Source organism: Malaclemys terrapin, chromosome 6, assembly GCF_027887155.1.
Source record: "Malaclemys terrapin pileata isolate rMalTer1 chromosome 6, rMalTer1.hap1, whole genome shotgun sequence".
Classification (NCBI taxonomy): domain Eukaryota; kingdom Metazoa; phylum Chordata; order Testudines; family Emydidae; genus Malaclemys; species Malaclemys terrapin.
In genome coordinates, this window is record NC_071510.1 from 90,716,009 (window position 1) to 90,966,858 (window position 250,850).

The 250,850-nt window shown below is 43.9% G+C and overlaps 4 protein-coding genes across 5 annotated transcripts in view; 1 reads left to right on the forward strand and 3 right to left on the reverse strand.

The window, feature by feature from the left end:
• MTX3 (metaxin 3) overlaps nucleotides 1-7,518 on the reverse strand; it is an 18,814-nt gene extending 11,296 nt beyond the window's left edge. Inside the window, exons 1-4 of one of the 2 annotated variants that reach the window (XM_054032836.1) lie at nucleotides 7,476-7,518; nucleotides 6,017-6,081; nucleotides 5,136-5,205; nucleotides 370-446 (exon numbers count right to left, since the gene is read on the reverse strand). In XM_054032836.1, the coding sequence (XP_053888811.1) occupies nucleotides 370-446; nucleotides 5,136-5,205; nucleotides 6,017-6,081; nucleotides 7,476-7,503 (240 nt within the window). In that variant the 5' untranslated portion in view covers nucleotides 7,504-7,518. Of the gene's footprint in view, nucleotides 1-369; nucleotides 447-5,135; nucleotides 5,206-6,016; nucleotides 6,082-6,508; nucleotides 6,595-7,475 lie in introns of those variants that run through there. The other variant, XM_054032837.1, reaches the window with a different exon arrangement.
• A 16,781-nt stretch (nucleotides 7,519-24,299) lies between these two features.
• On the forward strand, nucleotides 24,300-84,340 carry THBS4 (thrombospondin 4). The gene is made up of 22 exons (XM_054033067.1): nucleotides 24,300-24,709; nucleotides 36,335-36,535; nucleotides 41,918-42,165; nucleotides 43,306-43,411; nucleotides 46,947-47,029; nucleotides 47,896-47,947; nucleotides 49,792-49,964; nucleotides 55,580-55,717; nucleotides 57,419-57,499; nucleotides 58,507-58,659; nucleotides 60,402-60,506; nucleotides 60,750-60,857; nucleotides 67,324-67,483; nucleotides 69,376-69,494; nucleotides 70,280-70,332; nucleotides 73,050-73,243; nucleotides 74,625-74,803; nucleotides 75,180-75,228; nucleotides 75,339-75,535; nucleotides 76,274-76,446; nucleotides 79,582-79,721; nucleotides 84,121-84,340. Exons 1-22 carry the CDS (start codon nucleotides 24,622-24,624, stop codon nucleotides 84,180-84,182), a joined length of 2,862 nt encoding a protein of 953 aa, XP_053889042.1. The 5' UTR covers nucleotides 24,300-24,621; the 3' UTR covers nucleotides 84,183-84,340.
• A 9,009-nt stretch (nucleotides 84,341-93,349) lies between these two features.
• SERINC5 (serine incorporator 5) lies at nucleotides 93,350-172,352 on the reverse strand. Its single transcript, XM_054031623.1, has 12 exons — nucleotides 172,100-172,352; nucleotides 137,972-138,139; nucleotides 123,545-123,723; nucleotides 123,136-123,218; nucleotides 119,845-119,938; nucleotides 118,002-118,213; nucleotides 113,508-113,603; nucleotides 111,009-111,135; nucleotides 106,378-106,444; nucleotides 102,699-102,738; nucleotides 101,736-101,883; nucleotides 93,350-101,400 (listed from the first exon to the last, which is right to left on the reverse strand). The coding sequence occupies exons 1-12, from the start codon at nucleotides 172,124-172,126 to the stop codon at nucleotides 101,253-101,255; spliced, it is 1,389 nt and encodes a 462-aa protein (XP_053887598.1). The 5' UTR covers nucleotides 172,127-172,352; the 3' UTR covers nucleotides 93,350-101,252.
• A 33,162-nt stretch (nucleotides 172,353-205,514) lies between these two features.
• CDK7 (cyclin dependent kinase 7) lies at nucleotides 205,515-247,839 on the reverse strand. Its single transcript, XM_054032347.1, has 12 exons — nucleotides 247,714-247,839; nucleotides 241,740-241,799; nucleotides 240,421-240,454; nucleotides 233,810-233,877; nucleotides 231,056-231,124; nucleotides 228,868-228,978; nucleotides 228,096-228,214; nucleotides 221,686-221,785; nucleotides 219,841-219,927; nucleotides 218,303-218,452; nucleotides 210,459-210,606; nucleotides 205,515-205,742 (listed from the first exon to the last, which is right to left on the reverse strand). The coding sequence occupies exons 1-12, from the start codon at nucleotides 247,771-247,773 to the stop codon at nucleotides 205,717-205,719; spliced, it is 1,032 nt and encodes a 343-aa protein (XP_053888322.1). The 5' UTR covers nucleotides 247,774-247,839; the 3' UTR covers nucleotides 205,515-205,716.
• Between the last annotated feature and the right edge of the window lie 3,011 nt (nucleotides 247,840-250,850).

Sequence of the window (250,850 nt, forward strand, 5' to 3'; positions counted from 1 at the left end):
CTTAATACACAACTCAGGATGGGTCAGCCTGCTCAATGAAGCTTTTGTTGTTTGTTTTATATTTAAACCTTAGAAGGGTTAAGGTTAATCCTACTTAAACAGCTAACCATGGTCCACACTTTGCCACCCTTACTTATGCTTGAGAGGCAATTACTTATGAGTAGTCAAAATGAAGTGATCTGGTGCTACTCTACGCAAGCAAGAGTTGCAGAATCGGCTTCATGTTATTAGAAACCATCTAAATATGGATATTTATAGATAAATATTGGGACACAGGTAGAAACGTTACATGATAGAGAAAAAAACAAGTTGCAAATTAAATTAACTGAACTAAACCCAACACTTCTCTTTAGCAAGTTAGAGACTCACCTGTTTTCTTAAGAAGTTTAGTATTTTTGCTGGCTGAGCAATAACTGAGTCTTCTGATATCAACACTGGCACATCTCCTAAGAAGTGAGAATTATACTGTCAACAGAATTTACACCGGACACTTTCAGTTTAATTTGAAATGGGCCCTAATCCAGCAAACACTGATGCAAGTGTTTAGCTTTACACAACAAAGAACTTCATTAAGGTTGTGTGTGTGTTTGCAGAATCAGGGCCATAGTTAGCACAAAAAAGAATCCAAACAAAAATAGGACCACATCACAGTCAGACTGAAGTCAATGGGATATGGTGGGTGCTTGGCAGGCTACTTCTTTAGGTACCTAACTGTAGATTCCTATTTGAAAATTTCAGCCTGTAAACCTACAACTTGTACACATAACTAGTCTGTTAGCCCATTCTCCCATCTTTCTCCCCCATTTGTTTTAACCCCCAGTTATGCCTTGCCTTAAACTAGGGCCACAAGCTGATCTGAGCAGGCAGTTCCCTGCACCCTTATGGAACCTCACTGACTTCAATGGGACTCCTCACAATGGCGTGAGGGTCCACCTGAACACACCAGATTGCAGGATTGGGGTTTAAGATTGTAAACCAGGGATAGGCAACCTATGGCATGCGTGCCAAAGGCGGCACGCGAGCTGATTTTCAGTGGCACTCACACTGCCCGGGTCCTGGCCACTGGTGCGGGGGGCTCTGCATTTTAATTTAATTTTAAATGAAGCTTCTTAAATATTTTAAAACCCTTATTTACTTTACATACAACAGTAGTTTAAAGAAGAACAGGAGTACTTGTGGCACCTTAGAGACTAACAAATTTATTAGAGCATAAGCTTTCGTGGACTACAGCCCACTTCTTCGGATGCATATAGAATGGAACATATATTGAGGAGATATATATACACACATACAGAGAGCATAAACTGTGTATATATATCTCCTCAATATATGTTCCATTCTATATGCATCCGAAGAAGTGGGCTATAGTCCACGAAAGCTTATGCTCTAATAAATTTGTTAGTCTCTAAGGTGCCACAAGTACTCCTGTTCTTCTTTTTGCGGATACAGACTAACACGGCTGCTACTCTGAAACAGTAGTTTAGTTATACATTATAGACTTACAGAAAGAGACCTTCTAAAAACGTTAAAATGTATTACTGGCAAGCAAAACCTTAAATTAGAGTGAATAAATGAAGACTCGGCACACCACTTCTGAAAGGTTGCTGACCCCTGTTGTAAACTCTCTGGGACAGCCAACAGCAGTGGTTCCCAAACTGTGGGGTGTGTCCCCCTCTGGGGGCGTGGAGAAACATTCCAGGGAGCATGGTGAGGCCCAGGCCAGCCCCCTTGGAAGCAGGGCCAGCTCTGGCTTTCTGGCTGCCCCAAGCAAAAAAAAAAAAAAAACGCGGCGGCCAGAACAGCAAAGCAAAAAAAAAAACCTGCGGCGCGGCCGGAGCCAGGGTGCAGGGGGACTCCCGGCCCTACAGATGTGCCCAGGCTAGCGGAGGGAGGGGAAGGGAGCAGGGGGAGAGAGAAAAGGGGGGCGGCCAGGGCTTCAGCGGGGCACTGCCACACGGCCCCTCCCACCGTGCCCCATGCCAGGAGGGCTCCGCACCACTCCGGTAGGCTGGGAGGGAAGGACGCGGGCTGCCCTGCTGGGCTTGCTGCAGGGCGCTCCCGTCCTCCATGCCACTGCCCCCTACAGGGCAGCCGGAGCGGAACAATAACAACAAGCGGCCGTGCCGCCCTAGGATTGGGCGGAATACCGCCTCCGACAAGCTGCCGCCCCAAGCACCAGCTTGCTTGGCTGGTACCTGGAGCCGGCCCTGCTTGGGAGGACGGGGAGGGAAAGCCACCCAGCCCTGTTCTGCCTCCAGCTCTGCAGGACCCAGACCTGCCCCCAGCAAAGGCCCCGTCTCCCAGCCGTTGCTCTGCTCTCAGCCCTGGACACAGCCGGGCCAGCCCCCACGGGGGGCGGGGAGGGAGTGCCACCCAGTTCCACTCCAGTTCTGCCCCAGCCCTGCCCCCAGCTGAGGCCCCCGGGGCCTGAGGCTCCCACCTGCAGCTCTGCTGCCAGCCCCAGTTCTGCTCCCAGCCACGGCTCCAGCTGCAGCTCCAGCCACGGCTCCCAGGGGGGCGCATACAGATTATATTTATAGGAAGCAGGGGCATGACCTTAAAATGTTTGGGGACCGCTGGCCCACAGAGTCTATCTTATAGGGAAAGGTGTCCAGGAGAGCTGGCTGTATTTTAAAGAATCCTTATTGAGGTTGCAGGAACAAACCATCCTGATGTGTAGAAAGAAAAGTAAATATGGCAGGCGACCAGCTTGGTTTAACAGTGAAATCCCTGCTGATCTTAAACACAAAAAAGAAGCTTACAAGAAGTGGAAGATTGGACAAATGACCAGGGAGGAGTATAAAAATATTGCTCAGGCATTGTACACACAACTCATCTGTTAGCCCAGGAGTGAAATCAAGAAGGTCAAATCACACTTGGAGTTGCAGCTAGCAAGAGATGTTAAGAGTAACAAGAAGGGTTTCTTCAGGTATGTTAGCAACAAGAAGAAAGTCAAGGAAAGTGTGGGTCCCTTACTGAATGAGGGAGGCAACCTAGTGACAGAGGATGTGGAAAAAGCTAATGTACTCAATGCTTTTTTTGCCTCTGTCTTCACGAACAAGTTCAGCTCCCAGTCTACTGCACTGGGCAGCACAGCATGGGGAGGAAGTGACCAGCCCTCTGTGGAGAAAGAAGTGGTTCGGGACGACTTAGAAAAGCTGGATGAGCACAAGTCCATGGGGCTGGAAGCACTGCATCCAAGGGTGCTAAAGGAGTTGGCGGTTGTGATTGCAGAGCCTTTGGCCATTATCTTTGAAAACTCATGGTGATCGGGGGAGGTCCCGGATGACTGGAAAAAAGGCTAATGTAGTGCCCATCTTTAAAAAAGGGAAGGAGGAGGATCCGGGGAAATACAGGCCAGTCAGCCTCACCTCAGTCCCTGGAAAAATCATGGAGCAGGTCCTCAAGGAATCAATTCTGAAGCACTTAGAGGAGAGGAAAGTGATCAGGAACAGTCAGCATGGATTCACCAAGGGGAAGTCGTGCCTGACTAACCTAATTGCCTTCTATGACAAGATAACTGGCTCTGTGGATGAGGGAAAAGCAGTGGACGTGTTATTCCTTGACTTTAGCAAAGCTTTTGATACGGTCTCCCACAGTATTCTTGCCAGCAAGTTAAAGAAGTATGGGCTGGATGAATGGACTATAAGGTGGATAGAAAGCTGGCTAGATCGTTGGGTTCTACAGGTAGTGATCAATGGCACCATGTCTAGTTGGCAGCTGGTATCAAGCGGAGTGCCCCAAAGGTCGGTCCTGGGGCCAGTTTTGTTCAAAATCTTCATTAATGATCTGGAGGATGGCATGGACTGCACCCTGAGCAAGTTTGCAGATTACACTAAACTGGGAGGAGTGGTAGATATGCTGGAGGGTAGGGATAGGATACAGAGGGACCTAGACAAATTAGAGGATTGGGCCAAAAGAAATCTGATGAGGTTCAACAAGGACAAGTGCAGAGTCCTGCACCTAGGACAGAAGAATCCCATGCTCTGCTACAGACTAGGGACCAAATGGCTAGGCAGCAGTTCTGCAGAAAAGGACCAAGGGGTTACAGTGGACGAGAAGCTGGATATGAATCAACAGAGTGCCCTTGTGGCCAAGAAGGCTAATGGCATTTTGGGCTGTATAAGTAGGGGCATTGCCAGCAGATCGAGGGATGTGATCATTCTCCTCTATTCGACATTGAACCAGAGTTTTGGAGAATTAGATGAATTTAAAATGTTCTTTCCTTATAGTTACTTGTTAAAAAATACAGACTTTATGAGCAAATATGTTAAATTAGTTCCTGATGTAATTCACTAAAGTCAAAGAGATATACCAGGGATGAATTTGGCCCTACAAGTCATAAGGGGCCAACTTCTGTGTGGATATAAGTGATATACAACCTAATCCTGTGACAGGTAGAAGTGGCAAATTAGTTTAACTTGCACTGATTTGGTTTCCAGAGGTTGTGCAAAAGGAATGCAATTTACATGCCAATGGCGAAGGAAATAAACTGGTCCAAAATAAAGGCTTCCCTAGCATCTTAAACCCACCTCTTATTTGTATTTCCCATACACCCTCTTTTTAATCCACCTTTGTGCAAATAAATTCAGCATGGTTTTGCACATTCGGATTGGTGCAAATTATACTTCTTGACGCTTACACTCATCTTCCAACCAAATTACACCTAATTTAAAGGAACACTGGTAACTTGATAATCTAATTTCCATTTGAAAGTTCTGTGGCTACTATTTTGAATAGTAACAAATAACCTCTAGCTATACTGTGCTGAAAGATTAGAAAAATTTTATTTTTTTCTGGTTCAATTTGTTTACTTTGTGTGTTTGACAAAACTATAGGTATAGTCAGTTTCAGTGTTTTGTTGATTGTGAGTTGTATCAAATTTACATAGTGATGCAGGACATACTATTTATACCCTCCGGATAGCACTTTATTGTCATACAATTTCCAGGCTTGATGTTGTAAACATATTTACATGCATGCTTAACTTCATTAATGTGAGTAGACCCACTGAAGTCAAATAGATTACTCGCATGTGTAAAAGTTTGGCATGTACATACAAGTATTTGCAAACTCAGTCCTTCATTTGTAAAATGGCTAGTGTGCACAGGAAAAAAAATTACAAAAGGAAGTACCTTTTGGAGCTCTCCATGAGTTATCAATAGCATTCACTTTCACTGGCGCACCAGAAAATCTGGCATAAGCCTGCAATAAAAATTGCATTAAAAATTCTAGTCAGCATTTCCAAAAAAATTTGATCTCTTTAAGAATTGATATCACTAAGCTAGAGCACTTCTGGGTAGCCATGTTGTTCATAGTACATGATCTCAACTTCATTATGCACAGTGTATTTTTTAACAGACAGATGACTAACATTAATCTTTCTGTGCTAAGAGTTAAAATTTCTTGCTGTAACTTGTATTTATATTAATTGCTAAAGGGTTGGTTTAGGCAGTTTCAGGCAGTGGTGGTTAGCTAGAATAATTTTTAAATGTCCCAATTTTTCTAGGAAACTATGAGTTAAGAATATCCTCCCCCTCCCCCCCAGAGCCTCCTGCACACTGCAAAACAGCTGATCAGAGGTGTGGGGAGGTGCTGATCCACCAGGCTGCTAGACAGGAGACGCTGGGGGGGGGGGAGAGGGGGAACACTGATGGGGGACTGGTGACATATTACTGTGGCTCTTTGACAATGTACATTGATAAATTCTGGCTCCTTCTCAGACTCAGGCTGGCCACCCCTGCTCTAGAGACTACATGGAAAAAGACATGGCAGCAATTCCCTACCTCCTGACCATGCAATCTCACCTGTGCAGACTCAATGACTTCAGGGCAGCTCTGCAATGGTGTAAAAGTCCACCAAAGCAGATCGGATATCAGGATTAGTATTTTAGGTTGTAAACTCCTCAAACTGTCATATAGTTTTAAATAAATAATTTTCCGTACTGAACAATCACCAAAGACACAGAAGTGAACAATAATGTTGCTACACTTCAATTAATGGGCTTTCTGCTCACCTCTGACACTAGCACCTGCCAGGGAAGGTAGCATCGCTTTCCTGTAGCCAACACAGAGTCTCGTGCTAGGTATAAATAACACGCCATTCGGTATCAGGGAACCGGCAGGCGGCATGAACCGTAACCAACGTCAGACAGAGGCCAGTGATGGAAGGGAACCGCTTCCCGGAGTTATTTCAACGGCCACAGCGCGGGGCAGGATTTCCCGCAGCCGGGCAGGGCACGGGCAGGGCTCTAGCCGGGGGCCGCGCTGCAACGGGAGCTGAGGCCGTTTGCGATCGCCGAAGGCAGAGACCTGAGACGGGAACTAGGACCCCGCGCCCGGCAGTAGCTCACGGGCATCTGCAGCGGCGGCGCCGCCCCGCAGAGCCTCCCCGACCGCCCCCAGCGCGGTGCCAGCTGGGGCCATCCAGGTCCGCCAGCCGATCGGGCGCGAGCTACTTCCCCTCCCCACCTCCCGCGAGCTGATTGGGTCGACCCCCCGGCCGTTACCATGACAATCAAGGACTCCGTGTGCACGGACGGCAGCCCCCAGTCTCCTCCCCAGCAACTCAGCTCCATGGGTGACGCCATCTTGCCGCGGCCCCTTTGCCCCCGGAAGCGCTCGCTTCCGCCTCCGGCCTTCCGGCGGGTGCTGTGCCCCGCGAGACGCGTGTGGCGAGGGCACTGGTGGGCCTCGCGCTGCTGGGGCCCAGTGGAAGGGGTCCAGCGCGCGGGGTGCAGCGCTAGCGCGTGTCGCGGAATTTTGGCCGTCGGAGCCCGACCACAGCGGCCCTGCCCCCACCTTGCACTCCCCCAATACAGCCTACGTCCAGCCGCCCGCCCCGGAGCTGCGGCGCCCCCACCACGGGGTGGGAACACGGAGAGACCCACTGCACGGCATAGACCTGGCCGCTGGTGCGGCCGGATGCATGAGCCCGCAGCTCCACAGGCAGGGGTGATGCAGTAGGCTCCAGGGTGGTGGTACAAACTGGGGTGGGGCCTCGAATGTCCCCTTCTACCCGAGTGTAGGGAGACCAGATGTCCCGCTTTTATACGGACAGTCCCGATTTTGGGGTCTTTTTCATATATAGCTGCCTATTACTGCCCACTCCCTGTCCCGATTTTTCACCCTTGGTGAGTGGTCACCCTAGTTGAGTGTACAGGGCCCCTGAGCCTCGCTGTCAGCCCTCAGCAGCTAACATAGGGTATGTCTGCAGAGCCAGAGGTTAGGGGAACTGGAGTCAGTTGGGTGGCCTGTGTTTAGCTAGGCCTAAGCACCTGCTTTGCATTTTAACCCAACAGAAGGCTTCCTGGTTGTAAAGAGGAACAGGAATACAGTGGCTTGGGTGATTGCCTTGAACACGGGTGGATAGAGCTTTTCCATCCTGCTGCAGATGGAGCTAACACATCTTAATGAAGGCAAGCACGCATAAGTGGTGATCCGTTACAAGTGAAAAGCACATCAGGATGCACTTACAGTCTTTAAAGTCTGAAGGGACCCTCATGGATTATCCGTCTGACCTCCTGCATGCTCCCACTCCAGAAATAGCCCCCTAACCTGTGGCTGAGTTACAGAAATCCTCAAATCGTGGTTTAAAGACTTTAAGTTATAGAGAATTTACCATTTACACTAGTTTAAACCTGCAAGTGATCCATGGCCTGTGCTGCAGAGAAAGGTGAAACCCCCCCAGGTCTCTGCCCTTCTGACCCAGGGGAAAATTCCTTCCTGACCCCAAATATGGCAATCAGTGAGACCCTGACCCTGTGGGTCACTGCAGTCACCTCCAGCGGCACACTATACAGCTTCTCTGTTACACTGGCTGTACATAAAACTTTTTATCATCTTTTCTTATACCTGTGTAGGATCCTACCAAATTCACGGTCATGAAAAACACATTACGGGCTGTGAAATCTGGTCTTTTGTGTGCATTTACCTTATACTATACAGATTTCACAGGGGAGACCAGTGTTTCTCAAACTAGCAGTTCTGACCCAAAAGGGAGTTGCAGGGGGGTTGCAATGTTTTTTTTAGGGGAGATGTGGAATGGCCACTCATACTTCTGCGCTGCCTTCAGAGGTCGGTGGCCAGACAGTGGTGTCTGCTGACTAAGGGCCCAGCTCTGCAGGCAGCAGTGCTGAAGTAAGGGTGGCAATACCATACCATGCCATCCTTATTTCTGTGCTGCTGATGGCAGCGGCTCTGCCGTTAGAGCTGGGTTCCCAGCTAGCAGCTGCCGCTTTCCAGCTGCCCAGCTCTGAAGGCAGCGCCGCCACCAGAAGCAGTGCAGAAGTAAGGGTAGCAATACCACAAACCCTCCCCCACACAATAATCTTTGTGATCCCCCACAACTCTTTTTTGGGTCAGGACCCCTACAATTAAAACACAGTGACATTTCAGATTTAAATAGCTGAAATCATTAAATTTACAATTTTTAAAATTCCGTGACCATGAAATTGACCAAAATGGATGTGAATTTGGTAGGGTCCTACGTATTAGTCTCTCATTTCAGTGTTAGCTCAAAACCTCTTCTGAGAGAGAAGAGTTAACTCAGGGTCTGTCTACACAACAAAGAAAAACCTGCGACTCGGACTTGCGGGGCTTGGGCTGTGGGGCTGTTTCATTGCTGTGTAGACTTCCCAGCTTGGGCTGGAGCCAGAGCTCTAGGGCCTTCCTACCCCACAGAGTCCTGAGCCTGGGCACCAGCCTGAGCCCAGAAGCCTACACAGCAATGGAGCAGCACGAGCCCAAGTCGGCTGACGGGGGGCCAGCTGCACATGTCTAGTTGCTGTTGTAGACATACCCTCAAACCAGTTTCTTATGGCTGTGTAGTTACTTTATCTTCTATTTTCCCCACAAACTGGATTACTTTACAATTTCTTACATAAACACAACACTAAACATTACTCTGTTAAAATGTTAAATCACAGTTGGCTTCTGTCAAATCTGTGTTTGCTCCCAACAAACACTAACCACAAGAAAAAGTGCCCTGTATATTTATATAAGCAGAAGTAATGTAGATTAAAACAAAATGTCGGCGAGCAGTAATGTAGTAATTATGTCTATTCACAGAGAAGGAAAAACATGGCTTGCTATTTTTAAAAAAAGTGACTTTGGACAAATAAGTGTTTAATGTATCACGGTAGGAAAAATATGTTAAAAATAATTCCTTGCTGAGATGCACAAATATTTGTTCGCTGTACCTGGTATTCTGTTAAATAATGTTACAAATATGTCTATGTCTCCCAATATGTTGTGCTTTACTATTAATATGAAAGAGGAATTCAAGAGTTAATTCAAGTTATGATAGTAACTGTAAGAAATCCCTGCACATTTTTCTGAGATACTGTAGCACATTAGATATGGGCCTGATTTAAAAACATAATTTAGGACCCTGTCCTTCCATCAGAAACATGGTAGATAGAGTATCTCTCATCTTTCCATGTAAATGAAATGAGAGAATAATCATCTCATTTAAGTTGTTATATACCACATAAATATATGTTTCTGTTTGGACATTAAGACCAAAATTATATATTAACTGGCAAAGTACAGTTGCCATAGCTAGTAATATACAATAAGTATAAAATGATATTCTAGAGGTAAGTACTTGTTTATTTTATTTTAAAAAAATATATGCTGTGCAGCTTTTTGGGAGTAATATTTTGTCAAATTTAAATAACTAGTAGCTGAAAGCCCATCAGAGGGATAATTCACAAACTATTTCCCCTACTGTTACTCACACCTTCTTGTCAACTGTTTGAAATGAGCCATCCTGATTATCACTACAAAAGTTAGAGTTGGTATGGCAACCCCCATTTTTTCATGTTCTACTGTATTTTCCACTCCGTGCATCTGATGAAGTGGGTTTTAGCCCACAAAAGCTTATGCCCAAATAAATACTGTATGTTAGTCTCTAAGGTGCCACAAGTACTCCTCGTTCTTTTTGCTGATACAGACTAACATGGCTACCACTCTGAAACCTGTCATAAAGCTGTGTGTAGGAAAGCCAAAACTGGCTGATAACTTAAAAATTGGATGGTAATAGACCACAAATCTTGGTCACAATTGAACACGATGATAATCTGTGGCTATGGTTTTATGGTAAGTGTGAGAGAGAGTGGGCAAATGTGTGGGTTGTGCTGGGATAGCTGTGTTGATTTGTGTGTGGGTTGTGGTGTGCTGGGAGAATTGTGTGAATTTGTGTGGGTGGCAAATGAGGATGTGTGTTTGGGGTTATTGTGTGCGCTGGTTGTGTTCTTGTGTAGGTGGTTTTGAAGAACTGGCAGTTGAGCCAAGTAAATCCACCATCTGTGCAGTCTCCCAAACACAGTAATGAAATTGTTACATAGACTCAGACTTTAAGGTCAAAAGGGACCATTATGATCATCTGGTCTGACCCCCTGCATGCTGCAGGCCACAAGACCCTTCCCAGGACTCTGCCGTTGAAGTCCCCAATCCTGTGTTTTAGTGACCTCAATCGGCAGAGACCCTCCTGCTAGTGATCCCTGCCCCATGCTGCGGAGGAAGGCGAAAAACCTCCAGAGGCTCAGCCAATCTACCCTGGAGGAAAATTCCTTCCCGACCCCAAATATGGCGATCAGTAATACCCTGAGCATGTAGGCAAGAGTCTCTAGCCTGACCCTTGTTGGCCATTATGCTATTTACGTACCATTGCTTGGTTTTCCTTGGCTACTATGTTTTACCATTAAACCATTCCCTCCATAAACTTATCTAACTTAATCTTAAAACCAGACAGGTCCGTCGCCCCCACCGTTTCCCTTGGAAGGCCGTTCCAATATTTCACCCCTCTGACGGTCAGAAAGCTTCGTTTAATTTCAAGCCTGAACTTCCCCACGGCCAGTTTATATCCATTCGTTCTCGTGTCCACATTAGTACTAAGCTGGAATAATTCCTCTCCCTCCCTTGTATTTATCCCTCTGATATATTTAAAGATAGCAATCATATCCCCCCTCAGCCTTCGCTTTGTCAGACTAAATAACCCAAGCTCCTCTAATCTCTTTTCATACGACAGGTTTTCCATTCCTCTGATCATCCTAGTCGCCCTTCTCTGCACCCGTTCCAGTTTGAGTTCATCTTTTTTAAACATGGGAGACCAGAACTGCACACAGTACTCCAAATGAGGTCTCACCGGCACCTTATACAACGGAAGCAGGACCTCCTTATCCCTACTAGATATACCTCGCCTAATACACCCCAAGACCGCATTGGCTTTTTTCACTGCCACGTCACATTGTCGACTCATAGTCATCCTGCGGTCTACAAGGACCCCTAGGTCCTTCTCCTCTTCCGTTACTTCTAACCAATGCATCCCCATCTTGTAACTAAAATTGTTATTAGTCATCCCCAAGTGCATCACCTTACACTTTTCACTATTAAATTTCATCCTATTTCTGATACTCCAATTCACAAGCTCATTCAAGTCTCCCTGCAGAATATCCCTATCCTCCGAATTTGCAACTCCTCCCACCTTCGTATCATCCGCAAACTTTATCAGCCCACTCTTGCAATCGGTTCCGAGGTCAGTTATAAATAGATTAAATAAAATGGGTCCCAAAACCGAACCTTGAGGCACTCCACTAGTAACCTCCCTCCAACCCGACAGTTCACCCTTTAATACGACCCGCTGCATTCTCCCCATTAACCAATTCCTTATCCACCTCTGGATTTTCATATCGATCCCCATGTTTTCCAGTTTAACCAATAATTCCTCATGGGGTACAGTATCAAACGCTTTACTGAAATCCAGGTATATTAGGTCCACCGCATTTCCCTTATCTAATAAGTCAGTTACTTTCTCAAAGAAGGAGATCAGATTCGTTTGGCACGATCTGCCCTTCGTAAAACCATGTTGTAATTTATCGCAATTGCCATTAACCTCAAGGTCCTCAACTAGTTTCTCTTTCAGAATCTTCTCCAGCACCTTGCACACTACAGATGTTAAACTAACAGGCCTGTAGTTACCCGGATCACTTTTTTTCCCTTTCTTGAAAATAGGAACCACATTGGCTTTTCTCCAGTCTAACGGGACCACCCCCCGAGTTTACAGATTCATTAAATATTATCGCTAATGGGCCTGCTATTTCCCGTGCCAATTCCTTCAATATTCTCAGATGAAGATCGTCCGGTCCTCCCGACTTAGCCCCATTAAGGCGTTCAAGTTTTGTTTCTACCTCGGATGCGGTAATCCCCCATCCTGTATGCCCCTCTGTAATGGTGCTAGTGTCCCTAATACCTTCATTGGCCTCATTAAACACCGATGCAAAATATTCATTGAGATATTGCGCCATGCCTAGATTATCTTTAATCTCCTCTCCGGCTATAGTCTTCAGCGGTCCCACTTCTTCTTTCTTTGCTTTCTTCCTATTTATATGGCTGTAAAACCTTTTACTATTGCTTTTAATTCCCCTCGCTAGGTCCAACTCTACACGGCCTTTGGCCTTTCTCACTCTCTCTCTACATTCTCTGACTTCACTAAGGTAAGTTTCCTTACCGATCCCTCCCCTCTTCCACTCTTTGTACGCTTTCTGTTTTTTCCTAATCGCCCCTTTGAGTCGGTCGCTCATCCAGCTCGGTCTAAATCTCTTGCTTAGTAATCTTTTTCCCTTTTTGGGGATACAGGCCTCTGACAGCTCATGCATCTTTAACTTAAAGTAATCCCAGGCTTCTTCTGCCTTTAGATCCCTTAATACGTTTGCCCAATCCACTTCCCTTACCAGTCCCCTTAATTTGTTAAAATTGGCCTTTTTAAAATTATAAACCCTAGTCTTTGATTTAATTCTGTTACTCCTTCCATTTAGTTTAAACCAAATTAGCTCATGATCACTGGAGCCCAAGTTGTCCCCCACTACCACTTCCTCAACGAGGTCCTCACTACTTACCAGAATCAAATCTAAAATGGCCTCCCCCCTCGTCGGTTCAGCTACCACTTGATGAAGGAATTGATCAGCAAGCACATCTAGGAACATCTGAGCCCTATTATTGCTACTAGCGTTTGTTCCCCAATCTATATCCGGGAAGTTAAAGTCCCCCATAATTACACAGTTTCTATTAGTATTTACTTCCCTTAATACATTAAATAGTTCCTTATCCATATCCTGGGTCGATCCCGGCGGTCTATAGCACACCCCAAGCACTATCCCCAGAGAGGCTCTAGTAGTCCTTTTACCCAGTGTGAGTATCGCCCAGACGGACTCTGTGTTATCTATTCCATCCACTATTATTTCTTTACAGCTTATTTCACTATTGACATACAATGCCACCCCCCCACCTTTACCTTTATCCCGGTCTTTCCTAAACAGCGCATACCCCTCCATACCTGCGTTCCAGTCGTGACTGCCATTCCACCACGTTTCAGTTATTCCTACGATATCCAGTTTCAATTCTCGGACCAAGAGCTCCAATTCCTCCATTTTATTACCTAGGCTTCTCGCATTGGTGTACAAACACCCTAATGTATGTCGTTTAGCCTGTCTCCCATTAGTAGCACTGTATGTTGTGGGCCTCTTTGTGTCCATCCCCCCTGTCCTTCCTATGTCCAATCTCATCTCCCCAGCTATGTCTCCTCTTATTTCACTCTGCTTTTCAATACTGGAATCTGGCGTGGAGATTAACTGTGCATCTCCCAACCTTCTCCCCAAACTTCCTAGTTTAAAGCTCTTTTGATAAGATGAGCCAGCCTCCCTCCCAGAAGTCTATTTCCTTCCCTACTCAGGTGAAGCCCATCCCGCGAGAACAGGTGTCTGTCCCCGAAAGCCTCCCAGTGGCCAGACATCCCAAAGCCCTCCTTATAGCACCACTCCCTTAGCCAACTATTTATTCTCACACTCCTATCAGCCCTTTGCTGCCCTTCCCTCGGAACAGGCAGAATCCCACTAAAGATAATCTGAGCCTCTATCTCCTTGAGAGTCTTCCCCAGCCTGGCATAATCTCCCTTGATTCTCTCTAACGAGAACCTAGCCGTGTCATTCGTTCCTACATGAAGGATTATTAAGGGGTTCTTACCTGCTCCTTTTAGGATCCTTTTCAACTGCAGGTCCACATCGCGTATCTTTGCGCCCGGTAGACAGCACACCCTTCTGTTCTCTGGGTCTGCCCTGGTCACAGGCCTGTCCAATCTCCTCAGTAAAGAGAGTCTCCAATTACATACACCTGCCGTTGCCTGGCAACAGTGCGATCTAGTAATCTAGTCTCTGATCCCTCTAGTCCTGACCTGTGTCTGTTCCTATCTTCCCTTATGCTCCCCCTTATGCCTTCCTGTATCCTCTGGTGGCCCATAATTGGTGCTGTCTCCATCAACTCCTCCCCCCTCTCTCTCGGACTAGCCGCTCTTCTCTTCTTCCTCACCGTCCCACCTTCAGTCACCACCTGCTGCCCCTCTACCTCGTTATCCAAACACTCAAACCTATTCCTGAGTTCTATTCCCCCCTCACTGGCCCTCCTTTTCCTTGGCCTGCTTCTCACAGTCACATGCTTCCACTTACCTTGTTCTCCCCCTTCCATTCCCCTCTCGCTGTCATCTACTACTGCCTCCTTCTGCACCCTAGAGCATTCCCCTTCAGACCCGCCTTGCCTATCCTCCATCAGCTGCTCAAACACCCTGGTGGAGTTTAGACGGGGATCTACCTGCATCTCCAGTCCCTTAATCTTTTCCTCCAGTAACACTATAAGGCGACACTTCATACACACATACCTTTGTTCCAGGTCTCCTGCTAGGACTATATACATACCACAGCTTCCACATGTCGCCATCTGCATTCTGTCTGCTGCTGCTGCTTGGCTCATGGCTGCTGCAGTCTCTGCCCCCAGCACCTGGGGAAACGGAGCACACACCACACCACACCACACCCTCCTGCCTCCCCCTTTACCTCCCCCTGCACACTCCCTCTCAAACTCCCCTGTTAGCCGCCCTGTTTGCTGCCTCCACTGCTCGCAGCTGTGCCGCTGCCTGGCTGGGCGGCCGCTTTTATGGGCCCCCTACTCAGCTAAGCCCCGCCCCCTAATCAGGGCTCGGCGTCCCTCCCAGCACCCTGCCCCTGCAGGCCTCTTCTCCTCCAATGAGAACTCCCTCTCAAACTCCCCTGTTAGCCGCCCTGTTTGCTGCCTCCGGTGCCGCTGCTCGCAGCTAGTTGTAGAGTAAGGGTGGTGATTGGGTGAGTTACCACTAATATCACAATGGTCCAGGACTCTTGGCATGCCTTATTGTAGCTGTACACCACATGGGTGTAATTCATAAAGTCAAAATGTCTGAGAACTTAAAAATTGCATGTAACAGACTGCAAAACCCCATAATGATTAAAACTGATGTTATTCTGAACAAAGGACTCTCAGCCTTGGCTGTAGCTGTTTCCATCAGTTCACACTGACTGTACAGACATTCCAAGCTTCAGAATGATCATTATATAAATATTTATGGCTTGAACATCCATTCATCCACCCAGGCCCGTTGACGGGGAGGGGGGGAAAGGGAGCAATTGCCATGGGGCCACCGCTGCTGCCGCAGTAGCAGCGGCTGGGAGCCCTGGGCCCTTTTAAAATAACCTGGGCAGGCCGCAGGGCTCCTACATACACAAGAATGCTCCGGGCCCCACGCCGGCGTGATTGGCCAGCACTTCCACCCCTGGCCATGGAATTTCTGTTGGAGGGTCTGCATCCACCTTGCCCTTGGTAAATAGGAATCTTTTCCAGATGGATGTCATCAATTTCTGCTAAATGTAAGCTTTTCTTTTCTTTCTTAAATTAAATTTCTAGCCCTTATGATTGCAAAGCTACTCAAAACAAAAGACGTATGTAAACCATTGCAATATAATCTTCCTGAGTCTGTAGCTGGACAGTGCCCATACTGCTGTTCATAGCTCTAACAAACTGCAAACTTTGATAAAATAAGAGATTGATGGGTTCAGTTAAATAAGAGAAGTGTGGTCTTAGAAAGATTTCAGAGAAAGAAAGAAAGAAAGAAAGAAAGACACTGAAGTCAACAGAGAAAAATATATGCTATAATTTATCATAGGAAAGAGAAAAGGAAAAGTGGGCATGGTAACTGAATTCTCCTTTTACCCTAGAAATTATTACTATTGATAACGTGTCTTACAGTAGTGCTGAGGTACCAATCAGAATTGGGCCCCTATTGTGCTAGGTGCTGTACAAATAGATAGTAAGAGATAGGCTCTTCTCTGAAAATCTAATGTAAGAAAACATGCAAAGAAAATGGGTATAACACAGGATAAGGGGAACAGTGACAGGAACATGAGGTCACACAGAGTAGGCAGTAGGGCCGGCTCCAGGCACCAGTTAAAGAAGCAGGTGCTTGGGGAGGCCAATACTAAGGGGTAGCACTTCTGGGTCTTCAGTGGCAATTTGGCGGTGGGTCCCTCAATCCCTCTGGGAGTGAAGGACCCGCCACCAAATTGCCGCCAAAGTGTGGAGCGGTGCGATCGCGCTGCCGCAGCTTTTTTTTTTTTTTTTTTTTTTGCTTATGCTTGGGGTGGCAGAAAACCTGGAGCCAGCCCTGGTAGGCAGGTGATCAGTTCAAATATTGTTAATTTAAATTTAAATATATGTAAATAAGAAATATTAATGATATCAATAATCCCTATGACCCACAGGCCTAGCCCTTATCAGTTGGTGATTTACCATAGTTATTGTGATACAAGTAGGTCTTGAGGGGAGATTTGAAGGAGGACAGGTTAATGGCTGGTTTAGGGATTGCTTTCCATGCAATGAGAAGTAACATGGAAGAAAGTGAAAAGGTACAAGAAGTAGACAAGTGGAAAATCAAGGCTGGCATTATTGGTGGAGCACAGAGGGCAGGTGATGACATAGGATAGAAGTGGGGCTATGTAAAGAGGAGAAGAGTTGTGAAGGCCCTTTGTATTTGATATGGGGGAGATGGGAAGCCAAAGAAGGGGTTCCAATTGGGGTTGATATGGCAGAATGATGACCCAAGGAAGGTAATCTTAAAATCAGTCTTTTGAATTGACCTGTATAGATGGGGAGATGTAGGTGACAGGAAGGCCAGAGAGGAGGAGGTTACAGTAATCAGTATGGCAATTGATAAATTCAAGAGCTGGACAGCCTCTTTTGCTTCATGGAAAAAGAGAAAGCAGGATCTGGGAAATGTTGTGGAGGAATAAGTGGCATGTTTGGTCAGGGCCTGGATGTATGGGGATAGTGAGAATGCAAAAAGACTAAACTCAGGTTCTGGTCCCAAATGACTGAAAAGATAGTAGTGCTGTCACTGGTGACAGGGAAGGGAAGATACAGTTGGATGAATTTAGGAAGGAAGATGAGAACATCGGTTTGGGTCATGTTAAATTTAAGTTGATAAGATATCTGAGATGAGATGTCAGAGAGACAGGACAAGTTGTGGTGTTGGATAGAGTGGAGACAGGAGCTGTAAGTGATCAGGTAAGGATACGAGAGTGGATTAGATCATGTTAGAAAGGTTGTAGAATGAATAGAGATGGGGTCAAATATTGATCTTGGTGGGACCTCCTTCGAACCATGGAGGGAGGAGAGGAGGAAGATCCACTGAACAATACACTGAAGGCTCAATTAGCAAAGTAGGATGTAGACAAAGGGCACATGGAGTTGTGAAAGCCAAGAGAGGACAAAATTTCAAGAAGAAAGGTATCAATGGTGAGGTCATTAGGTACTTTGGTGAGAGAAGTTTCAGTGGAACAGATAAAGCAGAAGCCAAATTGAAAAACTAAAATAGAATTGGAGGAGAGGAACTTAAGTCAGTTGTTGTAGACAGCACCTTTAATGAATTTGGAGGTGAAGAGAGGAAGGAAAATTGGGCAATAGTGGGAGAGGCAGGTGGGGTCCAGGAAGTTTTGACTCGGGGGAAGACCATAGCATGCTTGAGAGGAAGGGACTTAAGGAGAAATGTCAGGGACAGAGGCAAGAGCTGGGGCAAATGTAGGTCAAGAGGCAGGAGGGAATGGAATCATTGGGGCAGGTGGAGAGGTTAGAGTGTAAAGGAGGTTTTTTTTATTTATACCTTGTTTATATCACTTTGCCCCCACATGGCCTTCTTGTTTTTACAATAGTTATCTTCCATTTTGAGCCCCCTTCTTGTCTGAAGGTTTGGCATTCTTTTCTAATAGAGCAGGAAAAGTAAAGTCAGGTGACCACATAATCAGCCCAGATACAGCAGGGTATAAAGGGCTTCCTCACCTGCTGCCCACCCCAGAGGCAGACCTGTACCCATGCTGTTACCACCTGATTCCCTACATAGACTTGTCCGACCACCTCTCCATAGGCAGGTCAGTGCTGCATTGCTCACACTCACTAGTTATTCCACCTAAAGAGTTAACTTAGCGTACGCATTGTTCCACGCACGACAGCAAGTCAAGAACGGAAGAACTGAGGAAAGAAGACCACGGCTTACTTGTGAGAACATCCTTGTGTGTTCCTGCATCCTGTATCCTTCGGCGTCCAGCGTTCCAGTCTGTCGTCTCCATTGGTGACCATGGGTCCTCCCTGCCTACAACATATAGTGATGTGTTAACCCTTATATTATTTCTGTTGTACTCATTGTGTGTAAAGGGTTCTGAGGTTCAGGGCTTTATGCCCGCAGTTGCGTTAACAGCTGAGTTGTTTGTATCTGGTTATTCTTTAGTTGGGGTCCTTGTTTAATAAATTTTGTCTGCTTTGTGCCTAGCCCTACTTGTTACATCTTCTGTCACTAACTAAAATCCCAACGATAGAGGTGGGGGAAAAGGGGTTGTAACTTGAATCTTCTTAATTATTCTAAGGTTAACAAGAGTGGGAGGGATAGCTCAGTGGTTTGCGCATTGGCCTGCTAAACCCAGGGTTGAGAGTTCAATCCTTGAGGGTTCAATCCTTGAGGGGGCCATTTAGGGATCTAGGGCAAAATCAGTACTTGGTCCTGTTAGTGAAGGCAGGGGACTGGACCTGACCCAAGGTCCCTTCCAGTTCTATGGTATAGGTATATCTCCATAAGAGGAGGAGAACAGGTGCGGGGAACCACACTGAGTGAGAGGGAAGAAAAAGGAAAGTGTGATGAGGAGATTGCATTGTATTTGTTTGTGTGGAAAGGGAGAGCTGCCAAAAATGTTAAACTCAGAATGCCTTGAAGAAGTGAAATGTGAATTATCTGGCCACTGTGAGCCTGATCGTAGTCCTAAAACAGGCATAAAAAAAGGCAGCAGCTGGAGGGAATTCATAGCACAGAATGAGAGATATGCGAGTGTGGCATTATAGTTAAAATCAAATACAATGACCTAGCTTTGTGAGGTAACTGTGATGATAGTTGTAAACTGCATGTATCAACAGTCACAAAGAGCTATTTCTCTTAAGGGTTGTTCATTTCTTAGGAGTAGAGGGCATCTTCTAGGTGAAATTACTACTTTAAACAAGGAATATTAAACCTTCTGAAGTGTTTGTAGCCCTTATAAGAAGTTTTAGGACATGACTCAGCAATATGTATGTAAACTCCCCAAAGATTCAGCTTAGTTTGGATGGATGGATAAATAAATAAATTTAAAAAAGGAAAATCTGGTTAAATATTTCCCAATATAATAGTTTTCCCATCTGAAAATGCTGATTCCACAGAATTGAAATGTTCCATGGGAATGTATTGATTTAATCAAAATCTTAAACAAAAAATTATCTAAAAGCTTCATGTCACTCAGGTTGAGGCATTTTATTTTTTATTTTTATTATATAATATGATACAGAATAGTCAAAATGACAAACTCAATATTAAGTGCATTTTGATAAGATTGATTAGATATTTCCAAAACAATTGGGGGTGGGATTTTTATTTCACAGGAAATTTTAACATTTCCTTACAATCTAGGACAAAAAGGAAATTTTGAAATGTTGGACTTTCCCACAGAATAGATATTCCTGTTTATAGAGATTCAAAACTCAGAACTGGTCACCCATTGAAAACATAAGTGTGATCTTATTAAACCAGGATTGGTCAAGTTATAGTGATATTGGTAACCCCTTCGCTATAATGTTTTGTTGTGGACCTATAAAGGCATTGAATGGGCTGGTAGCACACGTCAGCATTCCTGAAGCCATTCCGTGGTATTCTATTATTACAATTGTTATTTTAAGTATGCAAGTAAAATATTCTCATCCTTCAACAAGGAGAGGCAAAATATCACATTATTCTCACACAGGAAGAAAACTCCATTGAAATAACAATCCATTAACATCTCCAGTTCATAAAGAAATATAAAAATAAGGAAATAAGAGCAAAACCCTAATCAGACCTCCACTGCCTCAGGTCTGCAGGACATTAATGGGAGTTCCATAAATGGAGAGAGCGGAATGGCATAGTTGAAATCTCCAATACAGTTCTGAGAGCAGAATTTTTGCCCCGAATTAGCAGGAGTATAGGAAAGTCAAAGGAAATTGTTGTCCCTGTGTGTGTTTCAGAGCACTATATGATCAGCCGCATTAATTCTAAGTAAAATGCACAATTCCACACTAAGGGTCAAATTGTGTTTCTCCTAAACAGATGCACTAGAGGGGGGAAAGGGTTCAAGGAATCTTTCCTTCCTAATCTGCCCATCCAGGGTCTAGCTATAATCTACTTCCTTGTTTGTCTGTGTAGGCACTTATATGGCTCCCATCACCTAGTATCCCTGTGTTGGAGTGTGCAAGGATAGATGGCCGCTGCCTGCAAGTTCAGTGGCCCCAAAGGGGACTGTTTCTATGTGGAGGGAGGGTGAGTCTGTGGCTCTTCTCTGGGTGCAGGCTAAACTGGCTGCATTGGAGGGCTACATCTGTTAAACAGGTGTAGAAGGATCAACCCTTCCTACACTGCCCCAGGGCCAAATTCATCCCTGTGCCACCACAGAGTCCAGTGCAGGGATCAAGAGGAGGCAGCTTGCTCGCTCCCTCCCCAATCCAGGGACTATTTGGGATCTTTTTCCACTAGGATGCTTGCTTGAAACTCCTGTTAGTGTTAATGAAAGCTACGCATGCACATTGGGAAGGATTATATGTCTTTTTTTTTTTTAAAGTTTAGGGCTTGAGTCTGCATTTCTATATGGGCAAAACTCTCTTTGAAGCCCATCTGAATTTCACCTGTGTACAGGTTGAAGGATTAGGGCTGTATTATCAAAATAAAAGTAAAAGGCTGTGATTTAGAGCTGTGTTTCATTCCTGTGTCTTAGTTTTGCAAGCATGCTGAGTTTTTAAAATAGAGACCCAGGCACCCTTTCATGAAAAACAGAGAGTCTTTTGTTGCATATTAAGAACAAATTATGAAAGTTGAATTAATCAATTGGGCCCCCCACTCCCCACCCCCATTACTTGGAATTTGAACAAGACACTGGCTTTTTTTTTTTTGGTTAAAAAAAAAAAAAAAAAAAGGAAAAGCAACAGTGTTGACAATTTCTCTAAATTCTGTATGCTTAGTATTCTGTTGATTTACATAAATTAAGAAAGAAAAATATTTTAACAGTTGAGTTGAGCTTCACTCACAGACCCTATATTAAGGATTACAGTCTCATGTGCCTTTAAGAATTTTCTTTATGAACATGTTAATACATATGTGAATTTTTGATAATGTAGTGCTTAGTAATTTTTCATGATTCCTGTTCAAAATTTTAAGGTCCACTCAGCTAACCTGGAGTTGAAATTTCAGAGAATATACAACAGTAAAAATATAATAGTTAATACAATAGTAGTTTTGTTATCCAAAGAGACAGTTAAAAGGTCAAATACTCACATCCAGACAGCAAATAAACATAGTACTTTGTGAAAATCCTTTTAAAGAAGACTGTGCATAGGTATAAAATCCTGTTCAGTCTGTAATATATTTCAGTAATAAAACTGAACATGGAAATGAAAGCCTGGAAAACTACAAGGACTTTTTATGTGCACTGACTAAGTACATGTAAACATGGATTGACTTCTGTTTTTATAGAAGTTGTGAACTTGCTCTGTTCTCTGACATTTTATTAGGTAGCACAGCCTACTTGTTAGAACCAAATTCTGCTCTCTGATATGCACATGCAACTCCTGGTGCACACATGTGGGAACAGAATTTGGCCCTTAGAAAGCAAATACTGTGAAATTCATGGCACTGGAGCAGAGATATTCCTAGAATTAAATCCACTGCTGTCAGTGCACACCATCAAAAATCACCTCTGTGACTAAATTAGAACTAGAGCTGGTCAGGGGAAAAAAAACAATTTTAAAATGCTGTAGACAAAAAAGGAAAACATTCCCTATATTCTGACAAACTCTAATGAATGCATTGCTTAATGAAGCTAAAACAACTAGTATAGCAAATATTTGAGTTAACTTAGATTAGTGATGGCAAACCTTAACATTGTCCTTTTTTTCTCTGTAGTGTCTACTATAGTTACTGGATGCCTTAATACATAGCTGTCAGATTCCTTGCTTTGGTGGTGTGTTTGCCTAGGCACATAAGTGTATATTTTTAAAGAATGAGGTCTGGGGATGAAAGAATTCTCCTCCCCCGACCCCACTGAGTGTAGAGCAGCAGCAGGACTGTTTGTGTCTCTAATTTTAGCCTCTGCAGCACCTGCACTCCATATGCTCAGCAGTGGGTGCGCCAGTCCTACGATCCCACCCCTGAAGGCTTGCAGTGTTCAGGCACACAGTGGTACCCCTCAGCCCTATAGTTCTAATCCCTGCACTGCCCATTAACTGTGCACTCCATGCATGACTGCCATTGCATACTAGTCAACACCCCTTTGATCACTAATACAAGTCCCTTCCTTCTTGTGCCCTTTGTATGATATAGACCGCTTCAGATAGCTCCTCCTTCCTGCTGATATTCAAACAAACGATCCACATTCTACCTGGGGTAGAGAGTAACATTGACTTGAATCCCCAACGGTGTTGCCTTCTCTGATCCCCAGACTTCTCCCCCCTGCCCCCAACCCAACAGAAGGCAGTGGTGTCTCTCTGGGCTATGTGCTACTGGCAAGGAGCATGAGAGGAGCCAGACAGTTGTTATTCCATGGCATACTCCCTTGGGAATCCCATTTGATTTCGAGCATAAAACTGCCTGAAGATTACTTATGAGACAACCCTACCTGAATGGGAATTCTGCATGGCCATCCTGTGAGAGAGGTTGCAAGAGGAACAGGGTGTTTTTACATTAGAAGTTTATGTCCTGTCCTGGCCTGGCTGGAAGATGCTGTGGTGACTGGAGAATTACTGAAATAGTGACACCACAAGAGCCTAAGAGACTGACAATTAATTGAAAGAGAGGGGTTTTAGTTGGTTTAAAACCCAGGTATTTGTGTTTTCCTTAGCATTTATTCAACTTCTCTGATCTATAACCATATTGAATAAAAGGCAGTCTTTGTGAAAGACCTCACCACCTCAATGTATGTTTTAGAGCTCACATTAAACAAGCTCTGGGCTTTCCCAATGGTCCCTAGTCTCTAAGCAAAGCCATGGAAAACCAGGCTTGACAATTCCTATTTTTTCTTATTAGGACCACTCTAGGAACAAAATTCGCTCCACTTTCTAAACAGAATTAATTAAATCAGTGCAACTCCTTTTTGTGGACACTTTGGAAACAGTTTAAGAGAGGCTAAGCTAAACAGATGCCAGCCACTCAGACATTCTGAAATCAACCTACACAATTTCCATCAGCCATTTCCAATTTAGTTAAATCAGTCCAATTTCTGGGTGTAGACCAGCCTTCAGGTAAAAAATAAGCAGCAAAGAAATCCTTAAAGGGCATGTTTTATGTGCCACAGTTAAGAATCCCAACAGTGCTCTATGCTCAATTAAAAAAAAAAAAAAAAAAAAAATCTTTTGCAGGTCACCTTTAGGGATGTATTTAATTTCTGTTGATTTTCATAATTTATCTAAGGGCCACATTGGTTAATGGTTTCAGTTGGATCTAGGTTTACTGGAACAGATACTAATATAAATGACTAGTAGTTAAATTAATTTTCCATATGAGTCCCACTCTTGATACACGTGTATTTTTGGTGTAAAATGGAGTGAATTCGTTGGAAAACATCCCTGGATGGCCAAGGCAAGCTCCATAACGTTGTGTAATTGTATCAGGTGTGGGTTGCTCGGTTTCAGTCTTTGCTAGTGTACAGATTCTAATTTCTTATTTTAAAATAGAACCACCAAAGCTGTGGCCTCTCTTTTTCGAAATACAAGCGATTAGGGGAAAGTGAACTCCCGCCAAGTCCTTTTCTCCTTTAGGGCTGGGGAGACCCCCCTACTCCCTGAGCCGATCTCTGTGTTTCTCGGGGCAGTTCTTTATGTCAGTCTGTCTCTAACGCTGCTTGTCCCGCACAAGCCACCGGCTTCACCCTCTGCCTCTCGCCCTCCTCCTCCTGCCACTGCCTGTCTAGGGGAAAGGACCCTGCGGCCAATGGACTGCAGCCTCCCGAAGTTCCGCCCTCCTTCCCCGCACAAGGAGCAGGTCCCCGGGTTAAACAGCCCCTGCCTGTGCTGCCGAGCTTGAGTGAGCAGAGCCTCCGAGCAAGAGCCGCCAGCCCCGAGCCGCGCTCCATGCCCCTCGCTGCTTAGGGGCCAGCTCCCGGCATCCTTCTCCTCTTCCCCAGAGGCGCGGCAGGGGTCTGGGCTGCGCTCTCCCACCACTGCACTGAACATGCTGAGCAAGCGCCAAGTCACCGTCCTGCTCCTGCAAGTTCTCCTGCAGTTGTGCCCGGGCTCTGGCGTCCAGTCTGCCCCGCAAGGTAAGGAGCAGCTTCCCTTCTGCAGCCCGACGCGCGGTGATAGGAATAGGTGAGGCGCTTTCCCACCTGACTCGCCTCCGGTCGAGGAGTATTTATTCTGCAGAGGTGCATTGTCAGGCCAGACAGCAGGTGACTTGACTGGAAACATACGGCGGCAGTGATAGAAACCCCAGGATCTCTTCCCTGAGGCAAAGATAGCTACATCGAATGCAAATAAATCTCCTTAAGGTCATTATTTAACCTGTGAAAGGGGCCAAGGTAGCACAGCAGAACAGTGGGAATTAAGCTGGTTAACTGAATAGATAAGCACCAGGGTCTCGAACTTTTAAAGAAACTTTCCTTTTTCTTTAAATGAGCAATGAGTTGTCTACGTCTATGTCAGTATTGGTCTAGGATCATGTTTATCTAGATACCCAGATGTGAGGAAAGCATGTGATTTCACAGGCATCTGTGACATGTCTCACCTCTTAATGACATTCTGTAGGGTTATTCTTTTTATCTCCTATCTTCTAGTCTCCTCTGGTCTTTGTTCTTCTCTCCTCTGTCCCAGTACACCCGAACCTCACGACCTATGTGAGGACAATGTAACTAAGGATTAGGCATAGGCGCAGTTTTCTACTTGTGCTTAGTTTTATGGTGATTTACTCTAAAGTACCCCAACAGGAATGAAGGTGTCAGGCACAAACATCATCTTAATTTATTGAAGGCTCAGTAAAGCACAAGTGCCTTTAATATGTTAAGAGTTGGTGCCAACTTGAGTTGACCACTGGGCGGTGTGGTGGGGAGGGGGAGGCGTAGAAACAAAATCTTAAGTTAGTGAAAGTTAAATTCTTCCTTGGAGGATTTCAGAAAGACTCATTTGACTTGGTATTACTAATAATGTACTGGTAATGTCAGGATGCTGTGTTGTTTAATTTCCCAGTAACCTCTACTTGTATTTATCCACCTGTTTGCACATTTTGATTTGAACACTAACTTTAATAACTGAGAGATGTGAGTGCTTTAGGGGAAATTCTTCCATAAGTCTGGACAGAGGCTGTTTTTAAACGTTGTAAAAGTAGAGTACTCTCTCTGTTTGCTTTTGAGGCAAAAAGATGGCACTATCTGGAAATTATGGTTGAGATTTTCAAAATACAGACACATCTTCCTTTGGACAGCTTTAAAAATCTGAACCTTTAACTTGTATTGACTTATTTCTACTCAGTGTTATTTTATTTTTTTAAATCTGTTTTGTAGACAGAGTATATTTGCCAGATTCCAAAGGCTCAAGTAGCATTTTGTATTAAATAGGCTTTCAATATCCATGTATACATTTAGCATAAGTGTGCATTGCCTCTTCTATGTCCTACAGATTCTCTTCTACAGCTAATATAAGAATCTGGGCAGGGGGTATCTCTCCTCCTTAGACTGCACTATGTGACCGTTTCATGGTGATGATTTCATTTTATATATACGACGTTTCCTTACTGGTCTAGTCTGGTTCAGTTGGTAGAGCTCTTACCTCAGAGCCAGAAGAACAATTATTTCAAGTTCTCCCCCAAGCCCTGTATATAGACCAAATGTTGATATTGTGTGTACCGCACTATGAGAGATGCTGCCTTTGTATATTATAAGATGTTGGCGAGAAGTGGAGTGAGGTTTGGTGACTGCAGCAGGGGACTAGGAGTTAGAACTCCTAGTTGGATTTTGTTCCCAACTCCTTGTGTGAACTTGGGGAAGTCACTTACCTTCTTTGTTTCTTAGGACTGGTCTGCACTATAAAATTAGGTCTATATAAGTCACCTTGTGTCCATCTGTTTGTTCACGTGTCCATGCTTACATGTGTCTCTGGCCAATGTAAGTGCCCTGTTCCAGCAATGCAGTAAACCCACCTCCCTGAACAGTCGCTACTGAGGTTGACACAATGCAAGTGTAAACGTTGGATGGCCTGTGTTGACCCTAACAGTCCTCCAGCAGCTGTCCCACAATTCCCCATTCTCTGCGACAGTGACTACTGGGATCACAATTTTAAAGTCCTCTGCCCCGAGAGATCAGAGACTGGAAGACACCCTCCTTTTTAAAACTCCTCGTGTTTTCCAATTGCCTTTTCCTGATTACTTACCTTGGCAAGCACACCGAGCAGCTCACCCTTGTTGTGTGCAACCACTTAGTTAACTATGCCAGCTCCATGCACTAAACGCACTCCTGCCAGGTATTGGATCTCCTGGGCCTGTGCGAAGAAGAGGCTGTGCAAGCACAGCTATGGACCCGCCCTAGAAACATGGATATCTACAAGCAGATTGCACTAGGGATGCAGGCAAAGGGGTACACAGGGATCAGCAGTAGTGCTGTGTGAAAGTAAAGGAACTTTGCCAGGGATAACACAAGGTCAGGGAAGCCAACAATAGATCTGGTGCTGCTCCAGACATGCCACTTTTACAATGAACAGCATGCCATACTTGGTGGAGACCTCACCAGCACCCTGCCGACCACTGTGAGGAGCACAAGACAGAGGTCCCTGCCGTGAACAGTATAGAGGAAGGGTGTGGGTGGAGACATTGAAGGGGTGTCCAGCCATGCAGCAAGCCAGGACCTGTCTGAGACTCCACCAGAGTCTAGTCAGTTCTGCCAGGCGAGCTGGGTGAGCTTGATGGAGGGGAAGGGAATTTGGGTAAGTGTGTGCGCATGCATTTTTTCCTTATAGAGTTTAAATTTAAAGATGGCACCTGGGACATCCATAAGTTAATAAAAGACAAAGGTATTGATTTTTCATTGTTTTACTTGTGTGAGAAGCAGTAGAGGCACAACAGAGAGAGTTGGCATCTGCCTCATATTCCCATGTAGAGTTAAGCAGGGGCAGCATGTGGAGCAGTTTATGTACGCAGATATGTCCATTTTGTCCTCCTGAGAGACTTTCATGGAGATACTCTCCAATGCTTTCCAGAAGGTGTCTAGGGATGGCTGCCTTATTTTTTACTCTGTAGGAGGACACTTTTCCACCACTCTGCAATGAGTTCATCTGGCATCATCTCAGCAAACAGGGTAACAGCATATAAGCCTGGCCAACTTTGAGACTCCAGTAGCATCTGTGTCCTCTGTGTCCTTGTGATCCTCAGGAATGAGAGATCATCTAAACCCACCACCACTTGTGAAGATTAGGGCTAATATTCAGTATCATTGCCTTATATTGGGTCCATGGAATGGGGACTGAAATTTTATAGCTTCATGCAACAGAACAGCCATGGCTGAGGCTCTCTAAAGCTGAATTGTCAATAATCATTTCTTATTAAAAGTATTTATGGGAATATAGTGCCCCTACACACCTGCAGAACACCTGATCTTGATGAGGAAAAAGAAGAGGACTAGGGAGGATATGTTCAGTGAGATCTGCAAGTCAGTGCTTCATTGGACCATGAACAAAGGGCTTGGAGAGCCAATATGACTGACAGGATGGAGAAGGAAGGAGTACAGAAGAAAGGCGCAGGAATCCCAGCAGGACAAGGAAAGGGAAATGCACGAGAACATAATGGGTGTTCTCAAGCAGCAAATCCAAATGCTGCAGATCCTGGTTGACCTACAGTTCCAGAAATCCCAGACTCTCCACCTTGTGCAGTCTTTGGCGAAATCCATGGTTGCTGCTCCCTACACACCCCAATATGCCACATGGCATCATGGGCTGCATTCTTACCTCTACCCCTCCATGCCACTGGACAGCAAGGAAAACCACCACTTCACATACACAGACCTCTGAGAACAATAGTTGTTGTATGTGAAGCCACAATAGACTACATTTGTGTACGGAAATGGACAGAAAAGTTCACTCCCTTTCCAATTTTAAAGTTCCACTCCATTAATTCATACGAAACATTTGTATTACATTGCCTGTGTTTTTTTGCACTGCTTTTCCTACTCAAAGTTATATTTGTGGAGACCCAAATTATCTTTTTTAGTTCACAACAAATATTGCAGAATGCACACTGGTACTTAAAGCAAACAGTACTAATAAGTGTACAGCCACCACATAATTCATAGATTCAGGAAAAGATTCAGTCTATTTATAAATGTGCAGTGAGCACTACACAATTTTTAGCAGCACCCAAAGCTCCAGGCCCAGAGAACCCTCCAGCAGAGAACACTACTCTGGCTGACCACTAAAGTGCTCTTTCAAAGCCTCCTTCAACCACATAGCTCCATGTTGGGTCTTATAATGGCCCTCGTGTTTGGCTGTTCAAAGTCAGAGCTTGCTCCCCCTTCACCCTGGCAACAGTATTTTTCCCCTTTGCTTCACAGTTATTATGCAGGACACAACGGACAGCTATAACCATTGGGATATTTTTCTTACTGTGATCCAATCTAGCGAGTAAACGCCATCAGCACCCCTTCAGTCTACCAAAAGCACATTCAACTGTTATTCTGCACCTGCCGAGCCCATAGTGGTCTCTTTTCTTGGTGCTGTTAGGGTGGCCAGTGCACAGCATGAGCCAAGGGAGCAAAGGGGGGGCTGGTGCATCCGAAGAAGTGAGGTTTTTACTCACGAAAGCTTATGCCCAAATAAATGTGTTAGTCTTTAAGGTGCCACCAGACTTCTTGTTGTTTTTGTAGATACAGACTAACACGGCTACCCCCTGATACTTAGAATCACTGCTGACATTTCAATATCACCAGTGGTGATTTGCTGGTTGGGAAAGAATGTCCTGTGTTCTTAAAGATGTGAGTGAAATCCGTCACCAGCCCATGCTGATATCAATGAAGTATCCCCAGTGATCCATCAATACTTGCATAACCACAGAAAAGTACTCCTTTCTGTTGATGTACTATGGCAAGGGGGGCTAGTGTCAAAATAGGGATATGCACGTTGTCTGTCACCCTAATGTGCTGCAAATCCATCCACTATGCCCTGCACATTGCTGAGAGTCACTGTCCTCCATAGTTCTCTTTCTGGTGCACCTGCACTGGAGGACTGGGTGAGCTTGGCACACAGATCCAGGAATGTGGACTCTCTCACACCTGGAAGTTCCTTGTTGTTCCTAACTTGCATTATGATGCAATCTCATCAGTAGGTGCTCTTTTCTTGGGCCCAGAAGTGGTGCTTAATCATCTGCAGCTGCTCCGTGAACACCACCGACAGCCTTGAATGGTTTTTCACTATGTTCCTTAGCAAACTATCCTTGAAGAAATCCTCATGTCCCCTGTTGTTGCAGTACTTCCTGCGAGTCTGCAAATATGGGAGAATCATGCATCCTGTATTTGCAGCATTCATGAGAACAGTGCAGAGCTTTGTAGGCTCCATGCTTCTGTCAGAAATGGCAGACACCAAAAATGCCATGTGTGGGAGGGAGAGGGTTTTTTTTTTTTTTTATAAGTCTTGAAAATTCTGTGATATGGAATGGAGAAAGTTGCATGCTGGGAACTTGACCCCTAGCTTCCAGAGATCCCTGGGCAAGCATTTCTATCCCACAACACATTGCAAAAGTTTCCCAAAAGGCATCATGCCAGCACATGGCGCACTGGTATACCTGCACTTCACTTTGCATCAACACAAGCACTCCTGGTGAGTATGTGCAGCAGCAACGCAAGCATGTATGCATATGAGAGAGATACAAATTTCAGCAGCTGTACGCGGATGTAATTTGTGTTGACCAAAGTTTGTAATGTAGGCATGGCCTTAGTTTACCCATCTCTACAATGAGCACAACACTTACCTAACTCAGAAAGGTGCTTTGCAGATTAATTAATGTCTGGAAAGCACTTTGAAATCCTGGTATGAATGTTCCTTTAACAGTGGAGTATAACACACATGTTAATAAATAACTTCTGATGTTATTACTTTCTATCACTGGTACCCTGATGTTTTACTAAAGTGACTGTAGACGAGCAGACTCACCCCTGCAGCGCCTCCTGCTGGTTACTTCCGGAAATTAGCTCATTTCAGGGTTGGAGCACCCGCTGCAGGCCGGTGGTCCGCTTGTCCTCCGGCCCCTGTGTCCCTCCCGGTCCCTGGTGCCCTTTTATCTGGGGTGCTGCCCCCTGACAGTACACCCCTCAGTACTAGGGTCTCCCCTCCCTGGGGAACTCCCACCCACTATCCCTACCTCACCTCAGAATAAGGCCACTGCCAGTCACCAACTAGTCCCCGCTCCCTGGGGCAGACTACAGTATAGGCCACTCATCACAGGCAAGGTTGGGTTTGGACCTGCTGCCTTGGCCACCCTCTGCAACCCCCAGTACCCCTTGGCCTCCTACTAGGCTGCAGCCTAGGGCTTTCCAGGCTGGAGCTCCCCAGCCTGTCCCCAGCCCTGCTCCACTCAGGTACTCTGTCTCTAGCTCACTGCAGCCAGTCCCTTCTCCCTCTGAAGGCAGAGAGAGACTGATTGACCGCTGGCTCACAGCCTTTTTATATAGGGCCAGCTGAGGCCTGATTGGGGTGTGGTCCAGCTGCAGCTGCTTCCCAATCAGCCCATTTTAGCAGCTCCCAGCCACAACCTTCCTCCAGGGCTGTTTTAAGCCCTGCAGGGCAGGAGCGGGGTAACCACCCTGCTACAGTGACCCACCAACTGCCTTTTGTCTTTTCTTGCATACCCAGGATCCAAATTCATGGGTGGAAGAGCCCAAAGTCATAGGCCAGAGTCATTCTCCTCTGCCACCTCCTCCTTTTCACCCTGCTGAGGGGTTGCTCACTACCTGCAGCAGCACCCTTCGCACTGCCACTGCAACCCTAATCCTGGCTTAGGCCTTGGGGTGATGGGATTGGAGAGCTAGCCCACCCTGCACTTACAGCATCTAGCCCACAGCATCTGCTCCTGTTCTACGGAGCTGGACTCAGCTCCTTGCTCTGGGGGTTGCAGCCCAACGAGCCAGGTTGCAACGCTACTCAGGTTTGGCCTGGCCACCCTTTCATCATAGATGGCCTCTTCTTCCCTCCCACAAACCAGGGCCTCCCTTCAAAACTTGGCCCACAACCTATCTAGAATCTTTGCAACCCACCAGTTGGTTGGAACACACCATTTAAGAAACATGGCTTTATATAATAAAAGTATGCTGAACAGGAAGTTAGTGCTCTATTTTATTTCAGTAAATGTTTAGGCTGCAAACATACTACATGTTCAATAACATTAGCATTTTTACTGGATCAAATTTAGCTTGAGTGTGAGCAGTTAAACTCTGGGAATTGCACCAGTTTACATTAAGGAGGCATTTGGTCCGTTGTGCCTTTTCAGCCCTCTCCATCATCTTGATAATATGCTAGACAACATTCAAGGCTGGAGGGCATATCGGGGATTTAAAACATTTTTAGATTTACTTTACAAGAAGATTTTGACTTACAAAAAATATTAGTACGTGTCTTTCCGCTAATGACAATAATAATGAAACTGTACTGTCCTTGACAGTGCTCTCCCAGAAAAACAAGATTATTAAAAACAGAATTAGAAAACATCTGGATAAACAATATGACAGGGACAAACCAACAAGGCTTCTGCAAAAGGAAAATCATACCTCTCAAATCTACTAGACTTCTTTGAGTGCATCTACAAAAGTAAGAGGCAAAATATGGTCATGGTTAGAAGCTGACAATAGAGACAAGCAACAGAGGGTCCTGTGGCACCTTTAAGACTAAAAGAAATATTGGGAGCATAAGCTTTTGTGGGTAAGAACCTCTTGCAAGGTCTTGCATCTGAAGAAGTGAGGGTCTTACCCACGAAAACTTATGCTCCCAATACTTCTGTTAGTCTTAAAGGTGCCACAGGACCCTCTGTTGCTTTTTACAGATTCAGACTAACACAGCTACCCCTCTGATACAATAGAGGCAGAAAACCAGGAGTAGGAATAAATTGTTAACTGTCGACATAGCAAAAAGTTAACAATGGAATGCTCCAAGGTTCCATATTAGGGGTGAAATCTGGCCTCACTGAAGACAGTGGGAGTTTTACCATTGATTTCAATAGGGCTGGAGTTTCATCCTAGGGGCGATGTTGTTTAATATGTTTTCTTAATTATCTGGGAAGGGGGTGAACAGTGATGTAGGAACATTTTCAGCGGACAGAAATTTATTTATTTATTTATTTAGGTTAGTCCTGACTAGAAAAAACAACTTCAAAAAGGCTCTAACAAAGCATGATGGCAGATTAAATCCAGAATTGACATGTGCAGGGTAATGCGTAGTGAAAGAAATAACCTGCACTTCTTGTACACATTGCTAGATTCTAAATTAACTGTAACCACACAGGAAAAAGACCTGAAAGTCACCATAGACAGCCCAATGAAAACTTATTTTCAGTGGGAAATGGTAGTCAAAAATATTAGAATGCATGAAATATGAATTATAAAATAGTACTGAAAATTATAATGCCATTATGTAAAACATTGGTATGCCTTCATCTGGGATAATATGTTTGATTCTGATTACTGCATCTCACAGAAATAGAAGGGGTTTAAAGATGGGTGACAAAAATTATTAGAGGCCTGGAGAGACTTACATATGAAAATGGACAGAAAAGAAATAGGACTGTTTAGTTTAAACAGGGGACAATAAGAGATAAACTTGAGGTGTACACATTTATGGGTTTTATAAAGAGAAAATAGAAATTCCTGATTTACTTTCTCATAATACAAAAACAAGAGCACAATGAAACTGAAAAGTAACACCGATAAAACTGATAAAAGCTTTTCCTTCAAATCATCATGGTGATGCATCTATTGCTTACAAGTCCACATTGTCTGACACACTTTGTTGGTCTACTGCCTTGGACAGGAGCCCTTTTCTGCTGGTCTCCTCCCTGATCCCCTCAATAGCTTCCCTCATTGCCTTCATTCTCCCAAGCTCCTTTCTCCACTAAGAACTTCACATCCTCTCTTTGAGAATTCCCAGATGCACAGTTAGTCTTAACATTTTTACGGAGGCCTCCAAAACAATATTTTGTCATTCTCTTCAAATGTTATTAATCCCCCTCCAACATTATCACACTGCACTATACAGGTCCATCCTAAGGAATTTGGAAAGAGTTAGTAAGATGATTCTTGGGATATGCTGAAAACTTCACTGACTCATTAGAAAAAAGAATGAAAGAACAAAAGAGTATGTGTTTGGGGGCATGTTTGGCTGCATGAATTGAGATCTACTGCTTGTTCCTTTCAGTTCTAGCAATTTGCTTATATAAGTTTGTTTTCAAGTCTGCCGTTCCAAGGAAAGGGGCTAGAAGATTACTTTTCTTTCTAAAATGAAAGTGTGATTCTCTTTTACATTTCTTCTTGTTCCTTCCAAACAGATCATGGGCTTGCTGGGGCCCCAAAGCTGGCACTATCCAGAGAACAAGTGTGTAGACATACCTGTAGGAGGGTAAACACTTGTCCTAGCCAGCAACTGTTGCTAGCAAGTGAGTGCCTCACACCAGGGATGGATTTGACTAATATATGCCCTTTTCAATAACTGTTTTAGCATTTAACAGACCTAGAAGATTTCTATTCTATGCCAATGTTATAACTTAGAAGATTTAGCTGCATATTTTGGGTGGTTATTAACTGCAAGAGTTTGCTGTATGAAGTAGTGAGTTGTCCTTCTGTCTTTGATTGGGGCTATGTGGCTTCTTCCTATGGGCCAAATGTGAAGAGGTGTCAATCCCTCCTTCACCATATCATTGATCTCAGTAGAAATGAGGGCTCAATCCTTTTTGGTTGCCCTGTGTATATCATTTTTGGATATAAATTAATGCTAGCAATGGCATTTGGCTAGGTGGCTCTCAGACATTCATTTCTCTGGTATTCGACAATAAATCTTGGGTACATTTAGAGCCTGGTCCTTCTTTTGTAGTGTACCACAAACACCTAGTAAAGTCAGTGGGAGATTGAGGTGCATAAGAATCAGGCCATTAAATAGTAGAATATTGGTGCAACTTTCAATAGTTTATAAGAAATGAAGGCCGCCTATAAGGGGAGAACCTCCTTCTTTCATCATTCTGTGGGCGAATTCCATTTACATCCAAATGCAATGGGGAGCAATTCTGCACTCTAACCCATCTGGTATCCTGAAACTTGCATAGAACTTGGGAGCACCATGGAATCCCAGTGCCTCCTTACAGCTGAGGTGTTTTCATGTGATCCTGGAGGAAGCTGTGTTCCCATGTAGTCCCTTCTGTTGGCTGCCCTGGAGACAACTGCTGCCCTGGGTGTAGGGAAAGGTGCATTCAGTGGAATGGGTCAAATTCATTATACAGAGTGGTCACTTTGAAAAATAATGCGGACTGAGTCAAAATTGTTGTAGCTGAGGGACAGAGTTATAGGGAATGAGGCCAGGCAGAGCAGGCCTACCTGTCCCTGACCTTTTCAGCCCAAACTTTATATTATAACTTTGGGAAACTGAGGCAGAGCATACCACAGAGCTGCTGTTACCTTTCTTCTGTGTATCCAATCTTCCACCCCCATTGAGTTCCACCAGTTTTTGTCTTGTTAGTGAGGGTGGGGTAATATGGCCCTAACATAATGGAGCTATTAAAAGGGCATACCTTATGTACAGCACTGTGACTAAATAAACAGAACTACCACAAGTCTGCTGAAGTGGTTCCCTTGTAATTAGTTCTTATAGGAAGGAGATAGGAAATATGCAATTTTAATAATATTTGGTTTATATCCGAGATTTGCAAGATTTCTAGTAGCATTGGTGATTTGGTTTGGAGGCATTTAATTAACTTTTACCCTCCCATCTATATTTATTACTCAAAAAGCAGTAATAATTAACAAGCATAGTAAAATAACAATATTTCATCAACAGAAAAGTGTGCCTTCGTTCCAATTCTGTCTTAGAAAAATGTATTCAAAGATTTGGAAATATTGAGAAAAGCGTGATTTGATATAGGTGTTAAAAAAGAAAGTGAGAGATATTCTATGCTTCTAACTATGTGAGACTATCAGAAAAAGGTCTATATGCATTCTTTAAAAGTTAAAAAGAATTCAAGTAGATTTAATTATGTCACTCCTTTCAGTTTCTTAATCTATGCCTTCAGATGTGCCTTGATTTGGTATCAGTACTATGAAGAGAATCTGGGTCTTATTTACATAAAATGTCTTCTTTTAGCCTTCTGGAAAGTCAAAGAAAGTAATCATTTATATCATATTAGATATCTGCCTATATAGACTAGATTAACTGAAACCAAAATATTTGTACAGTACAGTACACTGAAAAATTTTTACATGCAAATTTTGACTTTAGATCTTGGACTTGATTGAAGCATGAATGACAGTGTCTGAATTTATAAAAACAGTAGTGGGTTAAGAGATTTCTGTTAAAAAGATGAATTTTAGAAATCTGCATTAAAAGATTTTAATAATTTGAATTGAAAAATAGAGTAAAGGATGCTAGTATTTGAGCAATAATAGATAATGCTTGCTAACAACTGTTGCTAAAATGAAATAAGTGATAACAAAGGCCGTAAAGAGTCTGATGACATGAGTGAAAAATTGCTTTATATATTCTAGCTGCAGTTCAGAGAGAATTTGGATTAATTGCTCAAATATCCCCATGACAACAAAGAATAGTTTCTATCCCCCAAAGAGAAATCATTGAGGGATATTAGATGAAGTTCTCTTGGGTTATTATTGTACTATGATTTGATATATAGTTTACCTACTAACTTCCCAAATACTTTTATTTTACAGTTTTTGATCTTCTTTCATCTCCCAACCAGAGACTGGTAAACTTTCTACAGCAAGCGCTTGCTGATCCTACATTGAATGAAGTATATGTGCTCTCAACATTCAAATTGCAGACAAAGAGTACAGCCACCATATTTGGCTTATATTCTTCAGATGACAATAGCAAGTATTTTGAATTTACAGTGGTAGGGCGATTGAATAAAGGTAAGTTATTTGACCCCAACTTCCTTATTTTATGGATCTACAATTATTGACATGTCTGCAATAGTCTTTACAAACGTTATTTGCAGCTACTCTTTTGTTGTTTATTTCACTACTCATCACCTGCTCATTCTACTGCTCAGGAAGATATAAGTGTTGGCAACATTCTCGCCTCCCTTTTTATGCTTCCTTGCACAGCACTGATACTACCCTGATGCCTACTAGGAGAAGCATGCTGAGAAAGTCAACTGGGGTCTCTGCAGTCTACTAGCCAGCTTGCTACAAGCAAGCGCTGAATGGCTCCTAAAGAAACATGTAAAGTTGTTTTCCTTCCTTTTTCCCCTTGGGACAATCACTGCTTCTTATTACTTAAGGAATGTGACAGACACACGCACTTGCTGCCTCATGCATATGAAAGAAGGGTACTTGCGCTATGGACCTGAAGTTTAGATTTGACTGTGCAAACCAAATGTTCCTAGCGCTTATAGAATCTTTCAGGTGATGGAGAATGTTTGTTCTCTGTTTATTGGAACCAGTTAATTAAGAGGCACCGTACGGACTTGAGCAAAGTTAGAAATATATTTGTTGAGAAATTTTAAGTTAGATGTAGGAAAATTCTCCCACTCACTTAAAAAAACAACTTTTATTTTTTTAATTAGAAAATACAGAGGCGCATACAGAGAAAACCCTTAAAACCAAAGGTCTTGTCCTATAGCTCCAGGAAACTGCTCCTGAAGTCAATGAGTAAGAACAGGGCCGGTGCAAGGATGTTTCGCGCCCTAGGTGAAACTTCCACCTTGCGCCCTCCCCGAGCCCTGCGGCAGCTTCTGCCCCCCGCCCTGCGGCAGCTCCCCACCCCACCTCACCCCAACCCTCCCCTGCGGCAGCTCCCCACCCCAGCTCACCTCTGCTCTGCCCCCTCCCCGAGCCCTGCGGCAGCTCCCAGCCGCCCTCAGGCACCCCCCCCCTCGTGGCACCTCCCCCCCCTCCACCCTGAGGTGCCCCACCCGGCAAGCTGTGCAGCAACTCCCCACCCCAGCTCACCTCTGCTCCATCTCCTCCCCAAGCATGCCGTCGCTGCTCCACTTCTCCCGCCTCCCAGGCTTGTGGCGCCAATCAGCTGTTTGGTGCCGCAAGCCTGGGAGGGAGAGAAGCAGAGCGGGGCAGCATGCTCAGGGGAGGAGGCGGAGCAGAGGGGAGCTGGGGCGGGGAGTTCCTCTGCCTGCCGCCCCCCCACTTACTTGCTGCAGGCAGCCCTCCCCGCGCTCCCCCTGCCCCAGCTCCCTCCGCCTAAATGACAACGACGACTGGGGTGGCCGAAGATCCGGCCACGGCAGTCGCTGCCAAAGAAAATGCCGCCCCCCAAATGCTAGTGTTCTAGGCGACCGCCGAGGTTGCCTAACAGGTTGCACTGGCCCTCTCTCTCTCTCTCTCACACACACCCACACACACTTTTTGTTGAAAAAAAATAAGTCACGCTTGTGTCTAATTTGCAAGAACTTTTGCATGCCTTCAGATCTTTCTTGGTATGAATTAAGGAACAGACTTTTTGAGCTTTATAGACAATGTTTAAATTGTTCCCTGGCAGTTCTTAATATGTTTCTATTGCACGCAGTGAACACGAAGAGTGAGTTACCTTCTCCTCTTTACAGATGATCCCTCTGTGTCGGGATTGAGGTATATTGATGGGCAGTGTGAAGAAGCTTGCACTGCCACTACTCATTTCCTTTTAGACTCTTGAATATGTAGAGAACTTCAGTCTACAAGGCTCTAGCACCATTATATGATAAATTCAGATTTAAGATTAGTTAAAGAGACAGCACTTCCTCAGTAGAGCTGTCCATTGCGATCTATTCCCCCCTATTATTTTAGTGTGGTTTGCCTAGGACATGCACCTGTATAATTAGTTAACATTTGTTAAGTGCTTTGAAAATATCCAGTGTGCAGTACAATAGCTGTGGGCAGTAGGTTAGAATGCTCATCCGAGTGGGGCTTTTCACTACAGCTCATCTTAGTTAGATGATTACACGGAATCTGGGGATGATTTTGAGGGTAAATATAGTATTATTTCAAGACTTTATTGTTGTGCACATTGTGGGCCCAGATGGCAAATGGACTCCTAAACAAGATGTAAAATCTAAACATTTGTACTTCATAATATAGGGGCATAATATTTCCACTGATGCACTAAGTGTTGATCTAAGCAACCCGAAGCAGAAGTTAGTTATCTGTGACTGTACCATGTTTGAAAACTGGGTCCAGATGTTTTGCACACATTATGGTTTTGTTTTTGTTGATTCTATTGTAAGTACATTAATGTCTGTGTGAGGTTTACAGCAGAATAATTGGACATGGGTTCCCTCCTACCACCGTATTTGCTAAGTCTACTCTAAGATCTTGTCTATACCAGAAAGGTGCACTGGTTTAACTAATTCAATCTAGTTAAACTGCTGTAGACTTCTAATGTCAATGTACAGTAACTGGTTTAAATCTTGCTTATATCAAATTAATGTAATCAGTCTTACTGATGCAAGATAATTTAATAGAAGCAAGAGGTGAACCATTTTAAGTGTATCTAGATTAGGGATTTGCACCTGTTTAAGTAGGTCATTTTTTTAAAAAAATTGATCTAGTTAAACTGGTGCATTTTTCATAGACAAAAAGCTAAAATAGTCCTGCAGACTTCTCATGCTCACTGTCTAATAAGGGCACTTGGAGAAAAACTGTTCTCACATAACAGAATTACCTCTTTTACATCAATGTTTCTTTTAAAATCTAAATAAATACAACTGATATAGTTTAACAGCTCTGTGAGCCACAGTCTATTACTATGCTGCAGCTGTAGTTTCACTGAACATTTTCTAAGCTCAGACCATTGTATTGGCTTTCAGGAGCCAGAATGACAGAGAATGTTTTTTAGACAGTGCAAGTAACTGAACACTTCATTATCTGCAGGTCATCCGTGTCAAGCATTCTGGCGGTGGGAGGGTACTTGCAGGATCACAGGTGATTTGAGTGTAGTCCATCAAAACTTTGCCCTTATCTTCTTCAACAGACTGTTCCAGCCCCCTCAACCGGCCTTTGGCTTTGGCCCAATAATGAGTCCTTGGATCTTCCTCTCAAGCCAGACAGTTCAGCTGTGCTAAAGCTATCCTGGCAGGTGGCCAGCAATCAGTTGTGTGCTCCACCACTGTCCTCTGGTTTCTCTCTGACTGACTCACCGCTGTGTTCAGTCATTCTGACTGCAGGGCCCAGTTCCAAGGATCCTGCTTTAATATATCCCCATGCACGTAGCAGTCACATAAGTAAATGCCTGCAACATAGAGTTGGCAAGTGAAACTCAGCATTTGCCAGCAAGCAGAGTCGCTTTTTGTCAAGTTACTGATGACCCCAAGTGATTCTAAGGAAATCTCATGTCTGGCTGTTTTTGTACATAGAAAATGGTGAAAGTAATTGAGTCATTGACAGCAACTGCTGAGATTTCCAGAAAGGATATATAAACTAAAGATAGAAGAGGCCACACACTGGTATAAATCAGAAGTGACTTCATCAGATTCATTGGAATTACTGTGGATTTATACTGGTAAAACAGAGCAAAAGCTGGTTCTTTATATTTAAGAAATGGAAAGAAATGACCAAAGCAAATGATATCAATGTAGTGTCCAAAGAAAATTCTAAGGAAGTTCAAAACACATAAGAAACACAAAGAGTCATTAATAGTATAAAAAGAATAGTGGAAATCCCAAACCTTAGAATAAATTACAACTAGAGGGGTCATGATAACTGCCTACAAGTATCCAAAGAGACTAAACACCAGTCTCTTGTTTCTTCAATTCTAGAGGGTTGTAATCATAAATATATCATATGTAATATGTGCCAAGTGGCTTTACATTCAGGGAGCATTTTTGTAGTTTCCCCTGCATCCTACCTACAGACCTTCTTCCTCACTCACACAGGCTCATTGGGTAACTTACAGATTTCTCATTCCCAGAGCAGTAAAATGTTGCAAAGTCTGGACACTAGCTAGGAAAGATGTTCCAGCAGCTGTTTTACCCTATTAAAAAGAAGCTGCAATTATTTAAAAAAAAAAAATCTTCCAAACACTTTTATAAGATTCCAAAAGAGGACAGAAGTACATTACTATTGTTTATATATGTAATTAGCCTTGATTTTAAACAAAATTTGGACAGTTACCATCCCCTTGAGACGCCTAGGAGTCTAAGTTTGCAGGTATCTGGATTTCTTAGCCAGAGCGAGTGATATCACAAAAAAGGGCCAGATGCCAATAACGTTACTTAAGCTAAATCAACAGGATCTTGGAAAGTAGCTGTATGCGCCATAGATGTGTTCTCCCTGTTGCTATTATGGAGCTCCACATATGCTCAGCTAGGTTGCCCCCCCCCCCCATAAGAGATTGTGGACAGAGGAAGGTTTAGCAGGTAACCATGGGGCTAAGTGCTGGGAGGCATCGAGGAGGTGTTTCATTCTCGCTTGTAGATTCAGTTTCCTTGGGCATAGTGGGCTGTAGTCCACGAAAGCTTATGCTCTAATAAATTTGTTAGTCTCTAAGGTGCCACAAGTACTCCTGTTCTTCTTTTTGCGGATACAGACTAACACGGCTGTTACTCTGAAACTCATTTTTAAAAGTTTTTTCCAATATAGTAATTTAGTTAATAACAAGAGTGTCTGTGTGTGAAATGCAGTCTGTCCTGGGGGCCAGGCGAGTACATCAGGTAAACCAGATGTTTGACAACTCTTCTTTATCAGGAAGCATTAAAAGAAGAGAGATTTTAGTACGAGGTTTGCGTTCTCTTCTGTGTTACTTTTTGTATTCATTTTCTGTTCATCATGGTGAAAGACAGATAAAGAAATGAAATCAAGTAATAATTAACAGTGTATTTGACTGCACAATTGTTAGCATCCTTTGCAGAGATGTTATACTCATTACTGAAACTTATACTCTAGCTATGCATTTCTGCTGCAGAGTAACTTTTAGGATGTCGAGTATAATTCTGCCATACTATTAATTGCAGATTGCCAATTAAATGCTGTACCACTGTTAATGTGTGTTTTATTACATTATGCCCTCTTATGATGACATCATTTGAGTAATTTAAAATGAGCCTGAACAAAGCACTGGAGAATGATCTGTAGGCAACAATACTGCACCTATGAGTTTTCTTCCATCTGCAATTCTATGTCAAATTTATATTCCCTGCTTATATTTGCATATGGGATACATTTGTCAAAGCAGAAGTGATTAAATAAACCAGAGAGGTGAGAAGTATCCACAGTGATCTTCGAATCACCAGCCACTCAGATTATCAGGACATGCATCACGTTTTGTGTTGCCATCCTATAGTCATGTTGTGTATTTTCTACTAGTCATCCTGCGTTACGTGAAGAATGATGGGAAGTTAAACTCTGTGATGTTCAGCAACACCCAGCTGGCTGATGGGAAGCGTCATGCAGTCCTTTTGAGGTTGAGTGGTCTGCAGCGGGGATCCATCACAGCAGAGTTATATCTGGACTGCATGCAGGTGGATGCCATTCAAGGTCTACCTAAAGCATTTTCAGGTCTATACCACAGCTCAGAATCTGTGGAAATTCGCACCCTACCGAAAAAGGCACAGGTAAGTATGAAAACTTAAGAGCAGGTGGAGCAATTAGAAAGAAGGTGCATTAGCAGTGAGAAGGTCTTACAGTAATCTGTAAAATGAATGGAAAATTGGGTGGCTTCTCTAGATATAGAGTGAAATCCAGGCTGCACTGAAGTCAGTGAAAATTTTGCCATTAATTGCAAAGGGACCGGGATTTCACCCAGTTTACAATCTACCATAACCAAGATGTTTTAGTCTAGGTATTACTTGAAGGTCAGATTATTTGTAAATTGTTACCTATTGCAAAAATGAAAGCTCTAAGTAGGTTCCTACTGAAAATCTGTAGGAACAATACATAGGCTGCATGTATGCTCAATGTGCATGCGTACAAGAAATATGCAGTTTGACTCTTCAGTCTCTGTAATGACTGATTCAGAAATGGAAAGAATAGGAGGAAAACTACACTGGCAATGGTCTGGAGTCAAAATCCCAGCTATGTGATTATAACTTTGCTATCTACCTCTGCCTGGGCTATTCCAAGCAGGGGGGCTGACATTTTTTACTGTGATTTCCACATCAACTGTCCTAAGAAAGCGGTATCTTTCAGGAACACAGCACAAAAACCATCTTCCATCATTGCAACTAGTTGTATGCAAAATATTCATAAAATAGAAAACTAGTCAAAAACAGTGTGTTTTCTCCTCATTTTATTACAGACTTGAAAAGGAGCCCATTTCTATGACACACAAAATAGTAAGATACCCATATTTTTTTGAGTGAACATGATTTTGTTTTCAAGCAAAAAATGCCTTGAAATCACAGGATAATTTTTTGGTATTGTTGTTATAGCAATATCTATTGTTGAAATTTGTTGTGTGAAATCATGTGATTCAAAATAGAAAAAAAAAAAAAAAAAAAAAAAACCTCTGTGAAAATCTGCAAAACCAAAATGTGGGGTTTTGCCCAGCTCATTGCAGTGTCTTCTGTCAAAAGGACTTTATGGAATGGCCAAAGTAGTTAGGAGATACCGTAGCGTGGCTATTAAGCCCTGCCCACCCAACATGGTTTAGAGCTATCCACACATCAGTTGAAATGGGGAAAGCCTCTTAAGATTGTATGCTTGGTTCTTCATTGTGCCGAGATGAATGCTGTGAATTTCTCTGATTGCTCCAGGACACTTTGGATGAGCTGAAGCTGGTAGTGAAAGGGTCACTTTCCCAAGTAGCAAGTCTGCAAGATTGCTTCCTTCAGAAGATTGAGCCTGCTGCTCAGAACACAGGTAAATAAGTTAAAATACCCTGCCTCCATAAGATATCCTGAGGAACTAATTTCAGTGTATTTTATAAACCTGAAGAAACCATTCAAATTAATGAGGGCAACCAGATAGAATCATGGCCATGATGCACATTTTTTTAAAATGTCCCAGGATGGAGAGGAACACAGTCACAGATACATGTAACAAAGCAACATGTCATTGATAAAGTTATGGGAAAGTCAGTGGTGCTGGAAAAGGGCTTTTCTTGTTTGAAGGGGTGCAGGCCAATTCAACTGCTCTTTAGCTTCAGCTCTCACCCAGCTGGTGAGATGGTTATGCTTGAAGCAGAGGATGGTACTGACTGCCAACCACTGCTCCAGCAGCCCTAGGCCTAACCGCTGCTCTGGCCCTGCCACTGCAGAAGTCCTGGAGGTCCCCAAAAGTCATGGAATCCATGACAGAATCGTACCCTTAATAATGATGACTGGATATGCTTTGCATTTAGCTTCAGATGTCCCCTGTTGCAGATTTCCATTTCCATGATACTTTATATTTTTGTTTAGATGTACAAGTCTTGAGGGGTTTAGTTCTAAAGGTTCCTTCTTCTTTCCCGTACATTGGCATGCACTTACAGATACATCAGAAAATTAATTCAGCACTGCCATTTGTAAAGACACAAAACTCAGTGATCAAGATTTCCAGACTGAGACCTTGCATTATTCCCTTTTGGAAATAGCTCTGTAATTTGTGTTCACTAATCAATAACTTATGGGTGAAACACTTTCTTATTTAGTAGTTAGATGTGGCCTTTTATGCGACCTAGCTGAGCTTTTTGTGCTGGCCTCCAATTTCAATCACATACTGACTTTCAAATGAAATTACTATAATATTAAATGCAAAAGAGACTATGTTAATATGTCTTCATAATTAAAATCATGAAAAGAAGAGATGCAAATGTTCCAACAGCAATATTAACTCAGCTGGATTGCACATCCTGTATGTTTCACTATGTATCTTTTACAACAATAATGTATCAAGTGAATGCACTACATTTAGCCAGAATAAACAGGAATGGAAATGCTTAGCCATCCATGGGTAGACTCATTTTAGTTGGCTGTACATGGGAGTGGTGGAGAGTCTGGGAGATAAAGAACTGTCAGTGGTCTTGATAGCCTGCCCTAGGACTCCTTACTCAGACACCAGCTATGGCAGCGCCATCCTTTCGAGGCCCACCTTAGGTGGCTGGGAGACTTGAGCAATGTTGATGGGAGATGGGAATATAGTGATCCTAGATAGGGGCTGGATGTGTAAGTTTTGGGCCCTGTCATTGTGGACAGAAAGACATAAAGCAAAACCTAGATTTTACAGTAGGCAAAACCAGGGTGAGGCATTTAACAACAGCCCGGCTGGTTTAGTTTACTTAAGGGTTGTTGGCTGACACAGAACTGGGCTATTTAGTTTCCATTTAGTTTCATACCTATTGGCCACACCTTTGGCTTGCCCCAACTCCCTCCTAGAACACTACTTGTGCCATGTGGTTGCTAAACAACTGTGTAAACAGCTCTTCTGAAGCCTGGTTTGTAAAGTGGAGCTTTGATAATTCTCCTACATTTAGGACCTACTGCAACTGCAGAGTAGGGGCAGGATTTGGCTTTAAATGTAGAAGAAAAAATGTTATGGGAAGCATTTTTGGTGCATGCAAATTTAGATATCCAGGCATTTCAAAACCATCCTGTATAATTCACAGCACTAAAAGTCATTAGTCCACCTTAAGGTTTAAAAGTCTATAAAAAAAAGTGTTCAAACCTGATCTGTTTTTGATTTAGAGGCTGGCAACAAAGCAACTTCTGAAACCTTAAGAATTTTACATTTTTTGTAGCTCTCCATCAATAATGGCTAAAGCAATTCTTTGTAAAGAAAAAAGTTACTACATCTGGCCTGACAGCTTGCAAGCCAAGTTCCAGACTTAGGTATTTTTGAAATGGCCAAGATATTAAGTCTCCCCAAAAAATAAAAGTTGGGACTGAACAGATGCAGCATTTCCAGGTTACCTCAGCTTCTTTATTATTTTGAGGCGAACAATCTGAAATGAAGAAAAGCCAGTATCTGTCAAATTGGTCGAGTCCCCTGAGCATGCCTGGGATCAGACCAGAAATGCTTTGAAATATAAAACAATTTAGTAAACATTAATAAGACCAATTTCCATATAAGCATCCAATACTACAGCAAATAAAGTAGATGTGAACTCACATATAGCCACTATATATTTAACAGTTTCAAAATACTCTACCTGCTTAGAATGCAAAAATATCAATACATATCTTGTGAATCTGACACAGATATCTAGATTTAAATTAACAAAGGAGTAAATGAATTGGCGCTTGATTGAGTAAACTCGAGTGAGAGTTATATACAGACACACAGCGAGATGGGTCAGAAAGCCCTAATTTGGAGATACTAAGTGTTTCACCTCTCATCAGTTCAAATCCAGGCCAGATGGGTAGTGACTAGGTGTTGATACCATTTGATGGCTTTAGGGTGCCCTGAAATTAAAGTAACCACGTGTCTTGGTTTTGCCACGAGATGCCTGGCTTTTCGTATGGTATCCTGGCGTCCCACAAACTTATTTCAGGACACCTCAAATGTCTTCAATTTTAATTTAGACTATAATATATATACAAGTTTTGATAATAATAACAATATAGCTATTCAATTTGTACTGCTCTGCTGAGCAGAATTTGATCTATGTTTGCCAGGAACAAAAAGTCCCAGGGAACTAGCTTTCAGTGTGATGAACAGTGTTCAGGGTGGAAAGAAAAGTCAAATGAGTGTAGATACTATCACATCTGTTCTTTGACTCTCAGTGAATATTATTGACATGTCCAGTGCATCATGATAAACTGATTCAGAACATTCAGTAAATGGAAAAAGTCCTCCACTCTGAAAAATATGAACGTGTTGCTGCTGAGTCAGAAATGGGCAGTAGTGGCATCAGCACACATTTCTTTTGTATGGCTATTTTGTGACCCTAAAGAACACCACCACAGAAGTGTCTCCTTTTTATTTTGAAAATATGGTCACCTTGCCTGAGATTAATCATCTCAGTCTGGTTCCTAGTGGAGCCAGCAACACAGTTGATTGTAACTGGTGTACTTGTTGATAGTATCAGCAAAGAATCCAGACACTGAATGGGCATGGAGCTAAAACTGTCCTCTAACTCTTAAAGATGGTTCTCGCACTGTGTTGCACCAATGTGGAGAAGTTTGCATTTCCTCTGCCTTTGTTCTTCCTGTTGTGTGGCTAAAAAGGAATTCAATCTTCAGTGCTTTGAATCCAGTATCTTTGAAGAATAGTGAGTTCACACAGATGCTTTCCTAAAAATTAAAGCCATTGTATTTCCCCTTGAATTCCCTCCCTACTGATGCTAAGATATTATGAATTATCTGCTCTAGCTCATCCTTTAAGACAATTTCACTTCAGATTTCAGTGCTGATCTTGGCAAATGAACAAAAAGCTACTAACGTTGTACATGCCTTTTCTCATTTTTGTGTCCCTACAGATGTTTTTAATAGGCAATTCATGGGTCAAATGATGCAAATGAACCAAATACTAGGAGATGTGAAAGACCTTCTCAGGCAGCAGGTACTGTATGAGGCTGTCAGTACGAATCCCTCAGATCCAGATTAGAGCACTGCTTTGTGCAGCATTAGGGCAGATTTTACCTAAGTGTGATGCTCCTGTACTAAGCTTTCTGTCTGCACAGTGGGAGTGAAATGACCTTGTAGGGGACCTACACCTTCAGCATATTGTGGAGGGGCCACTGGAGGTGGGGCAGGAGATGGCTCACTTATATAGATCCAGTCCCCAGAAACCCCTGCATTCAGAGTGGAGAAGAGCTGCAACTACTATTCTAGCCCATTGGCTAGCTAGATAAAGGTAGTCTTGCACATGTAAAGGAAACTAAATTAATTGCACTATTGGCCTCACTGGTGTGAAGTCGCTAGTGTTTTACTGATTTGCTAAACATCCTTTACTAACTATGGACTTATTTCTGCAAACACTTTCTACGGCACTTAGGCCCCAGTTCAGCAAAGCATTTAGGCATATGCTTAAGTAAGCCTCTATTCAGCAAAGTGCTCAAGCACATGCTGAAGTCCCATTTAAGTCAATGGGATCTAAACACATGCCTAAAGTTAAGCTCCTACTAAGTGCTTTGCTGAATAGGGATGGACTGAATCGTGGCCATAAATCTCACCACCATGAGTATCCCTATGGAAGTCAATGTACAATCTATATAGAGTAATTCTCCTTTGAAGATGCTAGGACTACTCATGCTAATAAGCACCATGCTTGGGAGTAAGCATTTGCAAAATCAGACCCTGTCATTGTAAGGCACTTTGTGAATGTTCAATGATTTTATTAACATCTAGACAAGATATAATGGTGCTATGGGCAGCCAGGCACAAATTAGCATCACCCAACTAATACATATTTTCTATACCCTAAAGATCAAGGAAACAACTTTCTTGAGAAATACTATAGCAGAATGCCAGGCATGTGGTAAGTATTCCTGTATTTCCTATAAAATTAAGAGAGGACCACATAAGATTTGCAATTATTTAAAAAACATTCTCACTGGATTGCCACTCTTTGATTTATAGGAAGCATTGAAAAATAAGCCTATTCTTCTGGGCTCTAAGCATCTTTGACTTAAGTTAAAAATAGATTCCTATTGGGGTAAAGCCTTAAGCTTCCGCTCCCCTCCAAACCAGAAAGTAACCAGTCAAAACCAAACAATACTCTACCTCATCCAAAACAAGCAATCCTCATCATGTCCTACCCCAGGAGCTTAGCCTTTTAGCATGCCAGGGAGATAATTGCATTCAGGCTATTTCAGACCAAGAGTCAGTTCAGTTCTAGTGGAGAGCCCATTAAAGAGATTATCCTGATAGCAGTTCCCTCTCTTTTCAAGTGATGGTGCTCCAGCACCTCTGGTGACCACCGTTCTGGCAGTATTTCATGCAGGGAGAGATGGAAAGAATCCCCAGTAGGAAGGTCAAAACCCACTGTGTATGTAGTATTGTTGTAGCCATGTTGGTCCCAGGATATTAGAGAGACAAAGATATTACCTCACCCACCTTATCTTTCTAAAACCTACTACGTGCACCTCAACACCTCAGATTCTACCTGAATGCAGATCGTGGATCACCGGTGCCACATAGTCCGTAGGAGATAACAACATGCATATTAAGCAGTCTAAGAGCCTTAGTAGAACAGATGAACAAGCAAACAGCCACATTCGGCACCAGCTCACATTGCCAGGCTGATTTAGGGAATCTATACGAACCTTGCATTGAAGTAGTCGAATCCTGAGGTGACACAGGCGTAGATACAGTAGCAAGGTCTGCATTCAAAAGAAATGGTCAATCTCCTGGCCAAACAGAGAGGATTATAAAAGCCTTTCTGAAGAATCCTCTAACATAGCTGGGAATCCAACAGATCCCCTAAATGCCAACTCTTTTACCAGCAGAGGACACACCCTTATTCAGAGGAGTAGGCATAATTGTTGCCAGATCTTCCAATAGCTTTTCCCAAATTATCATCCCTCCACTGAATCTCACCTTGATTGAGCTTCAGCTAACTTAGTTTTCACACATGTGAGACAAAGACTAGAGCCACAGGAAGTTTCTTTAAAGCCTGCACTATGTTAATCAGCTGAAGGGATAAATTACATGCATTGGTACCATTTTGGCACCTGTCTTCTTCTCCCAGATTTTTCCTTTCCCCCTCCGGTCAGTCTTTCAGTACATGAAACAATGTTGTGAATACTCTGTCACATATTCAGTATTCTGCCACTTGCTGCCTCCTCCCTCCCCTTTTTTCACTCCTTGTAAATTCTGATCTCTCTGAGGTGAAATAATAGCTCTGTTTTTTACGCTGAGGGCAGCATTGCTGATTTAGCCAGAGTAATGGCTCACCTTGTCTTTCCAATAGTACCATCAACCTATAATCCCTCTGGGACTTGTTCCCCATTTGTCCTTGTTGGGTCACTCTAACCTGCATTTATTGCTTTCCTCTGGCCAGCATCAGAAGTTATACATCTGCTCTGGGACTATCTAAGCAGAAAGACATCCACATCCCTGTGACATATGCAATATAGCCTTAACCTCCACTATTCTGCAGGTTCTTGATCAGTTCCTAAACAAAAAAGTCTCCTCAGTCACAATCCAAGAAGTTGCTACTGTCGCAGCCCCAGCCCAGCCAACATAAAGGATATTTATGATGCAGAAACATAATCCCACTGCTCGGCAGTGGATTAGGTATCTCCTTAGAACTCTTGCCAATGGAAATGCATGATGGATATTTCCTTGATTCACTAAAACTGCTGTTCTTTCTACTCAAAGGTTTGGGAGCTACAAACTTTCCAACTGCGCCCCCAGTGCCTCCTAAACCCAAATGTGAAGCCAACTCCTGTTTCAGGGGTGTCAGGTGCATAGAGACAGCAGATGGATTTCAGTGTGGGCCCTGTCCCGAAGGGTTCACAGGAAATGGAGTTACATGCTCAGATATCGATGAGGTAAAATATTGACTTGTAAAAAGAAAAAATCCCAACTCATTTCTCACATAAATGGGCCCTGACTCTTGCTTTCTGCAGCATTCACTAACTGGCTGCACAGTGAACAGTAATACATCCTGGGCCCAGTTCTCCACTCCATTAGACCAGAGGTATGTTGCCATGACTCCATTGTTGTCAGTGGAGCTACATGGGTGAAAATATGGAGTTATACTGTGGTGAATCAAGACCACTGCATTTATTTTTCAAGTATCTGCAGTACGTATTTTCATTTTACTCCTCTCTGAATGTTACATCGAAAGGGCAGAGCTATTGACATGGTTATTGGGATTCCACAAAAAGATTAAATATCATCAGTTATGGGGCAGAACTGCAGAAGCACTTCCTGTTGATTTGGATTTTATTTCTCTGAATTTCAGTGCTCATAAAAAGTTTAAGTTTAACGGCCTTGGAGACTGAAGTCAGTTTATTCACAAAATTGGCCAGATTTTCAATTCAGCCGCAAAGGTCAATTGCAAAGGAATAAACGTTGGGATAGTGCCCTTTCTCGCTTCTTTATGATGTATAAAGAAAACCTAAAAGGTTTATTTTTAAATTTTTGTGGGAGGGAGAGTGGTTCTACATTAGAAATTCAGGTTTTGTTCACCCTTGGAGACCTGAGAATTAGCAGATTAATGACATCTGAAAAACCAAGGAAATGAAGCCTGATTAATCGAAAGAGGAAATAAGAATTATTCAGAAGTGTTTCAAAAAAAAAAAAAAAACCATCCACCACCCACACTTCCTTGGTCCTGATTTTCCACTGCTTTATACTGATTATTGTGGGGAAAAGCCATGGTGTAATGGAGCAGAGAATCAGGTTTTTTGTATTTTGGTTGGCTGCAGCACTTACTTAACTCAAAACAGTTTGGTGGGAGGGAAGCTTCCTTTGTTAAGGATTCAGCACTCCCACTCCCTTTCAACTGAGGGCTGAAAAAGCTCCCAGCCCACATTTTCAAAAAGCCACTCAATAAAAAAAGCACTCAATATTCCTGGTATTTTGAAGGGGGGGAAATAAAATTTTACACCTTCTTTGTACATCATAAAGCAGCATAAAAAAGGCACAAACATTTAATTTTCAGGCACTATTTAACAGGCTTCTGTTTTTATACCTGCAGATTTATGTCTGCAGTTATTTGCAGACTGTCTAGTCACTTAGAAGGTATTTCTACACTGCATTGTGAACCCTCTGTGGGACCCGGGCTTGTGGACTTGGTGTTTCCAAGACCACACTTGAGCATCCACATTGCATGGTAAACCTGGGCTTACAAATGCTGGCCCTGGGTCTCTCAGCCATTACTAATGCAGCCATACTGCACTACACAGACCTACTGACTCAAATCTGCAGTCTGAGCTGCGTCCACACTGCAAAATGGCAGCGTTTGGACCTGAGTGACAGTGAGACTTGGGCTCCCACCCACCCCACTAGCAGTGTCCGTGGACTTGGGTTCTGAGTATTTGCTGACCAAATCAGACTGGTTTGTGTGCGGACAGAATGGGGCTTGGGCTCAAACTGAGTCAGAGTCTGCAGTGTAGACATATCCTTGGGGAGCTACAACTGTGATTCCCAGCACAGGTGGACAGACTCTGCGAGCTCTGCTTGAACTAGCACGCTAATAATACCAGTGTGGCTGTTGGGGCACTGGTGGTCGCTTGGGCTAGCTGCCTGAGCCCGGACATTGAGTGGGCTTGGACTTGGGAGGCTAGCCTGATCCGCCCCCCATGCAGCAATGCTCATGTTGCTATTTTTCGTGCGAGTCTGTCTGTATACCTGCACTGGGAATCTCCCCTCCCAACTGCAGTGTAGACATAGGCTTAGGTGTTTAATCTACAGATTTACATTGTAGCGTCTAAGCACCTCCCAAGTAATTAAAAATAGAAATAATCTCTCTTTCTTCCTCCCCAGCCAGCAGGAGAAATAGCTTGAGTATTTGATAGTTGTTTTGATTGCTGGTTGATGTTGTGTGTGCAAGTTGGAGAGAGAAGGTGCATGAGTCTATTTGTATCCGTTTATGAAAAAAATCTTAGAGGGAAAACTAAGTTGAAGAAATTGAATGTATGTTGCAGTTACCTTGTTTGTGGGTAGTCAGGTGCCCAAACATCACATGACATGACATGAATTATGCCTACTGTTATGTCGTGCGCAAAAATGGAGGCCTGCGTTTGTAAATCTGGTCCAATAGGCATAGTACAATCAGCTTCCTCACACTACCTTGCTACTCTGACTCAGCCCACACCTGGATGGACCTTGTCCTTACCTATAGTAGGTGTGCAAGGGCACTTCAGTCTCCAGAGCCTTCCCTGCCCTGGTGATTTTAAGCAAAAAAGTTCCTGTTACTACCACTGGAGCAGCTCCACCAATGGTAGAGGTTGTGGGAGGACTAATGCAGACGGGTCACCAGTGTGTTCAACACCGAGTGGTTCAGGCTTTCTTTGATCATGGTCAGATCACAGTGTTAAAAACACAGGCACTAGTGCCCTTACCATGGTGGAGCTGAGTTAGTGTCAGAAACAGTGGTGAAATGTTTGCCAAAAAGATATAGAACAGACACAAGCCATGTCCATTCAGACCTTCGCCTTTATGCTGATAGTGCCAATAAATTGCCAAGCAATGTGGGGCTTTTTCTTTACAAGAGCACGTCTGTTAAAAACTGGAATAATGCCTACAACTCATCTCACATAGGCCATCAAATGATAACTTTCATTGAGCTACATTAGGTTGACCACCTTTTCAAAATGCAAAAATGGGACACATACAGGAGCCCTGCCCCCTGCTCCTCCTCTTCCCCAAGGCCCCGCCCTCTGGTCAGGCCAGAAGCTGGAACTGGGCATTGGTAAGAACCGCCCAGAGAGCCCAGGCTACTGTGGGGAGCCCTGGACCTCTACCTCAGCGGTCCCCAAATTTTTCATGGTTGTGCTCCTCCCATCCCTGTCTGCACCCACCCCGCCGGGGCTGGAAGTGGGGCTACAGCTGAGAGCAGGGCCAGAGCACAGCTAGGGGCCAACCGGGGCTGGGTGGTGATCTCTTCCTGCCCCCCATGGCAGCTGGCCTGGGCCCTGCCATGCCCCCCAAACATTCCTCCACACACCCCACGGTTTGGGGACCTCTGCTCTACCAGCCCTGGGCGGGGGGCTGTGATGCCCAAGAAAAGCCCTCGGCCCATGTCCCTACCCCTTCAGGGTGCTCCACCCTGGGTAGGTGGAGGGTCTGGGACTCTGGGGTTCCCCACAGCAGCCCGGGCTCCCTGGACAGCTCTTACTAATGCCTGGCTCTGGCTTCTGGTCTGACGAGGGGGTGGGGCCTCAGAATAAGAGAAGGAACAGGGGTAGGACAACAGAGGGGGCAGGGAAGAATTTGGCACTGCCCTTGAGGCTTGGGCAGGTGCAGAGCGGTGCTGCAGGGAATCTGGGACAAATGCTGTTCCAGAACCAGGCTGAATGAGTCTGGGACTTGAAATGTACATTATGGGACTGTCCCACCCAGTTAGGGACAGGTTGTCACACTAGGCTAAATGTGGGGTGCATTTGAACCAGTGGAAGGATCTCTGTGGCCTTATCCACCCCCAAACTGTCCAATTGTCCAGGAAGAACACTTTACAGAGGGAGATCCAATATGATGTTAACTGTTTCTGCACGTCATGAAACCAGGGCATTTAAATAGGAGTTTTGTATTCAATAACTGTTAAAAAGGAATCTAGAATTCCAACTAGGAGCCATCCTCATCCCTGTCTGAGCCTTGAGACAGTTAACATCTCTCTAGTAAGGCCTCTTAACACCAACCCAGGAGGAAGCGTTGCTGATTTGTTTGGGGGGGATGTGCCTCACAACCTTAAAACATTATCTTAATATGTATGTTGAACTGCATACGTCTCTTCTGTTAATAATGACATTGTTTGAGCTCCCTCTACTGGCTAAAAAAATAATCTACTTTTTCAACTCAAGAGCTACATTGGGCCTAATGAGCACGATGTCTGTCTAGGGTGACCAGATGTCCCGATTTTATAGGGACGATCCCTATATTCATGGTGTTGTCTTATATAGGCACCTATTACCCCCCACCCCATCCCAATTTTTCACACTTGCTATCTGGTCACCCTATGTCTGTCTTACATTTAAGTTCACATTGTGGATTATGCTTTTATTAAATCTTTTATGCTATTAGGCTCCCAAGCATGATTTCTCCCAATTTTGTGTTTAGTAGTCTGTTACAATGGTATTAAATTTTTTATATGTTTATATGTTGAGGGACATACACTGAACTGTATGTATTTTGTGTATGTTATCCTGGTTTGTTTTGTCATCATTTTATGGGTATTTTTGCTTTATGCCCAAGCTGAGTTAATCATAGAATCGCATAAATGTAGGGTTGGAAGGGACCTTGAGAGCTCATCTAGTACCTTCTGCCATGCTAAGGCAGGACCAAGTAAACGTAGACCATCCCTGACAAGGGTTTGTCCGGCCTGTTCTTTAAAACTTCCTGTAATGGGGATTTCACCACCTCCCTTGGTAACCTATCCCAGTGCTTAACTATCCTTATAGTTATAAAGTTTGTCCTACCATCTAAGATAAATCTCCCTTGCTTCAGATTAAACCCATTACACTTCTTGTCCTACCTTCAGTGGACCTGGAGAACAATTGATCACTGTCCTCGTTATAACAGCTCTTAACATATTTGAAGACTGTCCCTTTGAGTCTTCTTTTTTTAAGGACTAAACATGCCTAGTTTCTTTAACCTTTCCTCATAACTCAGTTTTCTAACCTTTCATTGTTCTCCTCTGGTCTCCCTCCAGTTTGTCCACAACTTTTCTAAAGGTGGTGCCTAGAACTGTAGTGCAGTACTGCAGTGCGGTACTGCAGCTGAGGCCTCACCAGTACCAGGTAGAGCGAAACAATTACCTCCCATTTCTTACAATGTCACTCCATTATCTAAGTCATCAGTGACAATCTTGAATAGTACCAGACCCAGGACAGACCCCTGTGGGACGACACCAGATAATGGTGGAAAGACCAGGCATCTTTAAAAATATTTTATATTTCCTATTACTTGTTTAATCTTCTGTTTGAATCATATCTAGGGAGATGAAAAATGAACATATTCAGGATTTGTCTGCCAATTAACAAATGGTGTTGGTATTTGACAAATACTAGACAGGGGCAGGACTGTAACAGGGCATATGCCATTTTAACTAATTCATTTTCAGGTTACCTTCCCCCCATCCCCCGTATTTTATCAAATACAAACAACAGCAAAATGCTGCTATTTATATGTGCATTGAATACAGGTGGATAGTCATTCCCCAGTGATCTCATGACTGCCGCAATTACAGGGCATTAATTACAATACAGGGTTCTACTTTTTTCAGTCATGTCCATTCAAGTGGTACTTGGTCAGACTTCAGAGGGAGTTGAACCCATAAAACGGAGAGGAGAGTTGAGCTCATGGTTTGAGACTTCTAGGACAACTATACAATTCAATATTATTTAAGTGCTGCTTAAAAAAGGGTACATTTTGGAATCTGAGATCAACAGAATGTTATCGACTCACTGATGCAGGTTCAATGATTCATTTGTCTTTTTAGTGCCGCTATAGCCCATGCTTCCCTGGGGTAGGCTGCGTGAACATTGTTCCAGGCTTCAGATGTGAGGCTTGCCCTCCAGGATACACAGGACAGACAGTTCAGGGGGTAGGGATCAATGCTGCCAAGAACAATAAGCAGGTGAGTGGCAGCCAGACACACCGCCATCTCCGGTGTGCGAGGCTGGTTTGATATCACTTTTGCTTTCCAAATACAGTTTAAAACAAAACTATTAAACATTCTAATTATTTTTCATTCAATAAAATTACAAGTATTTTGGGCAGCTCAGCAGAGTGTAGTGTTATTGAATAGACAGCTACATCATTTTGTCCCTGACTTTAACAGCAACAACAGGTTAATGTGGGGTGGAGGGGAGACAGGAGAAGGCCTTAGCTAATGGGAAATGTCCTGTAGGATTTGATAGAAAATGCCAAACTTCTGTAGATCCATATGATATCTTGTAAAAGAGATTTGTGTTCCTTCTGTAGATTTCTATAGGATGGTTCATAAAACTTACAGTAAAGTTGTCATCTTTCATACAACTCTATAGACCAGATTCTGGGCTGAGTCCTGAGCATCACTATAGTGGCAGCTATACCACAGATGGGATCCCCTAGGTTAGGAGAGACTTCAGCTGGCCAAATCTGCCAGGTTCATGGCTGCTTCGCATTCCTATACGAATATAGCCCTACAGGTTTTAGTGTAATTTCTATAGAACCCTACTGTTTAAGACCCCATTAAATTCTATAGGAGTTTCTCAGAAGGATCACAAACAGACTAAAAAAGCAACAGAGCATATAAGTGAGAAAATTTAGTAATTGGTTCTTTCACACTGTACATAGTAATATGTTTTGTTAACCCACCAATCTATAGAAAGTTATTTAACAGGGCATTAGTTTAGGACAGACTCTATGGCAGGGGTTCTCAAACTTCATTGCACCGCGGCCCCCTTCTGACAACAAAAATTACTACACGACCCCAGGAGGGGGGGGGGACCGGAGCCTGATCCCCCCCTGCCCCCGAGTCCCACTGCCCCAGCCCCAGGCAGGGGGTCTGTAACCTGAGCCCCGCTGACCAGCGCTGAATCCCTCAGCTTCGGATTTGGTCCTGGGCCCCAGCAAGTCTAAGCCAGTCCTGGTGACCCCATTAAAATGGGGTCGTGACCCACTTTGGGGTCCCTCCCTACCCACAGTTTGAGAACCGCTGCTCTATGCTATTATAAATGGCCATTTTGTTTGCAATTGTTAAGAGACAGTCTGCTTTTCCATCACAGATAAAACACAAAATAAGTAATTTTAAAAGAAAAAGTTAATTCCACTCTATTTATAGGGTCAAATTAGATTTCCTCTGAGGCTGAGTTATGCTATAAAAAAAAGGAAGAAATGCACTACTTCAGAAGCAGTGCCAAAAGTCATTATGCAGATACAAGGTCTATTAACAGGGAAGAAGTTCTTTATAATTAAACTGACTCTAAAAATATTGGTTGTATTAAACCAAACAAAAATTGATTTAGCCTCACAACACTCCTGTGTGGTAGGGAAGTACCACTGCCCCCACCTTACAGATGGAACTGTGGCACAGAGAGGCCAAGTCACTTGTCCGCAGTCGCAGAGGAAGTCTGTAGTGGAGCAGGAATGTGAATCCAGGTCTCCTGGGTCACAGGCCAGCATCCTAACCCCTGGACCCTCCTTCCTCCATTTCTGATTTAGATTGAATGCCATATCGAACATGCTTGTTCATGTTTCCAAAGCCTTTGAAGGTGCTCAGTGGGTGATTTCCCTTCACACTTGGATCTAAGGTTCACTAGTTTTTTATTATAGGCTCCTTATTTTGTTGTGTTAGGTCTGCTTGGATATTGATGAATGTAATAATAATGGCCAAAATGGAGGATGTGTTCCAAATTCCCAGTGCATAAACACCATGGTAAGTACCCTTTCGTTTACTGTTTTCAAAACTGATCATTTACATCAGGCTGTGATTTTTATCTGTTCCGCCTTGAGATAACCTCTGTATTATATCTAAACAAAAATAACTAAGCATGGGGAATAGAGAGCTTAAGACCAAATGAAATGCCTGTGTGGGATTATAACCCATTAGTAAACCTGTCCACATCACAATACCCACCATCAGTAGCAAAGGCACTAACTGCAACATCCTTGCTTGGAATCTCTGGGCTTGTTCACGTAAGAAAGTCAAACTGATGTAATTTACAGTGCTATTTTAAGCTGATTTAGTTAAGCCAATACAAAAGGCTGCATGGACACTCTTATGTCAGCTTAAACAAGGCTTATTTTGATCTAATTTATGTCAAATCCTAGGCATTGTCAACAGACAGAAGTTGTACCAGTTTAGCTTAAGTCAGTTTTTAAACTGATTTAAGCAAAACCAGAGCAAACTTTGATGGACACATTTATTTCAGCTTAAGAGCAGTTGGTTTCAGTTTAGCTTAAACTTGTTCCCAATTAAGTGAAGCTAAACCAAAACAGGGCTGATTTATACCAAAATAATTAAAAAAAAAAAAAGTGTCCACACATGCTTTGCACTGGTTAAATTGATTGAGTTCAACTGGTGTAATCTGTGCATAGGCAAGAGCTCAGCAAAGAATGAACAGGCATGGAGATTGTAATATCCTCTCCCACCTTAAAGATGGCTCATCCTGATCAGGTTTTAGGGACATTCGCAGGGCAATGTAGAGAAGTGTGGGCTGCTGCCAGTACTCTACTGGTTCTCTGGATAAATAGGGGACTTTGGTCCCTCCACAACTGTCAGTCTCACATGTTTGACGGCACTTAGTGCTGTCAAACATGTCTGTTCACAAAAGGAGCTACCAAGACGCCACAGTGAACATGAAACTTAGCCTGAACATCATAAGCAAACAGTGTGAGGCAAATCACAGACACACTCATGCGAATGATTGATTGTCTTTACAGGGTTCTTACCGCTGCGGCCCATGCAAACCCGGTTACACTGGAGACCAGGTCAAAGGATGCAAGGCAGAGAAAAGCTGCAGAAATCGAGCCTTGAACCCATGCAGTGTCTATGCACAGTGTATTGAAGAAAGACAAGGAGAGATTTCATGTACTGTAAGTTGATGATAGGATATATTTTAGGCTGCTCCAGAGAAACCAGAAAAAACAGTCCTACTGAGGCAATGAGCAGGATGTTTTAGGGCCTGTGTACACTTTGATCAGTAAAAAGTGTTTGTAACCAGAGTTTGACACACTCATTTGACCCAGTTACAAACAGTCCAGTTGTGTCCAGATAGCAGACTCCTTCCCCCCCTCCCCCCCCGTACATCTAGGTGGTAGCCAAATCTGGGTGGTTACATTTACCATGCTGCCTAGCAGCATTTGTATGATTGCATTCTGGGAAGTCTGCCGCTGCTATCCTGTACGGTCTCAGCAGAAAAGTGTGCCAAATAGCAATGCACACAGAGCAAGCATCAGCATCATGTGGATCTCTGGCCACATTCTGCCGTCCAGTGAGTTGTGAAGAAAGTTTTCTGGTATTTAAGTGTGGTTATAGGCTCCTGTCTACATAATGAGATGATCAAGTATTACTTGTCCAGATTACTTGAAGATTGAACATGTTAGATTAGATCTCGGACAAGGGTGACACATAGCTGGTTGCTGTAGTTATTAGTCATGCAATGTGTGGGCACAAACAGTGCCACTAAAGGGGTACAAACTCAATCCGAAGTTTTAGTGTAGATGGAACCTTAAATACAATGGGCCTAATAGTGTAGCCTTTGTACAGGCAGAATTTCAAGTGCAGTTCATTTATTTTGCCACAAGGAAGACTAAGATCAAGGAATTCATACACCAGGAACAGCAGTTCCCCCACTGTGTCTAAAAGAATGAAAACATCACAACTGATGCCTACTGCATTAAATAAAGATCTATATTGTTCTTCTCTATGGTATATTTAAGGGATTATAAGGGTTTGTTTTTTTTTCTACTGTTGTAATGAAAGGGTTGGACAGATCTATTTACCTAGAAGTATTTCTATTTTCTTCTGGGGTCTGAAGCTAGATCAGACATCTTTCCTGATGTTGATTCTACTGTCCCCTCCCTCTCTGGCTCTCTAGGTGCATCTCAGTTTTAAGTATATTTATTTCAAAGAGATTTCTAGATATTGGTGCTGAGGACAGTCGGGAGAGTCCACATGCAATTTTACCCACACATTTGAGTGTGCAGTTTCAGCAGTTGCATCCACAAATTAGGTATTTTTGAGAACTGATCACAATTTAGATACTTAAGCGTTCATATGCAGAAATGCCCAATTTGCTAGTGCTAATAATTGTGTGTAAAATATTCCAGAGAGATTTCAGATTTCTCTTTCTGAAAGTCTGGCCCTCAGAATGTGTGTTACATATTTTGGCTCTCTTTTTCCAGTGAGTTTGCATTTTATCATCTTTCAGGGAGACTGTTGACCTCTGCTTCACCTCGGATCACTAATGCCTACATTTTCAAAAGCAACCACTAATTTTGGATGGTCACCTTGAGGCATTGAGGATCTGAGCATCCACTGGAGTCATTTGGAGTTGTGGGGTACTCAGCACCTCTGAAAATCAGGCCCTACATGTCTGAAGCTGGCAATCCAAAATTAAAATGTATCTGCTAATTTTGGAGCTAAATCTCGATGCCTACCTTATCAGATAGCAATGTATGGTTGAATATATCATTATAAAGGTTAGTGCTTCCTGCACTGCATATTGATCCATTCTGAAACTGACCTAGGGTCCCATCTTGAGCATTGCTGTACATGTTTGCAAAGAGGAATCTTCAGTCTGTCTGTGGTTCTATAATAGTGTTTTCATTTGCAGTGTGGCATTGGTTGGGCTGGTGATGGTTATATCTGTGGAAAGGACATAGATATTGATGGCTATCCTGATGAAAAACTCCCATGCTCTGCTGATAGCTGCAGAAAGGTAGGAGGCTTTTTCTTTTTAATCACCCAGGGGAGTGATAGTGGGGGGCATGAAGAGGCAGTGGGGGAAACACTATAAAGTGTAAACACTTTTGCAAGTTTTTATGTTTATTTTGTTTAAAATGTATTTCATTAAGAAACTTTTCAAGTTAATAGTAAAGAAAGTCAGTCAGCCCCTAGGAGAGAGATTTCAAGTAATATTGTGGAATGCTGGTCATATTTCTTGGGTTTATTTTTTGCTTAGGACAACTGCAGATTTGTTCCAAACTCAGGACAAGAAGATGCAGATGGTGATGGATTCGGAGATGCCTGTGATGAGGATGCGGATGGAGATGGAATTCCTAATGAAGAGGTACTGTACACAGACATAGAATATGGTTCAGGTTTGGGATCTCGTGCAAATAGGATGGAATGAAGTTGGTGCAAGGTGGGACGTTTCTAAACCTAATACAGTACCATTTTCCGAGGCGTGTCCCACTGCCCTCACTACATTTAGCCAGCTGTACTCACCAGCACCTTCTCTAATGCACTCATTTCCATTTATATGATGCTCACATCAAAGACCTGAAAAATCACACTGTGACAAAAAAACCTTAACTCCAACCTACCAATAAGAACATAAGAATGGCCCTACTGGGTCAGACCAAAGGTCCATCTAGCACAGTATCCTGTCTTCCAACAGTGGCCAATGCCAGGTGACCCAGAGGGAATGAACAGAACAGGTAATCATCAAGTGACCCATCCCCTGTTGCTCATTCCCAGCTTCTGGCAAACAGAGGCTAGGGACACCATTCCTGCCATCCTGGCTAATAGCCATTGATGGACCTATCCTCCATTAATTTATCTAGTTCTTTTTTGAACATTGTTATGGTCTTGGCCTTCACAACAGCTTCTGGCAAGGAGTTCCACAGGTTGACTGTGCATTGTGTGAAGAAATACTTCCTTTTATTTGTTTTAAACCTGCTGCCTATTAATTTCATTTGGTGACCCCTAGTTTTTGTTTTATGAGTAGTAGTAAACACTTCCTTATCTACTTTCTCTAAACCAGTCATGATTTTATAGACCTCAATCATATCTTCCCTTAGCCATCTCTTTTCCAAACTGAAAAGTCCCAGTCTTATTAATCTCTCCTCATCCAGAAGTCATTCCATACCCTTAATCATTTTTGTTGCCCTTTTCTGAACCCTTTCCAATTCCAAGATACCTTTTTTGAGATGCGGCAACCAAATCTGCACTCAATATTCAAGATGTGGATGTACCATGGATTTATATAGAGGCAACATGATAGTTTATGTCCTATTATCTATCCCTTTTTTAATTATTCCCAGCATTCTGTTCACTTTTTTGACTGCCGCTGCACATTGAGTGGATGTTTTCAGAGAACTATCCACAATGACTCCAAGATCTCTTTCTTGATTGGTAACAGCAAATTTAGACCCCATCATTTTATATGTATAGTTGGGATTATGCTTTCTAATGTGCATTACTTTGCATTTATCAACATTACATTTCATCTGTCATTTTGTTGCCCAGTCACCCAGTTTTGAGAGATCCTTTTGTAGCTCTTTGCAATCTGCCTGGGTCTTAACTATTTTTAGTAATTTTATATCATCTGAAAATTTTGCCACCTCACTGTTTACCCCTTTTTCCAGATCATTTATGAATATGTTGAATAGGACTGGTCCCAGAACAGACCCCTGGGGGACCCCCACTATTTACCTCTCTCCATTCTGAAAACTGACCATTTACACCTACCCTTTGTTTCCTATCTTTTAACCAGTTACCAGTCCATGAGAGCACCTTCCCTCTTATCCTGTGGCAACTTACTTTGCATAAGAATCTTTGGTGAGGGACCTTGTCAAAGGCTTTCTGAAAATCTAAGTACACTATATCCACTGGATCTCCTTGTTCCACATGTTTGTTGACCCCCCCCCCCCAAAGAATTCTAGTAGATTGGTGAGGCATGATTTCCCTTTACTAAAACCTTGTTGACTCTTCCTCAACAAATTATGTTCATCTATATGTCTGACAATATTGTTCTTTATTATAGTTTCAACCAATTTGCCTGGTACTGAAGTCAGGCTTACAGGCCTGTAATTGCTGGGATCACCTCTCCCCTAACCCACCCTCCATACAGTTTCCGAAACCCGATGCGGCCCTCAGGCCAAAAAGTTTGCCTGCCGCCGCACTACCCCCACTTTTTGTGCTATGACTATGCCTTAGAATATGTTTTAACTACTTATGCTAAACAATCTGCTCTGTCTTGTTCTTAGCTCTGATACTGAGTATCTTTCCCAGACCTGAAAAAGAGCTCTGTGTAGCTTGACAGCTTGTCTCTCTCACCAACAGAAGTTGGTCCAATAAAAAGATATTACCTCACCCACCTTGTCTCAGCAGTGAAATAGTTAATGTTGACATTGAAATTTTCACCTTTATGTTTCAGACATAAAAGTTCCATTTTCATGAATTGGGCAGGTCTCACCTCCCAGAACTATTGTTACAGGCTGTCCACGTATTGAGAAAGACAACTCTGCATTTATTTACATCTTCATTTTTTCAAGGGTTTCTTGAATAACCATGAGAGCTAGGCACTCTTGTTTTTATTTAAATTAAAACTTAGATTCTGTAGCATCCATCCAATAGCAGTGTCACAGAGTGCACCATTCACTGCTTGTCCGGTGCCTCTTCCTGGCTGCTTTGGGGATTAGCTCACAAGGTCAACACCCCTTGCCATGGTTGTACACTGTCACTCCATCTTTCTATCTGGTCTGCAACCCCTATCTTGCTTCAGGAACCGCAGTATCCTCTTCATGAGTCAGCCCTCTGTCCAGGTCACTCAGCGTTCTCCACTTCAGGGTATAGGCCTTCAAAGTCTCTGTCACTCCCAGTGACCCCGGCACTCTTTCAGTTCGCTGCCCCACCAGTGCCATTTCCCCAGTGGTGGGTAGGGAACCCAGGCTTGCCCTCTATTCCGGGTTCCAATCCAGGAACCCTCTACCCAGCAGTTCTGGGCTTTCCTCTCCCAGTACACACTGCTCCTTCCCTGGACTGCTTCCTACAACTCCTGGTTTCCCTCCTTGCTCTGGGTGTACCAGCCTCAAGCCCTCCTCCCAGGGAGTGACTGCCCTTTGCCAGCTACGGTTGCCAATTTTCTAACCGCACAAAACCAAATACCTTAGCCCCACCCCTGCCCCCAGGCCCCACCCCACCCCTTATGAGGCTCCGCCCCCCCACTCACTACATTCCCCCTCCCTCGGTGACTTGTTCTCTCCCTCTCTCCCTTTCACTAGTCTGGAGTAGGGGGTTGGAGTGCGGGAGAGGGCTCTAACTGGGGGTGCAGGCTCAGGAGTGGGTTCAGGATATGGGAGGGGGCTTCAGGCTGGGTCATGGAGTTGGGGTGCAAGAGGGGGTGAGGGCTGTGGCTGCGGGGCTTGGAGTGCAGGAGGGGGCTCCAGGCTGGGGGGTGAGGCCAAGGAATTCGGAGTGTGGGAGGGGGTTGAGGCAGGGGATTGGGATGCAGGAGGGATTATGGTGTCTGGGCTGGGGGTGCAGACTGAGATGGGGTCAGGGATGAGGGGTTTGGGGCACAGGAGGGGGCTCTGGGTTGGGGGGGCTCAGGGCTGGGGCAGAGGGTTGGGGCCTGGGCTTACTTTGGGCAGCTCCTGGTCAAGGGCACAGCGGGGCTAAGGCAGGCTCCCTGCATGTGCTGGCACTGCACTGTGCCCTGGAAGTGGCCAGCAGGCCTGGCTCCTAGGCGGCGGGGCCAGGAGGCTCGACGCGCTGCTCTCACCCACAAGCACAACCTCCTCAGCCCCCATTGGCTGCGGTTCCCAGACAATGGGAGTGCGGAGCCGGTGCTCAGGGTGGGGGCAGCACGTGGAGTCCCGTGGCCACCCCGCAGAGGAGCCAGACCTGCTGGGCACAGCGTGATGCTAGGATAGGTAGGGACTAGCCTGCCTTAGCCAGGCAGCACCACCAATGGGACTTAACAGCCCCGTCAGCTGCGCTGACCAGAGCCACCAGGTCCCTTTTTGACCAGGCATTCCAGTCAAAAATCAGACACCTGGCAACCCTATTTTACCAGCAGCAGTCCCTGTCCGGTGCCAACTTCCTGGCTTTATAGGCCCTGCCTGTTACTGCACAGCTGAACCTGCTTGCAATCAACTCCCTGCTCCCTGGTTCTTCCTCCAGGTGCAGCCTGTGGAGTTAATAGGCCTACATGGTCACCTTAACCCCTTCCAGTCCTGTGTGGGGTTGACACCCCATCATAGGCAGATATATTAACAGTGTTAATTAAATTAAAAATTAACAATGAAAGTAGCCCATGTCTCAGATTTTGTTACAGCAAAACAATTTTAAAATCTCAAAAACACCCAGGAGCTTATTTGCTAGAGGGAGTGGCAATAAACTTAAACTCATCCCGAGAAAAAGAACTTAGAAGCCCATTTAAAAGTTATTATAACTCAAATAATGAATAGTTCGGTGTGAGAATTCAGTCTGTACTCAGGGCCTGGTCCAAAGCCGACAGCAGTTAACGGGAGCCTTTCCAATGATTTCAAAGTGCTTTGAATCAGGCCAGATTCTCAAAGAGTATGTGTGTCAGTTTGGGACAATTCATTTTGTTATTGGTGCATAACAAATGTGACGGATGGGTCACAGAAACCCCCTTGGAACTGCCACCTGATGTGCTGAGACTACCTCTGAGCCCGTTTTCTCTGGCAGCTTGGGACTTCAGTACCCTGTCTTGTTGAGCCAGACATGCTAGCCTGCTGCAAACACAGACCCAGGTCTGAACCATGTCCCTCACAAGCTGCTGACTTAAGTGAAAACAGCTTAAGATGTGCTCCTGTCTCCAGCACCCAGATACCCAGTTCCCAATGGGGTCCAAACCCCAAATAAATCCATTTTACTCTGTATAAAGCTTATACAGGGTAAACTAAAATTGTTCACCCTCTATAAAACTGAGAGAGATATGCACAGCTGTTTTCTCCCCCAGGTATTAATTACTTGCTCTGGGTTAATTAATAAGTAAAAAGTGATTTTATTAAACATAAAAAGTAGGATTTAAAGTGGTTCCAAGTAATAACAATCAGAAAGTAAATTGCCAAGCAAAATAAGACAAAAACATGCAAGTCTAAGCCTAATACAGTAGGAAACTGATTACAGATGAAACCTCACCCTCAGAGATGTTACAGTAAGCTTCTTTCACAGACTACTATCAGAGGGGTAGCCGTGTTAGTCTGAATCTGTAAAAAGCAACAGAGGGTCCTGTGGCACCTTTGAGACTAACAGAAGTATAGGGAGCATAAGCTTTCATGGGTAAGAACCTCACTTCTTCAGATGCAAGTCAGATGTCTGTTGCTTTTCACAGACTAGACTCCTTTCTAGTCTGGGCCCAATGCTTGTTCCAGCTCAGGTGGTAACTAGGGGATTTCTCATGACTGCAGCCCCCTTTGTTCTGTTCCACCCCCTTATATACCATTTGCACAAGGCAGGAATCTTTTGTCTCTTTGGGTCCCCACCCCTCCTTCTAAATGGAAAAGCACCAGGTTTTAAATGGATTCCAGTACCAGGTGACATGGGCACATATCCTGTGAGACCCCAAGCCTTCATTCTTCCCAACCTGACTCACAGGAAGCCTTGCAAGTAAACAGAGCCATCTACAGTCAATTGTCCTAGTTAATGTGAGCCATCAAGATTCTAAACCACCATTAATGGCCCACACTTTGCATAACTACAATAGGACCTCAGTTATATTTCATATTTCTAGTTTCAGATACAAGAATGACACATTTATACAAATTGGATGACCACACTCAGTAGATTATAAGCTTTGTAATGATACCATACAAGAGACCTTTTGCATGAAGCATATTCCAGTTACATTATATTCACACTCATTTTATGAAAATATGCTAATCATATGGAATGCAACGTCACAACAAAAAATGTAATTCTTGCTTTAAATGAAAATCCTAATGCAGTGCTAACTGTGGAATTGCTTTGGCACCTTCACAGTATTGAACCTGCATTAACAATAATACACAGCTGATACTGTAAATTAATGTAGGGCCCTATTGTCCTGTCCATCTCTGGGTAGAGAAAGGATGAGAACCCAGGTGTTCAGGAGGGATGCATAGAAGAGGAAAGTGCTGCTTCCTTGTTATTGTCCCCCCTTGCGGAATTAATACCAAATTAGAAGACATGTTAAATCTGGAATTCAGGCTTTTCTGGGTGAAAAAGTCAAATTGCCAAGCAGAGTCTTGGTTTGAGGATATACCAGTAGGGGGAGCTGGCTTTTCTCTTAATGCAGTGGTTTTCAACCTTTTATCATTTGTGGACTCCTACAAAATTTCAAATGAAGGTGCGGACTCCTTTGGAAATCTTAGACAATCTGCGGACCCCCACAGGTCCACAGACCACATGTTGAAAGCCACTGTCCTAATGGATTGAAGCAGTGTGCATCCTGAAATGCAGACCCTGAAATAGAACACATTAAATAAGAGAACTGGCATATCAAAGCAGACTGTTTAAATGGACCCATGTGAAATGAGAACCAAAAGTCACTGTTATGAACAAATCCTTATGCACATTGGACAGTAATACCTCTCATCCACACACACTGCATATAAAAACTGGAAGTTGGTATAGGACCAGTGAAATCTGGTCCTGATTTATTGACCACATAGAATGCCAAGCTATTTACAATAATATATTTCCATCTGCAAAAGAGTTTACAGTGTTATAAATGAGAGTTAAATTCTTACTGGAGTCAAATAATCCTAGCAGAAGGGAATTTGTGTTTGTCTCTCTTTTAGGATAACTGTGTATTGGTGCCAAACGTTAACCAGAGGAACAGTGATCAAGATATCTTTGGAGATGCTTGTGACAACTGTCGCACAGTCTTGAATAATGACCAGAGGGACACAGATGAGGACGGGAAAGGAGACGCCTGTGATGATGACATGGATGGAGATGGTTGATAAATCTTCACTTAATTCTTTAAAATCACCCAGCATGTGCTGTGTGTTATGGCACAGCTACACTACTCTCTAATGTAGCCGCTCTAAGCTGACAGACCCTTGGCTTAACTACTCCAACCCCTGCAAGCAGCCCAGTGCTGTCCAGTGCTTATGTTGGTGTAACTTGTCGCTCGATGGGTGGTTTATTCACATCTCTGTGTAGTGTAGACATAGCCTTAGAGAGGACATTTGTCACCAGCTTTTAGGCATCTCTAAGGCTGAATACTTTAGTTCTAGTTTCCAACAGTGATGGGGTAACCCAGAGATACTGTGTAAAACCCAGCAATTTTGACTGTTTCCCTCCTTGCAATGGCATGGCTGCAGTAAAGGACACGAAACGTGTTGCAAGAACAGTTCTAGCTAACTTATAAGACTGCAGAGTGTGAGAACTGTGAATCCCAACAGCAGCAGCAGCAACTCAGGGCATGGCTACACTTGCAGATGTAGAGCGCCAGGAGTTAAACCAGCCCTCGGAGACCGCAGCAGGGAAAGTGCTGCCGTGTGTTCACACTGTACACACTTCAAATGGGGAGGAGGGGGTGGAGTGTGACAGGGAGTGTGTTGTGCGTATGTGGGGGGAAGAGACCATGTGTTTTGGTGGGCAGAGAGTGTGTCAGCATGCTGTCTTGTAAGTTCAGACAGCGGCAGGGGGAAGGGGAAAACCCCAACATCAGTCCCCACCCCTGCCTCTCTCTCTCTCACACACACACACACACACACACACACACACACACACACACACACACACACACACACACACACATGCCTGCCTCTGCAGCAGCAGCATTCCACAGTAATGGTTTGCTTTGTTGGGGAGCAGATAAGCATGCTGGCTGTCAGAAACGGAGCTTTGAAAGGGGATATCCGCATGCCTGCAGCCGAGTTCTAAACAATGACCAGAGTGTCCACATGACTTCAGGGGATTATGGAACATTTCTGAAAGCCAATCACAGCACAGTAATGCAACACGTCATTCACACTGACACCCCGGCGCTCCAGCCAGGGTGCACCAAGATCTATGCTTCTCAGGGAGGAGGATTACCAGGAGCGCTCCAGCTGCAGGGTCCGGGCGCTCTAAGTGCCTTGCCAGTGTGGACACCTCAGCAGTTATGGTGCCCAGGGCTGATTTAATGCACTCTAACTTGCAAGTGTGACCAAGCCTTAGACTAAAATGCAGCAAATCTGGGGACGACATCACTTGGTCAAACATCTTCTCATGTGATATTTTGTCAAAGATCACACATTCCATCTCTGCAAGCAACTCCTAGTTGCAGCCATTTTTATTTATTTTATGTAAATATTGGGGGTTTTTTTGCTTAACCCCAAGCCCCAGGCACTGTGCAACAGTTAAACACCACAATAATTCATACAACAATTAAAAGGCTGTTGAACATTTTAATGGACTATCAATACTAACAGCAAAAAAACCCAAACCTTTTCACAATAATCCACAGGCCCAACCACATCCTAGCACATTTGACTCCTTCCTGCCTGAATGCCCAAGAGATCTCTATTATGCAACATTTTATTCTCATTGCTGTGTGGGGCTTGGAAGAAAATCAAGTCCCCTTAAATATAATAATAGGGATGAAATGTCACGTGATACAAACTATATGGTATGGGGACAGAACGCAGTGAGGTGTGCAGGAAAATGGAATGCAAGGCAATGTCTTTAGTGAGATGCTCCTAACCTTGATTAAATGAGATGTGCACAGAAACAAAACAGATTTGGTGATGGCTGAACGGTAATGCTGTATTCTGTGAAAATACATAAATGGATGCATTTGGAAAATACATACATTTGGAAACTTAGGGAATAATTTTGACTAATATCAATGATTTTTCCAGGTATTAAGAACCTTTTGGACAATTGTCAGAGGGTTCCCAATCGGGACCAAAAGGACGGGGATAACGACGGTGTTGGTGATGCTTGTGACAGCTGCCCCACTATCAGCAACCCCAACCAGGTTAGTGAGGGGAAGAAAAATCTGTAGGATACCACAAGCCTCAGCCCCACCAAATTAGTGAAAAAGTGACTATAAGCACCAAATAACTGTAGTAGGAGACAATTGGAGGTACAAGAGATCAGCTACTCCCATTTTGTTAAAGGATATGTAGAAAAAACTTGTGAAACTTTGAAAGCTTGAGTTTGGAAAATGAGACTGGAAATAGGAACAGATAGGTGCTTTTTCACACTATGCATGTCTCATTGTGCACCTCCTCTGATCAATATGCTGCAATATATCCCATCTGTGGTGGGCCAGACCCCAGTCCTATAAAAGTCAGTGGGAAGACTCCATTGGGAGTACAAATTCATTACATGTATTCTTTCTTTTATTAGGGCCAAATCCTGATTTTTCTTATTCAGACAAAAAACCCCATCACCACAAACTCAGGCATTGAGTAAACAGAATAGACTTGCTACATTTTTTTGTTCAGCTGTGTAAGCTGTGTAGGCTTATTTTTAAGTTACATATGAGGGAAATCTCTTCTGGAAAATGAGGGTTTACTCATTTTCAGTATCTCAGGCAACTTTTTTTTAATTCCTTCAGCTAGAACCCCAGAAGCTAGTACCGCCCAATTTAATACTAGGTTGTTTTTCTGCCCTTGTTAAATAGATTTTCTTTTTTGGATCACCCACATAACCAGAAGATATATTTTATAAAAAGAACTGATCCTGCCAACATAGTACTGTCATTTAAATATTCTCTCAGCAGTTAATACTACAAACTTCTTCTGTTTCTGTTTGCAGTCAGATATTGACAATGACCTGATTGGAGATTCTTGTGACACTAACCAAGACAGGTACAGTACCCCCTATCTAATATCAACAAGAGAACAATACTGGGTTAAATTTAGCCCTGGCTTAAACTAGTCTAATTCCACCCACTTCAGTAGAGTTGCACCCACACTCCCACCAGAGCTTAGTTCAGCCCTAGGTTATTTTCAGTACTTCCTGCCCAGTAAGAACATAATTTTATGTAATGAAAACAAAGTATCTTCTGAAATAACTATCATTCATAGCCATAGCCATCAATTACTGTTGCTATAACATCCCCCTCCCTTCCACTTTCTCCCATGCACATTTCACCAGTTCAGGTCCAAAAAAGGTATAGAAAACAAGAACATGACATGATTCAAAGCTGATTCCATAGAAATAAAACTGGCAAGCTCCACCCAGAGCTTATATTATCAAATTATCACAAATCAAAACCAAAACCACGCAAACAATTTTAGGGTGAGGAGTTTTCCCCACTAAATACACAAGACTTCACTATAACAAAGTGTCATCGTAAAAGGCAAGGACCTACCTGAAAAAATGTCCCATTCACTTTAGCATAGGAATAATGGTAAGGTCTCTCTTCTGAGCAGCGGCAGCTGAGGGTGTGCTGGGGAATCCATGAAATGCCATTTCTTTTCTCCCAAAGGCAGCGACCTAGCCGCATCTACATCAGGGGTTAGATCGCGTTAACTACAGCACCATGGGCAGTCCATGAACCGGCCGATGGGGGAGGCTAGCCCCCGGCCCCTCCCTTCTATCCCCCACCCCTGCAGGAGCCCAGAGAAACCCCCCCAGGGCCACCAGTACCCACCGCCCCAGCTCCAGGCCACCCAATTGCCCCCAGCCATGGAGCACCAGGCTGGCGCATGGCACAGTTCTAGTGCCAAGAGCACCGGGCAGGTGGTACAGTGTGGCCCCAGCGGCAGCCGCCCAGAGTCCCAGAGTCAACCAGCCTGGGCCACAGAAGAGTGGGAACTGCAGGAGGGGGTCTGGGGGCAGAGCATGGGTGGGGCTACGCCAGGCTGTTTGGGGAGGCTCAGCCTCCCCCAGCCTATGATACCCACCGCCCATGTATAGCACTCAGGACATGGAATTTTTCACAGCCCTGGGCAATGTAGCTAAGTCAAGTGTAGACCAAGCCTAAGTGACAGCACTGTATCCCCAACTGGGGTTGACCTCACCTAGTTTACCTTGAGGTAAATCTAAAGTGCCTTATCTCCACTGTGGTTTTACCTCAGGGTACCTCACACACGTTTGTTAGGCAGAGGAAAAAACTCACCTTTTTTAGCAGTGAAGACAAGTCATGACTGTCCATTGACATTGCAGCTACTCCTTACTCTCACTGCACTTCACTGTGGCTCTGTCTACTCTAGGCCAAAAGATATTGAAAAAAAAAAAAAAACATTGCTGGAATGCCTTGAGTTTGCAACACCTCCTACCCCTACACAACAGCAGCCCCAGGTGCTTCACCATCATGGGTTATACAAATTGGTTGCAGCACCTGAGGTAAGGTTTTCAGAAGGAGTCTGACAGAGCCATTGTATCTTATGGTGATTTCACTACACCACAGTCAGGAAGCCACAAGTAGGTTTGGAAGGACTAGATTTTTATTGGTAAAAGTTGGTAAATGTTGATTTCACTGAACACACAATCCCTGAACAAAATATTTCCATCTATAACAATAGCAATTTACAGATATGGAAAGTCAGATAAATGCTGCTTGAGAACTTTAGTAGAGTCCCACTTTCATTTGTATAGCCCATGTTGTAATACGGGCATTAGCTTAGCTGGAGCTGGTGCCATTTAGATATGGCTGGAAGGCAGTTCCTCTGCTTCCCCGCTCCGTCCTTCCCCAACCCCCATGATTTACCATGTGTTAATTTTAAGAAGAGGGAGCCTCCGAGGCAAGGACACTGCCAGGGTCAGGTGTAGGGGGGTCTCCGCTCTGCCTGGAGAATGCAGCCTCCCCTCCATAATTTGGCACAACAGCGAACATTTAAATTGATTAAAAATTAGAAAAGGCTTAAAAATAAACATTGATTTAAAAAAAAAATCAAATCCCGCCAAGCCTAACCACTAGTGATTCAGCTGTATCAGTTTAGCTGGGCCTTAGTGCAGGGCTGCTCCTGTATGGACATTTCCCCAAAAACCTGTCAGTGCTGAGTACCATGGACTAGGTCCATCAGGAACCCCACGGCGCACTGGTACAACATGACTTTTAATTGTGCTATGTTTAGATACCTCAAAATGTTTGTCAAAAAGCAGTGTTGCTAAACCATGGCAAGGAGAAGCCAGGCAGATAACTTCCTGTACTCAGTGTCCTCACATTCAAAAACTGAAGCTTCACTATAACCAGATTAACTATGAGCAAGTTTCACTGTCCCAGATATCCCATTTCATGGTCCTGGCGAGAGTTTTCCTTTCATTACATGTGCTGGCATCAGGATCCATCTGATGGCATCAACTGTACTTCGTATTTCATTAAAAACTACGAGGAGTCCATTTCATCAGATCTAGCCCATGAAAGCTTATGCCCAAATAAATTTGTTAGTCTCTAAGATGCCACAAGGACTCCTTGTTGTTTTTGCTGATTCAGACTAACACGGCTACCACTCTGAAACCTGTCACCATACAAGGCTTTGTATTTCATGATTGCTTAGCTGTTGTGCTCTAGTCTGGGGACAAGAACTGATTCTTTGGGGTTTGTGTGTGTGGTTTGTTGTTTTGTCTGAATTCATAGTGACGGAGATGGACACCAGGACAGCACAGACAACTGTCCCACAGTCATTAACAGCTCCCAGCTGGACACTGATAAGGATGGGCTGGGTGATGAGTGTGATGATGACGATGATAATGATGGGATTCCAGACCTCATGCCTCCTGGCCCTGATAACTGCAGACTGGTTCCCAACCCAGGACAGGAAGATGACAACAGTAAGTCTCTTCTACCCACCTATGCAGTTAGTGAACATGCAGTACACTTACTGTAAGGCAGCATATTCTCACCAAGAGGAACAAAGTTCACATAGGCCCCTGTTGTCCAAAGTCTAAAGGTTGATTTCTCTTTTGTACAGGAGGAAGCCCTGTTACTTACAAGTCAGGACTGATACATATTACGAGGAGCAGCAGCCAATGGCTTTATCCCATACTCTGGGCCATATTCTGTGCTGCATCTCTCAAGGAGGCACAGCTGGGGTGGGGAGAGGCTTTAAGCCATCTTTGGGCCTCCCAGATTGTAGGCTGCTCTGGGGACTGGGCAGCCCAAGGACACACTGACTTACAGAAGCCTTCCTTGGCTGCCTGTGAGCTGCTGCTGTCACACCTTTGACAACCCCCTTCGTGTCCCAGCATGCCCCTTGAGGAATTCCCATCCGGGGCACTCAATGCCCTTCATGCTGCTGGAATGGCATAGAGGTGCTAGCAGAGGCTAGAATTTGGCCCTTGGCTCTCACTTTCATAAACAATGTGAATTCACCAAATTTATTCAGCTGGGAAAGATAGACTTACATTAAGACCCCTGTGACTCAGCACAAAACAGTAAAATCATCTGTCTGTCTCTCTGTTTTTCTTAAAACTAACTAACTTGTAAAATATCCCTGGAAAATTTTTCAGTTTTCACCAGAACAATGATACAAAACAATCTTAAAAACAAGCCAATACTGTAAAATATCTCTACTTCACATTAGTGATTGAGGGTCCCCATTGCACCTTACTGAATCTTGCAAACAAGCAAATGACTAAACGATTTACAAAGCAAGGAGAATGCATCACAGAATATACTTTATTCGTTAATTTGGATATTTGTATTTTTATACTTAACTAGAAAATATTCCTATACAAGAATTTCTAAAAACAATGGTGTCTTGGTCATTTGAGAACTCAGTGTGGAACTCTGCTGTCAAATCTTTGCTTACAAGTGGCAACAGACTGTTATTTTGTGTGTCATTATGTGGTATTCATTTTAGTCCAACAAAAGTGCTATACACTTGTATTCTGAATTTTGCTTGCTCTGTTAGCTAGGTCAGATCAGAGTACAGCTAATGGTGTGTTTGTTAAATCCTAATAAAACACCTGTTGCACCTGTCAAATTTGCTGTAAATTTCAAGCACTTTCTGTAGGTTCCTTTACCACTCTTAGATCAATAACTTGTGTTTGGCTAAAGTATATCTTCCAGAAAGGCAACCAGTCTTGATTTTAAGGCATCAAGAGATAGAGAATCAACCACTTCCTTTGGTAGTTTGTTCCAATGGTTAAGACTAAGGTGACTGTAGCTGCATTGTAAATAAGTCCCCTTTTGTTTAATTGATGCATTCAGGTGATGGAGTTGGTGACATATGTGAATCGGATTTTGACCAGGACACAGTAATTGATCGAATTGATATTTGCCCTGAGAATGCTGAGATTACCCTGACAGATTTCAGGGCTTATCAAACTGTGGTCCTGGATCCCGAAGGTGATGCTCAGATTGATCCTAACTGGGTGGTTCTGAACCAGGTAAACAATGCATTTGACACTGTTTAGCTGCCAGAAACAAATAATTACAAAACAAAATTTAAAAAAACCCAACCTGTGCTGAACTTATCAGGATCTGTAATGCTTTAGCAAAGAAATGCAAATCAACTGATGCTTGCTAAAAGCCAAAAGGAAAGGGTATTTTTGGAAAAGTGTGCAACTAAGTTTGAAGTTACACATACTAACACATGGGCTAAAATAATGACTGGCACAGAAAGCTCATTCTGGGAGAAATTCCCTGCTGCACAGAGGGCCAGCATGAGGCTGATGTACCGCTCTGGGACGCCTCATTATAGTAATTGCAGCATCACCCTATTGTTTATCACACCTCAGTAACATAATTAATTTCCCCTTTCAGGGTATGGAGATTGTACAGACCATGAACAGTGATCCTGGCCTCGCAGTTGGTATGGACACCTTTTTCGTACTCATGTTTTGCAATAGAAAAACTTTTGGCACGTGGTCAAGTTTTCTGCCAACTATTGGTTTTAACATAGTGTATATCCATTGCTCCTAGGTTACACAGCTTTCAATGGGGTTGACTTTGAAGGCACCTTTCATGTGAACACGGTGACAGATGATGACTATGCTGGCTTTATTTTTGGTTACCAAGACAGTTCCAGTTTTTATGTGGTAATGTGGAAGCAGACAGAACAGACTTATTGGCAAGCAACTCCATTCAGAGCTGTTGCAGAGCCTGGCATTCAGCTTAAGGTACTGAGCTAAGTAACATCATCAAATTTGGTGGCTCAGCGTTCTCTGTGTAATGGCTACCCAAGCATACAAAGAGTTGGCCATATAATGCCTATGCTGTTCTCCCACCATTGCTGGGGGACTACCAGCTCTTTCCTAAAGGAAAGGTTAATTTACTGTCAGAGTGGTACCTTACGTATGTGCATCACTCTAATAAGTGCATGGAAATGCAGAGGATAAACTGAATCTACCAAAATTTGCGTGCCAGTCAATACTCATTAAAAATGAATAAGGCAGCTTTCATTGGTTGACCTAGAGTTGAAATGGGCCTTTTTAATTAGAATAAATATATTAAAATCAAACCTGGACACAGTTCTCATTCAATTCACTGGTGATGGCCTAAAGTGACCATTTCAAAGAGGCTGTGTGTTTGTCTAAAGCAGAACTTCCCCAAATGTGGTCCATGGCACACTGAGTAGTAACCCATTGAGACCTTCTGATCACATGCTGCTGGCTTCACCTTGTTCCTAGCTGCTAAATGAAAAGACAGCAAACATTAAGTACTTTTATTTCTCCTTGTAAGCAGTTGCTATAATTGGCACAGGGATGTCATGAGCTCATGCATGGGAGGGGAGGTGTGCACAAGGCAAGCCCTCTAGTAAGGTGTGATCTCATTATGAAAAGAGAGAGCTCCTGGTCTAATGCTTAAAGGGAAAATTCTCTTTGTTCACTTTTCTAAACTATGCCATATTTGTCTAGGCTGTTAAATCTAAGACTGGCCCTGGCGAACACCTCAGGAATTCACTCTGGCATACTGGCGACACCAATGACCAAGTCAGACTGCTATGGAAAGACCCCAGAAATGTAGGTTGGAAAGATAAAGTCTCTTATCGCTGGTTCTTGCAGCACAGACCCCAGGTTGGATACATCAGGTAGGGACTGGCTTGTTTGAACCTTTGTAGAGCTAAACGGCAGTGATTGTTTTTTTTAGATTTGTGAACTTCTATTTAGTGTGGGGTGTTTTTGTTTTTTAGAAAAACCAAACCCCATATACTTACAAATATTGTCAAATGTCTCTGGGCTTTGTAGCTGCTAAAGACAGACACTGCTATTGTGCCTAGTTTTGCTTTAAAAGATTTTGAAAATACCAGTGACATCACTTCTAGAAACACATTCAAATCTTAACATTTCACAGATATTTGACTTTTGTATGAATATTCCTTGATGTTGATCCCTTGGAATATGTAAATATAAACTGTGATAATTTATCCATAACACCATGTGTAACAAGTAACAGAACTTATAAACCAAAGCTGGCCACACAGAAAGTGTAAAGATGGTAAAACAGAAGATTATCAATAATTAGCACAACATGAGATATATATCCAGGATATAAGCAGTGTTGGTCCCAGGATATTAGAGAGACAAGGTGGGTGAGGTAATATCTTTTATTTGACCAACTTCTGCTGGTGAGAGAGACAAGCTTTCGAGCTTACATACAGAGCTCTTCTTCGGGTAACCTTGTATATATGAGATATGACCTCAATATGTTCTCTGAGTGTATGTTAGCATAGAAGTTCTTCTTGTCCCTATGATGTTTACAAATTGCCAGGGGCAAGACAAGTAGTCATGATGGTGGAATTCACACTCTTTGAACAAAGTCCGGAAGTAGTGAGGCCATTACTGCAGTTGTCTATTTAAGTATTAAAAGGCAAACGAGATGTTGATCCAGCTCTAAGACTATGGGATTGGCTACACTTGCGAGTTACAGGGAAATAAAGGAGCCCCGGGTACCCTAGCTCACTCCCGTCCACACTGGCAAGGCACGTAGAGCACTCTGACTCCGCGGCTACAGCGCTGCTGGTACTCCACCTTGGCGAGTGGAATAAGGTTTGCTGCGCCCCCGCAGGAGCGCCACGGCGCCAGTGTGGACGAGGTGTTGCGTTACTGCACTGCGATCAGCCTCCAGAAACGTCCCATAATCCCCTTAAGTCAAGTGGCCACTCTTCTCATTGTTCTGAACTCCTGTAGGAATGCAGAAATGCCCTTTCAAAGCTCCGTTTCGGACAGCCGGCATGCAAGCCTTTACTGTGGAATGCTGTGTGTAAGCAAGAGAAGCAGGGGGGAGGAGGAGGTCTGCTGCTGTCTGAACTTACAAGACAGCATGCTGACATGCTCTCAGCCCCCCACATATACACAATACACTCCCTATCACACTCCACCCCACCCCCTCCATTTTAAAAGCATGTTGCAGTCAGTCATTTGCATGCTGGGATAGCTGCCCATAATGCACCACTCCCATGCCGCTGCAAGTGCTGCAAATGTGGCCACGCCTGTGCGCTTGAAGCTGTCAGTGTGGACAGACTGCAGTGCTTTCCCTACTGCGCTCTACGAAGGCGGGTTTAACTCACAGCGCTCTAAGGGTTTGGCTACACTTGGCTACACTACAGCCGCGGCAGCGCTGTGAAGTGCGAGTGTAGTCGTGCCGCCAGCACTGCGAGAGAGCTCTCACAGCGCTGTATGTACTCCACCTCTCTGAGGGGAATAGCTGCGAGTGAGCGTGCAGCACTGCAGGCACTGATTACACTGGCGCTTTACAGCGCTGTACTCGTTGCGCTCGGGGGAGTGTTTTTTCACACCCCTGAGCGCAGCAAGTTGCAGCGCTGTACAGCGCCCGTGTAGCCAAAGCCTGCATCTGCAAGTGTAGCCATACCCTATGATTCACTCAGTGAGACGCCTTTACAAATTGCTCTTGATTTTTAATTTGTTTTTCAGTAGATCTGGATTTACAGATGTAATTTGAGTGATGTTGGTCTTTGGCTGACATCCATGGAGAGGTGTAGGTCTCCTAAAGAAACAGGGCATTCTATTTTGTTAATATCTAAGAAGGGCAAAGCGACAAAAATGAGAAAGCATTTTAACAAGAAATCATCATTCAGAATCAGGGGTTTGATCTTAGAACATTCAAGTCAATGGGAGTAGGCTCTAAAAGTATCATATGAAAAAAACTCTACGTGCACATGGCACTGCGCCTTGGCCCCATCAGACCAATTGCATATTTACGCTCTTTTTCAAGTAGGCTGAATAGGACAAAGGATTTAATAAACTTCAACATTAATCACAATTTTTGCAGCTCGCTGCCTTTCAGCATGTGCTGAGTATACAGCCACACACTCTCTTTTTAGTAACTCCAGTTAAAAATCCTCAGAAACCAAAGGAGCGGATAAAGTGAGTCTTATTTAATCCTTCGAGAACAAGGGCCTTCAGAACCAAAAGTGAAAGTCTGAGCCAATGCTTGGGCCATAACTCACTACAGTATGTTTTGACTAATATAGCAGCCCTGTGGAATATGTAGCATCACACATTTCTCAGAGACTTCAGCAAGGCCTAGGAATAGGTACAAAAGCCAAAATAGCCCAGGAGAATTAATAGACTAAATTCACCAGCTGTGCTATTTTTGAAACACCCGAATAAACAAAAATCAAGGATGGTAAATGATTTCTTTTTATAATGGTTTTATAACAAGGAAACTCTTGGGGAAGGTGTATGTGTTTGTACAGCCCCTAGCGCCATGGAGCCCTAATCCTGATTGGGTCCCGGTGGCCACCACCATAGTTTAAATAATAAATACTGATATTTACAGGTAAGTACAGAGCTGAATGTTTGGTGTAGCTGGTATGGGGCTACCATAGCCAGCTGACTCCCCCAGTGTGGGGAGCATGCTGGGATGAGAGTGGGTTGCCAACTTTCTAATTGCACAAAACCGAACACACTTGCCTTGCTGTGGTCAGAACGTACTATGCTTTAGTGATCCCCAGCTAGCGTCTGGCCTCCTACTGGGCTGTTAGAAGTTAGCCTAATTTGGAGCAACTCTGCCCCTTCTCTACCCCACTGGCACAGCCCTGTCACAGCTGAGGGTTATAACCCCTGGTTTCTCTTCAAGCTTATAGTGGTATGGTCCGGAGACTAGTCTAATGAGCTTGTCACAAGGCAGAATAAAGATAGATATTAAAAACACTTTTTCAAAGCAACAGTGGCTAACGGGTTGCATTTGTTTTATTCTGAAGGGCAAGATTTTATGAAGGTTCTCAACTGGTGGCAGATTCTGGAGTAACTGTAGACACTACCATGCGTGGAGGAAGACTTGGTGTTTTCTGCTTCTCTCAGGAAAACATTATTTGGTCCAACCTGAAATATCGCTGCAATGGTAACATTTCTCTTAGAGCAACTCAGCTCATGATTATCAAATGACCTACTGTAAGGATAAGTAGTTTGGGCTTTTTTTTTTTTTTTATTAACCACCTTGCAGCCTTCACCAGCAAATGAATCTGTGAACCATTGTGCCTGATGTGGCCTATCTTAGAATGGGTCGCGTCTCACCAGAGGTAGAATGAGCAGCTCAGCTCCTCTGTTGCCCCTGATCTGCAATATCCATGGAATCTGCCAGCACAGTCGTGCCCTTATATGGAGCATGCTAACTACACCAAGTAGGTGCCATTAGAAATATTACTAAAAGACCAAATGGACAACACCTTAAAGCTAACCAAACAGCAAATGAGGCATTGTCCTCAGTAAATTAAATATGATGTCCCACAGCACACATTGCATGCACCAATACATCCACTGTAGGTGATGTTAGCCAACCCACACTCCAGCCAAACTGCTGCTGCTCAAATCAGTTAGTGGAAGGCAGTTTCTTGTACCGGTCTTTACAGTGACAATTGTTGCTATGAGCTTCCTCCCCGTGATGCCTGGCACCACAGCTGAGAAGGCATCCTCATCTGCAGACAGAATTTAGACCTTTCACGCCTCTTCAGTTTTGGCCAGGGCTCCTTCTAGCTGAACTCAGATCTCTAATGTAGTGAGTCAGCATGAAAATCTCTTAATTAATTTTAAAACAATGACACAATACATCATAAAACTTGGGCACACTTTACAAAAAACACAGTCCTGGGCTGTCGCCCCCACCTCACTGCCCTGGTGCTCCCATGTACTTTGTGTACACAGCTGTGCTTCCCCTTTAGATAACGAGTACACTTTTTCCTTATTGCATGAAATTCTTCTGGAGGAATTGTTCACATGAGACTATTTCTGTCACATCAACTCATCAGTCTTATAAAAGTGGAACACAATCACTTCTCTCTTCTCAGAATCTATCTCTGCCTGACTCATAGACTTTAAGGTCAGAAGGGACCATTATGATCATCTGGTCGGACCTCCCGCATGATGCAGGCCACAAAGCCGTCCCCACCCTTTCCCTTAACTCTGCTGTTGAAGTCCCCAAATCCTGTGGTTTAGAGACTTCAATTAGCAGAGAATCCTCCAGCTAGCGATCCCTGCCCCATGCTGACCAAACAGTCCCGTCATTATAGTCCACCCATGTACTGAAGAAAAGCCAGTTAGCCAATATTGCAGTGAGCAAATACTGACTGAGCTAGTAACTTACATTTTGTGGAATTAAACATTTAAATCCAAATCTCCGGCCCAGAACTAGTCCCAAGGTGACATGTTGCATGTTTAATGAGTTGCCAGCTTAGAATGAGTGAAGCAGGCTCTCAGAGCTGCTGGCCTTTGCTGCAACCGCTCTGCCTTTAGTTTCAATGACAAAGCAAATTGCTGTGCTCAGAAATGTTGTGATTCAAGTGAAAGACCCGGGGTGGCAAGTGTAATTGGCACTGTCATGAAGTGAGAAGAGTTCTTAAGATTAGATGTTTGATTTTCCACAAAGCATTACTCCTCCCCCGCTCCTCCCCCCCAGCTTTAGCACTTGTAGAAAAAAGGTTCAAAACTGACAGGCTCTGCTTGGCAACAGCCCTGCTTCCCGAGCTAATCACTGACTCTTCCATAGCAAAAGCACTATTGCCACATATGCAGCAGTACCTTCCCTTATGGAAATAGCAGCGCTGCCAACTCTCACAATATGCATCCGAAGAAGTGGGCAGTAGCTCACGAAAGCTTATGCTCTAATAAATTTGTTAGTCTCTAAGGTGCCACAAGTACTCCTGTTCTTCTCACAATTGTAACACTCTTCTCACAATGTTTTCTTCTCGCCCCACTTGCTGGAGTCAAATGATCTCAGCTTTCATTTAAAAAAAAAGTTTCTATCTAGCCCTCAGCATTTCAGAGAAAAGCTTGAACCCGTGATCCAAGTGAATCCTAAACACTTAAAAAAATACACGTGGCAAATAAAAAGCCCCACCCACCCCCCACCTTTTAATCTCACTGATTCTTGAGCCAAATTTGTGATTGACTCATGATTTTTGAAGGCTTAAGGCTGGCGTTACTGGGTCAGAGTGGAACGTGTGTCTGGCTTAGGTCAGGGCATGGGTCTGAAGCCCCGTACAGCTGAGGGCCTCAGACTGTTCATTCAGCTATGTGCTTTTGTACCAGCTCCCAGTAGCTTCAAGTGAGAAGCCATGGGATTTGGCACAAGGGTTTAAGGGGACACTGTTCACTTGAAACTAGTCAATCTCCAACCAAAGGAACTACAGTCATTTTGGCAACATTGACCTGCCAGTTTTTAAATATTTTATTATTGTTTTAATGTTCCCTTGCCTGCAGCTGTGTGAAAAGCCCACCCCAACAGGGGACACTGGCTGCCTGTAGACAGGAAGCAGTGCAGCTGAACGTGCAAAGTTCTGACAAAGGCACAGAGTAAACAAAACAAATATTTTCCTTCTTGTCTCTTTGTGTTCAGTCCTTCAGGTGCAGTTTGTAATAGGACGTTTTCAGACAAATGTGATTTTGAAGTTGACACAGTCAACTTCAAGGACTTTTAATCCACTCCCTCACGCTCAGTGGCCACAGACTGATAAATTAGGGTTACCATTCGTCCGGATTTACCCGGACATGTCCTCCTTTTTGTGCTAAAAATAGCGTCGGGGGGAATTTGTAAAGCACTCACAATGTCCGGGATTTCCCCCTCCCCCGGCACAGCAGAGCGAGCGGCTGGGAGGGCTGCAGGAAAGTCCCGGGCTGGACTCCGGAGCAGCTGGAGAGGAGCTCCGCCCTGCATTCTGAGCAAGTGTCTCAGCACAAAATGCAGCCCTCCCCTTTTGCAACTGGGAGCGGTTTCTGCCATGCAGGGTAGCAAAACGGGAGCGAGAGCACTTTGTGCTGATACAAGGGCAGCTCTCCCCTGCAACCCGGTCCGGACCAGGGACCGGGTTTTGTTGTGCAGGGCCAGGGACCGGGTTTTGTTGTGCTGGGGAGCTCAGCCACGTGTCCGGCTCGCACAGAGCCCAACACCCTGTTCTGAGCAGCAGGGTAAGGGGGGGCAGGAGAAGGGGCAGGGAGGTTCTGGAGGGGGCAGTCAAGAAACGGGGGGGGGCTTTTTGGGGGGAGTGGAGAAAGTTTTGGGCAGTCAGGGTACAGGTAGGGGGTAGGGTCCTGGTGGGCAGTTGGGGGGGGGGGGTCTTAGGAGGGGGCAGTTAGGGGACAAGGAACAGGGAGTCTTAGGTAGGGGGTGGGGTTCTGGAGGGCAGTTAGGAGCAGGGGTCCCAGGAGGGGGCAGTCGGGGGACAAGGAGCGGGGGGGTAGGGGGCTGGGAGTTCTGGGGGGGAGCTGTCAGGGGGCAGGGGTGGGGAGAGGGATCGGAGCAGTCAGGGGACAGGGAGCAGAGGGGTTTAGATGGGTTGGGAGTTCTGGGGGGGGCTGTCAGGGGGCAGGAGTGCGGAGAGGGATCGGAGCAGTCAGGGGACAGGGAGCAGAGGGGTTTAGATGAGTTGGGAGTTCTGGGGGGGGGCTGTCAGGGGGTGGGGAGTGGTTGGATGGGGCGTGGGAGTCCCAGGGGTCTGTCTGGGGGTGGGGGTGTGGATAAAGGTTGGGGCAGTCAGGGGACAAGAGGCAGGGAGGCTTAGATAGTCCTGGGGGGCAGTTAGGGGCAGGGGTCCCAGGAGGGGGTAGTCAGGGGACAAGGAACGGGGGGAGGGTTGGGAGGTCAGGGGGGGTGGGAAGTGGGAGGGGCAGGGGCGGGGCTAGGGCGGGGCTCCTCCCGTCCTCTTTTTTGCTCGCTGAAATATGGTAACCCTAGATAAATCCTGCATGGTATTTAAAACCAAGAGATAGACATATTCTTCATGACACTCTAAAGACAGCTGGGCAGAGTAGGAAAAATAACTGCTTGTGACTATTCCCTGACTTTGAGAGAGTATTTTAGTTCCACCCCATTCCCACAACCAGCTCTTTCGTGTTCCCTCGCAGCAAGCATTTGACCACTCAGCCTTTATTAGCCCACAAATACCTTCAGCTTGACTCATCACAGACAGCAAATTATGAGGTGCTTGTTCAGTTACAAAATTCACTATTTTCCCTGCTGTGGTTTGTTACACAACCAATCACTCTTATCTATTCCACACAGTGCAAAGAGAAACTATGCCCAATTCTTGAATGATCTGCAACTCAAAAGTTATTCACAGAAATGATTCAGCAAATTAAAAATTCAGCTTGGAACTTCCGCATTCTGCTTAGAGGCAATTCTGATTAGAAAAGAAGGCATCATTTAGCCAATAAGCTATTCATTCCCAATTATCCACAGTGCTCTAGTTCTAAACACTCATCAGCTACATAGGAAGAAGACTAAACTTTGCATATTTTCTTGTTTTCAGACACCCTCCCAGAGGACTTTCAGGAATTTCAAGCTCAGCAGCTTGGAGTTGGAGATATTTAACACAGAAAGCAAACGGACGTTGCTATTTCAAACAGTAAAGCAATACTTTAAATCCTTATATGATTTTTTTTTGTAAGAGTGCACACTGCAGCTCCTTGTGATTGATATAACTGTCAGACTTTTATATGTAAATATGAAAATAAAAAGGAGATAAAATAGTCTGGGGCTTCAGTGTCTTTGGAAATTGCTTGGCATGCTGCCTCATGGAGTTTAATATAAAAGCGCTTGGCTATGAACTGGGAGGCACTACTTTGCACGAGTGCACACATAAAACAAAGGATGTAACCAGCATGAAATGATCAGTGGTTCTCAGAGCTGTAGAAGTCCAAGTTTGAAGCAAACTCTTAGGTTATCTAGTCTATGCTCCCGTCACAGCAGGTTTGTTCTCCATGTAGCTCTTCTCACGCTCTTTTCCAGTCTAGTTTTTAGTGTCTTCAGAGAGAAAGGATCGGGTCCCACCCTTTCCCATGGACTATTCCAGACCACTCCCTAATGGACTACTCTGAGAATTGTTCCTGATTTAGTCTAACTTTTCCTTCTAATGTCATCCATGAAAATCCAGCTGTCTACTCACAGAAATATCTGAAACTAATTCCGCAAACAATGGGGCATGGCCTCAGGCTCTAGCGCTTCAGTTCTCCAAGGTTCCTGGCAAGCAGTGTTAACAACAGACCCTCTCAGTTGTGTGCTCCATGTGTGGAAGTAATTTATGTAGTTAAACATTCACCGATTGTGTGTGTCTGTTCAGAGTACAAATCAGCATGTAGAATGGTCTGTCTTAAAGTTGCTATGCTGGCCTATTTGAGTCACTTTGGAAAAATCTTCAAAACGACAGCATTAAGAGAAATGCCTCATGCAGATAGGAATTTATTTTAACTGCCCACAAGATGGCAGCATTTAATCCATACACGCCAGTGAAATTTCTACAGATACGGAAGATTTCTCCTTTTGGGGGGGGGGGGGGGGGTTAAGTCTAAATCACAAGAGGGCTGAAGGCATGGTCACGGGTTTCTCACTCTTCCTCTGAATGCTATACCAAAAAAAATCCACACACTCCCTACCACCCTTGTAGGAAGAATCCTATTAAAATCTTGGGTCGTTCTCTTGGCTAGGATCCATTCCATTGGAGGGAAAAGAAAACAAGGCGTTCATATTTCTTAGAAAAACTTAACCCTGCGAGCACTAAAGACCAGGATATTCATCCTCTGGGCTCTTTACTGGGGGACAGAAGAGGAATAAAGGTAGTCTCTTTTCCTCTGCTCCCCCCCCCCTCATTCCTTCATCCTCCCAGGATCCCTGCTTCACTCCCTACTGCTACCTATAGTCTCACTCCTACAGTTTCACATGAGACCATCTCCTTTCCCCTCCTTCAATGGGTTCCTAATGAGAGTGATTAAGGCTATTGGGGAGATTAGTCATCTTATGAACAATAGATGGAGGGAGGGGTCAGAGAGTATGGAGTTTTCAGGAGTCCCATCATGTTCCCCAAAGGTTAGAAAATGCCTTCCCTCATCTCCTAGCAGCCTGGCTAAAAACTTTAGGGACCAGCCAGACTCCAAGGTATTACACAAATGAGGACAGGTTGTGCTTAAACATCAGCACAATGTCTCGCTTGCCAGCTGGCAGGCAGGTGGGGTACCACAAGCCATAAAGGATACGAACATCAAAACGTATAAAAACAAAGGAGATTGGAATGATTGGAACAACTGCAGAATAAGTTCTTAGTGCTGCTGGCAAGGTGTTTGCGCAAGGCCTTCTCAAAAGACTGCAAGTTCTTGCTGAACGTGTTTATGCAGAGAATCAGTGCAGCTTCCATGCCAGTAGATCTATTATTGACATGCTCTTTGCGTTGAGGCAACTGCAAGAAAAGTGTCAAGAACAAGGGAAAACCTTTCTATGTGGCCTTCGTAGATCTTACAATGGCTTTTGACCTGGGCAGAAGAAAGGTCTTTTTCAATTGCTAGAGAGAACTGGTTCCCCTACCCCACTCCAATTCTCCTCACTGTGATTCAATCCTTCTATGATGGCATGAAGGCTACTTTCCAGTATGATTGGGATTAGTCTAATCCACAATGGTGTCAAACAGGGATATGTTTTGGCACCAACACTCTTCGGTATTTTCTTCTCTGCCGCTTCGGCATGCTTCTCATCTAGCACCAAGGGCATACATCTCCATCCAAGATCAGATGGAAAACTCTTCAGCATTGCACACTTTAGAGCAAAAAGCAAAGTCAGTCATCTGCTGATAAGAGAACTATTTTATTTTGCCAACACCACAGAGCTCATCACGTACAATGAAGAGGAGCTTCAACAACTTTTCAGTGGTGTTGTGACAACTTGTTATGAATCTGGACTAATAGTCTAAAGAAGACAATGTTTATGGCACAAGACATGTTTGCTGCACCAGAGATGTCAATAGCTAACACCATGCTAGAAATTGTGCACAAAGTTCTGCAATCTAGGATCAACTGTATTTGATAACTTATCTCAAGATTACTAACTTAATTCTCACATCAGAAAAGCAGCTACCACATTCTGTCAACTGACCAAGCACATGTAGAATCACAGGAAACTAACATTGAACATCAGGATACAGATCTACCAGCTATGCCTTTTGAGCATGCTGCTATATGGTGGTGAGACCTAGCCCACTTGCAGCAGGCATGAAGGAAAGCAAAACACCTTCCACTCGTGAAAAAAAGTTTGACACCTCAGAAAGCAAAATTGCCAAGTCTAGTCACTACACACAAACACAGATGTCTCCCTTAGCTTGGTCAGCTGGTCACTGGATAGACTATGGACGCATTCCAAAGGATCTCCTATGTGGAGAACTTGCGATGCCAAAACTACTGGGCCAACCAAAGCTCAGGCTCAAGGACGTTTGCAAGAAGGATTTGAAAACTTTCAACATCAACCCCACAATCTGGGGAGATGCAGCTAGCAACTGGCTATGTTTGAGTCCTGCGCTATGCCAGGGAGTCAGAGACTGAAGAGATGTGACAGAGAGAGAGAGGAAAGTGCAGCTGGCCTCAAGCACTAGTTGTGTGCTAGCTTCATTCTCTGGCGGTGCACTTCATGCCTGCACTATTTGTGGCAAGGACTGCCATTCAAGAACCGGACTGTTTAGCCACTCGTGTTGCTGCCACAGGACACACAGCAACTGAGCTACTTTGGCGCTTATACCATCGTCTTTGGAGATTTGCCACCAGGCCAAATTTATCTGGATTGGTGTCAGAGTTACATCAAGGAAAATTAGTCCCCTAGTAGCCTAAAAGTTAGTCCACCAATAGTATTTTCCTCAGAATGGGGCTAGTCTCCTAGATCCCACGCCCTACAGTACCTAGTGCAGGGCTTTCTACTCTTCAAGTCCGTACAGACGCTCTTCCTTAATCAATTCACAGACCTATGCAGATGGTGACTTTTATTCCCCTTGAGAGAAATCTGAGGATTCAAATCCATGGCCATGTAACTACCCAGACTTGCAAATACACAGCTATGGAAAAGTTGCCGTCAGTGGGGTGGAATGTGGCAGGAAATCTGCATCAGCAACACTGCACAAAAGTTTTCACAGGAGACATGAAGATTAAAGTCTACAGCTGAAGCTACCAGGAGGATGTATTATGGACACAGATTGCTGGGATTTGGTTGCCGATTTGGGCACTAACACACTAACTTAAAAACTTGAATCACCCTGTCTGCATTCTGCCAGCAATACCCAATGCTCATTTGGGGAAGAAAAATGGGAGGGGAACTTTCTGACTGCACCGTTGCAGGCTTGAGAAGTTAAACAGAGCACAGGGATGATATGAAGTTGGGCAAGCGCAGCAGGACAAATGAAGAATTTGCTTTCCTACTTGGGCAGCAGAATTATTTTCCCCACTTTCATTCTTCCAACCTTTGCATCAAAGTGGAAATGCTGAAACCATTCAGTTTTAAAGGATGAAGGATGGTTCTGTGGATAAAACTCAGAATGAGTCAGGAGATCTGAGTTGTATTCCTGTCTTATACCTTTGGCAAGTCAAAATCCAAGTTACAGTTCCACATCTGTAAAATGGGCCTAATCATTTTTCTCACATGGGTGTTGCAAAGGTAAATTCTATTTAAATGAAAGTACCCCCTGGAAAGCACTTCGCGTTCTCAGATGGCCACCATGTGATTACCCCAGGATCAAAGATCTCATGGTCAGTGCCACAAGTTATGTTAACTTTTTCATTAACATGACAAATGGTAAAATACCACTGCAAATAGATGTCAGAAGCTTCAGTTCCCCACAGACCTTCAAGGAAGATTAAGTACAAATCATCAAACCAAAGCAGCCAGGATTTCTCTTTAATAGGAATATGCAGAATTCTGGAAATAGCAGTAGTAAATTCAGAGATAGGGCTGCACTGAGATTTTGCGGTGAAGAATCAGAATCCCCGTTTTACACTTAAAGGACTGAGTTAGTCTCCATATTTGACACAATCTCTCTTCACAAGAGAACTGACATTTGCCTATTTTTAGTATTATATTTACTAACTTTTGCAGAGGAAATAGTACAATACTACTTGTGGAAGTTTGGCCCTTCTTCCCTAACATTTCTGTAAGTTCCTCCAGCTAAGCCACCACAGGCCCACAAACGCCAAACTTTTTCACACATCTCAAACATAGCCGGCTACTTGGTTTTGTATTTAAGTTTAAAGTGTCAAGAGGTAGTCATCATAAGCCTTGAGTTTCAAAGCGCTGTCAACTCATGATTTTATCAAGTCTCATGATAGTTCATGCTTTTCTTGAAGCTCCAGGGGTCAAGAGATTGCATGAGAATCTCAGCTTTCATTTAAAGATGGTAAGTTTCTAGTCCTCATATAATCCTAGAAATGTAGGGCAGGAAGGGACCTTGAGAGGTTATCTAGCAGCCCCCCCAGGCTGAGGCAGGACCAAGTATACCTAGACCATCCCTGACAGGTGTTTAACCTGTTCTAAGAGACTATCAATGACAGGGATTCTACAGCCTCCTTTGGTAACCTACTTCACTGCTTAACTATCCTTATATTAGAAAGTTTCTCCTGATATCTAACCTAAATCTCCCTGGCTTCAGATTAAGCCCACTGTTTCTTGTCCTACCTTCACTGCACATAGAGAACTGATCACCACTCTCTTTACTACAGACCTTAACATATTAGAAAACTGCTATCAGGTCCCTCCTCAGTCTTTACTAAAGACTGAACATGCAGATTTTTTTTTTTAACCTTTCCTCAGACATCAGCTTTCCTAAACCTTTTATCGTTTTTGTTGCTGTCCTATGGACTCCCTCCAATTTGTTCACATCTTTCCTAAAGTGCGGCACCCAGAACTGGACACACCACTCCAGCTGAGGCCTCACCAGTGCCAAGTAAAGCATGACAACTACCTCCTGTGTCTTACCTATGACAACTGCATCACCTTGTTGACTCAAATACAATTTGTGATCCACTATAACCCCTATAAGTGCCATAACTCAGTTGTAGAGAGACGCTTCGAAAATGTGATTGGAGTACACCCTAAAGGCGCAAACAAGGCAAATAAAACCCACAGAATGTATTTTTTTTTTTAAAAAACCCTCATGATTTAAGGCAATCATGATTTTGAGGTCTGACTCAAGGTTTTTGAATACTTGGGGCTGCCATTAGTGCTTTCACCAGCTACTCTGTTAAATCAGCTAGATCTGTTTGCATTAACGTTTTGTCAAAAAGCTTTGGTTAAAAGTTTATTTCTAGCTGTGCTTGACTGGCCCCCCGCTGTTCAGTCATGGTATTAACTATGGTGCAGGCATCTGTCACAAACGTATGACTTTGAAGAAAGTGTTTATTTTTCCAGATTTTCCCCAAGAGGAAAATAGCTGAAAATTAAAGACATTTCTCACAACTGATACCACGTTATTTGGTTTGAAAATGGGAAGTAAGCAAGAACTCTTGGTTTCATGAATTCAGGGGAAATTTGAAATATGCTGCTTAGGGAAATTCCATCCAGCACAGGGTCTTGGCTCTTGCGAAATGGAAAAGAGGGCAGGGAGTGTTTATAGCTGGAAATATGGTCCCAATACTGACCACTAAGGGTACTAATAACCTCTCCACTGTTACAGTTCCATAGTTTCCAGATTATTGCTATGTTTGCACAGACAAGCAAAGCTAAAATTAATATTTTTCTTAATGAATACTTACTAAATTAAAAGCGGCTTCAGAGACTTTGTACTGCAGCTGTTAGTGTAGTACAGCTCAATGGGAATGGGAACACTTAATCAGCATGTTCATACCAAGGGCGAGTGTTATCTTTCCTGGCAATCAGAGGCAAAAAATTCTGCTGATGCAACAGTATAGTCACAAAGGAACGTGTTGCACAGCACCCCAGCACGCAGTGTGGCACTTCTTTCCAAGCTAACCACAGACACCGAGGCCTGATCTACACTACAGGGTTAGGCGGACATAAGCTGCCTTGCATCGACCTAGTTGTGGAAGTGTCTTCACTTAAATTTGGCTCCCGTTGACCTAAGTGCCTCTCCGTGCCGATTTAGTAACAACACCTCCCTGATCAGCAGAGCGTCACGGTCGATGTAATTAGATCGAGACAGGGTCAGTGTAGACACGCGTTGCTTATGTCAACTGTTACTGGCCTCCAGAGCCATCCCACATTGCCCCACAGTGACAATACAATCGACACAAGCGCTCCTGGTGAGAGCGCACACTGCTGACACAAGGAGCCAAGTGTGCACGCACACAAGCAATTTAATAACTGCGGTGGCTGTATGCCAATGTAAGTTAAGTCAACATAATTTTGTAGTGTAGACATAGCAGGGGGCTAGGAAGGGGTTATGTCCCTAATTTAGCCTTCAGGGCTGTTGTCAGTAAAATGAGGGTTAGTATCTTTGTGCTTAGCTTGGGAAAGAAGTTGTGCCGGGCTGCAAGTTGGATTATATGAAATGCAATACATTTCTTGGTGGCTACACAGCTGCAACAGCAAAATTCTGCCTTTGATGGCCTCGAAAAATTACATTCCTCCTTGGTATAAATATTCTAGGGGTTAAACGTTACCATTCCCTTTGATCTACTACAAGAACAGCTTCAGTACAAGAGCCAGCAGCTCGATTTAGTCTCATTGTTGTTGACACAGCAGTAATGACACCTAGTGGGTCCATACAAGTATGTGACAGGCACTAAGGGGCAGTGTGCAGGTAGGACATGCTCAAACAGATGCAAGTGATGATGGGAGCAGAGGTGGAAAGCACTCAGTTGGCTGACACTAAACAGGAGTTAACAGAATTGTATTATTTTCTTCAGCAAGGCTTCACGTTCTTAAGTCAGCAGTTGCTTCCCTCAGCCACCAACTGGAAAAAGTACAGGAGACAAATTAGAAAGGAAGAACAGTTTAGATGGGATGGCTTGGGGAAACAAGACAGCAAAGACCGTCCCAGCACCCCACAAGAAAAGTTGATATACCCCCCATTTTACAGTTAGAAACAAGACCAAGAGATTAAGTGACTTCAACAAGGCCTCAGAAGTAGCATCAGAGTCAGAATGAGAAGATCTGAGAGGGATCTCACAGCAGCCCTGTCACCACCAGAGCAGACGTGGCAAATATTTAGGAGCTCGCCAAAGAATTGAAGGAGCAGAGGCCATCAACTTCATGGGACCAGAAGGGCAACTGTAGGAAAAGCTAGCATGACAAACTGAACATTAGGGATATTTTTAAAGCTCTCATTGCAATGAAGGAGGCTAGAAATGTTCAGTTAGAAAAAGAGTAAGCTGGGCTACATCTGGACATCTACAGGCACCCCACATTCAAGAGAGCTGTGCTGCCACAGCCTTGAGACCCCAGAGACTGATTGTTTATTCTATTCCTATGCTTGAGGCATTCACCCTCTTTGTGCTCACCACACTCTGGAGGCAGGTACACCAGGGCTGGGAAGGGCCTAAGTTAGAGTAGCCTAGTGCTCTGCCTTATTCTCTGCTTCCCATGGATCCCTCTGGTTCCTGGAGAACAGAGAATATCGATAGTGCAGTGCACTCCCAATTCCTGGCATAGAAGGCAGACCAGGGATTGAATTGGAACTGGAGTGGGGCTGGTGTAGCACCTTCACCACAGCTCTCTGCTAGCCAGAAAGGTTCCTCTGCACAGGGGCCCATTTTCAGGGATGATCTACACCAGGGCAGGATCAAGCCCTGGATCTGCAAATCAAAACTCTTCCCTTACTAAAGGTCCTGGTACAGACGTGTTCTTTTCACATTCTCCTTTGGGGAAGCACTCACTTGCTCAGCTTGGCCCACCACGGACGCACAGGATCTATTCAATCATGAAAAATGTTCTGCCAAGTAGCCAGGCAGAGGAGTGGGTGAATAATATTGGCCAGAAAAGGCAATCAGAACACCGCACTACAAAAAAAGAAATCAAAATGCAGGTATCTTAGAATATCGACAGAGTTTGTGTGTGGTTGTAGCTATAGCAGTTTAAAGAAGTGAGTTAAAGAAGCACAACTCTCTCGCACCAACATCCCACTACTGTTTAACTGTTCTATATAGTCAATATAGTTAGTGGTACAAAAACTGTACAGACTAGAAAATGTTACAAACTAGTGAGCAGCATGGTTTCTGTTCAGCTTTAGAGGTAGCCTTTAGACCTAGGAATAGTCTGGATAGAACAGTGAAGTAGAACTCCGTTTTCTACGTTCAGTTTTATGATTGCACAACAAACCAATCTTGGGTTAAGTGAATCACTCTGCTTCGGCCTACCCATCTTTAAAAAGGATTATATCAGCACCTAACTTCGCACACACACATAAGCTAAAAACACTGTTTCAAAAGAAGGGCATTGTAATTGCAATCTCATCGTCATTCATTTGACAATCATTTGACCAGATTCCACTGACAAATCTGTCATGACTATCCGATCATATTCTGGTGGAGCATGAGTGAATGTCACATGTCTAACAGATAAACAGACCAGCCCATATAACTGGCAATAGCTATGAAGGCCATACATTACTGCAGGACAGACTTCAAAATTCCCAAACAAAAAAAATCTTTAATAAAAATGAAAATTTTCCTCAGCCAGTTATGCCCTAAATATGTATCTACTAAAGAACTAAATACAATACAAACTTTTAGAAAACTAACTGCATAATTTAATAAAAAACTTTGTACATGTAAAACAATTCATTGTAATTTCAAACAGGCAGAACTTTATTGGTCTAATAAACATTAAAACCATAACAACTTACACTCAACATATCAAGGAAAGGTTTCTTGAAAAGCCATTAACATGCTTTAAAAAGAAAATTATTTACAGTTGATTTTACAATTAAGAAATTGTTTTTAAATTCTGAAATCATTAACAGCTTACAAACTTCAAAACAGTCTTAAAGTTGCTACAGATCATAACATTCACAAACAGTTAAAAAAGCTTAAACTAGAAAACATCCATGTTATTGGAATACAAACATTCTTTTTTTTTTTTTAAAGTACACCAAGAGATAAAAAAAGCTTATTTGAAATATTAAAAAGAACTTTAAAAAAGACTAAACATTTGAAAATGTTTTTTAAAAAAATGTTTAAAGTTTTGGATATTTTGCATCCCGTTTTTGGAAATGGCATGGAAAATTAAACTTCAATTTGTGGTAAATAAAGCAGTACAATGGACTTATTACGTTTCTTGTAAATATTTTCTGGAGTTTTATATTCTAAATTTTGGTACTAAGCTCAAGCTGAAAGTATCTCTAACAAATTAATTTTCTTCACATCAGGCTCACAACTACTGCCCAATAACATCTAAGCATCTGGATATATTTCATTAGGAGAAAAATAAATTTAAGGTACGAGTAACATTACATGATTTCCTTATAGTTTTCCAAAATTTGTCTAAGCTTCGGATTGAGAATTCTTTGGCGAACATACAACTACAGGACTGCACCCTCCCCCCCGCCCCCATCTTTGACTTATCAGAACTTCTAAAGCCTTGTTAAAATGCTGAAAAGATTTCAAGACTGACAACAGCAGTTGTTAAGAGATTTGTGCAAATGGCTTATGATAACAGTAGTCAGAGCAGGAAAAACAACTTGGGGAAATAAGTCAATATGTTTGAAATAACTTCAAACTGTGTGTTTTGACAGATGTGGAAAAGCTTTAACTCACATTAAAAACCATAACTATTAGTAAGGTTAGTGGGTTTAAGGTCTACTTCCAAGCTAGAAAGCTTCTTCCCATGTTAGAGATTGAATCATCATGACAGTCCTCAGTAATCCAAGCCAAGTGTTCTGTCCCAACGGACATATCTGGGATACATAGATATGCCTCATTTCTGGGCATTTCCATTTCAGATGTGGGAAATACAATAATGTATATTAACAAGGGATTGGACAGTTGGGAGTCAGAAATATAAAAAAAGTCAAGGCCTTTAAAATGTATGGTCCCTGGGAGTCCCTTTTACAGAGGCAAGTGAAGCACCAGTGTAGACAATGTTTACACAATACTTAAAAACCAGAATATTAAGAGAATAAAATTCCACTGCATTCATGATGCATTTTCCTCCTTCAGGAGGTTCCGGAGCACAAGGGCTAGATTCTGCTTTACGGAGATCAGAAAGATAATTTTAGCATAGAGGCAAAAAGTAGGTGGGTCTGCTGTTTTGAATACTAGAACTGATCCCCATTTTGCTTTCAAGTCCCAAAGAGAAGAGATCACCAGGTACAAATTAAGAAACTTTGCTGTTTACTATCACTGAAAATATTTCCCAATTTTAGGAACTAGGAGTAGGAATCTGGCCAGTTTTCAGTTGCTTATATTTTCTTAAGATACCAAGGAGAGAGAAGGCTAACAAAACAAGGACCCACAGACGGAGGAAGAGAGACAAATATTTGTGGAAACCAAAAATTAAGAATAAAGCGAGGACATTGTAAGTACTATCAAGCCTCAGTTGCAGATAATTTTGCTAGTTTACCTTATGAAAGATGCATAAGAAGATTAAAGCTTCCAGTCAGTTTTTGAAACGTGCTGATAGCCCTGGTGTCCTCGACAAGTTACAAGCAGGGTAATTACATTCCGATTGCCTACATTCTCCTGATGCATTGATTGGAAATAAAGTGCTGCCTGAGACTAAACTTTTGCATGATGGTGCTACTGCTTTCCTGATCGGCACGATCTGTCACAGTTTCGAGTTAAATGCTTCTCCCCACCCAGTCTTCCTCAAGGGCACCAGCTTAAAGTTTCAGACTTCCAGCTGTCACCTTCCATGGACAACAGTGTCGCTTTCCATCCAGACAGAGGTTAGGTGTGGAGTTCTTCCCTCTGCACCATGCTGTGATTTCCCCAGCATGTCTGACCAGTTAACCTTCTACAAGGGCTACAACACTGTTACCAACCATCCTTCACAAAAGCAAAGCACATTTATTCTTAGGGTAAAAGCATTAGAGAAAACATACAAAAACATGCTATACACATGCTAAAAACTTTCCAGAGGTCACCAGTAGTCTTATGGGGGTCCTATTAAGCCAAGATTTCTCCAACCTTTCTGCGAGGGTTGGGCCGTCTTTGGATGGAAGGTCCTGTTTTCTGGATTAGAAAGGCCTTGTGTCAATTTAAACTCAGACTTTTTATGCCAAAAGCCCTGTGTCTGTTGGTCTCTGGGAACCCAGTTTGAACCAGTGCATGCAAACATCCCCAGGGGTTGGTACCTCTCCGGAGGTGCTTGCAACCGGAGTGATTCATCTTAATCATTCTCCACTGTTTTAGTTCCTTGATGGGTATACTTGAAAATCCAGACTACCACAGTAAAGCTTTAACAAAATTAAATGTTTAAGTAATTTACTTAGTATTTTTAAAAAGCCAATCCAAATTTCAATTGAAATTATTGAAGTATGAAGTGATTTAAAGAGTTCAAAGCTTAGCATATAAAATGGTGCGGTCCTTTCAAATGTGAGCACAATTTACTTTTACATTTCCCAGCATCCGCCTGCTCATGGAGCCTGACTACTTTGAGGAACTATTACACTGTGGGAAAGTGGAGCACAGACAAGTCCATTTGCCTTTCACTTGGTCCTTATAAGTGTTTTTGCTAATCCAGCTATTTGGGTTTGAAGGCTTGCTCTCTCCAAAGTCATCTTGACTTCTAATTGGAGGGAATTTGGGCTCCCACAATTGCTTTCATGGTCATTACTGACACAAACAAAGGAATGGAAGTTTGCTGCAGGCACAAGCAGAAGTGCAGCAGGAAGGAAGAAAAAATTATTCAGAACCAATGTAGTATTTGAAGTAGATGGAAATCAACAAAAACACAAACTTACTGCAAAGCAAAACCATGTTTCCTCCAATACAAGAGGCCTTCTTGAAATAAGACTTGAGCCAGCCTTTTAATTTAAATACAAATTAAACTGGAATGGACTTCTGGAAGGAGGAACAGAGGAAGAATGGGTTTTGCCCATTAACAGTAATATGCTCCCCATTCTCAGAGGTGGAAAAGCTCTTTGTGAAAGTGGGTAGCTTTCAAGATTCTTGCAAATTTTAAAAGGCAGACTAACAACCCATAAGTTCTACAATAAGTCAGAAGAACAAAGATATATACAAGGCACATGCCAGGACAAAAGAGAGCACTGGGTGTCTACCAGATGTCAAGCAAGATCAAGTGGGTACAGTTAACTAGCTTACACAATAAATGCACAGGGAGATAAAGTTCTGCTTTTATTTAGCTATTGTCCTAATACATGACTCATCACAAGCATTTTATAACATTGAAGCATTAGACACTAGAGACTTCTCATTCCCTCCTTTAAAAAGTCTTTCCAGAACATCTCCTATTCCTGATCACTACAGAGCAGTAGCCTGCATCAGAGTCCTACCACAGAATTTTGTCAAGTATAGCTTAAAAATACCAGGAGTCTTTCATATGCACAGTAAGTATTAGCGCATCTTAAGGTCAGAGGTGACGTAAAGGGCAGCACCATTGAATCATAGGCTCAGTTCAGTTCTTCCAGTTTCAGTCTAACTGAATTATTATTATGGCAGAGGTATGTATAATAGGCACTTTTAAAAATGCATGTTCACCTGAGCAGATAATGATCAATGAACTGGATAGCCTGAATTGTGACAGACCCGGACACGTGACTTTAGGAACCATACAAATAGCTGTCAATAGGAAGTTCACAGTAGAGGTTTTTTTTAAGAAACTACACTAAGGCTCCTAATATTCCCCTGGCCTACAGAGGGAATACATCATTGAGGAAACTCCACGGGCCTACACTAAAGGAGACCCAAGGTGATGTCATCTTCTCCAGCCGGTGGAAACAGGCACAGCTTTCCATCTGCACAGCTGTCCGGTGATCCAAATGGATCTTGGACATCTGTATAAAGAGACAGCCTCTGCAAGTTACTCTCTGGGCCTCCTCCTTCTGGTAGCATGGCTCACACAAGGTTAGTTTGGAGTGGGATAATGCAGTGTAGAGTCATCCTCCACTGCTCCCTCTGCATCCTACCCAAATTCTACAAACCCTATGCACATGTACTTTGTGAGATGGGCCTGTGTGGTGGACTCAGGGAAGCAAGTGCTGGAGGAGGAAGAATGACTGGTGCCTCTTTCCTTATACAGCCATCATTTCCTCCATGCAAAACAGCTATTGCCCTGCATAAACTGAACTACAATGAGCATGCAGTATGTACATAAGGATTTTTTTTTTGTATACAGATTATGCATAGGCAGTGAGTCACTATTAGTGGATGCCTTGGCCAATACACATTTTAAAAGATACCTGAAGGAGTTAAGCCATAATATAGTCACAAAAACATTAGTATTTTAATACACTTGTTTTTCATACCATAGATGTATATGACACCTCAATACTACACTTACAGATATTTGAACATTAGGGAATTTCATTCAGATTTTCTGGATTGTACCTCGATTGTGGTTCAGAGTCCTAAAACCAAATCAAAACAGTTTGAAAAACCTATAATAATTATACAAATCAAACTGAAAATACAAATTTGCTTATCAGCTCTCTTGACTGGCTAAACACTAGCAATAATTTCTTCTCATTTGAAAAAAAATTTTTTTTTTTTTAAAATTACAATGAATCTGAACGTTCTATACAATTTGCCTGATGTTGTAGCTTTTCCTGTTCTTCTCACAGTAAACATTACAATTTGGGCAAGATGACCCCTAGTTATCTCATGGGCCTCTCTCTCCTGCTTTATTTCAGATTTCAAATGGGACTCTAAACAGGTGTGAGGTCTCCGTGCAGGATCAGAGCCTTCATAATAGAAGCATAATCAATCAAAACCCAGAAAACTATTTGTTCACCTTTGTAACGTAACAGCAAAACTTATTTAAGCTGAAGTCGTGTTGAGGTGTGGGTGAGAGACTGGGGAAAGATTCACGGCCATACCAAAGAAACCCACACATCAGTTTTCAACATAGAGGGGATTCTGATGGATACCTAAGCCCCTGGGAACAGTGGGGTTAGTAGCATAAGTTTATAGGATTTTGCAAACTCTGCAGAGTTTGCTTGAGGAAGGAGGATGTGCAGGGTTTGGGAGTAATTCAACCCTTGCAGAGCCATATCAGTTCAACTCAGACCCCAGAATGAGACAGTCACTTCCTGCCCCTCTGACTCCAAGGAGAAAGCCCAGAAACCTTTTACTTGAGAGGTCTTTAGGGGGCTCAGGAGCACCCATTACCTTCCCCCAGTAGCATAGGGGAACGGTTTATTTCTGCTCTTTATTTCAATGATGGTTCCTTAGCATTAAGCAAACTGTTTTACTGAGTTGTTAAAAAGCAATACTGGAAGCTAGCACTGGATGGTACATTTTGTTTTTGTATGGGTTGTTTAGGGAAAGGACCTGGGAGAAAAGAAAAGTCAAACAATAAGCTGACGAAAGAGGGTACCTAACCCTGGGTATAAAAATCTGCATCTACTCCTGCTAAAGCCAGGAACCAGAATTCTCCATCTCACCCCTCAGTGCACAGATGCCAGTAATATGCATGTTAGAAGTACTAAAGATAGCATTAAGAGAACAAATCTATCATAGTAGGTGCCAAGTAATATGGCAGTAATAGAACTACCATAAATTATTGCAATACAGAACAATGAAGGCATGATAATGTGTTAATAGACCATCTATTTGCATCAGGATCGTGTGGGTTTTTTTCTTTTAACACATTATGCTACAAGAATTCAATTCCTAAAGAAAGGGTCCAAGTAAAAGGATGATGAACATAGGAATGCCATACTGGGTTAGACCAAAGATCCATCTAGCCCAGTATTCAGTCTTCCAACAGTGGCCAATACCAGGTGCTTCAGAAGGAATGAACAGAACAGGTAATCAAGTGATCCATCCCCTCTCATCCATTCCCTTTTTCTGGTCAGCAGAGATGTAAAGCTCACTAACTTTTTGTAGTTCGACAGACAGCACAGTCATATCAAAGTGCATAGTTTTCTCTCTGTTTTTTATGTTAATTTGACAAACTGGTATGAATAGGTTAGTGTCAAATCTACTGAAATTCAGAAGGATTCATATTAGTTTTCTTTTTATTTACCTACTGAATAACTGATCTATTTAAAGAGTAGTTCTAACCAGGAAAACTAACTAATAAGGGCAATGAGGGGTTCATGTTTATTGGCTCAGTAATCTCCTGACCATGTTTATTCCATTCATATTAAAAAATTATTTAACTTGCTGGGAAGATTCTCCATATGGAAGTTAACAGGCCAATCTGTTAACGATGTGTCACCAGAACAGAATTTCGCTCATACTCTCATAGCACTGCTGTGCCATTATAGCTAGCTGGAGTAAAGAAGTAGAAAAATATTTTTCCCAAAAAAGTGCACAACTCTAAATACCCAAGAAGCAGACATATTGAATAAGGTGATGCCATTTTACATAGTTCCTTTCCTGGCCATATCCCAACTTTAAAGTATTAGGAAATTAGTAGTGAAAATTTGAGGTTGAAGTCTGAGGGAAACCTCTAAACGTGGGTAAATATGTTGAGGACAAAAATAATGCTCAGCACTCATTTTTAAGGTTAAAGATGTTGAGCAATGTTTCCCTATATTTGCTAAGAATCTCCTTTGTTTGTGTGGAACACGTGATTTTTCTTTAATAAAGAATGTACTATGCATAATATCCCTGTACAGACTGGGCAGTTTGCACTCAGTTACCGCTTGCAAAACAAATCCCTCAGGAGTTTCATTATGATAGTTTAAACGACACATACAGCATTCACATTTTGCTGATAATTGGGTCTGTTTTGAATTACACAACTATTTAGCATCTGTAGAAATTTGAATTAAAAAAGACATTAACAGCATTTCCTTTTACAATATTTAGCATCTCTGAATATTTCAGATATATGTCTCCTAGCGCTTCATATGATCAATTGTACTTAAAAAGGTGCCTTTCAGTTTACATAATAAATATTTCTATTGCCATTGGTATGTTTCTCTATCAGTCCATATTTGTAATAACTTAATATATTGAGTAATTTAATATATTTAGAAACCTTTGAGCAGATACACTGCCCTACTCCACCCCAGTCAAACATTTACTCGTTTTCTACTACTCAAGTAGTACTTCAGGTGCATTTGTGGAGAAAGTTATCTTGAGACAGGTATCAAGACTTGTGTGCAGTATAAAAGGATAGTTTGAATTTGAATCATCATCATCATCATCGAAAAGTATAAAAACGAATACATTTCTTTTTGTTACAAGGTATCTGACATTCCACAGGAGGAAAAGATACACTTTGCACTATGTTTGGTTTTGCTCTTCTTGCCAATAAAGTCAGATTGTCAGTTATTCTACAACTGTTTTATTTATTCCAGTTTATGTAACATTACCCATATTTTCCCCACCCTTCTGCATCAGTGTTGCAACACTGTCTTTGAATAGATTTGTTCCATGGAGCTCCATTTTTGTTCAGACAGTTAAAAAAATGGTTAAAAAAAGAGGAAGTCTTCAGATCTATAGTTTCATCGGACAAGAGGTAACTAATCAGCATGTTAAGACACCTGATGATAGACTTATTTCTCCATCGAAGTGACTGATATATTTGTAACAGAATAGTGCTTGTGAAGTCTCACACTGAGAATTGTCGGGTTGGACAGCAGAGAGGTGCTACAAGAGTCCATAGGTAGAGTAGGACACACACCCAACATGACGCCATCTTAATCCAGAAGATGGACCAGGTTCCACTGAAGAATTTTTCAATCTCAGCACCTTCATAACTGTTAAAGAGACGAAGGGAAAAGATGACAAGAAATCCAGTAAGCTGTTACATCTAAAATAGGAACAATGAGTGTGTTTCCCTCTACTCATTTTGAGACAATTACTGACCTCAAGCAACCTAATTTTGAACCTGGGAACAGGTGAACAGCTCTTTATAGACTGGGAGCCTGTTCTGGTAACAGCCAGGACAGACCTGCATAGTCTCTCCCTCTCTCAACCAGGAGGCAAGATGCAACTGCTCCAGTTTTGGTTATTTCAACCATACTCCCACATTGAGAGCCGTCCGGTAACACTACATGAATGTTAAGATTTTTCCACCTTGAAGTTTACTTACTGGAACCAGTGAGTTACTGTCATCATCACATAGAGAGAAGCCAAGAAGAAAACGAAGTGGAAGTAAGCATAGCTGTATACCGTGCCTCTCTTTTCATCATAAATTACAGTCTGACCGCCCCTTTCTTCAACATGCTCTTCGGTGTCAGCTAGGAACAGGGAACAAGAAGTTGTTTCACACGAGAATAGAAACAGTGGTAGAGTTAACATCCTATAGATCTAATTAAAATGAACAATTTTAGGCCCAATTCAGTTCAATATCCTTATCCAGCAGAAAACTTAAGCATGCTCTTGACTTCAGGCACAACCTTAAGTCGCACTGAAGAGAACAGAATTTAAGCATATGTTTAAGTGCTGTCATGAATTCAGGTGTTCAACTTGATCACAGGATCCTGAGCTTCCTCACTTTATATTGGTCTCAGTCCATGGAGTACTCCCTTGCTGATACCAAAGTGAGAGTCCCAACACCATTAGGTCTTCTGACAGAGGGGGCAACAATTGGTACTCCATTGGTTGTTGCTCCTACCCCCAGGCAGAGAGCAAAGGCACAATACAGGAGAAGAGCACAGAATGCTGAGCACACAAATCTGGCAGTGACAGCAGGACACACCCTTTTGAAAGTATGTTAAGAGCAGCTATTCCCTTTTCACACTTTTATTTCATATAATGCAAAAAGAGATTAACCACACAAGGATGGAATGAGAAAGTATTTAAATATTTTTAAATGACAAAATTGTATAGATTTTAAAATAAAAATATATAAAATTAAGCATTCCAGAGTGGTCTTAGTTTTTGAATATTTTTTCAATGCATTTCATGCTGCTGAAGAAGTTTCAATTTCCACAGAATTTAGGACACATGCACCTCTGTATATACTGGGCCTTGCCTTGGTTATACTCTTGTGGTTTGGGCTAAACAGCACAAGCAATGCTAAGCAAAATATATATAAGGAATGCATAGTTACCATCTCCATCAGGTGCACAGCAAAAGCAGCAACGAGCTACCTACAAGGCAAAGTTAACAAAAAAGAGGTTTCATGCAACAACAGAGAAATAGAACAGCAGATTAAGTCAGCCTATTGTGCCTAAATTACAAATACTAAGTTATAAAAACATTGCTTTGTATATTTGCAACAGACAGACAACACAGCTAAAGCCTCCATCAGAAATAACCAAGCAATTGACAGCAATAGAACTTTTGGAAGTTAGGCACCTACTTTGCAAGTCTTGGTGTCAATTAACCATTTATGGAGAAATATACTGCACATATCCATTTTACATAATCTAAGACCAATATTCCAATTACGAGAGGGTTGTGTAGCTACAGTGGAGTAATGCTGTAAAACAGTTGTGTACCATAGTTCCTTCTTCAGACCTAAATCACAGGTGTTTTTTAAAGTAACATTTCGTTATAGAAATGAGGATGCAAGGAATATTAGAGATTCTGACTACATTCAGCAAGACTGATTATACAAATTTAAGCATCAAACTTAAATGGACATTTGTGAGGTTGGAGTCAGTCAGTAAACTGTTACATAAAATGGTATGAAGATAAGTAAGCAAGTTTTTTTTTTTTTTTTTGTTGGACAAGTCTCATTTCTCAGTCTAGAAGCTAGTTCTTCACTGGTAGCACACTGACACTTCTGAAATGCATTTGGGTACTGCCAGCGTGTTTTCCTATTTCCACTGCCTTCTAATATACAACATTGCACTTTTATTGTGCGTTTTCCCAGTATTTTTCTTCTTCTGTACAATTCCACAGTATACGTATTAACTCTGCATTTTCTATATTACATCTCCAACATCTGTTGTTCTCTAATACGTTTCGGTTTCATTTGGAGGTGGTGGTGTTTGGTTTTGAAGTATACATACCAAGAAATTACGTTGTACTTTAAGATTTGTGATCTTTATACTTCAGTTTAATAGATAAGGATTTTCACACTAGCTTTGTATGATTAAATACTCTCTGGATGCAAAAGATGGCAAAAAAAACCTAGCAAAGTTCCTGCTTAAGAGATTGGCTGACTAAGTTTATTAAACAGGAGAATAAAGGCTCTTCCTATAGTTTGGTTTAACAGGGTTCTTTACTTAAAGTTAAATTTGGACAAGAACTATTGCCTTTCGCTTCCATTATTATTTGGCTACATCAAGATCTTGAAGTTAATGCCAGGTTCCTTTAAAGAAAAAACACTTTCTTTGGATACGCGTGTCAGAAATTCAGGCCTTGCACATTAAGTAATGTAATTAGTACTGTTGGCTTGCATACAAAGCCATCCCGAGGAATTAATTATCTCTAGTTTATACAGAAAAGTCTTTCTGTATAAATAGATGCAGCTGCAGAATTAGGTTTACATTTCTTGTCAAAAGACAAAGGCCCTTTATCACAGTGAAGACAATCAGAATGCAATTAATTGGTCATTGCCCATCATTGCTTTATACTCACATGCAACAGTTCCCATACAACTCTTTAAAACCAAATGATTTACAAATAACTCTACTGTTGAGTGCTCTAGTGAAGCAGTTCAACCTCAGACAAATGGACCAGGGTTACCAGGCTAAGACTGGTGTGCCAGCCAGTGCCTTCTGCTTCCCATTCAGCAATTTGCATTCTAACATACAATAAAGCTTGAACTGCTTCAACTCTCACACTGGCAAGACAAGACTGGGGTCTGAAGCAGCCCAAGCACTATTCTGGATCAAAGTATGCACAACTGATTGGTAAGGAGGCAAAATATGTGCACTGGAATCCAGTACAGAGGGTCATCATTAAGGTTGTGTGCGCATGTGCCTGGAGTACCAGGCACACATGCTTGAAGTATAGTGATTTTGCAAAATGGAGTGCTAATAAGATCCATTAAATATTGAGCCATAAGCAATAGTTACTATTTTTCAAAGATTTATATATGAGTACTACCTGCATGTTTGAGTATATAATAGTTAATTACTGTAGCATTTTTAAATACTTATCTTTGCAAATAAGACAGGCTAGAAACACCACTTTTTAAAGATGACAGTATGAAAACTTAGATTCTGTACCAAGTTTCATGGCACCCAGAGAGAAGCTTTTACAATACATAGGATCAGTTCTAAGTCTCAGAGTCTTGATCTACAAAAAAAAAAAAAGCTAAAATTTGAAGTATTTACCTTGACTCATTTAGATAGCAGAGTGTACAAATTCTAAGTGAACATATTTAAAAAGCCGATTTATTTTTTTTTTTTTTTAATGCTCAGAGTTAAGTAGGTTGAGTTATTTTGCTCAAGTTTTCCCACAGAATTCACCTTTGGGGTAAGACCAAACATGGATATTCTACCTCAGATGGAAGCTACAGCAACTAAAACAAGGGGACTAGAATGGAAGTGGGAATTCAGTCTTCAATACAGGGAGCTGACAACATCTGTTAGACAGTTGTGAAGCTAACAAATACACGTATGCAATAGAATGGCTTACTTTTACTACATATAGCATGACAATTCAGTGGTGGCAGTACATTAATTATCTTTTTCACTGTAAAAATGCCAAGAAGGAAAGCCACAGAAGGAAGGGGGGTGGGGTGGAGGGAGAGGAGAGAAACAAAACAGAGCGTTAGTGGTTTTGGGTGGGAAGAGATTAAGAAACCCCAATATGGAGCACTAATACTTTTGATCATTTTACTACCTTTGAATTTTCTCAACTGCCCTGTTCTGCAATTAAAATATAATGATCTCATCTTTGCCTATATTCCTAATAAATATTGACTTTTCTGCCTCTAACTGAAAGGAAGTGAGCTTCTGGGGAACAGTTGCATCCCAGTTTAATGCAAGCTGTATCATTGTAGGACGTCTGCAGAATGCTAGGGAAAAAAATTGCAAGGACAGCAGCATACCATTTAGGACACATTAGCCAAGTCCTCTGAGGGACCAGCTGGAGCTGCTGAAGAGCCAGCCCAGGCAGTAAAGAATCAGGAAATTCCACCTTTCCTGACAGGAAGAACATGTGGAGTAGGAATAGGCTTTTTACTTAGCTATCTGTAACAGAGTGGCTTGCCCCTGAAGGCCTGGAGCCAGCAAACACTAGTTAATCAGAAGGTGCACCTGAGCAGGGAGCGGGTGATTATCTTATAAAAAGCAGTAGGAAGCTGTAGAAGTGGGGAGTGCTTGGGGAGAAGACACCAGCATGAAGCTGGAGGGAGTGATGTCAGCCAAGGCCTGCCAGGGCAGGGAATGGCGGCTGGGAGTGAGCAGGCTCCAGCAGAGAACCCTAAATTATCAAGGAGGGAGCAGGCTCCAGGCAGGGAAGACCTTGGGAGAACCCCAGCAGGAAGACTGGGAGCATAGACTTGATGGGGATTTGAGAACTTTGTTTTGGGAATGATTGTATTGTTGTAATAAATCCAGCCCCGAAGAAGGGCATTGCTGAACTACAGAAGCGTTGCACGGAGTTCTTCAGGGGTCCTGAAGAGGGAAAATGGAAGCAGAGTCCTGCAGAGCCACTTGTGTCCACAAGGGATTGCTCAAAAAGGCAGCTGACCCTTTTATATCATCCTTCTAAGTTCTAGTTGCAAATTCTATATGAATACATACGATCGGAAGAAAGACAGCTTGAAAATCAGCACCGAGATGGGATGGTGGGAAGAAGCAATCTGTTCAGGGGAATAGTTAACTCACTTCAGTTTCAGGCGTTGCATATATTCCTCTCAGTGCTTCAGAGCTTGAACGAGTTGTTGAGGTCAAACTAGGATCAAAGAGAAGATAGCATCATAACATGCAGTGTAAGTATATGTTTCCTGCAATGCTGAGAAATCTCATGGGGAACATCTACACTGCTAGAAGGGAGTGAGCCTCCCAGCCCAGGTAGTGTGCTAGCAATGGCACTGTGGCTTGAGCTGCAGCTCATGCTCTCAAGACCCTGGGCCTGAGCTTGGGTGACTAGGTCAAATGCCTGCCAGAGCCACAGCCGTGCTGCTGAGTTTAGCGTACTAAGTCAAATGAACCTAGCAGGAGTCTGTGCAACCCAGGCTGGGAGTCTTACTCCCAGCTGCAGTGTAGACATACCCTAAGGGTCCAATCCCGCACCAACTGAAGTAAGTGAGAACACAGGATGTAGGGTCAAGTGCCAAGTCTATGAAAGGTTTATTCTATGCAAGTAGAAACCTACAGGACAGATCACCACCACCAGACCCATTCTGTAATCACGAACTTAAAAATAAAACCAGACAGCTTCTATTAACGTCAATGCCACCAGCCAGCAGTCAACATAAAAGCTAAACACACTGATTTGCATTTCAGAACAGGTTCTCCCTGCTATGCATGACAGCTGTAGACTAGTTTTACAGCAATTGCTTTGACCGATCCTGTAAATAAAGACCACAGTCACAGCCTTGCAAAATGAGACAAACTCATAATTAGCAGACAGAAATAATTAGTATTTATAAGGTATTTGCTAGGAAAGATTATTAATACCATCATTATTCCATTTCCTGTAAAGTCTGTTTGTTGGGGTAATCCTTACCAGTTTCCACCCCATTTCTCTCTGAAACCAGCTCTTATCTTGAAAAAGAGGAAGGATGGCTATGTTACACAAACTCCCCATGACCCACACTGAAACGTTAACACAGATCTCTATCTAGGTACTTATATGGACCCCAGAACTGTAGTAAACCAGCCATTCTGAAACATTTAACAAAAGAACAACATACTCTACCCCTTGTTTCCTTCCCACCATTTAGAGAAGTGTAAATCTCGTACTGAGGAGGAAGCCACAAAGAAATGAGTTTCTCATTTAGTTCTGAACATGGTGGTATTTGTGGTCCTGCTTTTCCTGAGAGAATGCTCCATAGCCTAGTTTCAACTCTTCTAAAAAGTCTGTCTTCCACACTGACAAATCTTTCCCTATTGATTGAAAGATTCATTGTTCCAGTGGAAAGCAGATGTAATAGGAAGTCATTGCAATAATCAAACCTGGATTATCATGAATATATGGATTCGTGGCAAGATCCATGTCTAGGAGTTACCAGGGTAGTGCTGTTTCTCCAGATGGGAGGACTGGTTGCATCACCTCTTCTAATACAGCTATTTTGGGGTGGCATTGGGAGCAAAGGCCAAATTCTTGGAGGATGGAGATTTTGAACAGGACTCTTATTCAGTGCAGAGCCAATGCAAAGATCAGTTACATGGCAACTTGTGTTGCTAAGCAATTGGGAGTTTTTTCCTGGTTCATTCCCAGATAGAAGTTGCAATAATATAACCTAGATACCACAAATGCACAGACTGATGTGCCCAGATTCAGGTCTGATAGGAAATACCAGGGTAGCCTGGTTTCTCCAGATATTAGGACTGGATGCCCCACCTTGTTAAAAGGCGGTCTCAATGCCACCCCCCAAAGAGGTTCTTTTAGAGCATAAGACTAAATTTAGCTAAATTGGAAAAGATGGGGGATCAATATGAAAATTGAAAGGTGGGTAAGGAACTGGTTAAAGGGGAGACTACAACGGGTCATACTGAAAGGTGAACTGTCAGGCTGGAGGGAGGTTACTAGTGGAGTTCCTCGGGGATCAGTTTTGGGACCAATCTTATTTAATCTTTTTATTACTGACCTTGGCACAAAAGGTGGGAATGTGCTAATAAAGTTTGCAGATGACACAAAGCTGGGAGGTAGTGCCAATACAAAGAAGGACCAGGATATCATACACGAAGATCTGGATGATCTTGTAAACTGGAGTAATAGTAATAGGATGGAATTCAATAGTGAAAAGTGCAAGGTCATGCATTTAGGGATTAACAACAAGAATTTTTGTTATAAGCTGGGGACTAATCAGTTGGAAGTAAACAGAGGAGGAGAAGGACCTCGGAGTATTGGTTGATCACAGGATGACTATGAGCCACCAATGTGATATGGCTGTTAAAAAAGCTAATGTGGTCTTGGGATGCATCAGGCGAGGTATTTCCAGTAGAGATACGGAGGTGTTAGTACCGTTATACGAGGCACTGGTGAGACCTCATCTGGAATATTGTGTGCAGTTCTGGTCTCCCATGTTTAAGAAGGATGAATTCAAACTGGAACAGGTACAGAGAAGGGCTATTAGGATGATCTGAGGAATGGAAAACCTGTCTTATGAAAGGAGACTCAAAGAGCTTGACTTGTTTAGCCTAACCAAAAGAAGGCTGAGGGGAGATGATTGCTCTCTATAAATATATCAGAGGAATAAATACCAGGGAAGGAGAGGAATTATTTAAGCTCAGTACCAATGTGGACACAAGAACAAATGGATATAAAACTGGCCATCAGGAAGTTTAGACTTGAAAGTAGAGGAAGGTTTCTAACCATCAGAGGAGTGAAGTTCTGGAACAGCCTTCCAAGGAGAGCAGGAGGGGCAAAATACATATCTGGCTTCAAGACTAAGCTTGATAAGTTTATGGAGGGGATTGTATGATGGGATAGCCTCATTTTGGCAATGAATTGATCTTTGACTATTAGCAGTAAATATACTCAATGGCCTGCGATGGGACACTAGATAGAGTGGGATCCGAGTTACTACAGAAAATTCTTTCTTGGGTGTCTGGCTGGTGAGTCTTGCCTATATGCTCAGGGTTTAGCTGATTGCCATATTTGTGGTCAGGAAGGAATTTTCTTCCAGGGCAGATTGGCAGAGGTCCTGGGGGTTTTTCGCCTTCCTCTGCAGCGAGGGTCACGGGTCACTTGCTGGAGGATTCTCTGCACCTTGAGGTCTTTAAACCACAATATGAAGACTTCAATAGCTCAGACATAGACTTAGGGGTTTGATACAGGAGTGGGTGGATGAGATTCTGTGGCCTGCGTTGTGCAGGGGGTCAGACTAGACTATCATAATGGTCCCTTCTGACCTTAAAAGTCTACATCTAAGACAATCTGTCACACCTCCCTCTACACACAGATTAAAAAGGTTTTGTAAGGGATTTCTGTTTTTTAATTCTACATGTATTTCAAATCATTTTTTTTTAAATGGGCATGTTATTGCTGTACCAGAGCAGCTGTTCACTTGTATTTACTTTCCACATCAACATATTTATTCTTCAGCTGAACTAAATTTTAAGAATAAATCATAAAGCTATTAGAATTTCTTTAAAAAGACTGCTGGTAAAAGTTTTTTCTAAACACAAAGTGTCTTTCACTAGATTACTAACAACACCCTTTCTACTAGTGAACATCAATATTAAAAAAATAAAAATATCTAAGTTACAGTAGAACCTCAGAGTTACGAACTGACCAGTCAACCACACACACACACACACACTCACACTCAACCCCCTCCCCCCCCCCCCCCTTTGGAACCAGAAGTACACAAACTGGCAGCAGCAGAGATTAAAAAAAAAAAAAAAAAACAACCACACAGCACAAATACAGTACAGTACTGTGTTAAATATAAACTACTAAAAAAAGGGAAAGCAGCTTTTTTCTTCTGCAAAGTTTCAAAGCTGTATTAAGTCAATGTTCCGTTGTTCATTTTTGAAAAAAAACAAACAACCATAACATTTTGTTCGGAGTTATGAACAACCTCCATTCCCAAAGTGTTCTTAACTCTACCTTACTTTTCACTGTTTGCTTTTTTTGCATTTCTCTCATGGACAACCAAATAGACTAATCCGTTTCAGGAGGGCTTCTAGTCAAGTTCATATTCAGATTCTCAGACACTAGCAGTGCTTGATCACATAATTCATTATGCACATTGCATTTAGGAAATTTATTAGACTGGGGTCCTTTACATGGGTGGCTACGGATGAAGAGCAACACCACACTACCCCGGCAGTTTGCCACACAGTTAAAAACCACAAACCATGTCCAAATTACTATCAGAGAAGCTACTACTTGGTGGTACTTTCTGTAGAATAAGACTTTGTGGAAAAAGTGATGTTTCTGATCTTGATGATTAAGAAAGTTTTCAAATATGAACAAAGGTAGTGTTGTCTTCCTGCGCATGCAGTCAGATACATTAAACCAGCTATGTCTACAGACTCAGGAAGGGAATGCTTCACTGCTTCATGTTCGGAATTTCTTCCACCAGTAGATGTGGATCCTTTTCATAAAATGCTAAATCATCATTAGGATTCAGAGTTGTCTATTTCATCACTGATCATTTTAGAGAAGAAACATCCAGCCACTCTGGGAAAGTATGATTAATCAGATTAATTTCCATCCTTTCATGTAATTCTACCTCTAGCAATTCCTTTCCATTTGCATTGCAGACATTATAAAATCTTAATCTGTTTAATTTAATTTACAGTAGGGTAACAAAAAAAAACCCCAAAACACAAAGACTTACCAAGAATATAAAATGCAACAAAACAGAAGAGCAGTGCCCAATCCAGTAACCAGGTTCTCATCTCTGTGCAAGCCCTGGCCAAAGTCAGGTACGCAGATTGTAATGTTCTTATGGTTCTCATCCAAGACTTTAAAAAAACCCAAAACAAAAACAATTAATGAGTTCATTTGACTTCAGATTAAAGAAAATTTGTTTCCCGAAACATCAAGAACATTTTGGTTTTTTAGAAAGATTATCTAGGCTGGGAGGCTGAAATTAGACTTGCCAGGTGTGTTGTTTCTTGAAGGGCAGAACTACAATAAACTTCAGCACTTTGCTGGCTCACCAGGACAGAGTGGAGAAATGTCAGGCCCTGGGGTAGTTCTTAAAATCCCAGCTTCTCTGCTGGGCCGGTCACCAACACTTCACCTCCCCCCTATTTTGGAGGGCCAAGTGACATCTGAAGAAATTTAAAATTATACATACATTATAAATGTGTTACTGTTTGTAAAGCTTGGCTCACATTATCCTGTACTATGTCTGTTTAAGACGGGGTGTTTTAAGGGCAGCCCAAGTGCCAAATATAGGCTCGGTGAGGTCTAAAATATGGCCTGTGGCAACTCTACTCCTAAAATGATGCACTGAGGACAAGGAACTACACTGGTTATGGGCATATTTTATTTTAAAATGTATGCACGTTAGCTGCTGCCCTCAGATTCCTGGCAAACTGCCAGCATAGTTCTTGGTGTCCCAGAGTACAGATACTCTTGCTTGATAAATACACCTCTACCCCGATATAACGCTGTCCTCCGGAGCCAAAAAAAACCAATTTACTGCGTTATAGGTGAAACCACGTTATATCGAACTTGTTTTGATCCACCGGAGTATGCAGCCCCACCCCCCCGGAGCGCTTGTGGACCGATTGTGGGCCGCGAGACATTATGCTGACTTTGACTGTCCACAGGCACCGCCCCTACCCCCCGGCAGCTCCCAGTGGTCACTATTTGCTGTTCCTAGCCAATGGGAGCTACAGGAAGCGGCAGGCCACAGGGATGTGCTGGCCGCCACTTCCCGCAGCTCCCATTGGCCGGGAACAGAGAACCGCAGCCACTGGGAGCTGCGGGGAGCAGTGCCTGCGGATGGTCAACATCAGCATAAGGTCTCACAGCCCGCAATCAGATTACCCTGATGGGCACAGGTTGCCCAACACTAGGTTAGAGGAAAGGCATTAGTGCAATTCATCTGAATCACAGAAATCTATTTTGGAGCTTGGAAAATGGCTCGCTGTTCACTAGATCCACCAGTCTGGATGGATTCCAAAAAGGAATTTCTTGAGAGAAAAATGGAGACAAACCAAATTTTTAAAAAGAGCCTAATGTTAGAAAAACTATAGCAAGGTTTTTTGGCATCTGGAGATGCTCTGGAAGTATGAGGCACAATGTGTTCGAATTAGTATGCACGTGAAGAAGTACGAGGACACCCATATCTGGTGAGGATTAATCTTAATTTTTTATTCGCTGAACAGCAATTGTAGTACTACTCAAATGCTCTTGAAACAAAAGATATGAGAGTAATTTTTCCATATGAAAGGGAAAATGGAGGTCAAAAACTAGGTCGTTTGCTTTGTTAATTGGGAGCATGGAACCAATCTAGCACATCAATTATAGGTAGGGCCCTACCAAATTCACGGCCATGAAAAACATGTCATGGACTGTGAAATCTGGTCTCCCACCATGAAATCTGGTCTTGTGTGCTTTTACCCTATACTATACAGATTTCATAGGGGAGACCAGCGTTTCTCAAATTGGGGATCCTGACCCAAAATGGAGTTGCAGGGGGATCGCAAGGTTATTTTAGGAGTTTGCGGTATTGCCACCCTTACTACTGTGATGCCTTCAGAACGACGGCTGGTAACCAGGCGCCCAGCTCTGAAAGCAGCGCCCCGCCAGCTGCAGTGCAGAAGTCAGGGTGGCAATACCACACCATGTCATACTTCCTTCTGCGCTGCTGCTGCTCAGATCTGAAGGAGCCATACCACAACAATAACCTTGCGACCCCTCCTCCCCGCCCACAACTCCTTTTGGGGGCATTACATTACAACACTGAAATTTCAGATTTAAATAGATGAAATCATGTAATTAATTTTTTTTATCCTACGATTGTGAAATTGACCAAAATGGACTGTGAATTTGGTAGGGCCCTAATTATAGGAAGAAAGCAATAGATCTTATTGTAATGGCAGCTAAAATAGCAACGGGGGGAGGAAATCTACTGGATAGAAGCAAAAAAAGGGCAGACAAAAGTGTCCAATCTGAAACTAAAGAAGGATATACATCTTTCTGGTTGGCATTGCATGCATTGGCCTCCATCCTACACTAGTCTCTCCTGTCAAAGCTAGCATCTTGCATTGAACTCATGACCATGCAGGATTTGTTTGGCATGATAATCTAAAGGCCTAATCACATTCACTTTTGAGGAGTGTTATTAAAGTCCTTTAAGGCATGCTGCAAGATAACTTACTAGTTTCTGATGGTTTGCTTGACAGAGATGAGAACGTGAGATACATGACATAGCAGCTGATAACTCCTGACTGCAACAAACTAGAGTGTGGTTGGCCTTTAGAGGAAAAAAAGGTAAGATATTGAAGCATTTTTATGGGCTTTAATAAACTGAAAAACAAACAAATTCAAGTGGTCAAAGTATCTTTCACATGGGAAATATTATTTAATCCTTTCCCCATGCACTTTAGAAAGTTTCCAGACAGATTAGATACGTATTTCCTCTGAAGGACACAAGGAAACATCCCTTTCTCCACTGGCTGCTCCGTGGAGGTTAAGATCCCCAAACCAGTAAGAAATAAATACTGTGCTCTGGCCAACTATACCAAGCTCAAAAACAATATTCACACTTGGAGTAAGTTACTGGCTTACAATAACAATAGCTTTAATATCCTATCATCATTTAACTTTGAAATTACTTGAATCACTGATGTATCTCCAGTCCCAGTGCATGAAAGATGCCACAAAATTTTTGTTGAAACACGAAGTGTGATGTGAAAGAACAAAAATTAGAATGGTTGTGAATTGTTCCAGCCTGTGTCTCAAAAACAGATAGATGGCAACTGTATGATAGTGACAAGTGAGCATGAAATCAGAGCTGAATGGGTTTGAATGCTATTCTCTTAACCATGTTATTACAGCAAAGGTAGCATAAGTGGCTCCACGCCTAGCGATGGCTACGCATGTGAAACCTCTGCTGTGTGTCCACCCTATCAGGGAATTGTATCAAAGATACCGGCATGCTTATCATAGAAAGTCACAGAAATATAGGACTGGAAGGGACCTCGATAGGTCATCTAGCCCAACCCCCATATTGAGGCAGGACTAAATATTATCTAGACCATCCTGACAGGTGTTTGTCAAACCTGCTCTTAAAAATCCCCAATGATGAATATTCCACAACCTCCCTAGGTAATTTGTTTCATTGCTTAACTACCTGACAGTTAGCAAGTTTTTATATAAGAACATAAGAAAGGCTGTACCGGGTCAGACCAAAGGTCCATCTAGCCCAGTATCCTGTCTACCGACAGTGGCCAATGCCAGGTGCCCCAAAGGGAGTGAACCTAACAGGCAATGATCAAGTAATCTCTCTCCTGCCATCCATCTCCACCCTCTGACAGACAGAGGCTAGGGTCACCATTCCTTACCCATCCTGGCTAATAGCCATTAATGGACTTAACCACCATGAATTTATCCAGTTCTCTTTTAAACACTGTTATAGTCCTAGCCTTCACAACCTCCTCAGATAAGGAGTTCCACAAGTTGACTGTGCGCTGTGTGAAGAAGAACTTCCTTCTATTTGTTTTAAACCTGCTGCCTATTAATTTCATTTGATGACCCCTAGTTCTTGTATTATGGGAATAAGTAAATAACTTTTCCTTATCCACTTTCTCTACATCACTCATGATTTTATATACCTCTATCATATCCCCCCTTAGTCTCCTCTTTTCCAAGCCGAAGAGTCCTAGCCTCTTTAATCTCTTCTCATATGGGACCCGTTCCAAACCCTTAATCATTTTAGTTGCCCTTTTCTGAACCTTTTCTACTGCCCGTATATCTTTTTTGAGATGAGGAGACCACATCTGTACGCAGTATTTGAGATGAGGGTGTACCATCGATTTATATAAGGGCAATAATATATTCTCAGTCTTATTCTCTATCCCCTTTTTAATGATTCCTAACATCCTGTTTGCTTTTCCTGTTTGTCCAACCTAAACCATCCTTGCTGCAATTTAAGCCCCTTCTTATCCTATCCTCAGTGGATAAGGACAACAAATTTATAAAAAGGATACTGATAACCTTTTACAACTTGAAGATTTATGCCCCCCTCCCCTGCAGTCTTCTCTTCTCCAGATTAAACAAACCCAATTATTTTTAAACTTCCCTCTTACGTCAGGTTTTCTAGACCTTTAATCATGTTTGTTGCTCTCCTCTGGACGGTCTCCAATTTGTCTACATCTCTTCCAAAGTGTGGTGCCCAGAACAGGGCACAGTACTCCATTTGAGGCCTTATCAGTGCTGAGTAGAATGGAAGCATTACTTCTCGTGTCTTGCTTACAATATTCCTGCTAAATGAATGACACTCATTTTTTTTTACAACACTATTACATTGTTGACTCATATTTAGCTTGTGATCCACTACAACCCCTGATCCTTCTCTGAAGTACTGTTTTCTAGGCAGTCACTTCATGATTATTCCTTCCTAAGTAGAGTACTTTGCATTTGTCCTTACTGAATTTCATCTTATTTATTTCAGACCATTTGTCCAGTTTGTCACGGTCATTTTTTGATTTCTAATCCTATCCTCCAAAGCACTTGCCAACTGTCTCACCTTGGTATCATCTGCAAACCTTTACAAGTGTACTCTCTAGTTCATTATCCAAATCATGTATGAAGATATTGTCTAGAACTGGACCCAGATCCCGGAGGGACCCTACTCGATATGCCCTTCCAGCTTGATTGTGAACCATTGATATCTACTCTGAGTATGCTTTTTCAACAAGTTGCATACCCACCTTATAGTATGTTCATCTAGGCCAGTGGCTCTCAAACTTTTGTACTGGTGACCCCTTTCACATAGTAATCCTCTGCATGTGACCCCCTCTTCTATATTTAAAAGTGTTTGTTTTTAATTTATTTAACACCATTATAAATGCTGGAGGCAAAGCAGGGTTTGGGGTGGAGGCTGACAGCTCATGACCCCCCATGTAATAACCTCGTGATCCCTGAGGGGTCCCAACCCCCGGTTTGAGAACCCCTGATCTAGGCTATATTTCCTTAGTTTGTTTAGGAGGAAATCATGTGAGGCAGTATCAAAAGCCTCTCTAAAGTTGAGATACATCACATCTACTGCTTCCCCTCTATCGACAAGGCTTGTTACTCTGTCAAAGGAGGACACTGGGATGGTTTGACATAATTTGTTCTTGACAAATCCACGTTGACCGTTACTTATTACCTTATCTTGTAGGTGCTTACAACGTGATTGATTATTTGTTCCATTATTTTTCTGACTGGTCTATAATACAGAGGGCTGTCTTTATTCCCCTTTTTATAGATAGGTATTATATTTGCCCTTTTCCTGTCCTCTGGGGTCTCTGACTTCCTTCATGAGTTCTCAAACACAAAATCGCTAATGGCTCAGAGATCTCTTCAGCCAGTTCCTTAAGTATTCAAGGACGTATTCTATCAGGCCCTGCTGACTTGAAGATATTTAACTTGTCTAAGTAATTCTTAACTTGTTCTTTTCCTATTTTAGCCCCAGATCCTACCCCATTTACACTGATGTTCACTATGTTGTCGAACATATATGTTAGTCATTTGATCACTGATAACCATTTTGGTGAAAACTGAAACAAAAAAGGGCATTGTCACTGATGTGTTTTCTGTTATGGTCTTTCCCGTCTCATTGAATAATGGGCCTATCCTGTCTTTGGTCTTCCTCTTGCTTCTCATGTATTTGTAAAACATTTTCTTGTTACCATTTATGTCCCAAGCTAGTTTAATCTTTTTTTTTGGCCTTGGCTTTTATAAGCTCGTGGTGTTGTTTTTTATATTTGTCCTTTGTAATTTGACCTACTTTTTGTATGACTCTTTGATTTTCAGGACATTGAAGATCTCCTGGTTAAGCCAGGGTGGTCTCTTACATCCTTCCTATCTTTCTTATGCGTTGCTCTTGTGCCTTTAATGGCTCTTTAGAAAACCGTCACCTCTCCTGAACCTTTTTCCCCCTTGGACTAGTTTCCCATGGGATCTTACCTACCAATTCTCTGAGTTTGCTACAGTTTGCCTTCTTGAAATCCATTGTCTTTATTCTGCTGTTTTCATTCCTACCATTCCTTTCAATCATGAATTCTATCATTTCATGATCATTTTTACCCAAGCTGCCTTCCACCTTCAAGTTTTCAACTACTTCCTCCCTGTTTGTCAGAATCAAATCTAGAATAGCCTCTCCCCATATCACTTTCTCCACCTTCTCTAAGGAAAAGTGGTCTTCAATGTATTTCAATAATTTGTTGGATAATCTGTGCCCCGTAGTAATATCTTCCCAACAGATGCCAGGGTAGTTGAAATCCTCCATCACCAACAAGTTGTGTGTTTTGAGTGTTTTTGTTAGTTGTTTAAAAAAAAAAAGCCTAGTCCACTTACTCTTCCTGGTTAGGTGGTGATCTGTAATAGACCCTTACCATGACATCACCCTTGTTTTTTACCCTTTTATCCTTACCCTTATGCAGTCTACATGTGATGTTATGCTTAGTGACACGGAGAAGAGAGGGTATGGTATGGATTTTATGGAGACAGAGCGTGTGCAAGAAAGGTATACACACAGAGCGTCAGTACCCCTGATGACATCAGCCTTGCTAAGTCTGATAACCAGCAGTAGCTCCAGAGAAAAAACTCTCAAGGTGTCCCATCTCCAACAAAACAAATAGACAAAAGATGTGATAAGCACACTTACGACTTTGGACACAGGGTGAGATGGCTACCAATGAAATAAGAATGCACAGGCCACCATTTACACCAAGCAGGATCTTGTTGTATGTGCAGCCCTCAGAGCGTGTATAAAAGACAGCCATCAAAATCACGGCTCCCACAGCAACGGAGTACAAGATGAGAGTGCCCAGAGCTAGTAAGCCATACCACAGTTTATTATGTGTTGTGCCCGACGTCCTGTTTGTAAGAAAGAAAATATATTTAGCTATAGAAAAAAATATTCAACACTAGTCTTAACATATACTCCTTATCAAGATAGCTTATATGACCATCAGAGCTGCACAAGTCAGCATGTTGCTTTCTATAGTACTGTACATACATTGTTTCAGCAGTATAGGCCGTGACTCCTGAGTATTTTAAAAATATAGTTGCCTCGCTAGATTCATTTGCTATCACTAGGATCTATAAAACATTCCATAATGCTAGTGTTGATCATATATCAAGACGTTACACTGACGTTTTAATGCCTGGCTATTTCCATAAATAGCGCCTGCAAGATTCTGAAAACTTGGCTCAGTCTATGCTGTTCCATCTGCAAATCTTTGACAGACTGTTGTAATCGTGGTTCCTAGCTAATGTACGGAATTCCTTGGCTGGAGCCAAGGACGAGACCCTTCCAGGTCCCAGCTCATTAGTGAAGTTCTTCCATTACATAAGCCCTGGAAAACCATTGTTAAATACACTGCAGCTATTCTTATCTACCTACCACTATAACGGTTTTGTCCATTCAACCATTCTCCCTTCTTTTGGCTCTCTGTATCCTACAAGTTTTACTAAGTCCTGAATTCCCCATTCCCACCCACACCCCAAGAACTGATCTTGGGGGAACAATGTATCAGATAACCTGATTGTACTGGATGATACTGTCTGTGCTAACAGGGCAGAAATGATTTGCAAAATGGTTTACAAAATCTGTAATGCAGATGGTGCCTTTGAATTAAATGCCACTGCTGGAAGTCTCCTCTCAGTCACACTGACAGCACTGGGGTTTTGCTACAGTTAATTATTGGCAGCAGTGGTTGTGCTGTGACAAGAGAACATATTTATCCTAGCCTGAGGAAAAACAGTTACCGGGGAGAAAAGGGAGAGAGCAGAGGGTTTTAAACCTTTCCTACAAGCTAATGGGATAATTGAAAACAAAAGAACAGAGGAATGGATGGGCAGGGAATAGCTAAAGGGAGGGGATTGTGTGTGTGTGTGTGTGCGCGCGCACACAATTTAAGAGAGTTCTAAAATATTAATGGGGCAGGGAAGGAAGGTGCTACACAAATGGGAAATCAAGCCTATACGAAGAGGCTGGGCAAGGGGATTGATCAAGGAAAGTTGTGGAGTTGGGTGGAAACAAGCGGCACAGCTCTTATTTAAAAACTGCGCTGTGGTGTGTCTATAAACTTGCATGAAAACAAAACAGAATCCACCAGTTTACATCATCGCTCGAGTGCTGTGGCTATGCTGTATGGATCCACTCCATTTTATCGAAAGTGGATTATACTGACACAGAAGTGAAGAGGGTTAAAATGACGGGGTCCTTGCAGCAGCACTATTACTATTTATTGGAAACAGAACTATTTTAGTCAAATACAAAGCAACAAGAGGTCATAAGAGGGAGAGAAATGGCATCCAAAATGGGGAAGGAGAGCGAGTAAAGAGTAGGAAGTATACTTCCTTAAGTATAGTTGCCTGCCATCATAAAATAGTGTCTGTGGTATTTTTAAATACTGTGGTTAAATTTTCTATTAATAAAAACATACATTTAAAGAAGGATTGCACTACAATACATTATACAAATGACTGCTTGCCAGACATACCAGTTTTTATTCCATTTGTGCGCAAACTCCACAAGCAAGATAAGCTGAATGACTATAAAAAGGAATCCTCCTGCTGCACCTACATAGCGCCAGGCTGCGAAGGGGAGGTGGGGGGAAGGGAAGGAGAGGAAAAGATCAATTTCCAATTATGTTGAACTTGAGAGCTTAGATAAAACTGAGCTTTGTGGTATTAGGGCAAAAGTCTACGCAGTGAAACAATTATACAGCTCATCAAGACATCTCAATTAACCTTAACTAGAGACCTTCCTGAAAATGGCAGAGGTCATCTGAAATACCAGTGCAACTTTACATCCATCCCAGCTGACTGATAGATATGATTCAGTTTATGGCACTCCACACCTTCTAGAATATCCACTACAAGTTCATTAACCTGAAGAATTTTTGTGGAGAAGGTTACTGTATATGAAGAGAAGCTACTGAAATCTTGGTATATGGTGCAAAAAAGTCGTGGCATCAGTTTACACATGTCCTAAAACCTAAAATTGTTGAGGAATCTGAGGCTGAAAAATGACTATCACTAGATTCAAAATTTCACAGATTTACCATGTAAAAAAATAAGAGGAAAACGTTCATATTTGTAGGAATAAAAAGTGTTCGAGACAATCCTCTGCATTCACCTATGAAGGGTTTAAATCAAGATTGGATGTGAACACACACGACAAAATAACCTTTGGGTCACCACAAAAGCCACATATGAGTAATTCTTTGTCACTTCCGTTCCAGAGTGGTCAATCTGCATCCTGACCAGACACCTGATTTTTGTGCAAACTAAAGGCTCTAACGCCACGTTTTCAAACTGCAGGTCACTACTGGGTTGCAGAATGGAAGGGACTGGGTCGCGGCAGATCTGGTCAGCACCGCCAACCGGGCCGTTAATAGTCCCATCGGTGGTGCTGCCCAGCTAAGGCAGGCTAGTTCCTACCTGTTTTGACACCGTGCTGTGCCCCAGAAGCAGGTCTGGCTCCTAGACGGGGTGCGTGTGTGCGCGCCGCTGCCAGGCCCTCCCCCCCCCCCAAGCCAGTGGAACCAGCCAATGGGATCTGAGGGGGGGTGGGGGCAGGGGGCTGCCTGCGGGCGAGAGCTGCGTGGAGTCACTTGCGTGCCTCCACCTAGAAGACGGATCTGCTGCTGGCTGCTTCTGGGACACAGTGCGGTCTGCAGTGCCAGGACAGGCAGGAAGCCTGCCTCTGCACCCCTGCTATGCCACTGACCAGGAGCTGCCCGAGGTAAGCCCATGCCCCAACCCCCAGCCCTGAACCCCCCCAAACCCAGAGCCCCCTCCTGCACCCAAAACCCCTCATCCCCAGCCCCACCCCAGAGTCTGACCCCCAGCTCGGAGCTCTGACCCCCTCCCACACCCCCGCCCAAAGTACTCTCACACACCCCAAACCCCTCATCCCCAGCTCTGTTGGATTGTGGACATCAATTTTCTTCAACTGGGTTACCAGGAAAAAAAAAAAAAAAGTTTGAAAACCACTGCTCTAAAGGAAATGTGTGCAGCTATCTAAAGGCTCATTTGGAGTCATTGTATGTCCTATAGCTCGGAAATGCATATAGTAATACAGGTGTGTAAGAGGGGGGAAGGGGTCTTTTCTCACTCAAAATTTGACCCTTAGGCTATAACTATAGACAGACATATCCGCATTAACAATTTATAACTGGGAAACGTGCTAGTAAAATTTAACTGTGATCCGAGTAGTATTTTGCCAGGAAAACTTACCTTGACTTATAAGAGCCAAACAATATTGGTGTTAGTTTACATTACTCTTGGCAGAGTTATATACATTTGTTTTACTGTAGCATTATGGTTTGTTTGTTAGACTGAAAGTACTCAAGTAATATCATTTGTTTGTCAGTTTTGATAAGCTATTGTATTAGTTTAATGAGCATGTCGTTCTTTTGTAAAAATGTCAGCAAAGCGGAGTACAAAACTATAGATGTGGAATGGGCTGTGTGTATGTGAGGGGGAGGAGAGTAGACAGGTAAGCTCCTCACCCCTACTCAGTGACTAGGTACATAGATTTCCAGGTAAGAACCATACCTATTATAGAAGGTTAAATTGCAGGTAGTATATGCGCGCACCACAGAGCTAGTAATGGGGCCATGCAAACCATGCAGTTGCACATGCCTCCCCAGCCAAACTGATGGGGCAGGGAGCAGTGGTAATACATATATCTTTTATTTAAATAGAAAGACAGAGGGGAGAGCTACAGTAACCTTCTGAGAGGTGGAGTGAAAAGCAGATGCCTCCTGTTTGGCAGTTCCTTCAATCCCCTCTCCAAACACCCACCTATTTCGGAGAACAAATCCCACTGAATTTCAGTGGGCCTTTTGCTCCTAACTCCCTAAAGTTTTGTGTTTTTTTTTTTTTTTTTTTTTTAAATCTCCCCCAAAAGCTGACATTTACATAGGATTGAGAAAATATTCTCAAACCACTCTCCCAGAGCTAGTAACAATAACTGCTACCCATTCATATTCCCAATTAACAAAAATGGCTTCAGACACTGCTATAAAAACAGGATCCACAATAAATAATTGGCAATACAACATCTCAGCAAGAAATCTAATTTTATACTACTAGATGTAAACAAGGTGGAAACTAAACAAATTACAAGACCCTGTCTCTCATTACAATCAGTCACTGCTAGTTTTCTAGAGAGAGGATTCCAGTGTGCTTTATGTTTTGTTACACTTGGCTTACTGTACCGCCTTACGAACAGAACAAGCTCTCTCTGTTGCAAGTAATGACTATGACAGAGCTAATTATAAAGACAAGGCGGGTGATGTAATATCTTCTATTGGACCAACTTTTGTTAACAGATAAGTATTACCTCACCCACCTCGCCTCTCTAATATCCTGGGACCAACACAGCTATAACACCACAGCATAAAGCTAATTATGTCAGCCAGAAAAAAAAACCAATTTTTGCCTACCCTTAAGTGTCTAATTTTTTCGGCACTTATTAGGACTATCTGTAAATCCAAAAGCTTGCAAGGCAGCACAAGTTTTTCTGTTCACACACTTGCCCTGCACATGTGTATACAAAATAAAAATATTCTTAACTATATATACACACACAACAAAACTAAGAAAGAAGTGAAAGTAGTCGTAACACAACTAAGCCAACCCCATTCATTCACTCAGCTACTAGCACTATCACTGCTTACTGTAACAAGGAATACAGAAATAACCAATCTGTCTCTACTGTTAAGATTATAGGCACTCATACAAGTGGAATGGAAAGCGTATACACAAAGATAAAATTGTACCATTAAGGAAGGTGTCTTGATCTGGAATGAAGAAAGCGCCTGAGCACATGGCTGCCAAAACTAGAAGCTTAATGAACCAGAACCTGGAAGACAAAACCCAAGTGGAATCATTTATTTATAAAAGAAATTAAAAGTCTTCAACACGAGTGCTGTCTGTTTCATAGGATAGCTGTGCCTTAAGTAGTGGTTACTGCTCTCTGGTACAAAGGAATTACTACCAGTCTGAATACAACTTAGAATTCACTTATATACCTATGTCAAACAAACTATCAAAATTAACTCCATGCTTTTGATAACACTATACATAATCAAAAAGAAATGCAGTATGGAAATCTAGCACTACACAGGGCATGTGATTTATTGCTTGATTTTAGAAGAGGGGAAAGTAAGTGAACAAACTAAAACTTACCCATTGTGAATGTATGCTCGGCAGCTTTTGCTGTTGTTAATTTTGATGGTAAGTAAGAAGAAGATAAAGAAGAAAGATGCCATTCCAAAAGAGACCCTATATACCGCAGAGTATCCCACTAGCTTCTCACACGTTTCACCTGCTTTAATACCTTTGCAGATGTGCTCATAAAAAGGAATCTGAAAAACACACACAATGAGAAACAATTAAACAAAACACAAGATTTACCATAATTAAGCAGATTGCACTTATATAGTTTACATGTATACAGTTGACTTAAAAATAGCTAATTGGATGTATTTCACACTGACAAGTTAAGGTTCAGGGTCACTGAAACATTAGTCTGGACTGAGGGGTAACCTACATACAACAGGTGAAGTGATACATAGATTATAAAGGATTGGAAGTCTGGAGCCACAATTGACAACTCCTGTCAAATGCCTACAATCCCCTTCTCCCCATCACTTTTAAAAGAAGATTGGCACCATAACTCTGCTTTAAAAATAAATTGGCAGAAAGGTAGGAAAATTCCATCCCTTTCCCCACTTGTTAAATATTTGCCTTTGAGGCCTTGCCCTAACTGTGTGTGGTTGGTTGTTTTCTCTCTCTCATTCTGGCCTCAGAGGCTCACCACGCTAACGTGGAACGGAATACTCTGAAAATGTCTCCTGAAAAAACAGGTTTTTGTGACTTATCCATCTATGTGCAGTGTCTCTGTATGCAGACTAGACCTCACCCCACCCCCACCCCACAGCTAGAGCAGACCCCAAAGAGAAGGATTTAATAATCTGCAAAACACCATTAATTTAAAGGAAACTAAAGTCTCTCTCTATCCTCAGTCCCCAACCTGAACCAATGAGACTTATAGAGCAATACACCATCAGATGAGATGGGGATCATTAGTTCACCTTTCTTACATGAACAGAGGCTGACGCACACAGTGTTTTGCTCTGGCAAATGTTCTCTTCAGAGATTTAGAGGAGCAAGATGGAAAAGAAATTCAGCAGCTGCTCAGCCTCAGATGATCTCAAGAAAGAGAAATGAGTCTGGGAAGCATACCAAGGTTGTAGACAATACCCTACATAAAGAAACTGTGCAGCGCCAAGAAAGAAAGAATGCTGGTCTCTGCTTGTCCCAGACGACAACTTGAAAAGCAAAACGGAAAGGGTGAGAGAGCAAATGGATAGAAGACTGGATGATTAGATTCAAGCCAGACTGTAAATCTTGAAAGATTTTCACCTCCAAACACTTTCAGAACATGGCTAGTATGCCATGCAAGACATGATTACTTGAGCAAGCAGAACTTTAGTAAACAAAAATGAATGACAGGAGCGTACAAGTGAGGGGTCGGTAAACTTGCTTTCTTTGGAGAGTCACAGCAGTCAATCCACATGCCAAATCAACTAAATATGTCCAAAGCCTGGATTTTTTTTTTTTTAACTAGTTCTGCAACAGAAAGATAATGTATCATAGGACTATGGCAATGCAGAATTGAGGACAAGGAGTTTTTGAGGTGTATTAGAAACAAAAATAATCTTAATAGTAAACTTTGCAGATGATACAAAACTACTCAAGACAGTAAAGTCCCAGGCAGACTGGGAAAAGCTACAAAAGGATCTCACAAAACTGGGTGACTGGGCAACAAAATGGCAGATGAAATTTACTGTTGATAAATGCAGAGTAATGCACATTGTATAGTTAGGATTATGTTTTCCATATACAATGATGGGGTCTAAATTAGCTGTCACCACTCAAGAAAGATCTTGGAGTCATTGTGGATAGTTCTCTGAAATCATACACCCAATGTGCAGCGGCAGTCAAAAAGCCAAACAGAAATGTTGGGAATCATCAAGAAAGGGATAGATAAGAAGACAGAAAACATCATATTGCCTCTATATAAATCCATGGTACGCCCACACCTTGAATACTGCGTGTAGATGTGGTCGCCCCATCGCAAAAAAGATCTGGTGGAATTGGAATGATTCAGAAAAGGGCAACAAAAATTATTAGGGGTATAGAACGGCTTCTGTATGAGGAGAGATTAATAAGACTGGGACTTTTCAGCTTAGAAAAGAGGCAACTAAGAGGGGATATGATAGAGGTCTATAAAATCATGAGTGGTATAGAGAAAGTAAATAAGGAAGCGTTATTTACTCCTTCTCATAATACAAGAACAAGGGGCCACCAAATTAAATTAATAGGTAGCAGGTTTAAAACAAAGTATTTTTTCACGCAACACACTGTCAACCTCTAGAACTCCTTGCCAGAGGGTGTTGTAAAGGCCAATACTATAAACAGGGTTCAAAAGGGAGCTAGATAAGATTCATGGAAGATATCCATTGATGGACGTATTAGTCAGGGTGGCAGGAATGGGGTCCCTAGCCTCTGTTTGCCAGAAGCTGGGATTGGGGGACAGGGCATGGATCACTTGATGATAACCTGTCTGTTCATTCCCTTTGGGGCACCTGCCATTGGCCACTGTCAGAGGATAGGATACTGGGCTTGATAGACCTTCGTTCTGACCCAGTATGGCCGTTCTTATGGTCCATTACTAGACAGATATGGTAGAATCATCAACAGTAATGCAGAAAAGGCAAAAGTGTTCAATAAATATTTCTGTTCTGTATTTGGGAAAAAGCAGAGTAATATAATCATATCATATGATGAAATACATTCCATTCCAACGCAAGAGGATGTTAAAGAGCAGCTACTAAAATCAGACATTTTAAAAATCAGCAAGTCCAGATAATTTTCCATCTGAGAGTTTTTAAAGAGCTGGCCAAGGAGCTCCATTGAAAATTAATGTTACTTTTCAATAAGTCTTGGAACATTGGGGAAGTTACAGAGGACTGGAAGAAAGCTAAATTTGTGAGAGTATCTCAAAAGGGTAAATGCGATGACCTGGGTAACTACAGGCCAATCAGCTGGACATCAATTTCAGGCATAATGATGCAAAAGCTGATACAGACTCAAAGAATTAAAGGAGAGCAATATGCAGTAACACCTCAGTTAACGTTGTAGTTATGTTCCTGAAAAATATGACTTTAAGCGAAACGATGTTAAGCGAAACCAATTTCCCCATAAGAATTAATGTAAATGAGGGGGTTAGGTTCCAGGGAAATATTTTTCGCCAGACAAAAGACTATTTTTATATATAGACACACACACTATAAGTTTTAAACAAACAATTTAATACTGGTACACAGTGATGATTGTGAAGCTTGGTTGAGGTGGAGGAGTCAGAGGGTGGGATATTTCCCTTACTGCTAAATGATGAACTAGCAATTGGCTCAGCCCTCAAGGGTTAACTCTCTCACTCTGCAAGGCAGCAGGAATGGAGAGAGATATGTACATTTCCCCTTTAAGTACACTGCCTTGTTAATTAGATCAGCTTGCTGAGGCCACAGCTGCTGCAAGCTCCCTCCGTCCTGAGCCCTGGTGTGCCCCCTTGCTCCATGGAAAATGCGGTAAGCAGGGTGCAGGAGCAGGGGGAGGGGGACACCCTGACATTAGCTCCCCTCTTCCTTCCCTCCCCATCCCCCCCACAGCAAGCAGGAGTCTCGGGGAGCAGCTCCAAGGCAGAGGGCAGGAGCAGCAGATGGCATTGGGGGGGGGAGGGGGAGAAGGGACAGCTGCAATTGCTAGCCTGCTGGGTAGCTGCTGCACAGGGAACTTAGGGGAGTGGGGAGCTGATGGGGGGGGGGAGGGGGCTGCCGGTCCACCCTGGTTCCAAGCCCCCACCAGCTAGCTGCAATGGGCTGCTCTTCCTGCAAGCAGTAGACAAAGCAGGCGTCTACCAAATGACATTAGAAGGGAGCATTACACAACTTTAAATGAGCACATTCCCTAATTGATCAGCAACGTAACAAAACAATATTAACCGGGATGACTAAGTGAGGAGTTACTGTAATTAATACTTAACAAGAGTTTATAAAAAGTAGATCTTGTCAAACTACCTTTTTGTTTAAAATTAGATTATAAGGTTTGGTCAATAAAGGTTGTATTGTTGATGTAATAGACTTCTCTGGGGCATTTGACTTGGTACCGTATAACATTTTGATTAAAAAAACAGAATGATACCAAAACCATCAACATAGCACACATTAAATGGATTAAAAACTGGCTAACTGAAAAGTCTCAAAATGCAATTGTAAATGGGGAATCATTACTGAGCAGCTGTGTTTCTAGCGGGGTCCCACAGGTATCAGTTCTTGGCCCTACGCTATTTAACGTTTTTATCAATGTCCTGGAAGAAAACATAAAACCATCACTGACAGTCTGCAATTACACAAAAATTGGGGGAGCAATAAATAACGAAGAGGACAGGCCACTGAAACAGAGCTGATCTGGATTGCTTGGTATGCTGGGCACAAGCAAACAATGTGCTCTTTAATATGGCCAAATGTAAAGTCATACACTCAAGAACCAAGAAAGTAGGCTCCTCTTACAGGATGGAGGACTATCCTGAGAAGTAGTAATTCTGCAAAGGACTTGGGAGTCATGATGACAGAAGCCCCCTTGGGAACTGCCAACTGATGTGCTAAGATTACTTCTGCCCCTGCTTTCCCTGCCAGCTCGGGACTCCAGCAACCTGTCTTGTTGAACCAGACAGGTCAGTCTGCTCCAACACAGACCTAGGGTCTGAACCACATCCCCTAACAGCTGTAGGCTTAAACTGAAAGCAGATTACAGAAGTGTTCCTGTCTTTAACACTCAGATGCCCAACTCCCAGTGGGGGTCCAAACCCCAAATAAATCTGTTTTACCCCATATAACGCTTATACAGGGTAAACTCAAATTGTTCGCCCTCTACAACATTGATAGAGAGGTATGCACAGCTGTTTGCCTCCCCCCGGTATAATACATACTCTGGGTTAATTAATAAGTAAAAAGTGATTTTATTAAATACAGAAAGTAGGATTTAAGTGGATCCAAGTAACAGCAGACAGAAAGTGAATTACCAATAAAATAAAAAACACGCAAATCTAAGCCTAATACAGTAATAAAACTGAATACAGATAAAATCTCACCCTCAGAGATGTTTCAACAAGTTTCTTTCACAGACTGGATGCCTTCCTAGTCTGGGCACAATCCTTTCCCCTGGTACAACCCTTGTTCCAGCTCAGGTGGTAGCTATGGGATTTCTCATGATGGCTCCCCTTTCGTTTTGTTCCACCCACTTATATATCTTTTGCATAAGGCGGGAATCCTTTGTCCCGCTCTGTGTTCCCACTCCTCCTTCTAAATGGAAAAGCACCAAGTTAAAGATGGATTCCAGTTCAGGTGACATGATCACATGTCACTGTAAGACTTCATTACCCACTTGTAAGTCTTCCTGTATGTGTGTGTGCTGACAAGTAAAACACAGCCATCTACAGTCAATTGCCCTGGTTAATGGGAGCCATCAAGATTCCAAGCCACCACTAAATGGCCCACACTTTGCATAATTACAATAGGCCCTCAGAGTTATTTCATATTTCTAGTTTCAGATACAAGAATGATATATTCATACAAACAGGATGAACTATAATCTACATTCAGTAGATTATAAACTTTGTAATGATACCTTACAAGAGAACTTTTGCATGAAGCATATTTTAGTTACATTATATTCACACTAATCAGCATACTTTCATAAAATCATATAGAGTGCAACGTCACAGGAGTCATGGTGGACATCAATTAACATGTACTCCTGTGTGATACTATAGCCAAAAGGGCTAATGGCATCTTTGGATATATAAACAGGGGAATCATGAGTAGGAGTAAAGAGATTATTTTACCACTGTATTTGCGCTGGTGTGACCGCTAGCAGAATACACCTCTACCCCGATATAACACTGTCCTCGGGAGCCAAAAAAAAATCTCTTACCGTGTTATAGGTGAAACCGCATTATATTGAACTTGCTTTGATCCACCGGAGTGTGCAGCCCCACCCCCCTGGAGCGCTGCTTTACCGCGTTATATCTGAATTCGTGTTATATTGGGTCGCATTATATCGGGGTAGAGGTGTACTATGTCCCATTCTAGTGTCTACAACTCAAGAAGGATGTTCAAAGAAAAGCCATGAGAATAATCAAAGAACTGGAAAATAAGCCTTATAGTGATAGACTCAAGGAGCTCAACCTATTTAGCTTAATGAAGAGAAGGTCAAGGGATGACATGATCACTCCATAAGTACCTAAATTTGAAATAGAGAGCTTTTCAACCTAGCAAACAAAGGAATAACAAGAAGATGCAATGGTAGGAAGATGAAGTTACACAAATTCAGATTGTAATTAAGGGGCAAATTTTTAACAGTGAGGTTAATTAGCCACTGGAACAACTTCGTAAGGATTATGGGGAATTTGCTAACATTGGAGATTTTTAAAATCAAGACTGAACTAAGGAATGTCTTCTAGAAAAACATCCAAACAGAATTATTCAGGGAAGAGTCTATGGCCTGTGTTAGACAGGAGATCAGACTACATGATCACAGTTGTCACTTCTGGCTTTATACTCTATGAAAGCCATTCTCATCTGGATGAGTGTGGAACACTTTGTAACATTATTTCAGAGAGGAATAACTCTTAATGTAGTACTTGGAAGTAGCAGAAACTGATTGAAAGGTGTTGAGGGAGATTTCTGGCAGGAGTAGACAAGCAGCAGCAGCAGGCAGGTCTACGGGGGAGGCACTTAGCCCTTACCCTATTGCCAGGTGGGGTGGGGTCTTGGGGGAAGGGGTGGAGTGGGGTAGGGGCGTGGCGGAGCAGGGCAGGCTGGGGATGGGTCACTCGCTGCTGCCAGTGCCAGGCCCCTTCGCTAACCTCCCAGGCCACCCTGGACCCCACATCCCCCTGAAACACAGGGGGCCCCCCAAAGCATGGGGCCCGGGGCAGTTGCCCTGGTCTATCCTATGAACAGGACGGCTCTGAAAATATAAGCCCAAACATTGGTAGAGCCGGACCCACGTTCCTGAATATTGGTAGAGCATGGGCACCACAGGCCCATATAATTTGTTGCCTATGTCTTCAAGTCCTTAAGACTTCTCAGACACGATGCCCACAGAACACTACCAGCTAGACAAGTGATGAACTGAGATATCGCTTTTACTGCCACTATGGTTTTTACTGCGAGCTTGTACAGTGCCCAGAACAATGGAGCCCCGATTGGTGTCTATACATGCTACTGCGATACAAACGCTAATAAAATAGGCAATGCTGAGATTTGTTTCCCTAGACAGAATGCAAAGTAGTGAGAGTTCCCCAGCGTGCATGGGGTAGACAAACATTCTTATTAAAATGAAAGTTTTAAAACTATATTTGAACATTTTTTCCAAAAACATCAGATAATTTAGTTTCTCAAATGTAAGTTTGCACTCTCACTTGTAGCTGTCCCCTCCCAAGATAAGCGTCTTAGATATCATTGAGTTAACAGATAAGCTGCTAAGGCAGATGATATAGAACCGCTTCAGACTTGGCAAATTTACAGCAAATGTAGAAGCTAGGTTGGCACAACATTCAAATGGCATCATCAAATCAGTAAAATTTCAAAGTTGAGTTAGAAAGGGTAATATTCGCTCCACATGAAAGGGGATGTTCACTATATTAACAGGAGTATTTGATCTCTAAATTGATAGAGCAGGCACAAAGATATACAGACCAATAAAATACTGGACTAGGTTTTAAAATTCATAAGCAAAGACTCTCTATTTTTAACACATGGTCAGCCTATACAAATATTGGAGAATTATAGTTTGCTTATGGCCTGGCTTCCAAGGTTGCTGAGTACTCAGAAATCCCATTGAAACCACCTCTAAATATCAGCCCATAATTAATGTCTCAGTTTCTCCAATCTGGATAGAGAATTTGAAGGTGTACCCTGCTGAGGCTGGGCTGAATTAACATCCCAGAACGTGATTACTAAATTAGTGATCAGATAAAGAAAGTCTAGTTTCAGACACTTCATTTTTCATTCAAAGCCATCAAATACTCTTAATTTAAAGAGCAGTTATCTTTCCACTTCACACTAACAACTCTTTGTGCCATTTCTTCCTACTTCTGAGGCTTCAAGGCAAAACAGGCAGAGAAATTGGCATTACTGAAAATCATATTGTTGAGGGCTGCTTAGAGACCCTGAAACAGTTTACTGTTTTGATTAGAATACTTGTTTTGTTGGAAACACAAATTGTATTAAAGCCATACTAATGAAAGAAATGGATTTAATGAATTTTTGGCATAAACATGTAAATTGTCTTCAAAAATTTCAATTTCTTGGATTATATTTAACTTCACTCCATTCAAGCGTCCCACAAATGAACTCTGGCATACTAAAGTGTCTTAAAAAAGCCAGAGGCCAAGGAGGAACAATATGCCTGTATTAGTCAGCCATACAGACTACAGGCAAGCAGAACAGAATCAATCTAGTATTTTAAATAGCTGATTAAACTGGGAAGCAGCTTTAACCATGTGTTCCATGGCACACTTTCTTTGGGAAAAGAGTGCAGTGAAACAGCCAATGCAACACTGGCTGAAGACCCCTTCTGAACTTCTAAGGCCACCTTACTCACAAACAGAGAGGCAGGCTTGATGCTTATTCCCTGAAGAAAGTAATTAGGTTCCAGTCCTATGTTACTAAATTATTGAAAATTCAATCCACTCCCTATTTAAGTAGCAGAATCAGATTTTTGTTCTGTAACAAACAAAGTTTAGCTCTCATGCATTAATATGTTGTGCTGTCAGGAGCTATGGCAATTTGAGGAATCTATGTACAACTTACGAATTCTGGTTGATTTTATGAACTTGCTGCATCACTGAATGCCACAGGCCATGTCTATGCTACAGGAACTATAGCAGCAAAGCTACAGTGCTGTAGCTAAGCCAGCACAACCCACTAGCATAGACACAACCCACAGCGACAGAAAGGTTTTGTCACTGTAGGAACACCACTTCCTTCAGTAACATTAGCTAGGTTGACAGATTTGTCTGTCCTAAGACCTAGCTGTATCTACACTTGGGCTTAGGTCAACATAGCTACATCACTCAGGGTGTGGATATTTCACACTCCTGAGTGACATAGCTATGTTGACATACATTTTACACCAGGTCTCAGCATATGTGGATTTCACCTTGTGCTGTCAGAGCTGATTCAGGTATCTCCCAGCCCATTCAAACTGGAACTCCTTGGGATAACGTGTTGGAGAAAACGGATTCTCCTAGCTTTAGCAAATTTCTCTGCAAGGGGGCAACAATATGTTTATTTTGCATATCACCTTGTTATAGTGATCATTCATTTGAAAAACACTTACTATAATTAGTCATATTACATATACAGAAAACTAAAATAATCAGATTCCAAAATAAATGGAAAATAAAATAACCAAACAATATTTAAAATATTTTAAATAAAGGATTCAATTTAATTACTTTATCTATGGTTTGTTGATTTCAAAATAATTAAGTTCAGATTCCACATTTCTTTTCATAAATAAATGTGAAACTAAATTTAAATATGTGCTTTGTTATATTGCCATGTGGCTCTTTTTGCTGTTTTTATAACTTTTTGATGGCTCAAACTTGAAACATGGCTCAGGATTTACTAGCCCCACTTGGATAAGAGGACAGCGTCCGGTCTAGTCTGAATGTTCAAAAGGATAAGACACCAAAGACACACACTCTTCTCCTGTATTTGAGTGGGGTAAAATTCAGACAAGCCTGGCAACCTTGGTTAATGGGAACTTTAGAAGACCACATTTAAAAAAGAAGTCTTGCCTGTTACCAGGACAATCAAGGGCCATGAATTTGTCCTGTGTGGTTTAAATTTTGAACTGTATTTTGCAGACCCTGCAAACTTTCAATCAAATCCTGCCCTTTAGGCTCAGGGGACTTCCCAGCCCTTCTTGGGCCTGGACAAGGAGGAAGGGAAAATATCCTATCCAGCTTCTCTCTCCTTGGCACAGGAGGTCCACAGCAACTCTTGTTGGTAACTCTGCTTGTTACAACTGGGGTTTCAAACAGGCTCGCCTGCAGCTGGCGCCTTTTCACCTTACTCCCTCTTTTTTCCCTGGACTGGAAGAGCTCAGCTGGCAGCAACCTTCCAACTGCTGGTATCTGGCTCTGTTCTGAGTGAAGAGGCAGTATATGGACAGCCCTCTTCCCAAGAGCTGGTTCTGGTTGGATGGAAGAGGGGGAATCTTGCCCCAACCTCGCTACAAGATTGCAAGTCTTTAGAGGATTGGAAGGAGAGGTTCTCCCAAATGCAGATTATTCCCGGTGACCGCTTCCTTTATCTGCCTTTGTCTACATTGAAACCTCCCAAAAATAGGGTTACCATATTTGAACATTGAAAAAAGAGGACACTCCATGGGGCCCCGGCCCCGCCCCAACTCCGCCCCTTCCCCTCCCCCGGTCCCACCCCTTTCCCCACCCCCGGCCCCGCCCAACTCCGCCCCTTCCCTGTCCCCATTCCAACCCCTTCCCCAAAGTCTCCGCCCCCTCCCCTGAGCACCCCACATTCCCCCTCCTCCCTCCCAGCCACACGAAACAGCTGCACCAATTCTAAAGTCAGGCACTCCACTAGTATAGACTCCCATGACTTTAATGAAGCTGCTCAGTGGAGGATCTGCCCCGGCCCTCAGTTTTTGGGAGCGGTCAGGACACGCAGCTCACACTGTTCTGTTTCCCAGCTCCCCAGATGCCTTGGAGCACCCAGTTCTCCTCCCTGCCCGGTAAAATCCCGGACATTTTGAGCTATTTAATTCTTTAATTCTAAAACGTAATTCTTTATATGTAGTGAACTTTGTATTTTCGTTTTGGCATTGTGTTTGCTCCTAGGATCAGGGGCAGCCAGGGTCTCCACGTGCTTGGCCCGCCACAAGCCAAGCTCAGAGGCTCCCATTGGCTGGGAAAAGCTCCAATGGGAGCTGTCGGAGCCAGCCCCTGCAAGCCCTGCCCCCGCAGCTCTGATTGGGCAGGTATTTCGCAGTGATCCACCACACTGCTGTGTCTCATCACAAATGGGGAGCTGAGTGCCATACAGCACACCCCAGCCCCAGGAGCTCTGATCCACTTGCAGGCAAGGCAGCCCGATGCCCATCGCAGCCAGAGCTCTGATCCCTCTGCACACTCCTGCCTTTCTCACACTGCCCTCCCCTCCTCCCCCACCACAGTCAGTGCTTTTTGGCGACTCCCCGGAGCAGCTCCCCCAGCGCTGCCCCCCACCTGTGCAATCAGCGGCGCATGGTACTCCCAGCTTTGCTGCTCCCTGACTCTTCGGCTCTGTTTAAGAGCCAAGCTGCCCTAGTGCTACCGGCTTCAGGCACTTCTCCTACCTGGGCTCCACCTGAGCTGCTCCTCCCAGCTCAGACTGTAAGAGCCGAGCTGCTGGCTTCTGGCAGCCCTCCCCTACCTCAGGACCCAGAGCTGGCTGGACACGTCCCTTCCCCCGGCTCCAACTGAGCTGCTCGGCTCCGCCCCCTCAGACTTACAGAGCAGAGCTGCAGGAGCCAGCGTTACCGGCTTCAGGCAGCACCCCCCCTGCCTCGGGACCTTGCACCGTGGGAGCAGCTCAGCTGGAGCCGGGTAGGAGAAGTGCCTGGCTGGGGGCTCAGGGTCCGGAGGCGGGGGGGGGGTGCTGCCTGAAGCCAGTAGCGCTTGCTCGGGCAGCTTGGCTCTGTAAATCAGAGAGGAGGAGTGGAGCAGAGCCACAGGGGGAGAGGAAGTGCCGGCCATTTTCCCGGACATGTGTGGCTTTTCAGCAATTCCCCCCGGACGGGGGTTTGATTGCTGAAAAGCCGGACATGTCCGGGAAAATGAGGACGTATGGTAACCCTACCAAAAATCTTAAAAGGCCATGTCACGTGACCAAGGGTGGGCACAACTACCTTACACACAACTACCCTTGAGTGGCCAAACCATACCGCCACAAGAACTTTTGCCAAGTTTATGTGCCTCAGCTATCACGTGTCCCTGAAGTAGTAAACTGCAAACCAGAGTACCCACAAGGCTGTAGCTCTGGAAAAGGGAACCAGCACTTGTTACAGCTAGTTACAGTGCCCAGGCAGATAGACTGTCAGATCTCCGCTCTCAAAGGGGTACTAGACGGAAGAGCTGCACCTCAAGAGTGTGCCCAGAAATACAAAGTCAGAGGCAGTGCTAGGGCTCTGCTCTGACCCAGGAAGCTTAAAAGCACACAGGCCCAGCATATAGGCCCAAAAAGCAGCCTGCAAAGTGTCCAGCAGGGAAGCTTGACCAGGGCTATGACAGAAGCTTGTTGCAGCTTGTGGTAGCTATCCCACTGTGCAACTGGCCGCAGGGTGCTTCAGAAGGGTTTGCAATGCCTCATGGGGCTGGCACAGCATCACATGTTGCATGTTTCCCAATCCCATTGTTCCATGGACATCCTACCACATTGCCAGCTGCTTTTCAACTGAAGTGATTGGAGGGGAGGGGGGGCACTCTGTGCACAGCACTCTCTCTCCCCCACACAGGGCCGGCTCCAGGCACCAGCCTGGCAAGCAGGTGCTTGAGGCGGCCAATGGAGAGGGGCGGCATGTCCGGCTCTTCGGCGGCGAGTCCCTCTCTCCCTCTTGGAGGAAAGGACCTGCCGCTGAATTGCCGCCAAAGACTGAAGCGGCAGCAGTAGAGCAGATCATGATCGCGGCGTTTTTCCCCCTTTTTGCTGCTTGGGGCGGCAAAAACCCTGGAGCCAGCCCTGCTCCCACACACATGCCTCTATGTTCAATAGCACCAGCATTCCACATTAATGGTTTGCTTGCCCAGGAGCAGATCAGCATAACAAACAAGGGCTGTCAGAAATGGTGTTTTGAAAGGAGAGGGGCGCATGTCTCCAGGACAGCAGAGTCCAAAACAATGAGCAGAGTGGTCATTTGAGGCAGTATGGAACACCTTCAGAGGCCAATTACAGTGCAGAAAGCAAAATCAAACGTCTCTACTGGCAAAAGAGCACTGGAGCCTCTGTGCAAATAGCATTACGACTCTTGTCGAGGTTTGTTTTTTTTTGTTTTTGTTTTTTTGCAACTGAGGAGTTTCTGTGCACAAAGTGGCTTGGCAGTATGTATACGTCTGCAGTTTGAGCACAAAAAGCTGCTTTACTGCACAGAAACATGCCAGTGTAAACAAGCCCTAAAACTTCAAGGATTATTCTTCCCTTTTTAATTTTCTCTGCTGCTAAACCCACTACCGCACTTAGATGCAACTTTAAACAGTACCCACAAGAGGCTCATAATAGGAACGTTTAAGGGAATAGAGAGAGCATCTCCTCAAAAATTGGAATCTGTTCTGTTTCCTCTTACAATATTCATTTTCTCAATCTGACAAATAGCAAAGGGCAAAACGTGTGTGAAGACCAGAGTGAGGAACTCATGGTGAGACTCCTCCCACCCTTGAGAAGAGAATGTCCACCAAGTGTTAGCTGACTTTAAGATCGGTCTGCTGTTCTGCCATATCCCACAAGTGATCCAAATGAAGCCACATAACTAAACAAGAAGGCCACTCGTCATTAGATCTTTGCTCCCTTATGAAACCCAACTGGAGGGCAAACAGGCGTTGGCAGAACAGCACATTTTTTAAGGGGGAGGGGAGAGAGATGACTGGAACTGTGCTTCAAGAATGACCCATTGTAAGGATATACCTAGAGAAATATTTGGTATCGGGTATAGAGAGGCAGACTCACCCCTGCGGTGCCTCCTGGGAATTAGCTCTTCCAGCATCCTGGAGCACCTTCTGCAGGCCAGTGGTCCACCTGTCCTCTGGCCCTGTGTCCCTCCCAGACCCCGATGCCCTTTTATCTGGGGTGCTGCCCCCTGGCAGTACACCCTTCAGTACTAGGGTCTCCCCTCCCTGGGGAACCCCTACCCACTATCCCTACCTCGCCTCAGAATAAGGCCACTGCCAGTCACCAACTAGCCCCCGCTGCCTGGGGCAGACTGCAGTATAGGCCACTCCTCATCAGCAAGGCTGGGTTTGGACCTGCTGCCTTGGCCTAGCCCTGGGCTGCCCTCTGCAACCCCCAGAACCCCTTGGCCCAATACTAGGCGGCAGCCTGGGGCTTTCCAGGCTGGAGCTCCCCAGCTCCTCAGCCCTGCTCCACTCAGGTACCCTGTCTCTGCTCCCTGCAGCCAGGCCCTTCTCTCTCTCTGAGTGCAGAGAGAGACTGCTGAGCTCCTGGTTCCCAGCCTTTTTATACAGGCCAGCTGAGGCCTGATTGGGGTGCAGCCCAACTGCGTCTGCTTCCCCAAATCAGCCTTGTAGCTTTTCCTTTGCCTCAGCCCTGCTCCCTGGCTGTTTTAAGCCCTTCAGGGCAGGAGCGGGGGACCACCCCGCTACATGGGGCTATGCCCTTCCAGTTCTGCCATCTATACATGAGGGTGCATTAAAAAATGCCCATCATTCCCTTTAGAAATCATTTACCAAAAAAACCTGTTACTTACGCGCTCTTTCATTTCAGTAGCTACGGTTCTTGACATCATGATACAGCAGATGAGCGTTACCAGTATGAAGTAAAGTGCATACATGAAACGGGTGCTCGTAGACTGCTTTATCTTGGGGCAGCATTTGCAGCACAGGGAGCAAGCAGCAGTACCACAGCAACAGGCCAACTAGAAAGGCAGAAACAGACAATATTATTCATTCCGACAGCATCATCTCATTTTAACTGACTAATTTCGCTGGGGCTGCTGGTAGACTTCCTAAACATTCCAGAAATAGACAGTAATCAGAGGGGGGGGATGTATTATCCTAGGTGCGATGGCCTGCTTCATTGCCAGTGAAGAGTAAAACCAAGACGAGCTCTAATAATTCCACAACTGAGAGTAAGAACAAAATGTACTTCTGCTTTCCTAAAAAGGTTTTCTGCATTCTTAGGCAGCTCCTGGTACCAGCCCCATCCTCCCACTTGATCCAGCAGTACAAATTCACTCCAATGACAATGCCCTACCTCCCAAAACACACATACACTCCCCCCACTGATAGTGGAAATAAGTCAAAGGACCTGCACTAAAAGGGCACCAACTCTATGGCAACTGTAATAAAAACAAAGACAAGATGGCTTAATTTGTGATCTGAACTGAAGATAAATTTTACCTTACAAAGACTGTGTATAACAGTACTGATTGAATGAGAAATTGGAGTCAGTGTTTAAATCCTTTTATCAAAGGCATACTGCACTCTTCATTGACGTTAACTTGTTAAAGGTGCTCTCTCTTTATTCAGATCTGTTATTTGAGTACTTTCCTTTTTGCTATAAAAATATTCTGAATGTTTTATAATGGTATTTGAGTGAATTAGGAAAGTTTTGACCAGCAGGCGATCATTTATTCTCTGTGCTCAAAGCAAAAACTTAATGTTTCATTACAGCTAATGTTAAAAAATTGTATAGTACACAGGTTAAGAAAAGAGCATCTGTACATCTGGGTATAGTGCTTGGAATCTAAGCCTTAGATTATCCACAAAGTTTGTTTTTAAAGTCATAAGATATATACAGTGCATAATCAGCAATAACCCAAATTTAGGTGAAGAACATTATGGCTGCAAAAGGAAGCACTCAAATCAGCAAGTGCCAAAGTTAAAGTTGCTCAGACAGACATGGCCATGCTGCATTGTGTGCGTGCATTTTAACAGTTTAAAGAATCACATACTACCTTTCACCAGGACCATGCCTCATTCAGTGGGAAAGACAGAGTGCCTAGTGAAAGACGTATTAATGAAATATTTCTTTTTATCTTATTATTCGGTTTGTGGCCACATGCCTTATACTATCCCATCCAATCCAACATTTGCACTGAATGATCAAGGACTTCTGCAGACTCCTGCCTCATTCACTATTCACTGTTTAACTTTTTCAATGAAAGAAACAGAGGTACTCAAAACAATTTATTTCACTACACACACTGCTTTGTTCACCATCTGACCCACACAGTGAATGAGGCAGAGGTCTTGTATTGTATATGCACAAGGGGTTCAAATTAAAATTGTGTGGATAGCCCTAACTTTGGCACTTCATGACTTAAATGTGAAGCCATTCTGTTCATTAAAAGTGCCCCATATGTATGTATTTCTGAAGTGGAAGACAAACTACTGCAGTTTTGATTATTTTTAATAGGCTAAGGCCTTGTCTACACTACGAGAGTAGTTCGATTTTACTTGCATCGAATTTTTGGAATCGATATTGCAAAGTCGAACGTGTGTGTCCACACGAAGGACAGTAATTCGACTTTGTGAGTCCACACTAACGGTGAAATCCTCGACATTCAAAGCGGTGCACTGTGGTCAGCTATCCCACAGTTCCCGCAGTCCCCTCTGCCCATTGGAATTCTGGGTGTAGCTGGCAATGCCTTCTGGGTAACAAAATGTGTCGAGGGTGCTTTTGGGTAACTGTCGTCATCCGTCCATCACTCCCGCCCTCCCTCCCTGAAAGCGCCGGCGGGAAATCAGTTCGCGCACTTTTCCAGTCATTGACAGCGCGGACGCCACAGCACTGCAAGCATGGAGCACGCTGCGACCATCGCTGCAGTTGTGGCCGCTCTCAACGCCTCGCAGCTTATCATACAGGTTTCCCTGAGGCAGATGCAGAAAAGTCAGGCGAGGAGGCTACGGCACCGCGGTGATGGCCTGAAGTCTGAGAGTAGCACAGACCTCTCAGAAAGAACGGGACCCAGCGCCGAGGACATCACGGTGGCAATGGGTCATGTTGATGCCGTGGAACGGCGATTCTGGGCACGGGAAACAAGCAGTGAGTGGTGGGACCGCATAGTGCTGCAGGTCTGGGATGAATCCCAGTGGCTGCGAAACTTTCGCATGCGGAAGGGAACTTTCCTGGAACTTTGTGAGTTGCTGTCCCCTGCCCTGAAGCGCAATGACACCCGGATGCGAGCAGCCCTGACTGTCCAGAAGCGAGTGGCCATAGCCCTGTGGAAGCTTGCAACGCCAGACAGCTACCGGTCAGTCGCGAACCAGTTTGGGGTGGGCAAATCTACCGTGGGGGTTGTTGTGATGCAAGTAGCGAAGGCAATCGTTGATGTACTGCTGCCAAAGGTAGTGACCCTGGGAAACGTGGAGGCGATCATAGATGGCTTCGCAGCAATGGGATTCCCAAACTGCGGTGGGGCCACAGATGGAACTCACATCCCTATCCTGGCACCGGACCACCAGGCCAGCCAGTACATTAACCGAAAGGGCTACTTTTCCATGGTGCTGCAAGCACTGGTGGACCACAGGGGACGTTTTACCAACATCTACGTGGGATGGCCGGGCAAGGTTCATGACGCTCGTGTTTTCAGGAACTCTGGTCTGTTTAGACGGCTGCAACAAGGTATTTACTTCCCGGACCACAAAATAACTGTTGGGGATGTGGAGATGCCTATAGTCATCCTCGGGGACCCAGCCTACCCGCTAATGCCCTGGCTCATGAAGCCCTATACTGGCGCCCTGGACACTGAAAAAGAACTCTTCAACTACCGGCTGAGCAAGTGCAGAATGGTGGTGGAGTGTGCTTTTGGCCGTCTCAAGGGGAGATGGAGAAGCTTACTGACTCGCTGTGATCTCAGCGAAACCAATATCCCCATTGTTATATCAGCTTGCTGTGTGCTCCACAATCTCTGTGAGAGCAAGGGGGAGACCTTTATGGCGGGGTGGGAGGTTGAGGAAAATAGCCTGGCTGCTGATTACGCACAGCCAGACAGCCGGGCGATTAGAAGAGAACAGCGGGAAGCGCTGTGCATCCGGGAGGCTTTGAAAGCAAAGTTCCTGAGTGAGCAGGGTAACCTGTGACTTTAAAGTTTGTGTACAGAGAAGCTGAACCTGCCCCCGTTTCTTTACCCAGTTAATGTTGACTATCCTATCCAGTTACATATCCCCTTCACCCCCCTTCCAACACACGTGTCGAAATAAAAATAGTTCTACTTTGTTAATGCACACCGTTTTCTTTACTACTGTTTTCGCGGGAATTTTTTAAAACTGGGACGCAGACTGTGGTTCGGAGCAGGTGTAGTGTAGTGACGCGAATGAAGCTTCTAAACTCAAGGATTGACAGGCTCCGCTGCGGTGGGATGGTTGTTTCAACGGAGCCTGTCACCCCTCCTGATCGGGACTGTGTGTATGGGGGGGCTATGTGACTTTGTGGCAAGGGGAGGATGGTTACAGATCCCCTGCTGTGTGGCTCTGTGATCCTGCATAAGGACCGCCGCTTAAGATCTGTAACTGCCCTCCCCCGCCACAAAGTCACAGAGCAACCCACCCCCCACTACAGAACATGAAAACCACCTCCCAGACTAACCAGGTTAACTAGTCACTGCATCACTGCACTGTCTATGTGCCCTGCTGCTGTGCCTGCCCCCGCCTATGTACCCTGCCAAAGGTGACTGTCCTGTCCAATTACCAACCCCCTTTCCCCTCCTCCTCCAAAAGAACATGATGGAAACAGTAGTTAACAGAAACTTATTTTTTATTATCAACTACACATGGAACTGGGAGGTGAAACGTGGACGGGGGCTTGTGTCAGGCGGGAAGGAAAGAACTTTTCAAATTTTGGGGAATGAGAGCCTTCTGCTACTCGAGCTCTCTGCAGGGGTGGAGTGAGAGTTAGCATGGACTCTGCCGCCTCTCCTTCTTTGCACTTTGGGTGAGGTGGGTATGGGACTTGGTGGCGGGGGAGGGCGGTTAGAGATGGACTGCAGCGGGGCTCTGTCCTCCTGCCTCTGTTCCTGCAGAACATCCACAAGGCGCCGGAGCGTGTCTGTTTGCTCCCTCAGTAGTCCAAGCTGCGTTTGAGTCGCCTGCTGGTCTTCCTGCCGCCACCTCTCCTCCCGATCCATGTTTGCTTGGTGCATTTGGGTCAAGTTCTCCCGCCACTGGGTCTGCTGTGCTGCCTGGGCTTGGGAACAGGCCATAAGCTCAGAGAACATGTCCTCCTGTGTCCTCTTCTTCCTATGCCTAATCCGCGCTAGCCTCTGGGAGTGTGATGCCAGGCTAGGTTGTGAGACAGTTGCAGATGGGGCTGTGGAATTGGGAAAAAGGGAGTGAATTCCTCAGAAAGATAAATGTAGTTGTGAACAAAGAACATAGTCTTTCTCTGTGAACAAGACCATGCACAGCACCTATCACATGCGCACTCAGCACAAGGTCGAATTCTCGGCCTTCGCATTCAGTGCCTGGGGTCTTGCACAGCACATTTGAGAAGCGGGGCAGCACAACGGAATTTCTGTTGCAGGCAGACATGGTAAGCCGTAGACCTGTGGCAGTTTAAAACTTTTATATTACCACTGGCCTCATTTCACATTTAAAGCAATGTCAGTCCCTGCTGCCAGCAATCCGGCAAGCGGGAACTCTGCCCCTGTCCCACCCCCTCGCGGCTGTCCCCGGGAACGATCCCTTTCGGCTGCCCCTCTCCCGCCTCCACCGCGTGGCTGCAAACCAGCGGTTACAGTTCTGTAAAGGAACGGTCAAGCAGTCCCAACACTAACATTCCCCTACCTAATTCAAAGCAGGTCACCATGGGCGACATCACCCTCATGAGGATCTCTGACAGCGAGAGAGAGAGAATGCTCCGGGAAAGCCTCCAAAGACCAGGGCCGTATGCCACCCTGCTGTGCAGAGCAATGATTCCCGAGTACTTGATAGTCTCGTGGCGCGGCAACGTGTCATACTTCGGAGGACCCAATAAGGCCGCTCTCCCCAGGAACCTCGTGCAACGGCTTTCACATTACCTCCAGGAGAGCTTCATCGAGATGTCCCAGGAGGATTACTGCTCTATCCCCGGACATATAGACCGCATTTTACTGTAGCTGCAGTAGCAGGGAATAAACAGTAGAGCGACTTGGGCAGGACAATCACGGAAAACCGGACATTGCTAGATTTTTTTTCAAAACTTGCACTGCCCATGACTGAACCGTTAAGCGCCTAGGGCAAAGTAATCATGAACAACCCATTCTTTTAATTGTTAATATTCCTGTTCTGTTACAAATAAATGTTTAGATGTTTACAACACTTACTGGATGATCCTTCCCCAGATTCTGTGTCCGGGGTAACGGCTGGGGACGCTTGGTAGGGGATCTCTGTAAGGGTGATGAAGAGATCCTGGCTGTCGGGGAAATCAGCGTTGTGAGCGCTGCTGACTGCCTCGCCCTCCTCATCTCCTTCCTCATCTTCCCCGTCCCCTAACATGTCCGAGGAACCGGCCGTGGACACTATCCCATCCTCAGAGTCCACGGTCAGTGGTGGGGTAGTGGTGGTGGCCGCACCGAGGATGGAATGCAGTGCCTCGTAGAAACGGGATGTCTGGGGATGGGATCCGGAGCGTCCGTTTGCCTCTTTGGTCTTCTGGTAGCCTTGTCTCAGCTCCTTGATTTTTCACGCGGCACTGCGTTGCATCCCAGCTGTATCCTCTCTCTGACATGTCTTTAGAGATCTTCTCATAGATCTTTGCATTCCGTCTTTTGGATCACAGCTCGGAAAGCAGACTCATCGCCCCACACAGCGATGAGATCCAAGACTTCCCGATCAGTCCATGCTGGGGCCCTCTTTCTATTCACAGACTGCACGGCCATCACTGCTGGAGAGCTCTGCATCGTTGCCAGTGCTGTTGTGATCGCCACGATGTCCAGACAGGAAAGGAGATTCAAACTGGCCAGACAGGAATTCAAATTCAAATTTTCCCGGGGCTTTTCCTGTGTGGCTGGTCAGAGCATCCGAGCTCGTACTGCTGTCCAGAGCATCAGAGTGGTGCACTGTGGGATAGCTCCCGGAGCTATTAGCGTCGATTTCCATCCACACCTAGCCTAATTCGACATGGCCATGTCGAATTTAGCGCTACTCCCCTCGTCGGGGAGGAGTACAGAAGTCGAATTAAAGAGACCTCTATGTCGAACTAAATAGCATCGCAGTGTGGACGGGTGCAGGGTTAATTCGATGTAACGGCGATAACTTCGACATAAACGCCTAGTGTAGACCAGGCCTTAGTTAACATCAACTATAGGCCAGACAAATAATTCAACCAAGCTGTAGCAAGTTACTCATTCAGCAGACAGAAATCCTGATATGGCTATCCCTCTGATACCTCAGAATTTACCAAAAAAGGGATAAAGTGTTAGTCTGTATCCAAAAAAACAAAAAACAAAAACACCGAGGAGTCCGTTGGCACCTTAAAGACTAAGGGATTTATTTGGACATAAGCTTTCGTGGGTAAAAACCCACTTCATCAGATGCAAGGTGCTATCCACATATACAAGAAATCAGTCCCTGCCCCAGGACAATAAGATGCCGACACCAATATGTTGGCCACAGAAGTTTCGCAAATTTATATCTTGGAAGCCAGATTTCAAGTTCAGCACTAATTTGAACCCCTAACAAAGAATGAAAATTTTAACAAATGATCAATGCAATCTAAACTATGTACTCACTATCATGATACCGAGTATGTTCCATTCACCTCACTTCCTGGTTCTCATTACTATAGGGCAAGGGTTCTCAAACTGTGGGTCGGGACCCTAAAGTGGGTCACTACTCCATTTTAATGGGGTCGCCAGGGCTGGTGTTAGACTTGCTGGGGTCCAGGGCTCCAGCCCTGGGCAGTGGGGCTCAGGTTACTGGCCCTGTGCCTGGGGCTGATGTCCTTGGGCATCGGCCCCCACCCACGCAGGGTGGTGGGGCTTAAGCTTTGTCTGTGTCCCTGCCATGTCTGGGGTGGCCGGGCTTGGGTGGGCTCAGGCTTCAGTCCCCCCATCTGGGGTCATGTAATAATTTTTATCAGAAAGGGGTCACTGTGCAAGGAAGTTTGAGAACTGCAGCTGTAGGGTCAAAATATTCTCCACAGGACCTATTGCCTGCTGCAGGGTAGCAGTGGATTTCATTAACATAGCAAAGTCAAGAGACGAGAAGATGTTGGTGAAATGTTTTGTTTCTCCCTACCTTTTACACTAGTTTGCTTTAATAATAATAAAACAAATCACTGAAGATACGTAGCTACGGTTCAATTTATAAAGCAAGCAGGAATTTTAGTTTACTCTTTATGGATTAATATTTTTCAGCAGAGTTCTAGTTTCCATGAGTTAGTCATTAGGCTAGAGTACATACATACATTCACAATGACACACTCATAAATCTTATGTCTGCACTCTATCTTCGGTTTGGAATACCACAGAAAAGTCTGACAGTGATTACAGGCATAGGGTTACTATATTTGAACATTCCAAAAAAGAGGACTCTCCACAGGGGTGTTGGCCCCACCCACAGTCCACCCCAGGTTCCGCCCCCTCCCCACACGGCCCCGCCACCGCACCCCTCCTCACCACCGGCTTGCTGCATCCCTCCTCAGTCCCCCACCCACTGCTCACCTCCTCCCACGTGCCACTCACCTTCTCACTCCCTTGCCAGAAACCCCCATGCCCGCCCCGAGAACCCCTGCCTGCCGCTGGCTCGCCGCTTCTTGCCTCCTCACCCCTGCCTACTCAACCCCTGCTGCTCACCACTCGTCTCTTCACTCCGCCCCGCTCCCAACTCACCCCTCCTGCCGCAGGACCCTCTTGCTCCTAGAATCGGGGCAGTCGAGGGGTCTCCACATGCTGCGTCCGCCACAAGCTGCCCCCCCCAACCTTAAGAGCCAGAGGGACCTGCCATGGGGCGAGGTGGGGAGTCCTGGTGGTGCTTACCTGGGGCAGCTCCCAGGAAGCAAGCATCCGGCAAGTCCCTCTGGCTCCTAGGGTTGGGTCAGGGGTGGGGGAGGCTCGCTCTTCCCACCCCTGCAGCTGTGACTGGGCAGGAGGGAGCCAGTGCAGCACCCGGAGACCCCCTCCACCTCTGTGCCTAGAGGCTGCCCACACTGCAGGCTCCTGCCGGCAGGCGGGTGCCGGGAGCTCCCCCAGGAAGTGCCGCCAGCCCCGGGACTTCGGACTTAGGGTTACTATACGTCCGTATTTTCCTGAACGTTTTAAGATAAGTATTTAAAAATTCCTCTCAGACAGCGATTTAAGAACTAAAAGGCCAGACATGTCCAGGAAAATACGGACATATGGTAACCCTATACAAGCATTGCATAAAAAACAAGGCCTTGGCTTTCTACAGATATTTATAACCATACCTCCATCTTTCAGACTATTCTACTGAGCAGTCAGGGCTTTAGTTCATACAGATGAAATCTGACAAAACATTAGAAGGAATCAGCACCCATTTTGCTCAGTGTATATTCCAGAGGGCGCAGTTCTCACCAGAGAGGAACTCAAAGTATTTTTGAAAATACAAAGTTCACTAAGATTGGCATTTTAATCTTTCTGCTGATGGCAGTTAGTTTGCTGGAGAGAGACACTTGTGACAGCAATACAGAAACCCTATGTGGGCTTTTCTACACTATGAAAGACAGACAGACAGACGTTAGCCAATTGATTTAAACTACCATTTTTTCCTTGCATGGACACAGTGCAATACTAGTTCCCTCCACTGAGCATGATGGGGCATACCCTAGACCAGGGGTCGGCAACCTTTCAGAAGTGGTGTGCTGAGTCTTCATTTATTCACCCTAATTTAAGGTTTCACGTGCCAGTAATACATTTTAACGTTTTTATAAAGGTCTCTTTCTATAATATAGAACTAAACTATTGTTGTATGTAAAGTAAATAAGGTTTTTAAAATGTTTAAAAAGCTTCATTTAAAAAATTAAATTAAAATGCAGAGCCCCCCCGGACCGGTGGCCAGGACCCAGGCAGTGTGAGTGCCACTGAAAATCAGTTCATGTGCCACCTTTGGCACGCGTGCCATAGGTTGCCTACCCCTGCCCTAGACTCCTAACTCAGTCAAGGTAAATAGCATCACGCTGCAAGTCAATGCTGGTTAGATCAAGGTTCGTTAACACACCCCATCCTAACATTGACCCATTTTTCTAGTATATGCAAACCCTGTATGACTTTGTAAATTCCCACCCTATTTCAACCTCAAAAGAGAGACACACTACTTGATTATTTAAGCAGGTTAACGAAACAGCATGAAAACCAATTTACCATCTTAGGCCCCAAACCGGTAAAGACTGACACACATGCTGAACTTTAGGACAGCGAGTACCCTGATGAAATCAGTGGAACTATTCATGGTAGTAAAAGTTAAGCGTGAGAGAGAGTATTTGCAGGACTGGAGCCGTACAGTGGGCTCCTTCTCCCTGCTGTTTTCACAGGGCATCACAATTTAGCAAGATGTCTTGTGGTGGAGAAAGTTTCAGAAATGCCACCAAATATTCCATTTAACCATTATGAGAAATGCTTCTGAGCAGGTGGTGAGCTTCAAGCTTGCTGTGCAAAATAGCTGGTTTCTTCCTATGGTTTATGTATGAAGCTCAAATCTGGATATCCAAACACACCAAGTCTAGAAAAAGGTCAAACTGACAAAAATAAAAAAAAAAAAAAAAAAAAAGTACCAAAACTTCTAAAAAACGGCCTATTTATGTGGAATGCAGTCTTAAATAGACCTCATTTTCTCCCCTCTAAATTATTGCTTACAATATAAAAGTAAGATTAAACAGGAAGCTTGCAGCTATTCCACAGAGCAAACACACCACTTAATTACTTCATTACTTCAGCATTATCTGGGCGATAAGATTTGAAAAGGATGTGGTCAATGACTTGTGAATACCAAATGTCTACCAAACTTCAGCAACAACGTCCAGCATCAATTGTCCCTAGACAGCTAAGTTAAGAGAGAAAATAGGCCGAACTCTTGTACTTAGTTTGGGGACAACTATCCTCTTGGCCAAAGAACTTCCACTTTACAAATGAGCGTCCAGAGAATGAACAAATGGTGCACCTAATTATTTAAGCACAAGGTGCCACAGTGGCAAGTGCCTGACACATTAGGAGCTAGGTCCTATTTTATTGGTTATTGAAATTCCTGTTCTGTTATCTAGGCTTTGAGGAGTTTCTCTAATGGGTTACATAGATCTTACAATGATTTGTTTTAGTGGAAAATTGTGCACATGAAGTAACTAATTTAATTGAAGGGAATATTTTGTTCATTTCTTTGTCTTAGTCTCAACTGGCTTTTTAACACTTCCCCCCCTTAATATTCATAGCTGACTGTGCCGCTTAAACCAAGATATTTTGTGATGGGTATAAAATTAAGGTGATTTGCAATCTATTTTAATGCATAGTTGTGGATCCAACCCTCCCGCCTCCATGCGTATGAACTGGATGTATTTTTCTGAAGTCAGTTTTAAATGTGCGGCAAGTCACACATACAAACATGGCCTGGGTGTGCCCGTTCACCTACTGCTGTGGCATGCCTGCCAGTAATTTGCATTTTCAAAACCAGCACCAGGCGACTGTCCTGCACAATGTCCTAGGACTGTGCTGCGGCAGAAGATAGCTTTCTCCTTAAGGCAGCATATACAGCTGTAGATAAATCTCTAATAATTTTCATATGACTTTACATTGTGCCTCTTCATATAACCTTGTGGGTCACGTGTGACCTCTGTTTTCATGGGACTTTGTATCAAAGCCTCATTTAGAAACTTTGCATTGCCCTTGGTATAATATTATAGCCCCTAAGGATAGAATAAGATAGAAGGAAAATTTATTTTTGCTAGCAGTAGAACAAGAGCTCCCCCCCCAAAAAACACACTCTTAATCAATTGCCCTGTTGAATGAATGAGGTGTGAATGAGGAAGGCATGGAAGGCAGCACCTCCAGACAGCCTCAACTGTTGGAGAGGGGCTGGGAGCCAGACCCAAGGACAATAAAACGTGTCAAATGGCCTCATTAAAGACAAGCAGACATACCGACGGACGGCCTCGGGGGTTAGAAGCAAGCACCTTCTTTTGGAAACACCCTCTTTGCAGCATTGGGACAACACTCAAAAGAAAGCAGCACAAAGGACCAATGGACACAGACACAGAGTTTGAATCTGGTATAGATTTGCATAAGAGGAAAGCGGCTATAAAAGTGAGGTGTCTTGCAGAGGACCCCGGGTCTCGTCTTGTCAACATGGGAGCATCGGCAGAAGCCCGGCTCCACCCCCTCCCCCATCTAACTCACCTGGCCAGTGAAGTTAAGGGGAGCAACTAATTGGTAACAAGACGGAGTGTGTTTGTGTGTGTGTGTGAGTGTAAGTGTAATATATTATATGCATATGATACAGTGTTAATGAATACATTACTAATAAATGTGGCGTTTTGCCTTATTCCCCCTGAAAAGATCCTGTGCAGTACTCAGCGGGAGGTAGCACCATTTCAGCAATGGTGCTAACTGAAACAGGGCTGAGGATAAACTATGGTTAGACTAAGATTGTCAGTTATTTTTAGTAAAAGTCATGGACAGGTTGCAGGCAATAAACAAAAATTCACAGAAGCCTGTGACCTGTCTGTGACTTTTATCCTTAACTATAGGGTTACCATATCTATTAAATAAAAAAAGACGACCCTCCACAGGCCCTGGCCCCGCCCATTTCCCCACCCCCAGCCCCGCCCCAATTCTGCCCCCTCCTCCCTCCCACTCCCAGCCACGCGAAAAGGGCTGCCCGAGCGCTACCGGCTTCACGGTTTGCCAGGCAGCCCCCAGACCCTGCGCCCCCGGCCAGCGCTTGCGCAGCGCAGCTAGAGCCCAGGAGGGGAAGCGCCCAGCCGGGGGCGCAGGGTCTGGAGGCTGCCCGGCAAACCGTGAAGCCGGTAGAGCTTGGACTTCGGGCAGCCCCCTTGCCTCTGGACCCTGCGCCCCCAGCCGGGCACTTCCCCTCCCGGGCTCCGGCGGCATGGGGGCTGCCCAAAACCCGTAGCGCTTGGCTCTTAAACAGAGCCGAAGAGTCAGGGGAGGAGCAGAGCCGCCATTTTCCCGGACATGTTCGGCTTTTTGGCAATTCCCCCCGGACGGGGGTTTGAGTGCCGAAAAGCCGGACATGTCCGGGAAAAAGAGGACGTATGGTAACCCTACTTAACTATGGTTAAACTCTAGTCACAGCAGAGGTTAGCCACAGAGCTGAACTGCTGCTGAGAATATTTCGGACTTAGTTACCACAACTGTTTAACTGTAAATGTAACTATCTGGCATAGATTCATAGAGTTGAAGGCCAAAAGAGAACCTTAGATCAGCTAGTCTGTCACAGGTCATTAAATTTCACACAGTTACCCCTGTATGGTGCCCAATAACTTGTGTTTAGCTAAAGCACATCTTCCAAAAAGACAACCAGTCTTGATCTGAAAACATCAAGAGAAGGAGAAGCTACCACCACCCTTGGTAGTTTATTCCAGTGGATAATCACCCTCACCATTTAAAAAAAAAATAAATACAATTGTGCCTTATTTCTAATTTGAATTTGTTGGGATTCAGCTTCCAGCCATTGGTTCTTGTTATGCCTTTCTCCGCTAAACTAAAGAGCCCTTTAATACCTTGTATTTTCTCTCCTTGAAGATACTTCTACACTAATCAAGTCACCTCTCAATCTTTTCGATAAGCTAAACAGATTGAGCTCTTTTAAGTCTCCTTGTAAGGCATTTCCTCCAGCCCTCAAATCATCTTTTCTGCACCCTGTCCAGTTTTTCAACAGTCTTTTTAAAATGTTGACACCAGAACTGTACACAATATTCCAGTATCAGTCTCACCAACACTGTTTTCAGATATAAAATTCCTTGTTTACACGTCCAAAGGTCATATCAGCCCTTTTTGCCACTGCATTTCACTGGAAGCTCATGTTGTATTTCTTGTCCACTGTGACACCTAAATCCTTTTCAGAGAGTCACCGAATACTGTCTCTCAGTTTGTATGTATGGCCTGCATTCCTTGATGTCTAACTTAGCATTTGGCTGTATTAAAAACACATTTTGTTGGAATTGGCCGAGCTTACCAAGTGATCCAGATTGCTCTGCATCACTGCCTTGTCCTCAGCATTATTTACAACTCCACCAATCTTTGCGTCATCTGCAAATTTTATCACCAGTGATTTTATATTTACTTTCAGATCAGTGATGAAATGTCAAATAGCACTGGGCCTAATACTGATCCCTTTGGAACCCCACGGGAAACACCCACATTTGATGATGAGCTCAGTGGTCTACTCCCTCACCCTCTCTAGCTGATTATCTCTTAGCAGCAACTGGATCCGAGCAGCTCATCCCCTGCACCTTCCTCTAAACCAGTGTTTTTCAAAGTTTGGGTCGCGGCATAAGGTACTGGGTCGCCTTGCTCAGCACTCAGGGACCTTAGTGGCTCTGGTCAGCACCACCAACTGGGACTTTAAAAGTCCCATCGGTGGTGCTGCCCAGCTAAGGCAGGCTAGTACCTACCTGTTCTGACACCGCACTACGCCCCGGAAGCGGACAGCAGCGGGTCTGGCTTCTAGGCAGGGGGTCCCGCCCTGAGCACCAGCCAATGGGAACTGGGGGGGGGGGGGGTGGTGCCTGCAGGCAAGAGCCGCGCAGAGCCGCTTGCATACTTCCGCCTAGGAGCCAGACCTGCTGCTGACCACTTCTGGGGGGCAGCACGGTCCACGGTGCCAGGACAGGCAGGAAGCCTGCCTCTACACCCCAGCTGCGCCACTGACCAGGAGCTGCCAGAAGTAAGTCTGCACCCCAACCCCGTGCCCCAATGCCCTGCCCCAGCCCAGAGCCCCTCCTGCACCCCAAACCCCTCATCCCCAGCCCAGAGCCTGCATCCCCACCCCAGATCCCTGACCCTCTCCTGCACCCCAACCCCCTTCCCTGAGCCCCTCCCACACCCCTCATCCCCAGCTCCATTGGGTTGCAGGCATCAACAATTTTCTTCAACTGGGTCCCCGGGGGGGGGGGGGGGGGGAGGGAAGTGAAAACCACTGCTCTAAACTGTCCAGATCAAATGGGCTTCTGCTAAGAGAGGCAGCTAACTGGGAGAGGTAAGGGAACCACAGAGTATGTCTACACTGCAGTGTAAGCCCAGGGTTTGAACTCAGGCTAAAGCCTAACCCCCCTTCTAGCTACACAATAATTGCGCTAACCCAGAGCTTGTACCCAGGGTCCCAGGACCCCACAGAATTGGAGGGTCCGAGCCGGAGTCAAGCTGGGATCTATTGCTTTGCAGTGTAGACACTACCCCATTGGACTAGTGCTTTGAGACTCTGTCAAAAGTATCCCACAGGCCAACTTTCTTCGTCCTCTGGACAGTCAAGTTTTCTCACACTCCACCACAAAAAGGTTAGAGCAGCCTCATTTTGGAATGGCATTAGGAAGTCTAGGATATAGGTGATGGGGCTCAAGCCTGCATATTGCATTGTAGACACTGGAGCAGAAAATTGGGACCCATGGTTCAATAATTCCTAACCTAGGATTAGGAATAGGAATAAAGTGTAGATGCTCAAACCCTAGGTTAACAAACTCAGGGTCTGCTAATGCCTATTCTACTAACCCAGAGTTTACGGTGCAGCATAGACATACCCTGAGTTACTGGAAGAAGTCTCTACATAGGACACAGGAGAGGTGAAGTAGTCATGAGGACAAACGGGAAATAAGAGGACCCTGAGGACATATGAGATGACACTTTAGTAAAGGAAGATGTGCATATTGTTCAAGTTTTAGATTATTTCTCTCTGCCTTCTATGCTCACTCTTCTAAGAAAGTATCCAAAAAATTCACCAGAACGTAAGAAAAAACTCTGATGGACCATATACCCAGCCTAAGAAAACTGTCCCTAGCATCCTGCTGCATCCAACTCTGCAGCAGTTCAGATTTAAGCATTTTTAATTCCCCACTCAGAATGTTGTAAGGCAAATTTCTTCACACTTGAGTCTTTAGGGATGTCAAGTCTCACTCAATCTGTAGAGCAGGCCATTTGGGATGATAAAGAACTCTATTTCATTAAGTTGAAAACTTCGGGATCCTTAGGCACTATACAAGATGGTCATTATCTACTTTTGTCTCAAATACAGGAGTGGGGTGAATAACTGCTAGGATATTTGTGAGGAGGAATTATAGTACAAACACTTTTGAAAAAATAACCAAGTGAGGGGAAATAATTTAGTTTTTAGCTTCAAAACCATCACTCCTTTCAGTGAACGTTCTCCAATTTAACCCTAATGTTCAAAATTGGGAAATGTACAAACAGGATAACAGATTACCATGCATTACATATCAGCAGAAATTAGAAAAATCTAAATTATAGATTTTTCTTAAATAATTGCCTGAACAATATATAAAGCACAGGAACAAGAAAACAGTACAAATAAAGTCTACATACTGATTTAATCACAGTTAGCTGGAACAGCTGCTTTAGTTTTGAGTAAATAGACAGTATCCTTCTCCATGAATATGTTTTGTCTTTAAAAGGAATTTTTTGCATTGAGTTCACCAGGCCTTTAAAAAAAAAAAAAATGTTTTTTAAGCTAGTGTTAAAGCTTTCATATAAACTGACAAAAGCCAGGAAACCAGAAATCCAGAGTAAAAGTTAACCCTTTCTCAACTTACAGTGCACTTGAAAATAAATAGTGTAAGTAATAGCCCAAATCAGTGAAAGGCTTCTAATTTAGGTTATTCTCACTATAGCTGGTCAAAAAGCATTTAGCAAAAAAAGCAAAGTTATTTCCATTTTGCAGGACTTAAAATGGACCAGTTTTTAATGTTTTGCTTGTTAAACAAAAAATATGGAGGGGAAAAAACAGTTTTCCTACTGAAATCAGTATTTTCATGAAAAGAAAAAATTCAATAATGATTCTGGAAAAAATTTTTAAAATTTTGATTATAACAGTAAATGTTCTGGAAAATTGTGATATTGTCCATCATTTTCACAAAAAAATTTGGTTTTAGGGAAAAACCATTTGTGTTTAAACAAAAATTTAATGTGAAAAATTTTGACCAACTACTTATCAGCTTTTAGATTTATCTTGCTGCCATTTTCAGCGTGTGGAACACCTCATCACATATTTATAAACATTATTTGTGCAGGTGGGATGTCTAGTTTCTGAAAGCTTCCATATACTGACAACACTGATGTCGTATCATAAAGTTAGTGGTCATACCAGACTATTGGTTCTAGATGGCCCTTCAAAATAATGTACTTAGATCAAGTTTTTCAAAACAAATGGTGCTGTAAGAAATGCAATCCCTAACAATCTCTGATTCTTTTCCAATGCATTCTTACACTTCAGTTTAATAACTACTAGTATTTTACACAGTAAAAAGCTTTAGTTCTGTGGGAACAATAAAATGGCAGTATGCTTGTGATTCAGTAGTTTTATCTTAAACAAAGGCTGCCTAAATGCAACAAAGTGTACAAGTTTCTGCTAAAACCCTTCTATATGCAAGGATTCCTTTTCAAGTAAAAGTTTTAATCTCCGTATCAAAACTGATTTACTGTGTTGCCTTGGGCAAATCATAAAGGTCATTTTCAAAAATGTGCACGAAGTGAGGATTGTAAATGCTATGGCTAATTTAGAAGCATAATTTAAGGACCCCATTTTTGAGAGTCTTTGTCTAAATCCTCATATCTGTTTCCCCATCTATAAAATGAGGACAATATTTATCTCCTGTACCAGGGTGTTGAAAGTAGGAGTTAGCATTTGTACGGTGTTCTGATGGTATTATTACATAAGCAATTATTAGCATGTCAAAATATGTTAAATTCTTGTGGTGTTTGAGCCGAATGAAAATGCCATTAATTCTCCAGATATAAAATTAACATGGAAATAATTTAAGAGTGTGGTGGTCTTCAAATGGTTAATTACCATGTTAACCACCTATTTCAAAGGAGTCCTGAAATTTATAAGAGATTTGCTACCCATATAGTATCTCACCCTGTAAATCATAATACTTTCCCTATGCTAATACATCTTGCAGTAGTGTACCAGCACATCTCCTCCCTCCTGATGGGAGAATCTCTTCATTACTGAGACTCACCTAAGCCAGTACAAGTAAGGTTTGCACCTGCTTCCATTCTCATCATAGGGTTTCCTTGCCTTTTAATTGTACTAGCCCTGTTCTTATGCAATACTTATTCTGAAACTGAGACAGACTGGCTGTTCCAAAATTGGAATGTCACTAAGTAGCCACTTCATAACAGGGTTGGGGAAGAAGTGTAAACAGATTAAACAATAAAGCAGTCTAAACGGCAAGATTAGAGAGCTATAGGAATGAAGAATATCTTCTGACTAGCTACATATTTCTAGAAAAAGGATAATCTTGACATCTTTGTATTAAAGGGAAACCACTAACTTAAAAATATAAACATTGATTTTTTTAACCTATTATTGTTGCAAGTAGCTCCAAAGTCATGATAATTGAAAGAGACAAACTAAAGAAACAGGTTCTCTTTTTCTCTAGTTTATTCTGTGTATTTAACAGCACTATCTACTCCTGTGACAGATATTATAATTAAGGCTGTGATTTAGTCATGGAAGTCATAGAATCTGTGACTTCAGCCAGCGCTGGCTGGGAGCTGCGGGGTATCCCCGGAGCTCCCAGCCGCAGCAAGTAGCAGGGGGGACCCTTGGAGCTCCTAGCCGCCAACGGAGGGGGACCCTTAGAGCTCCAAGCCCCCATTGGTGGTGGGGGCCCCTAGAGCTCCCAGCCTGCCCACAGCTGCCCAGGCTCCCCATTTAGTCATGGATATTTTTAATAAAATTCATGGACAGGTCACGGGCAATAATGAAAAATTAACAGAAGTCCATGACCTGTCCCGGACTTTTATTAAAAATATCCATGACAAAATCTTAGCCTGAATTATAAACCCACACAATATCTTTGGGACCATATTATGTTAAGTTTCTGTAGCACTGTGGGCCAGGGATTGTATGCAATTCCAGATGGCAGGGTTATCACAGCTCCTCCAGAAACCAAAAAACAGTGGGGGTGATAAAGGTGAATAACTTCGATTTAAACACCTCCAGAGAGGTACCACCCCCTGGGGAAGCTTGCCTACATTGGTTCAAACTGGGCTGTCTAGAGACCTAAAGAAAAGACTTTGGGCATAGAAAGTCTGAGTTTAAATTGACACTGGCTTTCTTTCTGATCCAGTAAACAGACAGGACCTTCTGTCCAAGGGGGACCCAACCCTTGGCGGAAGAGTTGGAAAGTCTAGGCCTACTTGGGCCCCATAAGACTGATGGGTGACTCCTGGTAAACTTTTAGCACATGAATAAGAATGTTTATTGTTTTTTATATGTCTTCTCTGTAATGCTTTTATCTTAAGAGTATATGTCGTTGCCCAGAAGGGGCTGTGTGGTACCATGTAACTGCTGGCAATAGGGTCATAGCCCCAAGAGAGAAAGTCAAGTGCAGGTACTGGCCTTCAGGCAGACTGGCTTGCTGGAGATATTGCAGTGTAAGGCAGTGGGATAAAGGTCCCTGCCCACAGATATCTGGAAACCTGACTGGGCAATCCTGGACTAGACTATGAAGGCTGGAGGGGTAGGGGTAGAGATAAAGGTGCAGTTACCCTGAAACTGTGACAACTGGATTTTGCCATTTGCCCTGTATAACTAGCTCAATCTCTTACTAAAGATCGAAACAACAACAAGAGAGGGGGGGAAAAGGACTGGAAAGCCACAAAAATCTGCCAGGTGACGGAGAGGAGGTAAGCAGTGATGGAGGTAAAATTAATTTTCACTCCTTTTTAAACTAACTAGTTCAGGCTGGCAGTGTCTCCAAGTGCAGTACAGCTGTGGAACAAGCATTTCTTATATGGAGACCATCTCCAAAGGACAAGGTCTCTTAAATATTGTGGTAGTAGGGTTGCCAGCTCTGAAATGCAGAGAAACCAGCCACTGACCTGCTCCCCAGGTCCCCACCATCCTGACCCTCCTCATCCCCTCCCATGCAGGCAGTAGTGCAGGTGGGGACTTAGGGGTGGCTCATGGCCTCTTTGCCTGTTACATTCCCATGAGCTTCCACACTCACCCCCCTCCCAGGAGCCCCAGCCCTTGAGTAAGCCCCCATTACCATGCCATCCCAGCAGCCCCTGCCTTCTCCACCCTGGTCTCCACCACCTTCTCTCCCCCCCCGATGGCAAGCCTCAGGTCCGTCACGCACTGTGAGTACCTGCCATGGGTTTGGCAGGTTGAGGGCCTGGCCTACAGAGTGGCACCTGGGTATTGTGCCAACCACGCTCCACTTCAAGCCACGTGACTTGTGTGCACTGGAAGTTATATGCTGGCTGCAGTTTACAGAGGGAACATTAGTGCCATGACAAAAAAATAAAAAAATAAATGGCAAATTGCCACTGGCAATAGGCAAGGCACTACAAAAACCAGCCAGACCAGTTAAAAACTAGTCAGGTAGCAACCCTGTGTAGTAAAAAGAGTTGCCAACATTCAAGGGCAAATTTGGGGACGATCTTGTAAGACAACACAGGCAGTGCAGGAATCCTGCCTAAGCTGCAAGGTTCTCCCCTCCAGCAGCTAGAGGCCACTCTACCACTTATTTAGCAGACAACCATAGCAGCTCTATGCATTATCACAGGGCACCCCAGTGGGCGCCAACAGGTCAGAGTTCTGGAGCAGGCTCAGCATAACCCCTTCCCTGAGGTTGGCTGCAGCAGTCTAATTCCCTCTGCCACCACAGTGCCAAAAGGAGGAGTTAATGGAGAAGGGCCCAGGGGAAACCCCTGCAAGCTAGATACAGAGAGCAAGCTACTGGAGCCTGACAGACAATTGGGGCTGGAGGAAGTGGAGGGCTTGCTGGTGGAGTTAGGAAGGGGACCCAGGGAAGCCAAAAAGCTGTGGGGAGAAGAGGGGAGAGAGTTGGGGCCCAGAAGAGCCAGGGACTGCATTTTTGTGCACACATTTTGTATGTATCCAAGGTTGAAAATTCAACCTTGGACTGTCATCCACACATTGCGGATAGGGAGGGGGAATTGAAGCCAGAAGACAATCCAAAAAGCAAGATATATAGATTTTAAAAAACCAGCACAAAAAATTTGATTTTGAGATCTGATTCATTTTAACTGAGAGTGAAAATGAATCAGAACTGAATATAGTATAAATCTGATATAGTATACCATACTCAGGCAGTACTGGGTATAGTATAAATCTGATATTCCATTAAGGACAGGTCTTATTGCACTTTATCACAAGATATGATTGAGTGGTATGGATTGAGGAAGCAGCTTACATAATTTGACAGCTAGACCTGTAAAGTTGGCTTCACAGGATTTTAAATATCAATAATTACATAGGATCCAAATGGAAATTGACAAGACATTGTATTATATTCTCTCCAATTACCTAATCACTACATAGTATTGTCATCTAAATCATTTCATATTCAATTTGCATTCATTTAACACTGGAAAAAACTATCCATTTTAATCAAGATTTTCCACAATCAGCTGCTTTTCCTCAAACATGAGCTCAACTTTACTCTCATGAGACAAACTACAGAAGAAAAGCCAACTGTAAAATCCTGTTTCCTGTAAATTTAAACAGATGTTTTTATATAATCAAAAGCAACCCTCTATTGTGAAATTCTTGTATAGACTATATCCTCCATTACCTTCCAGGGAGGAGGAAGAGGGAAATCTACTAAAAGGAACTAACAAAATTCTAAAAAACAAAAACGAAACAAAAAACAACAACCACCACCACCACCACACGACTTCATTCCGGTTATAAATGCATTACAAGAATGAGGGTTGTGCTCAATTTAAACAAGTTTGGAAGTTTCCTGGTTTGGATCAGTTGTAGAGATTATATTTTGTAAACTGAAATATTTTCAGTGTGGGATTCCAGTATCCACTTGGCAAGGATACATGTCACGCAGCGCAATTAATACTAGATGTCTTATTGTTATTAATTTTGAGTCAGAGTTAGAAATACTGAAGAATGACTGTTAAAGGTTTGACAGCATGCCATTGTAATAGCTAACAACAGGATTTTTGTTCTGAGAAATCAGAACACAGTTATTTAGATAGGCAACACCAAATGGATGTTTGGCATCCCTTGGTCTTGAAACAAAGTAACATTAATTCATATACTGTCCTAGGAGAATTTGTTCTCCATTCTTAAGGCCAACAAGTTATACAATAAAAACTAACTACTGGTATTTTGAAATTAATACTAGTAATTTTTCCCATGACTAGCACAAAGTCTTTGATATGAACCACAGACATCAGTAAGGAATATGTCTCTAGCTCAAGAGGGTGGGTGTCAGTATTCTAATGGAAATATAGAAAAGCAAACAAAAACCAACAAAACAAGGAGACGTGAGAGGCAAATAGAGAAGTACTGTTAGTATATAGGTTTGTTTGTCAGCTGGAGATAGAATTTTGGGTTTGACTTTTTGATACTCTTATTTTTTAAACTAATGTGTAAATAAAAGACAAAGACACTGTGTGTGTTGCTTCTGCCTGGCCAGATGGATTTGTTAGTATAATGGGAAGAGACAAGGGACAGAACTAAAGTGTTACATGGTATGGTGGGAGTGCAATATATGAGCATGCACTGAAAGGCTACCTGGCTCTTCTAACTGGTTGCTTGACCTTAGCTTAAGAGGAGGGGCAAGGAAGTTCGGGGGCGGGGAAGGCATAAGACACCTAAAAGCTAAAGAAAGGCCTGGCCTTGGTCAGAACACAACCTCACTCCTTACCCCTCCCATGGGATATAAAAGAGATGGAATGAAGATCCCCCTCTCCCCCCCCCCCCCCCCGACTCTTGACCCTCCAAAATGGAACTTGACCATAAGTTGTAAGGGGTATGACTAGGCGCATGCACTGCAGGTATATTTGGGCCTGCTAAGGAGGAGGAGGTGGGAATGGGGAACAGGGACACAGGCAAGGCTCTGTGGCGTCAGAGCTGGGAAGCGGGTCACGGAATAAATGCTCTGCAGCATCAGAGCTGGGAACAGAACACTGGGAAACAGACTCTGCCAGCATGTAGAGCTATGGATATGCTTGCTTTGAACTAACCCCAATAAACATTGCATTGCCTGCACTTTGGACTTCTGGTCTTCTGCTTTCTGTCTGTGACAAGAACCAGGGTGGGGGTGAAGGGAAAGCCCTCTTACAGGTACCATGCTTTCAGCCTGAGTTCTTTATGCAGACATGTTTTCACCATGCTGAAGGCAGAGTTAAGCTTATACTTTTGGGAATAAAAAGGCATATTATTATGGTCAATAATAAAGGATAAAAAAATAGGTAAAATAGTGCCAATAGTGGAAGAGTAGCTGACTGATTAATGTAACTTTATTGCTTTGGCACAAATTGGTGGAAGGAGAGAAGGTCTTGCCTCTCCTTGAGGAGAGATATAGTACATGCAGCAGGCCACGTAGTCATGATCTTGATGGATGTGCCCTTGATTAATGGAAAGAAGTAGATACAGGCTTTCCTGACAAGTCTCAGTTCAAGGAGGTTGATGTGCAGAAGAGAGACTCCTGAAGTGTCCATTTGCCTTGAATGGTGTGTCCCTCTAGGCACACTCCCCCTTCCCAAGAGTGATGTATCCAATGTTATGGTAATAGTAGAAGGAGATTGGGTGAAAGGAACTCCTGTACAGACCTTGAATGGGTCTGTCATAACTATAAAGGGAAGGGTAACAGCTGTCCTGTGTACAGTACTATAAAATCCCTCCTGGCCAAAGACTCCAAAATCCTTTTCCCTGTAAAGGGTTAAGAAGCTCAGGTAACCTGGCTGGCATCTGACCTAAAGGACCAATAAGGGGACAAGATACTTTCAAATCGTGGGGGGGGGGGGGGGGGGGGGCAGGAGGCTTTTGCTTGTGTTCTTTGTTTGGGAGTGTGTTCGCTCTCGGGACTGAGAGGGACCAGACATCAATCCAGGTTCTCCACATCTTTCTAAACAAGTCTCTCCTATTTCACACTTGTAAGTAAATAGCCAGGCAAGGCATGTTAGTTTTCCTTTGTTTTCTCAACTTGTAAATGTACCTTTTACTAGAGTGTTTATCTTTGTTTGCTGTACTTTGAACCTGAGACTAGAGGGGAGTCCTCTGAGCTCTTTAAGTTTGATTACCCTGTAAGGTTAATTTCCATACTGATTTTACAGAGATGATTTTTACCTTTTTCTTTCATTAAAAGCCTTCTTTTTAAGAACCTGATTGATTTTTCCTTGTTTAAGATCCAAGGGGTTTGGATCTGTATTCACCAGGGAATTAGTGAAAGGTTTCTCAAGGCTTTCCAGGGAGGAAATGGTGGCAGCGGGACCAGAGCTAAGCTGGTAGTTAAGCTTAGAAGTTTTCATGCAGGCCCCTACATTTGTACCCTAAAGTTCAAAGTGGGGATACAGCCTTGACAGGGTCCTTTCACCAATTGAGTGAGCTCAATACTTGGCGAGGGTCAGATATTAGCTTGCCTAGGCTGCCCCTTTTTGGAATATAGAATGTTCTGAACCATCCTAAAAAGCAGTGAAGGTGTAACCCGGTGCATTGTGTCACACAGGTACAGTCCGCCATATGACCCAGCAATTGGAAACAATTTTGCCAACATCTGGCGGCTTATCAGTGACTTATTAAAGTCATACGCCTGTCCACAGGAAGGTAAGCTCTGGCTGTTAAGGCATTCAGAGAAGCCCCTTTGAAGTTTATTTGTTCTAGTGAGGTCAAAATTTAATGTGGATAAATGTAAAGTAATGCACATTGGAAAAAAATAACTCCAACTATACATACAATATGATGGGGGCTAATTTAGCTACAACTAATCAGGAAAGAGATCTTGGAGTCATCATGGATAGTTCTCTAAAGACGTCAATGCAGTGTGCAGCAGCAGTCAAAAAAAGCAAACAGGATGTTAGGAATCATTAAAAAAGGGATAGAGAACATCTTATTGCCCTTATATAAATCCATGGCATGCCCACATCTTGAATACTGCGTACAGATGTGGTCACCTCATCTCAAAAAAGATATACTGGCATTAGAAAAAAGTTCAGAGAAGGGCAACTAAAATGATTAGGGGTTTGGAAAAGAGGAGACTAAGGGAGGATATGATAGAGGTATATAAAATCATGAGTGGTGTGGAGAAAGTGAATAAGGAAAGGTTATTTACTTGTTCCCATAATATAAGAACTAGGGGCCACCAAATGAAATGAATGGGCAGCAGGTTTAAAACAAATAAAAGGAAATTCTTCACACAGTGCACAGTCAACCTGTGGGACTCCTTGCCTGAGGAGGTTGTGAAGGCTAGGAATATAACAGGGTTTAAAAGAGAACTAGATAAATTCCTGGAGGTTAAGTCCATTAATGGCGATTAGCCAGGATGGCTAAAGAATGGTGTCCCTAGCCTCTGTCTGTCAGAGGGTGGAGATGGATGGCAGGAGAAAGATCACTTGATCATTACCTGTTAGGTTCACTCCCTCTGGGGCAGCTGGCATTGGCCACTGCCAGTAGACAGGATACTGGGCTAGATGGACCTTTGGTCTGACCCAGAATGGCCGTTCTTATGTTCTAAGTGGACTTTTTGATGTTGAGCTGAAATCCTAGCCTACAAGACAGGGACACTCATCTGTACTGCAGAGAAAATGTTGTTGTACAACCAGCCCTTCCAATTGTCAAGGTTAGGGAAGATGATTATTCCCAATCAACATAGGTGAGTATCTACCACCATCATGACCTTTGAGAATACCCTTGGGGGCAGAGGAAAGGTTGAAGGAAAGCACTCAATATTAGATGTGATTCTGACTGTAAAATGGAGAAATCTCTCGTGAGAGAGGTGAAGAGCAACATGAAAATATACAACCTGAAAGTCAAGGGCCACAAACCAATCCCTGAAATCTAATAATGGAATTATAGATGCGAGAGAGTCACCATCCTGAATTTCTGTGATTTCACAAAGGCATTCAAGAGCCTGCGATCTAATATTGGTCTCCATCCCCTATTCTTTTTTGGAACCAGAAAATAGTTAGAAGAGAAACCCTTCCCCCTGTGCTGGACTGAACTAGTTCTATGGCTCTTACACATAGGACAGAGGTAACTTCCTGTCTCTGTAATGGTTCATGAGATGGGCCCCTGAAAAAGGCCAAGGAGGGGAGTGGAATCAGGAGGAAGGTAAAATGGGTGGAGTAACCTGATGTTATATCTTTGAAACCCCAATTTGTCAGAAGTAATCTGTTCCCAGGCAAGTCAAAAATGTAAAATCTGATTGCCAAAAAGATAGGAGATGGGTAGGGTGGTGCAGCTGCAGATTCTCAAAGTGAGGATGTTCCTGGCCCTTGACCAAACCATCAGAAGTAGCTGAGGATGACAGTTGGGCAATGGTAACGGTTGTGGTAGGGGCATCTCTTCTTCTGATGCCTTGGTCTCTTTCTAGTTGACTCTATGGATCTATGATAGTTAGAAATTGGACACGTTGGGATCTCTGCATGGTTTGAGATCTACTAAAATCTTTTATTTGGAGGTGTGCATATTCTAAGAGATCCGAGTGTGGCCCTTGAGTCTTTTAAGGTATACAGGGATGTCTGAAGACACTGAAAAAAGTTTGAGTCCATCAAAGGGGAGGCCTCCCACAGTATTTTGAGCCTCCCTAGGAAAACCAGACAGCTGCAGCTTAGATGCTTGATGCATGACGACAGCTGTGGAGATGGATCAAGCTGTAGAACTGGCTGCCTCTAGGGAGGCTTGCCATGTTATCCTCACTAAGTGTTGACCTTCACCCATAATGGCTCTGAACGGTTTTCAGTGTTCCTTGGGGAGATACAGCTGTTTAATTTACTGTAATTTTTGTCATTTTGCCATCAGAGCTTGGTAATTTTTTTTTTTTTTTTTTTTACACTTGTGATCCTGAATTACAGGGTTGCTGAAGAGTAGCTCTTGCATCAAAATAGATTAAGTTGTTTGGGGTCTTCATCATAAGGCATAGACTTTGCATGATGCTGTCTGGCATGCTCACTGACTACGTTCACAACTAAAGAATTTGGTGGTGGGTGGGAGAATAAGAACTTAGAATTTGTGTCTGCCAATTTATATCTAGGTGATGCCATGGCAGACCAGTTTAGTTTTAGCAGGTTTCTAAAGAGCCTCACTGACTGGTGATGCAATTCATGCAGAGAATTATATATCTTACATTCGACAAAGTTTATGTTGTGACTCTTGGACCTCTTCTAAAGAAATTTGGAGCAAATCAGCAATGTTTCATCAGCATGTGAAACTGTTTAAAATAGTCAGCTGAAGAAGATGGTAGAGGCATTATCTGGCAATATGTGTAGAGATATTTTGCTCCTCAAAAGTTTCCTCCTGAGGCTAAGGCTGCTGAGGAGGAAGAGAGGGAACAGGAGAATGTCTTTGTCTCTGCTCCCCATGGAAATAGCCAGGAGCTCTTGAGAACTACTGGCAACAAAGAGTCCAGGTTCCAAATATGATGGTAAATATAATACTGATATGGACCATAAGGTAGAGGAGGGAGCATACAGGATTGATCATACCAATGAGGAGGGACCCAAAAGTTCTCTCTCCCAAGCCACTTTCCTCTCAGGGTAGGTGACCAAGGAGATGTCTTCTCCATGATAAGATGGGAGATCCTTGAATAGAGATGTGGGAATCCCCAAAATCATCCTGAACATAGTCCAAGAGCGTGGCAGATAATTAAGGTAAAGTAGTTGTTTACCCTGTGCAGCAGTTAACGGAAAGGTAGAAGGCAACAGGGAAAGAGATGGACTCAGCAATCCAGTAGATCTTGGTATTGACAAGCACTTTGTATCCATTAGCAATGGAAACTCTGCTTCTTCAGAAACAAAAAGATCCCTGGAGTATCTGATTTTTTGTGGTATTGAATGTATCTGAGCCAAGGTCAACTGAGGTTCCATAAGAATCGGGGTCAGTACCATTGTTGATTGTTTCACCGGTATCAGTACTAAGGGCACATATTGGTTCAGAGGCAGGTGTCTAACAGACAAGGTTAGTACCGAAGATGTTGACAACTTCTGGCACACTGATATACCAGACTGGGATACCAGTTTGGATACTGAGGCTGATGTTACTGGCCTCCAAGCGTCAGAATGCTTGGGGTCTGCAGAGGATACCAGCTTCCAAGAAGCAGAGTTCTTGGATCCATCAGTACCAAGAACAGCTTCAGTACTGAAACATACTTGGTACAGTGGCTCTTTGATTTCCTCCAAGTCTTTGACAAGTTCCTGACAGCAGGACCACTTGGAGCTTCAAAGGTACCTATTCTGGGACCGGAGGGCTCCTGGGGTGACCAAGATTTAATTGAAGAAGGCTCTCTGATGGGAGACTCAGAACTTCTCTTTCTTGGAGCCTTGCCAGTACTTTCACCCTTATCTCACAAAGATCTCAGTGACTGGGATACAAAAGTCAACGAGGCATTAAATGCAGCCTATGGCTGATCTTCTGAGCCGGGTCTGAAGCTGATCTCAGGACTTGCTCCATCATGCCAAAATGTAATTTCTCTGTTCTTTCTGGAACTGCTCTTAAAAGAAGTACAGATCTTACCCTTGGATGGTATTTGGATGTTCCCTAAACAACAGAGGGACCAAGAACGATCATGGCTAACCAAGATGGTCTAACAGCAGGAAAGGCAGCGCATGAAGCTTGGGGAACCCTGCATAACAAGCAATGACAACACCAGAAGGCCCCTCAAGAAAAAAGGCAGGGGAAAGGGGTTGGGTTTGATAGTAAAAACCAACCAAGGTAAAAAAGGGGGGCTTATCCAACGATAATGACAGCCAACTAGACAAAAACTACAGTAAAGGCAAGCTTCAGGAAAAACTAGAAGTAGGCATGCTAAAGGCACCATCTCAGGCTGTGTGGTGGTTGAGAAGGACCTGAGGGCAGTTCACTCACACATCTCTACATATCCTCAGTACAGGCAGGACCCTACTACTGAAAATCTCTGATCAAAAGCACATAGCGTACATGCATACCTGAAGTGGAGCACCCATAAGGACACTACTTGAAAAACTGTGTTCCCTAGAAATCAGCCAATACCAACTGGGAGATGACCCCAAAACACTCCAAGCAAACAGTCTCACCTTGTGTTCTTCAGTTGTGGAACACTGTTTTCTACGCTCGAGCCACTCACACATTAATATTGAACACAATCAGTCCCGTAGGATCATCACAGGAACTTTGAAACGGACTCACACACTGTCAGTATGCTGCCTCATGGGGACTGCATTACCATCAGCAAGGCAGGATGCATTCCAAAGAAAAGAGACAAAAACAAATGAATACTCAGACACCCACTGCATGGACACTTCCACCATGTGACAGATGGAATCCAGAAAGAGCTTTGCCTCTGAAAATTCCTTACCCTAAAAATACCATTATGGAAGGCTGCAGAGTAACAAAATGAAAAAAAATGCTGATTCTTGAGAACCTGGTTCCTTCAGAACAACTCCCCTCAGGCACCGACCTTAAACAAAAAGATCGGTGAACTCTAAATCAAGCGAGAGCATAGGGGGCAAAAACCGGTAATAATATGATCAAGTGGAAGTTGAAGAATGTCTAGGCTTTCCACATTCTGGGTCAAACACTGCCTGATTCAGTGCCCTCTGTCAACATCTTACACTTTGAGGAACTATTTGAGATAAGTGATTACACCAGGTCTTGGTTGCAGTTTTGGAGCAATGAGCTGATGCTGGTAGTCAATAAAGAGAGGCTTTTTCTAATCCAAATGTTCAGCTTATTTTACAGACAGTTAAACAGCTTCAGAAAGACAGTAAGGAAGCAGGCTTTTTTAATATATACATGTATATATAGAGAGCCCTACCAAATTCGTGTTCCATTTTGGTCAATTTCAGACATTGGATTTTAAAAATGGTAAATTTCATCTATTTAAGTCTGAAATTTCACAGTGTTGTAATTGTAGAGACCTTGAGTCAAAAGGGAGTGTGTGTGGGGGGGAAAGACGGGAGGGATTTGCAAGGTTATTGTATGGGGGTGGGGGGTGCACGGTACTGTGTCTTCAGAGATGGGCAGCAGCAGTGCAGAAGTAAGGATGGCATGGTATGGTATAGCCACCCTTAATTCTGCGCTGCTGCTGGTGGGGCGCTGCCTACAGAACTGGGTGCCCAGCCACCAGCTGCCGTTCTCCAGCCACCCAGCTCTGAAGGCAGCGCAGAAGTAAGGGTGGCAATACCACAAACCCCTAAAATAACCTTGTGACACTCACACGCCGCAACTCCCTTTTGGGTCAGGGCCCCCAGTTTGAGAAACGCTGGTCTCCCACATGAAATCTGTATAGTGTAAAAGCACACAAAAGACCAGATTTCACAGTGGGAGACCAGTCTAGTAAATCTAACCACATTACCACTAACAGTATCAATAGTGGCTTTAAGAAGACTGACATTTAGTCTTCAGAGCCAGTCAGGCACCACACGTCTTACACTATTGGTTACTCTACCACCATTAGAGCTTCAAGGGTGGACATGCTAGTGCAGACAAGATGCCAGCAGGCACCAGTTTTAGCCACCATATGGTCTAGCCCTACTCTGAGCATGGTGAGCTGACAGCGGATAGAACGCTGTGAGCTGGTCTACTGTGGCACTCCCACCACTACCACTGCTGTAAAGACAGTCCTCCAGGCTCACCAGCATGGTGTACTTAAAATCATTGTTTCAAAGTGTGGAGATAGTTTATGTTCTGTAAACTTTTGTAGTATGAAGACAAGATATGTATTAAAGAGTCAGTGAGAACGGCAGCTTGGGGAAATCCAATTCAGTCACCACCTTTATCCCTCTACACCCCTAAAGGTATTCACAGCAGTTACAATAGTTGCAAACTGGAATCAGCTCACAGTCACTCCACTATTGGATCAGTTTTTGTTTTTAAGACTATGGAGAGCTGACTGGAGTCATACAGGCCAACCTTGTAAGCACCAAAACAGGAGACTTTGCATGCTCTACAAAATGAGAGATGCTACACTGTTTTAAAACCTTGATCCTATTATGGTGCCTCTGGCAATGGGGTGTGGGGAAGAGAGACTCAGTGCAGGTACATAATATACGAGTGCCTTGAGAAGACAGGAACTGTAAGGGAAAGGAGAGAAATACAAGGGACTAAGGAGTTCCTCAATGCAACAACATTCTTGCCAATCAGTATTTAAGGGACATAAACATGGCTGGCCTAAAAAAAATGTCCTACCTTAAATACTGTCCCATAATGAAAGGTTACTTTCAGGATTCTAGGAGTGTATCTGATCCCTTCCCAACAAATCCACTGTGTTCTCATAAGACACACACTTTGCCTGTTGGAGCTTGTGCACATTACAGATTTTTGCACAGGTATAGCTACACTGATACAAAATCCCAGAGTAAATGCACTGAACCAGTGTGGCTTACTTCAGCTTCAAACTCGGTAAAGTCACAACTGGTGCAACCCCAACTTTACACTGGTCAATCCCTAACATAGACAAGCCCTTTGACCCACAACAAACAAAGTGAGGGGGACACACCATTGCATGTCTGTTTATTTTTAGAATGCAGCATAGATTCTAGAGTTTAAAAAGGCCAATTTGCACCATGTTTGCCTATCTCCCTGTCAGAGCAGTATTTGCTATTTTACACTCACTACTCAGTCTACTTTTAAGTGTGCCAAGCGATGCTGCTTCCGCTACTTCTCTTGGGAGATTACTCCACAGGCTATAGCTTTTCCTGATGTTCAGTCCAAGTTTTCCATTTCTGAATTTACATCCCATTACTCCTAGCTACAGCTTCTTGTGTTTAAGTTCTAAGCCATAACATTCCATCAATATAAATGTTGTGCACTCAACAGATAAAGAAGGTGATGCTATTATCTCTGATTGCAATGACTCTAAAAGTTTTAGGAAGGCAGAATGCAATTACATAGCTGACGTTTAGCCAGGGACCCCCGTCATCTGCACCCATGGAAAAAAGGCATATTATTAAAAATCCTGAATATGGGGACAGTTTTACACAGTACTATATAAACAGAGACACCCCTATTAAAACATACATCCATGCACATTTTACAACTATGCTAATAAGGAATTTTAAAACTGAACAAGATAACTTGTCCTATCAGGAGAAATGCATATCGAAGAGCAGAAATTTCAGAGAACAAATGCTGAGAACGTATGTTGATAGCTAACAATTCATAAACGCAAGATTTTCCAACTGCACTAAAAGGAGTGAAGAAATCCAATTTAAAATCATCTTAAGTTAAAAGCAAAAGCCACCACGACGGTACTACGTTTTGTATATTATTTTCTAATAAGGTCAAAGAGGTACTGAAAGTTATTTTAAAAATTGTTTAACACACCAAAAGACATCTCCCTTGAGAATCAGTTTGTCCCTTCATATTTTATAGCAAGTAGAACAGCAGAACAACAGCACTGCTCAGACTGAAAGTGTTGAATGATAGTACATTTTACTTTTCATGGGGATTTCTCTATGTCTCCAGTGTGAAGGAAAATTTTCCACAACTATCTCATTTCATTCTCTGAAAGCAGAACTGACTGAGGAGGGGCAGAGGCCTGGGAGGAAGAGAGTTTCCAAACTCCTCCCCTAATGGCATAAAAGCCACAATAAGAAACTTGAGAGGCTGTCCATTCACATGCACATATTACATACATGTTAGTATTTTGGCTTTTTAACCAATTTTTTAAAATTGGAGTTTCTTAGCAAGCCAGATTAACACCATCAGACAGTGTATTTGTAATTCAAGCATACAGAGTGATCACACAAAGGTGCATTCTACAGTAAATAGGGCAAGACACCAACTGCGCACCCCACGCTGGATCTCTCTCAATTGTTACCTTGCCCTGGGGTGCTGCCGCAAGCTGGCTTCCCCCAAGGCCCCAGGCTTCCCCTGCAGAAAAGCACTGGTCTCAGCACTCAGTCTGGGTTTAGAGAGCAGCAAATGCTTTCCAGTCTGGGTTTCAGAAACAGCTCATTTTATCTCATTCCACTGTCCTGACTGCCCAATACTCAGCAAACAGGTGCAAGTGGCTATTTTATTGCAGATTCCTCCTCTAGGGCCTCTTAAAGGAGAGTCCATGCTCTCCCTACTTGAGCATCTGCTGGTAGGTAGTGTCTTTTATTGGACCAACTTCTGTTGTGATTTGAACAAAGTCACCCCCTTCCACAAACAACTTCACTGACTTATTTATTTCAGTGTCCAGCTAAAACTTCCCTCCTTGTTTTCCAAGCCCACTGTAGATTTGACCGAGGCTTTGTTTTCATGGTTAAAAAAGGTGTGGTTTTACTACTGGTTAGTTAGTGCTCATTTAGTTAGCTATTGTGCTGTAAAATCCTAGAGGAGACAAGGCACCACATGCAGAGCATAGTGCTGACCTTGCAGTAAAATACACAGGTGCCTTTGGGCAGGTCTACACTTAAAAGGTGCAGCTGCCCGCTGTAGCGCTTCACTATGTCCACTACCTATGTCCCCTCGAGTGACCATAGCATGGGGGGAGGGATAGCTCAGTGGTTTGAGTATTGGCCTGCTAAACCCAGGGTTGTGAGTTCAATCCTTGAGGGGGCCACTTAGGGATCTGGGGCAAAATCAGTATTTGGTCCTGCTAGTGAAGGCAGGGGGCTGGACTCAATGACCTTTCAAGGTCCCTTCCAGTTCTAGGAGATGGGATATCTCCATTAATTTAATTTAATTGTCTACTCAGGAGGCTAGGTCAGTATAGCTACATCTCTCAGAGGTGTGGATTTTTCCCATCTTTGGGGCTGTGAAGACATAGCTTAGCTGGTCCACTTCACTTACTTTGGGCTGTATTCTGGTTTCAGTCACTGTGGCATAATTGTAGAACTCCTCCCCCTAAATCTAGGAATTACTCCTGATTTACACCTGTGTAACCGATCAGAATCTGGCCTATGCATACATCTCCCCTCTTGCTTGGTCATTTAGGCACCACTGTGCCGCAGCCTTACTAGAGTTAAGGTGCAAGCGTCACCAGGGTGTGTGCACGCTAGGGAAACTTGAACCAGAGTAACAACATCAACAAGGAACAACACAGTTCCTTCCGTTGAGGCAAAGTACTGAGGCCCCCACAGAGTAGCACCTGTACGCCCCGTTCTGCACCAGCGCTCCCTTGGAGGTTACCCCTGGAGATCTGCACCAACGTAGGTACTCCGGTGCAAGTTTGCCTCCCCCGGCCAGACCCTTAGAGCCCGCCCCGACCCTTAGAGCCCGCCCCAGGCTCCTAGTCGGAGTCTCAGCTGGGCAGAGCCCCCCAGCATTGCCAGGACCCCCTCAGCAACAACCCCCCGCCCAATGCTAGCCTGGAGACCCTAAGAAAGAATATCCCCCACACACACACGGAAACAGGCACTGTCCTATAATAAAAAGCGAATGCCCCCCCCCCCCCCTTGGGCTGCTCAGGGCCTTAAGCAATTGCTTAGTCTGCTTATACCTAGCCCCGGTTCTGCCCACCCTGCAAGCCCAGGTCAGTCCCGCTTCCTTGTGAGTCGCCAGCCGGGCGGGGCCGCCCCTGCTGCCCTAGGAGCTGGGGCGGGGGGGAGAAGAGGTTCTGATTTCGTTTGACGCCAGGCGGAACTCCGGGCTGATTCCCTCCGACCGCGGGGTCACCCGGCCCCGACCCCCCGCACCCGGGAGCGGGGCCGAGAACGAGCGAGCGCTGCCCGCCCGACACAGGCAACCCCAAGGGGGCAGCGACCCCGAGCCACAGCCACGCGGAGCCGCCCCCACAGGACTCCCCTCGCTGCCCGCCCAGACACCCCGGGGAGCGGACTCGCCCCGCCAGCGCTCACCTGGCCCGCGCAGCACGGCGCGGACATCCCCGCTCCAGGCGGCGGGGCTCGGCTCGGCTCAGCTCCCAGCAGCGTCCGCAGCCAGCGAGCAGGGGGCGCCGCCTCACACGGCCCGGGCGAGGCTCAGCGGTAGCCACCCCCTGCGGGAGCGGCCAGCCCAGGAGGTAGCGCTCGGTCTCCCCGTGCCTTAGGTCGGACACAAGCGTCCCCAGCGTCGCTATCGCCCAGCTCGCTCCAGGCAGCCGGGACAGGGCTTTAGCCCGGCCCCTCGGCAGAGCTTCCGCTGTCGTCAGGCGGCTGCGCGGCTCTCATTGGCTTTCCGCCGCAGCGCCTCTCCAGCCCCCCACGCCATTCCCAAGCCGGGCCGGCGCTGCCCCCTCGCCTTTGGGTGCGCTCCGAATCCTTTCCCAGCTCGTGTCAACCCTGCTCCGCAGGCGCTGCCGGCCTGCTGGGGGTGTGGAAGCGCCCAAGTCTCCCTGGGCTGAGCGCCCCACGGGAAGGGCTGATGATGCGCTTGTGCAAAAGCGGGGCTGTCCAGCTCAGCATCGACCCCACAGCCCTGGGAACGGGAGAGGGGCCTCTCATCCCCATTCTGCTGTGGGGGAAACTGAGGAAGAGAAATGCGGTCATGCAGCATCGACCCCAAGAGTCCAGTAGCTCAGAGGAGAATGAGTGAGTGGCTAAAACAAACGATCAGGGTTCAAAATAGCTGATTCTAGTCCCTTGTCTAGGTGGGCTAAAGCGCTGTACCTAAACCGCTATTGTCCCTGTCATGTAGATCTTAGTGCGTCTCTGGGGGCCAAACCAGCAGAACACAGTTCTTCTCACTTTATGAGAATAAAACACAGAGCTGTAACTAGGCATTTTAGCACCTGGGGAGAGCAAGCATCTTTGTGCCCCCTAACATTTTTTTGGGTCATTTTTCCACCCAGAGGTGTCATGTGCCCCCCCCACCAGATTTTTGGTTGCACCCCCACCCAAAACCAGACAGGCTGGGTGGTCTGCTGAGGTGAGTTGGGGTGGAGGTAGTGCTCCCCCTCCCTCCCCAGTCCCACTGCATCAGACTGGCCCTACCAAGCCCCACCATGAAGGTCTTTAGGTATTGCCTCTGTTTCTGGCCCATTTTTCCACCTCTGTGGCATTGTGCCATGGGTTGCTGCCCCGCACAGGTTACAGCCCTGATAAAACAGCTACCTATGTGATGCTAAACACACACACATACTCAGTCATCCCTCACTCCTCCTGCCCCATGAAAGTATATTTATTTCTGGTCATAACATTACAGGCCATTTAAGGGAAAGAATTTGTACAGTATTTTCCTATATTGCGGTGTTTTTAGAGTCAATAATCTTGGGTGTGAGTTTGTAAAACTCCAAATGATGAAACACAGACCTGCAGAACACATGGCCACTGGGAGGGATTTTTCTCCACAACAAATCTTCCCTAAAGTCAACTCAGCTGTTTCATCCCTGCTGCAAATAAAAAAAAAGAAATCCTTATTGCTTTCCATTGCCTTTCAGGATGCTTTATTTCAACATCTTCTACTCCAGAGTGTAAACAGGAGCCTTCGTTATAATGAGCAGATGGCTGATGAGCAATTAAGAATCACCACATTATTGTGTTTTTAAAATTAGCTAGTTAGTTATTTTCTACGGTGCACGTCCCTGTAGGACCTGAGGCTTCACAAACATCAATTTATCCCCACATTTCTTCTGTGAGGCAGAGGAGTATTGTTATCCCTATTTTTCCATATGGGGAAACTGAGGTACAGAAGAGTATGACCCAGCCCCACTCAGGGGCACATGCTGAGTGGACTTCCTAGATTGCTCTTGCTGACTTGGGTGGGTAACCAGCAGCTACATGCCTGATTTTGGCAGATGAGGAAAAAGCAGGATCTTGGCTCTGTCCCCAGTGCCCCAGCCAGCAGCTCCAGAGAAGGATAGAGGGGTGTAAACTGCAACAGGTCAGGAAAGGTGGCAGAGTACTTCAGAGCAAGGAAGGAATTATGTGTCCTAAAACAAACTATTTCTCGCAGTTGCTCCTGGAGCTGCGCATCTACACTCTATCCCTCACACAGGGCTGTGCCTAAATTGATATGTCCAAGATCATACTCAAAATCTGTAGCAGGACTCAGAATAGAATCATATCTTCTGAGTGCCAGTCTAGTGTCTGACCCTTAAAACCATCATTCCTACCAGCTGCTTATGTGTAATGATTATTCTTCAACAAAACCCATAGACTTCAGTGCTCTTGTCTTGCACAGTAAATACAGTAGAGTTACACAGTAGGCCTAGATCTTGATCTCACTTAAACTAGTGCATATAAGGAGTGACTTCATTCAAATCACTGGAATTATAATACTTGGATCAGATTAGAGTGAGCTCAGAACCATGTGACAGAGACTGTAATTGAAGTTAGGCCAATAAAAGATAGTACCTCACCCACCTTGTCTCCGGTTCACTAATAGGCATTTTAAAAAATCCTTATTTTTACTATTTAGACTACAATGGATTCAATGTGAAAAGTTTGTAAACATAATTTTTTAAAAAGGCCACGCATCTATCTGCATGATCTCTTCTTGAAAGTCTGCAAATATAAATTTGCATTGTGATGAACTGACCTCTACTGGACAAAATCTGAACAGCTCAGCTGTGTCCCATAGGTTGTTAAATTGCTCACAGCTAAAGGAAAAGAACCTTTTTAAACTCAGATGATGGAAGTCTTCGGTTCTAGAAGAGCAGGCTCTGAGCTCTAGCCTTATTGTTGCTGTTAATTTTTCATTCGCCAATGTGGGTAGCAAACTGAGATCTGAAGTAGTAGGTAGCAGTCATGGATTTCTCACATTCCCATAAATAAAAGGCATGTGAAGCATTGTTTTTCTTTGCTATTGCAAACAAAGAAGATGAAGCACAAGCTAAATGTAGATGACACTGCAGTAGTATGACAGCTTTTTGAGAAGATGGCTGAATTTAATATGCCATGCACAATACTTTTTATAGACTTCTGTCAGGCCTTTGATTCAGTGCATTGAGCAAATGTGTGGGATCCAATGAGACAACTTGGCATGCCTGGAAAGATACTGTCATTGACAGAAGTCTGTAATGGAACAGTAAGCAGTGTTCCAAGTCAATGGCAGATAAAGCATGGCTTCCTTTTTCCCCAGGAGTCCAGCAAGACTGCGTGTACCCTCAGGGTTATCCGGTTATCTCGTCCAGCGCGTTCTTCGGCCAGACGGTCCTAGATATCCCAAGGCTGGGGCCTCAACCTTTTATTACCCATTCAATCACAACTGCAATCACACTCTATTTCACTTAACATATATTCTATCACCTCTACATTTTATTACCTATTCATTCTTTAACATAACCATTCTAAAATGATTGGGGCATGACAGACTTCAATAGACCTATTCATACCACTTATTACACATGAAAAAGGAAACAAGCAAGATAAAAGTGCAAGAATGTGGGGGCAGGGGTAACAAATCTTGTTCCTGAGTACAGGAAAACAGCTGTAACCTTATCACTTTAGAACAGACTTTTTGTCTCAGGATGTGCTTCTACAATTAACGCAGACCCTGTAAACTGACAGGCATATTTCAATTATAAGAGACTCAGCGTGCTTGAGAGGCATATTTTTTTCTAATGGTCAGGCCAAATCCGGGGTCTGTTCTGAGCCATCCTTTCTTATGTTTTCCCATATCATAAATGTATTAATTATTACTTTAATCCAACAAGTTCAGTAATAGAAATGTTAAATAAGATTGGTCCTAAAACTGATCCCTGAGGAACTCCACTAGTAATTTCCCTTCAGCCTGACAATTCACCTTTCAGTATGACCCATTGTAGTCTCCCCTTTAACCAGTTCCTTATCCACCTTTCAATTCTTATATTAATCCCTATCTTCTCCAATTTAACTAATAATTTCCCATGTGGAACTGTATCAGATGTGTGACGGGTTGGATCACAGAAACCTCCTTGGGAGCTGCCACCCAATGTACCAAGCCTACCCCTGTTCCTGTTTTCCCTGCCAGCTCAGGACTCCAGCACCCTGTCTTGCTGAGCCAGACACTCCCGTCTGGCTCCAACACAGACCCAGGGTCTGAATCACTTGCCCCAAAGCTGCAAGTTTACCTGAAAACAGCTCCCAGAAGTGTGCTTGTCTTTAGCACTCAGATGCCCAACTCCCAATGGGGTCTAAACCCAGATAAATCCGTTTTACCCTGCATAAAGCTTATGCAGAGCAAACTCATAAATTGTTCGCCCTCTATAACACTGATAGAGAGATATGCACAGTTGTTTGCTCCCCCAGGTATTAATACGTACTCTGAGTAAGTTACTAAATAAAAAGTGATTTTATTAAATACAGACAGTAGGATTTAAGTGGTTCCAAGTAGTAACAGACAGAACGAAGTAAGTCACCAAGCAAAATAAAATAAAATGCGCAAATCTATGTCTAATCATACTAAATACAGATAATCTCACCCTCAGAGGTGTTTCAGTAAGTTTTTCTCAGACTGAACACCTTCCAGGCCTGGGCACAATTCTTTCCCCTGGTACAGCTCTTGTTCCAGCTCAGGTGATAGCTAGGGGATTCTTCATGATGGCTCCTCTCCTCTGGCTCCTCTCCCACCCCTTTATATATCTTTTGCATAAGGCGGGAACCCTTTGTCCCTCTGGGTTTCCACCCCCCTCCCCCACTGGAAAAGCACCAGGTTAAAGATGGATTCCAGTTCAGGTGACATGATTACATGTCATTGCAAGACTTCGTTACTCACTTGCCAGCACACACATATACAGGAAGACTCACCGGTAAACACAGCCATCTGCAGACAATGGGAGTCATCAAGATTCCAAACCATCATTAATGGCCCACACTTTACATAATTACAATAGGCCCTCAGAGTTATATTTTATATTTCTAGTTTTAGATACAAGAGTGGTACATTTATACAAATTGGATGATCACACTCAGTAGATTATAAGCTTTGTAATGATACCTTACAAGAGACCTTTTGCATGAAGCATATCCCAGTTACGTTATATTCACTTTTTACCATATTTTTCTAAAACTATCCCAGTTACATTATATTCACTTATTATCATGTTTTTATAAAACCATATAGACTGCACAACGTCATAAGATGCCTTACTGAAATCCAGGTAGATTTGATCTTCTGCATTCTTTTGTCTAAAAAAATCAGTTATCTTCTCAAAGGAGGAGGTCAGGTTGATCTGGCATGATCTGCCTTTTGTAAAATCATGTTGTATTTTATCCCAATTACCATTCACCTCTGTGGCCTTAACTACTTTCTCTTTCAAAATGTGTTCCAAGATCTTGCATATAATTGAGGCCAAACTAACAGGCCTGTAGTTTCCTGAATCACTTTTTTTCCCTTTCTTAAAAATAGGAACTATATTAGCAATTCTCTAGTTACAGGGTACGACCCCTGAGTTTATAAATCCTTGCTATTATGACAAAGGGTATGTCTACACTGCGGGATTAATCCAAATTTATATAATTCGAATTTTGGAAACAGATTGTATAAAGTCGAATGTATGCGGCCACACTAAGCACATTAATTCGGTGGTGTGCGTCCATGTACCGGGGCTAGCGTCGATTTCTGGAGCACTGCACTGTGGGTAGCTATCCCATAGCTATCCCTTAGTTCCCGCAGTCTCCTCCACCCATTGGAATTCTGGGTTGAGATCCCAATGTCTGATGGGGCCAAAAACATTGTCACGGGTGGTTCTGGGTATATCCTCCCCCCTCTCCCGGGAAGCAACGGCAGACAACCGTTTCACACCTTTTTCCTGGGTGAATAGTGCAGACGCCATACTACGGCAAGCATGGAGCCCGCTCAGCTCAAGACAGCAGTCATGAACGTTGTAAACACCTCGCGCGTTATCGTGCAGTTTATGCTGAACCAGAACCTGCAAAACCAGGCGGCGAGGAGTAGGCTACGGCAGCGCGGCGGCGAGAGTGATGAGGATATGGACATGGAATTCTATCAAACCGCGGGACCGGGTGCTTTGGAAATCATGATGTTAATGGGGCAGGTTATAGCCGTTGAACGCCGATTCTGGGCCCGGGAAACAAGCACAGACTGGTGGGACCGCATAGTGTTGCAGGTGTGGGACGATTCCCAGTGACTGCAAAACTTTCGCATGCGTAAGGGCACTTCTTGGAACTTTGTGACTTGCTTTCTCCTGCCCTGAAGTGCCAGAATACCAAGATGAGAGCAGCCCTCACAGTTGAGAAGCGAGTGGTGATAGCCCTGTGGAAGCTTGCAACGCCAGACAGCTACTGGTCAGTCGGGAATCAATTTGGACTGGGCAAATCTACTGTGGGGGCTGCTGTGATGCAAGTAGCCAAAGCAATCACTGAGGTGCTACTACGAAAGGTAGTGACTCTGGGAAATGTGCAGGTCATAGTGGATGGCTTTGCTGCAATGGGATTCCCTAACTGTGGTGGGGCGATAGATGGAACCCATATCCCTATCTTGGCACCGGAGCACCAGGGTACCCAGTACATAAACCGCAAGGGGTACTTTTCAATGGTGCTGCAAGCACTTGTGGATCACAAGGGACGTTTCACCAACATCAACGTGGGCTGGCCGGGAAGGGTTCATGACGCTCGCGTCTTCAGGAACACTAATCTGTTTAAACGGCTGCAGCAAGGGACTTACTTCCCGGACCAGAAAATGACCGTTGGGGATGTTGAAATGCCAATAGTTATTCTTGGGGACCCAGCCTACCCCTTAATGCCATGGCTCATGAAGCCATACACAGGCAGCCTGGACGGAGTCAGGAGCTGTTCAACTACAGGCTGAGCAAGTGCAGAATGGTGGTAGAATGTGCATTTGGCCGTTTAAAAGGTCGCTGGCGATCGTTATTGACTCGCTCAGACCTCAGCCATACCAGTATCCCCATTGTTATTTCTGCTTGCTGTGTGCTCCACAATCTCTGTGAAAGTAAGGGGGAGACCTTTATGGCGGGGTGGGAGGCTGAGGCAAGTCGCCTGGCTGCTGATTACACACAGCCAGACACCAGGACGATTAGAAGAGCACACCAGGAAGCGCGGCGCATCAGAGAAGCTTTGAAAACCAGTTTCATGACTGGCCAGGCTACTGTGTGAAATTTCTGTTTGTTTCTCCTTCATGAAAACCCGCCCCCCTTTATTGACTCATTCTCTGTAAGGAACCCACCCTCCCCCTTCCCCCAGCTTGCTTTCAAAGGAAATAAAGTCACTATCGTTTAAAAATCATGTATTCTTTATTAATTGATTATAAACATAGGGAGAGAACCGACAAGGTAATCTGGGTGAGGTTTGGGAGGAGGATAGGAGGGAAGTAAAAGGCCAGTGAAAAAATTCAATATAATGACAGCCTTTTGGTTGGGCTGTCCACTGGGGTGGAGTGGGAGGGTGCACGGAGCCTCCCCCCCCCCCCGTGTTCTTACACGTCTGGGGAGGAGGATATGGAACATGGTGAGGGGGGAGGGAGGTTATACAGCGGCTGCAGCAGCAGTCTGTTATCCTGCTGCCGTTCCTGAAACTCCACCAGACGCCGGAGCATGTCTGTTTGCTCACGCAGCAGCCCCAGCGTTGCAGCCTGCCACCTCTCATCTTGAGCGTCCCTCATGACCTCACGTTCACTGACATCTTTCCTAAATTTAGATACCATGTCCTTCCACTCATTCAAATGAGCTCTTTCATTTCGGGTGCTTTCCATTATTTCCGTGAACATCTCGTCTCACGTCCTCTTCCTCCACCACCTTATCTGAGATAGCCTTCGGGATGGAGGAGGGAGGCTTGAAAAATTTGCAGCTGCTGGAGGGAGGGTTGAAAAAAAGGAGAGAAGTTTTTTAAATGATACATTTTACAGAACAATGCTTATACTCTTTCATGGTGAACAACACTATTCACATTACATAGCACATGTGATTTCAGTACAAGGTCGCGTTTTCCATCTTAATATTGAGTGCCTGTGGCTTTGGTGTTAGAGATCACAGACGCAGGTCTGGGCAACAGAATTCAGCTTGCATGCGGCCATGATAAGCCATTGTCTTTTGGCTTCTGCGCCCTCCTTTCCCACATACCAAGCAAAGCCCGTTGACTGCTGCGGTTTTCCTGTTAACCTTCAGCAGCAGCAAACAAACTAACCCGCCCCCCCATCCAATTCTCTGGGATGATCGCTTTATCCCTCCCCCCCATCGCGTGGCTGGTATCAGGGAAGATCCCTGCAGAAACCAAACTAACCCCCCCACCCCTCCCTCCCGCCATGAATTATCTGGGATGATCGCTGTACCCCTCCTCCCACCGCGTGGCTGGTAACAGGGAAGATCCCTGCTAGCCAAATGCGAAAAGCTCAGGGCCTATTTCCTCCCCCTCTCCCCCGCGCTTGGCTAACTGCAGGGAAGGATTTCTTTTCAGCCACAGGCAAACAGCCCAGTAGGAACGGCCACCTCTGTCCCCTTAATTAAATTCCCATATTTCAACCAGGTTACCATGAGCGATATCACTCTCCTGAGGATTACACAGCGAGATAAAGAACGGATGTTGCTTGAATGCCAGCAAACACCGGAACCATACGCTGCCAGGCTTTGTAATGCAATGATACCAGATTACTTGCTGCAAGCGTGGCGTGGTCAAGTGTCCTACCATGGAGGACGGAATAAGGCTGCACTGCCCAGAAACCTTGTGGCAAGGCTTTTGGAGTACCTCCAGGAGAGCTTCATGGAGATGTCCCTGGAGGATTTCCGCTCCATCCCCAGACACGTTAACAGACTTTTCCAGTAGCTGTACTGGCCGCGAATGCATCCCAAGTCCTCAGGGCAAAGTAATCATTAAAAAACGCTTGCTTTTAAAACAAGTTTTATATTTAAAAGGTAAACTCACCTGAGGTCCCTTCCATGGGGTCATGGTCTTGGATATTGGCTTGGGAGGGTACTTCAGTCAGGCTGAGAAAAAGATCCTGGCTGTTGGGGAGAACGGAGTGCTGGGTGCTCTCCGAAAAGTCCTCCTCCTCCTCCTCTTCCCCGTCCGCAGAATCCTCAGGTGTAGCTGATGAGATTATCCCCACCTCGGAATCCACGGTCAGAGGTGGGGTAGTGGTGGCGGCCCCCCCTAGAATTGCATGCAGCTCGGCATAGAAGCGGCATGTCCACGGCTCTGACCCGGAGCGACCATTTGCCTCCTTTGTTTTTTGATAGGCTTGTCTGAGCTCCTTGATTTTCACGCGGCACTGATCTAAGTCCCTATTGTGGCCTCTCTCCATCATGCCCTTGGAGATTTTTTCAAAAGTTTTGGCATTTCGTCTTTTCGAACGAAGTTCTGCTAGCACTGAATCCTCTCCCCATATAGTGATCAGATCCAGTACCTCCCATACGGTCCATGCTGGTGCTCTTTTTTGATTATCAGCCTGCATGGTTACCTGTGCTGATGAGCTGAGCTATCGGTGGTCACCTGTGCTCTCCACACTGGGCAAACAGGAAATCAAATTCAAATGTTCACGGGGCTTTTCCTGTCTACCTGGCCAGTGCATCCGAGTTCAGATTGCTGTCCAGAGCGGTCACAATGGTGCACTGTGGGACAGCTCCCGGAGGCCAATATCATCGAATTGCAGCCACACTAACCCTAATTCGAAATGACAAGATCGATTTTGGCGCTACTCCACTCGTCGGGGTGGAGTACAGAAATCGATTTAAAGAGCCCTTTATTTCGAAATAAATGGCTTCGTTGTGTGGACGGGTGCAGGGTTAATTCGATTTAACGCTGCTAAATCCAAATTAAAGTCATAGTGTAGACCAGGCCAAAGGGAGGCCAGGCCAAACCTGAGTGACTGGCACTGTGACCTGGAGCTTGGTCCCTTGACTTCTACATAACCACCAAACCGTCAGAAAGCTCACCACACCCCACCCAGAGAGTCTGATATCTCCTGTCCCCACACTTGAAAACCTCTGTTCTAGGAGGGGGGCAACATACTGAAATTTTGCTGAGAGCAGCAGATTCTCTTGAGTAATTTCATCGTATAGCAGCAGCTGCTGCCATTTTTCAGCCCCTCAGCAGCCTCTGTGAGTCTGTTGTGGCATCAAGCTTGCTACGAAGCAGCGGATCTGTAGAACCAGTTATACTGACTTTATCATATGACAGTGAAACATGGGCACCAAAGAAGACTGGAGAATACCGGATTGAAGTTGTTTGTTCGTCATCTTCTTCAGCTATTACGTATCAAGTGATAGGACAAGACCAGCAATGAAGATATTCAAAACCGAACCCTGCAACCACCTCCACCAGCATTGGTTCAGTTTTGGTGGGTTTCTTGATACGGGACATATTATTAGACTGGAACACCAATTCATTCTAAGCATGTGTAGCAAGGAATGCTGCTATATGGTCGGCGATCACATAGACACCAAAAGTTTTAGTACTGCAATAGCATTGCCAGTGATGGACATAAACTGAATATCCAGGAAGGACCCAGCCAGAGATTAATCCGAGTGAGGTTTAATCTGCAAGGAGGCTCTGTCCCTGTGGGATTTGCCATGATGATGGTGACAGTAGCATGACAAGAAAGGCAAGGAAATTTTAACTTAGCTCCCAAGCTGGTGTAAATTGTCACTGTTCCATTGAAGTCAATGGAGCTGTGACGAATTTGTAGTAGCTGAGGATCTGCCCCCAAATGTCCGCTTCCTTGCTTTTGTAGATTTATGCCAGAATCCTAAATTGAAATTTCTTTGCATTGATATGTGACCAAAAGCTATTACAGCACACAGAGTCATAGGCTCTGTGCAAACACCAATTAATACAAAATAATAATCCCTTGGAAAGCCTGGTGAAGTGGTGTAGATTGTGGGAATATGGCCCGTAGCCTTTACGAAATACTCAGGAAAATGTCGATGAAAGCCTCTAGGAAACCTGCCAAATCCTGCAATCATCCCTACCCTGCCAAGCACACAATATTCTGGAGGGGTTTGAAAACATCTCCTAACTACATCACAGGGATCAGACACAGTATAGTGGAAAGGTGTAATACAAACATTTGCAAAACGACACTTTCCTGAAAGTAAAATATTTATGTCAATGCAGAGATTTCCCTTTGAGGTCTGAAAATGTACATATAAAATACTCTCTTACCAAAAACTTTGCAACTTCTGCTTTTGGAACTGTAGTTTGTGTTTTCCCGTCCATTGTAAAGTAAGGGTCTTTGAATGCACTAGTTGGAATGGAACTCAGAGAGGATAATTGGTTGAGGCACTACTCTGGGTAAAAATCGATCTAGAAGAATTAATAACACTCAATCTTAGCCAAAAGCATTTAGTGCACAAAACTCTTTCCTGTAAGTTGTCTATGCAAACAAAAGTACTAACTTGGCATTGTGCTCACAGAAGATGCGATATGATGTAGCAGCCCTAGGTGCAATACAAGTTGGTAGTCTAATGTCAACTATAAAGTCCAAATGTACCAGAATGGTGAAGTTTTAATAAAAAACATATCCAGACTTGAATTCTATTTTCTATTTAATTCTTAAATAAATTATTTATTTATTTATGGAGGTTTCTAAGACACTGACCATTGGGCCAGATGAGTGATAGTCTCCCAACACTTCTGTCAGACAGATATCGTCATCATCATTTTACCAAAAGAGAAACAAAGCCAATAGTGATTAGTCACCTTGTCCATTGCTGTACAAATAGTCCGGGGCAGAAATGGGAAGCATCTAAGATCTGCTGATTTCCTGTGATGCTTGTGCCTTAGCCACAAGGCCACCCTTCAAAAACCCAATGTGATTTCAAAGTTAAATATTGGCGTGGTGGTTGATCCCCTTGCTGTTGCCCCGGCTGGCTTCCCTCAGGTCATTTCATTCTCCCACTACTCACGCTGTCCTCAGGCAGCTTTCTCACAGCACTTTTCCAGGAGGGTAATTGCAAGCCCTTTATTCAATTGTTACCTCTGCTCCTGATTCACTCAGGGCTTGTCTTCACTACTAAAAATGGCACTTTCTTTTTTAACCTCAGTCTACTAACAGGCATGAGCTATCCCAAGGTCAAAACACACTGAAGACAAAGCACATTAGTTTCGCCATGAGGTAAACTTGCCAAGGTCAGTCTGTGGAGGGGCATGGGGCTGTTTAACTCGGCTTTAGCTCATTTTCTTGCAGATTCATAGATTCTAGGACTGGAAGGGACCTCGAGAAAGGCCCTTGAAAGTGTAAGCAGATTGGTACAGTTGAAAGGCACAAGCAACTGGGCTCCATTTCTGCAGCAGGAGGTGAGGAGTGGGGAAAGAACCTGACAAACTCTCCTCACCCCACTGTCCCCACACAGTGCATTGTATTTCACCAGCATCCAGAGTCCCCAGCTGAGCCAGTGGTGTAGTGATTTAAAAAAGAAGTGAGTAAACTAATAAACTCATATTCCCCTAATTTACCCTGCTGAGCTGCCCCACTGTTCAAACATAGTAAGGGACAGTCCCTCCCCAGAAAGCAACACAGAGAACATCTGGGAGGGAGAGCAGAGGCACAGAGACTTGCCCAGGGTCTCAGTAGATCAGTGGCAGAACCCAAGTCTCTGGAGTCCCAGGCCTACCCAGTGGAGGCTGGAGCACACTACCTCTCACAGAAACTAAGCAGTTTACATTTGGGGTGTAGCCCAAAGAATCAGTTCACTCCCCTCCCCCAGAATCCTCAGACTAGCCCAGTGTGTAGTGATGTGGTGGTAGTGAGCAACCATGAGTTATTTCTGGGGGTGGAACAATAATTGTTTCGTAAGTACATGCAAGCGCCAGCTCTGGAATCAAAAATGTAAATAAATTAGTTTTGTATGTTAGCCCTCCAATCCCTTCCCATAAGCCCCCTGGGCACCCATTCCTGTGCACTGTCTTGCTATCTACCTATGCTCTGACCCTTGACTGGAAGTGGCCTACCTTCATATTCCCTCTGCTCAGTGTCCTCAGGCCCACACTGATTGCCTGCTTGCAAGCAGTTTCACTGATCTCCGGTGTTTGGTACAACAGACCATTGCCCAGTGTAAGCCTGTGTCCCAGCATGGAGCCACCTGGCTGGAGGATCCTTTTTTCCCTCCACAGCATCACTGAAATAACCGGCTTGGGGGAAGGTTCCCGTATAATCTTAGCTGCTGCTTCAGTTGTGGGTGGATGAAGCAACATTATGTTTGTCCTGCCACACCTTCCCCTTATTCCCTCTTCCCGCACTTGCTACCACACTGCTTTTGAGCTAAGGCTGGCAGACAAGGGCAGAACCTCCCCCCTGAAAACTGGCGGCTGACAAGGGTTGAATGCAGTAGCATTTTTTCCAAAAGAAAAACGCTTGCACAAAAGTAAATAGCTTTTTGGCTGTAGCTTGGACAAATGTAACTTACTCACAAACTTTAAGCCCAGAAGGGACCATCACAATCATCTAGTCTGACCTCCCACATATCACAGGTTGTAGAACCTCCTCCACCCACTCCTGTAATAGGCCCATAATCTCTGGATGAGTGAGGCCCTCAAATTTTGATTTAAAGACTTCAGGTTTGTAGCAACTCACAGACCTCCCCATCTAGTGTCCCATAACCAGTTGTTGGAGATATTTGCTAATAGCAGTCGCAGATCGGTTACATGCCCTGTAGGCAACCTCATCCTACCATCCCCTCCATAAATGTATCAGTCTCTCATGGAGGTGGAGTTATTGTGTTGCTGTAGAAGGGCTCTTATATTGGCGGGACGAGGCTGTTCTGTAGACACTGACATAATTAGGTCAACTTAAGCTGCCTTATATCGACCTAACTCTGTAATGTAGACCAGGCCTCTGAGATTCATTAGTAAGGCAAGCCTCCCTCTCCTGCTGCTGTAACTTGCAATCTCTGTTCGGTCACTTACCGGGTCATCCACCAAAAGACATAGAAACATTTCTTTTGTGTAGATGGAGAGCTTTCTCCCTGAGGCCTGGAATAACTGGACCATCTTCCATTATGAAGGAGCATGACATCTTGTAGGGTTGCAGCGGAATGAAAAGGGTTTAATATAATCACTCTTGCGCTATTATGTCTCCCATGACCTGGACCTCCCTCCCCGCCCCCCCCCCCGCCATACCCAGCCCTCCTCCAAAAATAAATTTTGGGGAGAGTTGGAAAGTAAAATTAACTCACCATTTATTTTCTTGGGAAAACTTTTCTAGCAAGCTTCATAACAGACAGATGCTGGCCTAGAGAATCAGGAAGAAAATCTCAAGTTTTATCTCAAAATAATGCTACTTTTTACTGGCACGTGTGTTGTATGAAAGTACAAGGATTCAAGGGCACTTTCAAAGTTCCCCCACCCCTTTCTGTCAGGACCACGTTTGACGGTATCAGACTCATCAAGGGAGGGAAGGGCTCCTAGGAGACCACTGACGGTCAGTGAAAAGTTTCAGATTTTGGGGCCAAGTGATGGATGAGACAGGCTGAGTTGATTGTGGAGGTGTATGAAGAGTGCTACAGGTGATTGGAAAGCATGTGGAGCGGAAGGAGAAACGAAGGAAGGAGGATATAGAACTGGAGGAGAAGCAAGTGTGAGGAGAAGCTGTGAGAAGAGGGAGCAAGACATGGCCTTTCAGAGGGACGTGTCTGAGAGGCTAGTCGGGCTTATGGGCCATGGATATAAATCCACCCACATTCTCGCCTCAACATTATCATGTTCCACAACCTGTGGACAATGGACAACAATGCCTGGGAGAGCCAGTCAGTGAGCCATGGAGCTTCTCACCATTGGCAGTATCTGCTCCAATGCAGGGAAAAAAGAACAGATTCATGTGCAGTGTCCTTATTTGTGACAAAGTTGTATGTGATGTTTGCGCACTTTTGGGTAACATTAGGGCAGCTGGTTGGTCCATATTTTTAGCACCAATCAACTTCAATACAGGTAAAGAGAAAGGAACATTTCTTTCTTTAATGCATGCATAAACGCTACATTTGATTTCAAGACTGTTACCTCTGTTTCCCTAAAAACCAACCCAGGGTCACACTTGTATTAGTTTTATTACGATGCCGCTGAACAGATAGGAAAAAGATGGAGCTTATTCATACACACACACAGTCACTGTATTCATACCCTCATGCACCCGCACACTTACACAGGTGGAGAGTTACCGGAGTCAGCAAGGAGACGGAGAAGCCGAAGCATGGTGTGTCCGCCTGTGGTCACGAATCCAGGCTGCTGAGCAGGTCCCGCACACACCAACCCCAACTTTTGTGGCTGTTTCCTTTTTTATTGGAACTGCGTGGCTCCTGTCACGTACACTGAGTTTCTCTTCTGTGTCCGTCACCGAGAAGCATTCCCAGTCCTTGCTCCTAGCTCCTGCATACCAGGTTCTTCTTTTCTTTTCAGCACTTCCTGACTGCCTTCTCAGGGCAGATTACATCAGACACACCTGGCTCCTGGCTCCTTGCAGTTCCTCTCCACCCAGTCTTACATTCACTCCCTTGTTCACACTTTCTTTGAATATTACAAAGCTTGGAGGGTCATACAAGTGGTAACTTGAGAAGGTTACAGAGATAGTAAGGGTTACAAAACTTAAAAGGCTATGTTAACTACAACTGAAATTACAAAGTTTGCAAAAGGTTTCTGCAAAAAGGTTGCGGAACTTAATGGTACAGGCTATAGATCTTACAATAGCATTTGAGCGGAGGCTTTTCGTAACAAAGGCAACAGCTCCAAATGTGCCGTGCCATGCCATACAACCCCATAAATCAGACCCCGTGTATTCCCCACACGGCTCAAGAATGCAGGCACACAAGGCATCCTTTATCACCTTTGCATAACAGACTAACTGGTGCATTTGGTGGTTGTCTGTAAGCAGAGCCCAAAATATCATTGCTGGCAACCCAATCTACCCCAAAGCATTCCCCTTTATCCTCATATATAATGTGAAGCCCACAACAGGCCCTAATTACCATTATGGAGTTAAAGGTGTTACAGTCCAAAAGAGTCCATAAGCAGCACCATCTTGCCTGTAGTTGGCCAAAGACACATTCCACCACCATCCTACACCTGCCCAGCATATAGTTAAATTGCTTCTTGTCCTTCTGGAGAACACATCAGGATAAGGCTTCATCAGGCAAGGCAGCAGAGGATACACTGAGTTGCCTAAAATCACAGTTTGCATGAACACCCCTGTGATGACTGTGTTGCTTGGAGAGTTGGACAATGTATCCTCTTGCTCACGTTGAAACAGACTAGACCGCTGGAACTCCCTGCCATCGTGCACCCTGACAGTGCATTCAATGTAGGAGTCCATAAGTACGCTCGTGTGACCTGCGGGGGCCTGCATAATGATGATGAGTAATATCCTTTCTTACCATTCTCTTATTTGAAAAGGGTCATGAAATGAGTGATACATGTCCCATCACTTGCACTTGCACAGCTCGGGAAGCCTGAACATTCAAACCTCCATTATTTTAGGGATATTTCCAATTCTGACAATCCCAGAGCACAGCACCATTGATTGCCTTGGCAAACCTCCATGAGCACTGCCCAGTGGTAGATTTCCCAATGCCAAACGGATTGCCAACAGATTTGTAGCAAACTGGGGCTGCCAATTTCCACAGGGCAAATGCAACATGCTTCTTGACCATTGTTTGTTCTTTCATCTGGGGGCTCTGCCACTTGAATGTCAGGGCGAGTTCCTTACACAGCTCCATGAATATGTTTTTCCTCATGCGAAAGTTCTGGGCCCACTGCTACCCTCTGCCCTGCATCAGGGCTTAAGTGCTGGTTGGAGCTCTGCTTCTTTGTATATGCATCTAAACACATTTCATAAATCAAATCAAAATCTGAAGGCTGAGCTAACCCAATGCACAGCCAAGGCGTGATACCTTTGTTCTTTAGTCAATACACACTACACAATGTATTTCTTTCTGTTATCCACCTCACGGAGTAGCAGGCATGCAGCACCTCTGAGGACTAGGTCATACTGCTTCAGATCAGCTTTTAGTTTCTTTCCCTATGTTAATACTTACAAAATACTGATGTGCATTTAGGCTTTCTTTCCCACTTCCATCAACTATATTTAGGCTTGGGAGGATTACATTTTTTATCAGTAAATGTTGGCAAGCATCCATTTCCTCTCCCCCCCAAAAAAACTGATGAAAAAATATTTCCATAAATAATAACAAATGACTATGTGACACCTCCACACACAATTTCCTGCAAAATTTTGAATTCCGGTAGAAATTTCAATTGCTAAAAAAAAAAAAAAAAAAAAGAGAGAGAGAAAATGCTTTAAAATAAATATCAATATTATCTGTCAAAATTACAAAAAGAAATCAAATTCTGCCAAGCCTAACTATATTTCCACAGTGGGTGGCATGTAGGCGATTTGCATAACATCTCATAGTGTTGATTGCTTTTCACACCCTTCTGAAGAAAATATTGTGTGCTTCGTGAAAAGAAAGGCACCCTTTAAACAATCCAAATAAAGAAAATAATAGTTAACACATACATTGAGGTCAAAGAGGGCCAAAGCTCATGCTACTCACATGAGTAACAATCACGTGAGGCTGAAGTCAACTTCTTGTGTGAGAAAGGGTTGATTCTCTGAGCAAGTTTTGCAGTATCAAGCCAGTGTGGGTAATACCTGAGGCAACACGTTAAAGTCCAAAGAGGAAAAGGTACCCAGATGGTCTTGGGGCATAGCCCCAGAGTCACTGAGCAGCAAGCTAAGGGGTAGCTGAAAGCATTTTGAACTCAGGTGAACTTTTCAGAAAGCTTGCCTGATGGCAATGCCTGCCTGGAGCAGGGAAGAGACATCATTGATAGATGCTTTTATTAGTTTATACAGTCTCTAGTGGTGGTTTCTAAGACCTGGTTTCCATAGTTTTTGTACCAATTCATTTTGATTGGGGGTGCACTTATATTAGTCAATTTTTGGGAGCAATCTATACTAATCTGAGGCTTCACACTGTTATAACTGAGTCGGACTAGGGGTTGTACTAATGTAACTATTTCAGGATAAAATTCACACCCGTAACCTAAATAGTTAAATTCATACAAAAGCTGTGCAGAGACCACCCTGAAAGTTACAACGGATTCTCTAATATGCTTACACTGCATGTCAGTCAATCCTTCACAGCTATTATCCTTCATGAGGGGTAAAAATGGAAGGTCACAAGGCTACTTGCTTTTGCATGTTATGCATCATATTAGTTCCTCTTTTAAAAATAAGCTAACTTTTGTTACGTTGGCAAGGGAACAGGGACAAGTCACCGCTGGTGAGTCAAAGCTGTTTCATTCAGCATGAAACTCTCAAAAGTTCTCTCATCCAGGGCTTCTCTTGTTTAAGTTCAGTTTTTTCTCCCCTTTCCCAGTTCAGCTGTGGTTTTCCCTCCCTTGCTGCAGAGATTTCTAGGATCCATGGGCTGGGGAATCCATGGCTCTGTCCCATTCTGCACTCTCCCAGGCCCTTCCCTCATCAGGAGACAATTGTGAGAAAAATCAGTAATGTTGTTTGCCCTGTGCCCACCTTCCATGGGAGAAGAGGATCTAACTTAGCTGATTGTATTTTATGTTCAGCTATGATCATAAGAGATTGACCCTGCCTTACTCACAATTCCTAAACTCCCAGTAGAATCAATTTAGAATCATGTTCTCAATGTTTCATGATATAATGAAGTTTCAATAGGGTGACCAGACGTCCCGATTTTATCGGGACTGTCCCGATATTTCCTTGTTTGTCCCGCGTCCCGACCGATGTGCGGTCGGGACACTGGACAAACAAGGAAATGCTCCAGAGCCCGGAAGTGCTCGCGCCCCCCCCCCCCGCCCCGACTCCACCCCCTCCTCCCCCATTGGCTCCCTCCCCGAATCCCCGCCTCTTCCCCAGGCTCACCATTCCTCCTCCCTCCGCAAGCACTGGAGGGAGGCCCCGGAGACACAGGGGAAGCGTGGGGCCGGGGTGAGTGAGAGTCCGGCCTGGCCCCGAGCAGTCAGGACTCAGTTGGGTGGTAGGGAGAGGAGGGGGGCGGCCCATGGGGCCAGGCAGTGGCTGTTCTCCCCCCCGGGCAGCGGGACTCGCGAGCAGCTGCTGCTGCAGCTCCGACTGCCGCAGGGGGAGAAAGCGGCCGATGGCCAAACTCGGTGGCTGTGGCTCTGGCGCCCGGGCCCGAACCCCCCAAGCCCGGGCCTGCTGCGGGGACCCAGCAGCGCGCACGCTGCGCCCAGCCCCTGGCCAGTCGTGTCTGGGCTGCTGCCCAGCTGGTGCAATCCCGCGGCGGCCCCGGAGTGGGGGCATCGGCAGCCCAGCCCCGTTCGTTCCCCTGCGGGAACCAAGCAGGACGGGGGGCTGGGGCCTGCTGCCCCCACTCCGGGGCCGCCGTGGGATTGCACCAGCTGGGCAGCAGCCCAGACACGACTGGCCAGGGGCTGGGCGCAGCGTGCGCGCTGCTGGGTCCCCGCAACAGGCCCTGGCGCCAGAGCCGCAGCCGCCGCCGCCGAGCTTGGCCATCAGCTGCCTCCCCCCGCGGCAGTGGGAGCTGTAGCAGCGGCTGCTCCTGAGTCCCGCTGCCCAGGGGGGGAGAACAGCCGCTGCCTGGCCCCGCGGGCCGCCCTCCTCCTCTCCCTACCACCCGACTGAGTCCTGCCTGCTCGGGGCCAGGCCGGACTCTCACTCACCCTGGCCCCGCGCTCCCCTGCGTCTCCCGGGCCTCCCTCCAGCGCTTGTGGAGGAAGGGTGTTTTTTGGGTTTTTTTGCCCCGCCCCCCCCCCGCATCACCCTTCCCCCCTCTCCCCGCGTCCCGATATTTGACTTGGGTGATCTGGTCACCCTATGTTTCAATAACCAGGGGAGGGTTTGGACAAACTGACTGTCACGCTATCTAGAGTGGCTCATGAGCGAGAATACCAACCTCAGGTACACCATCAGGGGCTCGTTCACCTGCACATCTACCAATGTGATATATGCCATCATGTGCCAGCAATGCCCCTCTGCCATGTACATTGACCAAACCAGAGAGTCTCTACGCAAAAGAATAAATGGACACAAATCTGACATCAGGAATCATAACATTCAAAAACCAGTAGGAGAACACTTCAATCTCTCTGGTCGCTCAATAACAGACCTAAATGTGGCAATTCTTCAACAAAAAAAAAACTTCAAAACCAGACTCCAATGTGAAACTGCAGAACTGGAATTAATTTGCAAAGTGGACACCATCAGATTAGGCTTGAATAAAGACTGGGAGTGGTTGGGTCATTACAAAACCTAAACCTAATTTCCCCAATACTAATTTCCCCCTACTGTTACTCACACCTTCTTGTCAACTGACACTCTCATTACCACTACAAGTTATTTTTCCTCCCTTGGTATCCTGCCGTTAATTGAATTGTCTCATTAGACTGACCTCACACGCGGTAAGGCAACACTCATCCTTTCATGTATTTATACCTGCTACTGTATTTTCCACTCCATGCATCTGATGAAGTGGGTTCTAGCCCACAAAAGCTTAGGCCCAAACAAATTTGTTAGTCTCTAAGGTGCCACAAGGACTCCTTGTTGTTTTTGCTGATACAGACTAACACAGCTACCACTCTGAAACCTCAGGGCAGACTGTTAAGAACCAGGACACAAACCCCCAACTGGTTGTGAATTCTATACTTAGATTTCACCAATCAAGTCACAAGTGTAAATTCTTCAGGCATTATACAGCCTTACCATGGAGTCTCAGACAGTACCCTTGGGCACACTGGTCTATCTTGTCACCCAAGCATGCCTGATTCTGTGATAGATGGTCACTTTACACCAAAGATCACTAAATAGTGAGAACCAGTCACTTATCCCAGGTCACCTTAGATCTCATACCAAAGATAACACTGGTAGCCAATCCTGTAACAAACTAACTAAAGGTTTATTAACTAGGAAAAAGAAATGAGAGTTATTTACAAGATTAAAACAGATAAACATACACACAAATGAGGTGCAGTCTTAGGTTTCAGATGGTGATAGAGCTGTTGAAATATGTTACTCCGTATTTCCATTAGGGCTAACCCAGGTTAGTCCTGGGGATCTCTTGCTTATGTTAGGAATCTGTGCCCATTAGAGTCCAAATAACATAAAAAGACCCCAAATTCCTTCTGTCAGGGATTTTTTTTTTTTTAATCACCATCACCCGAGAGTGCAAGCTGATGGGATGTGGGGTTCTGCGTGTAACCTCATCATGGGTGGGTGAGGGGAGCAATCGACAAAGTCTGATTTACAATGGCCCATTTGGATTCAACAGTCCTTCCTGCTAGGCAGGAGAGAACACTTTCTGTAGGAATCCAGCATTTTGCATTAGGTGAAGGGTTGGTTCCCCCGCCCCCCTTTGGTGAGTTACAGAGTTTCAGAATAAACATTTTACAGTTATAGAGCAAACACCTTATAGCATGGGACCCTGATATTATAAGTAGGATTAATACATGCAGCATCCTACAGGCATTCCATAAAGTCTAAACACATTCTTATAACACTAATATCGGTTTTAACTATAGTAACACACAGGTAAGCCACGCTGGTTTCCAGCTATTCTTTTGTCAGTGTTCAGTGAGGCCCAGGGCCTTGGCATGAGCTGGCACCTGGTCTGCCAGTGTCACACTGACCAGAGAAGAAAATGAAATCTGCAGAAGCAGGGAGGAAACATCTGCTGTTTTGATATTTGTCAGAGGGGAATAGAAAGGGAAAATTCTTCTAGTGTAGTCCATATTTTGAAGAAAGAAAAAATACAGATTACACTGCCCCTGCAGGTTAGCCAGTTTCATCTCAACAACTCACTTTTATGGTGTATTTTACAGTTTACGTGCTCATTAAATTCAATATAAAAAGGTTGGAAATGGTTTTAAAAATAACTATATAGTTTACTTGAGTAATGACCTGACACCAGTCAAACGATGTGTGTGTATGGTGGGGACAAGGGGGTGTTTAGTCCAACAACTCATGCCCAAATTGGACCCCTCTGTCACAGCCTGTTATTTAACTGCCTTGACTGTTGCTAGAACTGCTATTTTCCTCTGGAAGAGACATTCCAGTAATGGGGAACATCAGGGTATGCAAGGCTATGAAAAACATGGTCAAACACTCTTGCTGAATGTGTCTAATGTGGGGGTTTTATCTGTGCAAGAACTGCAGGACAATAGTGGTCTTACACATAGGTGGTCACCACGGGCAGCCAGCGGAGCCCCTTCTGCCCACGCCCCTCAGCCAGAGTCCAGGGAGATTACTGATGAACCTGGGAAGCTGAATAGCACATACCGCCTCCTCAGCTGCCCCATAACCTGCATGGGACTTAATAAAGCAAAAACTTGCCCTGCCAAACCCCGCAACTGGGCATTTGGTGGCAGCCTCCCCTGGGGGTCACATAGGCCTCATCTACTCTAGAGAAAGTTGGTGTAACCAACTGGATATGCATCAGCATGTGGTGACTCAGGGAATTTCCCTGGGAATTATGGACTACGTCTCCCACAAACCTCTGATGCTATTGGCAGCTTCCAGAAAGCCTCTAGAAATCTAAGAGCTAGTGGTTCAAGGAATCATACCAGGAATGGTGGCAGAGTAATAGCATGGTTCAGCACAGCCGTGGACATGGGAAAAAATATTAACTGAACCAGCACATTTTGAGCAGGCCCTGCCTTGTTGATAGTTACATAGCAGGTTGGTGCTGTCCTAAAGATTCAGTTCTCTAGTGGAGTCCTATAGTTGGGGCCTGGCTCATTCAGAGGACAACCAAACCATCAGCTCCAATGCCACTCCAGTACTCGCCAACAGCACAAACAGTTTGAGGCTGTTCTCTTATCCAGGGCTTGTCAAGTTCTGTTTGTTCTCATCTGATTCTCCTTTCCCAGTTCAACGCTACTGGCAGGCCTAGCTGTTAAAATCATGAGTCAGGCTCCAAGAATTATGAGATATAAAAGAAGGTTGGGTTCTTTTTTATTTGCTTTCTGAGTTTTAAGCCTTTAGGAGTCACATTTTCAAACTTTTAGCTGCAGTCAGGGATGGGGGTTGGTAGTAGTGTTGCCAAGAACTTTCTAATCGCATAAAACCTAACACCGTGGCCTCGCCCCAAGGCCACACCCCTTCTCCAAGGCCTTGCACCCACTCACTCTACACACACCCCTCGCTCTCCCTTGCCCTCACTCACTTTCACTGGGCTGGAGCAGGGGTGCAGAAGGGGTGAGAGCTCTGGCTGGGGGTGTGGGTTCTGGGGAGGGGTCAGAAATGAGGGGCTCAGGATGTAAGAGGGGGCTCTGGGCTGGGGCAGGGGGTTGGGGATGGGAGGGAGTGAGGGCTCCAGGGTGTGGCCAGGATGATGGATTTGGGGTGCAGGAGGGGGGTTCCAGGCTTGAGCCGAGGGGTTCAGAATGCAGGAGTAGGCTCAGGGCTGGGGCGTGGGCTTTGGGGTGGGGCCGGGGATGTGGGCTCCAGGAAGGGGCAGGGGTTTGGGTGCGGGTGGGGATTCGGGATGCAGGCTCCAGCCGGGCAGCGCTTACCTTAGGCAGCTCCCGGTCCGTGGTGCAGAGAGGCTAAGGCAGGCTTCCTGCCTGCCCTGGCTTAGCGCAGCTCCCAGAAGCAGCCAGCATGTCTGGCTCCAGGGTCCCTTTTTGACCGGACGTTCCGGTTGAAAACTAGATACCTGGCAACCCTAGTTGGTAGGATTGGGGACTTACTTCTTAAAAAAAATGAAAGCTGACATTCTCAACAAATATCCTTCACAGATTCTTGAATGTATTTATCACCTTCTAGCCTGTCTGAAGGGTGGAGCAGCTATCAGAGACCAGAGAGCAAACGAACAGACAAAGTGGGCATCCCAAGCAAAACAAGGGCTCCCCCCGAGCAATGGCTGCCAGTGATTATTGTATGTGATCTGCTCATATTAACTAACACAAAATGCTGCAGAACCCAGAGTGGGCTGTTCTTGACTCTGCCTACGGCTGGTTTACATTGGATGTTTACCAGCCAGGAAAAGCAGAAATATAACATTTGAAAAATAAATAGCACCTGAAGAATTGAGTGCATGCACTTGTGGGGTCCCTTTTTGGCCTAATCTACCTTAGTAAAGATTAAATCTGTTAAGAGCAGGGTTACAAGACACTGTTAATGCTGATAGCCCATCTAAAGTAGGGTTCCCTGTGTTGCCAACAGCAGGTTGAAAACCAGTGTGAGGAACAGTGAACATTTTTAGAAAGTGCCCCTGTTGGCGCTAGAGCCTACATGACTACTGGGCTGAGAGTACTGAGGTTTTGCTACATTTATAGGTGAAATTAAGATATCAAGCCATTTGCTAGGGAAAAAAATATATAAAGGTCTTAATCAAGCAGAGAGGAAACAAGATACAGTTGAAAGCAAACCTAATTACAACATCTGAACTAGAACATTCAGGTGATTTTGGTAACATTGTAATCTGACTCTTTTCAGACTATGGAACAAATGGAGGAGAGTAGGCAAAAATATTAGCCAGAGTGTGCTCATGCCATCTAGCTGGGTGCCAGAAATGATCCAATATGGTTAGGGAGCAATGAGAGTTGCAACTCTCCACACCAGCAACATGCCTTCCTACCCAGCATGGACTGACTCGCTTTTGAGGCAAGACAGATGGCATTTCTGCCATCACACTGCCTCAGTGCCTTGGGTTTTCTGCCAGTGAGGGGAGGATTTAATTCCTAGGAGCTCTTCTGGGGGAGTGAATAAATCAGGGAACTCCCTGGTTGCCCTGCGCAGTGCCTAGTACCAAAGCTGCCTGCTGCCCTTATAGACTTTCTACTGACAGTTAAACCCTGGAGTAAATTCATCATTTTAACCTCCAAACTAACTCTTCAGACCATTCCTTGTTCCTTTTTATCAAAGTTAATAACAAGCTACTTCAGTTAGGAGGATGATACAGTGGAAAATGAAATACAAAGGTGAAGCAAGAGGATTCAAATAAATCACATCAATCACTTTGCTCTTTTGTGACCAAAAGGTTTGTGGATGTGATGTTTTTGTTCTTGGGTTTTTCCATTTCATTCTCTCCAATGGAAACCTGCAATTGAGTAGGAGGGAACAGGCTTATTATACAAGGGATAATACTACAGTACAGTGCATGTAAACTACTCAAATTCAAGTGGTGATAAGAGTCAATTATCTCAGGACTGGAGCCATTAAGTTTGCAAAGAAAGGGATGTTGGCCTCCCAGCAGGGAGGAGAAATTTCTTTCAAATGCAATTTCTCTACACAAGATGCACCAAACAAAGGGAGGAATCCATTCTGCTAACCTCATGTTGGATCTCACATAAAAGGGATGGATTAACCCCTTCTACATGATAATTGTTGTTCACCAAAATCTTGGTTTATGACAAATTCTTTCTCCGCAGAGCCCCACTACAATTAATGGGGAATAAAGCTCACAAAATAACCTGGTCATAAATTCTAAGGCCAGGAAGGACCATTGTGATCACCTAGTCTGACCACTTGTATGGCACAGGCCATAGAACTTCCCCAAAATAATTCCTAGAGCAGATCTGACAGCTGGCATTTGTATAGGGTTTAGATGGATGACCATATTAGCAAAAAGAAGAACAGGAGTACTTGTGGCACCTTAGAGACTAACAAATTTATTAGAGCATAAGCTTTCGTGGACTACATATATGCATATTTCAGAGTAACAGCCGTGTTAGTCTGTATCCGCAAAAAGAAGAACAGGAGTACTTGTGGCACCTTAGAGACTAACAAATTTATTAGAGCATAAGCTTTCGTGGACTACAGCCCACTTCTTCGGATGCATATAGAATGGAACATATAATGAGGAGATATATATACACACATACAGAGAGCATAAACAGGTGGGAGTTGTCTTACTAACTCTGAGAGGCCAATTAATTAAGAGGAAAAAAAAAAAAAAAAAAAAAAAAAAAAAAAAAAAAAACTTTTGAAGTGATAATCAAGCTAGCCGAGTACAGACAGTGTGATAAGAAGTGTGAGAGTACTTACAAGGGGAGATAGTCAACGTTTGTAATGGCTCAGCCATTCCCAGTCCTTATTCAAACCGGAGTTGATTGTGTCTAGTTTGCATATCAATTCTAGCTCTGCAGTCTCTCTTTGGAGTCTGTTTTTGAAGTTTTTCTGTTGTAATATAGCCACCCGCAGGTCTGTCACTGAATGACCAGACAGGTTAAAGTGTTCTCCCACTGGTTTTTGAGTATTTTGATTCCTGATGTCAGATTTGTGTCCATTAATTCTTTTGCGTAGAGACTGTCCGGTTTGGCCAATGTACATGGCAGAGGGGCATTGCTGGCACATGATGGCATAGATCACATTGGTAGATGTGCAGATCTGCACATCTACCAATGTGATCTATGCCATCATGTGCCAGCAATGCCCCTCTGCCATGTACATTGGCCAAACCGGACAGTCTCTACGCAAAAGAATTAATGGACACAAATCTGACATCAGGAATCAAAATACTCAAAAACCAGTGGGAGAACACTTTAACCTGTCTGGTCATTCAGTGACAGACCTGCGGGTGGCTATATTACAACAGAAAAACTTCAAAAACAGACTCCAAAGAGAGACTGCAGAGCTAGAATTGATATGCAAACTAGACACAATCAACTCCGGTTTGAATAAGGACTGGGAATGGCTGAGCCATTACAAACGTTGACTATCTCCCCTTGTAAGTACTCTCACACTTCTTATCACACTGTCTGTACTCGGCTAGCTTGATTATCACTTCAAAAGTTTTTTTTTTTTTTTTTTTTTTTTTTTTTTTTTCCTCTTAATTAATTGGCCTCTCAGAGTTAGTAAGACAACTCCCACCTGTTTATGCTCTCTGTATGTGTGTATATATATCTCCTCATTATATGTTCCATTCTATATGCATCCGAAGAAGTGGGCTGTAGTCCACGAAAGCTTATGCTCTAATAAATTTGTTAGTCTCTAAGGTGCCACAAGTACTCCTGTTCTTCTTTTTATATATGCATATGCATCCGAAGAAGTGGGCTGTAGTCCACGAAAGCTTATGCTCTAATAAATTTGTTAGTCTCTAAGGTGCCACAAGTACTCCTGTTCTTCTTTTTGCGGATACAGACTAACACGGCTGCTACTCTGAAACCGACCATATTAGATGATCCCTTAAGCTACAGGCCCTCAAAGGCATACCTATTCTTTTCACAGTATTAAAAAAAGGCAGTCATGAGTCAGACACCCAGCCACTCCCAAAATCATGAGATTTAACTTCCTCTGCCCTCCCCCAGTGCATGGGTGAGAGACAATGTGGGAGCTGGATATACTCAAACTCATCTCCTAGGAGGTTTACCAATCTTCCATTAGATAAGGAGAACTTTGAATCCCTGCTGAGATGGGCAGCAGTTGAAGTAGTGAGCTTAGTGGCTCATTAGCAGCAATGAGAACCATTTCCCCATAAGTGCTAAACTTACACTGACAATGAGGCTTGTTTTCTAAAAAGGTAAATTTATTAACTCACTTTTTGACCTTTAGAAATTTATGCCAGCAGGTCTTCTACTCTCTGGACAGGCAGCACAGACAAGAGCAGTGTGGGAGATTTTGTCTCAGCCACACTAATTCTGCCACACCTAGTTCTTAAAAGGACAACTCCCATCAGCCTACTAAAAGCAGCAATGCAACAGTAAAACAAATTAGCACGTCATCCAAATACCATGCTGTGAAATACAAAATCAATCCAACAATTACTTCAAAGTCCTTACATTAACTTTTATGCACAGCTGTATATTCTTCAGTGTTGCCAACTCTCATGATTTTGTCATGAGTCTTATGGTAATTATTGTTTTCCTTAAAGCCCCAACTCCTGGAGTCAAGTGGATAAGTGATGGTTTCAGCCTTCATGCTTAAAGAAAAAAAATGTTTCTCGCTCTCGTGGCTGTGGACAAAGCTTCAAAATGTGAGCCCAGTGCACCCTAAAGGCTCAAAAAGCAGAAGGCAAATAAAAAGAACTCCAAATCTATTACTGTTACACAATCTCATGAGTTCAAAGCCCATCTCATGATTTGTGGTGAGCCTGACTCATGAGTTTTGAACATTTGGGATTGGCAGGACTAATTCTTGCACCTCATATGAAGCAGAAGCAGGGTTTGAACCTATAGCACAGATAACTTCCACACTAGATACTGGAATAACTGGTAGTGGGAAAAGCATATTATGTGGACACAGCCACATAGGGAAACACCACACATGTTGTCAGTGGATTAGACAAGTATTTGCTCATATCTTTTGCAGAATATCTGTTGAGGCTGTTTTTCATAATTTCACACCAGTTTTTATTCATTAGGCAGTCTAATCAGGGACTTTGTTCAGCCACAACAAGAAACTGAGACAAGTCACATGATCCTAGTCTCCAAAATTGACTGTCTGAAAAGGCACTGGCACTGCAGCAACTACACACAGATATTCAAACTTTGGCACCGAAAAAGTGTCCTGATTTGCAGAGCTGCTCCTATTAGCTGAATTTTATGGGATCTACAGAGTTACTCAACTTAAAATATCATGCTCTGTGTGGGGAGAAGTACAGAAAGGAAGAAAATGGAATAACTATGTTAATTATGATAATCTGATGCCTAGCACTACAACAGGGAAATCAGTTTTTTCATCAATTATTTACTGAGCAGTGCAAGAGCGTCTGCCAGGAAGTTATTTTGTATTGCAATACAGGTTTGAATAGTCATGCTCTCATTCATTCAAACCTTCCATTTCAATTATCTTATTTTGAAACACTCTTTTGTTGCCATGCATTTAACCCTTACCTCTACATCTTTGTCTTCCCATTTCCATCAAGCTGGCCCTTCGAGGGATCTCATTTCCCTATCCCACAAGCTGACCCTGCCAGTGGTGAGGGCAAACTTCCACCCTGCCTTCAAGAGTTCTGATGAGTATATACTCAAGGGACTCTTTCACAATGTGAGAGATCAGCCTGCTTCTCTGGAGTCCTCAACAGGTGGTACTGCTGTAATGGGTTCCTCCTGGGTGCCACCGAGCCCTCTGACCCACCAGCCTGGGCCCCCTCTCACACTGTGCTGCTGTGACAAATTGCAAAGCCCTCCAAGCTTGCACTTTCACCAGCAGTCACACATCCAGCTTCCCAACCTAGGATGCCAGAGCAGTACTGTCCTGTGCTGGTCAAATTTGGCCAGTATATGGGTTTAACACCCAGTCCACCTCTCCTGCAATGTGAAGAGGACCATCCACACTTGTGGTAACCAAGCTGAGATTTTCCCGAGACACTTCAGTCAAAATGCACACCGATTTGGATTAAAACATAAAATAAGTTTATTAACTACAAAAGGATAGATTTTTAAGTGATAGCAAACAGATCAAAGCAGATTACCTAATAAATAGCAAATAAACTGCAAACTGAGGTTAACATACTAGATAGGTAGGATATGAATTAGCAAATTCTCACCCTGAGCTATAAACAGGCTGGCAGGTTCTTAAGGGAACAGCTGCCTTGGCTTTTCAGCTTGGGTTTTCCAGGTTTTCATACACAGGCTAGCAATCCCTTAGCCTGGGACCATCACTTCCCACAGTTCAGTCCTACTTCCTCAGGCGTTTCCAGGTGTGTTGTAGGGAGAGTGAGGTACCATCATGATGTCATTGTCCCTCTTTTGTATCTTCTCCCCACTTGCTGAAAAGTTCTTTTCCTGTGACCTGGGTCAAACAGTTCCCATTGTGTAGTGCTATCGCGGAGAGGTTTCTATTGTACACAGTTCCTGGGGTAATCCTGGTGCTTGTGTGCATTTCCTCAATAAGCCATTGTTTGGTCTTTTTACTGTTGTACCTGAAAGGCTGCTTGTGGGTGTTTTGAACCTCACAATATGTTTCGGTAACATACATAGCCAAACTTTGTAACTTCACATACGATGATAGCACATACAATCCAATGGGATATTGTCTAGCAGATCAAGACTTTTAGAAGGATTCCTCAGAAAGCAAACTTTGTGCAAAACATATCCTAATTACATGACAATGATGAATATTGGGGTGCCAGGGTGTCACAACTGCATTTTGAACTACTCAAGCCAACAGCTGGTATTTGGGTCCTTGCTTAGCTCAGCAGAGTCAAGGATATCCCAGCATGAACAGGAAATTCAGATATTCAGTTGGCCAAATATTTGCTTTAATTCACATGAATGTATTTAGCAGATTACTCCCTAAGGGAATTCTGCAACAAAAAAATAAAAATTATGCACACAATATTTTAAAATGCTGCATAATTCTGCAAGTTTTATTTGTCAATAAATAAATGTGGCTCTGGTATAGCAGTGGGGAGCATAGGCCACTGGCTACACTGGGGTGGGAGATCACCATGAAGCTCCCACCTCCCCCAGTACAGGGACTCAGCAGTGAGGCTGCACCTGACCCTGACACAATGCAAGGACCGGGCCTGCCCCAGAAACACCCCAGGGCCCTGCCTCTCAGTGCTAGGTGCACCAGCTGTGGGCAGGCTCAGCCCAGCAGGATCCCAGTGTGGGGGGATCCAGGTGTGGGGTGAGAGGTTTCTGTGTAGGGCAATCTGGCTGTGGCCAGCTCAGTGGGAGATTTGGATGTACAGGGGCTCATTGGGGGGTTCCAGGTATGGGGCAAAGGGACTCTACAGGGGATCCAGGTAAAGGTGGTTGGGGTTCAGCAGAGGCTGTGTGTGGAAGATGGGGCTCAGTAGGGGGGTCCAGGTGCAGCTGGTTGGGGATCAGTGGGATGGGGGTCTGAGTGTGGTAGGGCATGTTAGGGTGAGGGTTTTATGGGACATCTTAATGGGGGAGCCCCAGCTGCTGCATGCCAGGATCCCGCTTCCCCCTGCAATCCCCCTCCCCCATTCCACCCCTCCCCCTGCCTTATTCCACCCTCCTTCCTTCCCCACTGCCTCTTCCCCCCAGCCCCTGTTGCCCCCCTCCCTTATTCCACCCTCCATCTTTCCCCACTGCCTCTTCCCTGATCCCCCCCTTAACCCAGCCCACCACAGGCACTCTCTGTTGCACAGAAAACAGGAAGGCTCCCAGCACACAGAAGGGGAGCACAACTGGCACTAGGATCCAGGAGGCAGGGTTCAGCTGCAGAGTCAGCAAAGACAGAACCTCCTGCAGCTGGGCAGCTCTGTGCTTGCAGAAATGAAGGGAGGCAGTGGACTGGAACCCTGTGGGCCCCCCATGCCTGGGGCAATCCCCCCCAAAAAACTGCATCCATGGTTATTCCTCCCCCACTCCCCCTGCATGTCTTCCCTTTGCTTTTCTGCCAGGAAGCACGGAGTGGGGGTGGTTTCTGCAGGCGTGCTGTCATGCAGAATCCCCCCCAGAAGTAGCAGATGTAGCTAGTCAACACCCAGGCTCTCTCCCTACCTGGTCTACTGCTCAAAAGCAGCAGCCCTTTCCAGCAATCTTCACACCATCTACAAGGCCCAACCCACAGCTGTTAAACACCCCCAGCCAGGACAGGGACTTCACGGTGAGAAGGACAGGGTAAGAATAACTGGGTTGCTCGAGGGTTTTGTCCACACTAGAAAAAAAAGCTTTTTAAATAAAAGCAAATGAGTTTTAAAATCTTACAGAAGACCATGCTGCTGGTCAGGTGACACCCAGCAGGAACCTAGTATTCACCTGGATCAGCTACAATGTTAAAATTACAAAAGGCCCCCCATCAGCACTAGGGTTAAACGTGGCAGCCAACATACCTTCTACCCTATACATAGATATACCCAAAGGAGGAAGAGAAATGATGGAGATCCTATTCCACTGATCTACAAACTGGGGGAACCCTCCCATGGAGGTACAGCAACTAGACCCCTCCTTGAGAAGGATTCCTGCCAGAAGCAGGTATTGCCTACCCCAACTGACCAAGCAGTGGGAATAGAATAATTCTCCAAGTACCTTTATTCCATGAATCCCATTCTTCTGGTTTATACACAAAAGATTCCCTCAGAAGCTTGGCAAGAAGGGCAACTGCCTGCTATAAGGAATGAAAAGTTGTCTACTCCCCCAAAGAAACCTGGAGAAGATGCTCTATATGCCAGCATTACTCTTCTCCCACTGCTACATGCAATCTGACTCTCAAATTCACTACTGCTCATGTGAAACCTCAATGTGCTTTAGCTAAGTAAGGTTATCTCCATTCTGCACCTAAACTAACTGACAGGGCCCCATTTAAATCAATCTTTTTCCAAACAATACACGTGTCAAGAGGCATTACTTATTTCACCAGAGAATGTTTCCTCTTGGGAAACTGACTTCCTGGCCATGGCAGTGTCTTCTGGCTCATGTGCACCTGCAGCAATTCCTCCTCATCATGCAGTGCAAAATAATCTGGAAGTGGTTTGTATAATACTTAGCACTTCAGTGCTCTACAAACAGTGTTTACTACACCCAAGAGCTAGGTATTATCCTCATTTTGCATCCTACTTTTGGCTAGAGATTTAAATTTCAGAACAGTATGTGGGACCTGAAATCCAGCAGGGAGCAGTAACTACCTCAGGGAAGCTAAATCCAAAGTGAGTTTATAATAGAACCTCCCTTCCCACACAGTATGATCTCAGAAAAGTGCATCTGAGTATATGCCTGCTACAAATGAGAGTGTACAGCCATTTGTTCCATCAGAAAGCTGAACCTGTAATTGTTTAGTGTACAGTGAGTTCTGGTTTTAGGCTAAAGTAACTTCTGAACAGAATGTCACTCAAACCAAATGTTATTAAATATGAATTTCTATTTACATAGGGAATCCATTAAGTCTTGGAGGAGATCTACAGCTAATTTAAAATTACTAGTGGTCAGTACACAGTAATACAATTATTTTTTCCCTAGTGTTTTCTTGGGATGACTGAATACTGTACTCAGTTACATAAACACCATATCGTTCAAATATGAGTCATAAGCAGCATCATATAAAGGTCTGCCGCATTACTCTTCAGACATCCCTCCATTCCTTTTTAAACGTACTGCAGCTCTATAGGCTGCAAGGCCTCCCTGTTTCATCTCCTTAGCGTTCTATTCCAAATATTTGTATTTCTTCTTTCCAATAAGTTGGTTCTTTTGGAGGATCAAATCGAGGAGTACCTCCTTGTAGTTCCAAACTCAGCATGGATACACCTGAAGACTTTTCAAGAACGTCTGCTATGAGAACATGTGCACACTCAGTTATTGCATTGGAAGATTTAACTGGAACAAAGTTAAAACACTGTGGCATCCCCTTATCTCTAGTACAGATGGGTGGTAAAAACTGTATATGGGCTAACAAACATTCATCTGCACACAGGCTCCTCACCTGGGGCTCTCTCCTAGAGTAGGGTTTGCACTAGCATAGCACTTCATTCAGCAAAGCCTGCATCTCAAGTTAGTCTCCTTTATCACCATAGATTCTTCCTATAGTTACTACACAAGCACATTTCAAAGTAATCATACAGCAATCCAGTTCAAAGAATCTTGCTCTTTTTAAAAAATATATTTATTCAAAGAGGAATAGGTTTAATAAAACACTCCACATGGTTTCAGCATTGAAATATTAAGTTTCACATTTTACACATGTAAATATATTACAAATTCACTTTTCATCAAAGTTCAGTTAATGTTGCAGCATTTTCCCATTGTCTTGGTCTTTCAGGCCATTTAATCGTCATCATCCACGGTAATCAAAAAATCAGCTTTTTTGGTAATCCTGAAAAATGGTAAATTAATTTTATAGCGCAAGTATTTAATTTGTATTAATACTGATAAATGAGATAAAGGTCCCAATTCCCAACTCAAAGTTTTACTAGTTATTTAGGGTATGTTTGAACAGCAAAAGCTGTGAACAGGCTAGCTTACCAGAGCCAGCTTGAATCCAGCTAGCACAGGTAACAGGAGCAGTGAAGACAGCATGGACGTCAGTATGGGCTCATGAGCTGAGTATATACCCAGCCTCTGTACTCCGCTCTTGAGCCCACACTGGCTCCCTACACTAGCTGGATTCAGGCTAGCTTGGATAAACATGCACAGCGTTTGCTTGTAGCTATACCCTAACTACTCTGTAGGCCCTGTCTAGTCTTGGAGCAGACTCATGTAAGAGCAGCTAAAATAGTGAATGAAAAAAGTTGTCCAGAACGTTTCTCTCATGTTTTCATAAAACATACAATCCAAAATTAAACTATTTATAGAAAGCTGTTTTGTACTCCTAAAAAGTTTCCAAGCTATCTTTGTGCAAGGCTGTGTGACATGAAACATTTTAGACACCACCTGTTTTTCCTTCCATTTGATATAAAAAGTTGCAGGTTTAAAATAGAATTAAGCTTAGAGGAAAAAAAAGGCAAGTGTCAGTGGGGTGGGTGGTGGTATTGTAATAAAGATAGTAAGTTTTCTAGTTTCGCAGTAACTGCAGCATGTTGGTACAGTGGAAGAAATGAAGACCCTTTCAATGTCTGCTTAGAGGTTTTACTAGACTTATTTTAGGTTCTGCCCCAGAGACTGGCAGGATAGGAATGGAGTAGTGCTGCTCTTTCCTGAGGTCCACCTACACTACAAATGTGACCTACTAAAACTAGGGTTACCATATTTCAATAGTGCAAAAAGAGGGCACTCCACAGGACCCCGCCCCTGCCCCAACTCCGCCCCTGGCCCTGCCACACCCCCACCCCTTCCCCACCCCTTCCCCACCCCCTCCCCTGAGCACCCCACATTCCCCCTCCTCCCTCCCGCCCCCCAGCTGCTGCTGCACTGGGGAAGTTGCTTCGGCCCCTGCCGCGGTGGAGAGCGGCGGGAGCAGAGAAAGTTGGAGCCCGGGGAGGAGGCGGTCCCCTTACCATGCCTCCCTATTTTCCCGGGCATGTTTGGCTTTTTGGAAATTCCTCCCGAACAGGGATTTGAGGACCAAAAAGCCAGACATGTCTGGGAAAATCCGGACCTATGGTAACCCTACCTCTGACACTCACCTCTCCCTCCACTGGAGGGACTCTCCTGTCCATACCTGTCCCGGGGCCTTCCTTTAAAGGGGCATCCCCATATCAGCGGGGTCTACTTGGAAAAGATAATATTTACTCCCTTGTGTGGCTGAGCTGGGCTGTGACAATCCAACCCATCATGAGTACTGTGAGAAATGGGGCAGAACACTAACCAAGGCAGTGTCATTTTAGGGACTGTATGGGCCTCAAAGTTCAAACAAAGAAGCTATATAAAGTCATTTTCTTTACTGGGAAACCAAATGGAAGTTTTTCTAGAAGGGTATTTTTAGAAATCTCAGTATTTCAAGCTCAGTTAAATAACTTTTTTGTGAAATGATGCAGAGCACAATTAGTTCAGAGACATGAATAGTGAGAGATCCAAGCTGGTTTGCCTGATATTGTGTAAAAATGTGTGTAACTTTGATATAGAAGGCCTTGCCAAACTAATTATCGAAGCATATGCAATCATCATCGTAGACAGTGACTTGTTTATACTGCTCTATATACTATACCAGCGTTTCTCAATCTGGGAGTCATGATTTATTTGATAATTTATATGGTAAAAATGAGAAAATAAGCAATTTTTCAGTAATACTGTGCTGTGATACTTGTATTTTTATGTCTGATTTTATAAGCAAATAGTTTAAGTGAGGGGTACTCAAGACAAATCAGCCTCCTGAAGGAGGTACAGTAGTCTGGAAACCTTGACAACCACTGCTCTAATTGACCTGGATCAAGAATGTCTTTGTTTTACTTTCTATCGTAAGGCTATTGGGATCTCAGCATTAAAATACAGTCTCAGAAGGATTTTCTGAATCATGTTTTTAAGAAATTTCATAAATGGACCACTGCACTTCCCCCAAATTAATGAGTCTGATGTTTTATTTTTTAAGACCAAAGGTCCCTGCATCTTCCAAGTATTAGAGTGAGTTGTTTTCCAGAAACCCAAAGATGGAAGTTCATTAGCAATCTATTTGTGTGTAATACATTTTATAGTAACAAATAAAAAGGAAGTCACAACTGGTCTAGTCAAATTTGCTTCCTGCCCTCTAGTCAGGGACATATCTCCCTGCTGTCAACAGTTCTCTCTGGAAACAGAGAAAGAAAGATCCCAGATCAATCTATGAAACTGAAAAGGGTATTCCCAGAAACACTGAGAAAATGAATGCCAAGGGCTTTTGTTACACTTTACCAGGGAGATCAGGAGTGAATGCACCAAACCGAAGACTCACTGCTGCGGAAATAAACACTCAGGGGTAGACTCTGCTTGGAGACAGCAGAATCTGCTACCATTTGCTGCTCTGAGGTGTTCAGTGCCTCACAGAGCTGGAGAAAGGAGGTAAGACCGTGGCTGGCAGTGCAGGAGAGAGTAAGGTGCATCGCTGGCCTCCCCCTGCGCTGCTATGGTGCTGAGCACCCCCCTCGCCGGGCCCCCCAGGCGGGGGGGTGAGGTGACACCCCCACGTGCCCCAGGCCGGGCCAACCTGCGGTGGGGTCCCTGTCACTTTAAGAGCGGGGCTGGGCTGAGCCGAGCCAGCGGGGATTGCTCCGCTCCTGGCTGATGCCGGAGCCTGGGCGGAGAGCCAGGCTCGTCTCCTGCACCAGCTCCGGGTGAGCCTTTGCTACGGCTCCCCCAGGCCTCCCGGGCTGGACTGCCGCACGGTACGGGCGGGTTGCATGAGGCAGGGCAGGACCCGGTGGGGTAGAGGGCTGAACAGGCCCGACAGGGCGATGCAGGGGATGCTGGAGGGGGAAGCTGGGGAAGGGGTGGCATGGCCTCAACCCCCTGGGCCTGCCTGCCCCATGGAGGAGGCAGAGGGGCGCAAGCCGCAGCAGGACCCCAGCCCCCCAGGGGAGGGGATCTGGGGCCAGCCCAGGGCGGCAGGAGCAGCCCCAGGGGTTCTGGGTGTGTGCAGGGCAGAGCCCCAGCCCCGCAGGGGGCAGTGCTGCAGGAGGAGGAGCCCGCCCCCCTGGTGGGCGAGGGGAGCCCCAGGCAGGGGGAGCCGGGCCGCCCGCACCTGCCTCTCACAGTCGCTCCATGCCGCTCCCAGTATCGCTTTCCACCGGCGCGGCTGTCCTGTCAGCCGCTTTTGGGTCTTTAAATAGCCGTCCGGGGGGAATTTTTAAAAAGCTAAAAATGTCCGGGATTTCCCCCCGGACGGCTATTTAAAGACCCAAAAGCCGGACATGTCCGGGGAAACCCGGACGTATGGTAACCCTACTAAAACATGGTTGTCTCCTAGCATCCTATAAATAAGCTGAGGCTTTGTTTAAAAATGGTTTGGTCCCATCCACGCTACAAGTCACTGACAACCATGCTCACCAACTTATTTAATGCCAAACTGCACAAGGAGTTTTAGACAAAACATTTTCCCTACCACTGCTCTGAAGAATTTACAATTCATTAGTTGTATCTGTAGTACAGAATAGGCCAAGATATTAGACTGCTTTCCTACCCTTTGTTAAAGCTCAGAGAAAAGCCACAAAAGAACTTATATCTTGCTTAGGGTATGTCTACACTGCAGTAAAAACCCATGGCTGGCCTATGTCAGCTGACTAAGGCTTGTGGGACCCAGGCTGCAGGGCTATAAAACTGCAATGCAGATGTTATTTTCCCCTATGCAAAACAAATAATGGGAATGTGCTTAAATCTACCATATCCAGAACTTCAGAAGCTTGACTCAAAATGACAAAGGTGCACAATTTAAGAAAAAGAGTCTGGAGACACAGGGACAAGGCCCATAGATTCTCAGCTGGGGGGGGGGGGGGGGGGGAGAGAAAAAGTGGTGGAGGCCATATCATCCTTTATGGTCTTAGCTCAAAACATCTGGTACTATAAGGCTTTGCTTGTGCAGCTCCAGAGGACACTGCTGCCCAGAAGGTTCTCAAAGCTGAGGATCTCTGAGCAGGTACATTTTACACAAAATGTGTAGAGGCCAGTAGTGGGATGAAGTTTGGCTATAAAATTAAGAATGTGCAGACTAGAGAAGTAAACATTTAATGTACATCAGAGTCCTAAAATGCTCAGAATTTCCAATGAATTCAATCAAATGTCAATTAAAATTTAAGTAATTCCCTTTATATAAGGATTTAAGAGAACATCTCAAACAGGTAATAGTCATAGGATAAAGTGTATTAATACTGTAAAATAGTTTTGGATATTGACAGAACTTGCGATACAGAAGTTTTTCTACACCTTAGAATCTACATGGAATAGAAGATATTTCTTTTAACAAGGTACACCTCTTGTAAAAAGAATACTACAAGTCACCAAGGGGCTTAGGTTGGTGTTATGGGCTCAGATTTGGCCAATTTACAGAGCAATATTTCATCTGGTAAGATAGAGGACTATATATAGGTCATATGTCCTTAAACACTGGGACAGTATCATATACTTACCATGCATCTTCAGTTTAAAATTAAAAATATAAAATGCAAAGATTTAGAAGAAAAATTACCTTGATCTATTCCTTCTGTTCTCTTCCTTTTTAAATTTAAAAGTGAAGTTTGTTGTTCTTTTAAGGCTTCTGCGGGACAGTTTGGTCTTGGCAATTGACTTCCTGGTGTTGGTCCTGGCCGATTACTAAAATACTTCTGTTTCAATGCCTTAAAGATAAGGGGAGAAAGCTGGTCAAGTTAATAGTGTGCACAAATTGATCTGAAGGTATATTCTTTCCTTTTCTTAAACTCCTTGCTTATAACTTATGACACTTCTAGGGGTTCTAAGATTGCAGTTCTAAGACTGGAGTTGTACTCAAGAGTTGCTACAAAACCCAAGATTTCAGATTCTCTCAGCGACTTCCACACAGTTTGCTCAATTTACAAGTTGAGATAATTTGTCTAATCATCTGTATTACAGTAGGTGCCTAGAGTCCCCAACCAAGATCCCGGCCCCATTGTGGCAGATGCTATACATGTACACTAAGACAGTTACAGCTCTGAAGAGCGTACAGTCTAAATACTGTAGACAAGACAGAAAAGGAAAGGGGCACAGAGATTGACTTTTTCAAGGTAATCAGCGACACCTCTGGCAGAGCCAGGAATTGAAGCCAGATTTCTGGAACACCATCCTTATGTTGATTTGCAAAGTAAGTTGGGTTCTGTTCTACTCTTCCCTAATCACTCTGATTCTGCAATGCCAAAAGAAAGAAAAGCTTGTTACTGAGTACACAGAAGACCTGAACACATAGGAAGCAGATACATAAAATAAGTATCAATTTTACATAAGTTAATTATATCCTCCCCACCCCTCCACTTTAAAGCAGATTTCAGTTCCACAGCTTCTATAAACCACAGTTCAGGAAATAAATAAATAAATCAAGCAGCTGGAACTGCCAGGAAATGTTTTTGCTTATCCTAATTATAGTGTTCAGTCTCTGCTGTAAGTCAAGCCACATTGGGAAGAACCCAGGAGTTTAAAGCAGAAAACTTGCAATTTTTAAAATGGGTTATAAAATGTGTCTGTCACGGAGGTCAGGGAAGTCATGGATTCCGTGGCTTCTTGCAACCTTTGTGACTACTGCAGTGGCCAGTGTTGCTGACCCTAGGGCCACCACAAGCAGCTGGCCCTGGGACCAGCTGCTCAGGCGGCTCTAGGGACAGCCACACCAGCTGCTGCTGGAGCAGCTCTGCAGTCAGCCACACCAGCCGCTGCTTGAGTTGCCACAGCCCTGGGGCCAGCCACACTAGTCACTGCTCTGGCAGCCCCGGGCAGCTGGCCCCGGGACCACCTGAGCCGCAGTCTCGGGGATGCCAGGAGCAGCTGCAGCAAGACTGGCTCCTGACAAGACTCGATCAGGGTGTAGTTATGGTACACCTCTATCCTGATATAACGCAACCCAATAGAACACGAATTAGAATATAACACAGTAAAGCCGTGCTCCAGGTGTGTGTGTGGGGGGGGGGGGCGGGGGGAGGGAGAAGAGGAGGGAAGAAGGGGAGGCTGGCTGTCATGTACTCCGGCGGATCAAAGCAAGTTCGATATAACATGGTTTCACCTATAACACGGTAAGATTTTTTGGCTCCTGAGGACAGCGTTCTATCGGGTTAGAGGTGTATAAGTCAGACAGGTAACTGGCCGTGATTTTTTGTTTTTTGCCCGTGACCTGTCCATGACTTACTAAAAACACCCATGTTTAAATCGTAGCTTTAGTTATAACGGTCCTCCTGCTACAGTATTTTAATTCATATTTTGCGGCTTGATCCTTGAATATCAGCCTATGAAAAAGGACTTCGTAAGTAGCCTCTAGTATAGCATTCTATTTTACTAGAAACTGAATGCATACTAAAGCATATATCTGATAAAGAGGCAGATAACGCTATGAAAAAGTGTTGTTGAAAAGGCTACCTAAGGCAGTTAAACTCATCTCCTGTCCTATCCCCAAAAATGTAATCTTTTGAGTGGTAAGGGGAATTGCAGTGGTCAGGTGATGGGACACCTTTGTTCTTTGCAGCAGTGTTCCCTCTGGCATGCAACAGTGGGAGAGGGAGAAGAAATAGGTATACACTACATTGTTATTCCCCTGCCCTGCCCTCAGCATACTCAGAACAGGAGCTGACTGACAAATAGCAAGAGCTTTCTTGCAAAAGTATCAAAAAAGTATGAGGAAATTTGTCTCACTTACCCAGAATTCTGGGTAGGGGGATGGGTCCATAAATTCAGTAGTGATGGGTTCTTCAATCAGATGTTTTAACTGGCTGGGCTGACCCTCCAGATAACTTCCCCCACTGAAAAGCCCCTCCGAAAACTTGCTTCCAAAGCTGCTATTATGAATAAAATACTCATTCAGATATTAACAATAGCAGAAAATCTGCCCAACAATTAAGAACTGTCCAATCTGGAAAAAAACAAACTGGGACAACCCTGAGGGTCATCAATTAATTTTAAGAGCATGGTTATCCATCCACTCTTCTCTAAAGCGGGGATCAAGCGCACAATTGACCAATCACCTTCCAGAAGAAGTAGATAAAATACAGAGTCGGGATGAATTTATGAACCCATATGCCCTACCCAGAAAGAAAATTTGTCTCACTTATCTGGAAATTTTCATTCTCATTTCAGGGGATGGATCATAAATTCAGAAGTGCTGGGATTTTTGTAAAAACAACAAGGAGTCTGGTGGCACCTTAAAGACTAACAGATTTATTTGGGCATAAGCTTTCGTGAGTAAAAACCTCACTTCTTCGGATGCACGGAGTGAAAGCAGTAATCCTGCCCTCGCTATCAATTGTTGAGTGGGCTAAGGGTAGGCTACAGCTCACAGAACTCCTGTCAAAGTCTGCTTCATCTGACCAAAGTCTATCAGTCTTCTAGACTTTAGTAAACATATGTAGGGAACCATCAGCCCACAAGGCTGCATTATCTTATTGGCTTTAATCTTGAATGGGGGAGATTACCTCTTCGCTTTACATGCCTGGGAAAAATCTTCCCCCATTCCCTTCAAAATATATATATATATACACACTTTGCTGTGGAGGATCTCAAAGCTTTCTGTCCTCTAGCCCTGTATTAGAATGAACTAAGCAGATGTTTTACTGAGAGACTTTGTTCTCTAAATACAGATGCTGATCCTGCTGTGTATCACAACATGCACCAGGAATAAAATCTTCTATTACTGTATATCAAGAATTGGCTGAAAACTCTCTGGGCTTGAGTAGGATTGAGAACAAATCACTGGAATTTACTAGTTTGTGGGTAGGGGGGTTATGTTTATTTATTATTTTTAAAGTGACCTCTCAATAATCAGGCTGCCAGCTTCTGAGATGCTGTGATGGAGCAGATGTTCCTATGATAGCAGATCCTGAGTGGATTGTAACGTTGATGGAGGGGTCACAAACATCTCCATGATGTCTGAAAACCAGGGAAGTTTGGGCCAGAGCGGTGCAATCAGAATTACAGCCTGTCGTCTCTGTTAGATGCTGCATGTTATAGGAAAAAGAGGGAATGCATATAGCAGAGCTGTTGGCCATACCTAGGAGGTCATTGATTCCCCTGGCCCGACGATCTCATTTCCTGGTATAGGAGTTGTTTTTGGCATTGGAGCCTCCATGTTAGTTTCCCAAAGGTCTGGGCTATGGGTTTGAACACCTCTGGTGAAGGCATGATTAAGGCACAATTTCCCCTGCTCCGAGCTTTTGCAGCTGAGCCAATCGCTGGCATTCAGGTGCCCTTTCATATGCATGGTTCAAAGTGACAATGTTTTTCGCAGCCCGTTGGAAGAAAAATGTGGCTTCTGCTTGTAGCAGGCTCAACCATGTGCCCCATGTGTTTACATATGCTATGGCAGTCAGGCTGACTATGAATACAAGTATGTGTCTTGAGTTTAAGGTGGGGAGGAATGCCTGAAGGGCTAGGTGAATCACTTGCAATTCCAAAACAGTTCATGGCCTAGTGAGATTCTGTCAGTGACCCTGACTTTGTACCATGTGTTTCAAAAGATGTGTCAGCTCCATACCCTTCCAAGCTGGCATCCATCATTATTGCATCTCTGTGGTTCTGCCAAGCAGATACAGTCTGTGAATCTTGTTGTAATTGCCATCTAAGGGTCCTTTTACTGTGGAGAGAAGTCTTCTAGTGAGAGTTGAAATTGTGAATGTGAGCAGGGAAGCTGAGTAGGCAGTACTGCAGGCACCAGAGATGAAATTTTGCCCATGACAGTAGGTATATGCATGAAATGAACATGCCTAGAAAATCTTCATAGAGTAGTGTTGACTGTGAAGGATCTTATAGGTTTTCTCCAGAATCTGTACTTGCCCGTTTTCAGGGAGGAAGGTCCTGTGAAGTGTAGTGTTCAGCCCCAAACCCAGGTATTCCATTGTCTGGGTAGGGACAAGCTGGCTTTTCTTCACATTGATTATAAATCCATGTTTCTGCAGGGTGTGCACTGGTCATTTGGGTGTACTTGAAAGACTTCTGTAGGAAGGAGGCTCTTTATCAGAATGCCATTGAGAAAATGATACAGATACTGTTCAGAGATGCCCCTAGTATCTGTGACTACTCTGGGGGCAGTGGCTGTGCCAAAAATGGGCTTTGTACAGCATGTGCAAACCTCAGGTACCATCTGTGTAAGGATGAAAATGTGAAGATATGGTTCCTTGAGGAAGACAAAGATTAGGAAATCCCCATTGTGGTAGCTAGCATGACAGACAGGAGCAGTGTCCATTTTGAACCTGTGGAAATGGATCAGCTTGTTGAATCTTTAAATCCAGGACATCCCTGTCTTCCATGATTGCCTCACAAATCAGGAACAGTATGGACTATAAGCCCCAATACTGAGCCTGTCCCAGACCAGGATCAATCACCCTGATATGGAGAAGGCTGTCTATTTGCTGGAGCATAGCCTTCTTCTTGGATGGGCTGGGCAGCCAGGGGAAGAGAGGGTCTTTTAGACCTGCACCCTCACCCCCAGGGAATATTGGCAGGAGGGAGTCACTTATTGCTCTTAGAGACATTCCTGGAGAATGAGTCACCTCTGCATTTAATAGGCCTGGTATTCTCCCATCTATTCTTAGAGAATCTGTCATCTCTCCTACCATTATCTATATGAAGCTCCATAACCCCAAAAGGGATGCCTAAAATGGTTTAAAGTTTGTACTGTGCTTTAGATCTCCCTTTTTATACTGCCCCGCCCCCAAACATTTTGCTCCCACATATAGGCTTGCTACCAAAAACCTGTCTTGAGGAAATATCCACCTTCCACACCCACAGTCGTAGAAGCCTTCTTGCCACTATGCTAGAGTCCTCTATCTGGTGGAGGACCTGAAAGCATTAAGTGAGGTGTCAAAGTAGAGCAGATGTTAGAGAAATTCTCAAAGGATGATCCCAACTCCTTGGCTCTTTTCACCTTTTTTGGAATGTCAGAGAGCATGTACTCAGAAGAACGAAGTACTGCTCTGGCAAAAAAACCCTGACCATTGTCAATCATACTCTATGTGCTCCTGAGAATTCTTTATAGTCTCTTCAGAGAGCTGATTCCACCCTTCTGTCAGTGAAAACTTTGGCGGGGGGGGGGGGGGGGGGAGAAGAAGGAAGACTTAAGTCACATACTCTGTCTTCACTAGGTTTATCATCCCACCTTAAATAGGATGGCCAGGAAGGGATTGCAAGGATCAGTTTTAGAGCCAATTGGAAAACATTTTTAGCAACTCCACACACTAAAAGTGTAGAGAGGCTCAGGAAAAAGAGAAGCTGGGGGAAAAAAAACAAACAACAAAAAGAGGAAAAGAAAAAAATCATCAGGTTTTGGACAGCCTACAAAGGCCCTCACTCTTAGCCTGCTGCATCTTTGGAGGCAGAGAAAATTCTGGAGGGGCTCTTTTTACATTTCAGGGCCTGAAGGGACCATTGTGATCATCTAGTCTGGCCTCCTGTATAGCACAGGCCACAGAACTTGCCCAAAATTGCCTAGAACGGGTCTTTTAGAAAAGCATCCAATCTTGATTTAATAATGGTCAGTAATGGACAATCCACCACAACCCTTGGTAAACTGTTATGTTCCAATGGTTAAATACTCTCACTTAAAAATTTCCAGTCTGAATTTGTCTGGCTTCAACTTCCAGCCATTGGATAGTGTTGTACCTTTCTCTTCTAGATTAAATAGCTCATTATTAAATATTTCTTCCCCATATAGCTACTTATGCCTAATCAAGTCACCATCTACCTAATCAAGTCACTTCTTACCCTTCTTTGTTAAGATAAATAGATTGAGCTGCTTGAGTCTATTACTATAAGGCAGTGGCTCTCAACCAGGGGTCCAAGGCCCCCAGGGGGGCTGCAAGCAGGTTTCAGAGGGGCTGCCAAGCAGGGCCAGCATCAAACTCACGGGGCCCAGGGCAGAAAGCCAAAGCCCCTGCCGCATGGGGTTGAAGCCCAGGCCTGAGCCCTGCCACCCGAGGCTGAGGCTGAAGCCGAAGCCTGAGCAATGTAGCTTTGTGGTGGCTCCTGTGGCATGAGGCCCCGGGCAATTGTCCTGTTGCTAGCCCTGGCTTTTATATGCAGAAAACCCATTATTGTGACAGAGGTGATCTGTGGAGTTTTTAATAGCATGTTGGGGGGGCTTCAGAAAGAAAAGGGTTGAGAACCTCTGCTACAAGGCATGTTTTCTAATCTCGTCTCTAAACCCTCTCCAATTCATCAACATCTTTCTCAAATTGGGGGCACCATAACTGTACACAGTATTCCAGGAGAGATCACCCTAGTGACCAATACAGAAGTAAAATAACCTCTACTTCTACTCCTCATTTCCATTTATGTATCCCAGAATCACATTAGCTCTTTTGGCCATGGTGTCACACTGGGAGCTTATATTCATCTGTTTATCCACCACAAGCCCCAAATCATTTTGGGTCACTATTTCCCAGTGAAAGCAGTTACCTGGAGAATCAGCCCAGCCAATCAAAACATCCGACTCTGCCTCATACAGCACGGAGGCTGAAGAACCCATCAGTATTGAATATATGGATCCATCCCCCGCAAAGTGACAAAGAAAAGTTGTCACAGCTAGACTTTCAGCAACAGATTTGATATGAAAATTCTGGGATAAGGCTCCCACTGTAAAAACCAAGGAGGGTCAAGAGTTTCAACAGAAACTGAGAAAAATTGAATTTTAAATATGAATTTATTATTTCAACGTTTATAAAATAAGGGATGGAAGGTCCTGTATGAAGACATGTAAAGCTCAAAGTTCACCAGGTAGCTGAACAGTGTACTGATACCACAGACTACCAAGTAGACCCATACTGTCTCATGGTTTCCTTGTACTCCCTCATCTGTCTGTATCTATCGTCTCGTGTCTTATACTTAGACTGTGCATTTGGGGCAGGAGCCATGTTTATGTTCTGCGTACAGTGCCCACCACAATAGGGTCCTGACCAATGACTAGGGTTTCCTAGGAGATATGGTAGTGGTACTGCAAATAGTGTTGCAAAGGTAGAATGTAATGAAAGTGTCAAAAAAGCCTAGGAGCCACAAATCTTTCATCTTCATAACTTCAACCTAGATCCGTAGGGGGAGATTTTCAAAGACAAGTGGCAGACAGACATCTAACTTCCAACTGCCATTTATGCCTTTGAAAGTCTCTTCCGTAGCATGAGAAGGTTTTATAGTAGTTATATGCTCAGAGCAAGATGACGTTCGGGTCCATGCCAGGGACTCCTATGTGCTATAATAAAAATGTCATCTTATTTATTCGATCTCAAAACCTCAACTATCACTCCTTGTATCCAAGAGATATTGAACTGATGTTAACAAGAGGTGTTAGAATGTTTGTATTGTATGTTATAGGTTGTGTACATTCTACCATACCTGTGTAGCTGTGACCCTAGTACAAGGATTAAATATGAATAGACCTTGGAGAAGATCTAGCAAGTCATCACCAGCTGCACTGAAGATATGTTGAAGTGGCATTCCAGGGAAACTTTTAAATGTTACATAATCTGGAAGACTAGACATGCCCTATGAAAACAAAATGGGAATCAGATTTTAAAACAACAAATAAAGGAAAGCTTAGACCCGAACTGAAGGAATTGCCACGGTGCAGCTTATGGATCAGAAGTAACATCAACTTTTAAAGCATACTGTCAATCTGAAATTGAATCAGTTTAATAAAAACTATTACATTAGTTTCAGGTAACAAATTTATCAATGTTGTGGTTTTACAATCACACTACCCTTTCTAAAGGATTTTTCCTACTATGCAGCGTAAAGACCTCCACAAAGTGGGAAAGTAAATGACTATAGAACGGAAACAACAAAAATGACTATCCCTAAGAGGGTCAAATACACTAACAAAATAGAAAAAAAAAATTCCCCTCTAGTCTCATTATTGTAATCCTAGGAGTGATTTGCAGTAAAAGAACACACAAGATTTTCAGACAAAAGCAATTTAAGTTGGCCTCTCTAACATGGAAGTCATTTGCATCAACAATGTGGGAGACTATGTTCTGCATAAGTAATACTCTGCAACTGCTTCTGCAGTGGGAAACTGAAGAACTTTTGAAAAAAGAATTGAGCCAAATAGATTAACACCTGTTCAAGTTGCAATAATGCATATCTTACTGTTGCTTTCATCCAGTTTGCAAGTCACCTCTCTTCTTCCCCCAATATCATACAAAGTTATATTGATAGACTTAAAATAGCCAAATGATGCTAAATATTTCTAGCAACATGATTTATACTGCAATAAGTTTTAACCAAGCACACCACAGCATGTTAAAGTGGCAGTAAACACGATGAATGAATGAATTACATCTCTCTTGTATAGTCTATAGAAGTGAGGGAATTAAGGTTCTTAATTTTGAAGAGTTACAAGATTTGTGAATTAATTTCAGAATATATCCTCTCTTTTGGCCAAGTATCTTACAAACAAGAATTTCTTCAAGGTTAAAGTTTTCATTAAGCACCAAGAATATGATTAAAGAATCTTGCAATATTTTAACACTTCCTTTTGAATTATGGTATGACCGCATACAACTGTTCTGAATCAAAACACATTTGCAAATGCCTACAAACTACGTGGCTATATCAAACAAGATGAAACAAAAAAGCGTTAAATTATCACTCCTCTGTGTCCAGGGCTATCATCACATGATAAAAGTCTATCATGGGAAGTTTTATTTTCACTCTTAAGTTACCACATGCTATTATACTAGCAGGTATCTGATCCAAGTAACAGTTTTGGAAACCCGGACTAGCTGCACTTTGTTTTGTAAATTCAGCTAACAGTCTTTTTGAAGTAATTTCCAAATATTTTGGTACAACTTTAAATTTAATTCAAACAGTTAACAGTAATATATATATAAAAAAAAGAATGTGGAGATAGGTTTGTTAACTAAAGGACTTACAGGCCACTGTTCTTCTGTTGGAGTCCCCAGCGTTTCAAATATTTTTGTCAGCTGATCAAGATCAGAGTCTCCTGGCAAAAAAGGAACCTGTAAGAAGGCAAATGCAACAGCCATTCTGATTTAAAGATTTAATCAACATCTGAACTTGGACTCCCGGGGAACAACTTTGATTTTTCCCTTTGTGAAAAGTATTCTACTGTTATAGTAACATGGCTTTGGATACCAACTATTTGTAGATGGGCACTGATGGAATGCTAGGGGCTTCACCATAACGTCTAAATAGGTTTCAAATGCCATTTACATTTAGGCATGACATCATTAACCTCATCACTAGATTTTCCATTATGAAGCTAAACAACCATTATGTAAGTGAGATAATACAAAGGTATGCCTCTTTCTAACCTATTAAAGATTTTAAACATACCATGTAAAGTAACCTAAATCTGTATAGTTGCATGTTTTAAATTTTTCCTCAATAACTTTGTGATCGTTCCAATGCCCACAACTAGTGAAGAAAGAGAAAGATTGATATTGGAGACCATCTAGGTTTTGTATTCAGAATGAATTTGGTGATGACAATACTAGGAATTAAATGAGCTCTACTTAAGCAAAAATAATGGGGTACTGATTCACTGGGTTAGAAATTGCCTAACCAGTGCTTGTCAAGTTTAAACTACATTGGAAGTAGTAGGAGGAAATTAGCCTAATTCAGTCTACCATGTACTTACAATACACAAAAGGCAGAAGAGAGAATTCTGGGACAGAAGTTGAAGAATAAGGTGACTATTAATGTGTTAAGCGTGAAGAATTAGATAACAATATTAACAGTGAGGGTAACTGAAATCAAAACTGAAAAGCCAGTGTAACTAACATATTCATAAAAAAAAATCAAGGCAAAGGGGACACCCAATGTTTTTGTGAAATTTAGTTTATATTTTCCTCTCAATGTTATCTGTTTAAGAGCATTTTGGATAAAAGTCTCTTAAAATTGTCTAAAATTAGACATAGTAATAGCAAGTGTGCTGTAGTGCAGTATCCTGCATTGCAGGATTGGATTAGATTGTCCAATAGGACCCTACCCTTTCCATCATTAACCCTCTTAAATATCAAGATCATTTCTCTCAAGCTTATCCTATTTTAAAGAGAGTTTAGCTTTTTGAACAGAAGTGGAAAGAATTTTACTCTCTTCCTCTACCTTTTTTCCTAAGGAACTTTATTGTAAGGGGCCCACTTAAAGGAGTTAGTCACTGGGGGGGAGAGGGAGGATGCAAGGAAGAGCTATGAGCCATACACAAAATCTGAGAACCACCACATTAAAGGTTAGACAGATGTTGACATTTAACTTTGTTCTACCGGTCCATGGTTAGTAGGGGAAGGACAACACATGGAAAGTTAGTACATACTTTTAACGTTGCTAGACATTGTACTTCAGTGCGTATGGAACGAGAGTCACTAGCGATATACATCTCTACCCTGATATAACGTGACCGGATATAACACGAATTCGGATATAACGCGGTAAAGCCGCGCTCCGGGGGGGCGGGGCTGCACATTCCGGCAGATCAAAGCAAGTGCGATATAACGCAGTTTCACCTATAACGCGGTAAGATTTTTTGGCTCCCGAGGACAGCGTTATATCGGGGTAGAGGTGTACAAGCAATTCATGACTTTGCCAATAAAAAAAGTGATGTGAGATGAGATGTCAGATTTCTGTTGATTAAAATAGATAGTATGAGGTTATAAATGTCAAAGGTTAAAATACAAAAGATGGAAGTACATAAGAACCTATGTACAAGAGCTACATTATGTTATAGATAAACACAAATATTTGTGTTTGAGGCTTACCCTAAGAAGCAGTTCTGCTAAGATACAGCCAACAGCCCACATATCTACACCTACACCATACATTCTAGCACCAAACAGTAGCTCAGGTGCTCGATACCATCTGAAAAGCAAGCAGGAACACTTTCAAGCAAGGATAATTTGTATAACACAGCATGCAAATAAAGTATTTAACTGAGCAGAAGTGTTACAGAATGTTTATTGCTCACTCCCTGGATATTTATCATCAAGTTAATGTCTGAAAAGATCTATATCTTGGAGAGAGCTTTTCCCCCCCCTTTAAGGATGTGGTTCAACATCCTGATGTTGTACACACTTCCCCAAAACAAAGCGAAATTGCAGAGCATGTTTGCACTTAGCAAACAACTGGACTGCAAACTTGAAAGACAGAAGATATAACTGGCAGTCTGACTAAATGAAAAACAATCAAGGTTATTTGTCAGGAACCAAAATAAGTAGGCATTAAAATTCCTGCCAATATCTAGACACCTCAAAAGTGACAGTGACAGCCACTGATGATTTAAGTGCTGAGATTCTTGTGTAGAATGAATCCTAGCAGTTACTATTAACGCAAAGTAGCTAGTATCACTGCTTAAAACAATTCAGTTTACCTTACACATGAAGATAACACTTTAATTAGATTCCACTTGCAGTGATGAATACACTAGTATTCGAGAACAGCTTAGTAGATGGAAGAAACGAGATGGTTCCAAATGTTGGCAATTATGCCATTAATGAAATATCTAACACAAATCTAGCTTCATTTCTTCCATTAGAAGAAGACATTTAAAATAAATCCAACTATTCATATTAGTATAGACAATTGAAAAAAATATTCTGGAAGTTCAGTTGTGCTTTGCACCCCCACTCTGTTTTTAGAAGTGTGTATTAAATATTACAAAAAAACCCAACAGATTTATCTGATGTCAATTAAGACCATTTAGTTACCCTAAGAGACACATGAGTGAGTGGTTAGGAATACTACATTCAGGGCAAATAATTTGGTTAATATACAAGAGATAAAGAGCCTAAGCCTTGTTGTTTAAGAAGTTAATTACAACCAGGACTTACAAGACTAGTGTACATACTTCCTTGTGTTTCTGGAGAAAAGGCAACACCTAGGCCTGGTCTACACTAGGCGTTTATGTCGAAGTTAGCGCCATTACATCGAATTAACCCTGCACCCGTCCACACCGCGAAGGTATTTAGTTCGATATAGAGGTCTCTTTAATTCGACTTCTGTACTCCTCCCCGACGAGGGGAGTAGCACTAAATTCGACATGGCCATGTCGAATTAGGCTAGGTGTGGATGGAAATCGACGCTAATAGCTCCGGGAGCTATCCCACAGTGCACCACTCTGTTGACGCTCTGGACAGCAGTACGAGCTCGGATGCTCTGAACAGCCACACAGGAAAAGCCCCGGGAAAATTTGAATTTGAATTCCTTTTCCTGTCTGGCCAGTTTGAATCTCATTTCCTGTCTGGACATTGTGGCGAGCTCAGCAGCACTGGCAACGATGCAGAGCTCTCCAGCAGTGATGGCCGTGCAATCTCAGAATAGAAAGAGGGCCCCAGCATGGACTGATCGGGAAGTCTTGGATCTCATCGCTGTGTGGGGTGATGAGTCCGTGCTTTCCGAGCTGCGCTCCAAGAAACGGAATGCAAAGATCTACGAGAAGATCTCTAAAGACATGTCAGAGAGAGGATACAGCCGGGATGCAACGCAGTGCCGCGTGAAAATCAAGGAGCTGAGACAAGGCTACCAGAAGACCAAAGAGGCAAACGGACGCTCCGGATCCCATCCCCAGACATCCCGTTTCTACGAGACACTGCATTCCATCCTAGGTGCGGCCGCCACCACTACCCCACCAGTGACCGTGGACTCTGAGGATGGGATATTGTCCACGGCCGGATCCTCGGACATGTTAGCGGACGGGGAAGATGAGGAAGGAGAAGAGGTGGACGAGGCAGTCGACAGCACTCACAACGCTGGTTTCCCCGACAGCCAGGATCTCTTCATCACCCTTACAGAGATCCCCTACCAACCGTCCCCAGCCGTTACCCCGGACACAGAATCTGGGGAAGGATCAGCCAGTAAGTGTTGTAAACATCTAAACATTTATTTTTAACAGAACAGGAATATTAACAATTAAAAAAATGGGTTTCTCATGATTAGTTTGCCCTAGGCGCTTAACGGTTCAGTCATGGGCAGTGCAACTATTGAAAAAAAAATCTAGCAATGTCCAGTTTTGCATGATTGTCCTGCCCAAGCCGCTCTACTGTTTAGTCACTGCTACAGCAGCTACAGTAAAATGCGGTCTATATGTCCGGGGATGGAGCAGAAATCCTCCTGTGACATCTCAAGGAAGCTCTCCTGGAGGTAATTGGAAATCCATTGCATTAGGTTCCTGGGGAGAGCGGCCTTATTGGGTCCTCCGTAGTACGACACGTTGCCGCGCCACGAGACAAGCAAGTACTCGGGAATCATTGCTCTGCACAGCAGGGCGGCATACGGCCCTGGTCTTTGGAGGCTTTCCCGGAGCATTCTCTCTTTCTCGCTGTCAGAGATCCTCATGAGGGGATGTCGCTCATGGTGACCTGCTTTGAATGAGGTAGGGGAATGTTAGTGTTGGGACTGCTTTACCGTTCCTTTACAGAACTGTAACCGCTGGTTTGCAGCCACGTGGTGGAGGCGGGAGAGGGGCAGCCGAAAGGGATCGTTCCCGGGGACAGCCGCGAGGGTGTGGGACAGGAGCAGAGTTCCTGCTTGCCGGATTGCTGGCAGCAGGGACCGACATTGATTTCAATGTGAAATGAGGCCATTGCTAATATTAAAGTTTTAAGCTGCCACGAGTCTACGGCTTACCATGTCTGCCTGCAACAGAAATTCCGTTGTCCTGACACGGTTCTCAAATGTGCTGTGCAAGACCCCAGGCACTGAATGCGAAGGCCGAGAATTCGACCTTGTGCTGAGTGCGCATGTGATAGGTGCTGTGCATGGTCTTGTTCACAGAGAAAGACTATGTTCTTTGTTCACAACTACATTTATCTTTCTGAGGAATTCACTCCCTTTTTCCCATTCCCACAGCCCCATCTGCGACTGTCTCACAACCTAGCCTGGCATCACACTCCCAGAGGCTAGCGAGGATTAGGCATAGGAAGAAGAGGACACGGGAGGACATGTTCTCAGAGCTTATGGCCTGCTCCCGAGCCCAGGCAGCACAGCAGACCCAGTGGCGGGAGAACTTGTCCCAAATGCAGCAAGCAAACATGGATCGGGAGGAGAGGTGGCGGCAGGAAGACCAGCAGGCGACTCAAACCCTGCTTGGACTACTGAGGGAGCAAACGGACACGCTCCGGCGCCTTGTGGATGTTCTGCAGGAGGACAGAGCCCCACTGCAGTCCATCTCTAACCGCCCTCCCCCGCCACCAAGTCCCATACCCCCCTCACCCAAAGTGCACAGAAGGAGAGGCGGCAGAGTCCACGCCAACTCTCACTCCACCCCTGCAGAGAGCTCTAGTAGCAGAAGGCTCTCATTCCCCAAAATTTGACAAGTTCTTTCCTTCCCACCTGACACAAGCCCCCGTCCAAGTTTCACCTCCCAGTTCCATGTGTAGTTGATAATAAAAAATATGTTTCTGTTAACTAATGTTTCCATCATGTTCTTTTGGAGGAGGGGGGGAAAGGGGGATGGTAATTGGACAGGACAGTCACCTTTGGCAGGGTACATAGGCGGGGGCAGGTACAGCAGCAGGGCACATAAACAGTGCAGTGACTAGTTGCCCTGGTCAGTCTGGGAGGTGGTTTTCATGTTCTGTAGTGGGGGGTGGGTTGCTCTGTGACTTTGTGGCGGGGGAGGGCAGTTACAGATCTTAAGCGGCGGTCCTTATGCAGGATCACAGAGCCACACAGCAGGAGATCTGTAACCGTCCTCCCCCTGCCACAAAGTCACATAGCCCCCCCATACACACAGTCCCGATCAGGAGGGGTGACAGGCTCCGTTGAAAGAACCAGCCCACCACAGCGGAGCCTGTCAATCCTTGAGTTTAGAAGCTTTCTTTGCGTCACTACACTACACCCGCTCCGCACCACAATCCGCGTCCCAGTTTTAAAAAATTCCCGCGAAAACAGTAGTAAAGAAAACGGTGTTCATTAACAAAGTAGAACTGATTTTATTTCGAAACGTGTGTTGGAAGGGGGGGAGAAGGGGGTATGTAACTGGAGAGGATAGTCAACATTAACTGGGTAAAGAAACGGGGGCAGGTTCGGCTTCTCTGTACACAAACTTTACAGTCACAGGTTACCCTGCTCACTCAGGAACTTAGCTTTCAAAGCCTCCCGGATGCACAGCGCGTCCCGCTGGTCTCTTCTAATCGCCCGGCTGTCTGGCTGTGCGTAATCAGAAGCCAGGCTATTTTCCTCAACCTCCCACCCCGCCATAAAGGTCTCCCCCTTGCTCTCACAGAGATTGTGGAGCACACAGCAAGCTGATATAACAATGGGGATATTGGTTTCGCTGAGATCACAGCGAGTCAGCAAGCTTCTCCATCTCCCCTTGAGACGGCCAAAAGCACACTCCACCACCATTCTGCACTTGCTCAGCCGGTAGTTGAAGAGTTCTTTTTCAGTGTCCAGGGCGCCAGTATAGGGCTTCATGAGCCAGGGCATTAGCGGGTAGGCTGGGTCCCCGAGGATGACTATAGGCATCTCCACATCCCCAACAGTTATTTTGTGGTCCGGGAAGTAACTACCTTGCTGCAGCCGTCTAAACAGACCAGAGTTCCTGAAAACACGAGCGTCATGAACCTTGCCCGGCCATCCGACGTAGATGTTGGTAAAACGTCCCCTGTGGTCCACCAGTGCTTGCAGCACCATGGAAAAGTAGCCCTTTCTGTTAATGTACTGGCTGGCCTGGTGGTCCGGTGCCAGGATAGGGATGTGAGTTCCATCTATGGCCCCACCGCAGTTTGGGAATCCCATCGCTGCGAAGCCATCTATGATCGCCTCCACGTTTCCCAGGGTCACTACCTTTGGCAGCAGTACATCAACGATTGCCTTGGCTACTTGCATCACAACAACCCCCACAGTAGATTTGCCCACCCCAAACTGGTTCGCGACTGACCGGTAGCTGTCTGGCGTTGCAAGCTTCCAGAGGGCTATGGCCACTCGCTTCTGGACAGTCAGGGCTACTCGCATCCGGGTGTCATTGCGCTTCAGGGCAGGGGACAGCAACTCACAAAGTTCCAGGAAAGTTCCCTTCCGCATGCGAAAGTTTCGCAGCCACTGGGATTCATCCCAGACCTGCAGCACTATGCGGTCCCACCACTCACTGCTTGTTTCCCGTGCCCAGAATCGCCGTTCCACGGCATCAACATGACCCATTGCGACCGTGATGTCCTCGGCGCTGGGTCCCCTGCTTTCTGAGAGGTCTGTGCTACTCTCGGACTTCAGGCCATCACCGCGGTGACGTAGCCTCCTCGCCTGACTTATCTGCATCTGCCTCAGGGAAAGGTGTATGATAAGCTGCGAGGCGTTGAGAGCGGCCACAACTGCAGCGATGGTCGCAGTGTGCTCCATGCTCGCAGTGCTGTGGCGTCCGCGCTGTCACTGACTAGAAAAGTGCGCGAACTGATTTCCCGCCGGCGCTTTCAGGGAGGGAGGGCGGGAGTGATGGACGGATGACGACAGTTACCCAAAAGCACCCTGGACACATTTTTTTTACCCAGAAGGCATTTGCGGCTCCACCCAGAATTCCAATGGGCAGCGGGGACTCCGGGAACTGTGGGATAGCTGCCCACAGTGCACAGCTTCCAATGTCGACGCTTTCCCCGTTAGTGTGGACTCACAAAGTCGAATTACTGTCCTTAGTGTGGACACACACGTTCGACTTTGCAATATCGATTCCAAAAATTCGATTTAAGTAAAATCGAACTACTCTCGTAGTGTAGACAAGGCCCTAGAGTTACAGAAGATCTTATACAGGCGTGTATTCCATAATCCTTTTTACACAGACAGTGGGTGAGGTAATATCTTTTATTGGACCAAATTCTGCTGGAAAGACAAGCTTTCTAGCTTACACATGTGACCTGAAAAACAACAAGGAGTCTGGAGGCACCTTAAAGACTAACTGATTTATTTGGGCATAAGCTTTCGTGGGTAAAAGACTTCACTTCTTCAGATGCACCTGCATGTGACCTGAAGAAGAGCTCAGTGTAAACCCGAAAGCTTGTCTCTCTAATAGTTCTGAAAAGCAATTAGATAACCTTGCAAAGCACTGAGGTCAGCTTTTATAGCAGTTATTCAGGTTCCCATTGCCACATTCATATAAAGTTAGCTCTTGGGTTTGTGCACAGAGCTGATTTTACAAGATACCCATCTATCCAACAGCCAAGCAGAGTACTTTATTTCTTACCTTGTTACTACCTGGTGTGTATAGACTCTATTTGGGCTTCCAAAAGATTTTGCCAAGCCAAAGTCAGCCAATTTTAGAACCCCATTTTCATCTAGTAACAAATTGTTTGGTTTGAGATCCTGTCAAGAAAGGGACAAAGACAATAAAACTAACAGTATCAATAAAAGCATGACTAATAACGAGCTCCCCTGGCACTCTTGTATTAAAGTTATTCTAGGAGAAAAGCTTCTATCTTTATAGAAAGCCCTTTTTGCAAAAATAAACTCTGCATTATACCTGTGTGTGTGTGTCTTTGGCTATCGTACTTCTACTACTTGACCTGCAAATTTTCCAAACACCTCTAAAAAACTGATTTAAGTGTGGCCATATCTTCGCTGCCAAAGAGCCGCAGTTTAGTTTTGTGGCATTACTCTGATAGTTACAATAAAAGTTTTAGAGATGCATTTGCTCCCTGAAGTGCAGTACACTAGTTTTATTTAGATTGATTTAAATATATTAACTAGAAAGTGATATGCAATTTAGCAGCCTTCCACTACACATTTGAAACCAGCCCTTTTTATTAAACTCCATTTCGCCATTTATTTCATCACAATAAGTTGGTACTTCCCAGTTCAGCCAAGATAAGAGTTGTAATCAAAAGATTTAAAGTACCATTATATATATTAATGTTATTCCACAGTACTCCATCGCAATTTTGAAATGGAAGGCTTTCATAAGTAAATAGGAATACTTTCCTAACTGTACAGTGGATTGGTATTGTATTCTTACTTACCCTGTGCAGAATCCAGTGCTGATGTAAATATTCCAGTCCTTGAAGTGTCATCAACATATATGCTTTGATGTGAGATTGGGTCAGCACAAGACTACTATCCTTTATTATAACCTGGGAAAAAGCAGGTTATGAAACTTTTTACCAAAAATCTAACTATGTTTAATTATCTTATTACAATTCTCTTTGCTTAATGTTACTATTTTCCTTTAAGCAAAGTTGAATATTACATGGTGCAATTGCTAATAAGATTCTATGCCACTGGGTTGTGTGAAAAGTAGTGGAAATACTTAAGTTTCTTCAGAAAAAAAATATAGCTATTTACACTGGAGAATGGAAATTGAAATGGAGACCATGGATATTCCAGATACCATATTTGTGTTAAGTTTATATTGACTCCATGTTTTCTCTACCTGCATGACTGCATAAGCTTGATCTGAAATCTCAACTTCTTCCAGCTAGTTATTTCAAGAGCTAAAGTGCCTCTCTTAGGCAAGAGGAATATGCTTAACTATAACTCTACCACCTCACCAAAATATACCGCATATGCTATTGTGGCAAGTCCTTCTTCACAGAAACCCTCATTTATACTTTTGTGTTCTCTGTCTGAACTATTTTACCTTCCTTCAATATAGCTCCAAGACTCTAGCCTTGGCAGAACACAACAGCCCTCTGAACACACATGAAGGTACGACCTATTCACTACCATTAACAAATCCACTTATTTCAGAATCCAAGTAAAAATGGCCTCTTTTTTTTTTTTTAAATAGATCTTTCATGAACTTGCTCCATCCTATTTTTTAAACATTCTCTCTGCCTCCACACACTGCTCCCTCCACTGGTTTTCTACTAATAATGCTTTGCATTCCTACAATAGCTTCCATTTCCCAACATGCTTAAAAAGTCAAGTTGAAATTTGTAAAATATCTATAATAGAAAACTTAATGCAGTCTAGGATAACTATGTGTCGTACAATGCTAATAGCTACCGATCCTGATCCCAGCTGGGTCTTCTGGATGCTACCAAAATACAAATAAATGCTTTGTTTTGCCTTGTCCTAGTTTGTCATGGCATCCTAGGTCATAAAAATAGATTTTACTTAGTTTTGAATTATATAGATAAGTAAAGTTAACATATTAGGAAAATATATAGAGCAAACACTAATAGTTGATATTTTTCAAGTCTCAACTTGAATTCTTATGAGTATTTGGAGCACATCATCAAGGAGAGGGTAAACATTGCTATCAGCAAAACAAAACAAAACAACTTTCATTGTTTAGTAATCTATTAACTTTGTTTTGATCTTGTATTCCTCTAGTTTAAGCACCTCTTCCTTTATGACAGGCATTACAGATATTAGCGAAACATACAACTATTCTTTTAACATTTGTATATGCTCTTCCGGTTGCTCACTGCATTCTATACTGACAGATTACTGCCATTAAATTAAGCTCTTTTCCCCTGTAAAGCATGGATAGTCATTGCATATGCAACCATCATTGACTTAAGATGCACTCTTGCTTACTACAGTCTTTATTTTGAAGAATGCATAAAAACATGCCATATCAAATCCCCTGCAAAGATTTACTCATTTAGACTCCAATAGGGATCAAACACCAGCAAAACAGAAAACTATCAGTGGATAATATGTTACTTATATTTCTTGTAATGCACCCAATTCACAAGCTAACAGAACTGATTCAAACAGGATTGCATGCCTATTACTACTAATTACAAAATAATTACAAAAAAGTGTTTGTACATTGTCTTGCACAATGAGGTCCTGGTCTATGACTGGGGTCTCAAAATTTTAATTCTACACAAATATGAGATTAATAAACTATTTCCTGACAAAAGTTTACTGACACTCTTGAGTAGTATTAAAAAAATAAAGCATTGTATCCTAATAAAGAATGCATGAATGTTAATATACTATAAAACCGATTTTAAAAAGATACTACCTGAACTGACAAAGTGTTATAGAGTCTCATCTCTTACAAATACAAATCACTAATCTTTCTTGATTTAAGTATTTTCAAAATGCATTTACTTGGAGATACCATCTGGATATCAATATGAAAAAGTAAAACATTATCAGTTTCCAGTATTTCAATGGTTTTGTGCAAAATATTGAAAATTAAAACATTCCAAGTATTAAATCAAAAGAAGGCAACAGCTAAAGCAGTCTTACCTCTAGATCTGTTTCCATAAAATCAAAGACCAGACTAATATTGGATTTGTGTCCAAATGCATCAAGAAGCTGGAAAACCAAAATATACCACAACATGGAAAATATATTTGACTGCAGAGTACTTTTAATATCATTTTAATGTTGTGTCACTTCGGTATGTATTGTAATGGTTTTCAGGAAGGGGGAGCAGAGTTGCATATACTGAGAAGAGAACATACTGTAGTGATTAGAGGGCAGTATGGGGAAATCTGACGTTCAGCCTGGCTCTGTCTCTCTCTTGCTATGTGACCATAAGAAAATTACAAACTGTGTCTCAGTTTCCCCACCTGTAAAGTAGAAATGACCAGTCTTACCCACTTCACAAGGAAGTTAAAGGGCTTAAATAATTTGTCTTTGTAAAAAAGAGATCCTGAATGGAAGGCATAATAGTTGTACAGAATTAATTTTTTTTTATTAAAGCTAATGTTAAAAAATTATATAATACACAGGTTAAGAAGAGTGTCTGTATGTTTGGGTATAGTGCTTAGATTATCCACATATATAAAGTTTGTTTAAAAAGTTATAGGCTACATGTAGTACATAATCAGCAACCCAAATTTAGGTGAATAAATTTAACAGTACAGGTTAGATGTTAGCATCCAAGTATTTGGGTACATCACTCATGAAAAGTTGTACAGAGAATTGGTTGTGGAAAGCAAAATATATATCAATGAATTACTACTATATTTTAAAAACAGAGTTAGACACTCCTGTAAAATAGGATTACCTTCACAGCCTGAACTACAGTGGGAGTTCTATCACAAACTAACAGAGCAGACAAGAGCATGATGGAATCTCTTCCTTGTTCTTGCTTTTTCAGAAATGCTTTACCTATTCTTGTGTGCAGAGGGGAGACGGGGGGAGGGAGAGGTCACATGCCTCCCCACCCGATTTGCTGCTTAGCTTGTACTGAGCATGCTCAGTAACATTGCTGAAGCCACCTGTCCTCACTCTGTCCCCTCCCCCCGACTATTATCAGGTACCCGTTGTCTGTGTGGATTCAGCTTTGTATGTTTTTGGCAAACTGTTCTTGGCCATAATACAGCATTTAGAACTTCAGTTCATAAGTGGACGATTGAGAACTTCTAAGTTTTGCAAGTTATCAAAGACTCAGAAACTCATTTTAGCATCTTTACTAGGATGAGCAAAACCGTTTTGCGAACATACAAGCTGTCAAGGTTCTCCACCCCTCCCGAACTCTAGGGTACAGATGTGGGGACCCAAATGAAAGACCCCCTAAGCTTATATTCTACCAGTTTAGGTTAAAAATTTCCCCAAGGCATAAATTCCTTTCCTTGTCCTTGGACAGTACTGCTGCCACCAAGTCATTTATAGAAAAATTCAGGGCAGGGTCACTTGGAATCCCTATCCCCCCAAAATATCCCCCCTTCATCCCCTTTCCTGGGGAGGCTTGAGAATAATATACCAACCAATTGTCTTCAATGTAAGTACAGACCAGACCCTTTATTTTTAGGACACTGAAATTAATCAGGTTCTTAAAAGAAGAACTTTATTTATAAAGAAAAGGTAAACTAATCACACCTGCAAAATCAGAATGGAAGGTAACATTACAGGGTTAAATAAAAAAAGATTTAAAACACAGAGGATTCCCCTCTGGCTCAGCTTCACAGTTACAAAACAGGAATGAAACTCCTCTTAGCATAGGGAAAATTCACAAACCAAACCAAGAGATAACCTAACGCAGTTCCTTGCCTTACTTACAAGGTTTCAATTTTTGTAATTTTAGATGGATCATTTCAGGTACATTTTCAGGAGATGATGTACCTGCCCGGAGAGGGAACAAACAAAGAGCCACAAACAAATCCGCCCCGTCCCCAGATTTGAAAGTATGTTCTTTCCTCATTGGTCCTTCTGGTCAGGTGCCAACTAGATTTGAGCTTCTTAACCCCTTACAGGTAAAGCAATTTAGTACAGCTGTCAAGGAGCGATTTTATGCTATCCTTTTTATATTTATGACAAGCTAAAGTCTTTTTTGAATGTTTGCAGTCAAGTTAACTGCTTTTTAATTCATGTGTTTCAGCACCTCCTGGTTTCAGCTACAAGCATGGAAATGCTGTAAGAATGGGCTTGAGATCCAGCAAGAACAGTATACTTCCAGGGAAAATATTTAAATAAAGCATCTGAACTTTTGTATGTCTATCTGAACCAACCGTTCAGAGAATCAACCATCACTAATATTTACCTTTACAAACATTTATCTGAAGCTGAAAGTCAAACAACTAAAAAAATGCATGCTCTGAACTACAAGTATTACTGCAGCCCACTGGATTTTAAATAGCATTAGTGAAACTGAACAGACCTTGTCGGTTTCACATTGCTGTTGCTTAGGAAGGCTGAACAGCAACAGAGGCAAGAGAACAACATGCAAAAAAAAAAAAAAAAAAAAAAATAATCAGGGAAATGCCACATTGCATTGATTCAGAAGCAATTTTATTTTTAAATTTGAATTTTTCAAGATTTGAGACTCTCTCCCCACCTAAACAGCAAAAGTTTCCAACTACCACTTGGCAAAAATGCAAGTGGATTTTGAGACCTGCCTTTTTATTAAAGTTATTTTATCACGGTTTGCCAACTTTCAAGACAGCCAGTATAAGAATTAAGATAAAAATCTCCATGATCACAGCAGACTAGATCTACAGTATTCAGGGACTGACTTATAACATGACTACTACTTGTGGCATATGCTGTACTTACACCAATGATATTTGGATGGCTTAGCTCCTGTAACAATTTTATCTCCCTCAGGGCTGTTCTGTTGATTCCTAGATTGAAAGGAAGATCACATTAAAGGCAGGAGCAGCATATAAAAACTTCAATTTAGCTACCAATAAGAATTTCTAATTCAGCTTCTTTTGTATGTTGTTGGTCATTTACGATTGTTTGAGAAATTATGAACTAGACTACAAAGTGAGAAAAAAAATGTATTGTTTGCAGAATGGCAACTAAGTACATCATTGTAATTCAAAGTTGGGTACGCATCATTATCATAGCAGACAACAGTATATACTTCACAACTAACAAGTAGGTGGAAATTCACACCTTATGATGCGACTGTTTCTATAGCAGTGTATGCCCCCTTTTGGCAAAATAGAGAAGTTGTGGCATAGACCTAGAAGAGTATATCAAATCTTGACCTGTCAAACAATTTTAAGGCTTTTTTAAAAAAAAAAAAAAAAAAAGGGTTACTTATCCAGCAACAACTGTGGATCCCACGGTGGTTGTACATGTGCATCATCCTTTTGAATAGCAATGTCCATCGGGGCAGCATATGCACTCTGCCTCCTCATGCTCCCATGTGAGAGGGGGATAAAGAGTGGTACGTGCGATCCACACCAACAAGATACCAAAGAACTAGATTTATTGTAGTATGTAATATTTCTTCCTTCAAGTACATGTTAGCGTAGATCCCACTGTAGGTGACAGTCAAGTAGTATCCTCTTCAGGATGGTGGGAATAAGTTGCAGCTATATCAGTAAAACCGTGATTGAAATACTGCTCTCCCAAGCGTGGCAGCTGACCTGGTGGCTAATTCCAAGGCATAGTGTTTGACAAAGGTCAGTGGGTTACTCAACATTAGAAATCTGTAAGGCAGCAGTTTTGGAACATTCCTAAAGCAAGTGGAGGATGTTGCTTGTGCTCTGGTGGAGCAAGTCATGATGTTTAATGAAAGAGATACACCAGCCAACAAGTAACACAGCAAGATATATTGTGTTATCCATTTCAATATTCTTTGTGAAGAGATAGATTGACCTGTAGAGTGCCCACCTATGGCTAGAAAGATGAAGTGCACAGTTTGGTGCTGTCAATATAATAAAGCCAAGTCCTGGACACGCACACACTCCCAGTGCTGAGTTTTGCTTTGAGAAAAAACAGAAGGTTGACTGACTGGCTTAGATAAAATTCTGAGACACTCTTAGGAATGAACTTCAAGTGAAGTTGCAACATCACTTTGTGCTTATGTAATGTGGTATGGGGAGGTTCAGATATAAGTGCCTGAAGCTCACTCAATCTCCAGATTGAAGCAATAGTCTAAGACGACCATCTTCAGAGATGGGTGGTGTAAGCTGCATTCTGTGAAAGGTTGGAAAGAGGCCTCCATGAGACTCAGACTAAACTGAAATCTCAGGCAGGATTCTGTTCTCTGAACAGGGGGTAAGTGTGCAGCAACCCTTTGAAAAATTTAGATATTGTGGTGTTAGAAAAGACCAAGCATCACTGAATAGGTGGACCCCAAGAGATTAACAAAAGGCCAGCCTGTTTTAAATGTAACAAGTAGTAGAGAATGTTCAGTACTGAGACCTGGACCAATGCTCACATTGAGAACCTCTTCCAATTAGATGAATTCTGTATCTGTGGTACTTAGTTAGCCAATAGCCATAGAATAGGTGCAGGGGTTTCAGGTCTGGATGGAGTATCTTGTCGTGGTGTTGTAAGATGAGGTCTGGGAGCCGGATCTGAGACTGGATGGGCATTTGTAGCAGGTCTGTCAGGCAAGACTGCCTCAGTCAGCACAGAGCTAGGAAAATAATCATGGCTTTGTCCCATTTGATTTTGGAAGTCATCCTGAGGGTCAGGATAATTGGTGGAAAGGCATAAAATAGGCCTTGGGACCACTGCAGAAAGGTGGCATCTGGTAGCAACCCCAAACTCATGCCCGCTCTGGACAAAAGTTTAGCATGTGGCATGGTGGTAATTGCCTGCCTGCTTAGGAAGTCTGCCAGGTTGATGCCGACACCTGGGAGATGAAGAGCCACTGATGTTCTCCAGTATTGGTGGCACCATGTCCAGCACTTGATGGCTTCCAGGCAGAGAGGAAATGAGCATATCTCTCTGTTTGTTTATGTAGCATATTGCAGAGCTGTTGTCCTACAAGAGATGCACTGTTGGATTACAGGCTAACCTGATGGCTTGATGTGGAACCCCAGGTCTTCTGAGGACAAAATCTCTTGAATTTGTAGATTGCCCAGGTGGGCTTCCCAATCAGTACTTTTTCATAGATTCATAGATTATAGGACTGGAAGGGACCTCGAGAGGTCATCGAGTCCAGTCCCCTGCCCGCATGGCAGGACCAAATACTGTCTAGACCATCCCTGATAGACATTTATCTAACCTACTCTTAAATATCTCCAGAGACGGAGATTCCACAACCTCCCTAGGCAATTTGTTCCAGTGTTTAACCACCCTGACAGTTAGGAACTTTTTCCTAATGTCCAACCTAGACCTCCCTTGCTGCAGTTTAAACCCATTGTTTCTGGTTCTATCCTTAGAGGCTAAGGTGAACAAGTTCTCTCCCTCCTCCTTATGACACCCTATTAGATACCTGAAAACTGCTATCATGTCCCCTCTCAGTCTTCTCTTTTCCAAACTAAACAAACCCAGTTCTTTCAGCCTTCCTTCATAGGTCATGTTCTCAAGACCTTTAATCATTCTTGTTGCTCTTCTTTGGACCCTTTCCAATTTCTCCACATCTTTTTTAAAATGCGGCGCCCAGAACTGGACACAATACTCCAGCTGAGGCCTAACCAGAGCAGAGTAGAGCGGAAGAAGGACTTCTCGTGTCTTGCTCACAACACACCTGTTAATGCATCCCAGAATCATGTTTGCTTTTTTTGCAACAGCATCACACTGTTGACTCATATTTAGCTTGTAGTCCACTATAACCCCTAGATCCCTTTCTGCCGTACTCCTTCCTAGACAGTCTTTTCCCATTCTGTATGTGTGAAATTGATTTTTCCTTCCTAAGTGGAGCACTTTGCATTTGTCTTTGTTAAACTTCATCCTGTTTACCTCAGCCCATTTCTCCAATTTGTCCAGATCATTTTGAATTATGACCCTGTCCTCCAAAGTAGTTGCAATCCCTCCCAGTTTGGTATCATCCGCAAACTTAATAAGCGTACTTTCTATGCCAATATCTAAGTCGTTGATGAAGATATTGAACAGAGCCGGTCCCAAAACAGACCCCTGCGGAACCCCACTCGTTACGCCTTTCCAGCAGGATTGGGAACCATTAATAACAACTCTCTGAGTATGGTTATCCAGCCAGTTATGCACCCACCTTATAGTAGCCCCATCTAATTTGTATTTGCCTAGTTTATCGATAAGAATATCATGCGAGACCGTATCAAATGCCTTACTAAAGTCTAGGTATACCACATCCACCGCTTCACCCTTATCCACAAGGCTCGTTATCCTATCAAAGAAAGCTATCAGATTGGTTTGACATGATTTGTTCTTCACAAATCCATGCTGGCTGTTCCCTATCACCTTACCACCTTCCAAGTGTTTGCAGATGATTTCCTTAATTACTTGCTCCATTATCTTCCCTGGCACAGAAGTTAAACTAACTGGTCTGTAGTTACCTGGGTTGTTTTTATTTCCCTTTTTATAGATGGGCACTATATTTGCCCTTTTCCAGTCTTCTGGAATCTCTCCTGTCTCCCATGACTTTCCAAAGAGAATAGCTAGAGGCTCAGATACCTCCTCTATTAGCTCCTTGAGTATTCTAGGATGCATTTCATCAGGCCCGGGTGACTTGCAGGCATCTAACTTTTCTAAGTGATTTTTAACTTGTTCTTTTTTTATTTTATCCGCTAAACCTACCCCCTTCCCATTAGCATTCACTATGTTAGGCATTCCTTCAGACTTCTCGGTGAAGACCGAAACAAAGAAGTCATTAAGCATCTCTGCCATTTCCAAGTTTCCTGTTACTGTTTCTCCCTCTTCACTAAGCAGTGGGCCTACCCTGTCTTTGGTCTTCCTCTTGCTTCTAATGTATTGATAAAAAGTCTTCTTGTTTCCTTTTATTCCCGTAGCTAGTTTGAGCTCATTTTGTGCCTTTGCCTTTCTAATCTTGCCCCTGCATTCCTGTGTTGTTTGCCTATATTCATCCTTTGTAATCTGTCCTAGTTTCCATTTTTTATAGGACTCCTTTTTATTTTTTAGATCGTGCAAGATCTCGTGGTTAAGCCAAGGTGGTCTTTTGCCACATTTTCTATCTTTCCTAACCAGCGGAATAGCTTGCTTTTGGGCCCTTAATAGCGTCCCTTTGAAAAACTGCCAACTCTCCTCAGTTGTTTTTCCCCTCAGTCTTGATTCCCATGGGACCTTACCCATCAGCTCTCTGAGCTTCCCAAAATCTGCCTTCCTGAAATCCATTGTCTCTATTTTGCTGTTCTCCCTTCTACCCTTCCTTAGAATTGCAAACTCTTGACACATCCATGATTAAAGTCTTTGTCAGGGAGGAGGGAGAAGATGGTAGCACTCCATGAATGTTTCTGGGTTCCTTCCACCAACAGGAGGTGGCACCACAAATTTCTGATCATCTGGTGTGGGAGGACAGGTCCCAGTAAGACCAATATGGCCAAGGTGGGACATTACCTGGGTACTGGCCTTGTTAGCTGACCCAGTGTCACTCCCATGCCATTTGGTGCAGCACTCAGTGCTCTGAATGGGGGCTTCCTTATGCCCTCTTTGGGATCATTCTCCATTGGCAGGGGCAAAGGATCTCTGCCATTGCCTATATATTCTTGTCAGCATTGAGCAAGGTGTGTATATTCCTTTCAAAGGGCACTGGCAAGGCACCAGTCCTGGTCCAGTCCACCTCATCAGTACCAGGAACATTTGCGGATGGTATATGGGTTCCTCTACTGAAAGCGTTAGGTCCTTGCTCAGCTCCATCACAGGTAACAGTAACAGGATCAGTGTCAGGGCTCTTGCTCTGCCCAGCTGCTTAGGGATTGTGTTCTTGGAGGACTGACATTTCATGTGCTCTAACTGGGACTTCTTTGGTTTCAGGGCTACGCTTATGCTCGGTACAACTATGCAAGTTGGAGTCCTGTTTATGAGCAGGCATAGGTGTTATTTTATTGTCTGAGGTGTCAAGGTAGCTTGCACAGGAACCAAAGTCACCGGTTCCAGCATTGTCAGTGCTAAGGTCTCACGCACTGGGGACTTCACCAAGTTAAGGTGGTCAGTATCATCAGTACCAATACTGCTCTCTGCGTTCTTTCCATCCCCTGACCACAGAACATGGAGTGCTCAAGGGAATGCTGGCCAATGTTGCTTTATCCAGCCCCACTCTGGCTGTAACCATCATCTCTTGGTCTGAAGTAACCAGTCTGGACTGTTCAGGGAGATGCAACTTGAGCCAATTGTCCCTGTACTGGATCATGGCACAAAGACTTGCACACAGAGCACCTGTCTGGGATGTGGCTCCCCCTTAAACAGAAGAGGCATCATGTGTATCTGTCACAGGATGGCCAGAGATGAAATCCTGAGGATTTGGATTCCATCATGAAAGTGTGGTTGGCACAAAGTGCCTCACCCCAGTGTATAGTGGGGTCAGTTGATTTCATCTCTCTTTTTTGGGAACATCATTTGCATGAAAGTGTGAAGATAATTTCTTCCCCCAAAAAGTTTAAAAAACCTGTTTAAGGTCTCTGAAGAGAGTAGTGGGTTGGACACTCGCTGGGTTCCATCTTGCTGCCACAGACAATAAAAGTGATCTTAGGGAGGGTTGTGCCTGCCCTACTCTTTATGCGCTTGCATGAGAGTGCAAGGAGGCATAGTGTGTATGACAGGCCCTGCTAGACACCACTATTCAAAAAATCTGATCTTGCATGCATGAGGCACGTATGTACCTACAATGAGATCCACACCAACACATAGTTGAAACCTAATTCTTCCTACAGTCATCTTCCTTCTGCTAATTATGATTGAAATACATGAATGATATTAAACGGGGAGACATTGGGGACACCAGTGTGAAAAGAAATACAAAAGGACTAGCTTCTTACCAATCTAATATGCACATCAACAGCACTATGATAAAACATTCAACAGAAATGTGGGCAGGAAATCAAAGGAGAAAGAAGTTAAAGGCACAGTAAACTCAATGTTGTAAACTAATATAATTATGTGACTAGCCAAAGATTATTAAAAACTAAAAAGTTTTAAAATTCAATGTATTTGCCGCTATTTATATTTCATTTACATCTACTTATCTTAGATAATGGAAATCAATTGATTTGACACTCTAGGATTTTATATCATGTTCAACACTGCAAAGTATATGAAGTTTTCTATTTGTTTCTCTTTCCATCCCCCAGCATGTGCTGAAGTATTGTTATTGTGGAAAAGTTACAAAGAAGTAGGATTAAGTTAGTCAATATAGCTATCACTTTTCCAGCTAGGACAGACGAAATAACTAATTCACTGCACTACAGCAACAGTAGGAAGTTCACAGTCACACATTAAAGGCAAAAAGACAAAACAAGTTAAGGCGTACAAGTATTTTAAGTACTTACCATCTTTAGCTTCCGATCTATGTCCAAGTTTAATCTAAAGAAATAGTAAGTGCTGTATTATCTGTAATTAAAGTCACATTCCTCAACACCTGAAGACAACCTCAATAAGTTTCTCAAAGATAAACTGAGTTTTAATGTTAACAAAAAATCTTAAATAGCTAAGTAGTTTATTTTTAGAAGTGAATTTGTAGCTTTGGCATTTACAAAAGGAACTGGTGTTTATGTTTCCCAAAGCCAGACATAATGCAATCTTACCAAAGAGTTTTGTAACTGCAACCTCAGTCTGGGCCTGCAAAGCCATACGACACCAGTAATGGGCTTCTCCCAAGAAGATGAATCATAGCAAGTACGAATTTTATCAAGACTGGCATCCACATGGTTGTTGCAATCCACCTCAAATGTACAGGCTATTCTGATTTTACCAGATTGATCCCATGCCAAACATTTTTCAGTCCTGAAGTTATTTTTTAACCAACAAAACTTCACGTGATCTTACAGCAATTCTACAGTGCAAACAAGTTTGTTCTCCATGGCAATTTTAAACAGCAACAGCCTTACGGGAGCAGTAGTAGAGAAGTAGTAGTAGTACAATATGAATACTGAACAACCTGACTGCATTATTGAAATGGCTCAACTTTGCTTATTAAGCAAAGCTGAGGGGTACTTGCTTCTTCATTATGGTAATCCCATCATAGTAAGATTCCCTCAAAGCATATCTAAAACGTTTATATTCAATATTACAATTTACTGTAACCTCATCAGGTTATGGTGTTTCAAATCAGAAGAGAGCAATCGCACTGTAAACATTTTACTCCAAAGGCTAAATTACAGAAATCTATGACTGTCAAAAGCAAGATTTCCCCCAACACCAATAGCCAGACCATCTAAAAGGGTTATCTGGAAACAACTTTATCTGAGGGGGACAAACATTAGACACTCCTTTTGAAGAGGACACAAGTGTGTGGAAGACCCAAAATTTAACACTACTAACATTATGTTTGGACATGCCTGTTTGGGTTTTTTTTAAGTAATAAAAAGTAACAGCCCACCAAAATGTGGTCTGCAATATTTAAAATTCCAGCTTCTGAGCTGGGTGACCAATCACAAACCTAGAAACGTAATGGTGTTGAAGCCAGCGTTTTACATTATGAAAACATTTGAGGTGGCTGATTCGGACTGGTCAACCACCACACTGTTGGTGCCATAGGAATAAATAATCACAGCTTTCCTTTAAATTGATAAAGCCATTGAACAGTTTCAAGAGCAACTAGATACCTGATTGTAGAGTACATACATAAAAGAGCACACAAAACACTCACCTTTTTAATAGCAACAATCTGATTGGTGTTCTTATCCCTTGCTTTATAAACAGTGGCAAACTAAGACAAGAAAAAACAGTAGTCCTTGTTTACAATATTATTATTAACCATATAACAGGTAAGTGCAATAATGTAGTGTTCTTCATAGACATAGAAATTGCCATAATGGATCAAACCTATAGTCCAGTAGCCCATCTTTAGCAGTGACCAACATAAAAAATCCTGCCCCTCATGACTATGCTCTAACTGCTGTTGGAGATTGGCTTAAGCACAGAAGCATGAAGTTTTATACCCCCTTTGAAGTCTCTTTATCAGTAGCTATAACAATTGTGCATATTCTTATCCAATCCAGGGGTCTCTAACATATGGCTAGCAGGTCAGATCTAGCTTTTGTGATGTGTTTGTGTGATCCAAACAACACTCATTGTGCAGAAACAGAGCTTTCACATTTAAAAACTTTCTAGCTCTCATAGGGAGCAATGAAAGCCTTCCAAAACACGACCATAACCAGTGTTGTGGTGTCTGCCTGAGTTTGCAGACAGTCTGAAACAGTGACTGAGACAGATGAACTCCCTCTCTCCCCCCCTTCGCCCCCATTGGTGTGTCAACTCTAAATATCAGTGAGACTTCAGTGTCAACATTAACTATTTCATTGCTGATCACTTTAGCAGACGGACTGGGAAAGTGAGTGGGCGTGAACACTGGCCCAAAGGCAGAGGAGGGAAAAAAAATACAGGGCAGGATTAACAGCCTCCTATGGGGAGCAGATCCTCATTGAGTGATACTGAATGTGTCAATTAAAGCATTGAATAAATAGTAAGTTTTAATTACTACATAAAGGCTGTGGTTCCCCCAATGACCAACTGAGTGAATTCCATTGTTGGCAAAATAAGAGGTTATGATCAGCTTCTTTTTACATGAGTTGTGGTCTTTGACTGTTAGCTAGTTGCTTCAAGTGTCTTGGTTAGGCAACGTTTGATGAGCCCTGTGCTAGTTTTACCTAGAGAGGTGTCATGTGTGGCAATTTCTTGCTAGTTCTAATCCAAGCAGAATATTGAAGTTTTCTGAGAACTAACAAAGGGGAATACATTATTCTAGGTGAGAGCAAACCACTGATTAATACAGAAAATATTACAATGGCATTTTATAACTTTCCATCTCATTCCTTATGCATCCTAATATTGTTGACGTTTTTGGCCCAAAGTGCATATTGAACAGATATGTTCACAGTCCCGTTTTCCTCCCCTCCAGACTTCTGGATCCAGTTCAAGGTCCTGATCCTTATCTCTAGAGTGTTCTGTGAGTTAGACCTTTTCCACCTCAAACTATCTTACCCTCAGTGCCTTGCCATGAGGGTTACCACCACCTAGGACATAGTGGCTAATAGTCTCTTATGTGAAGCTTGAAGGTTTGTGGGGGAGAAGGGTATTTTGGGTGGAGGGCCTTCAGCTCCAGAAAATCCAAAGAGTTATCACAATGGATCTTGCAATACTTGGGGCAAATAAGGCATAGCTCTTTCCTCTGCAGAAGCCCTTCTCCCAATAATGGAGTAAAAGCAGGAACCAGCGTTCTGGTAGATACTACCTACAATAAACGGATAGTGACTGGAATTGTCCACCCACAGACAGAAGCCTATATGACTCTCCATTATGTGTCTCGTATAAAGATGCCACAGATGTCAGTGGATTGCCTCAAGGTTCTGTTTAATATATTTGTTAGTGATCTGAAAAAGAGAGGTGAACAGTAAAGTGACAGTTTATACATGACAAGCTTATTTAGGTTAATCAAGACTAGAGAAGAGTGGGGCACTAATAAACCTAATTAACTGACCTAACAAAGCTAGGTGAATAGGCATCATAAGGATGAATGGAATTCACTGCTGAGAAAGGCAAGGCTAGTCACTTTGGAAGGAGTAACTATGTATTCACAAAGCTGAGTTCTAAATTAATTGTAACTGCTCAAGAAAAGTCACAGGTGTCAGCCAGATCAGTGCACAGCAGTGGTCAAAAAAGAAAATGGTAGGGTCTAAAGTATGGGATAGAATATCCTGAAAATATTTTAATATCATTATACAAACCAATGGAATGCCTTTACTTGGAACACTGTTCTGTTCAGGTCACTCTATATTAAGAGATCTAAGAGAAAGGGTTCAGAAATTGGCAATGAAAGTGATTAGATTCATGGAGAGACTCCCAACTAAGAGACTGAAAAAAAATTAGAGAGAAGACCAATAAGAGCAGATATGATGGAGATTTAACAAAATACTGGAGGAGATAGAGAAGGGAAGTCAAGGGCTCCAATTTATGCTCATGATACAAAAAGAGGACATTCAATATAATTGAAAGAACATATTTAAATCTGTTTTAAAAAGGGTTTCTTTTATCAGTATGTAATTAATATGTAGAACTCGCTGTCACAACAGGATTAAAAACAGAATTAATATATTTACATGGATACTGGAAACATCAAAAGATATTTATCCTGATATAAAAGGGATAAGAACTCTCAAAGTTCAGTGCAAAAGCCAAATATTTAATGAGGACAGAAGCTTCCCCTATGGGCTGGTCATTCTGTATTTGTCCTTTACAGAGTTTCTTGTACCTTCCTTTGAAGCATCTGGTATTGGTCTCTGTCAGACTGGATACTGGACTAGATGGACAAGGTATGCAAGGGGGAGGGATAGCTCAGTGGTTTGAGCATTGGCCTGCTACACCCAGGGTTGGGAGTTCAATCCCTGAGGGGACCACTTGGGAATCTGGGGCAAAATCAGTACTGCTGGTGAAGGCAGGGGGCTGGACTCAATAACCTTTCAAGGTCCCTTCCAGTTCCAGGAGATGGGATATCTCCATAAAAAAAAAAAAAAAAGTGTTTATATTCCTAGATGAATGCATCAGAAATCAGAAAAACGCCTTTAGACCAGAGGAAAAAGGATAAAACTCCCAAGTATGATACTCATACCCTGTCCCAAACTACCCAAAAGAGATGCCTCCCATCTTTAGGGCACAAACACTGACCCCATACTCCAACTACAGCAGGTCTGCACAACCCGTCAAGCGGTGAGGGCCATATTACTCCAAAGAAAACAGCTGAGGGCCGAAACTCCTCGGCCCCGCCGAACTCCCCCCCCCCGCGCCGCCAACCCCACAGAAACAACCCCCCACCCCCACCCCAGCGCCGCGCTGCTGAAACAGCAGTATTGAACCTTGGTAATATGTTATAGCTGGCCCCTAAGGTAGTATAATTAAGGTAAAAGAAAAATGTCTTTTTGCTAGAGGTAGAGTAAGATCTTCCCCCCACTTTGTAATCAATTGCCCTGTTGAATGAATGAGGTGTGAATGAGGAAGGCGTGGAAGGAAGGCACCTCCAGACAGCTGCAACCCTTGGAGAGGGGATGGGAGCCAGACCAGACCAGTAGAACAGGTCAGCCACCGACTCGCCGCTTGCCTCCTCAGCCCCCCACCGCCCCGGCTCACGTACTCAGCCCCTTGCCACTACCGCCGGCTCACCTGCCCCCCCCCCACCACTGCCTGCTCGCCTACTCAGCCCCCCCACCGGCTCACTTGCCCCTCTGCCACTGCCCGCCCCCTCAGCCCCCCAGATCACCTCCTCACCCCCTGCCACTGCCCGCCCGCTTGACTCCTCAGCCCCCCCCCCCGCCAGCTCACCTGCCTCCCCACCACTGCCCGCCCACTTGCTTCCTCACTCCCCACCCCTCCAGCTCGCCTACTCAGCCCCCCTCCCTCACCCGCCACTTGCCTACTCACCCCCCGCGGGCCACACAGTGAGTCCACACGGGCCGCATGTTGTGCAGGCCTGAACTACAGCTACCAATAGACGTGATGATAGCCCCTCAAGTCAATGTGACTTTATTGGCATGACAAGTGTTGCCAGGGCATGAGAAAAACCATCCCTCACGTATCTCTCATATGATCCACCTAGGATAGAATTATACACTGTGGGGGATCTAATCCTCTGTGTCTATTTGTCATTACTGTCCCTTCCTGATCTTGTGGCAGGGTACTACATAGCACAAGGCCACCTCTTATCAGCATCCTTCTCAATTTCATTCTGGGACAGGAGCTAACCAGAGTACAGACCTTAAACTGCCACCATCCTCACTCTGCGCAGCACCTCTCTGTTGCATAGGCTAGCCTAGGGCTCAACCATAGCATAAATTGAAGATGCAATAGACACCAGTTTCTTGTGGCACAACTGGAAAGAATTTAAACCAGAACAACATAACTAAAGCCCAGCCACCCAGAATAGAGCACTTTCAAGACCTATAAAGAAAGAGTCCATGAATAGAACCAGACCAACTCTCTTCACTCCATACATCAATGACCTACCAACTCTAGTGGAACAATTCCCAAATTCAGAACTCCCACTAATGGACTCATAAGTTGACTGCGGTATGCTGGGAACCTAGTTGTACTATCATCTACTCAAGATGATTTGCAAAGAATCTTACTCCTTCTTAGAAACCTACTATAATACAGGTCAACCTTGGCAGGGGCAGGGAGAGAATCAGTTTTTTAAAAATAAAAGTCCCTAAACAGGCAGAACAGGGGACATTTTTCTTTGAGAGACTTGAAGATTGAACAGACTTAATTATAGATACCTAGACCTTATTATAAATGCATCAGAAAGTTTCAGATGGGCTATCAGAATTAAAGAAATAACCTTCCAGGCCTTCCATTCAGATAGAAACACACAACCCCATTCTCCCCTCCCCACAATAAACTAACCACTAAAAGCTATTCAACAACACAACCCATTTTACTTATGGGAGTGAAATTGGGGGCACAACTTAAGTTACATTAACTGGGATGAGCCCCCCAACAAAAACCCTACATCTGCAGTTCTGCAAACATACTCTATGTGCACAGGAACAGAGCAGAATTGGGATGATTTCCTCCTATTAATCAATATACAGAAAAGAATATTCAAATTCTAATGCCACCACAACCAAACACTACCCCAATCTCCTTAGATTTAGGAGAGCTAAATCTAAATGAAAGCACAATTTACTTCTATATGTCATCATTTCTTAAGTGCAAGACCTCCAACCCACTGACAAGCAAAGCAAGCAATGAAAACGAAAAGATGCTCAAAATACTAGAGCAACACCTCCAACACACCAATGAAGGACAAACAGCAATAAAGTGGACTGCTTCAGATCCCTGCATGGAACTTCCTACCTGCAGACCATTTTACCACAATGAAATGTGTATAACCAAGGCAGATTCTCCCTAATTCAGTGACCAGAAACTAGAAGTGCAAAGGCACAAAATATACTCTTGTCTAAATCCAAAGAGAAGTAACTTTGCATTCAATGAGACACAGGAGAAACATTTCCTACTGAAATGTGTCAGGTAGTAAGCAGTAAGATAAAGATTTTTCCTCAAGTTATTGTATCGAAAAGCAACTAGGACAAGTTGCCCCTGACCCTGGGAAAAAGGAGAAGAATGAACAGAAATGACATTGTGCTATAGAGCAACTTGCTATCAGAGCCAGAATGGAGAGTAGTTGACAAGTGAATACAGGAGAGTGAAGCCCAAACAGCGTATAACGCTATCCCAGTGGGTTCATACCCTCCCCTAAGATCCTAGTAAAATCTTTTTTTTAAAACTAATTGAAACACTCCTACAGCACATGAGCGACACAATTGTCTAATTAATATGTAGCAGGTGGCCTTGTCTCACTCAGCTTGTCTCTCATATCCTGGGAGCACAAGGCAACAACACTGTCCCGGACCCCCTGATCCCCAAGCCGAGACCCCCCCCACTCCACAGCCCCCTCGCGCCCAGCCAAGACCCCACCCCACCGGCAGGCCCAGCCCCTCTACCCCCAACCGAGACCCTACAGCACAGGCCAGGCCAGCCCAGCCCCCCTGCGCCCAGCCGAACCCCCCCTCCAGCACAGGCAGGCCCAGACCCTCTGCCCCCAACTCCGCAGCCTCCCGCGCAAACCTCACCTGCCCCTCGCCCAGGAAGTCGAGCTTCTCGTAGCGCTTAGCTCGCGCCCGCGCGTCCATCACTGCCCAGGGGGATTTAAAACCGTCACTGCCTGAGCCGGCCGCTGCTTCCGGCCCCGCACACGGAACCCCGCCCCTTCCCCGAGCTCCCTGCGCATGCGCTTTACTAGCGGCGGCGGCGTCCTCCTCACGACGCCATCGTCCGGCTCTAGCAACAGTTACTAAGCGACGCACGCTCGTCGCCCTGGGCTCCAGCCCCGAAGCGGTGTCAGCCCCTTCCGAGCCTGCCCCGTCAGACGCCTGCCGCAGGCGGGACAGGACGGGAGGCGCCGCGTGGAGCCGGCTCAGGGTTCCTGGAGGAGCTAGGGCTGAGTCGGAGCTGCTACAGGGGAGCGCAGCATCTCGCTGAGCAGGGCGGGGTGAGGCGGCTGCGGGCTCCACGCTACCACCCCTAGAGCTGCACCAGCAGAGGAGTTTGCCTGAAGCACTGCCTGGCAGACTAGGCCGGATACAGTCCGACCACACCAAGGGGCTGGGCCCGTTCCCCTGAGTGAGAGGCAGGGTCACCAAACTTTGGGAAGATGGGAGCTCGAGCCTGAATGAGACAGGGACCTTAAACTCCTCCCTGCCATCCACCAACACTCGCTTCAGCTCACCCAGAACCGCTAACGGGTTGCGGCTGAGACACAGCTACAGCAGGCTGCTGCAAAATGCACTCTCTTTAATTTCTAGAGAGGTGTGAGCCCTTTGAAAAGTGCATTGCAGTGATATGGGCTGGACGTGACAGGCCCAGATCACAGTAGCAAGGTCTGCATCTGACTCAGTCACAATCTCTTGCTCAAGGGTAGAGATAAAAGCATTCCCGAAGAGCACAGAATCATATTAGATTAGGATTGGAACAGACCTCCCAAGATCATCTAGTCTAATCCCCTGCTCAAAACAGGCCCAACCCCAACTAAATCATCCCAGCCAGGGCTTTGTCAAACTAGGCCTTAAAAACCTCTAAGGATGAAGATTCTGCCACCTCCCTAGGTAACCCATTCCAGTGCTTCACCACCCTCCTAGTGAAATAGTTTTTCCTAATATCCAATCTAGACACCCCTCCACTGCAACTTGAGACCATTGCTCCTTGTTCTGTCATCTGCCACCACTGAGAACAGCCTAGCTCCATCCTCTTTGGAACCCCCCCTTCAGGTAGTTGAAGGCTGCTATCAAATCCCCCCCTCATTCTTCTCTTCTGCAGCCTAAATAAGCCCAGTTCCCTCAGCCTCTCCTCATAAGTCATGTGCCCCAGCCCCCTAATCATTTTCCTTGCCCTCTGCTGGAATCCCTCCAATTTGTCCACATCCTTTCTGTAGTGGGGGGCCCCCAAACTGGACACAATACTCCAGATGTGGCTTCAGGGCCGAATAGATGGGAATAATCACTTTCTTCGATCTGCTGGTAATGCTCCTACTAATGCAGCCCAATATGCCATTAGCTTTCTTGGCAACTATTGATTCATATCCAGCTTCTCGTCCACTGTAATCCCCAGGTCCTTTTCTGATGAACTGCCGCTTAGCCAGTCGGTCCCCATCCTGTAGCAGTGCATGGGATTCTTCCATCCTAAGTGCAGGACTCTGCACTTGCCCTTGTTGAACCGCATCAGATTTCTTTTGGCCCAATCCTCCAATTTGTCTAGGTCACTCTGGACCTTATCCCTACTCTACAGCGTATCTACCTCTCCCCCCAGCTTAGTGCCATTCGCAAACTTGCTGAGGGTACAATAAATCCTATCATCCAGATCATTAATGAAGACGTTGAACAAAACCAGCCCCAGGACCGACCTCTGGGGCACTCTGCTTGATACCGGCTGCCAACTAGACATTGAGCCGTTGATCACTACCCGTTGAGCCTGATGATCTAGCCAGCTTTCTGTCCACCTTATAGTCCATTCATCCAATCCATACTTCTTTAACAAGACTATTGTAGGAGACCATATCAAAAGCTTTGCTAAAATCAAGGTATATCACATCCACCACTTTCCCCATATCCACAGAGGCAGTTATCTCATCATAGAAGGCATTCAGGTTGGTCTGGCATGATTTGACCTTGGTGAATTCATGTTGACTGTTCCTGATCACCTTCCTCTCCTCCAAGTGCTTCAAAATGGATTTCTGGAGGACCTGCTCCATGATTTTTTTGGGGACTGAGGTGAGGCTGACCGGTCTGTAGTTCCCCAAATTCTCCCTCCCTTTTTTAAAGATGAGCACTATATTTGCCTTTTTCCAATCGCCTGGGACCTCCCCCGATTGCCATGAGTTTTCAAAGTTAATTGCCAATAGCTCTGCAATCACATCAGCCAACTCCCTCAGCACCCTCTGATGCATTGCATCCAGCCCCAGAGACTTGTGCACGTCCAGCTTTTCTACATAGTCCTTAACCTGTTCTTTCACCACTGAGGACTGCTCACCTCCGCCCCATACTGTGCTGCCCAGTGCAGCAGTCTGGGAGCTGACCTTGTCTGTGAAGACAAAGGTAAAAAAAGCATTGAGTACTTCAGCTTTTCCCATATTATCTGTCACTAGATTGCCTCCCCCATTCAGTAAGGATCCCACACTTTCCCTGATCTTCTTGTTGCTAACGTACCTGTAGAAACCCTTCTTGTTACCCTTCACATCCCTTGCTAGCTGCAACTTCAGTTGTGCTTTGGCCTTCCTGATTACACCCCTGCATGCTTGAGCAATATTTTTATACTCCTCCCCTAGCCCTCTGTCCAAGTTTCCACTTCTTGTAAGCTACCTTTTTGTGTTTAAGCTCACTGAAGATTTCTCTGTTAAGCCAAGCCAAGCTTGCCATATCTGCTATTCTTTCTGCACATCGGGATGGTTTGTTCCTGCACCCTCAATAAGGCTTCTTTAAAATAAAGCCAGCTCTTCTGGGCTCCTTTCCTCCTCATATTAGCCTCCCAGAGGATCCTGCCCATCAGTTCCCTGAGGGAATCAAAGTCTACTTTTCTAAGTCCAGGGTCCTGCTATAGGATTATTGAAGAGCAGTGGAAGTAGAAGAATAAAATTGACTTCGAATATTCAAAGTGATTTTTTTTTTTTTTTTTTTTTGCTTTGTTTTCAGAATTTTGGAGGAAGATGTGATTTGGA

Bases quoted from the DNA above. Each gene is read 5' to 3' on its own strand.
- THBS4 (XM_054033067.1), top strand. From the start codon at position 24,622: ATGCTGAGCAAGCGCCAAGTCACCGTCCTGCTCCTGCAAGTTCTCCTG. The intron at 43,412-46,946 runs GTAAATAAGTTA...GTGTCCCTACAG, and splicing joins GCCTGCTGCTCAGAACACAG to ATGTTTTTAATAGGCAATTC. The intron at 75,229-75,338 runs GTATGGACACCT...CATTGCTCCTAG, and splicing joins TGATCCTGGCCTCGCAGTTG to GTTACACAGCTTTCAATGGG.
- SERINC5 (XM_054031623.1), bottom strand. From the start codon at position 172,126: ATGTCCGCGCCGTGCTGCGCGGGCCAG. The intron at 138,140-172,099 runs GTGAGCGCTGGC...CTGCCTTTCTAG, and splicing joins CGCCGTGCTGCGCGGGCCAG to TTGGCCTGTTGCTGTGGTAC. The intron at 102,739-106,377 runs GTGAGTTAACTA...TTTGCCTTGTAG, and splicing joins ATGCAACGCCTGAAACTGAA to GTAGCTCGTTGCTGCTTTTG.
- CDK7 (XM_054032347.1), bottom strand. From the start codon at position 247,773: ATGGACGCGCGGGCGCGAGCTAAGCGCTACGAGAAGCTCGACTTCCTG. The intron at 240,455-241,739 runs GTGAGTGTTTTG...CTATTTCTTTAG, and splicing joins AGATTGTTGCTATTAAAAAG to ATTAAACTTGGACATAGATC. The intron at 231,125-233,809 runs GTAAGTACAGCA...TTGGTTTTCCAG, and splicing joins GCCATCCAAATATCATTGGT to CTTCTTGATGCATTTGGACA.